This window comes from Labrus bergylta, chromosome 22 (genome assembly GCF_963930695.1).
Source record: "Labrus bergylta chromosome 22, fLabBer1.1, whole genome shotgun sequence".
Taxonomy (NCBI): Eukaryota; Metazoa; Chordata; class Actinopteri; order Labriformes; family Labridae; genus Labrus; species Labrus bergylta.
In genome coordinates this window covers 12149071-12399659 of record NC_089216.1, presented here as the reverse complement: position 1 = coordinate 12399659, position 250589 = coordinate 12149071, and the positions used below count along the sequence as shown (strand labels likewise).

At 40.4% G+C, this 250589-nt stretch overlaps 8 protein-coding genes and 1 long non-coding RNA gene across 14 annotated transcripts; 3 read left to right on the top strand and 6 right to left on the bottom strand.

Annotated features, from left to right (window-relative positions):
• The first annotated feature begins 18673 nt into the window (after positions 1 to 18673).
• Positions 18674 to 23439, top strand: LOC109980683 (G-protein coupled receptor 26-like). Its single transcript, XM_020629149.2, has 3 exons — positions 18674 to 19816; positions 19915 to 20028; positions 22212 to 23439. The coding sequence occupies exons 1-3, from the start codon at positions 19146 to 19148 to the stop codon at positions 22447 to 22449; spliced, it is 1023 nt and encodes a 340-aa protein (XP_020484805.2). The 5' UTR covers positions 18674 to 19145; the 3' UTR covers positions 22450 to 23439.
• Positions 23440 to 28740: 5301 nt separating this feature from the next.
• LOC109980709 (carboxypeptidase Z) lies at positions 28741 to 37571 on the top strand. The gene is made up of 11 exons (XM_020629197.3): positions 28741 to 28929; positions 29422 to 29451; positions 29955 to 30329; positions 32487 to 32714; positions 32995 to 33224; positions 34066 to 34227; positions 34354 to 34512; positions 34774 to 34909; positions 35116 to 35255; positions 35444 to 35543; positions 36916 to 37571. The coding sequence occupies exons 1-11, from the start codon at positions 28848 to 28850 to the stop codon at positions 37272 to 37274; spliced, it is 2001 nt and encodes a 666-aa protein (XP_020484853.2). The 5' UTR covers positions 28741 to 28847; the 3' UTR covers positions 37275 to 37571.
• Positions 37572 to 60176: 22605 nt separating this feature from the next.
• Positions 60177 to 156181, top strand: LOC136177436 (uncharacterized). Of its 2 annotated transcripts, none has more exons than XR_010665042.1 (3): positions 60177 to 60292; positions 151356 to 151481; positions 155484 to 156181. It is a non-coding gene; the product is annotated as an uncharacterized lncRNA (long non-coding RNA). The 2 variants fall into 2 exon arrangements; XR_010665041.1 differs by lacking the exon at positions 60177 to 60292 and adding an exon at positions 103554 to 103707.
• Positions 70627 to 75745, bottom strand: LOC109980686 (homeobox protein HMX1-like). The gene is made up of 2 exons (XM_029276409.2): positions 75347 to 75745; positions 70627 to 75077 (listed from the first exon to the last, which is right to left on the bottom strand). Exons 1-2 carry the CDS (start codon positions 75576 to 75578, stop codon positions 74488 to 74490), a joined length of 822 nt encoding a protein of 273 aa, XP_029132242.2. The 5' UTR covers positions 75579 to 75745; the 3' UTR covers positions 70627 to 74487.
• On the bottom strand, positions 77298 to 79722 carry hmx1 (H6 family homeobox 1). Its single transcript, XM_020629151.3, has 3 exons — positions 79099 to 79722; positions 78284 to 78469; positions 77298 to 77758 (listed from the first exon to the last, which is right to left on the bottom strand). Exons 1-3 carry the CDS (start codon positions 79331 to 79333, stop codon positions 77337 to 77339), a joined length of 843 nt encoding a protein of 280 aa, XP_020484807.2. The 5' UTR covers positions 79334 to 79722; the 3' UTR covers positions 77298 to 77336.
• On the bottom strand, positions 115679 to 119264 carry LOC109980722 (alpha-2 adrenergic receptor). The gene has a single exon (XM_020629214.3). It carries the CDS (start codon positions 118785 to 118787, stop codon positions 117486 to 117488), a length of 1302 nt encoding a protein of 433 aa, XP_020484870.1. The 5' UTR covers positions 118788 to 119264; the 3' UTR covers positions 115679 to 117485.
• On the bottom strand, positions 150429 to 193575 carry LOC109980727 (protein Dok-7). Of its 4 annotated transcripts, none has more exons than XM_029276424.2 (14): positions 193358 to 193575; positions 193196 to 193241; positions 191861 to 192091; positions 187159 to 187359; positions 178906 to 179025; positions 173818 to 173916; positions 169500 to 170278; positions 167561 to 167609; positions 166865 to 167410; positions 165297 to 165385; positions 163687 to 163756; positions 160917 to 161027; positions 156193 to 156372; positions 150429 to 153451 (listed from the first exon to the last, which is right to left on the bottom strand). In XM_029276424.2, exons 1-14 carry the CDS (start codon positions 193409 to 193411, stop codon positions 153315 to 153317), a joined length of 2712 nt encoding a protein of 903 aa, XP_029132257.2. In that variant the 5' UTR covers positions 193412 to 193575; the 3' UTR covers positions 150429 to 153314. The 4 variants fall into 4 exon arrangements, with proteins under 4 accessions (XP_029132257.2, XP_065806778.1, XP_029132260.2 ...); XM_065950706.1 differs by having other exon boundaries at positions 166865 to 167389; XM_029276427.2 differs by lacking the exon at positions 160917 to 161027 and having other exon boundaries at positions 193358 to 193574.
• Positions 193576 to 194367: 792 nt separating this feature from the next.
• On the bottom strand, positions 194368 to 207732 carry LOC109980750 (hepatocyte growth factor activator). Of its 2 annotated transcripts, XM_065950242.1 has the most exons (15): positions 207341 to 207732; positions 207176 to 207239; positions 206691 to 206784; positions 204555 to 204628; positions 204291 to 204434; positions 203613 to 203744; positions 201426 to 201536; positions 200864 to 201038; positions 200075 to 200172; positions 199291 to 199332; positions 198914 to 199166; positions 197827 to 197966; positions 197369 to 197509; positions 195328 to 195470; positions 194368 to 194668 (listed from the first exon to the last, which is right to left on the bottom strand). In XM_065950242.1, exons 1-15 carry the CDS (start codon positions 207392 to 207394, stop codon positions 194495 to 194497), a joined length of 1839 nt encoding a protein of 612 aa, XP_065806314.1. In that variant the 5' UTR covers positions 207395 to 207732; the 3' UTR covers positions 194368 to 194494. The 2 variants fall into 2 exon arrangements, with proteins under 2 accessions (XP_065806314.1, XP_020484904.2); XM_020629248.3 differs by lacking the exon at positions 199291 to 199332 and having other exon boundaries at positions 207341 to 207731.
• A 2009-nt stretch (positions 207733 to 209741) lies between these two features.
• On the bottom strand, positions 209742 to 249867 carry LOC109980703 (regulator of G-protein signaling 12-like). The gene is given in 23 exon segments (XM_065950241.1): positions 209742 to 211104; positions 219065 to 219604; positions 219833 to 219944; positions 220413 to 220471; positions 220918 to 221014; positions 221435 to 221561; positions 221655 to 221728; positions 222976 to 223167; positions 223407 to 223504; positions 224687 to 224729; positions 224731 to 224838; positions 224969 to 225033; positions 225036 to 225080; positions 225083 to 225100; positions 225103 to 225148; positions 225665 to 225808; positions 226303 to 226383; positions 226385 to 226396; positions 227584 to 227753; positions 229591 to 229612; positions 244903 to 244995; positions 247181 to 249062; positions 249708 to 249867. Coding segments are annotated over 22 exon segments (4224 nt in total). The 5' UTR covers positions 248981 to 249062; positions 249708 to 249867; the 3' UTR covers positions 209742 to 210826.
• Positions 249868 to 250589: the final 722 nt, after the last annotated feature.

Here is a 250589-nt window from a genome sequence, read left to right as displayed (position 1 = left end):
TTATCTTTTTTGGTTCTCAAAATCATCAAAAATCTGAATTGATCACTTGTCCACTTTTTTCAGACCGTCAGTGGATGCTTCACTGTAGCATCAACTAAGCAGTTACTGCTTGCATCAAATGTAGAACCCTGCTGCTCACTTACAAAACGACACCTCCTCATTTAAACTCTATCATCCAGGTCTGCACTCCCTCCCACCCACTGCGCATCAGGGCCCTTATTCTCTACCTAGACTCCTCTCTCTCTCTGTTGCCCCCCCCCCCCCCACAAACAAACAACCAAACTCTGTTTGACCCTTTGCACCTTCAAGAAAAAGCTAAAGACCCACTTCTTTCATGAATGCCTACGCACTTAATATTGATGATGGTAACAAAATTTAGGATGGTTTTGATGCCAATCAGAACTCTAAGGAACAACTATGTTGTTGTTGTTGTTGTTGATGATGATGGTGTATTAACTGTGAATTAGTAAAAAAAAAGGAAAAAAAGTGATCTGCCTCTGTTCACTTCCTGTCAGCCCCTGTGTGTCTGAGTGGCCTTAAAACTGTTTGTTTGCACTTACTGACATTTCCTCCTCTCTAGAATCCTGTCTTGAACATTTTGTGGTTTACAGGCAACTCAATGGAGCCGACCACTTTCTTGAATGAAAACAGGAGTTCTCCAGGTTTGAACATTGTTGGAAACTTTTAGGGATCACGTAAGTACACAACTCATCCAAACATATAAAAAAGGTCTTGTCGTAATAAAACCTATAGAATTACAGCTCTTTGATCTGAGCTGGACATAACCGTTTTCTTTCTTGAATTATTATTTTTTCCAACACTTTAAGAATGAAGTTTTTTAACATTGCTTTCAGATTCTGTGGACTTCATATTCTACAGTTTATCATGTCATTAAAAGATTCAGAGTTCATTTAGAAATATCTAGGCAGTGGGGCGCTGGTGGCGCAGTGGTTGGAGGCTGTTGTCCTACAAGCGGACGGCCCAGCTTCGAATCTGACCTATGGCTTCTTTCCCACATGTCATTCCCCACTCTCTTTCCCTGATTTCCGACCCTATCCACTGTACTATCTCTAAAATAAAGGCATAAAAAAGCCCCCCAAAAAATCTTAACAAAAAAAAAGAAATATCTAGGCAGTGATAAAGGCAAAAATACAGTATCGACCGACTTGGCTCTTTTGGCCCTCAGACATGCATGCATTAAAAAAGACAGAAACACTTCCAAAAAAAATTGTCAAGTAGCATAGTTTGTCACTGCATCCACTAGTGCTTCCTCAAACTCTACTATGCAAAGAGGAAATCATGCTTAAACCAGATTCAAATACTCCCGCCTTCTCAGAGTCTGGACTCATTAAAAATGGACTGAGGTGAAGTGGAAATCCTTCTTCAGGTCTGAGGAGTCAAAATTTGACTTACTGTTTAGAAATCCTGGACGCCCCTTTCTCCGGGCTAAAAAGGAGAGGAACCATCCTGCATGTTATCAGCACTCAGCTCAAAAGCTAGCATTAAGATGGTATGGGGGTTCATTCTCACACATGGCATGAATAACTGGCAAGTTCATGTCAAACCACAATCTGGACGAATTACAACAGCATGGCTGGAGTAAAAGAGTCTGGCTGATAAACTGTCCTTCCTGTCGCCCTGCCTTGTCACCCGTTGGAACAGGACAAAGGACACTTTAAAGATAGATAAATAAATCTGACAGTACAAAGAATGGAAGTGAAAAATGCTCAAATGAACTTTATCAAACTCTGTGCTCTAACTTCTTTTAAATAAAGAGTTCACACAGCTCACCCTCTCTTCCTTCAGGTTTAATAAGTCGAGGATGAAATTCTCATCCACGCACACGATCAATATCTGAACCAGTGGACGGTCAGAGCAGATAACATACTTTTTATGGACTAACACTCAGAGTGTCTGAATTACTGTACCTGCAGGAGACCCCTTTTTTCCCCACTCCACCCCCACCATATAATCCTCCCCTTCACCCTCTTGGACCTTGGGTGACTCTTGGAGATAAGGGTGTTATCTGCAGTCACTCAAGCTGTCGTACCTGGTGCTCCCTCACTGTGACATTTCATATATTGTCCCAGAGAGAGAGCGAGAGAGCAAGAGAGAGAGAGAGGGAGGGATATTTCCATTTGACATTTTATTTAAAATTCAAAAAAAGTTGTTGTGCATCACCAGTGGAGAGCTGCCAAACATAGATGGCACTTTCTCTCGCTGAATACAGAATGCACTCCCATACAGCATTGGCATAGGGCGAAAAAGTTAAAATTAGAACTCAATGAACGTGCTCCTGCCTGCATGAAGCTGTCTGATCTATCATATTTGACTAATTCATCTAATTTTGTGAACCCAAACTGAGAGATATATTTTCCAAAAATAATCCTGTTTTACATAAAACCACAACATCCCCTCACTATCTGATCCACAGCATCAAAGTATCTCCTTCTATGAGATCATTTCGCCTCTTGGGAGCCAACAAACGGGGATTAATATTAGACGAGGTTTAAATCAAATACTGTGTTCAGCATTAACTCCAATGCCTTACACCGTGTAGACTTCCACCCTCACAGTACTTTTCTTTCCCACACTACTAATCCCATCAAAAATAATGATTCCCTCCTTTCACACACTCTTCATATTACACCTGTTTAGCATTTCATTAGCTTAAAAAACGCTGAGTGATGAGGACACATTTCCAGACATAGAACGCTTCAAACTCCCATAAATCGAATGAAATGTACTTTTCTTTGTATTAACATGAACAGACCAATGGGTAAAAACATTGTTCAAATTTCACAAAATCTTTTCCAACTCAGTCCAAGTCAACTAACGGCTTTGTGACGCAGACAGATTTCTACAAAACGCCCACACTAAGCTATATAAATATATAAAAAAAGATAATAACTAACTGTTACATTAACAACATCCTGGGTGGATTTAGGGAGATGAAGCTTTGTGAACTTGATCATGAACGCATCATCTTGTGCTGTTTATAACCCACAGGGGCTGCTTTGGAGGTATTTGGGGAAACAAAATCACAAATTTAGATGAAGTGTTGGTTTCAGTGGATGCAGCTTCTGCTGATGATACATTTAAAAGGTTCATGAAACAACTTTTTGTCACAAAATGTTTATTGCATTATCACAGTATGAAAAAAAAGGATCGAAGGAAACACGCTTGAACAAATGATTGATTTACCTTCTATCAAACAAACTAACAGATGATTATTTTGAGAAAAGGAAGGGACTGAGATAAAAGAGAAATAAAAAGAGAAAAAAAGAGTGTTTATCTTTACCATGGACTGTGTATTAAAATGGACAGAGCAACTGCTGCCTGGGAGTGACACCAACATATTTAGAGCTCCCCCTGCAGACTGGCTGCAGTAAGTAAAGGACAACTTGTCATACAGCTGTGTTTCACCTGAGGGATTAAACATGGTGAAAACTGTAAAAAGTACAAAATGTCCTTGTTTCATAAAACAACAAGTATAATGAAAAGTGTCTGCTGTGTGAGCAAACTGAGCCAATTCATCAACATCGTTTTCTGAAATCAACTTTCCTCTTCATGCAGCGGCGTTTCACAATTCCTTCTAGTAGTTCAAGATTCAGCGTGATTTAGTCGGCCATTATGAGCATACAGATATTTACATTCAAATGTTTCAGCTTCCATCAAAACAGGACACAATGTCTGATAAATGTCTGTGCTTTTGTGACATCACAACTTTGGACCATCGTCATATTAGGACTTTTAAAGTGCTGTGAGCATCCGACACCATGAGGTACACCACTCACATTGACACATTTGTGAAAAAGAAAAAAAAAAAGAAAAGTCTGACTAGCATATGAGCGGCTCTGAAGTGAAAATAGGGGTTATCACAGAGGCAGACCTCCATGGGCTGAAGTGACCCAGATAGTATAAAAGCAGCTGATGCTACTGGACCACCGCGGCGACAGCCTCACGCAGGCTGTCACTGGATTACCCAGAGGTGTGTGGTCCAATCGTTGGCACATCTCACAAGACTGAACAGACTGTCCTGTGAAAGATGGAATACACTGCAGCTACAACATGCACGGAAACTAAAAGATTATGTGTCCCTTTTCGAAAACAGTATTGTATTAGGTGTGTGTGTGTGTGTGTGTTTGGTGTGTGCTTACAGGCACTTCTGGGGACAAGGAGACACAGTTCAAAAGATACACTTTATTTGATTAAAGCTATGGCTAGTGAGCTTGTTGCACAATGATTTATTTATCCATGCACTATGGCTGGTTTATTCGAGGGGCTAATTAAAGTAGAACCTATGTATTTAACCATTTCTTTTTTTTTTAATTGAGGATAAAACTGGACACCTTGGTAATGGATGTATAAATCTTGAACATTTCACAATTTGACGGACATTTGTCAAGACTTTGGACACCGAGCCCGACACCAGAGATATATTTTTCATGATGGGAAATGCTGGTTTACAACTCTGCTATTTCAGAGACAATGCTTCTCACACACACAGGCCCAAATCACACACATGCACAAACAGGACCTGTGGACATGCATTAGTGGAGAGATGTCAGGGCGGGGGCTGCCTCACAGGGAGCGCACCAGAGTGGGTGTGAGGCAGTCCATGAGAAAATGTGTGACCATGTGTTCCCATCATGTGTGAAATAAGAAGTGCCAAAGCACACAGGTAATGGATGGGACAATCTGTCTCTGCCAAGTCAATTAAATATACTTTTTTGGCAACGCCACGTGTTGCAGACACTTTTTTTCTTCTTCATGTCAGTCTGCATGTGGACAATCAAAACAAGCACACTCTTTAAAATGGCTGTTTTTTTTGTTTTTTTTAATCTAATCATGCTTGGTCTTGAATGTTTGGTTGCCTCTTCTTTGCTTTTTAAGACTCGCTCTGTTTCCCCAGAGAGAGGGGGGGGGAGAGTGGGCGATGGTGGCTGAAAATAGCGCCCGTCGAGAACGGATGAATCCACGCTGCACCTTATGCTTAATTAAAGATTAACGAGAAATTGCTCGCTGGTGTGGCGGTTTCTCAAAGCCTCACTTTACTTCCCTGATTAGGGTTACGCAACACTTGTTAATACTGCATGGACCAAGCTAAAAAAGTAATGACATCTACCAGTGTGGCCGAATCGTTCCTGGCACGACAGGCCGAAACAACTGAAGCCGGCGTGCCTCCAAGACATTGATTAATTGGTCGCCCACAGCTGTGAAGAAAAGTTCAATCATACTGATTTCTGCAAAATGCATCTGAATTAATGATGAAGCCCCATGAAGGGTCCAAGCAGAGGACCTCAATTTGTGGCCTTTTTGTTTGAAGCGCTGATAGATGGTTTTATTGATGGATGAGAATGCTGCAGTAAATGAGCCAATGAGCTCACTGCTTCACATGTTTCAAGAAGCAGATCAATCCCTCTGTATTACTTTGAACACAGGTTCCATCAAAGTAGCAGTAGTAGTTCTTCGTTGTCACGGCAACAACAGGGAGCATCTTTGCCATACTGTATGTGTCCACCTCCCCATCAGACGTACAAAAGAATCCAAACTAAACAACAACACCAGAAACGAAATGGATGAATTAAACAACAATAAAGTTAAACAACAGCAAACAAACAAAAACAACTTCAACCAAAACCAAAACAAACAAGCAGAAAAAACAACAACAGGACGCAAACAAGCAACCAGATCAACAAAGCAGGGGGGGTTAGGTAGTCTAGAAGCTAAAGTCCTCAAAAGCGCGCGACCAGGGTTCGAATCCTGCCTGTGTATATAAAATAAAAACCAAACAAGAACAAAAACACACAACACATATCAAGACGGCGAAAAAACATATACTCCAACACAAAATAAACATAACCCCCCCACCCCCCTGAAAAAACCAACAATCAATCAACCAATCAATTTTTATTTGTATAGCGTCAACTCATAACAAGTGTTATCTCAACAATCAACAATCAACCAAAAGAAGACAACCACAGCAGAGGCTAACAACAAACTCGTATAACATTTTTTATTTTCTACAATCTGACCCAGGTTCCATAAAAAGCACAAACGTTGTTTTTTTTGTAATTGCACGTGGGACTAGCTGCAGAGTGAGATGAGACAACACACACATGATCACACCTGGGATCTGCCTGGAACAAGTATAGTCCTGTTCTCCTGGCTCCTGAGCTGTGCAGCCGGGGCATTGACTGTACGTTCCAAAAAAAAAAAAAAAAAAAAAGGGGGGAGAGTGTGACTCTCTTGTGCGATGCAGACCAGTGACTTCTGCAGTCCTCATGTTACTTTTTGTAATCCCCAACATGTCAATACAAGACTCCACGATGCAGCTTTTAACTCCTTATGAATAACCAATGACAGTGGGCCTCTGCTTTGTCAGAAAGCCTCCGGTGAACACTTCAAGTACTTTCCTGCTCCGTACCCTGAAGTCCACACCTTTAAGAGCATCAGAACCTGAAAAGAGACCTTAGAGGATGGTGTGAGCAGATTGCTTGGGGATACAGGGTGTTCTGGGGGAGCAGTGTCCTTAAGAGTGACGGGTCGCAGTGAAGATGAGACGAGGACGAGTAGAAGAGGATCAAGCTGCTGTGAGATGCAGGCAGGACAAACCACTGCTACCTTTGGGAATTCAGCTCTGGGTCATTTATAAGTGTGTGTGTGTGTGTGTGTGTGTGTGTGTGGCAGGGAGGAAAAGAGAAAATGGAGCTCGAGAAGAGTGAGTCATGTGCTTTGACTGTGTGTTTACTATGGCAAAGGGCTTGGGCACGGGGGGGGGGGGGGGGGGGCAGCTGTTGAAATTACAGATCCAATAATATGTTCACTGGCAGTAAAGGACATTTGAAAATGCAACGCTGCAAACCCGTTCAGTTCCACACACGCTGTAAACGCCACATCTGCTGTAATAAATGTCCTCCGTTTTAAATGAAGTCATGGTAAAGCACATTTTCAAGATGATCAGGAAATCATGGACAGATAATGCGAATTAGCGTATCGCTACATCTGTTAAGTTGATTCATCAAAAATAATATGCATCTTTGTTTCGTCCGACCGTGTCACAGAAACAGATATTCATGAGATCTGGCAAACATTTCTGCTCTCACTGTTAACAGAAAATGTTTAGGGTCTTCTTCCATGAATTAGGAGTTAGAACTGAACGAATACCATCATTTTCTTTTTGATAAAAGAATCATATCCGTATTTTTCACTTTTTTTGGGTTGGAAATAGACCACACACACTATGTGAGAGCAAGTGTGTGCCCTTTCATACCTTTGGTCATTGCTAGATAGTAAACTAAGGGAGCACTCATAGCCAATCTGCATGTTTTTACAGTTCATTTGACTAGTGTGAGTGCTCCGTACCGGTACACTTCCTTGGAGCTGGCACGGTTTGAGGAGGAAGTCTTCAGCATGTTAAGGTTTCTCATGCACGAGCACGAGCCCCGGGTACGCAACATGGACATGACTTACAGGGTCAGTAAAGATGCAGCTGTGGTATCTGTGTTGTTCTCCATTGTGCTGACTCTGAGACCCCTGTGCTGTGTCGTATTACGATGTGATCATGTATAAGAGGTTAGGTCAGTGCAGGTCAGTGCAGGTCAGTGGGGGGTGGGGGGGGGGACACTCGTGCTTACCTAGCAGCTTGGCCTAGTGTGAGTGCGCCTTAAGCAATAAGGCATATATCAGAAATTCGATGAATAAACCAGGTTCAACATTATAATGTCACAAGAGAATATGTTTTTAGAACTAGCACAAGCACATGACAGACAGTACTTTATCTCTAATAAAAACTTTATTTGGTCTATGTGATATACAGTACATGCAAATAAAACCACTGCTAGAGCAGAATTAGCCGGTAACGTTAGCTTCATTTTCATACATTAACTTATTTTTCCCTCACAGTGAAGAAATACTACACAGCTACAGACTGAACCACCCATGAAAAATGCAATTTTTGATATAATACCAAACTAAGTATGAAAAGCAACTACTGTCACAGTAACACTGGGTCAAGTAAGCCTGAGGTTTTAAGCTAGTTAGCTACTTATGATAGAATTAGCAGAGTTTATGCAGATGATTACATTTTGAATGCACAAAGTGTTACTTCAGTTACAGCAAGCACATCCTCATGTCACAAGGCCATCAAGATATGATTGGAATTGTCTTTTAACAATACATTTCATGTGGAACTTCTGAGAAAAAATTGAAGGAGAAATCTTAACTTCAGCTTGACCTGCCACCGGCCTAAATGTGAGCAGCACACCATGAGATGTGTCTGTGTCACGCTGTAATGGTGTAATGGTACAGTGTAATTGCAGAGGGTCATTAAACTGCAGGGTTTGTAACAGACGACAAGCAGCACTGTACATGATAGATTCATTACTCTTTGTACCTGAAACAAGGTACTTAAAGGCAGGGTCGGTGTTCTGATTTGAAAAGTCTTAGACGGCTCAGTTGATAATTCAAAAGTAATCGCCACCTTATGACATCAAACATATCGCTCTTCCTTCTCGCTGTTAGTTCAGTTAGTTTTGATCTGTAACGAGTTCCTTTTTCCGTCGTTAAGTTCATGTTGTAACTTTCGATCTACCAGACGGTCCTTTATTTCAAAATAAAAGCAGGGTTGAATTCAAACAGCCAGTTACTCTCAGCTTCAGACAGTAAAAAAACAACGAAATAATGGAATTTCAAACATGCGATTAAAAGTGAGATGAATCGTGATTTAGTGGTTAAATACTGCTTGTTCAGATTTTTATGACAAACCAACCACAGAAAGCACCTCCTTTAGTTTGAGTAAACTGATTTTGAAAAATAATCAAATCTGACAAAGGGCAAAATTGCGAGAACTATCAACATTTCCCCTAAAAGACCTTCAACCACAGCGCATAGAATAGCTTTTCCTGGAGCTTATTTAAGTATAACATCTCAACTCCAAAAAATGTTTAGTATGAATTTTCACAAGAGATTTGTCTATACTGAAGTCTAATTCATTCTGGGATGACAGACGAACAACTCATGATGAAGAACCTCGTTTTAGGATTTGAACACTTTTTGAAAAAGGGGAAATTGAGATATTTGTAGAGATTTGAAGTCCATGATAAAGTTTCATTCTCATAAACAAAGTTGATTTCCATCCTTTGAAAGGAGTCACGATGTAACACAAGTTTTTCTTACTAAAATAATCTGGTTTCATGAGAAATACTTTTTTTTTTACATCATCTATCTTCAATATAAGTCCAAGTATTGTAATACTGTGAACATAGCCTTTTATGTGCAGTGGAAAATTAATCTTAGAAAGCAGTTGTGAACTCTGCACAGCATCGCTTCTGACGGAGCCGGGCCAGTTTCATCACACCCTGCCATGTGAAAGCTTTGTGAAGTCGTCTTTTCTTCCTCAGTGTTTCTGCACATTTGGACGAGGCGGCTGCAGAAGCTTTTTGCTGGCCTGCTCTGTCTGCCCACTGGAGCCCTGGCTGGCTTCAAAGCGCTCCTGTGGCCTAATGATAATGAATGCAGTGTGTCTGCTCGATGTGCTTAGTGGCTCACTGTCAATCTGTTCCACTCAGACTCAGGTTACACTCTGTACTGCTCTCTTTCTGCACAGCACAGAAAGACAATTTCCCTGCGGTCACAACCTTTTGCAATAACAATGGGTTTCCGAATTAAAGGAATGCTCCTCAAATCCAATAAAAACTCTGTTGTTCGCAGTTTGATACAATGCTGAAGCCCTAATATTTTTTGCAGAGGCATCCAGGACTTGGTTAAATACATCTCAATGCTTGAGGAGGAAGGTCTTTGACTATGTGAAGGGATTGATGAGGAAATCAATAAATAGGCCAGGCACAGCCTACTGGGTCATTAATAAAACACTAAAGGAGTCCTTTATGTGCTCTGTCCTCATTGGGTCAAAGCAATCTATTTATGCTGCTTCCTCACCCCTGCTACCTCTGCGTCCAATCCTTTAGGTCTGCAGATAAAAGAGGGCTCATTGTGAACAAAGCAAAGGGTCTGACAGAGGGGTCCAGACACCTGCAGTGGACCAAACCAATCTGCCTTCCTCTCTGGTTCCATTAAACATGATCCATGTGAGGGTGGAAGAGACCTAGAAGGAATCAAAATTGCGTGCAAAGATGTAATGATCGACATTAAAACTTTTAAATGCTGCACAAAAATATTCCTCCAGTCGCACGGACGCCATAAATAGAATACAATTGTTTTCCACTGAAGTGTAATTTTATAGCAGCAGAAGCAGCAGCAGATAAAAGAGGCTTCATAATCACTTTGTCCAGCACTTACAGACCCCATGTAAATGATATTTACTTCCACATTGAGCAAGAGATGATGCGATAACTTCCCAGACTGAGGCGTTGCTATGGGAACGTGACTCATCGCAAGCCTTCCAGCTTTACCTGTGGCAGCTGTACAGCACTCGTCGTGGATGCTGCTTCATGCCCCCTTAAATTCTACAATTTTGGACAATCATATGAGAAGATATGCAGACCCGACTCTTTCATGAATACCTGCGACCTTAATGATGATGATGACAACGGTTTTGATATTATTAATGATGATGTTGACGATGCTTTTGTTTGATAACGACTTTTTTTTTTAGATGGTTTCTATATTGATTAGCACTCTCAAGAACTGCCGTCAAGGTTGTGCTTTGCCTCTGTGCACGGCCTGTGTGACACTGTTTCCTCCTCTCTGGACCCTTGCTTGTGTTGTACTCACTCTCTGATGTACGTCGCTTTGGATAAAAGCGTCTGCTAAGTGAATTGTAGACTTTAACGTGTGAGCTAAGTATCAGATGAAAGTGGGTGAATAGAGGTTTTAAAAACATCAGATAGGATCTAATGCCTTTTTAGTATGTATCATATCTCTTATTGAGTTCACACATTGACAATTCAATTCAGTGTGAATGTCTGTCTGCAGACTTCAATTCATTTTCTAAATCATAATAACTCAACGCAATGAAATGTGAGTTTTCCCTTTACTGGTACTGTGTTGTACAAACAATGGAAGTGGATGCAACATATGTCTTAAATCATCAAATCATATATTTACAACCTCCAAGTGTCTTCATAATATGCTTATGTTGTGTGGATCAGAGTTTAATCCAGTGAGGGAGGGTTTTTTTTTTATTAAGTCTGTGGCTCAGTGTGTGTAGTCGGCTGTCTGTCAACCAGAAGGTCGGGGGTTTGATCCCCAGCTCCTGTGGCCACATGTCCGATGTGTCCTTGGGCAAGACACTTCACCCCAAGTTGCTCCAGTTGCTTCGTCAGCAATGTGTGAATTTGTATAGATACTAGTTCATATTCTGATGGACACTTTACATAGTAGCCTCTGCCATCAGTGTGTGGATGTGTAGGTGTGACCTGTGGTGTGAAAGTGCTTTGAGGATTTGAGGATTCAGAAGACTAGTGAAGCACAATACAAGCTCAAGTCCATCTACCATTTAGACTTTAATTCATTATATAACTCGTGAATCGAACAGTCTCAGAAAAGTGGTTTCATTCTTTACTGTAAACTCCTGATCATTTTAGATGTATAAGTGAGGTTAGTGTTGTTAGCATATATTGAATTATAAATATAATAGAAGGGACTGCAATTAAAAATTCATGTGTTCAAACAGAAACATGCAGGACAACAGGAAAATTCCCTTTCAGGGTTTTAAAGTCATCATTTTGTACAATCTGATAATGCACTTAATCATATAGCCACACTGTAAAAGCCTGTAACAGATGTTTGAGCTCAGGTGTGTGTGTGTGTGTGTGTGTGTGTGTGTGTGCGCGTGTGTGTGTGTGTGTGTGTGTGTGTGTGTGTGCGTGCGTGCGTGCGTGCGTGTGTGTGTGTGTGTGTGTGTGGCGGTCCTTCTGTGTGGTGCTGCAGGTATGTTGTCAAACTGTGAGCAGTGTGGAGGAGGCCCATCTGTCACACCTCCACTAACCCTGTAAACAAAATCCTGAGCTGTCATTCACTACAGGCCCACGACTTTTTATTTCTTTTCTTTTTTTTCATCCTCTCTGGTTACATTTCAGCAGGGTGAAATACAGCCGCAATAAAAACAAACAGTAAAACAAATCACAACTCAGTTTACAGAAACGTCTGTTTTGGTGGGGTGTCCTACTTTTATGATGTGTGGAGGCAGCTGTGAGGTGGCCTTGTTTTTAAGATGAATTGTTTTCTGCTGCTGGAGACTGTTTAAAAAAAAAAAAAAAAAGTATCACTCACCTTGGGATCTAATATTGATCTGTACATGATTGATCTTTGGAGTATGACTCTGTGACACTGTAAAGGTTAATGACTCCTGACCTTGTTTTTAACCCTTTCTTTATTCTGACTCAATATGAGGGGTCATGAACAGCCTCAAATAACTGGGTCCACAACAGATGACAACACATTTATATCCGGCTGGATTGCACACAGTAGAAGATAAAACTGAATGTTGTAATAATGGGAAATCCTAGCTCTTCATTTGGCAAAATGTTTGACTTTTTTTCCTGAACACCAAGATTTTACATTACGTTTGGTTTTAAAAAATGTGCGTGTTTATAGAAGATTTCATTTATACTGAACTATGCTACGGATTTCTGAGACCAGCGCTACATACCGAGGTCTCAATCCTGTTTCTTATGGTTTTTTTGCAAAGTAGGACATTTGTAATTGTATATGACATCAAATACAAGATCCTCTTATCTACTTCTGTCTTGCATTCTTGAGGGGGGGCTGTGGCTTAATAAGGTGAGGGGATCGACCTCCAGCTTCTACAGATATCCTTGGGGAAATAATTGCATCCCAAACGGCTCTCACTGCGATACAAGCTGCATGTGAATGTGTGCTGGTATACTGATGGCATATCCAGGTGTACACCCCCCTCCCCCCCTCCCCAGCCCACTACGCTCTGCCAGTGAAACCTTCACAAATAGGCGGGACTCTTCCCCTCTGTGTTCATTTGATCTGTAGAGTCCTGACTCCCTTTCTACCATTAAGAAAAAACTAAAGCCTTCAGCTCTTTCATTAGCACCTTTGCACTCAAACATAGTGATGGGACTGACACTGATGATGATATTGAGGATGGTGCTGGTGTTAATCACAATACACCCAAGAAGCTGTCAATGTTGTAAATGATGATGATGATTAACAGCTGCTGCACTGCCTGTCAACACCTTGTGTCCAATCAGGCTTAAAGCTGTTTGTTAGAACTTACTGACGTTGTTTCCTTCTTTCTAGATCTTTGCTGTACTTGCTCTCAGTGGTACGTCCCTTTGGACAAAAGCATCCGCTAAATTAATTGTAGAATGGTATACACTTTACACAGCAGCCTCCGCCGTCAGTGTGTGAATGGGTCAATGTGACATGGGGTGTAAAAAGGGCTTTGACAGGAGACTAGGACAGTCCATTTACCATCTGTTCATTAATACCAAAAACAGAAAAACTGGCTCTATTAGCTTACATCATTACAATTTAAAAGAAGGTAGAGACACTCGACCAACACATAAAATAAAATAAAAAAGGGCAGCACTTTAAACTGGGTCTAAAAATAGCACATAAGAAAATGTCTTGTAATTAATAGCACATAAAGCTGAAGAGGTAATGCTACATGTGTATAATGGAAAATCTCCTCCAGACAAGAGCCAATAGAAGCAAAACCTCAGCCTTCTATGTTTTCAATTGAAGGATCTCATTTGATAACAAAAACATATAGCTGTACGGTGGCTGGGAAGTGCAAACCATAATTACCAAAATGACAAATTGTGAAACACTTTGACAAAACTTGAGACAAATTTACATTTTGGAAACCAGAATTTCAAAGGAAAACACTTTTACCATGAACAAAACAAATTTAGATTTTGGAAAAGGCATTTACAAGATGCAAAACAATTTTACCAGTCAAAAAAAAAACAAGGTTACAAACGACAGAATCTTGCCGGAAAGAGAATGTACCAAAATGCAGGTGGCCAAATCATGGTGGCTCTGTCATGGCGGCCGCCAAGAAAGACTTTGGGCCGATACAATTAAAACATTAAAGATTTCTCCGGCTTTGATAACTGCTGGAAATATCAGAGGTGATGAAAGTACTCAACAAACCAAAAATATATTTAACATAAGTTTAGTCCATTTGAAAAAAAGCAAATCTACATATTACACCTTTTAAAAGAAAATCTCCCTCTGGTTTATTTGACCATTTAAATGTATCTCTCATGGACAATCTTATGAAATGTAAAAAAAAAAAAAAAAAAAGGCTGTTTAGGCTGCATTCTGTTAATCACAGCAAATAACTTCATAGAGATAGTCAATCTGAGGGTCACAAAGAAGCGTTAACATCCATTTTATTCTGTTTTATTATCAACTTTAAACTCCTCATCTAAACCAGTGACCTGTTGGTCTTACTGTGAATGACCCTTTGTAAGCCGCTCTGTTGCACCCCGCATGCCGTCTTTCTTCCTTTCAGCTGAAACAAAATGAACTCAGTGCTCACTGTGATGTATCATCAAAGGTGAACATTTAAATAGATGTGTTGTAAATGAGCTAAAATACAAAGCGAAAGTCTGACCATGAATGATTTAGTGGTTGATAAGAGAGTGGTAAGGATCTATTCAACAAAGCTGTCAAAAGGCGTCATGTTACCTGCTACTGTATCTTCTGTTTTGACTCCGAGAGGAGCCACACCAAAGCCAAGTTACCTCATGCATGACCTGAGATCCACCCCCGCCCCCTCCTTCCTGGCCCTAGGCGGTGCTCTGCGCTCCCGGGACTTTGGGCCAGTGAATTTAAAAAGGTGAAACACAGCACAGGTACAAGCTCTGAGTGACATTCTGAGTACCTGCAGGGTACCTGGGGGGATTCCTCCCTGTGCTGAGATCACGCTTTTTCTGAAACTCCTGAAGGTGACCAGGCCGTTGGTCTGTATGAAGGTCAGGCACTGTTCGGTAACATTGTTTTTTTTACGATTGAAAGTTGTGAGAGGAGACTTTGTTATGAAGCTGAGGTCGGGCGATGGTCCAAAGATACATTTCTGCTCGGGGTTCTGTTTTCTTTCTGCAAAAGCTCGACTCTCGCTGTGTGTCTTTATTTGTGTCTGTACAGCCTCATGATTCCATTTCATTTTACAATCTGTGATTCATATCATAAACTTGTTTTTGTCATCAACATGAAGAGAGACATGACTGACAACACAAGACATTCTTCTGTTTGATTTGGCTGCTTTAGTCTGCAAAGATATTTAAGGATGTCAAACACAACTTCCAAGAGAACAAGAAGACCGTTTTTTAAAAAGGCTTCTTTTGACCTACGCACAGTCGGAAACACAGAGAGATGTCATTTTCAATCACAGGAGGATTTGAGGAAGGAATCAGAAAATGGGCTCTCCCTCACCTGCAGACAGATTTACATCCGCCCGTTAGAGAGCAGCTCCTGACAAGGAGTGACACAGTAATTAAAATGTTACATCAGTCATTGTTGTTACTCAATGCAAAACCAATGACATGCAATGTGTTGTGTAGCTTTGTGAGTATACTATCCTAAGCTTGATAATGAGCTGTAAACATGATCCCTGCCTCACATCAGGATGAAAGCATGTTACGTGTTAGCCATAGATTACATGAAAAGGAGTGGACATCATCACTGGGAAGTCACCAACTGGTTACTGTTGGTTTAGGCTTTGAGCTTGGCATTTTATTGTTACAACCATATTTCAGCGTCAGGGTACACACTCATTATAATATCTCGCTCTGCTTGACAGGTCAAGCAACACTTCTGAATTGAATCCCGCATGAGACTAAAATGTTCTCTAAATGGGACCATTCTTTTAAAAAAAATGAACGCCATGATGTTTTGAAAAAGTCCTTAAAAAAACTGATTTCAAAGTCAAACTCACCGAATGGAATTCATTGTCAGTGCGGTTATAAACAATCAGACTTCACTGCTGCAACAAGTGCATTCGCCCCCTGCTGGCAATCGGACAGAATGCAGGTTCAAGCCTTTTCCACATTGGTTTCACTTTTGAACCAAGAGGCTACGCCCGCTTTTTTCTACAGTAAGAACGTCAGCATACTCATGTTAGCATGCTTGTTTTTTTTTTGTTTTTTTTTAGCAACCTGATGTTAGCAGGAGGTAAATAAGTCAAAACAACACTTTATTGCAGCCCTATTATGAATCTTTTTGGCTCCCTACAGTCACATGTACAGCATAGTATTACTATTTGCATCTTGACAACTCATCCTAAGCTGAAGGATTCCTCTGTCTGTTACCTTAATTCCCCTCGGTGCTTGAATCTGACTCACAATCAATCTCAATCAGATGTATTTTGTCCAAACTCAGAGCTGGAGACCATCGACTTTCTTCTGTTTATTCCTGTGCCCATATAAACCTGTTTTAGTTTATTATTATTGGATTAAGAGACTAAAATGAAGTGAGCCCGCAGTGATAATCAATGATATCTCACAGTGTTTTAATTCATTTTCTTAATCTCCTCTGGATCCTTGAGGCACTTTGGACACTTTGTAAACTTGCAGTAGCTGACAACTCAACACACACGAGAGCTATCAGATCTAGAGCTGCGTTCAATGCTTCACCCTCGTACCCCTGTTGGGTAATTCACCATCAGCGAGTCTTATATTGGAGGTGACACCCCATCAGGCCTATAAATAGCTGTGCTCTCTCTCCCCCAGGAGCCCAGCTGGAGATTTTCTCGCAGCATTCGATCACTTGTTTGAAAGGGGACTGACTTAAGCCGCTGCTGCTTTGTCGCGCTGACTTTCTGCTACAGACACACATAGTGAACACACACACACACACACACACACACACACACACACACACACACACACACACACACACACACACACACACACAACATACTCTCAAAGCTGAGGTAGCTTCATTACAGCTGGAATATAGAAAGACTTTCATCAGCAGCTGTGATTACGGTGGTCACTTCACATTTAGCTCGCCTTGGGGTTTCCCTAAACTGCGTTTAATAGTAGCTCCTCTAATCGCTTCAAACACTTGATCCCCCCCGGAGCAGTGCAGGTCTGACTGAAGAGAAATCTCTGATACTTAGAACTCTTAAATAAATAAAACAGTTAATTGGAGGGGAGGGGGGGATATAGGCACAAGTCCTCACACAGAGTGGGAGTATGAAGTGAATAAAAACACTGCAGGCTGTGTCTGACCTCAGTGAGTCACCGTCTACACCAGATCCTCCAGAATTGGACATGACGCAGAAACAACCATTTCTGAAGTGCACTCCTGTTGCTGCTAACAGTGTGTTGCTACTATTTGGATTAGGTCCCATTTTATAGGTCGTAGTTTTAAACCACGAAGTAAAAAAGCAGTGATATATTTATTCCGTAGCGGGGCACTAAAAGGATGCAGACAAAGTTAAACATACGAAACATTGTGTTATAGTTCTACATTTCCACTGATTGGTTCTGTCTCCCTTATTCCTAGAGGAATCGGCTAGTCCAGTTTAGACCAACTGGGCCTGTTGATCTCAGGGCATAAAAGCCCAACCCCAGTGTGGCTCTCTCTCTCTCTCTCTCTCTCTCTCTCTCTCTCTCTCTCTCACACAAACTCATCCCAACCATCATCTGCACATTTTGGTCTTTGTTCAATTCATTATGCCACACATCCACATTCACACTATACTGACTTTACTGACAAACACACTCCATGTTTGCAGTCATCATTTCATTTGCTTTCTTTTTTACAACAAATAATTATTATTTGCAATTAACTGTCGTGTCCTTCCCATATATGTCATGGCCCTTGTGCCAAATGTGCAGAAGATGGTTGGGAAGAGTCCATGTTGTATTTGAGATAATCTAGTTTATAATGAATTAATAATAATAAAAGGCATTACATTTTAATTTTAACTAATTAAGGACTGTTTAACACTCTCAACTGGGTACTTTTCTTTCTTTCTTGTTCTTCTTAAATCAAATATTATTATGCAACATCTTCCTTCTTTAGGTTTGATTGATGGGAGGATGGAGATGTGAAAGACAGTGACTCCCTGAGGTCAGACAACCTTTCTTTTTCACTTTATGTCCCTTTTCATACAGGTCTTGTTTTGTTTGATTGTTGAAGGACGAGTTGCCAAACTCAATTACTTAACAATAAAACGCTAAACTGTGGCTTTTCATAGGCAGCACTTTGTCTTCAGCATCTTTCCCGGCTGTGAAATAGAAACCCAAAAGTACAACCTAGGTTTTTCTCTTTCGTAAACATTTCTGCTGGATCTAATACAACGATATCCTTTCAGTCTTCAGAACTGGAAAATGTCAACAAAAAAAACGAAAGCGTTACTTCAATTTACCAACATCGACATTCTCCTATGAATGATGCTCCTGTTGGATATTTTTGCATACCAAACACAAATTATGATAGTGAATCTACAGTAGCTGGCGGCTATAAATAATTCATTACAGGAAAAGGGATCTATTTGCCCTCCCGTGTGCACCTGCTTCCACTTGGTTATGGCAGAGGCGTCTCCGATTATCCAGGAGCACATCTCTGAATTTACCTGCAGACCCTCATTGATTCTGAGCGAGACGTGATCAATGCTGACAACACGCGAGAATAAGTTTAGTGGGAAGGGGGGGGGGGGGGGATTGATTATTTGCTACAGTTTTGCGCAAATAAATCAAAAAAGAAGACCAAAGAAAAAATGCTTTAACGTTGAATATCGTGCTTGAATGTGCAGGAAATAATGATGTGACTTTTTTTTTTTTTTTCATGACTAGGACAAGTTGTTCCCTTCTTCACGTGACATGTAAAAGTGATGGTTCACATCAGTGGGCATGCCTCCTCAGTCCCCCTCACAACTGCTTCTGTGTGGATGTCTGGGCGCTCTTTGAGAGCTGGTAGCTGCTGAGGGAAACACCACACGCCCTCTGCTTCACTTTGCAAAGCTTTACTTCTTCAGTGGACGGATTTCAATGGGAAATATCTTCCAGTTTCAGGAGGGAAGTGCTGGCGGCGGCTTCAGCACTCTGGACAGCGCTCCTGGAAGTTTGAGAGGATTTAATTGAATTGGATTTTGGGCGCCGTGTCAGGGGATGAAAATGGTTGATTCTAAGTGTTTATTATCAACTAAATGCGAAGGTAACCTAATGGTGAACCTCCTGGAGTGAGACATGGACTTTGCTGAAATCCTTTTCGCTTCGTTCATCGTCGTGGTCGCCGTCGTCTCGCTGTTGTCAAACTTGTTGGTGCTGTTATGTTTCGTCCACAGCACCGAGATTCGCCGGCAGGTTCCCGGTGTTTTCACCATGAACTTATCCTTCTGCAACATCCTCATCACTGTTTTAAACATGCCGGCCACTCTGGTTGGGATTATCCGGAACCAGCAGCCTTTTGGGGATTGCGTGTGCCACACGGTGAGCTTCCTGGAGACTTTTCTCACAGCCAACACCATGTTGAGCATGGCGGCGCTCAGCATAGACCGGTGGATAGCGGTGGTGTTCCCGCTCAGTTACTCCACCAAAATGCGCTACAAGGACGCACTGATCATGGTGTGCTACTCGTGGCTGCACTCCTTCACCTTCTCCCTGACGGCGCTGCTCTTCTCCTGGGTGGACTACAGCCACGCGTACGCGTCCTGCACCCTGCAGCCGAGCGAGGAGGGCAGCGACAGGATAAAGTTCACGGTGTTCACGGTGGTTTTTCACGCCACCAGCTTCATGCTCTCCCTGCTCACCCTCTGTTTCACCTACCTGAAGGTGCTGAAAGTGGCCAGGTTTCACTGCAAGAGGATTGACATAATCACCATGCAGACTCTTTTCCTGCTGGTCGACATCCACCCAAGGTATAGTTCAACTCAGTGTCGCATATAAACATCACTTTTCTCACTGCTCTTTTGATCTGAAATCCAGCCTTTTCTCATTTTGAAATGTCATTCAACAGTGTGAAACAAAGATGTTTAGCTGAGCAAAAGAGGAGAAAACAGAGAGCCACAAAGAAGATCAGCATCTTCATTGGCTCCTTCATTATCTGCTTTGCTCCTTATGTCATTACAAGGTAAGTAGAATCAAACAGTAACCCATACATCTATACAAAACCCCTGAGCAGCAACATACAAGATGACAAATATGCACTCATAATAAAGCAAATTCAGCATGGTCTTGCATATTCATAATATAATGAGTAATAAATGTCATCTACAATTTGGAACAATTGAACACAGTCTCCACCTGGTTATTTTAATTCTCAACATTTCCATGAACCATTAGTCACCTGAATCTAACTGTAAACAGGTGGCTTGTCATGATGCTTCAACTGAAGAACAAACAAAATCACATGCACAATACAGTGTAGAGGACAGTAGATACAGTCCACATGATAAATAATGGCCCGCTGAGAAGAGATGTGCTGCTGATGATCCATCACTTTGACATGTGTGTAGCTGCAGATATGAGAGGAAGGAAGGCGGACACTTTAACAAGGAAAGTGTCAGAACGAAGTGGAGTAGCCTCCTGGCCTGGCTCACACACAGGAAGTAACCTGAGTGAGTGTTGGAACCAAAAATCTAATTAAATAGTTTCTCCTCGTGTATCTGGTCTCGTCTAAAATTAGCTTCTCTACACATCAATTATGGACAGTGACAATGTTGTATTGTTCACTCTCCCATAGGTATAAATATCTTGTATAAAACAGTAAGTCCCTTTAAATCACTCAACCAAGGTCACACGACATATACTTCCTTTTAATGTGTGCTCTATGTGGAAGATTTAAAATGCCTAATGTAATGATTTCTGTGCTGTGATTTGATTTTAATGTGACACCAAAAACACCGTTCTTAATTTAAAAAATGAGTTCATTCATTCAACGCAAAGAGCTAAGAAATTGTCTTTTTAAATGTTTAATATATGACATTATTGAGTGCATGTCTACATTTAAAGGACATGCAATTAAGAATGAATGAGTCTTTGTTGGATTTCTTTATATGAAGGCATGTTTTAATCTTCCCTACAGTTTTTTAAAATCATAAAATTAAAGTTGCATTAAGAATTTCACAAGAATAATTTTACAATTTTTACATCAAAAAAGAGCGACAGAAATGTGTGAAGGCTTCTCGAATGCCTGTATTGTAGATCAAATATAGTAAAGTTTGTTATACAGAGACCCAATGTGCTAAAGAGCGTAATGCAGTGCCCTCTAAGGTAAAAAATAATAAGATCAAATAGGCATCTGAACACATTTATTTAAACCTTGCTTTTAGAATATCCGATTCCACCAATAAACAGTGTATAAGAAGTGGACAGACTTATGATTTCAAAATTAAAGCCAATAATGCAGTGAAATACACCTGCATTAATTCTAATAGCCAGCAGGGGGCGACTGAAATGGTCGAAAGAAGATGTACGGTTGTAGAAAGAAGATAAGAAAATGGTTGAACTTCTAAGTACTTTCTTTTCTATCATTACTTCAGTGATTAAGAGTTAAACTTCTGATTAACAAATATATGATTATGGGTGTGGCCACCATGGCGCTAATCTGCACACCAGGATAGAGATAATAGATTCTGATTATCGTCAAATTATGGTCACTTCTTGCTGGAAAACAATGGGGTTGGTAAAAATGCAAAACTTAAGAAAGGCTTCAGAATGGGGTTCACAAATCAATGTGTGAAGTCAAAGTAGTTACACCTTCTTCTTAAACACATTTTCAGAGTTCACCACTGATTATATCAACCATAAGTGACTTATTAAAAGCACTAGTGACAACTCTGTACAGCTTAAGGCATATTGCAATAAAATACAGAATCTTACATGAGAAAATTGGATAAAAGTTTAATTGACTTTAGACTAGTTTCCCATAAGAGGAGAAAACAAGACACGTAGTAAGCCACATTTTGTCCCAGCAGTATTTTAGTACTGTTCCTAGTTTGTTAAATCTACATTTAGTTTGACATAATCTTCTAACAGTTCACTCGTTTCAATCGATCAATCAATCTTTATTTGTATTGCCCAATTCATAACAAGTGTTAACTCAAGTCAGAGACCTTACTCTTTGTTATATTATCTTCAAAGACTGAACACTAATCCATCATGAGCACAGAGCAACATTTAACAAAGTTACAGTGGCTCGGTAAAACTTCAGACTGGTGTTGAACAGCCATCAGCCAAAACTATATGAAAACAGTAGAACTCTTTGATTAAGATGGACTTTATCAAGTCATGTTTCTTCCTCCGCCCCTTCAGGTTGGCTGAGCTTTTACCCTTTGTGGATATCAACCGCCGCTGGGGAATCATCAGTAAGTGCCTGACATACAGCAAGGCTGCATCCGACCCCTTCGCCTACTCCCTCCTACGTCAGCAGTACAAGAAAGTCCTGGTCACTGTCGTCAACAGGCTGCTACGCCGTGACTTGTACCCCTCGTCTGGCCATAACAGCTCTTTAGACACGGAGAACGACTACTGTCTTCAGAGGATCAGCTAATAGTGAATGAGCGGGCACGACAGGTACACACTTTGAGCCAAAAATAAAGGTTGCCTCGTGGAAGAAGGTGGGCGGAGGAGAAGAATGAGCAGAGAGACTGGGAGGAGAGTAAATTGTTAAGGAAGGAGAAAGAGAGCAGACAGAGGGGACAGATTGTGGGTGGGGGTTGAAGAAAGAGCTAAAATAAGGAAAATGGTGGGTGGAGAAGAGTGAAGAGACAGTAATGAGGGGGAGGAGGAGCTGAGAAGGTGAAGACATAGAGAGTGCAAAGGGGGTGATGTGGAAGACGTTTGCCTCGGACAGCAAGGGCAAACAAGGTGATCTATGTTTCATCAACACACAAAACAACACGGATCACAAGAATCAATTTCATCAAATAAATCCCAGGGGGGAGATTCATCTTAAACTGAAGGACCACACTGCTGGAGGCAGACTTGGAAAAAAAAAAGTGGCCTTTTTTTGTTGTTCCGACCACTTTATAATGACTTCAGCAAATCCCGGTGTTGTGACCTTTGCACTGCCACAAAACGCAGCCTGAGGCCGATAAAGGCGCTGGAGCAAAGATTTGAAAATGTCTTACTTTATTTTAATGAATGTACTGTTAGGTGAGGCTTTACCTTAATGCCATGTTCTGTATTGACAATGTTAGAATACTTTGCAGTGTCATGTCAGTCACTGAATATTGATGCACTTTGTCTAAATCTCTCAGAGCAACTGTAGTTACAGGAGCCAAAGGAGGGGACCATTTATAGCTTGATATTAAAGGATAAGGCGAGGGATATTCTATGTTGTTTTGTTGTTAACAAATTCCATGAAAAGTCCAATATCTACAATATTATACACTGTATGGTATTATGTATCGTGAGTACTAGATGCTCCAAAGATGTAAATCCATGAAAAAGGTGTTGGATTTTTTTATTCAAGATTTTATAATTTCCTTTGACAGCTGGGTACTGTTGATTTATGTAAACATTTCTCAATCAGGTGAAAACATAGACTCGGATTAATACACAATTTGTGAACTCAATAAATGTATGGCAATATTAGAACTGAAAATAAACGTCAGTGCCCTGGTTTTCCATTATGAAGACAAATGTCACCACTCAGCTTATTTTCACTTCTCACTCTTAAAACGTGGAATCTTGGTCAGTGGCCCAATGCATCAATATTCAAAACTATAGGCATCTCTTTAATTAAGAAACAAATTGTTTTGTTGTGATTTTTTGAAGTCATGTAAAGCACCAGTGGTGGCGTTTTTGGAGAGAGCAAACAAACATGATATTTTCATCAGGAGGATCTGTATTCTTTTCCCGTGATCCCAATGGTTAATGTTGACTTCTTTGGGACTCGACTCGTATTTTACCACTTAAAGCGCTTTTACACTACATGTCACAATAAGTCATTCACACACACATTCACACACTAGAGGCAAAGGATAAATGATCAAGTAGCCATCAGTGCGTTCAAATACCAATGTTGAAGCCACCGAGAGCATCTTAGATTTCATTGCTACAGCTACTGGAGCTGCAACTTTCTGATTGAAAGATGACTGACTCCACCACTGAGCCACAGCCACCCCATAGCATACGTTGGGTAACCTACATTTTTAATTTAACGTAACGTCCTTAGTAACATTATATACGTAAACAGACTTAAGCTAACGTACATTTGTGTCATTATTAAGGTACAAATGTTAAGCAACCTACATATGTTAGCTTCACAACCGCTTACATACTGAACTTCTGATTCAGACCCAACTATGATCTTTTTCCTTTACCTTACCAAGTTGTGTTGACTCAATCTAACCAAACTGTACACTTTTCACAATGCTATTTGGTATATATCTTTCCCATCCAAAATTTGAAATTACTAAAGTCTTCTCAGCAAGCTTGCTGGATGTTTCTAAATATATTTTTGTGTTAAACTGAAGGACTGAGGGAAATGTTACAGTTGCTAACTTGCCACTGGGCCAGCATGAAGCCTGGTCACTGGCACTGACCATCTGTCATACTTGCTGAGTTGGAAGTGAGAATATGTTGAACCTGTTGGTGGGTTCACTGATGTGTTTAAAAAAATGTTTTTGACAAACTAAAAGCAAAGGCCAACCCCCTAAAAGCAAAGCCCCTTTAAAGCAAGCATATTTGTTAATGTGACTGCTGTGAGTGGCATTATTCAGTGGCACAGTAGAGAGAAGTTTAAATGTTAATACGCCACTTACTTTGCAAAACATTGAGAGCTCACCTTTCATTTAATGAAATCCAACTCACTTGAGAATTAACACAATATTCTCACAATTACAGAAAAGATTGGTTTTAGTGGCTTCACAGTCTTGTCAATAGGAAGGTCAATACATTATTGGTTTTGGGCTTTTCGTGGGATTTGTTGTCAGTGCAGAATGTTTCCTGACTTCAGCTTAGAATTGTGACTTTGTAATTGTACTAGGGATAGCCCACTTTTGTACAACTTTGCTTTGTTCTGCCAGTTGACTGAAAAAACGTTTCTATGTTTCTATTTAAATGATGGTATAATATACAATATATATATATATATATATATATATTTTGCACTGTACAGGAACAACTTTTGTCTAGATAAATGGGGAGCTATGTGATGTAGCATAGGAGAGCTTTCAAAGTGCTTTAAACACACCGTTTTGTCTTTGTGCCAGATTTGAATATGTGATTTTTCCATCTGTACCAGATTAGCTGCTTATTTATTAAAAATCTGTTTTTTTGGATGTAATTAACGCACATGTATCATTCCTCCTGTGAGCCACTTGCTGTTAGGCAGTGTGATAGCTTTAAGTGGAATCTGTGCAATAAAACCATCAATTATGAAGCTAATAGAAATAATAATGTTTCAAAGCAATGTCAATGAAGTTAGATAATGCCCTTTGCTTTAATTTATAAATTGAATTTAAGAAGCACAGTTTAAAAGTCTTGGATATTTTATAGTTACTGGTATGACTTTAAATCAAATGATTGATGCAGATTATGGAAAATTAAAGTCAATATTCAATATTAAGATGATGGAATAGGTATAATTGAAAGGGAATAATACTCTTTTGGTTGCTTATCCTCCGTCAGCTACACACCTCTGTCTGCATCACATTGTTTTGCTTCCATCTGACTTTTGGCCCTAATTATAATCATAGATTATACACTGCATAAAAAGGACTCTGGTGTCATATGAGCAATCTTTTCGCGGGAGCATTACTGCAGAGTGTAATTAAACATAGAGGTGAAAGGTCACTCTGTGGAATGATGCTGATTTATTCTGATTCAGTCCGTCTAAGGCTTAATGTGCTGCATTGGGAACAAACCAGCAACAATGATTCATTAGCATCAAGTGCAGAGAGCTCTATTTTTTGCCCCCCCTGTAAAAAAACAAAAACAAAACTGGTACATCAGAATTCAAGAAATACATGTTACAAGCTGGTCAAAGCTTTACTACAGCAAGATAACTACTTCATTTTGGTCACTACCTATCAAGGAACAATGCTGCTGCATTGTGCCGTATGCCAACGGTTTTTATGACCTTTCCCTCTCAAAAATAGCTGCACGCTTCAGTCAAGACGGATCCAGAAGAGCTCTGAATAACTAGCTAATGCGCGGAAATGAGTAATTTACACATTGTTAATATACAAATATTGATAGCTTTCTGTAAAAGCTCTAATTATTAACATCCAAATGTGTTACTCTTAGCATTTACTTACCCAGCCCATACAGACTTAATTGTTTTTGACACTATTCAGCAATTTCTGCTCTTAATACAGCCCGTTTTTGTCTATTAATACAATACACTCAACCAGTTTCAAAACAACATGATATAATACAGCTCCTGTTCTCTGCACGGGTGTTTGTCCATCACAATGATCAGTAGGTGGTATAAACAAACTCAGTGAGTCACTCAGTCTTGCTCACAGACGAGAATCTTTTTCTTTTCTATCAGTCTTATGATCCTGTTATGTTTCTGTTTAAAAGTTAACTTATTATTTCTGTTTCTTAAATATTCATTTTGAAATTGTGCATTATTGCAAGATGTATTCATTTCTCTAAGCGCACTTCCCATAAATCTCCCATGATATAATTTGCTCAAATAACCATATTCAGGAATAATAAGCATATTCCTGATTTAGCTGATGCATTGAATTTTTTTTTTTACACTCGCTCACACCTCCTATACTCACTCCACTCATTACATCCATGCTAGAGGGCCGAGCTCACGCTCCAGATTCTCCGTCTATTCAGAACCCAGGGGTTCAGCGCCCGCCTGGCAGCATGATGAATAATCATGCTTTTCATTATGTTAATTCAGATCAGCTAAGCTTGAAGGAGAGCAGACCATATAATTCATCGAATGAGTAAAACAAGCTCTCCTCTGTTGGTGTAAAGGTACCCAAGACAATTTATCTGTGTGTGATATTCTTCAGGATCTTATGTGTGTTAGAAAAAGAGAAATCAGGTCAGGTGGCAATCACCACAGCTAAGACACGGGACTAATTAGGATTCCTCTTGACAATCAAAGGGTTTGCTCCGTCTCATGGTTGTGTAGGCGGTCATTTTGAGAATCATTGTTCTATAAGAGAGCATTAATTAAATGTCATGTTGGGTTGATGTCTGTGTATCTAAGGTCAAAACAGCTAGTGGGAATGACTTGAATCTAGCCTTTACCATTTTGATTTGGAGCCTCAAATTGGACTATAACCCATGCAAGAACACACGTAATCATCAAATTGTCCTTTCAGAGGTCAGTGAGCTATAAATGGGTTCATATATTTGTAAATCTGACTCTGAAAAAGTCAGTAACCTCACTGCACGTCACTGGTGGATGCTGCTTTGTGTTGTGAACTTTAAGTTTTAACCTTAATCTCTACTATTGGATATATTATTGAGCAGAGACTAACAAACCAATAGAACCATCAGTTAGCTCAGGCACATTCGTACATACAATATATTTCTGATACAAACGTTATCCTTTCTGTGTCTTCAGCTGTGATGCTCTGCTACATGTGCTGCAGACAATGCTGGGTGTAGTAAACTCTGTATTCTCAGGGCCCCCTGTTGGACAAACCAGGTCATGACACAATTTCGCAATCACAAGATTTTTTTTGTTGTTGAATGTTTTATGAGAAGAGATTGATAAATTTGCCCATAGCAGATTTTAAGAAATCCAAATAGGCTACTTGCTGTTATTGTTATATTGGCAACTATTAGCACTTCAGTAGCCTATTTGCCGATTTATATATCAGACAGACCCTGATATTAAGGTGTTGGATAAGTGAAAACTAAAAGGATGTTTAGAGCTATCGGTTAAACTTTATCTGAACAAAGTTTGACCTGAAAACAAATACAAATTACACATATTTGAATCACCCTACTGGTAAAGTAAAAATACTTTGTTAGCATGACATGAAACAGTTTGTCTGTTTACACAGACAGCCAGTTCTTAAAAGACCCCAATTGCTTCTGCTAGTTTAAGGAGCTTTTCCCCCTTAACTTTTAGCCTATCCTGTAACCCAGTGGTGTCCAAACTTTTTTTCTTGCGGGCCAAAATTGTCATGTTAGAATCGCTCGCGGGCCACAGCTTTTGTTTTTTAAAATATAGTTCAAAAAATAGTGAGGCTTTGTAGATCAGAATCAAAAGGCTCGCTAAAGAAACCCTTTAATAAAAGGAAATCAAATATTTTGATTTCTTCGTTCTACTTTATTTGTTTTTATTTGTAATGTGGTTCATGTTTTTTGGAAAAGCTTTCTGCATTTAGCTCAGGTCATTAAATGGTTAAACAACAGTCTGCTTGTTTGCAAAAAACTTTGCATACTTTTTTTTTCATAGTTTACAAAAAAATGTGGAAAATAGTAAAAGCTGTAGATTTAAAAAAACCAACAACATACATGTTACTGAACATTTTCTATTTTAGGAATATTGTTGAGCCCTTGTTAACATGAAAAAGAAAATTAAGATAATGTGCCAATCTTAACCAAGGCCTCAGAATCTTCTGATTCTTCATTTGAAGTCACGGGCCGCAAAAAAATCCCCTTAAGGGCCGCAAATGGCCCTCGGGCCGCACTTTGGACACCCCTATGTAGTAATACAAGGACAAGTAATGACACAGACCACAATTACAAAATTCTATGAAGAGTCCAAAACTTTCTAAATCATAAAGTAATAAAGTGGTGGGGAAAGCTTTAAGCCTATTTGCCTGCATGCTAGTTTGCTAAATGTCCCCACTTCACCTCCTTCTTCCTCCGTAACATGATATTTGACCGTAATACGCCTAATAAAGTCGCTTTGAGAGAAGTTCAGAGAGAAGCTCTGCAGACTTCGGAGACTGACGCACACAGCCTCTGTCTGTGTGTGTGAGGTGCCACATCGAAACGGAGTATAAACAGTGGAAAATGAGCATCATGCTGCTGATCCTGCTGCAGTCTGTGGCCCTTGTGTCTTCTGCTCCTCGACGGTGTGACCCAGAAGTCAGAGGTAAAGTTTAGCAGCTGCTTTTTTAATAGAAACTTTATTAGGCTGTGTTACGTGCATCATGACCTGCTGCATTGAAGAAGTTCTGGCATATGCTCATTTCAACTCTGCGTAAATCTCTCGACCTTAAAACCTATTTTAATGTCGTAAAATGTGTGGAAATTGCTGAAATGCAACTTTTAAAGCGATGAGCAGCTACTTTAGATCAGACGCTTGCCTGTGGCTTTTTTAATCGAATTAATATTTTACTTTACTTGTTGCTTTTTAACATTTATTATTTGTAGACTATTAATAATAGGCCTGAAGGTGGAAGCTTTGATACGTTGCAGACAGACAGTTCATTTAAAAAAAAAAAAAAAGCTGCTGAAGCAAGACCAGAGGTTTACCAAGCTGAGTTTTTTTGTAGGCCACATTGAGGCTTTTACAGAAACCACTCCTGCCATCTAGTGTCTGCCAAAGTGTCGGCTAATGACATGCTGCTGATGTGTTTTACAGGACTGTGCAAGCCAACAGTGCAAGAAAAACGTAAGTACCCTTTGGGCTTGGATTTAGGGAGAGCTGTGTCCTGTATGAGCTTGTTATAGCAGCTTATCACCTATATTACTGTTTAATTCTCAAATAGCTGCTTTAATTGCGACGTTCAAGCCCTGAAACCACTCAATTTTCACCCTAGAGAAAGATCAAGCTCTAAATCTTGTGTTCATCGAGTAATGTCCCTGTGGATTTGAACTGAGTCAGTTGTTTTTCACATCTAAAAGAATGACATCATTGAAGTCACACTGGGTGTAACCTGACTGGAATCAGAGCCAAAAGCAATGAGACCAGCATGTGTATTTTTAGATGATCAATGACACTATGAAATATTCAAATTCTAATTTCCAGAGATAATAGAAATATTTGGTGCTGCATGGCTCATGATTAAATGTGTGACAAATGGAGATTCATGCTTTGAATTTTCAAAATAAGATGGTTAAAGTTAGATCCCCCATGAGTGATACTTTCATTCGAGTTTCTTTCTTCCGCCTCAGCAAAATGCACAGATGTGTTACTCTCCTACTGCGACGACATGCCCTACACACAGACAATGTTCCCAAACATCCTCGGACACAAGACTCGAGAGGAAGCCGAGGCCGGAGCGGAGTACCTCCTCATGAGTGTGGTGGAGTCTCTTCTTGGCGGAGAGTGCAACCCTGAGATACGCATGCTGGGCTGCTCCGTGTTGGCCCCCCGCTGTGAGAAGGCAAAGGTGACGAAGCCCTGTCGAGCCACCTGCGAGGCCATCCGTAAAAAATGCAGCCACGCGTTTGAGGCGATAGAGATGGCCTGGCCCTACTTCCTGGACTGTGACCGCTTCTTCGTCAGTGAGCAAGAGGAGTGTTATGACCCACTGGAGGGCCTCACAGGTGAGCGCTAGAGTCACTATCATTTGCACTGTGGCATAGTCTTGCTTTCGACTAACTATATTGAAATCATGTGCGAGAGACACACAAAACCTTTTGACCATTTTTCAGCAGACATCTGGTTCACACACGTGGCCCACCTCAAAATAAAGTGGAACGCCTTTTCTTCTCATATAAACTTTGACTTAACCAGGACCTGTGGCTATTTTCCATGTGCTTTCGTTAAAAGCTTGTCCTTCTGATGAACCGCAGAAAAGCAAACACTTTCTGATAGCATTTTCTAAAAAAGTGTGCATTCTTATCAAAGTAAGTTTTTGAAATACTGGCAAAAAAACAACACTCAGAAATCATGTGTGAGCCATATGAGAACATGAAATCTGCCAAACAGAAGGAACCAATATGAGCGTTAAGACACAAAGGTGTTTACTGTAAAATATGTTTATAGCCCTTAAAGTCCAAAAGTCAGCCCATGAAAACAACTAAACTGAACTACTGTAGCAAAGTCATTCACTTTTTATTGCAGAGAAAAACCTTTCTGCGATGTGGAATTTGTTTCAGATGTTTGGCAGCAGGTTGACCTTGTGTAATTATTCCCATCTTCATATTAAATTAAAACTGATGTTCTAGTTTTGATATTATGAGGGCTAAAGCTTTTGACACAGTAATACTTCACAGTGTGTGTGTAATCTAGGTGGAAAAAACAACAAATAGACACAACATATGGTATGTAAATGTCTTCATTCCTGTCTTCCTTTTAAGTGAACTGACAACAGAATATTTGGTTTAAGAAATCATATGGAGGCCATTGTGGCTGTGGCTCAGTTGGTAGAGTTGGTTGTCTCTCAATCGTAAGGTTAAGGGTTCAACCCCCATCTCCTGCAGCCACATGTTCAATGTGTCCTTGGGCAAGACACTGAACCCCAAATTGCTCCTGCTGCTTCTTCCACAGGGTATAAAGGAGTATGAATGGATTAGTTACTTCTGATAGTCACTTTACATTGCAGCAATACTTGATGTATTTGCAATACTTTAAATTACAATGTGTCATTCAAGTTTTCCTACTAGTAGCGACTTTAAGCTATTTTTTTTTTGTTTTTTGCACTCAGCATTTAGCAGCAGCTTTATTAAAAAAAGATATAGCTCTGATTTTCACATTTTGATGCTATGTTTCCGGCAACAAATGACAAGTTAGTTACTAGCCATATGTGTTAAGCAGGAGATATGTTACTTTCCACACACAGCTGCTAAACAGAGCTAAAAATATTGGAACTAAATTTACCATCCTAGCAATACAACTTCAAATAACTCCTTTGGCCTTTATGTACTCATAGGAAACTGTTAACACAGTCACATATCAACCAGGTTGCTGTTGTGTTTATGGCATATCACACTCCCCCCTAGTGGCCAAGAAAATCTTTAGAAATGCTTAAGTGTGTTAGCACCTTGTCTTCTTTATTTTTGTATTTAAAAAGCTCCAAAACACATTCAAACAAACACAGGCACTGAGGGGTTACTGTTGCCATATATTGGAGAAAATCATGTTGAATTGGGTAGACTGAGTAAGCTTGTTAGAGATGGCAAAGTTTGGACCTAAATATAAAATTTGTTTTACACTGGTGCCAGCTTTCACAGATACAATTTCTTCTCAGAATTTCAATCTGGCAGGACAAGGGTGTAACTTGCTCCATGTGGTTTTGAAGCTATTATTGGTGTTTGCAAAAAATGAATACAAAAATTAGGGCAAGCATCAGCTGAAAGGACCACATTCCGCTCATAAAGCGTTTGCTAATGCTTTGACTTTCCCCACTCTCTTTTTGGCTTCTACTACACACACAAGATTCTTTATTTTTATTTTCTTAAAGATTTATTTTTGGGCTTTTTGTGCCTTTAATGGAGAGATAGGACAGTGGATAGAGTCTGAAATCGGGAGAGAGAGAGGGGAATGACATGCGCGAAATGAGCCACAGGCTGGATTCGAACCTCGGCTTGGAAGACTATAGCCTCCATACATCCACCAGCGCCCCACACACCAGATTCTTCAAACATCCTATTTATAGCCTGGAAGCCCAACAAGAATGAATAGAGAACTTTTGTTTGATCTAAAGCTGGCCAGTCACGGTTTCAAACGTTGATCTGTGATAACAGTGTTTTTCTTCACAGCACAACAGGATGTAGATGACATGGATGGCATGGAGATGCTTCCTCCTGAGGAACCAGCCACCACAATAAAGTTCACCTATCACTCCAATGCTCAGATGATCAACATCCTGAAGAAAACTGAAGATCAATGCTCCAACATAGCAAGAACCTACAGCATCGGACGCAGTATTGAGGGCCGGGAGCTGCTTGTGATTGAGTTCTCCAACAACCCCGGAGAACATGAACTGCGTGAGTAAATCATGCCCAAGTCTACACAGATAGTAAAACTAACAGTTATAGTAACACTATTTATTAACATTTTATAATCAAGAGGACAGAGATGTAAAAACACAGAAGAGAGGAGACAAACGTGTGACAATGTGTATGTATAAAATAAATAGGACCTAGAATTGAACCTTGTGGTACACCACAGGTGACTTGAGAAGTTTAAGTACAGCCATGTATAGTCTGAATCCTTTTTTATTATAAAAGACCTGAGAACAGTTTCTGTTAATTTGACCATTTGCAGTTGAGCCAGAGATAAAGTATGTTGGCAACATGCACGGAAACGAAGTCCTGGGCCGTCAGCTGCTGATCTACTTGGCTCAGTACCTGTGCTCAGAGTATCTGCTGGGGAACGAACGTGTCCAGACCCTCATCAATACCACACGCATCCACATCCTGCCCTCCATGAACCCTGACGGATACGAGGTGGCGGTTTCAGGAATTCAGGACAATAACGATGCTGATGAGGAGGGGGTGAGTTTTCATTAGTCTTACATATTTACTGCTTTGCCAACACTTAAACATATTCTGTAATACATGTAAAAAACAGCATATTAATTACCCACACATTCATGTTAAGTGTAAAAGTTAAAAACGAGTCCAATATGATACTAGTGTTGTTCATGTTATGGTTTAAATAAAATTGTGTTGAAGTTCTGCAGCCACCCTTTAGCTTTCCTCATTTTACATGTAGAATTTGTGGAGTTTCTGCACATGCTTGCTCAATGCATGCTGGGTAGTTTGCCACTTTTCCTTCAAGTGAAATGGCCACCCAGCGGTTGATGCATGATGAATTATGCAAACAAAGATACATTTTGATTCGGGTAGTTTAGCGCTATTGTCATCAAACCAATATCCGATAGCAGAAAACCACCTGTTTGCTTTAGGTAAGAGTTATCCCAGAGACTTAAATGATAAGTCTAAAACATAAAATTCATCTGCACTTTTGTTAATTATTTGCCTTTAACAGGTTGTCAAATTTGAGGTAATTTCTTTCTGTTGGTTTTCATTCATTGTGTGGACAAAGAACTCAGTTTTAGGAGTCACCTTTTGAGATGAACACTTTCAACAGTGTTATTTTTTTTGTTTAATTGGTCAACTGGTTCATAGATAATTTGAGATGAAGCCCAGACATTTCCGTTCAGTGTGGAGGGTCAAACCACCCACCATATTTGAAACTAGCCAAATATGCCAATATTCATTAAACATTTAGATTCTAGAGGGACAGATGTCATCATCAAAGTCGGGAGTAAACAGGAATACTTTCCAGAAAACCATTAATATCTAAAATAACTAATTTTTGTGTCTCCCAAAGAGTCCCAGATATGATTCATGGAACATCGGCAGAAACAACGCTCAGAACGTCGACCTGAACAGGAACTTCCCTGATCTGACATCTATTGCTTACAACCGACGCAGACAGAAAGGCTACCGCACTGACCACATCCCAATCCCAGACTATTACTGGTTTGGTAAGGTACAGGATGAATCCATGTCCATATGTGTCATGACAGAAAATTATATATCAAAGACTAGTGGATTTTAAAGCAGATCAACTTCTCTTCTTCTTTGGGCCCAAATAAGTCTTAATGCTTCAATGCAGGTGGCACCGGAGACTTATGCTGTCATGAAGTGGATCCGCTCCATCCCGTTTGTGCTCTCGGCTAACTTTCATGGTGGAGACCTGGTAGTGGCATACCCGTACGATCTGTCCAAACACCCTCTGGAGCCCAACATGGTCTCCCTCACACCAGATGAAAAGGTGAAAATGAAAAAATAAAATCTATCAAACACATGAGTATTTAGTCATTTACAAGCTATCAGTATATAACTCTGGTTATTGAAAAGACTGAAACTTCTTCTGTTGATTTAACAACATAAGGCATTTACATTCATAATTTTTTTCATTGTGTGCTTATTTTTTTGAACGCATTTCCAAACTAAATGATTTTCATGTTCATTTTGTCATCTGTAAAAAAAATGTAAAGCACATTAAATTAACCCTCAGGCTTTTATTTTGTAGGTTTTCAAGCTTCTAGCAAGAACATATGCAAACGCCCATGAAAGAATGGCAAATGAAAACGCCCGCTGTGGATCGTCTCATAGTAACAGTCAGAGAGGAATCATTAATGGAGCTCAATGGTCCAGCTTTGCAGGCGGTGAGTCAAGACAGTCAAAGTTCTGACTTGTGAAAAAAATAAAATGTAATGTTGGAAACAGCCACTAGAGGTCGCTGTTCAACCACTTAAGGTAACAAATCAGGGAATGGGCATTTAGGAAGGAAGCCCAGGGAGGTGTAGGGGAAAGGTCAGCTCAGATTCTTGTGGCATTCTGGGTAAAGCAGTTTTCTTTTGTTTCCTATCAGGCATGCAGGACTTCAACTATCTACACACTAACTGTTTCGAGGTGACGGTCGAGCTGGGCTGCGATAAATTTCCCCCTGAAGAAGAATTATTTATCGGCTGGCATGAAAACTACGAGGCTTTGCTCACTTTTATGGAGGCAGTAAGAACATGATGATCATTTTTTTTTCCTGTTATAACATTTCATTTGGAAGCTGTGAGTCTGTAAATGTAGAGACGTAAATATTTGTAGTATTATTAAAAAGATCTCATTATTTAACGTGAGTGTTCTTGTTGTGTTTATGAATTCTTAGTTGTTATATATGAACTTGTTGTGTGTCGCTCCTTTAGGCCCATCAAGGTATCAAAGGTATCGTAAAAAACGAGGAGGGGAACCCAATCAAAGGTGCTCGGATATCAGTGAGAGAGATCCGACATGACGTCACCTCAGGTAACAAAGCTTACATGATGCAATATCTCTAAAGAGAGGCATTCTTGTTTTACAGTGTGGTAATTAACGCGATGCTATTCCATTTGTTTCCTGGTTATTTTCCAATTTTTGTGCGGCCAACATCTCACATTTTGTTGATTGAAGCGCTGCTCCAACCATTTAAAAATCACCCTCTTTAAAGCGTGTACTCTTTAAAGGGATGGAGGACAAAATGATAGTCAACATTCATGCCTTAAATATCTCAGTCCATTACAGGTCAGCCACTAACACTGCATCCTGCTTATCCAATAACACAACACAGTTTTAATTTGTCAAACCCTTGACTATAGTAGTTAATGCAATTGGTAATTTAAATAACTGAAAGGATTCTGTTAAATCTAATTGAGTGATTGAGGTTTTATTTCAAACATGTGCTTCTTCTTTTTTTCCAAAACCAAAACTAACAAACTTACAGAAGAATCTTGCACAAGACAATAGTTCTTAATTAGAACTATTGGAAAAGGAATGGGAAGAAGTTTGTACTTCTTTAATCCCACCCCCTCTACATGAACATTTCTATTAATCTCATTACATTTGAACAAGATTATTTATTTATTTTACTGTAAAAAAAAAAAATGGGTTAGGGTTAGTGTTGTGTTGTTGTTTTCATTTTCTGAAAAATGTGTCTTTTATTTAGACACTTAATGACCTCAGAGTGTCTGATCACTATGTCGAGAAAATGTCAACGACGAGACAACATTCAAACTTTATGGATTAAAATTGAGAATGAATGTGAAAAATCCTCAGACAATATATATTAATGCCAATGTTTCCGCTTCTCTGTTGTCAAAGCAGTAAGTTGGATTTTGTTCTGCTAAAAAGAGATTTGTTTGTGTTGAATTCCTTCGTTGTTTTTTTTCCCCTTCATTTTTGACCCGCTAACTTGGCTACAGGAGTTTCTGAGAAAGCACCAGCTCAACAGATTACACTGAGCAACTTCTCAATTTGAAATTTCCATCTTTATTTTCCACATCACAGAATTAATAGTGCCCTAAACTTGCAAACAGGAAGCTAAAATTGTTCTGAAACACTCAATTTTACTAAATTTCCATAAAAACGAAATACAGATGGGAGCCTTACTTCAACCAAATTCTATTTTTAAGCTCACAGTGAATACAGTGTTACTTTGTAAATACAGGCTTAAAAAACTTTTAAACATTGTAGCAGAAAAAAGAGGCTTCTTTAACATCTCTACCTTCCACGCTGAATGATATAAATGCAGTATTACGGTTTCAAGCATGTGAAACTAAAGTTGGTGGAGTGGCCCTTTAAAAAAAAAAAAAAAAAAAAAGATCCCAAAATCGCCGTTCTCAGCCTCCTTCTTTCTGTCCAGCTGAAAACGGAGACTACTGGCGTCTCCTCGCCCCCGGCACCTACATCGTCTCTGCCTCGGCGCCCGGCTACACCCGAGCCATGAAGAGAGTCAGGCTCCCTGATGGCATGAGTGCGGCGGGCCGTGTGGACTTTGTGCTGCAGAGGGCTGCTGCAGAGCCCACCACGCAGGAGGAGGACGACACCCTCCCCTCCATGGGCTCCTACGACCGCTTTGACCCCTTCAATCAGTACGAGCGCTACACCCTGATGGCTGATCTGAGCCTGAACCGCGAGGAACGAGCCGAGAAGCCCTGGTGGTGGAGCTATTTCGTGCTGCCCGGAGGTCCTGCACCAACATGGCTGCTCAAACGCATTTAGAGCTGAGATTGCAGAAATGTAAAGATAGAATCTGTTACAACACAAAACATACACATTGAGCTTAAATCTAATAAATATGCTGCTTCTAATGAGGTTGAAGTGCAGGACAGATTCTATGCTAGCTGGCTGGCCTTCATGTTAGCTTTTACCTTCAGAACTGTTTAAATCCAGTCTGTTCTTTAAAACATAATAAAAGCACCTTAACAACAACAACAACAACAACAACACATAAACACAATAAAAAAGGAGGAAAAGAGTTTATTTTAAAGCAGAAATAAAAAGCTTTTATATCAATAAGATGATCTCACTGTGAGTCCTTAACGATGCACCTGACTTCACCTTTCTATACATACTGTCTCTCAAACACACAAGTACAAAAAAACATGAAATCATGATGTTGTAGAAACCTGTGTTTTACATTCAAAGTAGGAAATGACACCATGCAGCCACTAGAGGGCAGCCTGAATCAAGTTCTGCTGCAAGCTCCTGCAAACCATAAAGTCCACTTTCTCTCCCACAGTGGACAAATGAATGAAGTAGCTAAAAAAAAAAAGTTCTGTAGAGGTTTTTTAGATTATGCTGAGTCACACTAGTTCATTTTTTTTAGCTTTAAGTTGTTGGCATGAAGCTTCATTAAAAAAACAAATGCAGATAAATAAACAAACAAATGACTTTTAAGAAATCTAGTGAAGTTTAATGACTGGTGAAAGTATTATTAATAAGGTTACACGTGTTAATTCTGACGGTTTACAAAAACAAACACAGCACAAAATAAAAGCAAACCCTCATCTCTTTCAGTTAATTAATATTGAAAACCTAAAAATAAAAACGATAAAAGACAAATAAATTAATATTGTAAAGCTTTAGAATCTAGCTCTTCAAAATCTGACCTCTCCAAAAAGAGAGTTAAGCCTCTTTATTCTTCAGTTAGACGTTTAAAGCGTCCCCCTCCATGAAAAGATAACGGAAAGTCAGAAAAAAGTCGGTATAATCTGGAGCCTCGTTCCTTTCTTCTCTGTCCAACCCGCACTAAGCATGATTTCTTTTGTGACCTGATTAATCTTTTGTCTGCCCACACACCTGAAGTGAACAGGAAGCTTTGTTGTTTTGTCAACTGGATCTTAATGTCTGATTGTGTATATTTCCAATAGTCCCATTAACAGAGGCACTCATCTGTTCCTTCAAGACTTCCTATTTAAGACACAACATGCAGCCTGTTGGGACTTGTTTAATTACCTTGTGAAGCTTTGGAAACCATGAAATCTACACAATAATGACAGAGCGGGAGGGAAGAACAGAAACATGGGCTATCATTCTAAAAGAGATTAAGTCTGTTTTGTTCGTTTTTGAAAGGAGGTAGAAAGAAGCAAGTCAGACTTTAACATGCGATGGAGCGGTGTAGTGGAAAAAGATGCATCAAAAGTAGAGAAACGTGATGGAATACATAGAATAAAAAATAATATTTTCACCCATTTATCCTCAAAATAATCACAACAACCTCCAAAACCCATCTGAATAAAGAAGCAGTTGGACAAAAGACCGCCACAATAAAAGCAGTAGAGAGTGGAAGAGCACCACGAGCCTCAGGGTCCACTGTAAGACCAAATCTCATAAACAGACTTTTTTTTTTTAAATGTAAGGTTATAAAAGAAGCTTGGGAAACTCAAATTACACCAGAATAAAGGTCGAGGAATACTCTAAACAGAGGTGTAGAGAGAGTCTGCTCAGTGAACGAGTTGACCCATGACAGGAGGGTGAAGAAAATACCCGAGCGGGGCTTCTCAGGGGATTTCTGAAACGCAAACACATGATGTGGCATTGGAGTCAATGAAGCAAACAGCCGAGGAGAGAGACCTCTGTCAGCACAAAAGATCTTCAAAATACTGTGTCTCATATTTGTTTCACTGTATACAAGGCGCCGCAGCTGGTGTTTTCGCCTAACCAATAATCTGCCTATTATTTCATAATTAACTGATTCATCTGAAGCCAATCAAGTGTCACAAAATAGTTAAAGATCCTTTGCCATATCCGACATTAACGTTTCATTTGCTTTAACAACCTTCAATAACCAAGAGATTCCACTAATGACATTTCTCTGTTCTAATTGGATCAAACTTTGATTCATCGTTGATAGATGGATCGAAGCTTGAGATCTGGTTGTTCAAATAAAAAGGAAAGGATCTCCTAATCGGATAAGATCAGGTAATCCAATCTTGGTTTGTTTAGTTTATATGTCGGAGTAGGAACTTTGTTACCTAAAAGAATCAGGATGAGCGTGATAAGAGCACAGGGCTGGATTCAAGACAGATTACAGGGACAAAATGTCATCAAATGTTTGGATTTGGTCGAACACAACAACATTTATCAATGATGTTGAGACTGTCAACATTTTTTAAATGTTTGCTCTTGCATTGCTACAATCACAGATGAAGTAGACATCAGGGTTATCAACAATTTTAAGGAAATTCTCTCGATAAAATATTTCACCCAATGAGATGTGATTCAAAGGAACTGTATATTTAGTTTAGTTTGTGTGGGTTTTGGTGCCCCCTGTGGACAAAGTATGTAATAGTCAGTCTTATTTAGTGTTATTCCAGATTTGATCATCTTTGAAAAGTCTGCATCAGGATAAATTCGATCCAGATTTTTATTTACGATACAAAACCATAAAAAAGTAAATTAGATCAGCTGATCCTGGGTAGCAAAAAAAATAGAATACGAAGAGGGTAACGGGGTATTTTGTGACATTTGTAGAGTTTACAGGAGCTTTAAATATAATTTATAATATCAATCAGTTAAAAGTTATTGTATTGCTCAACAAGTTGATCTATATTCAAAGTAGACGCTAATCCTACTCTGACAGAGGGGACTGAAGTCTAAAGCAAACACTGTCTCTCTGTTTGTCTGAGGGAATGACTGCTTTCCTTGTCACATGCTTTTTTTTAAAATGTGAACATACGACACTCCCACGTTAGATTGACCCTGTTTGCTTTTCTGGGACCGGTTCCTCGAGTCGCCCATGTCAGGTGGGGTGCCGGGTCACCAATTACTCGGTGAGGCTGAGAAAGTCTCATAGAGCTGCCCCGAGCTGCCATGTTGTGTTAGCATCACGCCGCTGCAGAGGGGTTAAGAAACGGCTCATTTCAGCTCAGTGAAGCTGCTCTGTGTTCTCAGAGGAGCTTTAATGTCCCTCCTCAGGATCACTTTGTAACCATGACTATTTAAGCCAACAGATTTCTGTCTTTTTTAATATATATTTTTTTCATTAATTAGCTTTATACTTATGGTTTGGACCTAAATTCATGCAGATGTCACGTGTTTACATGTTTCATTATTTACCGTAAATGTAATTTATAGAGATTCACAATCAAAACACAAATATGTGCCATCATTTGACACAAACAAGTGATCAACATTTTCTCTGAAGAAAGAAGATGAAGTCAAAAAAAAGAGAAAGAGGAGGCACTATACTTAAAAAAATGATCAGTTAAAGTTATAAACACAGAACATGAGAAAACAAATGCTACTTTATTCGATCATTCAGCAAATCTTATGCAACACAAATTCACAATGGACATCTAATCTGGTCTTTATAAGGCTTAAAAATGGAGGCATTCAGGTGACACATGCCATCAACCTTCCACATTTACTCCCCTCTTTATCTACTATTTCTTTTTTAAAGATTTGAATTTTGATTTTCACGACACTCTGAATATGATAGAAAAGTGGATACTAACCCACAGATCAGGAATGCATTGAACAGAGTTAAGGTGAAGAAGAAAAGAGGCATAAAAGAATAATGTGGCTATAAAATACATCTTGACTGGTTATTGATGAAGAATTTGCTTTCAGTCACAACTTTCAGACTCATTCAAACCGAAGTGGTCTGAGATAGCCATTTTTTTAACAGGGTACCTGCTGTAAAATGATACTGCCATTGAAAATAGTTTCCAATTGAAGAATGTCAGTTCAAACATGATTACTGTAAAAGTAAAGACATGTTAACTTATACTTTCTACATGCTAACAAACTAAGCATGCAGTTGTTTTCTGCCGTTCGAGGTCGCTATGCTTACAAATCCCCGTGTTGAAGTGTTGTGGGCTTTCCTTCCTCTACAGATTATTTGACTAAAAGCTCCAGACTTTGACTTTCAGTCAGAAATGTAACATCAAACTTGTATTTTTAAATCCAAGAATGAAGAATTCAGTTACATACGCGCACACTTCTCATACAGAGATTTATGTTCATGTGTTTGATACATTATGTGTAAAGATTAGCTCAAAAAAGGACCTTCATGCTGACTATAGTGAGGGGATACATTGGTGTCTTGATGATATTTTTCCCTTTCTGAAGTCTTTCTCAACAATTTTGCAGTAGATGTGACTGGCTAAACCTTTTCTGAATTGGTTTGGAAAATTTTTTATTTTTTATTTTTACAGAACCAAAAGTACTGATTCCCTGCGACAGGTGCATCTGCAGAACATTCTTAGACACTAGCCTTGAAGACAGACCGGCTCATATCCTAGAGTGACCTTTAAAAAAGCAGGGAGTGGTCCAGTACATTCTTCTTAAACCTGTAGCTAAGAAGAGCAAAGAACTAAGTTGTGAGGATGAGTCTGGAAAAGACAACACAAAGAGGAAAAAAATCTACCTTCCATTTATCTATTTTCAACCAGCTGTATCGCACATCAAGAGAAGATCTTTCGGTGTACTTTCAAACATCACATCTCGATGGATATTTCCCTTTTTAAGTCTCTTCCGGGAGAAATTCACAAGGCCCTGCCAAACTCCCATAATTGCAAAAACAGCATTTCATTTCCTAATAATGGCTCAATGTCATGTCCAATTCAGTCTGCTTGTTAAGCGGTGGCAATTACCAGAACGTACATGTGCAGACAACTCCTCCGGTGGGTGATAATAAGCTACTTTCTTTGTTACAGACCCTGAACAAACTCGAGGGGGGAACACGTGAAGCAAAGATAATGCGAGCAGTCGAGCGTGAGTGTATACAAAACCCCACCAATCGTTCTTGTAGAAAAAGCCCTGAGCTGTGACAAGAGCAGATCCAACTGGGTTAAGGTGATTCCACTTTAATAGTGTTGGGATCCCTAACCACAACAGAATGTAACAATGGGAAATACAGCTGCTCGTTTGTGAAAGTCACTTCCTTTTGAAAATAAGAGGCAGCGTCCGGGCTGATTGACTAGCCGTGTTTATGTACTTGGGAGGTACGTTGAGGATTGGAAGGTTTCTTTGTTGGGTGTTTCTGTTGCTGTATTTGGGGTTTCTCCTTCAGCGTGACCGTTAGAGGTCGCCACACAGGCTTTAATTTGACCTGCGGGATCAGAGGAGGAATCATGTTTGTTGCCATGTTCTTCTGGAGTTTGATTGTGTTCATTTGTTTTGGTGTATTACTTCAACGCTCTGATACTCCCTTACACTGAGGGATCAAAGGGGAGTCGTGTTCGGTGATGACATGTTGTCAAGATCTTTGTTAAGTTGAAGATCTATTTCCTCTGGATTATGAGAACGATTTCTCAAAGAATCTGCATTTTTCCTTGTTGAATTATTGTGTTCGTTATAAAAAAGCAGAAGTTCTTACATCAGTTTGATTCTTATGTACTATTTTATTTAGGAGCTATGCAGGTGGCTTTGTGTCGCTCTACTAAGGCACAATGGTGATTGAGCTGCAGTACATGCTAACACCAGCATGCTAACATGCTAACATTGTATTGTTAAAACGCTTATGTTCAGCTGGTACCGTTTTACTATGAGGGGCTTTAAATGTTTGGCCTGTTAGCATGATAAGGTTTTCTAATTTGTGAACACAAGCTAAGGTTAAGGCTGCTGGCTATGCTGTTGGTGTTGCAGGCCCGTTTTTTATAAACCATAAAAGGGGACGAATAACATTTTGACCTGCTGGTGACGCTAGATAACAAGTCAAGGGATCATCACAGTTTCTAGAGGGTTATCAATGCCTGGACCAAAAGTCTGTACAATCCATTAGATCTTCCACTCTGTACCAAAATGTTTAACCTCAAGGTCAGGAAACAAGAAATGTCTGAAGACAAACACTTCTGTAGGATCAATCTTCTGGGGACAAAGCATAATGTTTCCAACACATAGCTGGGCTCCCCAGTACATTTTCTTTAAAAAAAGGAGGATCAATAAACTATAGTGGACGATCTGCATGTGTTGTGAGCATATACTGTAGTATTATGATCTGTGTGCTCTGTAGGTGATCAGAGAGACAGATAAGGAGACCTGCTCTAGTAGGTCTTGCAATGGCTAAGAGATGATGACTCGCATTAGATATAAACCATCTAATGTCGTTTTTTTGTTTGATACAACTGGTTGTTCCCAGTCTTAGTTTTGCTACGTCCTTAATAAAAAAAAGCCTCCCTACACTATACTCACCTGCTGTACTAACAGAATGTGACGTTGGACTTTTTTTCTCTAAACGGGAGTGGTAACGTAATCATTATGGGGCTAGTTTGTTAGCAGCAGCTAGTTGTTTCTTTTCATCTTTGCGTAGGAGATGTAATGATAACCACGTGCACAGTAAAAAGCTTCAAACTGACCTTTCAGAAAAGGGCAGAAAAATGAAGCTATGTCTCTTTAACTGGACCACTAATACGACATTTAAGCTTATCTTAACTCAAATAGCCTAATACCATCACCTTACAACAGTCCATGTTGTGTTTTTATTTAACTACAGTACTCAACATAGCTTTCACGTCTCAGGCCTACTGATGGTTTGTATTCCACTAACTAGGATGATAGCTGTGGTTTATCTGAAAACATAAAGTGATTTATTGCTGGTGCTGAATTCACCACCTTGTCTTATTATGTTGTTCTGAAGTGAACAGAAACATATCAAGTTCATAAAGTACAGTTGACATTCACAGCTACTGAAACATTAGAGCGACTAATTCTGGACAAGCAATGAATCAGGCAGACAAACGAACAAAAACTGAATTCAAGAAGACTTTTCTTTGTGTGACGGAGACATTTTGTTTGTCATAATATAGCCTTTATTATCCTTTAAAGGTTTTAAAAAAGAAGGCTTTGATTTGGACTTGTGAATCAGAGTAGACGTCAGCTGATTGAACGGGAGGGTTGGAGGGGTGAAACAGTATTTTGGTCGGCTGTTTGGCTGCACTTCCTGTTTGGGCATCCTGTACAGGAAGTCAAAGGTGACATTTCTTGGAAGTCTTCAAAATGTCTCTCGTTCAAAACACTGGACTTACTTTGGGAATGATTCCACACATCTCCTCAGAACACAGGTTTATTAGTCTTTACAGTCTTAATTTGAACAGCTTCATTTTTTTATCTTACTATCCTGCTCTGTTTAGGTTGTATTTGTTAGCCCGCTAGGCTAGCAGAGCAGGTCACTTCAGTACAGAAGTATGGTTTTGTGTAAAGCTCCAAACATTGATGGCGTGTTCAGTTGCTGACAGTCCCTAGAGCTTTTTTCAGTGAATAAATATTAACACACTGCCTTCTCCTACTTGGTGTCATATTAATTCAGTCAGAAAGTAGGAAAACCTTGGCACTATGTGATATGTGGTTTAACACTGCTGCCATGTTTTGTGTCTCTGCCGGGCTGAAACTCTTTCTGGTGTATGTTTCTTGTTATGGTATTGTCTCTTATTGGTTTTCTCTGAATGTGTTGGCCCAGTCCTTGAGCAACAAAAGCTGCTGTTTTGGATGCGAGTCTTTGAAAATATTAGCAGTAGTTTTCAGCACAACTTCCCACATTTTTTTTTTCTCCCCCTCTAGATTGAATCCTCGTGGACTTGAATTGGCATCACCTGTGTGCTCACTGTTAGTGTTGTAGTGTGTGAGGGACGGTATGAGTCAAGTCATCACCATAATGCTGCGAGACAGGTCTGTGCTGTCTTTTACTGTTTTAGTTCACAATGCTCGTGTTGACTTTGCCTGGGTTTGTCTTTGCAGGTTTATAGTGACACATCAGGGGTACAAAAACAGCCAGTAGTTACTCTCTGGTTGTGTTTGAAATCACATAGGCATCCAGGTTGTGTTTGAAATCAAATAGGCATCCACCATACTCCCTACTCCCTACTCCCCTCCGCGGGGAGTTCTCTAGAGCAGTGATCACAAAAAAAGTCTTCAAATTTCAAATGAAACCCTATCATTACGTAAAAAAGGTGTAAGTGTGCCCCTGACAGCATCAACGTAGGTGTCTGCTGCTCTATACACATGAAGATGAACACACCTATGTGTTGGTTTAGTTTTCTATTTCCACTTAGTGCTTAAGTTGAAATGACATCTATTCTCCTTCTAGCCTTTCTTACCATAAATTACTATTAAAAAAAAAATTGTGTTTATAAATATGTTTCCTAGGATATTTGTGTTGTTATTTTTTTAGCGTTCGCGGCTCTACAAGATATTCCTTAACGACTTCCAGGGACAGTGGGGGTCCCCAGACTCTGGCACCCTGACAGTGTATTTTGGATACTTTATTGGATAGGACAGGTGATAGAGAGAGAGTGGGGAATGACATGCGAGAAATGAGCCTGATTTGAACCTGGGCCGCCTGCTTGGAGTTACTGTAGTCGCCGTGCATGGGACGTGACCTAACCACTAGGCCATCTAATCACAAACCTTTCTTTCCAGTCGTTCTTTAACATATATCTCGTCTTATAGGTGAAACTGTTCACAGGCTTGGTGAAATGCCTAAAGCGCCATAAACAAACCGGAATACTGCTGTTATTTGAACTGCATTGTTCTCCAAATTACTCAAACCACATCATTAAAGCTAAAGCATCCAGTGACCGCTTTGTTCCTTCATTAAAATAAACATGGGCACTCGAACAAGGTGACTCAAACCTACAGCGTCCAGCTGCTGTAAATATTCAGCAGAGCTCTAATCCACCTCTGAGAATAATATACGCATTATTTACTCCTGTATGAACAATCCAGAGTGAGCATTTGTTTTTGGAAATTACTTGATGAATTATATATTTCTTACCCTTTTTGAAAAGTACATTTGAAGCAGATCCAACAGGCCCAGGGAGGATTTTTTTCTTTTTTTTGGCGGGGGGGGGGGGGGGGGGGGATATGGATCTTCATCTGGAAAGCAATTCTAATTATTACCCAGCTAATTATTATCTATTCTGTACCTATCTTCAATATAATGTTTGTTTTTCTTTTCAGCATATGCTGAGGAGTCATTTTTGGTGTTTTACTTTCGTTTAATTTGCCAATAAAAACCAAATTCTTTCTTGGCAATAAAATAATATTGTAGCCTGATGTTAGCAAACTTAAACTCGCAGCAGGGGGTCCTCCCTTGTGTGCTATTCTGAGCAAAGCCCAGTCTAGACGCTGCCGAATCTAAAGCCAGAATAAAACATAAAGCACAATTGAAATAAGTGTTCGTGATCTTAATGCACATTATCGTCGTGTCCCAGGGATAAAACACTTAAAAGTCAGTCATGGAGAAGAGAAAGCCCGAGGGCTCTTTAGGCTGGGTACATGTCCATGATGCACCCGGCTACTTTAGCTGTCATGCTGCAATATCTGGGAGCCCTCGCCGGGTGCACTGATGCTTGGCTTAAGCCATTTAGCAGCGCCCTGGTTAACTGAAACCGACAAAACTTCTGATTCCAGCCTGATCTTAGAATAACACCCCTGGCGATTGTGAAGCTGTCTTCGCCCATTTCATCCGGCGCGGTCCCACAACTGCATTTGTATCTGACAGAGATGCAGAAGAAAGAGAAGAAGATGCCGTGTGATGTTACAACTGTTACCCAGAGAATTAAATTAAATGGAAAACACTGTGATGAAAAACGAGAAATAAGATCTGGCTGACAGTTGTAGGAAGGGCAAAAAGAGGTTGAGACTTAAGCTTGAAGAGAGTGCCAGACCGGAGGGTGCAGAGCAGAACATGAATAAAATAAGATGGCATTTGGCCACTTAAAGCCAATGGGCGCTCCAAAGGCTAAAGTGTTCGAGATTCCAGCTGAATATTTGCTAAAAGTTGCTCTTTGCTCAGAGTAGTTGCCCAGAATCCCACAGAGCAACAACACAGGCTGATGAGACGTTTACAGCTGAGTAGAAATGTGAACACCGGCCATGTGAGGAGTCAAATTTGCTCATGACACCGGACTAAATTTCACTGAACATTAAAGAATACACTGTTACAGAGTGTGGAGCTTAAAAATGGCTGCTTGTGCAACACATTATCAGCACTTTCAACACATGACTGCTTTTAGCTGGATATTTGCTTCATATTTTCCCCTTATGACTCCATCTGTTTGTTTGGTTCTGTGGTTCAATGTATTTGTTGTTGATATTTCTTTCTTTATGTATTTGAAAGGCCCGTCTAAATACTGTGCTGTGTCACATTTTGTTTTCATGTCAAATACTCTCCCCTATACAGATAAAAATAATTTAAAAAAATTGCTTCAGAGATGCTAATAGGCTAGCATTTTGTGCTACTACTCAATCACAATATCCTGAACAAAATATTAATGAACTTTGCTCACACAGACAACATCCAGCCTTTCATTAAATAGTTGGGGCAATAAGGTCAAGTTAGCATAGCATGTGCTAGCACAGAATGGCAGTATTTTAGTTGCATGATGTAGGAAACAGCGGGGGATTTACGCTAAGGATAAAAATCAGATGTATAGCTTCATCCCAGAATGCTACATGCATTTTTTATTTTGCATGTTTAATGTAACAATTGTAGTACTAGCATGATCCTCCAGCTAAAAGGAGTCTTCATTTAGAGTTAGCGTGCCCGCTTCCTGAGATTTAACCTAATTTCGTTGTCTTGTTCTGCTGATAAAGCTTGCCTACAGGTCATCACAGGATGGGAGATAAAAATGTTTTGTCACATCAAGGCTACACCAACCAGAAGCCATTGGAGTAGAAGAGAAAGACAAAGGTCAGCATCCATATCTGACAACAGATGCTCTAAGGGAGGACCATGGGATGCCATAGAGAATACTCTTGTGAGTAGATGTTGTGTTAAGATTCTTTTTATTGTTAAATAACTGTACATTATTTAGCTACGTCTATAAGTAGTGCAGTTCTGTACTGATAGTAAATGTAAAATGTGCACAGATTCATATTGATAGACTTCAAAAGGCCTATGTTAATTCAAACTTAAAGGTCACGTTATTCTCCTTTTCAACAAGTTTAATCAAGTCTCAGACATTGGAAAAAAAAACAATGTCTGTGAATTTTCTAAATATAGATCCACTCTGATCCTGTATGTTATCATGTCTATAAACCCCTCTATTTCAGTCCTGCTCAGAACAGGCTGTTTCTGTGTCTGTAGCTTTAAATGCAAATGCACTGTGTTTGACCACGCCCCCTCTAGAAGGGCTAGATCGGCTTGGGCGTTCGCACACAATGGCCAATTTTATACGGTGAGAAGGCAGACTCAGGACAGAACAAACACCTAGCTGTGGGAGTGTCACCCACCTGGGGTTACTGCCCTTTGTGATGTCATGAAGGGAAACAAACGGACTGTTTGAGCACACATTTTCTGAAAAGGGGACTTGGCAAAAGTGAGGAGGACATTTCTCATAATTGTGGGATTTGTCGACAGTCTATTGACTGTTGTGTTAGAAAACCATGGTCAGATGTTTTTTGCATAATATGTGACCTTTTATTAATAAGACTTATTGATGGTTTACCTCTAAAATTTCCATTTGATTGAGATATTTTGAAGTGGATTTCATATTGTAATGTGTAGATAACATTAAGTCTCATTCAAAAACCCTCTCTGCAATATTCAGATAACATACAGCTATTCAGAAAGAGCAAATACATTTAGAGGAGAAAATGATACGAACTGGATGATGTTTTCTTTGTAACAATGTGTGGAAATGTTAGATATGAACCTATCCGATCAGCAAGTTTTTACTGATGACATATTTAGTTTGTTTATCCCGTCCAGCAGCACAATATATGCCCATACTAGACTCTGTTCTAGCATTAAGGTTAGGGAAAGTTCATTGTCTTATTTTTGCACACCGACGTCACCATGTTCTCTTTAACATGCAGAAGATACGAGACATCACGGTGCTGCACAGCACCCAGACAATCTGTAAAACAAATGCATGTTTGTGGAGGCCAGCATGTTGCCCCAGCATGCTCATGCTAACAAGTTAATTAAGCATAGTCCTGTGCACATGAACTTTAAGCTTGTATTAGTAGTCAAAAGAGATCTGCCGCTAGCTGCACCGAGCTAATTATGTGATGATAAATCTCCTATGGCATGAGGTAATTTCTCAGTGCTCTTTAAAGATAGTAGAGAATATGGCAGATAACTGCTTGAAGCCTTTGCGAGTCAGCGGCGGCTAAGCTAAATGTGGCAGCAAGTGTCAGGCCAAATCAATACACGCTTCCCAGGATTCCTTTGGTGCCATAATCCAGGCTGCGGTGGGCGCTGACCCTGGGGAGGCCCGGCCGCTTGTTTTCTTGCCCTGTTTTTTCAAAAGCAGTTGCACTTCTGGATATGACAGCGTTGAGCACAAGCTAATTACCTTTATAAAAGCAGCAGAGTTTATGCTACAAACCACTTTACCTCTTATCTGAAACCTCTCTTCCTCACACTGGGAAGCTAGCTTGCCCTTAGGAAGTTTGATGTGCAGGATAAATATGAAGGTGTCTCACAAAAAATACAAATGACCTAAAGCTTAAAAGCAGCATATTTTAACTGAACTCTTAATGTGTGGCACATAGATATGTTATAAGTGTCAAATACTCCCTTTGGGATACAGACTTTTAGTCACATATTTCACCTCACTGATTCATTCTTTGACTAGCATGAACTCTACTTTTTCAAATATTTCTTTGAGAAAGGCCCCCGGTGTTTTCCAGCTGATTTCACAGATCCCATTAAGGTCATAATCTTGTGTTATCTGCCTTAAAATAACAAGATTTAATCCTGGCATCAGGCTAATCAGCCATGAAATTGAGGAATCTCCTTGACTGGATTCCAGTGCAGGAAAGCTTACACGTGATGTGCAGAGAGTGAAACAATTGCATACAGAAGAAGAGTATGAGTCGGAAGAGAATGCACTTTTTATTTAAGTCCCTTTTCCATAAATAAATACATCTGTCCTTTATTCAACAGGACAGATTATTTCATCCAGGACGAGGAGTAAGAGGTGTGTGGAGGAGGATTTCCAGAACATCCACCCCTCGTAAGTGCTACTCACTTACTTAAGCCATCAGCCCGCTCATTAAAAATGTAAAATTAACATCTTTAAAGTGGAACACGATTCTGTTCCTGTGCTCAGGAGGCAGTGAAGCGCGGCGGCTGCATATGAAATGCGTTCGGTCATCCCCCTGGCAACAGGGACGGGGAAGGTGCACTGAGTGAAACGAGAGCAGATTGCTTTTATTCTTTATTTAGCGAGTTATTCTAGACACTGAGTCACAGATGCCCCCGCCATCATAAAAAAATCTTTCCTGCTCAATTGAGGGAAGCGTTGACTGCTCCCGTCTCTGTGGGGAGGAATGAAAAGCAATCGTGTTTTTGTTTTTTTTCCCCTCTCTAACATGTTTTTTTATTTGTAAATATGTCACCGATTCCGGCTGCTGACATTATTTTCCTCCTGAGACAGTCAGGTAGCAAGAAACAGAAACATATGTCACGATAAAAGAGTAGTTTCAGGTTGAACCACTTCCTTTGTTTTTGACACTGACAGAGGTTTGCACAGAGCTGCTAGAGGTTTGAGTCAACTGAAACATATCTGTAAACATACAGGGTGGTGTTAGAAAATGTTCTCTTTTTTTACACTAACGTTTGGTGTAGAGCTTGAATCTGTGTCACATATGTGCTGTTATGAGCTCCATATCACAGATATCCTGTAAAAGGTGCATCCAGTTTATTCATGTAGTCTGAATTGTCCATAGTGGGCTGTATAGACGACATGTTTGTAACAGATTTATTAATATCAACTCATAATTATAAAAGATGTTTCTGTGTAGAAATGCCTGAGACATTTTTGAAGGAATGGAGAACTGAAGCCAGTTAGTTGGCAAACATAAAAACCCTGTAGACACACGAAAGAACAATTTGATTAATAACCATGTTATGTTGTGCAGACTTTTACTGAACTTACAGAAGACAAGTTAATTCATTTGGGATCCTGTTGTGCCTCCAAGTTTATATTTTTAGCTTCCAGTGAAGAACCGTTTGGTTTATAAAAAAATCAAAGGAAATTCCATCAGCCAACGACATCATTTGAACGAGAAGCTTAATAGCGATTGGATTAATAACATGCTAAACATTGTACCTGCTAAACATCAGTTTGTTAGCATTGATCTTAAAGTCTCAAAACGCTGATTTTATGGTTGTCGACACTTGGTATTAAATTATTCACATTCAAGGTCTGGAAAATTCTTAAAAACTTGACAATTTACAAAAAAAGTTCAATGTCAATTACAGGGCTGCAGCTATCATTTTACATTATTTAATGAGATATTATTCCCATTGTCTTTAACCTTTCATGATCTAATTCATTGGGTCTAAAATATCACATAATCGTGGAAAATGCTTTTTGGGGTAAGGAAAGTGAAGATTAAAAAATGGTCTTTGACACAGCAACCCCAGGTTTGTCCAGATTGGCTCTTTTGGCTTCATTTCATGCTCCCTCTCTTTCCCTCTACAGCCATCGCCCTTCGATAAGGGAAAGTAAAAAACAAAACAAAAAACCTTGAAGGTCAACTTTAAAAAAACTAGTTTAAAAGACGATGTATGTTTAAGACATAAATAAATGTGGTGCCTGAAGCGCAGTACTGGATTAATAATAGCTTTGCACACAATTTAGCACAAAGCAAAAACCAAAGTAATAGAAATGCCTCATTTACTGCAAAGTGCCAACAAGAACAAAAAAGTACAATAACCACAACCTTAATAATTAGAAAAACGCGTGTACCTCACCTAACACACAGCAGATCTTTAACCTCTCATCAGCTGAACTTCCACACTTCATTACAGCTTCCTGAACAACAGCTTCCGACTGTGGAGTTTGAACTGAGGTGCTACTTTCTCCCTGAGAATGTAAAGGCACGAATCATTTCCCCTTCTTGTCATCATCAATCATAATTACGCAACATTTTCTTCACCTTGGATCAATTTGTGCCATTGAGATCAAACAGCCGTGTTAATGGGCGCCCAGGTTTCTCTAAAGGTAATCTATATCATGTGGTGTTAGCAGTAGCCTTTTTAGCCTCAAGTTAGCTCACACTGTATATTGTCTGTCACTGAAACTGGTTTACCCTACAGCCAGAATGTAAATATAGACTTAAGTCCCAGTTGGGATGTTGGTCACCATATTGGTTGTTCTTTTAGATAATCACTGCTCTGAACGAAATAAAACCTTTGTGGTGGTGCTTGTATTAGACTGTAAACGCACACTGTATGTCTTTAACTTTTAAGTTAACAGATTTGGATTTTTTTTTTTTTTTTTTTACAAATAGGCGGGTTATTAAGTCTTGCACAAAAGAAAGATCTGCTTTTTCTAAGTGGACGCTCCCCTAATAGCAATTGACACTTGAGCGAGCTCTAATCATCATTGTTTCAGTCACAACACAAACTGGGTCTTCAAAGGTTTCACCCACAGTGCAATTACACCAAATTACTCTCCCCATTTGGAGTCAGTCAGGGGCTCTGTTTTCAGCCCGCTCGGCCTGTAAACAGGATGTTTCAAAATGTCATGAAACTCTGCAGAAAGAGCGGTCAAGAGCGGAGAGAGAAATCAGATACCCATCATTCTCGAATAAAGTCGGTGGCTTGACATGAAAAGGCCCCAAAAAAAGGAAAATTCCAAAGAGATTAGCAAAATCTGTCATGTTGTTTTGTGTATCGGCAGGCTGAGGATCATACAAAGTCTGTATTAAGAGCTCACTTACAGATGGAACGTGCCCGCAAAGTTTCAAAAGCTTAATGTGAAGAAATCAGTTTAGCCCTTGAAAACTGAAATTGTGATCAGGAAAAACATTACAATTTCTAGCAAGATGAAAAGAGTAGGATTATTATGAGGGTGATTATCACAAGCTCGTTTCCTTGTTTGTAGGCTTTAATGTGTTCCCCATGATTCTTTTAAATGTGTTTATATGCACAGAAGCCAACCAACTCTCTCAATCTTTATTCGTATAGCGCCAATCCATAACAAATGTTATCTCAAGACACTTACTATTATATCATTTACAAAGACCCAACATTAATCCACCGTGATGACAGACGTTGCAACATTTAGAAAAGAAACGGTGGCAAGAAAAAACGTCCTTTTCCCAGGCAGAAACCTCGAGTAGAACCAGACTCATGTTAAACAGCCTTCTGCTGCAACTGTGTGTGTGGAAATCAAGCCTATAAACCATGCCAATAATATTAATCACCACAACACTTAGAAACCGCTTGAGTTTTATTAGAAAATCCCAAATTATTTTTTGTAACATTGAACATTTTTTCTTTAAAAAAACGAAATCTTAATATCAAGTTCACTCTTGATCTCAGAAACGTTAGTCCTGCAGATGCTCACTAGTCTTCACCAGACATTCACATTGGTCTCCAAACCTCCTCATATGATCATACTTGCTACTTATTTCACATTTCAGCAGAACCACATCCATGACAAACTGATCAGGTGTTATCCAAATGAACGCTGCTGACAAAAAAAATGCTAATCAGAAGTCCTTGATTTGGAGTCATTTTGTCTCAGATAAACAAAAAAAAAACACTTTTTAAACTAGTCAAACAGAAGTCGTTAATAAGACTACAACTGGTTTGAAAAATGAAAAGTAAAACTACATTAACACTGAACACTGACAGTGCTGCTATAAAAATTAGAGCCCAACCTATTAATCGTCCAGCCAATAATATCGGCCGATGTTTGCATATCCAGTGACTATTGGTATTGTCTAATTGTATCGCAGATATGTGCGGATATAACTAGATTTGTTCACCAGCCAAATATCATTTCATTTGAGTTTCACTGTATTACACTAGCAGCGTGCTATATGGATTACAACCATCATTATCTCCAGAGAGTCAAGGGGTGACACACCTACATGCACAGTTACTTTCCAGTTCAGAGACCATCTTGTCTTTGTTATACTTTAAATCTTTTCCACAATTGTTGGAAAACTGATTTGAGGGATCAACGTAATGAATGTGTATATCTGTATCTAGATCGAACACAGATCTAAGAAAGATATCGGCCGATATATCCAGTATCGTTTGTTGCCTAATATCTATAACTGTAAAGGCCCCACAATCCCATATCAATCAGGCCCTAGTAAAAATCTAAACAAAGGCTTAAAAGTTGCTTCAACTTGAGCAAATAAAAAGACAAAATCTTGTCAGCTGTCATTTTCTATACAACATTTGGGAATTTGGTTGTGTTGGGTTGTTCTGCTCATCTCTGCTGGCTAAAACTGGAGCCCAGTTAACAACACTGCAGCGTCTGAACAAGTTTCTGTTTCGGGCTTAGGTTGACTTAAACTCTGGAGCTTTACTCCTCTTTGTATTGCGTGAGTTAGCATGAGACAAATCTCTTGGACATTCATCACATTTTCCTGTTGGTACAGAACCACATGATAGTCTGACAGAGCTAAACGGCATTAGCATGTCTGTAGCCGGGAGATGTAACACAATATTGTTGGGAAATACAGTAAGAATCAGCCTGTTGAGGATGAAAGGCCATGAGCCCATCGTTGTTCCTTACATAATGTGTTTGTAGTTAGCATGTGGCGGTTGTTTCTCACCATTATGTACTGTAGTTTAAGCACCCTGTCACTTCAAACTAGCGTGATCTGACATTTTTCTGGGTGACTGCTGAGAATGCTAATGCCTTGGAAGTTGTATCCTGTGGCTCTTCTGGCTCAAATCAAAGCCAGAGAGGCACAAAGACGAGTCGAGCAGCAGCAGTGCCCACACTCGACAGAACGGTAATCTAATCCTTCAACATGTTGGAGAGGGAAATACAGACCTGACACTGCAGGCGCTATTCATTTTTCATCACTAACTATAGCCATTAAGTAGTCTGTTTCAAAGAAGTGCACAACAAGTTCTAGTCATCAATTTGTACTTGTTTACATGTTCTTGAAACAGGGTACCTTGTGTTTTTTTTAAGCCCAGAGAAACTCAATAAGTTCCAAGGTCTTAGTTCAGGTCTGACATATCCGTCTTCTTGAAGGCATGGACACACAATACAACAGTTGAGCCAGGGATGAATATGATCTGGGCATGACAATTGATGAGACCAAGCTGGACCCAGTCTCTTTCAATCTGGATCAGCTGGTGTTAACCACTGACTGTATAAATGCTCCATGTGTCTCCATCTCTTCCATTTGTACAAAAGATAAGGCAAAATACCTCTGCGATGGACGCTGACATGTCACACATTTGGTGTCTACACAGCAGGGTTCTTTTACTTTCTAGCGGACTTTTATGGCTTTATTTCAGTAGACAGGACAGTGGATAGAGTAGCACATTGGGAAAAGAGAGGGAATATCATGTGGGAAAGGGGCCGAGTTTTGGAGTCATAGCCAGGCTGCCCTCTTCAAGGACTAAGGCCTCTGTTCAAACGGTTGTGTGTGCTGTCGGTTGGTCTGACTGATGTGTAGATCGCAGCAGCTGTGGCGTTTGAATCCTCACACACCACAGCTTCAGTGTGTGTGCACTCTGTATTGTACTGTAAATGAGCATGTGAAATATGGTTATAAGGTCACCTTGATGAGTGAGAATAAGGAAGGATCAAGTCCTATTATAGAATAAACATTATTCCAAGTCTAGAAGACAAATAGTTTAATGACTTGGCGAAACTCTTGTTTTTCAAACGAGAATGTGGATCAACGAGCGCAGAAAAACAAACATTCAACGATCAGTCGACGATGGGCAAAATCTGATGAATCAGCTCGACTGTGTAAGTCCTTATTCAGGGACAGGCCTAATATGAATCAACTATAATGATGGAAACCATGTTTATCTGACATGTATTTTAATTTTATAATTTGACTAATGCCTCGTCTGTTACCATGGAGGAGGTGTAGCCTATCAGCAGACCAAATGTTTAAGCTTTGCTTTCAGGAAGCTGCCATGTCGGCCATCTTTTTATTCAGTCCAGTTGTTTTTTTATTTGTTTTTCTAAAATGTAATGATTTAATTGCGCCAGGGACAAACTATTTTTTTAATGATTTTTTTTACTTGTGGCAGTCTGAAGCGCCGACCTGATGGAAGCACTTCAAACTGGGAGTGTGGTGGAGAGAGGGGTCACTTGTTATCTGGAGTGCTTTCTTGTTCATGCCTGTCACAAAGTGACATCTGTGGTTTCCTGATTTTACTGGCTGTATTGACCACTTTTGTTAGTTTCCCTTTACATTTGACATCTGAGTGTCCTTACCGTGCAACCGTGTTAGAAGACAAAATACTTTCTACCAGATTCTTATTTGTCTTTTGACTTACCTCACACTCTCTTAGCTTCCTGAGTAGGTGTCACCTCTGCTGAGCTGTTTTAAAGACAAAGTGCTGAACATAAACGTTAGAGCACAAAGGTTCACATGTTGAGCTTTGGTATAACTATATATTATTAAAGAACATGTTTGCAGTTTAAAGCACTTACATTGCCCCTTTTTAAAAAGGCCAAAACACACCTTTAAAAAATGTCCACCAGTGGCAGCGTTTGACCTCAGGGTGGGTTAAAAACCTTGTCCAACTTATGAGCCCTTGAAAATCTTTCTCTTGCACTGAGAAAGTATTAATGCATATTGTGATGCTTCAACTATTTTAGTAGTTACACAATAGTTTCATCTTTTTTCATGCCCAGAGTTTTTATTTTATTTGGGTGAGAGACATCCATAATGACTTTACAACTAAAATCAAGATGAAGACACGGTTGAGTTCTTTGTCTTTGTCCTAAATTTTGTCTTAAATTTCCGTCCTTTCGTCTTCCGTGAACAGAGTCATAATATTCAGCCTGAAGCAGCAGACAGAGGAAATTGCCCATAAAAACCACAGTTGCTGCCTCATAATTTACCAGTTTGACGATGAAGATTTTTATTAATTCATCAATGGTTGAAATATTTATGAGAAAACTTTTGGGCCACATATTCAGGATACTACTTGAGGAAAATAACATTAACATGACAGCACTCTTTTTTTTTTTTTTGGGTATAGTCCTCTCTCATGTACAGCAGAAAACATTATAGTTGTGTTTGCTCGGGCTCCTGGCGAAAGATTATCTGTCAGAACAGCTTTAGTGTTTTACAGCTCAGAGGAAACACAATGAATTTTCTGCACTTGATTGTCTCACTTTATCAGGATCAGAATCATTTCTGGTTTTGCTCAAAAATTATGACACATGCGAGCAATTTCTTTTATGAGTTTGACACTAGGGAGGAATCTAGAAAGAAGACTCTTCACTGTTATCATCTCATGACTATTTCAAACCTTTTCCTGCCGATCCTCCTCTGATTTACGCTTAATTCCTGGCAAAGATTCAGCTGTTATCTACACCAATCGTCTTGTAAATAACCAGTTAAAAAAAAACACTTAAATTTAATATCGCGTTTCCCTTCCCAATGACGAATAACTGGTTTCTAATTTCTGAATGTGTGGGCGTTTAATGAGGCCTAAGATATTTTATTCTCCTGCTATAACGCTGTCGACAAAATTGTGCGCTGCTGAGTGTAATCATGCAACGCTATCTGGCACAGACACTCTCTGGCAGCAGCGAGGCAAAACCTGCAGCCCAGAACTGCTCCACTTAAGGGAGGATGATGTGAGAGGAGCAGACAGGCGAGAGTGGAAGGCCCTCCAGTCATGCAAAATGCAAAAGAAATATGACTTTATTACAGCTCCCTAATGGTGACATAACAATCTGTTCAGCCACTTCCCCCCAAATCTCCAAGCGTTTTTTTTTTTTTTTTTTTTTTTGCAGAGTACTCCGCTCTGCAGGAAAGGACGGCTCTTGAAACTCTCTCAGTACGAGTGAGTTTAAACACAATTGAGTTTGAAATGCGGCTTTGACCGGCTGATCTCTTATTCATTTCTTTATTTATTTCTGTTCTTGTTCTTCATGTCACAGTGATAAATGTCCTGAGAGACAAAACAATGCACAGCAGGAGTTTAGAAACTGTTGTTTTTGATCACTGAAGAGATTCTAGTGATACAACATGTGCTGTCTATTTAACACCGTTAGCTCTATAGCTGAAGAACGACCCTTTTTTTAACCTGTTTGATAACTTTGAACCTCAGCGTTCACATCAAAGATTTGTTCAGTAATTCAAAAGGGATTGGTGTTATTCTCACTCTTCACTACTTTCTCTAAGATCTCATATTCTCCTGCTGAACAGAGTATTGATTGAATACCCTCCTTGTTACAATAACCAAATACAACACCAGAGAAATGGTGCAGATGTGGATAATTGGGTGTGGTTGCACGAGGTGGGTTTTAAAAAAATATTTTTTTGGCTATGTTTGCCTTTTATTAGATAGGACAGCTGAAGAGAGTCAGGTAATGTTGTAAAGAGAGAGAGGGGGGGGGGGGGTGACATGCAGCAAAGGGCTGAGGTCGGATTCGAACCCAGAGCCGCTGCAACAAGGACTACAGCCTCGGTACATGGGGCGTGCAACACAACCGCCAGACCAGCCAGCTCCCTACACGGGGTGCTTTAAACTGATTTATGGGTCTATAGTCATAAAAGATTAACATGAACAATTGGATATTTTCTGTTCATAGGGAAACCTGCTACGATTTAGTTTCAACAAAAAACAAAAACAAAGAATTGTTACATCACTCTGCTGCCCATTGGTGTGATTAAACAAAACTAATAAAAAAATCTGTTTATATGTCGATGATATTAGACTGAGTGAATGAGATGATACTAAATGTAATTTTAGTATATATAGTATTTTGCCAGGATGTACAGTAGTTGCACTGTGTGTAACTTCTCAGAGGTTAAGTTAGCTGTTTCCCCTTTGTTCCAGTCTCTATGCTGAGCGAGGGTTAATCAGGGAACCTAAGAAGCCACACTATCAGTAGATACAACAATATGGTTGTACACAGGATAGTTTAAGGCTGCTAAAGTACTCTTGAAGGGATGACTGAGGTAACTGACGGCTTTGGTACACATTTTGGGTCCCTTTATCCATACAAGCTGGCATTTCAGTGACATCAAATATTGAGTTCATTTTCCAAAGTGAGCATGTTGTCTGTTAAAATCTCTTTTTCTTATTAGGATGAAGATAGAGACCTTAGAACATCAGATGGAAAAAATAATGCAGATTTATTAAGTTACATGGCTATATGTCACTGTTGTGATTATTTTACCCCAAAGAGGTCCAAACTGGGAAAAGAAAAGTCGATATTCTGGTGTTTCTCCTCTACCTTGGCTGAGTGTTGGGACTTCTGACAAAAACCAACCCAGATATTAGTCCTAACCCTCTCAGGGCTACGCAAAGCAAAGGTTCACTATTTGAAGCTTTGTCATAAATCTTTCACGTGGAACATTTTGCAGCTATCTATTTGTGGATTTGAGAGATAAATAAAATAAACACCAACTCCTGTTTTTTCTCTCCTTTTTTTTTTTGTAGGGTTGTGGAATTAAAGCTGTGAATAATGCATGGCTGAAAGCATCCGTCTCTCTCTCTCTCTGAGTTGCCTCTTTTGGATACCAGGGGAGATGAAGGCAAGTCAACACAAATGTCTATGAAGTGTTGTTTGTTTCAGAACAAACACGTTCTATCACCTGTTATTTTAAAAGCACCATCAAGAGCACAGGAGATCACCTTTTGGCTTTTGGCTTTCTAACCTCTGTCTCTTAGTCGTAGCTTATAGTCATTTGGATCCTCATTGATGTAACAGCAGAAATAAATACACAGGATATTAACTGAATTCTATGTTTACATTTAGACGCTCATACTGCATCACGCCTCAGCAGCATGCACGGCAGCCATGTTGCTCACAGGAAGACAGAAGGAGAATCTCCACCCACACAGAGGGAGCTGATGAGTCAGCTGTTTGGAGGTATGTTACTCTCACCATCTGACATCACAGCTATGTTGTGTTTTGTCTAACAAAGCCAGGCATGCAAAGCAGCGATGCATCTTATTATTCAGTAATATTCTATAACTCGAGTGCAGGTACACGTACATGTATCATGAATGAAAATGTACATGAATGAATTCCTGATCGACAATAAGACAGATTGATCCCTTTAATGTCAGTTTCCTCGCTCGGCCATTATTCAAGTCAGTTTTTCCATAATGGGTGCAGCGCTAATATGGAGTATGTGGCGCTGGTATGTTATCAAAGACAATTTGAAGGAGCCAGTTGAACTTGAGCTTTTATGTCACGTCCTTGTTCAGTGCCCTCTGTGAGTAGATTCACTTCAACAGAACAGTATTGTGACTTTGATCTTTTGCCAGGCATTAGGTTAAAAATACGAGAGATGCTATTAAGCGGCATTATGGGAAATGTAGGACTCAATGTTTGTGGACTTTGACTCATATTTCAGCCCGGAGGCCGTATATCTCATCCTCAGTTGCGTAATCTTGTCTCTTGTTTTCACATCAGGCAGATGATGGAGGAGTAATAGCGATGACTCACTTTAGTGACTCTTTCAACATGAGCACATTTGAATAAAGTCAAGCATTCAAAGCTCCACTCAAAGCGGACGCTATTTCGCTGCGTTGCTTTGACGTTACTTTACAACCTCGTTTTCACGTCTCTGTTTACAAACCTCTTGCCACACAATCTGCATTCAGACAATAACCCATCATCTGTAGCACAGTCTGTTTGTGGTGGAGATGCCTTAACTTGATTTGTTCTTTTCATCTGAGGATAATCTCTGTGCAGTGTCAGACATACTCTCCCTCCTCTAAAGAGTCACTGACTCTGCACACTTGTATGATCCAGTCGCAGAATCATTTCTGAACGTTCTCTCCCGGTACATTTAAATCCTGTCAGGTTCCCAGAGCCTTTACTGATTGCCAGTTTTGTCAGACCTTGTATATCAAGCGCAGCAGCAAATTAAATGACAGAGTGACGTTTTCGAAGGAGTGGACATGAAACTCTGCCTTTTTTTGACGTACAGCAGATTTGACTCAGACGTTTGTTGACAGTGTGAAGTGGCATCGAACTCTGACCTCTGCTGCGCGTCAGCCGTGTCGGCCGATGAGCGATGCGGACGGACGTGTTAACAGACGCGTTAATAGCAGCTTGGAGAGCGGATGACGGGTTGCTCGAGAGTCTTTCTGAGCATCAGATCATGACGGAAACAAGAGCTGAACCTCAGGCTGCTGTCAGGCTGATCGTGTCTGTCGTCTCAAATGGACAGCGAGGAGGACCTTCAAGCCTTCCTCTGCAGATACACCACTCCCTCATTGCGTTGTGTGCATTCTGACATATCTACTTCTTCACAGAGTGGATGAAGATCATTGGTTTTTGATGATTCTCCATTTTGCAGTAATTAACGGACCACAGGCCTGAGTTGTATCATCCGTATCTGCATATCAGAGCGGACAGATTAGTTTTGGACAAGTGGTTCAAACAGACTGTTACAAATGATGTTTCACTTTTGACTTCAGTGAGGGGCCAAAAAGCTGGTGAGCAGTGACCCAGCAACTTAAATAAAGAATATGAAAGCATCGTGTTGCATCATACGGTGTCACACTCACGTTTGATTGTGATGCTTTTATCTGGAGTGACTTTCAGCACACAGGTACTGAAGGGGTTAACTTTCATGTCAAAGGATCGCTGGCTGAGGATGAGACTAAAACTTTTGACAGTCAAGATATCAGAAGGTTTCACAAGCCTGTAACTCTTTGTCGCAAATTATATGCGTGCAATGATTTTTTTCAATCATTTCCATACAGCTGCATGTTCAGTTTTTCCTTTCTGTTTCTGCTTTACTCTGCTGATGCACACAGAGATGTCGATGATAACTCATTACCAAGAAACTTATCAGCAAAAGGTTTACTGGAACAAAAAAACTGCAAAATAATCACAATCACGATGAACTCCGGTTTGAGATAAATTTCTCTGACGTGCATTAGGTTTTACAGTTAGACCCATGTGGCGTGTGTTAACGTAGAGGAGGCGGGGTTTATGATTTATACTGCAGCCAGGTCTTCAAGAAGATGAGTTAAAGGTTGAGATACTCAAGTAACCACCGAGATGGCAGTCGCAGGTAAATCCAAACCATGCCAATAAAATCTATTGCTTATTTAAAGACGCTCCGACAGTTTTGTATCACACCGATGACCTTGTGGCTGCAAAGAACTATTTGTTGGTAAAGAAGCTGCAGCGATAGTTCTTAGTCCATGTGAGCTTCTTTAGTGCTATTGAGTGTAAAGCTTGTTTCCGAGCAGCTGTCAGTTAATAGCTCTCCTGGTGCTCTGTGTAATGGTTAAACTGCAGCGATGACACAGCCCGTTTAAGAGCCGCAGGTGCGTCTACCTGGCAGGCTGCCACTCGGGCCTATCAGCACACAATCCAACGATCCTGTTCTGGGAGAAGTTGTCCTTCTCACCGCATCAAACACAGCCCCGCTTGTGTTCCACTCAGCGACTGATTGCTCACTCAGATGTGTGTTTGCGATGATAAATTCTCATGACTGGGCCGTTGCACTTGTGATTTGGGGCTGTCACACTGGATGAGCCGAGCGATGAGCAGCTGCTCGGCCCTCTGGGAGATCTGAGCTGAGAGAACATGCAGCAAATTCAGAAGGAGGCAAAAATGGTTCGAGTGCAGATTATTGTGTGTTGCGAAATGTGGGTCAGGTTACCATCCTGTCGCCAATTGCCTGGAAGAGGAAAGTAAATCAGCAGGAAATACACCAGCTGTCAATGACTGACACTCTCGCACTACAATTGGATCCTGAGTCAGCACTTTGTATCCATATACGCAAACCAATCATATTTAGCTTTTTGAGCATTCATATATTTCATATTTAACAGTAAGCTTATAGTATTGGTACAAACTGTACTGCAGATTAGGCTTAGTACCATAATAGTGCGTAGAAGTTTCAATATTGAAAGGGTCCTAAACCAAATGGTTTTGGAACCACTGATTGAAGCAGTCCTCAGCACTGCCAGACTTTGTCTTACTTATAACTTCAAATATAACTTCACTTATAACTTTCAGTGTTGCAAATTCAAATTCTGGCTGCTGTTGACAAAACTTAAGAAAATGAAGAGCTCTAAATCTTGTCATCTATTGAGTAGAAATGGGTTTTGTAACCACCCTCAACAACAAGTTAATCAAGGATATACCGCCAGTAAAAATGCAACACACAAACTATGCATGATCTCTACTTGTGAATAGTATACCTGTGCCATACCGCTCCATTTTCTTTAGAATGGTAAACATCATACATTCCCTGTGAATGACCAGCCTGTAAGCTCTGTTGTACTTACTATGTTAGGATAATAATATTAGCCTTTACAGATCTAGAGTCTCCAATAATCCGCTAATAAATAAATGGTTAGTGTAATGGTTCAGTAATGGTTCAGCAGTTACCTAATGGTGTAGCATTAACCCTAAAAGATGAATGGTCGGAGAGGGTAGATACCTGCGGTCCCAGGAAGGGTCCTATGTTCTTCAGCTCAATATCCGTTTAACACGTCAAGGACACCTTACAAGGGTTTCATGTTCTAAGCAACATTTTTCCAGGCTAAATTTCAAGATATGTTTACTTTTAGTCAATATGTTCAAATCATTCAACAACAGCGTGAAGGCCCACCAATGATGTGTCATCACGTTTGCTAACAAGCACTAAGAAATGCTAACACACATTTTTTTTTTCACACCAGTGGTATCACAACATTTTACTCCGTAGCCGCCACTAGTAGTTCAGTAGCCTAAAAGCGGAGCACAAATCTCATACCTCCGTGTGTACACCCTTCTGGTCTTCAGTCGAAAAAGTCTTATTGAGTGACTAATGACCTATTGATTAGACTGATGATCCCTCTGGACTGCTACGAAACTGATATTCTTCATTCACACACATACAAACGCCCGTACAGACACATTTGTTCTGTGTCAGACTCTGGGCCTCCTGGTAACATGTTCTTCACCATAGCTTCTTCACATTCAGTCAATAGTCTTCCATTAAGAGGGGCTCGGCTGTCAAAGCAACCTGTGACCTCCTCTCGGCCCCTCAGAGCCCACCGGCCTGTGATGTCCGTATCAATATGAATTTCAGCCCTTTGCGCCCTTCAGTCGCAACTCCCTGTGTCCATTAGTCTCAAATATCTGTTTCCTCCAACTTGTAGTATTGATCTGGGGCTCTTTAGTAACTGAACAAGCTCCGATTTTTAAGATGGAGGCAGCTTGATAGACTGGACATTTAAAGTTCCTCCATATTTCTATTATTTACTAAATGAAATGCCGGTCTTTCTATTGCTGCTCCATTGCTGTACAGCTGTAAATGTTCGTACAAGCCCACATCTGATCCTGGCTAAGATGACAGGAAGTTCAAAGTTGGGAGGCCCGTGCCCTTGGAGGTCAGGACTTTTCATCTCCGCGGTCATGATGAAGGGACCGGTTGTTGTCCTACACAGACAGATACCACAGCAAACACAGGGCACAATATGCTCCTCTATCCCTGGAGACATCGTCCTACCCCACACTATCACACCATCGCCTACATCTGCTACTGCAACGTGTCTGTTTGGTGGGATATCAGACTTCACCTTCATTCACAGGAGAGACTAAAAGTGTTGGTGGCGACGCCTTTAGCCTTGTAGTTAGTGCATGTGCCCATATACGGAGGCTGTAGCCCTCTATGAGAGCAGCCAGGCTTTGAAACCCACCTGTGGCTCCTTTCCCGCTTGCCCCTCTCGCTCTCTTCCAGATTTCTTACTCTGTTCTATCTCTGAATAATGGCGTAAAAAACCTTTTAAAAAAGAATGAAGTTAAGAGTCCAACTTGACATAAGATAACATGAAAATAGATTGATAAAGTTGAATTAAACACACAATATGTACATTCCACCACCAGGGGGCTCTCAATCAAAAATGATAACGAAAGATGACGTCGGGCATTGTCGTAATCATTGGAGCAATTCTCTCTGCTAATTAACCTTCGATGAAAACGAACTCCGAGTTGACCGTAGTCAAGACGAGCAATTTCGGCTTCCTTATGCAGCGGTCCTTGACGTAACATCCATCGTTGCCACGGCAACAATAAACACTCCAAGACACGTCCCATTACAACTATAAAATCCCAGATTTCTCTTCCATAACTGTTGGAAATATTTGAGTTAATGTTTGTACTCCACACACAAAAAAATATAAAATGGGTTAAGTCAAATGTTTTTAATTTAAATATTTTAGTGTAAAAATGCTACATATTGTATGTTTAAATCCCAGATTGAAAGATTTGTCTGCATAAGTGTAAATAATTCCAAAAGAAGAAATTATTTAAAACAATTGAAATAAAAAGTGGTGGCAAGTAAACACTTAAAAAACACTTACAATACCAAAAATGTAAGTCCTTTAAGTTTGAGTGGACCAGAGATCTTTAGTATTAAAGCCACACGCTGATTTGTTTAGAGAATTTAAAAACGAGAAATATATATCATCATCTTGACTTCTGCACACAGACTTTACACATGAATGGAAACTTAGTCAGCTTGGTACACAGCAACTACAGTTTTTTTTTATTTTTTACAACAATTAACCCTCCCTCTGGCTCGTCCCTCTGTACATGCAGAGTATTCAAAGTGTAAATACCATTTACTGACATATGTCGGCTCCTTACTGCTGGGCCAAATTTACCGCCAGGGGGCCTTCAGGGTCCAGATGAGAGACTCCTTGACGCAGTAGAGCGACTCCAGAGACAGGAAGATAGCTGACCTTTGGCTTTATTTATGTCGTCGCCACTCATGCAAGACCTTTTCATCAGATCGGCTCATTGTAATCCCTCAGCCCCCATTCAATCTACAGAGGCACTCTGTCACCGCAGAGCGCTAAAGTCCACCAAATTAATGGATCAATAAGCCCCCTGAAAGCCTCTGATCCCCCCCATGTCACTATCAAGTTACGTGTCATAATGAATGGGGTGTTGTTTATGTTGTAAAGTGCAGCGTCACCCAGGCCTTTGTACAAACCACAGTCTGAGATAGAGCTGGACACCACGGGAGAGAGCACTGTGGTGAGAACTGAAAAGGGACGGTTTTATTTAATAATACATCTGTCCTACAGGAGTTTTATTGTCTTTTTAATGTGTAACACATCTTTACACAGTCTTTATATGACATGAATTAGAAGGATGTTTGTGATGCTACTTGCGTTCTGTTTTTTCAAATCTCTTTGTTTCGTCAGGGAGACCCTGAGGCAAATCTCATTAACTCCCAAACTGCCTCTTTTTATTAGCCACGCTGATGACTCATCGTGAGTTGCATATTGGATACATAAAAAAAAAAAAGGATTCATTTTTTTTTAGGGTGGAGTAGAAAACACTCCTTGCACATGGCCAGGACAATATCAGGAAAGAGAATAGGACGTGTAGTTGTGTCCACAGGGGGCGCCAAAACGCCAAACGTCCTAGCAGGAGGTTTGATGACATTTTAAATAAGATGGACAGTTAATGAAACCCCCTTTTTGTATAACTGTTGTGACAGTTTATCTCATGCTAAGAACCCAATATAGGAATGTATTCAGTGGACCAACACTGCAAAGTTTTAGTATATCATTGATTGGCAATAATTACTTACATCTTCTACACCATTTTTTAGGTCTGCAAAATGTTCTTAAAATAACTATCAGTGATTTCTTGTCTGTTTAAAGTCTGAAAAATCTGCAAAAAAAGTCACGCTGAATGAATTCATCTTGAATCATTTGAAATCATCCCATCCCATAGAAAAACTGTAAACATGAACCTCTTCTGAAATTAGGACCGTCTAAAAGAATGACTACAAAAACAACAATCGCAGATTTTGATTTAAAATGAGCAAACTTTCCACATTGTGCAAACATAACCGATGAACTCCTTTTATCTATTTGTCTCTACGCAACTTACTTCCTGTTTGTAAAGCCGAGTGTTCGGGTGTGGAGAAAGTCTTTTGATGTATTCGTGACTAAGATGAAATATAATCCGTCTGTAGCATCATGTAAAGAAACATTTAGATGTGGATTAGAAGGAAAATGAAATTAAAGATACAAAACGTGTCTATGTGAGGATTTTCCTGTTGGGTGAAAACATCCAAACACAATAATGGGTTTGGTGTGTGTTCATGTGTTGCACGTTGTTAATCTTGCTTAATAAAGTGAGTTGTTATGAACAGGAATTTGCCCAGAGGTTCTGAGAAGATTTTTTTGACCTGATGGTCATCTGATCTGGGATTTTTCAAGTTGTTACGAAGAGTTTTCACCCCAGCTCCTTCCAGAAACATTTACACACATTAACTTTTAAAGAGTTGAATAATTATAACAACATGTGAAGCCCCTGTTCAGGAGGGGAAAAAAAGACTTCCTCCTTTTGATCTTTTGACCGACTCTACACCTCATTTAGATGCAGTTGAATAATTCAGTGTGGTGAGTGTTAGGGTGCTGCTTCTGAACGTCTAATCTTGCTATTTGAGCCGTCTGCTGGTTTTCAGCATTTTGTCGGGTTTGGAACAAAAAGGAGTCTGACTGTTGGATGGATAAACTTTGTGTGTCCCAACAGTGACAGAAATTCTCATTTCAAGGCTCAATAATAAACACACCTAACATGAAAACACATTTAAAACACGAAGTACAGATATTCAGACGTCCCTACGCTACCTTTACCAAAGAATGTTGCTCTGTCTGCTTGACTTGAAAAAATAAACAACTTTTAGTTCACATGTTTACCACCAGTTCAAAAGCTGGTAACACATCAAATGTTACATTGCCACCCAAAGCTCTTTGATTTTTATCTCACTGGCACTACTTTTAAAAATACTTCTATAAGGTTCCTTTAGACCATTTCTGTCTGTGATTTCACCTCAGTCTCAATATGTGTGAAAAGAAGGCAACAAGTTTTTTTGTTAAGTTTTTTTGATGTTTTCTTTTTACACATAATTGTTGTTTACAATATTACAACATTGCTGACCGACAGGGATCTGGATTTTGAGGCTCGGCTGTCAATATATATATATACTTTTTTTTTTTTTGTCGAAACACTTCTAATTTTCAAAAGGCAGCTTTTTGACACAATGGCTGAAATATAATGCAGCAAGCAAGCGACCAATCACATGTGTTCTGTGTTACAAGCCACACCCCCAAAGATAGATACCTCCAGTCTGGGACTTTTAGGTGTTAAAACTATCTTCCTACAACAAAATTTAGACCCTGCTCCAGATAGTGGAAAGTACTTATTTTCCCCCAAGTTGCCAAAATATCAATGTAATTATATTATATAATGAAACTGAGGTAACAATATTGCATTAATTCAGCTGTAGAGTTAGCCACAACAATAGAAGTTCCACAAACAGACATTTCAGTACGAAATTAGATATCGAAAATGTGTTCCCTTCTACGCCCCTATCCCTCTTTTGTGAAGGCTGTATCACTCTTGCATATTAAAACTATATTAAAGATATATTGGTGTTGCAGTTGTCCTCTTTATATGTCATAGCTTTATAACACCAAAACATTGTCTGAGGTTGCATGCCCAACTCTGTACAGTTTTCTCTTTCTGCCAGTATTTACCACAGAGATCCCTTCCAGTATTCCCAGCACGTTGAGCTCAGTCTTCAGTGTTCGTGGTAGCTCCAGATCCAGCCTTCCTCCAGGCAGCTCCAACTGTAATTGGAAGCAATTATGAATCCCATCTGAGAATGCACAAACAAAGCTCATGGCGAAACCGGCCTGTTTTTCACTTCCAAGCGCCAAGTAGTGTGAACATGGATTAACGGCTTATTAAACAACTATTGAGACGTTGGGGTCTCGTTACGAGCGAGGCCAGGCCTGAGTGATTGATGTGGAAATCTCAATCAAAGCCGTCACTCTGAGTTAAGGAGATGAAATGAGATATGACAACACGTCGAGCTCTTTGGGGGCGACGATGAGACAATGATCCTGTAGCTTTAAGACACACATTAAACAAAGTAGTGCTGATATTTCTCCAGTATGAACATGCATTGGTATCCGTTTACTTCACTACAGTTTGGACATGATTTAAAATGACTTAACACGATTCTGATGGTAAAAGAATCCCGAAGCAGCCGGGTCACATCTCCATATTTGCATGCTAACGGTACGAGAGGAACTCCCCGCCGCAGTCATTCAGTGCCACCACATTATCACTTACAATCCGGGGATCAATGATCTCAAACAAAGGCGGTTGGGGCGTTCATACATTTAACCCTGAATGGAAACCATGTGCTGCACGGGTCAAACTGCAGAAACGTGCTGACAGCGCTGGACAGCCTCGAGGTGCAAATCAGCCCAGAATAACTGTGGCTCGATTTCTTTTTGTAGAAAACCCGTCTTTGTTGCCACCGTTGGCAGGAAGTCAATTGTATGTATTAAACTACCAACAATGCTTGGCAGTCATCGATAGGGCCTAAATGAGTGCATATGGTGGGGTCTCGGTGTCTTTTTGATCAGGTTGAGATTTTAATGGATTTTTCCTCGCCTCTGACAGACCAGGCTGATTGCTGCTGGGGGTGGTGGTGGTGGTGGTGGTGCGAGGGGAGGGGGGGGGGGGGGTTTGGGGTTGGGGTTTTAGCCCGGCCCGGGGCAGACTGCAGCCAGCCACTGGGGTCACTTGAACCTTGTGGTTTCAGAGCAGAGTGCTGAGACACAGAGAGCCAAACGCTGCGCTCACAAGTGTCCGACAGCGAGAGAGTCAGGAAGTCTGGCGACTGTAAACCCCACCAGCAGACCCCCCCCCCCCCCCCCCCCCCCCCACCTGCACCCCCCTCCCCCAACAACACCACCAGCACTCCTCCCACCGTCTCATACACACTCCAAGACAAGACACACCAAGTAGGCACTAATGCTCACACACCTGAATAACTACACTTTTAAGGACATTTGTATTGACTTCATTCGTTCTTTGCAGGTTTGGACTGATTCTAAAAATAACTAACACAAAAAATAAAACTACTAAACTAATCACATTACTTTTGGTGTGTTTGTAATTCATGGAGAATAATTAATTTTTGTTTACATCAAAGCAGAATAAGGCTTCATTTGAATTACAGTACACAGAATAATGGGGATTTCCCATCAATGACTCAAGCTATTGTGAATATTCTGAGGTTTGGATGCTTACAAAATAAAGATACGACCTTTAACCCTACAGTCAAATATAAAACTAAAAAAGTAGACTTCTATAAAAAGTTGTTTTATGTGTGTAAACAACAGTCTCATTGTTCCATTCATAACACGTTCAGGTCAATAGCTTGGGGTTCATATTTTTAAAAAAAAACTTTCTGTTCTTTTACATGTTAAATGTGCTTTATGCAGAAACCCCAAAAAAACAACTTTAGAAGGTTTAAAACTGAATGATCAGGTTCACCAAACCAAGACTCCTGTGACTTACTGTAAGTCTATTTTCAAAGACAGATGTAACATTCTTCTTAAACAGAGGCATTACTTGGAAATCTTTTTCAACCATGTGTGACTTAAGTAAATAGGAGATGCATTAACAAAGGTAAGCGTATTGTAAAAATAAATACCTGTAATATAAGACACGCTCTATAGGATTATATTTCCACCAGGACGTCAACCATTAGCATGTGTCTGAATACATCGACCCATTTCCACTGATATTCACCAAATTACCTGAGCCTTAAATGCACTAAAATGTAAAAAAAAAAAAAAAACATGCTGTAGGTTGACTGTTCTTATGAGAAAACACGTTTATACATTCTGATACAGTGACAACATTATAATTAAATCTATAAATGTAAGTAGGATTAACATGGATGGTGTTAAATAAGGAGCTAATAGTCGTCACGGTTGGATTATGAACATTTTTAAAGAGCTCCTGACACTTTTCTTGGAAAGAAAATGCTCAAATCCGATTCATTGTACAAATAAGAGTTAAGTGACCTGGAACTCTTCACTGTAGAGTACTTTTTTTCTTAATAAACATACGAACAGGCAAAAATACTACATTTTGAAAAAGTTAATAGATTAGAAAAGACTGATCTATTTTCTTAATTTCTTTGACTTGTTTCAGAAGTGTATGGAAAGTACACAATAACTGTAAGACTTCCTGTCTTTAATTCTTTTTTTGCTGTCATTTTTTAAGAGCCTGCTTCTAAACTTAGCGTTAAAAATCAACGTCTCATTTCCTTTTTCCCATCCCTCCGTGTGAATAATGAGATACAGTAGGAGCGGACATGCCCAGCAAAGGTAGACAGGAATTTAGCGGAGAAAACAACAGATTTGCAGGCAGACTAAGTGCTTGAGTGAACAGGTTAACAGTGACGGGGCCCTGAATGGCTGTGACAGCGAGAAAGCAGCGAGAGGCTCCAGCTCTGAAGGGGGAAGTGACCCGGAAACGGTGTGTAAGTGCAGCTCGCCGGGCCCTTTAGGAAGAAACTGTGCATGAGCACTGATGCAAGTCCAGCTAAATCCTCGATTTTCTTGTTTCTGTCGAGCTTTCTGCACACATGCATCCCTCAGACTCTGCACACTCATGTAAAGACAGTCAGAGAGCGGGGGGGGGGGAGAACCTCTGGCTCTGTTTGTTACCTGCACAGACGTCCAGTGACTTCTCAGGAGTTTATCTTTAAACTCAGAATTTGGAGCCGTCTAAACAGAAGCCAGTGACTCCAGCTTTATGACGTCACAACATCATGACTTTTCTTTAGCTTACTTACTTCTTGATCTTCTTACTCTGAGTCTCTGCTCAGATTTACTGTGAAGAGTTAAACTGTACATTATGTACAATAAGAGCTCAGCGTGGAATTATGCAAGAGCCTGCTTGTTTTTTTTTTTTGTCACTCTCATTAGAAACATATCCTGATATAGGCTACTTACATACAACTTCTTTGATTCTTATATTGCTCTAAACAAACATTTATTCTGAGTTTTCACAATAAAATTAAGTTGCCCAAAGAGTTACATTTGTTCTTATAAATGTGTTTGTAACCCTCGTGTTGAATTTACAAAGCGTTAAACAGCTTGAAAGTAAAGTCACTTTTTAATAACTTTTGCACATCAAATACATAATTCTCTATCTCTCTTTTTTCAGAATAAAGGCGCTCTGCTCTAACTATAAACTTTTATTTTTATGCTGATTAGTAGAGCTTGACTTGTTTTTTAAATCAGGACACAAAGTGAACTCTTTGACTTGAACGTATATTAAAAAAAAGATTTCCGCCCTGTCTCTCTCTCTCTGCCAGAAGATTTCTCAAACACACAAAAGAAAAACTTCATGGAAAAAAAAACAAAAACAAAACTTAAATGTTTGGGAATTAAATGGGAAATGTTTCTAAAAATTAAAAAATATTTAGTAGAGATCGATCTAATTAAAATATTTGAAACATTAAGCATCCTGACGTAGCACATTTTCATGATTTTACATTTTTACTTCTCTCTGTTAAATAATGCAGTGATAAATAAACCTTTTGAAACAGTGTTTCTTGTCACCTTGATTCCCCAGACTATAGGATAAAAAAGTTTTCTATTTCAAACTGAAGCACACCAAAACCTCCCTCTGTTTCCTTCTACATCTTTAAGTCAAGAAATGCTGCAAAATGCCAAAACATGGATGACAAATGTGTTTTCTATTAAAAAGTGTGAAAAACAGAACTTTGAACTGTTCACTATGGCTATAACCACAGCTTGTGCAACAAAGGTATACCTCTCTTTTTTTAATTTAATGTCACAGCAGTATTTAAGTTTCAACTAATAAATGCAGGTCAACTATTTATTTTAATTAGTAGCAGTATTTGTCCTGTTTACAAGTCTAATAATTAGTAACGCCATAAATAATTTTCAAAATAGAAAATTATTTTTATCCACCAAATCAATCGGACTGAACGACACATGGGAATTTTAGGCCTTTGATAGGTGGAACAGGAAGTCCAAACCTGTCTAAATTCACTTTTTAAAAACAGTTTAGATTGCAATTATTGAGTTTAACACACACTTCTTGGTCTATGTGCAAAAAAAACAACAACAGAAAAGCATAAAGATTCTGACTCTTTGTGTGTCACTAAAACACAGAGAACTGTTTATATGAATCAATAAAAGCATTATGAATGAAAAAATCATATTCAGGGATGTTAATTATTTCTGCACTGATTCTCTGAACTTAAACTGTTTATAATAATCTTAAGGATTATTTCACAATATGTTTTTCCCTATAAAAGCTAATAAGACAACCTGGAGAACTTTTCAACTTTTCATCAAGTTCCTGCTCAGAGCAAAGTTTCAGATTAATCTGGCAGAGAAACTTTAACCTTGTTCACTCTGAAAACAGAACTTTGAAACTTTGGAAAAGAACTTAATTTTACATTTTTTTTCCCCCTGCCCATACCTCGTCCTCTAAACGAGAAAAAAAACAAACAGTTCAAAGTTGAAAAGCGGGGCTCTTGATGTCAGGGTGCTAAACTCCAGGTAACGCCAGAAGCACTCAGATTTAAAAACAAAAACAAAAACGTGTTTTCCCCCTAATATAAAATTCAGTTCCAGTCAAAACATTCAGATAAAATTCCAAATATTACATAGTTTTTATTGCAAAATGGAGCATAGTCATGATATAGCAGCTGTCTTCACAGTGTGACAGTCCGTCATAAGAAAGGTCGAGTGGAAACAGCCGAAAAACGTGTTTCATTAAGAATCCAAACTAATAACAACGAATATATATACTGAAAATAAGGCCATTTAAATACAATGAATTATTGCTCTAAAAACTTCATGAGGGGTAAAAAAAAAAAAGTATTATGTGGGGGTTACGAAGTTGCTGCAGCTTCACTCTTACATTCATATAGATGACTTCAAAATAAAACTGCTGAGAGGAACGTAATGCATGCAAATGTGTGTGACGATAGAGTGTTACTTATAGCATTTAATAATAATAATAATATTAATAATAGTAATAATAATAAAAATGAATTGCAGAGGGTCAAAAAAAGTGGCACATGCATGTCGTTGATATGTTGACATCGAAGTTGGGAGATTTTTTTTTTTTTAAAGAATTAAAATACAAAAAAAACAAAAACAAAGTGTCAGTCCTATCTAAAGATTTCCACACACTGTCCTCGTGCTCCCAAACAGAGGAAAGCGTCAGTCTGCGTCAAACAGGCCGAAGTATTTGCCAGTGTTGGAGAAGTAGATGTAAGGCGCGCTGTTAGCAGCCGGGTACATCACGGGGAAAGGCATGGGTAACAAACATCCGCCCAGCACGCTGCTGCTGTCTTTGTAAAAAGTCGGTAATTGCACGTTTTTCGCAGCCTCCGACAGCTGCTCTGCGGCCAGCGGGGCCTCCATGTCCGTGGACAGCTGCCTCTTCAGCTTGTTCCTGCGGTTCTGGAACCAGATCTTCACCTGGGTCTCGGTGAGCTGCAGGGAGCTGGCGAGGCACGCTCTCTCCGAGCTGCTCAGGTAGCGCTTCATGTCGAAAGTGGCCTCCAGCTGGAAGATCTGCCTCTTGGAGAAGATGGTGCGCGTTTTCTTCTTCACTGAGGTTTTAGTGTCCGGGCTGGCCTGCTGCTGCTGCTGCTGCTGCTGCTGCTCCTTCTCCTCCTCCTGCTGCTGCTGCTGCTGCTGCTGTTGTCGCTGTTCGGATGCGTCTTCTGCGGTGTGCGCCCTCTGCGTCCCGGGACTGACGCCATCAGTCAGCGGTGTCTTTTCACCGAGTCTGGGCTTCTTTTGCGCTGCGAATGAAGCCACAAAACCAGCTTTGATGCATTAACAGCCGGCTTACACATTTGTACACAGTTCTATTGGTGAAAAAAACAAAACAAAAACAACAACATGCGAGAGAGGGTCTGATTATAGCTTTTGCGCGACTTCCCTCTTACATTAAGAACACCATCAAACTGCCTCGAAACACACACAATTGCATCTTTTCCTTTAAAATCACATAAATATATTCATCTTCTGTGTCTCATTATAGTTTGCGTATATTTGTTAAAATCCCTACCTGTCTCCTCAGCTCCGCCTGATCTCCTCCGGACGTCCCACACCTCCTCACCCCGCGCCTGAAACTCACTCTTACATCCCCCGTCCCTCCGCTCCGAGCCTCCCCCTCCTCCTCCTCCTCCTCCTCCTCCTATTCCTCCGTCCCGCTGCTTCAGGTTGAGGATGTTGTCGATAGTGAAAGTCAAAGAAGCGCTCCGGCTCGGGGCATCCTCTTTGCTCATGTTCCCCGGCATTTCACCCGCTCCTCTGATAATCCCGAAACGGCGTCGAGTCCGGACGCTCCGAGCACCATCGCTCCCCGGCTGCGACTAGCGCGCGGAGAGAGGAGTACGCGCGACGTTCCCCAACGACCCGGAAGAGTGTGCTTTAGCAGCTTTTGATTGGTGAGGTGGAGGGGGCAGAGGAGGGCGGGATGCAGAGCTGCGTCTGGCTGCCATATTGAAGCTTTTAAACACCTTTCTGTCATCCGAGTTCAGGCATGCTGGCTTGATGCGCTATAACATTTTTTTTTTTTTTTTACTTTGAAGTCCTCCTGACGTGAAGTTTATAAATCCTGGATCAGCTCAGAGTTGGTCATGAGGTGAAAAAAACCAAAAAAAAACAATGAATATTTGATTTCCTCACAATAGAAACACTTGTGTGTGGGGTCATGGGGATTATAGAAGCTAAAGATGTATTTTGGGCAACACGTTTTCTATTTATTCTTTTATTCTTTTATTTTGTAGTCTTCAGTTTTTCTAATATTTATGTTTTTTTCTGACTTTTAATTTTCAACGTGTGGAAGCCCACCCTCTCAACTATACTGACTATTTAATCAACCGCAGTTTGTTCATTTTACTTTTCTCACGAATTTATTATAATAAAACATACTGCATATATCTTTTTTCAAATACTAAACTACTCCTTAAAACTTTTATAAAAGTCACAACATTTAAATCCAAAGTAAGAAACCCAACAACAAAATGTGTGCATAAACTTTATTCACATGTGAACATATCAGTGTACAAAAGTCTGTATTAAAATCCTCTTAAATAAGAAAAACAAACTGTGTCAAAGAATATTTCTAATAAAATGACAAAAAGTCACAAGCACCATATTTATTTTTTTCTCTTTCAAAAAAGATCAAGTGTTCACATTTCGTAGCCCGGTCCAAGTTTACAGTGTGTTTTACTCTCAAATAATGTGTGTGTGTGGGGTCAAATAGGGGTCAAAAAGATTAGGACATAGAGATAATTTCCAAATGTGTAGATATCTAAACCTGGTGAGACAATTAATAAGGTGTAGCTAAAGGCCTGAATGTTGTTTATTTTAAAATAACCTCCAGAGTACATTTAAAACAGTAAATACAAGCAAATAAAAAAAAAAAAAATTCAAAGTGCACATTTGGGCTCTTAAACTGGGGGCACAAGTCGTACTTTTAACTTCAAAACAGGTTCAATGTCAGAATTTAGAGTTTCACTGTTTCCTCCTTTGAATCTGTACATTTTCGACAATCTGGAATTTCCCTCGTAATTTTCTTAAAAGCTTTTCAAACTAGGGCCACAGGCTAATATAACACACGCTTCAAATCTTCTTGACCTTATTTGATCCCATATGTGTGAATCATTCATACACACTTTGTTGTAAAAATCATCACAAAATAGAACTATATCTGCAACATGTTTGTCCTGGAGAGAATCGTCCTCCATTTAGGCCCCCGAGAACAAGTTGTGTGAAGCCTAAATAGTGGATTAAATGCTAAAAATGTAAATAAATTCTGGTATTTATAGGATTGTAAATCAGCCACTCAATGATCATTATGTCCCACGAGATGACTGATCCACTTTAATCTAAATCTGATAAAAGAGCCAAACACACTGTGAATTGACTTCATTGTTTTCGGACTCAACAGGATCTGAAACTGAGCTAAAAACTAAATTTTTTTGCAGCATCTTAGTTTGATTGATTGATGTAAAAAAAAAAAAAAAGAGTCTCAAGTGTGCTCTGTCTCTTTAAAGTCCCACTAGTCCGCTCATCTGTGGCGTTATGAACGACAGCGGGTGGGTAAAGGGGGAAGTCAATGGGTAGCTGATGGAACTGGAGAAGCCGACCATGGGTGGCGTCACAGGGGCGGAAACGTTCTCGCGATACAACACGGGAACTCTGACCACCCTCTGGCCAGCGTAGGGGATAGAAGCGGCCGTGATGGCGCCGCTGGCCTCCATGTCTGCCGCAATCTGCCGCTTCCACTTGTTCCTGCGGTTCTGGAACCAGATCTTCACCTGCGTCTCTGTGAGCTGCAGCGTGGCGGCCAGACCGGCCCGCTCCGAGCTGCTCAGGTAGCGCTTCATGTCGAAGGTGGACTCCAGCTGGAAGACCTGACTGCGGCTGAACACGGTGCGGGTTTTCTTCTTTCGGGCCACTTTGATGTCACCTGAGAGGAGGGCGAAGGAGACATGTTAGACAGCTGTTAGAAGTGCTCTAACAGTGTGGCTTAAATGGGGTGCTATCTTTAGAAAACACTGAGAGGCAGATGGAACAGGGCTTGTTGACACACACAAAAATCACACGTTTGTTTCAGAGATTAAATACCTTAAAATGTATTCAGTCTCATTGGGGTATTTTAAAAATTGAATTAACAGGTGCCTTATAAAGTGTTTGTCTCTTTGGACCCTGAAAATCTGAGCTACACCCCTGCTGCTAAAATATACAAATTCAATAAATCCTGTTTGCTGAGAGTTCAGGCGAAAGAAAAAAACAACAACAACAATTCATCATAAAACAAACTACATTTTAAGGGTTCTAATTTACCACCAAAATACACATCTTGGATAGGTGGAACTGCTATCCTATTATTACGCCGAAGCGTTTCAGCAGGAGAGCGCATGCGCGTTGAGCACCCGGTGGAATAAATATTTATTTCTTTATCAAAAGTTGGGAAGGCGCGTGTCGGCCTCACCTGTGTCACAGCTGTCCTCTCGTGAGAAGCAGGAGGAGCGCGCGTCCTCCTCCTCCCTGTCATCCGTCAGACTCTCGTCTCCCTTCTCCTCCTCCGGCTCCTCGTGCTCCTCCGCGCGCCCTGCTGGAGGAGGGGAGTCCCGGTCGCTCATGTGCGCTGCACTGTCTGAGTGCTCATCCCGTGGACCTACAAGTAATAAAATATTTACAACCAGGCTTTGTGTCAAACAAAAAAAAAAAAAAAAAAAAAGCACAACATTTCACGTATTTTTCCACTTTAAAAAAATGCGCTTTCACGCTTTTTTTTTTTCGCTTTCCATGATTATAAAGAACCTTCATCTCTTGTGTTTGGAGCATCAGAGTGAGATTGTTGTTAGGATGCCAAACACTGTTGGCTTAGCACAAGCTGATAATTGGGGAGTTTGCAAGGTTTACGCACGGAGGCAGGGGCAACAAAAAGCAAATGTGTAAGTGTCCCCCCTTCTGCAGCATATTTAATAACCCAAATGTGGACGTCAGTGTTTGATGTATGAACGCTTTTCGCTGATTTCGCCTTTCACCAGGTCCGTGTAGTACATTGCAGGATTTTACGCACGGACGGTGGAGGTTTCATTATAAGAATTTGACTCCTTTTTCTTTTCTTTTTTTGGTCATAGTAAATACTTTTTTAATCACAATTCAAACCTGAAACCCGATCTGCGCGAATCAATAAACGATGCGAGCGCAGTTGTTTCTTCCCTCTCAACGTCATTTGTTATTCCCACGTCGCTTTGCGAACAGACAAAGACGGAACATTTTTGACAGCTTGCCACTCACTTCTTGTGTTCGGCGATGTCCCGCTCCGAGTCAGCTCTTCCCTGTCCTCTACTACACGTTTAGTTTCCACTGCCGGACACCTCGCCGGAGTGTGTGAAACTCTGAGGCTCGGGTTCTCCCCCCGCTCCTCCGGCGAATCCCTTCTGAATGCAGTCCCCAGCAGGTTCTCGATGTAAAAAGACGAGCCTCTCGATGGAGGACCCAGCCGTGATCTCGGCGCTTTATCGTCTAGCATTATGACCTTTCAGTCCTGTCCTTTTTTAAAAAATGATATTTAAAAAAGGAGTATCCAAGATTCCGGTGTCATGAAATTATTCCTGGGAATGTGCTTCGTTTCCAGCCAGCAGAGTCTGAGGCTCGGAGTGAACCATCCCGACGCGACCCATGCGAGCCTCAACTGCGCGAGATCCAGACAGAACTGTTCGTCTTGAAGGGACTAACTCCAGATAAAAAAGAAAAAAAAAAAAAAAAAGGAAAAAGAAGCAAGGAGACGGGCTCGTTATCCAGAGTCTCTCTTGCAGGCTGTGCGATAGTGTGCCTTGAGGGAGCAGAGGATCTGTATTTAGGTCAAGCAGGGAGCGGGAGCGGAGACACGGAGCTGTCCTCAGGCTGGAGATGGAGAGGCTTCATGCAGAATGGCACAGTACCGCCTATTGGTTACATTTGTCCATGCACGCGTTGGATTAAGCATGCACACTGTAAACCTGATCTTACCTCCATGTTAATACTCTCCACTATTAGCTGCATAGTTCAAATTCATATTTAACATAAACCTGCACGTGCATTTATGAGAACTGATTATAATGAAAGTGAAGCTTCTTATCCAAGAGACTTTGATATTTCAGTGTAGGAAAGTGAAGCGTGTTGGGTGGGATGGAAATTATTAAAAAAAACAAAAACAAAGCGATAAACATTGAAGAAAACATATTTAAATCATCGCTGCGATGCTTCATGAAGTTAAAAATAATTACGTTAAAGAGCCAAAAAATATACAAACTAAGTTTACACATCGAGCCTGCTCAGGACACTAGGATCTGAAAAAGAGTACTTTTGGTGCGAATTTAAATCTATTTAAACAGATACATTTAAAAGCTGAACAGCATTAATCGTTTAAAAAGAAGACTTATTTTTCCTGATTAGAAAATCACAGTTTGTTTTTTTACATTTAGGCCAAATTACCGTCGAGTGTATCCACGGGATACTTCACATGTTTATTTTGTCTTATTGAAACCGTTACAGTTGATTATTAATTGTATTTATTTAAAAGCTGTACATGTGAGAATTAGTAGTTTATTATTATTTTTTATTATCATTTTTCAAATTCGCATAATTTAAAAGTACACATCTTTAAATCTACAGCCATTGACTTTATTCATTTACTAGCTGGAAACTACTTCCAACTACTTCCTTTTTTAACTGGAAACAAAACAAACAATATTTATTTTATTGTAAAATAAATAGAAACACTAACTTTTATTTGTAAAGCCCTAAGCATGTTTTTTTTTTTAAACCACAAAAATATCTTCTAATCTTGGCGTGTTCTCCTTTCTATCATTGTACTCCAGGATTTATCAACATTTCAGTATGAATTGAATGACACAAGAGGTCTCCTCTGTTTCTACAAACTATATTTAAATTGAGCCGATAATCAAACTGCAGAAACAGAAAACAATGTGAAGACAGATTGTAATTGCACGGAAAAGAAATCCTAATTCAGAGTTGTTTGTTTGCAAACATGCGTTTCCATACTAAGCACCATATCCCCAGCGGCCTCATCAGTCACAACATGATCTTGCCTCTGTAGTGTGAAACATGTTCTTTCTCCCTGCAGCAGCAGGCCTGTCTCACTTTCACACTGCCTAAGCGGCTGAGTCGGAGGCATTTCAGCGTGGTTAAGAAATCTTCCTAAAGCCTGATATGAACACTCAAGTGTAGCTTAGCCATGGAGAAGAAATGTACCCCCCCCCCCCCCCCTCCACACCATAAAAGAGCCTTTGCAGCCTTAAATGGCCGTAGATGGCCTGTTGTAGCTTAGCGTGAGTTAATTAACGCTGAAGGTGGAAAATATTTAGTCAGCTCTGAAGCTGTGAACAGTGGAGTTAAACAGCACTACGTTTGGACTCGTAATAGGATTGGAGCAATGAAAAGCTTACTTTCATGTGTAAGTAGCCTTGAACAACTGCTCGGGAACATTCCAGGTTTTCAGGCTACATATTGATCAATCTCCATGGAGCCAACTCTCTCCCTATACTCCCTACAACAGAAACCACATAATGCTGGCAGAAATGTCCGTTACAGACTCTTTTAAAAAAGGAAACAGAGGAGAGTAGTAATCTGCACAGCTGACCGGCCGTCAGCTAAGAAAGGCGGAGAACAACAAGCGTTTGTTTGCGCAGGAGAATTGCTCACAATTGTTCCCATTGTGCCACTAAATTGACTTTGTTAAAGCCTCTTTGGAAGTAATAGCCTATCAACCTAATACTCCCTGGCTGTGGGCTAACACCTCCACAGACATTTGTACATGAATTCACAAATTACAAGAGGATTTGACATCAACTCTAAGTCATGCAGAAGTAATTTAACTTATTACTTAGAATATATGTTACAATTTAACACAGTATGGAACATACTTGATACTTTTTCTCTTACAGGAAGGTGAAGAATCTCAGATTTATTATTGTCAGAATGACTCTAATCCTAATCTGATGTTTGTTCTCACTGGTTTCTTGCACCTTTTAAACAAAATGTAGAACAATCAGGTTTAAAACTAACACCAGGAGTAAGAAAAATGCATTCAAGAATGTACTTCAGGGTAAAGACACATTTTGTATTGTTGTGATTAAAGCGCCTGTGATACTTGGTGTTGTGCTGATTTTGCTGACCCCCTGTGGATTCAGCGGAATAACTTGTCTCATTGCTTCTCTCGTCCTGTGCGTGTGAAAAGTCGATTTTTCTGACCAAAAATGTTCATCCTTCTTTATTTTAAATTTCTAAAAAGCAACTCAAGGAGTCTTTGGCGTCTAGAAATGTTAGCACCACCGTTTCAGCAGCGTGCTTTAAACTGCCTGCCACACACCTTCCCATACTGCAGGGCTGACGGCATTTATAACCAGCATGAAAAAAACAATCAGTCGTCTCTCTGATAATAATAATAACTTTATTATTATAGCATTTTAAAAAAACTGTTTACAAGGTTCAACAAAGCAGCCCACTGATGAGATAACCAATCAACAACTTAAACTCTGATAGTAAAAACAAACAAACAAGAACCCGACCAACATCAGAACCCAAACATCATCAGAGTTCAGGCAGCATAATAACTCAGGCTACACAGGAACCTTGCAGACAGGTTGAGACCGAGAGGACCAACGAGTAAGAAGATAAATCAACAAGGAAAAGTGTCAAGAAGCTGTAAAAAGAGAAATATTAAAGAAGATTACAAATGGATACGAGGGGGTTATTAGCTGAAGCATGAAATAGATTGAAGGCAGTGAAAACATTAAAGCAATAGAAGCAGTCAAAAGGAGCTGGACTCAATAGAAAGAGATAAAAGCATTAACATAACACAAGTGACGTTTCTGTTTGCTTCTGTAGGTCAGACAGAAGCATCAGTCTGTTTTTATGAGCAGCTCAAATCTCCTCAGGAGCTTTAAGATGATGAAGCCGCTCAATAACTTTGGATGTGATCATAAGTCCCTTCAGATGATCGTCCATCATGAGTCTGCTTCTGCTCAACGTCCTGCCTGTTAGAAGGACGTTTCTCTTCCTGTCACTGCTGCGACATGTTTGCTCATTGGCGGATAAATGTTTAATCTCTGTTGGAGATAATGTAAAGAGTACAGCCAATCCTGACGCGACATACAGTAGATAAATAACAAACTGATTGATATTCCTCATGAAGTAAAGTACTATTTAAGTTTCATAGATATTTAAAAAGTGTTGAGCACTAAACAATCAGCCTGTGTAAATGTTTCTATAAACTTGTTCTGGTGCACTTTCCTCAGATTTTTATTGACCTTATAACCAAACAACCCTCCAACCGTCTTCATATCCTGTTTGAAATGTTGCTGAATCCCCATTGGTGCATGGATTTTTTACATGAAGCCCCGCCCACTCCAGAGGGGATAATACTCTGAAGAAAAGAGAGAAATACAGAAATGTCATAGACGCACACTTCAACTGTTCTGCCGTGATCCTGTGGCTGTGTGTTCATGTTGAACCATCACACAGAGGAAGAACAGGATGGAGAAAAATACGTCTTGTGTCCCTTTTTTTTAAAATGAAGCAGCGACCGTTTGCACCAATGACAGACTCTTGTGTGAATGTTTTACAGCAGTGTTGGCTTCTCTCTTTGATTTAGAAGTTAAAGCTTGGTGGGAAAAAGTCTAAATATCTGAATGTTTAATTTTTTTTTTTTTAACAATGATGGTAGTGATTTTGTTTTGAAATCTGTACGGCTCACATTCTCATTCTGATGTGAGCTTTCTTTTTAGCTTTAGTGGAAGTATCTGAAGTGGAAACACATGATCTGTGAGCAGAAGTTTACAATCGCTACTGCTACTCCCCCTTTCTACTTTTCTGTGTAAACTACATTTTCCACACTGCTTGAAAAGTTGAGTTGTCCCAGCATTTACAAAAAAAAAAAAAAAAAAAAAGATGCAGAATGACAAGAAATGTGGCCTTCTGCTGTTTCTTCTTCCCCCCAATAATCTTCTCCCAACAATAATGTGGACGGACATGTTTTTGTGACAGTTTGAAGCGAGCGAGAAGTGACCTAATGCCACAGCGAGATAACACTTCCTGTCCTGTCCGCTCTCATTGAGGAGCACTAAAAGGAGAAGTTCACCATCTTAAGGTTCGTGAAAACAAAGGAGCCTTACGAGCTACGATGTGCTGAAGAGCTTTACTTTGACACTTCTGACTTCAGGGGATAACAACGTCTTCTAGAGTATTTAATGTGCAAACAATTACAATCATACAGGGAATTTATGAATTTATTTATTCCGGAAAAAAACAGAAGGATTAGCTAAATGTGTTTTCTAATCTTAAACTGTTTAAAGGCATGTGACCAATTTAAAGAAGAAAGAAAATCCTTTGCTAAAGTTTAAGTTGCAAACCTTCAAAATTAAGAAATTCTTCAATACAAGTTGTCCATATGTGCAATATAAATGAAAAAATGCACTCCATTTTTATTTTCAATAACAGCAGTCATTAGGTGTCATTGTGAATTAAATCACTGTAATGGCTTTACTGGGCCTGTAAGCAGCATCTTAATGTTGTAGCCGGTTGGGAGGCAGTTTATATCATTATTTAGCCTGGTTATTATTTGTTTTTGATTTAGCATCATATTTGTAAAGTGGTTCTAAAGTCAAAAGTGCAATATATTCATCTGAAATGCAGAGTGGTGTAAGTTAAAAGTTTGTAGAAATGTGGAGGGAAAATAACTTAAAGCAGCACGGCTGTCATTTTTTTTTTTCTGACCCTGGATTATTAACTGTTATTTATATGCATTAAGAAATGTTCATTGGATCTGCGAACCTGCACAGAAGAATGTGCATGACAGAAAATCTGCTCCCCGCCCATCCTGCCGATTACACTGATTCCCCGATGATGGCTCATCCATAGTAAAACCATTGTGAACATAATCCAGATGGGATTCTAATCCAGTATCATTACCAATGTGTGTGTGTGTGTGTGTGTGTTTGTCTTCCTGCAGGATGGGAATCTCTGTATTAATAATCATAGTCTGCCAGGGGAATCCTCAACATCATTACTGCCTCTATAATGGGCCTCTGCAGCGATGCAAGCTGTTGAGGTTAAAGCACGGCCCACAATGCAATAGTGTATATGAGGTCAGGGAGGTCCAGACATCTTAGACCGGCCTGAACAGAGGCAGTCAACCAGAAGGCCCCTTTATGCCACATCGAGCACCAAGCTTTTGACCAATCTGTCTGATTTAAAGCTCCCCTGCAACCTCTACTCGCTGTCTCTGTTTTCTTTTCAAATCACCACAAACCCCCTTAATTTTTCCTCATTCAAGAAGCCAAATGAATTCCCATCAGCTGAGATTTGAAACGTGCTGTTCCGCTGGCAGCTCAAGTCAAATAGGTCAGCGTCGAGCCCTGCATGAAAACAGACCTCCAGGCTCCCGCTGTCACTTATCAGAAATGCTTCTTAATCTGCGTTTTATACCTGCGCACAAACTCCAAAAAGGAACACTCCAGATTACAAGCATCGAAACTGACACATACTTCTCCTGCCTAATCCCTATTAGCCCTCACCTTACTGCACCCAGAGCCCCTCTCGCTCATTTGGGGGCGAAACCAAAAGGCATTCTGGGAGCTGTTTAGTTTATTGCAAAAGCCTCCCGCAGCCTGGCACAAAGGCCTGTTAGCAAAAATAATAACCTTGTTGTTTTTGGTTTGAATTTTTATCTGCAAAGCCTCGAAAGCAAAAGCTTTACAGCCTGAGCGGGAGTAAACTACTAATGCCCGTTTGTTTAACCCTTGAACGGCAAATTAACCCCTGTTAGAGCCAGCTTGTCAGTTCAGCACAAAGGAGGAGCAGGCATGATATTTTAACCACATTATGGGCTAATGCTACACATCCCCACCCCTTCTTTTGTGACTGAAAGACAACATTTTTACTTTGGAAGCTGGAAAAATCGTGCTTCATTTCAGAAACTAGAAACATGGGACACGATTGCCCCCTTTAATAACTAGACAAATACCAATTTAACCCATTTTTAAAGAGGTAACTGAGGTTTGATCATAAGAAAAAGTGCAAATGTCAACTTAACAATGACTGTCTCTTTCCCACGCACGTTAAAGTAACCAGGGTTAATCACATAAGTGCAGGTACAATATACCTCCACAGGAAACAGGCCTCATCCCTGTGGACTGGGAAAGAAGGAGGCACTTCTGATGGATTACAGGCCCCTGCACAAATACTGAGGCTTATCGGGGATGAGATCAATGAGAACTCATCAGCCTCCCTGTCAGACTAATAATGTCTTTAGCTGTGCCAGGAACTTGGGGGGGGGGGGGGGGGGGGGGTCAAGTGTTAACAAAGCACTTGATTCTTGAGATTCAGCTAAATGATAATTCGCACAGCAGCCATATACTCTGCTGCTCCTTCAGGATGGGAAGCTTAAATGCCGTTAAATGTGGAATTTGAAACTTGTAAGGTGTCTGTCTATCTAGAGTTTCACTGCTTTCTGAGCGATCTGCAAATGAGGCGATGTAAAAGCGAAGTTTGGAAGAATATCAGGCCTTTACCTTGGGATTTCAATTTTTTTGTAGATTTAAATCTTTGGGCTTTTGATGCCTTTATTGTAAAGACAGGATAGATTGAGCTTGGGCCGCCTGTTTCAAGCCCTAACCACGAGAATCATCACCTACTGTTAAACAGTAAGTTAGCATTCAACCTCGTCCTAGCTAATATTACTGTGTGGTAATTTCACACAAGATTTGAAATCATAGTGTCATGGTGATAGTAGACATCTCACGGTAATGGAAACTACTAATTTGTTAACGCTGAAATCTGGTCGCATTTTACTATCTTCTTCTACTTTTCAGCTCCTTCTCAATTAAGGAACGATACAATCATAACAGTGAGAAAGATACCTCAAGATAAGTTGCATGTGATGGTTAGCCACCATAACACATCAGCTGCCAGCAGACCTGGGGTTTGATAGTCTATCAATGCGGAAGGTGTGAAATCATAGCTCACGCTAATGCTCGCTGATCATTTGAATAAGAACTGTTGTGACTGAACGGTCTGGAGTCCAATTATGTTGTTGAACGCCTAAATATTTCCAGATGTTCTCTATTCAGTTCTTGATCGATAAAGTAGTTCAGAATGCTCAGATTAAATTATATTGTAGATGTTAATGATAAGTCATTAGCCTCTGTAAGACAGCAGCTGTTGTTAGCATTCAGTTGCTTCCAGGTTTACATGACCATTTTGAAGTGTTACTCAATATGTCATGAAAGGTGTAAAATGATGAGAAAAATCACAAGCTAATGGTTATGTTCTCTACAAGTTATATTAGCTATAAACTTGCAAACATTAGCATTTGCGAAAGCCGATAAAAGGAAGCTCTATAAACTTTCTGAAGCAAATCGTTACATTAGCTCACAGTAAGATTAGCTAGGAATATTAGCATGCCATCAGATATGCTGTTTGAATACGTTGTTTTTGAGGTTCCTGCTTAAGACATACTCAAATTATAACCATGTGAAATAAAACAAATGTCATGAGTTGTAAACATAGACGATATAAAACATGGACGTCGTCTCAGTGATGTCACCGACTGGTTTCTGAAGTGCAGTTTTGAAGCCCAACATTAAGCGTCACCATATTGGAAATACTGTCTCAACCTAGAAACAGTTAAAGAGGTGGAGCCTCCCTACAAACAGCCATTAAGCCCTGAATTAAGCATAATGCTAATCCTTGATGAAAATCAAAACTGATCATTTAAAAAGACAATCCACCCCCTGTAACAGTGCGTGCTGTACTTAATTTTTCCAACCCAAAACCGCTTTATCAGGCTTGTAAACATGATTTCTCCTATTGAAACAGCCATTTAAACATGAGTGTGTATGGGACTTCTGGGGCTTTTGGAGCCAGCCTCACGAGGACACCAGAGGTCCTGCAGTTTTTTGCACGAGATGAGATGACTGCTGTGTGAATTTGATGACTGTAAGAAAACAAGTTGTTGAATTACAAACTTTAAAGGCTTTTGATGCCAAAGAAAATATGCCCTCCTTAGTGCACTCTATTTGACCCCCGAACCTCCAAGTTTAGATTTTCCATTGAAATTCTTCAAAATAAATAAATACGACAAGCGAAAAGGAAGATGGACATCTAGTCTCAACTCGAGGAATCGCGTGAGAAAGAAGCAGAGCACACACACTCTAGGTAGCAGCTGACTGTGGAGGAGAGAGTGCACCGCCCCCCGAGGTCAAAGCACTTCTGTCATATTAGCTTATACACAGGGTCCATATTTTCAATAAATCATGGCCCTGGAGGAGGGCTGGGAGTACACGGGCTATTAGAGGATGCCAGCCTGTGGACATCCTCCTCTTCTTCCCTCTACATCTGCTAAATTAAACTTATTAGTGCCTAATCTTTCTAATATCCAGTTTGGATATGTTATTTATTGTTAAAATGTAGAAAAGCTTGAGTAGATTAACTCATAATACACTGATATAAAATGACTGATCATTATTTTGGCCTATAACTTGACCATCTTGTGTTTTCCCTTTTTATTGACTTTAAAGAAATGTTTTATATGTCTTCTTCTGCTCAGTCATTAACATGGGGGGGGGTCGCCCTATTTTGAGTCTCCGCGGAGTCTGAGGGCCATCTCATATGATTAAACATACATGCAAAGGGGCAGGGCGAGCGAAGATGAAAGAGTCCACTTTCATGTTTGCCTGCGGGACAGATTTCCACACAAACTCGTGTTTTCACTCCTCTTGTCACGCAAGTCCTCCGCCTTACTCCCAACGAGAGCCCCACTCCGACCCGACGAGGTGACGCGGATTTATCTCCTAATCACTGTGTGACGCGGCGGCCAACAAGAGCATCCTCTTCACAATTACTTAGAAAATCCTGAAGCGGACAAAACAAGTAACGTTAAAGGTCTCGACCTAACGAACTCATTGAGTGTCAAATGTCTTAATACGGACGTGTTTCCATGCGTGCCAAATTTAAAAAAAAAAAAAAAACTAAAAAAAAAAACGGTAAATGAATAATTTAGGCAAAAATAAAAATCATTAAGATAGGCCACGTGCAGTTACTGACTAACAAAATATAGGATATCTTAAACATAAATCATTGTTTAGGAGATATAATAGCGGCCAGACTTTCAGTAACAGAGCCTTTCATTTGTTTGTTAATATTTACTATAACGTTACAATTTAAATGTTGCCGTGTTCTGGGAGTTTATATTTAATTTTTGTACATTTTTTATACGTGACCAACGTGTTGACTGCGTCAGATTATCAGAGTCAGACAAATACACTAGAAATAGTATTATACACGTCGAGCCTGTAGAATTTTTTTCTTTTTTTTTTAGTGATAGTTAGCCTAAGTTAGGCTACAGGTCATAAAAATAGAAACATGTTAGAAATATGAAATAATCTTTTAGGCTACCTAAACTCTAAAAAAACTTTAAAAAATATTGCTGACTTTCTTTTTCTTCAAAAAAATAAAATAAACAATTTGACTTGTAATAAACATACAATATTTCAGATAAAAACTGAACAAGCAAGCTGTTATATCAGGATAAAGCCTTTAAGCATTATACGCCCTATGTGTAAACCGGCACAACATTTAGATTCCCAAAGTAAACGTATTTTACATTTCATCAGTGCTTTTTCTACTTAATAACTGTGTCCTTAACATTATCCATCAATGAAAACTGACGAGAAGTTGAGCTTTAGTCCGAGATTTATATTTGAAAGAAGCTTTTTGAGACCTAGTTTCTCCGAGGAAAACACGCTCATATTTGAATGTAGCCTAAAGTCAGGGAAACACAGACCCACACTTTGTTTAAGGAGCCTATTCTATTTGATGTATTTGACATTGTTTTGCACATGTTAATGACCATGCAGCGTTATTGTGAAGCTTAAATAAACTCTGATTCTGTCTCAGAAGTTGCATGAAAGGAAACAGAGAACTCTTCAAACTTTACTCGTTAAATGTCGCCAGCTGAAGGTCGTCTTTACACATCACAGCAACACATCGAGTTAACTTAAATACACTTTTATTATTATTATTTTACATTATTTTTCATCTGTAGCAAAAATGGAAACTTTGATCGTCGTTAATTAATCGAATTAGACAACATCATTCCGCACATGCTGTTTTTTGAAATAAGACGATATTTGATTATATTACCCATTATAAGATACTCACATCCTGTCTGCAGAGTTTAGTGTCGGGTCAAGGCCCAAGTAGCCTTAAAAAAAATGATTTTCTTAGTGGTGTGTTTACGGGTTAATCAGTTGTAATATTTTCATAGTTATAATTAGAGACGACACTGGATTTAAATGAGTGTTTCGAAAAAGATTGTAACTTTATGGCGATTATCCTGAATAAAACGGAACTAGACTTTCTTGCAGGGTAAAGTGTTGGTGTCCTTATTCAAATTGAAAAAAAAACTTAATACGTTTTCGTCACATAAACCTAAGCTAACTTTAATAAAAATTTAACTCAAGTTAATCGTATCCAATAAAGCAGAAACTCAACGGGAGCCGCATCAACAGTCAAAGCTGTAAAGTTCATCAAATCAAACTGCGATGTGTTTCTTGTTCAAACGGAAAGAAGTACCAAATAAATAAGAAACATTTTCCTGAAATAACACACACTCCTTCACAGTAAAATCCCTGATACACCAGTACTTGTTGTGATCATTGAAATGGGTTGACGTTAATGAACGAGCTGATGTGAGGTCACTGTAGAGCCTCGGGCTCTTTTTTAAATGCTGGCTGGTTTTAAATTCCTCTTATTAATATCTGCTGTTTGAGCTCAAAGTGTGGACACATCAAAAAAGACTCTTTGATCTGCTGCCTGTTCCGTGATAAATGTTTCTCTGCTTTATATCAATGTCGTGGTGATATAAGTTATCGCACAGTTTTAGCTCATTGCTCTAAAAGTTCCGTTTGTTTTGTGCCAAAGAAAAGAGAACTCAGCTGAAAATCATTTATTAAAGAAAAAGACAAATTACATGGAGCCTAAAGACAAATTACGTTCATTAAAAACAATTTGTAATTGTGCAAACAGCATTTAATTGTATTACCACAATTGTCCAGTAGGGGGAAGCAAAGCTCAGTTGGTAGATCAATTAGTGCATTCTTGGGAAATGGTAGTTATTTTATTAGGTCTAAAAATATAACACGAGCCTCAGCCAACAATGGATTGAATTAAATCTTAAAAATCTGATTTATTTGTCTTTATTTTTAAACTGGAGGCTACACCAAAAGTATCTTCTGTGAACACCTCTACCTACCTATGTGTAAATCATGAAGACTAATGAAATGTGTTTTTTCCCCCTACATATTAACCATAGTCTTTCTCTTGTTGAGCTACGTTTGGCATTTGTTAAAAAAATTAAAATCCTAAAATCAAGTTTGCAACCCCGTCCAGAAGTCCATCCACATGACATAAAGGATAACACTGCGTCGTGGAAACCAGATTTCATGCTTGTGATATCACTCTGTAGTCACTAGATGGCGGTATTGTACTTAAGTGAGTCAGATCTCTTTTATTCTACACATCTCACTCATTGTTTCTTCTGATCACTTTGATGAATAATACATTCAATAGAGCAATAACAATTACTAGCTACTTGTTAAAGATATCTGTTGTTAACAGTGTTTAATAAAAAATCGATTTACCATTCATACAAATTGTAAATATTTTATTTTGCTAGGATATAAAATAAGTTTATCCTAAAAATGCTCCAGAGGAAAAAAATGTCCCCATAATGTAAAGAAGTATAGACAATTCAAATAGAGTAAATTGTTTTCAAAATAAAATTAATTATTTTAATAAATCAAGCAAAAGTATAATCTGCCCATGAAGTAGTACAGCCATCTTCTTCATCCCCCCCCTCCCCCACCCCTCACCCTTGAGTAGTGTAGTACAGAGTAATCCAGCATGTTGAAATCACTCTATATGGACACAGTTAGTATGCAAGGCACGGCACAGAATCTGTCTCTGCTGGTGGTTATTTCCTCCCGTTCAGTACATTAAGAGGCTGTAAAGCCTAAATGCTGCAGAAACTAATCAATGTGCAGCTCATTGCTAGATCATTCACATGAGGAAAACGTGGTGAAAGCCTCGTGTATCAGGAGAGCTGGGCGAGGCTCTACAGAACGAGTGAGATATTTGAGAGGAGGGAGGCTCACAATAATGTATGTCATTGCATCGATTGAATCCTAGTAATGGCTCTTTGTGTGAATATACAGACCATTAAAGAGACTTCATCAGGCCGTCCTGTGCTGGGATTGTTCCTCCGGGATGTTTAGCTATTTTTGGTCCTGAGATTGACTCTAGATCTACTGATGCTGGTTACGAAAAAGTCTGCCTACTGGTGCCAGACTATAACACTAACCTGGATTTAGAGGGTATTTCTTTCAACCCAGCAAGTGTTTAGAACATCTCCAGTTGATGACAGATGAGTTTCTTTAAAGGTGACACAGGAAGTGAGCCCAGCTGAAATGTGGCTCTTTATGGAATTTACAGGTTCTGTTGGCATAAAAACATCATAGTGATGTTTATCAATCTGTCAATTAAACTTTATTTATTTATATTATAGTTCCTAGTGCTTCACAGGGGATCAGAAAAGTGATTGACAAAAGGTAGAATGTAAAAAAAAAAAAAGGGAAACTTTTATATCCTGGAATTTGAGTGCAAGCAATTTTCGTGTGCATAATGAAACTGCCACATAATGTTTCTGCTCGTCAGCATGTTCTTTCTCTCTGCATATGATTTTATACCGAGATTACGCCCCATTTACACGTCGCATCGATGTTGAAGCAAAAAGTCTCGTTGCATTGGACTCTGTTGTTGGTCAAGCATCCTCGCACCCTATTTACACCATGGCTTCAGCCAACAGGTAAACTGTCCCACTGTGAGGGACATGATGTTACCGATGTACAGCTGACAGGTGCAGCGTCAGTTCTCCACAGTAACACATTCAACAAAGCAGTTTTATTTGGGTAGGTTTTAAAATGATATTAGATCAGGTCCAAATATTTGCACAAGTTCTAAAATAACTTTAGAAAATTCAGTTCTTAATGCAAGTCAACTCTTGCATTTAAGGTAAAGTCATTCAAGTGTTCCCTTAAAATTAACATGAACATCTCATTAGTCTTGATCTACCCATCCGTCCTCCTTATTCCTGCTCTTTACATTAAGTCTCCTGACTTCCTCCTTTGCTCCTGTCAGTTTTGCTATGGCCACTAGAGGTCACTGCTTTACATGAAACATAATGTGTGTTGCAATAAGGTGCAGCATGATGATACAGCAAGTTTTATTTTTGGGGTTTTTATGCCTTTATTTCGAGATAGCACAGCGTATAGCGTCAGAAATCAGCTAGAGAGAGAGAGAGTGGGGAATGACATATGGGAAGGAGCCACTGGTCAGATTTGAACCCTTGCTGCCCGCTTGGAGGACTACAGACTTTGTACATGGGATGGCCACATTAACCACTAGGCAACCGGCGCCCCATACAGCTGTATGTCTGGGAATATAAGCATGGATTTTTATATTTTTAATTGTTCCGTCCAGAATTGTGATTAACATTTACTCCAATACGTGGAGGTCGGATCGTGTTAAGAGCCAGCGTCTGAGGTCCTGAGCTGTCTCTGAAAACTTCAAAATAAGACAGATAGAACAGTTTGGGTATTGAGCGGACCTGCACTTGGCTCAGTGGACTTAACACCTGCCTGGACTGAGAATGAAGACAAGCACAAGTCTGTTGTAATTAGTCATGGCTGACTGGAGATCCAGTGCGAGTGCACATCTGAGGCTAAAGCAGTGTCTGGGCCCCTGTGTATAATGTACAGCTTAATTCATTACAGGGAGACGGAGGGCTCCTTCGCGTGCACACAGCATGCCTTCTCGCTCGGCGGCCTATCAAATCAAATTAGTCCTTTAGAGGGGCTTAGATTAGAACATCGGCTGTCAGATTCATGTGAAAAGCGTGAAAGATAGGGGGGGGAAAAAAGCAAAATAATTACACAATGCTGTTGTAAGAAAAGAAAATTTTCATCATAATGCAAATGAGTGTTCCCGGGCTTCTTATTAACCAGATTTTTTAAATCAGCGTGCGGGTGGCATGGGCAGATCCCGGGAGTCCTCTCAGACGTGGTCATTAGCATCGCCTCCAGCTGTCGCTCTATTCTTCAGCAGCACAGGCAAAGCCATGACTTTGAGATCTTTTAATTCTCCATCGTCAAACATCTTATTTAATAAGACAGAGAAGTAAAGAACAGCGGAAACCTGACTCAGTAATGAACCTTGGTGCATTTATCACATTTCTGATTCTAGTACTCTGTACAGTACGAGATGAACAGCTAAGTTTACAAACCAAACATTATTGAACTTTGAAAAGTAATAACACCTCTTAGTCCGTTTGGGCTTTTATTTTCTATATTTGCTGTTTCTGCATCTATTAAGTAGGACAAAGCTAAATTATGCTCTTGTTTCATTTTGTAAGATATCAGTTAAATGGCTGCTGAGGCTAACTTTAAGCTAGCACTAATTGCTGATTAATAGTTTCCAGCTCCAAATATCATTTGGCTAACTTAGCTAGGTAACCTGTAGTACGTATATGGTAAAAAATAGGATTTAAAAAAGACTCCAGCCACAAGCCTTTACTATTGTGTTTTTAGTTGCAAACTAATGTTGGGTATAGCTTGAAGCTAGTAAAGCTGAATATTATGGGGTACATCCCACTTTTTAATGTCACCTCTGTAACATGGCTTATAAAGTTATAAGTGATAGGCATATTTAGCTAGAACGTACAATTCAAGTCATTGCCAGTATTTAGTGTAAACATTTGTTGGCCTGTATTTGTGTGTATGCATTGATGCTTCATGTAAGAAATCAACTATTATCATCATCATTTTCATGTTTATTCAGTGTGTTTTCTTTACTAACCCTTACATGAACCTTAAGAATCATTCAACCTTCATCGTAAAGAATCATAAATAACTCCAGAGATTTTTCATAAATAATTCAAAGTCTGACAGTTTTCATTGATACATTGGGAGGAATTGGTTCATGTTGTAGTTGCATAATGGTTTTAGAGAAAGTAATAAGCGTAGCTACATTTTAAGAGTAGGAAATGGACAGGAAAGAAACATACGCACTATACTGTTTTACATAAAAGCTATACAAAAGGGGGAATAGAAAAGATACATTTAAATGAATGTCATCCTTCTACAATTCATTAAGTTCAAAACTGGACCTTGGAAATAGTATATGAATGAATGAATGCATTTTATTTCCGTGTCTGGTAATTTACAAAACCCATCACACATGCAATCATTCTGACACATTGGCTGAGAGTCAATCAAATACTCCAGTATGTCTTTCAGCCAACATCACAACAGCACCTTTGAAATGAACCCACCCCCAAATAATAACACTCCCAAGAGGTAAGATACAACCAATACCAACACAGCCCAGCTCAATAAAATCAAACAAATACATTTACTTCATCTTAGTTCATCACTTCCAACCAGTTTACATAAGATCCAGTACATAAACCAACACATCACATAATAGAGTCCAAGACATTTATCAGTTTTAAGTAAAGTAAGCTAAATTTCCCACGCTTTAATGAGAAAATTCAGATAAAGCAAAAACATTATTAAAGAGATATTCCAATATATATGAGAAATATAAGTATTACAGTAGCATAAGAGTACCGCACATTTTGAATATTGCATACAAAATTATAGTCAGCAGAGCACAGTTTTGACTATAAAACTAAAAACATAGTGGCTTGTTGCTGCTGACAGATGAAATAATCACTTACACACTATTGGCTCAACATGTCTGAGATTCTGAGGGAGTATTTCAAATGTCTGACGGCCACAGGCAGAAATGACTCCCTGTGGATCTCTGTGGTGTATCTCAGTGTAATAAGTCTAATGCTGAATAGACTCCTGTGCTTGAAAGGGCACGTTATGGAGCTGGTGGGAGACACTGTCCAAAATGAGATGTAGCTTTGACGGCACCCTCCCCTGTGAGACGGCTGCCAGAGTCCAACCTAAACTCCAAAAGGTCACTGGCTTTACAGATTGTTCTGTAAACCTTTGGGATTAACTTTCCTCCACTGGCCCCCATAAATGTAAAAAAAAAACATCATAGGGGTTGTTCATCACATTTTGAAGAACGTCCTGAAAAGCCTTCTTGTACAGAATTTATGTGTTTTTAGCGCATTCCAGCTCTTTGCCAATGTACACTCCTAAGTACTTTCTTAACGTTCTTTATGATGGAAGCAGTGTCACACTGACAATAGTCTCCCCCCCCATCCAAGTACTCAGCCCAGATATTTTCTGACAACAATACCATATGGAGGAATTTAGTATCAGCACATATATCAGTCATGCACTTATCCATAATTCATTGAGCTCCCCAAAATCAACTTGTTTCCTCTTTCTGAACACAGCAGTATCATCTATAATGGTTGCCAATATCAACTACTGCTTTAGAGCTGCAAATAAGAACTGATTTCAGGTAAATAACAATGGAAGATGGCAAACATTACAATTGTCCTGCTAACAGAGTGGTAGTCCACCACTTATCTGTATATTTTCTTTATCACTCTAGTACCCAATCGTAGCAAATACTTAAGTCACGATATCAGAATTGGTTTCAGAGAGGCAAAAAAAATGCATCAGATTATGTATAATTCAGCCGTCCTAATTTAAACATCAAATTTAAGCAGTAATTCTATAACTTCTGAAGAGGGTGGGACTCTGTGTTGTAGTTAAAGTCAGTAACATTGAACAGCTTACAGGGCCAACTATAAACTTAAATATTAATTTGAATGAATCTAATTTTGTACATATTATTAATTAGTCCGATATGTAACCTGAAGTTAGTTGTGGTGTTCCACAAGGTTCACTGCTCGGACCGATTCTGTTTACCTTTTTATATAATCCCTCTAGGGAATACAATCAGGTATAGTCAGTTATGTCAATCAATGAAACCAGATGAAACCATTCAGTTAACTGAACTTAAAATGTTTTATTGACATTAAGACTGGGATGACGAGACATTGCCTCGTACTTTCCTTTGACAAAACTGAAGTTATTGAGCTTGACCTGATAGATTGGCTGATTAAGAAAATGGCTCATTTTAGACTACCTTCTTTAAAATAGGGGTTTGCTGCTTCTGTTTTGCAAATATAAAACTGGTACCTGTACATCAAAACAGTAATTGTGTGATTATATTTCTTGTATTATGTTATTATGTTAGAGCCCAACTTGTTCTTTGAATATATAACCATAATCTAACAAACCTGCTTGTATACTATTCACATTCTCTGCAGGTAAGATAAGAGTCTATAGATAACACCCATCTCACTTTCCCTTTGCCCTTGATCTTCAGGGAGTACACTAACCACAGTGACCTTCACCTCCTGATTAGCCTCCCAGATGGTGCTGCTGCTCCTTGTGCTGCGTATCCTAACTTTCCCCCTGTTAATGTACTGTATAGCTCTGTCACATGACTCTGACAATGCAGGGAGGACACAGGCCAGCGAACCAGTCACAGACCTAATCACATATGCTCTATAATCCCTCCACCGCAGTCCTCGGTTTCCTCTCTGTGTGAAGCACCTCAGACTGCAGTGTGTGCTGGAATGCAACAATACAGCGTAGTTGTATTATTGAAATGATATAATAGTCTATCGAGCATCCTCCTTTTAGCAGAGAGACTTTCAAATCTTTGCCTCTCCTCTAATGGATTTTTTTCTCTCCCTGTGATTGTCCTCCATTTAGTGTGAAATGGGAAATAAAGAGAGATAGCCTTCCGTTTTATTTTATTTTAAAAGAATAACACTAATAGCTCGGTGTTTACCACTTATGTTGTTGACGTCTGAGGGAAATGTTTCCTGCTATTGAATTTCACTGAAGCTTTGTGGAAATATCTAAATGTGATGTTATGTTATTGCACTGCATTTATAATCCACTACGGAGGGAATGGACAATGAAATGAAATAATATACCCCTTTGAATTCAGTTTCTACAGGAAAACTCCTTTTCATTTTTAGATAGTTTTTTTATTAGTGAGAAGAATGTAAGAAAAATACAAAAGAGATACAAAAAGTGAGGCAGACATAGCATCACAGAGCATGCAGTTACAGGCTGTGTGAGAAACACTATCCTGCTAGTGTGAGATTTCACACCATGTGTGTGTAAACCCATCAAAGAAAGTAGTACCCCAAAAAACACCCGTTTTCTCTTTTTAAAAAAGTGTTTAATTAAGTCTACAATACCCAAAACTACATTTAAAAAAAAAGTATAAAAGTATATATTTAAAGTATAGCCTTTAAATATTCAAACTAAAGGTTTGCTACAAGTACACAGACGCAGCAAGTAAAGAAATATTCCAGATTCATTTTGAGTGTATTTTATAAACATCTAGCAAAGCGTCCACCTTGAAACTTTTCCATCTCCTGTTCAATCAAACTTTTCTGCTGAGTAAGAATTTTTTTTTGTCCCTTACAGTCTTGGCTGTTATTTTTAGATAAAAAAAAAGTCATAGTTCACTTTAATGCATAATAATAAAGTTGGGAACCGAATTCTTTACACCCAGGCCTTTATTCAATCAATTCATCCACACACAGACCTTGACTTGTTCTTGTTCCTGCTGCTCAATTATTTACAACTGACACTGACCGAGAATGTGTGTGTGTGTGTGTGTGTGGGCATTATATTACGCATGAGGTAAAGAAATACACAGGCTTTCTTGAGAAACAGTGACATCATGGATAAACGCTCCTCCTCTCAGAGCATCAAATCTCTCTTTTTTTGCACTAAGCAGTCCTCCTTTAGTCGACCTTTGCAGGAATCTGCCTGTGGTGGAGTAAGGTTTTTCAGAGATAACATCCACAGCTGAGGCAGGTGCACAGATAACAGCTGTTCTCCGATAGAAAATCCCCTCACTGAACACCAACAAAGCTCGTAAACGAGGGATGTTCTTACCGCCGAACTGTGAAAAGCTTTGATTTGAGCACTGAAAGCAGAAAAACCAAGAAAAACTGAAAGCCTGACGTTCGAGTTTACAGATGATTGACATGTCAATCTCTTTAATTAATCATCCAGAGGAGTTGAAAGTCTCCTAATTCCCCTGTGATGAGACAGAGGAGGCAATCAGCAGAGAGGCAAGCCCTCTGTTTCAGGAGAATTAGCTTGCAACGGCATCAAACGCACATCCAATTTATTGACTCAGAAAGAAGAACAATCACCTGACGACACATTAACTATGTCGTCATTAACAGCAGCATTGATCAGCCTAATGAAGGCCATTCAGTCCAGCAACAAAGAAGTGAGCAATCAAAGAAAGGAGCTGAAATCATTCCTCCTGAAACTCCTCCGACAATGAAGAAATCTGGCAAAGATGTCGATACGACTGAGTGTGCGGCATCATGCATCAAACTGATTCTCCATTACTGAAGTTACTGTTCTAGAGCAACAGGATGAATTTGATTGTGGAACACTTCAGCGTGGGATTTCCATCATGTCTCAGCACTCAGAGTGTAATACAATCGCTGCAGTTTTCTCCTCTATTCACGGCCCCTGTCTGTTTGTATGGGGCTGATTGTGATGGAATAGTTTGTAGTTAACTGGAGCCGCTCTCTGGGAGCTTTTTAAAGGATGGAATGAGATATTTTCCATCCTTAAAAAAGAGCTTTCTGAACAAAACTCTATATAAACAAAATCCTACAGGCTATTTGTTTTGCACTGAATAGATTTTGTTTGTTCACAGAGCTACATTGAGGAATATCCTGATTGCCCTGTTAAAGTTGATGCTGTAACTAACTATAGTCTATGCAAACAGTGTGTTCAGGAAGTCTATTGATTTTCCTATGTGTATGTTCTTATGCACCCTGCCTGAGGAAGAACACCCTATTGTCAACTTTTTCCTCGTTTTTGGTTCCATAGTTTCTGTTTTGCTTGTGGCGCCTTCAGGGTGTAGACTTGTTGCCGTAGTTTGGTTGTTTTGTGTGCATCTCGGGGAGTGTTTTAGAACAGCATCTCAGACTGATTCTCAAAACACTCAGATGTGGACTCGTGTGTTTCATATGAATTATGTGGTCTAATCTGTAAAGCAAACAAACTCATCTAACTGCAGTATGTCATTGAGGAATGATGGAACAGATTTGTAGGGAATATATTCAGAATTTCTTGTTTCTCTGATAATTGAGGTTCATCTTTAGCAGATCCTTTTTGTGGTTTGCCTTTAATTTAAATCTATCCATGTCATTATGTTGGTGAATATTAACCAATATAATGACATCATTATTTCAAACTCACATAATGATGATGTTACCAATGGCCTGTAACCATAGACTGTAAATATTAATGGAGGAAGCCTGAGTGATGTCAGCTATCTGTTATGGCAGGGAGTTCCTGGGGCTCATCAGCAGCAGTTTCAGTCAACCTAACCACAGGCTAAGAGCTGGGGCTGAGGCGGGTTTTATGCCTCTTCACTAACTGTTACATCGCGCCCACTTGTCAATCATATCAGCTACGCGCCTTACTATAACATGTATCGTTCATATAACCGAAACGAAAATGTTTAAAATTTTTTTTGAGTCAGCCGCAAGTGGACACTCGACGAACTGCAGGATTTTGCACTTCAGCATTGGTTTCATTTTTCAAGACCGGAGGCTGTAACCCTGCATTCATGTAGTGTTGGAATAATCTGAGGAATCTCGGTTAACGTAATGATCGCACAAGCTCAACGTGCTATTACGTAAAATGCCCCCCAAAATTTTTTTTTGAGTTATTGGCAAGAAGATATTTGTTGATTCATGCATTGTATTTAATTTTTGGTGTTACATGGTGTTCAGTTGAACCCTTGTTGTCGTACACATTGATAAGTTTTAAGGAACAAATGTTATATTTTCGTCGTCCTTCTTTTTCCACATGATGACATAAAGCTCTGACAAACAACGTCTCAGCTTGTGAACTGCCACATGACTGCAGGTTACATTAACATTGGCATGCCACTCCTGTAGCTTTAAAAGTACATGTACTGTAGATAAGCATTAATGAAGCAGGAAATTAACTCTGCTCTGTGTAATTAGCCGAGTCAAACCTGTCAATCACATCTGAAGCTCCGTCACTTCACAGTGAGTCATGAAGAAATGAATGAATTTGAACATCAAAGAACATTTTCTGTTGGATTTATTCCTGTAAGAATTGTTGGTCTGTGAGTCTTAAAATCCATTCAGTTTATGAAAAAAAACTGTCTTTTAATAAGCTCGCTGTCGTCAAGCTTTTACAAACATTTTAATTTCATTTTTAGAGATAGGAGTCAAGCTCATCAAATGTTTAGGCTCCTGAATCTTACAACTAAAAATACTCGAGCAAGCTAAATGTATCACGGGAACATGGAAGTGTCAACAATTAAAGGTGATCCATACTGAATCTACATTTAACATGGCCAAGCTTTATTACTGAAATTAAACAAACCAGTCATAAGAATAGTTAAATATTTTTTTCACGCTAGCATTAGCATTAGCATTTTCCCAATGCATGGTAAACATCCCGTAAGTGACTACTTACAGTCGTGGCTGCTGAGTCCTCTTCTTTTGGCAGTTTTTTTTTTTTTTTTTTTTTTTAACTTTTCAGTGTAGCAGGATTTTGTTTATTGATCTGTTTTTGCAGAGGAGTGTAGGGAATCAGTGGGTGGAGTTTGGAGTGAAAATACTGATATAGCCTTGAGTAAATGCTGCAGTACAGATCTGAACATTCACAGCCCTGAGAATAAAAATGAGCATTTCAGCCAACGTTACACCTGTGGTCTAGCTGTAACAATGATAAGGATAGCAAAGCACCTTGTCACTCAAAACAGATGAAATGAATCATTTTCAGATTCTGCCTCTTCTGCTTCCTCCACTGATTCAAAATGAGGCGGGGCTATACCAGGGAAGCAGGAAGTACGGGGGCTGCAGCACTCGCTCAAATAATGCACAATTAAAACCATCAGCCAATAAAAACATTTAGACTTCTGTTTAACCCGTTGTATGGGGTTGTAAAAACACATATTGCTTTTTTTAGTTTATTCTAGTTATGTCACTTGTTTATTAGACTTCCTGCAGAGAGAACCTTTTTCATTATTACACACACTGAGGTGTTTTTCAGAGAGGTTTAGAACATCATCAAAGAAATCAAAGACATCTGATCGTCGGTTTTTATTTTTTATTTCCTTTTTTATTTTTATTTTTCAATTTCATTTGAGTTAACATTCGTTTATGAATGCTGGTTTTAGTTTTTTTTTGTCTCTATTGTAAATGTTCAGAGAAAGATATCAAGCAACTTCTGTAAAAAATAATTTCAGTAAAGGGGAGAAAGTATTCACTTCTACAGTCAGCAAGCTCATCCAGAGAGAAACTGTCTTTCCTGAGACAAAGAGAAAGGATAGGTTATGTGTCACTCTGGTGTCAAAGACTAAAAAACTAAAGACATTTTCTCTTTGTTTTGTAAATGTACAGTTTCAGCGAGTTACCGTTTCTTTTTGTGGTAAAGCCTTGTTTTTATTTTAGTTTCAGATAACGCAACCGCTTCTGACATTTGAGTTAATGATAATAACCTCGGCTCGGTCGTGAGATCAAGGTGGGAGTAAAGGAACGTGACATTGCACACAGGCCGAAAACTGCAACTGATCATATATCAAAACCATGTTTTACTGTCAACTCAAAAATACCCTGAGGCTCATTCTGTAATGTAGCTGCTTGACACATGAAGGTCTATGATTAAAGACTTGTTTGTAAATGATCCGGGACAAGTTCTGAGAGGATTTATGAAAATCAAAATGGAATCCTGTGTGGGTCAGCAGACATAAAATCCACAGATAAAAAGCCCCATCACATAAAAATATGAATAAAACTATCGTCTATGTAAAAATGATTTGACATGAAATCTAATCTCAGACATTCTTGGTCTGTTTTATCGGCCAACATCACGTGCCTCTTCTGCATGTCTCTCGCGCTGATCAGCAGAGCTTTGTAGGTCATGATTTAGGGACTCATTTGTCTCGCCCAGTCCGTCTGCTAACTTTCAGCCTTGCAAGTAATTAAAGAGCCGCGGAGCAGTGAATGCAGCACGGCCTCGGGGGTTTTCACTCCTACTTTCATGCATCCATTAACAACTCGGCCAATGCCTTCCATATGTAGGCTCATGCTCGGGGATTTGTTGCTTTGCTTCACAGGAGTCCTCATGTAAATTGCTATGGATGCTGTAATTATTATGAGATTTATTTAAAGGAGGGGCCCCGGAGAATGGAAAAACAATATATAATTATTCCCAGCTGTAGCTGCGTGTAATGGCTGCTGATAAGCCGTATCTCAGGGGTATCAATATCACATTGTCAGTGCTCAAACGTACAAATGCTCGGCGGATAAATACATTATAGAATACAGAGGTTATTATTCCGGTCGGTTTATTAAATCTTACAGCACATTTATCTCAAGTAAATCAAGACAAGTTGGTTTTAATCCTGTTACCGGCAGCTGAAGTCCAATTCCTTGGACAGAATTTCTATCAAATTCGGGTCTCAGACTTCAAAAGCCTCCTTGCCATAAACACACACGCCACAAACATGGACATTTGGCTCTCCAGTCAATGATTCATTGCCGTGTGCAGGCAGAGCCCTCGGAGTGAATACAGCAGAACTCACACAGCAGCTGGATGTGCATGGTGTGATTCAGGGACAAGAAGGACAAAAGCCTGAGAAGAACGCAGAGAAAAAGAGACAGCTGTAGGGCCGAACTGTTCTTAAACTGAATAGAATCCAAAACAAATAAAAGTGATTTTCATCCAACATCTCTGCTGGAAACGGCTGCAGGTATGGCTCTTCTTTTCTATCTCTTCTTTATATACCTCCCTGCATAAAAACACAGTCCAGAAGAAGAGCTTCACAAAGACTTAATAAATCTCTTGGTGACGTTCCACCTGCATGAGTGAGAACGTAATGTGACCATTAGTATCATTAATGACGCGACACATGCAGGTTTAACCATCTTTGACACGAGTGTGACCCAACCTTTAAGAGGCTGCAGCTTTTAAATGAGTGTCTAAATCACTCTCATGTGGCCTGACAGCACGGCGCATGATGGTTTTAATCTTCGGGTCTCATCTTAGACTCTATTATCTTCCCAGTGGCCGTGGCCTTCCTCTTTGTGCTTGGGTGCATCGTCTTTATGTAGCCTGAAAGCCTGAGTATTTGCACACAATTCAACGGTGCGATGTTGGCAGTGTTCCATTGAACACATTCAAACTTTTCAGCTCTAAGCTTCTTTTTTTTTTAAACTTTCTCGATGGTTAAGTTTTTCTCTCTCTCTCTCTGCTCTCAGTCTTCCTCTGTGCTGTTGTTTGTCAATGTTTGAATCCGTTCTTATTTTATCTCAAGGCTCTTTGCTCCGTAATGGTACTGTTTATTATTCTGTGGGCCTTTAAACCATCAAGTATGTCTCCACTACGACAGAATTCTTTCAGAGTCCAAATTAAATTTAACCCAAAAAAAAGAACTTTTTGTTAAAATACAGAAATTGGTTTGAACTAAAACGATGAAACAAAATATTTCAGCCTTCAGAATTATTCATGTTGTGCTTCTACTCTCTCAGTGTCATTTAAGATGCAACAAAGTGGAAATTAAATGTTTTAATTAATAGGGACAGAGCTGTTTAAGACAGTTACAAGAGAGATAAGATAATATATACTTAATTCTCCCCAAATGGAAATTTGTCCTGGACTCTGTCTTGCAGTTACAAGAGAGTTAAAAAGTAGATAAATAGTGACCATGCAAAAACATGTAACAATTCCACATGTGCATAAAAACACCTTCCTACAGCAGTGTATATATTAACATATTGTACGGCCCCTTGAAACATCCTACATTACCTCTTATTCAGAGTATTAACGGCCGTCAGCTCTCCCGTTCTGCCTGGACAGGAGTCTGCGTCACAGCATGAAACTGATGATCTGCACAGTGTTTGTAGCTGTTGCTCATTTCCAACTCTTAACCCCAGTTGGGCTTAAAGGATAGAAACATTTTCAAACTTATACTTCAGTAGAACTTTATTGTTCAAGGCTATATAGACTGCATAGACGATTAACAAATGAAAATCAATGAAGGTCTGAGGAACGCAGTAACAGTTTTCACCTGTGAAAAGTCTGAGACATCAAAAGTTCATATTTGATTTAAAGGGAATGATGATCCATCACAGATCAGGTGTTTGGTCTGACATCATGGAGTAGACATAGGGTCAGGTGTGTACTGACATACGACATATTTAACACTCAAGAGATATTCCTCATCATCGGTAGCCATCTTGGTTATTAACAATAATACCTCGACTCACATCTTCACCCACATTACATACATGGACATGATTGAATCAGGTCAGATTAAAAATCAGTCTGAGCACGATGGGGTCGAGTCGTATCTGTCAGAGGAACTATTTCACAACCTTTCAGATTTGTCTGGTCCTGTTGCTACTTAGCATCGAAACGCTCATCAGTAAGTAAGTTAAGGCAACATGAGTTCTGATACTTAGTCTTCACGTACTTCATGAACTTCAATAGAACGTTGTATTTCAAATGTTTCATTGCCTGTTTTTGTCCTGGTTCTCTCACACAATGATTTATGTTCAGTCAGAAAGCAGCATCAACCTGTTATATGACCTTTCATTATCCAGTCGTATAAACTGTTGTTCGGCAGGCGTTGTGCATCCTGTTGTTGTTCACAGGTCTTTGAAATCATGAATATAAAAACAGAGTGCAGTCATAAGTAGCATAAGTAAACACCATCAACTCAGGGATTCACGGCATGTGTAATCTTATCAAAGTGATAATCCTGTGAAGGATGACGGGGGAAAGTGACATTGAGGTAAAAATACAAGGCTGTTTACAATCTCTTGTCTGTGTTAAAGCACAGCCTCTTTGTAGGTGTATGAATGAGAATGAGTGTAAAGTCACACCTGATGGATGATAAAAATGATCTAGTGACTGTCTGCATTAGCTGTGGTTGATACCAGATGAGTGATCATTATTCAAAGACACCTGTGTTATGTTGTATTTCTGTAGGACTCCTGAAGTCTGAGCACGAGGAACCAAGCAATCCCTTTTTAATGTAAGCTAGACATCTTGATGTTTTTGTGACTTTAACTATGAAACTTATTTCATACAAGGCGCTGCTGATTTCCCAGAAGGCCCGGACTGTAGATTACAACACAACACTCAGTTAAAGTCACAATGTGTTGAATCTTTACACTAATATATCTCAATTAACTCAAATTTTTTTTTTGGAGTATTTACATTACCTCAAATATTTCCAACTTCTGGAGCGTCTACCGAAAGCTGCCGTACTGTCCTGTATGTGATGCTCAGGTCAGTTTCACTCTTTGTCGTTATCTTTGACTTCGGTCAACGCAGAGTTCGTTTTCATCAGGGTTGAGGTTGAAGTAGCAGAGAGAATCACTCCCACTTGAGTCGTGACTGTCTACAATGAGTGAGGAGCGCTTGTCTCGCTGGCTGTGTTGATGTCAGGGCTGTGTTTACGTCATGATTACATGGACAGGACGGCCTTGTGTATAAAGCTGTTTTAGTCAAGGACTAAAGAAAAGAAGAACATAGTCTACTCACAGCTTGTCTGGATGTCACACAAGTGTGTTAAGATCACGGTTATTCCTTTGTCCATTTATGTGCAATATGAAGCTATGAGCTAACTAAAGTGTGCTGGCATTAGCCTGCTAACACAACGATGAAGGCCACAGGTAACTGCAGCTCGAGCAAAGAACATTTTTGTCCGCCGCTTTGCGCTTTGCCTTAATTGTGGTGCGTTCTAACTCTTAACTCTTCGTGTGAATGTGAGGGGAGAGGGGTTGGAGGTGTGTCGCTGGAGCAGAGGAGAGCGGCGGCTTCAGCATAGTGGAGGTGTCCCCAAACAGCAGTTTGTTTTGGTTTCATGCGGGTGCTCAAGGGCGACATCTACTGGATCAAAAAGTCTCACATTCTTCCTTTTAAGGGTAGAAGCGTTGTGTCAGCAGCAGTAATTCTAAAATGGGAGGTGAACACTCAGACGCCTGTGCGGTGCTGGAGGAGGCACGAGGCTCTCCATTAGTGAACGTCCCAGACCTGAACTGAGCCAACCCCACATTAATGCAGAACTTCCATATCAATAACTCTAATGTTCTTCAAACTGATTTGGAGCCTTGCCTCACTTCTATTTCTCTCCCTCCCAGTTTTTTGGCCTCAATCTGAATGTCAAATTTTAAAGTAATGGATAAAGTCACGCATTAAGTCAAACTGGATAAGGAGTCTAATAAAGTTTCAGTCACGTGTATTTGACTGAAGGATTAGTGAAAGAAGGACCCCAAAGCCAGATTTGTTGGCCTGCACATGCTGCAAAAAATAAATTCAGTGATCAAACAACAAACAAAGTGTGTCAGCCATCGTTAGATTTAGTCATCCAGGACAATGTGAGTCCTAACTTTCTGTGTGGGTGAGAAAGAGAAAGCGGCCTCGTAGGAACATCAGTGGGAGCATACAATCGCTTTTCAAACTTTAAAAAAAAAAAGATCTTCAGAGATGATGTCTCTCTGATGAAGGCCATCTTGTGCTGCCTGAAAAAGAAAACATGTCACGGTCTTGAGGGGCCGCTAAGAAGCTTGAAGAGTGTTGAAAAAGGGGGGGGGCTGACATTGAAGTGCATTATTAAACTCTCACACTGGGGGCTGCGTCCTATTTCTCTCCTCATCCCACACGTGAAACTACACAACAATACACTGATGCACCTGGAAACTAGGGCTCGTCACACTGGGACGTTTGAAAAAACACAACCGCACTAAGACTGTTTGACTACATGCCAGACTTTTGCACTGAACAAAATGCTGATAATGAACTGTTTAGTTAGAATTCCCCCGTTGTTTCAAGCTGTTGCATTTCCTATCAAAAAAAGAACGTCTTTACATATTTGTTTTATTTTGCTTGAAAACAGTCCCAAGAACAGAAACATCATGTGTTTAAATGTATGTGTAATATGAGAAAGTTATACCTTCATCAACCCTGTTGCTCACTTCCAGAAGGCAGAGTCTTCCAACCCTGGCCTGGCTGCTCTCTCTTCACAGTAAAACCTGTTTGTCTTCAGCCTTACTTTCTAACACAAGCTGATCTCTATGTACAGATTCTAAATGATTGTAGAGTCTATGGGGGAACGATTTGAGTACGGGAAGCGTTCTGGTTTCTGTTTGTCATATGTTAGAAGTCCAAGTAGTATTGACCAATCATGTATCGGCAGGCTTTGGCGTTTGCAGCCCGTATGGAGCAAAAGCAGGCAGAAAGCCGCCTCTGTTCTGAGAACAAATAAGGTTGAAACTACCTTTAAAACACTGTGAAAAAACTCGAGCTTTAGAAGTCATTTTAAGGACAATATCACTTTTCTTTCACTTGTGAAGTGTTTCAGGCCAGCTCTGGTTTTCCTCAGCGATGTCCCATTCCAAAATTGTCATCTTTTATAAGAGTCACTTCAATCTGAGGACAGCTCCAAAACGCCCTTGAGTGGTAAATGGGGAGAAAGCCTTTTTTTTTCTTTCCCATCTGTAGTGCTTCTTGTCTTTCCGAGAGGAAAAAAAAAAGGGGGGGATTATAAAAGCATGTAGAAGTAAAATTAAAAAAAAACACATTACTGCTTGAAGGAGTTTCAGCATATTTAGCCTGAGGGATGACACGGTCGATAAGTCTGTCCTGACGTGTAATGACTTTGGTGATCTGTTGACTTTATCTCTCTCATGAAGAAGCAGCAGCACTTTGATGAAATGCATTCAAATTTGCCAAACACCCCCCCCCCCCACATCATCATTCTATATGTCACCTCTTTGGTGAATTTGTCCGATCCATTGTTTTCAGCAGAGTTCATGCAAAGCTGGTGTGATCTTGTGCTATGCTGTGTTTATTGAAGGCTCTGATTGCATCATGGATTATGTAGAAATGTAGTCCTGAAAATGAAAAGAACTCATCTCGAGTCCTTCTGCGTCAATATCAATCCGTTGTCATACTGCGAGGCTGACCGCGTAAAAGGAAAGCGACGCTAAAACGCTGGAGTGTTTTGGTTAAGCCCCTCGTGTCCTTGTGAGAGAGGTTTCTGCTTTGAATCCCCTTCAGACGGGATCCTCTCTGTGTGGAGTTTGCATGTTCTCTCCCTGTATGTGTGAGTTCTCTCTGGCTTCCTCCCACATTCCAAACACATGCTCATTAGGTTGATTGGTGACTTTAAATTGCCCGTAGGGGCCCTGTAATTGATTGGAGAGCAATCCAGGGTGTAACCCCGCCTCTCGACCAATGACAGCTGGGAATGCCTCCAACCCCCCCCCCCCCACCTCCCCCCGCGCCCCTCAGTATAGATAATGGATGGATGGACAATTATCCGTAGTTTACATCACTCATTCATTAATAAGCCAACACAAGCTGTTAATCGTCCTTCATTACATCAACATGATTATAAATGTAAGATGAGAGTTTCTTAAACCGACTTTGTGATCCATTTTGAGGGGTGCAGGTTGAATCGTTGGTTTGAATCCAGCCTGTGGCTCCTTTCCTGCATGTAATTCTCAACTCTCTCTCCCTCCCTGATTTCTTGGCTCTATCCACCGTCTCTCCTATGAAGGCACAAAAACAACCAAAAATAAATCTTAAAAAAAAAAAAAAAAAAAAAAAAGTTTTGCTGCAAACCCAAATGTGGATCCCCAGGGATGATGTTTCTTTTTTGCAACTTTCTATTCATCCGACTTCCTCTGCAGAGTGTCTTCAGAAAAGCTTGAATTTCACTCGGTGATTTATGATGTAAAAACCTGACACACTTATTGTTTGTCCTCAAAATAATAATGAGACGCTATGTCTGGAAACTGAAAGTAGATTTACAAATGTAGAGAGAATTACATTTTAGTTTAGTTTTCTGGACCTCACTTAATGCTTTCAAATAATTCAGACAGAAACAGGGACAACAACTGTGCGTTACTGGATTACATTTAAGGGACTTTGTGCTGTGAGTGGGGACGAACTCATAAAGACTTAAACTGACAACAAATACAAAAGCACCATAAGAACTTGTGGCAGATACATGATGTATGAGGCTGTGTGGAAAACGTTCTACACTGCAGCTAGCAGTACCCACGGACCTGATGTCCCTATTTCCCATTTTCATACCTTTATATCCCATCAGAATCATTATCTTGAAGGTGATTCTTCTGATAATTTCAAAAACTCACAAAAACATGTGAGTGGCCTTTTTATTATCAAGTAAAGGTAAATATACTCAACATAAAAATCCACTGCCAACTATCCCTTTAATGTTGATGGTTATTATGAAGTGTTACATTGTGGCTACATGGTCTTACAAGCTGTAGCCAGTGAAGTCATATACACAAACATGCATTGTAGCTCTGAGGAAGTATGAAAAACAACATATTGCCTCTGAATGAGCTGTTGACTCCTCTAATGGGCTTTTGATTAGTGTTGATTTGTTGTTGCGTTTGAGGCTAGAGGACAAATCTGTGAATAATAACTCAGTTTAACAGCACAAACACACCACACACACACACACACACACACACACGTATGAATGCTCTTTATGTCTCGTTGTTTACATTATCTACAGTTCTTTCACAGTGTGTAAGCACAAACTTTAGTGCATTCAACAGCATCCCCATGAAATAATAAGTGACACCTTGGTTCTTGTGCCCTCTGGCCCCCTGAAAAAGTAACAATCACTACACTCACACTGCGCCTCGGGCTCTGAGCTGCAGGCTGCGATTATAATAATGAATTAGATTTGACAAAATGGCCTTGCCACATTGTTGGATACTCTTTCCATGGGAAAAAATGGCTGATTATGTAAGTGGGTTTGAACAGCTGTAACCGGCTTTGCATTCGACTTTGCGATGCAGAAGAGTCAACGTCAGCCGTGCTGTTTGTCTTCCCTGAGGCTGGATGAGCTCGCCGGAGCATACACAGCCATAAAAGTGACTTATGGGCTGTTTTAAGGGCCCGCCTGTTCCTCTGTAGCTCGGTGAAAGAACACAAGATAATATAACAGTGCAGACTCAATTCACAGATTAATAACAACATTTTCCTTTTTGCTTTGGTAACAGTTTACAAAAAATATTTTGTGTGAGTAAAAAAAAGCACTTCTCTTAAATAATGGTTCATTGTTCTACATTAAACTACACACAGTTCATTCAATAATCTAAAGTAGCAACTCCAACAGTAGAGTGGTAGTTACCCATTAGTGCATCAATAAGAACCATTTAAAAAAAGAACATGTAGTGTAACAGTCAGCGAGACTTTTCTCTCTAGTATTTAGTGTTCATGCAGGACTTGTTAATTAGATTGTCCATATGTTGCTTTTGTTCATGTTAGAGAGAAGAAAGCACAGGTCTGTCATTAAATACATTTGTCCCCTACAGATGCCACTACATGATTTCTATAGTGATTCTTGTATGCAGTGCATTAAAAATAAAGCCAAGGAGCTACATGCTGATGTAGATGCGTACATGAAAAGACTTAAATGAGTCTTGATGGTTCCCTATCAAAAGTTGCTTAAAGTCCTTGCTGCATTGCTGCAGGTTCAGTTCCACTCCCTCTCTCTCTCTTCCAATAGTTTCTTCTTCCTCTTCAGGTTTTTCTATAAATGGTAGCCCTCTACTGTCACAATTCTTTTGTGGTTTACTCTTTGCTTCCACAAAAAAAGTGTCAATGAGTCATGACATCAGGTCTTATTTAGGATAAATGAAGAATAAGGCAAGGGAAGGGGCGCCAGTAGCCTACAGCAGTGGATATGTCATGCGGCCCATGTACAGAGGCTTTAGTGGGTTTGAATCCGATCATAACCCTTTGCTGAATTTCATCCCTCGCCCCTCCCAGCATTTCTTGTTTCTCTTCAGCTGGCCTACACAATAATGGCAACCCCCCCCCCATCCAAGAATAAGACAGGGGAAACCATGTAAAGTCCACATGGGGATTCAGGGTAAAATTAGAAAACAGTCAAGTTTCATGTCTAGGAGAGAAAGTCTTGAGGTGTACTCTGTCTCTAGTCGTGTCTTTCACACTTGATCATATCTGAGCAGTTGAGAAGTCCAGACGGGCTTCAGCTCAGCCAAAGACTTGTGATCTATGCTGGGAGAGAGATTGCGTGTGACAGCTGCTCTATGATGTATGATTGGCTGGAGTCAGTAGATAGGATCGTGCATCTCACTCGGAGACGTAGATTTAGAAGTCACAGTGCTTTAATGCTGGTTCAGCAAACAGGACTACATTACACCAACTCCTTTGTGGATTATCATATATTATTTTATTTATGGATTCTTTTCAGAAGGCAGCATGTATGGATTCTTTAACATTATTGCTTTTAAGAAGTAGTTATTTAATCCCAGAAAAGCTTTTTAAAGTTAAACATATACATTTAGCTTAAACTTTATGTTTTGACTGACTCATTGCTTTCTTTTTCGGGATGGGAGTGATGTCGCAGTCTCATGACATTTGCCTCATATTTCTTCACTGCCAGGGTCTGATGTGTGGCAGAAAATTGGAGCCAGTCAGGTGTGGCGGGGCCAAAGCCACAACACTGTGAGGCCTTTCATCTTTCACAAAATTTAATGGTGACACAAGAAACTTCACTTGCCTTCGATTAAAGTACAGGACAGGAGAGGAGATGAGAACAGCCATGCAGGGTTTACTATTAGACAGGGATCCAATTTCCAACAACTGAAAAACAATAAAAATGGAAATGATTTGTGCTTTGTATGTCTTCATTACTCCATTACCCTAGAGTGAAGCTTTGACAAATGCTATATGGAAATGCATTTCTGTGGAAGCTTTTGACCATAACTGTATCTGCCAGAACTTTTAATACATCTTCTGGAGCAAAGAGTATGGTGTCATCTGCATAATGAAAAAGCCCTGGTTACGATACAAAGAGAAAGTCTTTATATTCAGATGTCATTTTTTCACGAGGCATTAAGGTATTTGAGATTTTGGCTTAGGCTTCTATTTTTCAGACTTAGTGCCCGTTAATGGTGTCACATCTGTTATATGAGGCATTTCAGTACCCTGAAGGGTCGTTTTAAAGACTTGGGTTTGGTTTTACTCAGCACCATCTTGACAGTTGTCTGCAGCCATAAAGTAATTTGGGCCTCCTGATACAGCGTGTGCAGGACTTATGAAAGGCAAGCTAATATATCTAAAGATCTGCACTGCCATGAAAACATCCCTCTCTTGATGGAAATGTATTTAAAATCCTCACTGGGCTTAGTTTTGGAAAGATTACATTCAGCGCATTATTATGGTTTAACAGCCTGAAAGTTCACTGCTCAACCTCATTAATAGACACTGTTGGCATCTGTTTTTCACTACAGACCAAATAGATAAAGTAAGTAATGAGCTTATAAAGAAGTAGTGTAGCATTTCGTGGCTAATTAGCCACATGTTGTGTTAATAGTGTCCCCATTGCCCCTAAGTGGCAGTCTGAATTTTCACTTTGGTTTTACAGCCATTAACTCTAATGCTCTAAGATGTCTTTTCATCAGCTGGAGCTGGAGAATTTTTGAGCCATCTAGTGTCCATCAGTGGAACTGTACTTGCTAAGAAGGGCAATAAGCAGTTGTGATGAGCCAATTGAGTTGTTTTGTAATAGTTTTACTGAGTAAATAATGTAAAATAAAACTGGTGCTCTGATGACATTTTCTAATTGATTTTAAGGCAGAAAACACCTTTGATATCCTGAACTACTTTCCCAGAGCGGACTTTTTTTAAGTGTTGGCCAGAGAGCCACAAAACCTCAGCACCTTGCAAGGTCATTGTCGAGTCACTGCAGTCCATGATTTGTTTTCAGATCCTGAGAACATAAAGGGTTAAAGTGCAGCCAAATACATTTTATTTATCCCGGTAAGGAAGGTAATGTCCTCACTCAACCTATAAATCTATAAAAGAGCATTGGGAGAGCAGTAAATCTTTCCTTGATCTTATCAAGGAACCCTAAAGGTTTGGGTAAAAAACTGTTAAAAAGACTTTGCAGAAAATGAACATAAGGTGACAGGAACCATGCATGTTCGATCTGTTTGGATAAATATTATATACACAGATTTGGGACGGAGAGTTATAAGTCTCCTGTTTTCCTTCAGCTGCTGTGAACCCACCTGTATAATCTCTTGATTCAATAATTAAACAGACGGGGACACTGTGTTCTTCTTTTGTTCGAGCAGCAGATGGATTTGTAACATGTTACGAATGGCATTTGGCCGCAAACACTCCACCACAGCAGAGCAGTAGGAGGTAAAAAAGCAGGCATTATGTGATGCAGGGGAATCCAGTTTCACCTCAGTCCTGCCCACAGTCAGATGCAACATCAAAGCTGTTCTGCTGAAGATTCCCCACCTGCCTGACTAAACAAGGACTGCCTTCTAAAAGCTAACCCCTTTAGCTGAAACAGTGTACACTGAAAAATGAACAGCATGAAAACTTAAAAACTAAAACTAACTCACTGTTCATTTTTCAATGTTTTTCCTGGAACTGATCAAGTGATCAAGATCAAGAGGTCTTCCCCTCTTGGAAAACGAAAGATGTGTAAAAAATAAAACAATGAGGAAAATTGCTTAAAAAAGCAGTTTCATGTTAAAAATCGTCTTTGTTCAGACACTGTTCAGTGAAAGCACAAGGGGCTGCTAGCAGACCGCTCACTTGAGGGGCTTGTGAACAAATTTTACTGGTAACTAAATATCCACTGAGGTCTTCAGTAAGCCACTGAAAAAAAACAGTTTAATGTGAAGAAGCAATATAGCAGTGAAACATGCAGCTCTCTAGCAGTGCAACATGGACTGTGAGCTTAGCTAGCTGCCAGCTTTAGCTAACTAGCTTGCAATTATTTGACATTTTGTTAAAGGACACAGTAACAAATGACACTCAAGTGACTTGAATCAGTATGAAAACAGTCATCTGAAAATGTTTGAATATCCAAATGAAAGTCAGCGGTTCTGAAAAGCCCTGAAACATTCGTCTTAAAGGTAAACAGGACAGCCATAGGCTAATATAGGAGTTTTGTTTGGTATCGAGCTGAAAGAAGAAAGAACAATTAGTCTTAACTTTGTATTGAACATCTTAAAGTGAATTAACTGGCCACAATCTGAGTCTGGTCCAGTCTCGGAATGGACCAACCCTTGCCTGACCCTTTCATTGCATCCATAGGCCTATTACTCTCTACTGAGTGAGTAACAGGCCTATGATTTTAAATCGAGTCAATTTATAGGCCTCTATGCTGGCAATATTGTGTTTGCTCAAAGTGCCCTGCTAGTTGGAGATCATTAGAAGTTTAATCTCATCTGCTCATGATTGTTTAGTTTGATCGAATTAAGACACTGTTTTCACTGAGGCGACACTAAAATGACACCAGATGTTTCATCTCACTGGCTTTGCATAAATGAGGATTTCCCCTTTCAGCTGAAAAGTAAACGTCTGATTCAGGTTTGATTCAAATGTGTTGAATTTTGATTTGATGAAAGGGGCTTTATCTACACTGTAGTCCATTTGTCTGCATCGATGCATGTTAGATAATGGATTTAAAGCAACATAACAGTGTTAATCAATAGATTAGAATTAAAACATTTTATTTAAACTCAAGGTATGTTGTTTCAACCATTGAGCCCTTCTTTGTCATAAGCAAATCAAAGAACAACGTTTGCTAGCTCTGATTGCAGCATAAGCATTTGATACATGTGCATATCTTTTTAAAGTGGCTCCATATGGCAGCATCACACTGAAGATCACAAAAGACTTGTTTAATCTTTATTTCTCCACGACAGCAGACAGTTTAAGGAGCAGAGAAAACATGTGTAATACACTTGAAAACAAAAGACAAAAAACAAAAAGAGCAACCAAACAAACAGAGAGGTAGTTTCTTTAAATATAAAATCACATGAAATCCATTTGTTCCTTCAGTACTTTATGGCCACTGTGAAAGTAATAACCTGGTATGTGCATCGTAAAAAAAAATTGATCTTATACTCAAGAGTGTCAGCCCTTATTAGTGCTGTCCCATATCTTTAAGGTGCAGGAAGAGATCAGAACAGAAACTCTGTGGAGATTTAGTGTGCTGTTGTGCTTTGCCATTCGTTATCTGTGTTATGAAATACCATGATGACACTTTGGTTGCACTTCTGCAGAAGTGTATTATTCATATTTTCTGGCTTCTTTCCAATGATTTCCCTTTCCTTTGAAAACACTGTAAAGTTTTAGCCTTTTAGGCTTCTAAAAAGGTTAAATGAATTAAGAGAGGGACATCCATGTGGCTATACAGCAATAGACTCTGGCATTTTAAACATGAGTAGAGGGGTCACATGTGAACAGACATTGTCAGGGAAAACAAACGATAATGGCTCAAAACCACAAGTGCGTATGCAGGATTATTATTATTATTTAAATTCAAAACATTGGAGAGACCCTTTCCCCTCTCTAGAGTCGATGAGCATGCAGGTTGATTTGTTGCTGGCTCTGTATCAGTCTTTAAACATTTCTGCATTCTAACCTCTCAATTTTTCAAAAGCATTTCCAATATTTATCCTAGTTCTTCCACATTTCTATGTCCTGGAGCTCATTAGAAATATGCAGAGGCTTTTACAGGTTGGGTAGAATCAGATACATCTGAACCCGTTTGCTAGCCCGCTTTTATCACTGCAACAGCTGTTAGTTTGTGTGTGTCTGGCAAACTGAGGGGCATCCAAAACGGCCATGTAGGGGTTTATTAAAACTGCCTACTTCTCTGGTCAAAACAAACCATTCCGCACCAAAATCAAAACTTACTGGGAGGACTTAGAGCTGCTGCGTTGTTGACAGAAAAGCCAGCACTTCAACATAGCATGTTTCCTTAATGTCTGATGATATAGTAAGGTAATTTTATGATTAAATACATTTAATTATATAATAAATTAATATATAATATCTTACATATTGGACCTTTGACAAGCTAGAGTAGTATCAATATTATTTTCTCAACCAATACCTCATACATCAACTGCTTAGTTAGGCTTATTTGTAGAAAAATATTTGTGTTTGAATCAAGTTTAAAAACTTTCATCTTGTCCCTTTTGTGCCAACATTTGTTCAACTTAACCAAGTGATTTTTAAAAAACTGAAGTAGTACATAACAAATCTGTGGGTATACTAGCACAAAAAGAAGAGAAAAATCTCACATTGCAGAGACAGTTGTAAGAACCAAAGGGGGATTAAGGGGGGCACAGGGGGCTAGTTTTGCCCTGGGGCCCATTAGAAGATAGGTCCGCCCATGTGTTTATCTTTTGTGGATGTTTAAATACATGATTAAGCTTTACAACACACTTTAGTGAGAACAAAAGGACAGTTGCACTCATTTATCAGACTGGTAAAGCCTAAAAAGGAAACTTAGTGTATGTTGAAGCTCGTAGACACCCATTAATTAGGTTGACGGTGGGCTGCCATTAATTACAACAGGACGACAAGATGTTACAGCAATAGAGACAACACAGGCTCCTCTTGTTTTTAAAAGATCACTCTCATATTTCCCTTTTAAGATTGTCACGTTGGTTTAACAGTTCTGCTCCGGAGCTAGAAGGACTTTTTCCATGACTTGCAGAGAATCTTCTGGAAAGCGCGTCTGAAGTCCCGGTTGAAGATGGTGTAGATGGCAGGGTTCAGGGAGCTGTTACAGTAGCCAATCCAGAAGAAGAATTTGAAGAGCGTGTCGGGGATCTTACAGTAGTCCCTGCACACAGCGTGCAGGCTGTAGCTGAAGAAAAAGGGGAACCAGCAAACAACAAACACCCCCATGACCACAGCCAGAACAAATGTAAACCTCTTCTCCCGGGCTTGGGAAACCTTTTTCTGCGCTATGGAGCTCCGTCTACGTTTCCTCCTGGAGGCAAAGAGGTCTACGGATTTGTTGCTGACTCTGGAGATACGTGCGGATTGTTTGGAGATGGAGCTTTTCTTTAGGCCTGGTCTATTGGCCCTTTGGGAGTCCTGTCGCTGAGGTTTGTGACCTTTGCCCTCTGAGGAGGAGCTCTCGTCCATGTCTGCATCGTCTGTCTGTTGCCCGATGGTGACTGTGCGTTGGCTGGGCGTAGGTGGGCATTGACAGTGACCATTTTCCCTGTCGCCATGGCAAGGGGAGTTGGCTTTGTTCAGTCCATTCTCAGTTTGTGTGACACCATCTGGTCTGGGCTCTTTCCCTGACATGCTCCTTGTTCTGGTTTTGGCCACTTGGTAGATCCTGATGTACACCAGAATCATAATTAAGCAGGGGGCGAAGAAGGAGGCCATGCTGGAGGAGAGGATGTACCAAGTGTCATCATTGAGCATGCACTGAGGCTGAGAACTGATGTAGTTGTTGCTGTCTATAGATAAGAGAGGTGGGGATGAGATGAAAGCAGATATGAGCCACACAATAACGATGATGCACTTGACGCGCTTAGGAGTCCGCTTCAGGTTGTACTCTACAGCCTGCGTAACGGACCAGTACCGGTCCAGGCTTATTGCGCACAGATGAACGATAGAAGAAGTGCAGAATAAAACATCCAGAGCCAAATAAATACCGCACCAAACTTTCCCAAAATACCAGTAGCCCATGAGCTCATTCGCGAGAGAAAACGGCATCACCAAAGTTGCCACCAGGATGTCCGCGGTGGCCAAAGACACCAGAAAGAGGTTCTGCGGGGCTTTCAGCGCCCTGCTCGTCAGCACCGCGATCACCACGAGAATATTTCCAACAACGGTAAAGAGGATGAGGAAACTTACAAGCGCGGCGATGCTGGCGATTGCAGCCAAGGAATATCCACTGTCCGCGCTCCAGGAGGCATTCAGATGGATGGCCGTGAACGCGTCCATTCCGGTGGCGTTTAACGGATCCATCCCGGCTGTGTGCGCGTTATAGATATCCAGGACTGCTTGGATCTTGGCATGAAGTCACATTCAGCCCTTTAGCGACTGAGGAGTCCATCAAAAACGCTCCTTTTCTTGAGAAATCTGGCGACATGGATACGCGAGCAGAATAACACAGGATTGAGCCTCTTTATCACATAGATCTTACTAAAATGATACATTATGTATCTCGCGCCCTGTTATGGTCTTGTCATGCGTCTTTTGGTTGTCGGGACTTGATGCCAGCCGCAGCTCTCCCTCCTTCAGCATGGTGCGCTCCTGCTCCTAATGATGCCCCATGTGTTGTTCTTGCAAAAGTCCCCACTGCTGCCCCGCCCCCGGCACCCAGCATTGAATCAGATTGTTGGAATATGATAAGACTGTAAGGACAAGGTTGAAATTCAGTCCCAATACTAAGAATATTATTAATAAACAAGGGCGAAATCTGTGAGATCCCCCCCCCCAAAAAAAAATCTTGAAAGGAGAGAAAAACCTGGACATGTCAATGCTGAAGTGTTTTTAGAGTCTTTCAAGCCTTCATCACACTGGAGGTCACTATTGCTGCACACACAGTAAAATCTATTTTACTATGAGCTGCACTGTATTGTCTATATGTCTGGGAGGATTTCAGGTTATGTGAGGTAAAAAAAAAAAAACGGTGACAAATTACTCAGAGAGTTTAGCAGGATTTCATGTCACAGATCCTTGTGTGTGTCTGTGTGTGTGTGTGAGGGTGGACGAGGAAGGTGAGTCGAAGGAAGGTGAAGATGTGAGGCTTGTTGAGGTGTCATGCTGCTCATTCAGACCCAGCTGGATAAATGGATTAGATTCCCAACAGTGTGCTGTGTTTCACCTCCCCTTACTTACCCTTCACACCGCCACACACTTTGTATCAACATATGGCTCCTTGTTAAGGTGTAACTCAAACACAGCAGTGCATCATCAACATACGCATGCATTTTCTGTGACCTTTGGCGTGTTTCTTTTATTGGGACGCAGGTTAAATCAGATGCCCGCTGATGTTTCAGGGTTATAACGTCTCTGCTTATCTCGGCATGGGCCTCTCAGGGGGAGCACATTTTATCAGATAGGAAATAAATTGCTCTGCTGTTTGGTATTTACATTCAGCTTAATCACTGCTATTGTTTTCCCGCAAGTAAAACGGAGTGATTGAACAAATCAAATAACTAGACACGGACATATTTACGAGCACCAGCAGACACCACAGAGCTGCAGTCTTTCTATTAAAAAATACGACTGGAATTCAGCAGCAGAAGAAGAAGAAGAATGATGTGACTTTTAAGGGTACATTAGGGTATATAATTGAAAAAGCTTTAGGAGAAGCCCCTCTTTAATGGCTGACCTTTCATGATCCCTGTCACACTCAATAAAAAGCATTCCTCCTTCATGAATATTTTAGTTTAAAGCCGAGGTTATTCACAACACACAGCAAGTATTTTAGAGAACGGAACACATTCAAATGAATCCTTGAAAACCCTGAGGAAAGAAATGAACATTGGTTGGCTTTTGATTCTAAAGCGGTAATGTGGCGAATGCAGTAAATATGAAGAAAAGCCATGTTCTATATTATAAGAAATACATTTATAACAAAAAAAACAGCTGCATAAAAAGAAAGGAGAATCAAAACATTCATGGTCAATTCTGACAGTTTACTTAAGGCAAAATGGAATCCAGTTCCTTCTTTAATATTAAAGTATTCTCGTTGACCACACTGTGCTGAATTAAGAAATTACATGATTTCATCTCCATAAAATCTGAAGAAATACTGATTTTATTTCTAGTTTTTGGGATTGTTTTTTGGAAGGATTCTTTGTTTGTCTCTTTCCTGAGAGTGTGTTGATACTCAAACATTGGAAATTGTCTCAGTTTGTCACAAAAATACAAAGACCTGTTTCACCAATTTTTTTTCCCTCTACATTTTTCTCACATATTGATCCCAAGGCACACGTCAAATAATCAAACCGAGAGAAACTGCAACATTTTCACAGAGGATTTTCTTGTACAGTTCTCAGCTTCTCGGTCTGTTGGGCTTGAGACGAGATGAAGTACAAGTCTTGGAGTGAAAACAGAAAAGAGCTGCCAATACCTTGTGGGAACATGGATCTCACAGTCAACAAGTTCAAGAGTTACTTGGACATCCTTCAGCTTGTATGAGGCTGCTGCTAGTACAGAAGAGTGGTTCTCTCATCAGCTTCAAGACGTACTTAGAAATAAAATGTAATCGCAAAAATAAAAAACTGCCCAGCTTTCTTTGATCCCATTGGAGGATGAAGTGTAATTGAACTTTAATGGCCACTCGAGATGAAACAGTGTTTTGCCCAGCAATTCCAACAACAGACAGTATAGAACAGCTACTACTATAAAGGCCATAAAGATATTGCACACTTAAATGTTACCTTCATTAATTTCTGAGTCTAGAAGTTACACCATTGGGCGGCCGAGGGTCTGAGCTTCCTTATGCCTGTATTTTTCCAAACCTGTTGGCGAGACCAGTCGTCCATTGCATCCTCAGGAAGTATATAATCAATACCCCTGATCATCCCAGTAACAATGCGGCTTAATTTAGCACACTGGCCGTTGACAAACTAGTTATTATCCATGCAGAGGGGCAGCATAGTTACCATGGTGAAAAGTCAGACAGGATGGGGAGGTATCAATGTATGTCCAACCTGTGGCTTAAATATGCTCCAGGCCTCTAAACGGTATTTCAAGAACCACTGGGTGGGGCGTCGGATGGCTGCAGTAATGTCGTGCGGTGTGCGCCCTCCAGAGACTGGATCCTCGTCCCAGTAGCTATGGGTTTGGATCCGACCGCGGCCCTTTGCTGCATGTCATCCCCCTACTCTCTCCTCCTAATATCTATGTCTACAGGTTGTGTGGAGACGTTTGACGTAAAATGGATTTATTTATTTATTTTTATGCAAGCCTGCGTAAAACTTGGGTTAAATGACTTTCTGCACCCGGTAAACATGAAGCAGCGATATTATGCAGCGTTATGTTGCAATCTGTTCTGAATAATTTCTGCTCTGATGGATTAACACCCTGCTTCATGCATCCCTCTCTCTTCTTAGCTTCATTGGTAACCGTCCTCTAATGTGTCTTGGCCGCAGCTATTGTATCAAACAGTACAGAGGCTAACTGGCTAGTGCCGTAAATGAGAGAAGCGCAGCCTGCTGCCTAACATGCATAGTGCTACAGTATAAGCAGGCGACCAGAGCGTCTGTGGACATTTGAGAGACGCTATTCTGCCTGTTGAAAGTTCTTTCAATCGATTGAAACTACTATTTTAAGTTTGAAAAGTTACATATAGTTTTAGCACATATAGTTGCTTCAACATCCGTACTTGTGTCTTCTTCAGCTGTGTTTCAGTATCAGTAGCAGAGGGAGGTGAGTGTATGACTCACCCTCTCTGAGCCCTCATACTGATAGCTCGTTCACAGAGTTGAACCTGTGACCTCCCAGTCAGAAGTCTTCCTCATACAGCTAGCTCCCAGTGAGACCTGCACATCCAGGTTCAGGTCTACAGATACAGAGCACAGAACAGAAATGAATCATTCTCTTTCACTGCTAACAAAGCCTCTTGTCTTTTTTCCCTGATATCATATATATATATATATATCATGTGCATATCCCTCATTTATTGATTGGATTGGAAGCTCTTTCTAAAAGTAAAAACAAATGTGATAGCACCTCTAATGTCTCTGCAAGCTGAGAACAGAGGATGGTGATCTGCAGGTTTTTAAATGTGTTTGATGTGCTACGAGCCGACAGCAGTCACAGGTAATTCCTGTTTGTTTTAGAGAGCTCGGTGATGATGGGAAATGATGTCTCGTCTCTGCTCTTAGTGGTGTCACCTCTCCATGTGTTCGTGTTCCTCAACATGCTTTATCTGTTGTGTGTTGGGGTGTTGGGCTTGAGATGTATTTTCAAATGCTTCATTTCAAGTGTGATTTCAAGGTCGGGCTTCCAGGTTTTAGAAGACCATCAGTTATTGTACATTTCTTGACACCATAGAATCAGTAAGTAAAGATCTTTTATCTTTACTTTAGGTGCTCTGGCCTTCCTAAATAGCTCTACATAATTTCAGCTTTTGAATGCTTTGAATTAACATGATCCCAGACTATGTAGAAAACTTACAACTTAAAGGGGCCATATGAATTCTTCTGTCTTTCCTAGACATGTTACAAAAGTGCGTCGTGCTTTTCTACCTTCATAAAACATTTGTAAAGACACGTTTTTCAGAGTATTACTGAATCAGCATTTTTATACAACCATTATTATTTGAAGGGGAAGTCTTCTTTCCTGCCTTTTCCTGGCACATTGATCATTTGCTGTCAGTTACCACCGCTTGTAGATGAGTGGCATAATGTGAAACCATCGGCAGGAGGAGAATTGCCTCGACCGCTTGGTTGAGGTCACAGTTGTTGGCTCGAAAGCCTTTCAAGAGGTAGATTAACAACTCTTCACAAATGCTCTCAGGCTGCCAATTTCAAGCAGGCTGCCCCTGAAATCTTCCTGACTTGCTTGTTGACACATGCACCTCACAGCGGGAGTATTTCCCTGTTGGAGTCAGGAGGAATGACAATGACGTAATAAAAAACAACGTGGAAGTGGCGGATGAAGCAACAGAGACTGACACTTTGATTAATTTATCAGTGCTAAGTGTAGTTAGTTAAATTCAGCATATCCAAAATTATTGAGGAACAGAAAACATGAAGTAGTTTCATTACATGATCGCTTCAGACGTGTGTAAACGGTCAATGGTCATACTTCAGTCAAGGGATATAAACATCACAACCCCCCCCCCCCCTACAACTTGCTCATGGTGAATTCACCTGAAAAAAATGTTCTCCTGCAGCTTCACAGGAAATTCTCTAGAAGGCTTGCAGGAAAGAATTCCGTGGCAAGTCAGAGTGAAAAATGTGGCTGTTTGCTTTCACACATGCAGCAAACGAGAAACAGTCAGGACGTTGTCCGGAGTTTTGTGCATTCTGAATTTGTTACCAGTTATTCTAATGTGTAAAAGCACCATAAGAATAACTGGTAACTAAAAGGGCACTCTGCACAAAAAGGCAAAAATCAAAGCTTCATATCAGTCAAGTCTAAAAACCATCGGGGTACACCCGCAGTGGCTTTGTCCATATCTTCACAGTCTTTACAAATACAAACCTGAAACATTTCATATTGTACAATATAAAGTATAGTTTTGTAACAAGTATTTATGCCAAAATAACAAAAAAAAAGAACATTTTTAAGGTAAAAAAACCTTTAGTCACAACAGTGAACTTTGTGAGTTGTGTTTCTTTCCTGTGTTGCAGCAGGCTGGTGCTAATGCCAGACATTCTTTTTAAGATCGGCGTTGAAGACATAACACAAAGTGACGGAACATTTCGGTATACCGCAGGTGTTATAATGTTTTAGACATAAGGTAAAAAAGTTTTTGTTGTGTTTGTTTTGAGGTTGATGATGACTGGGAGCTTTGCCCTGAGCTTCAGCAGAGTAACATTCCCTTCATAGTACCATTACCCCGAGTGAAGGGAAGTGTGACAAATAAAGTCATTACAACAAACAACTGGAGGGAGGGAGTTTTTCTTGTGATGGATCAAAGCCCCTTTTTCTACACTAATTATATCACTCTGTGGTTCTGTTTGAACAGCAAAATAACAGCAAGGACTTCTCACTGTTATTAGAAGTTCCTTTCACATTAAGAACGGCTCATGTTGAAAAGTGTGCTAATCACATTCATGCACTATATCTGAAGCATTTTTTTTATAACATTATTTAGATTTCAGGTTGCAAATCTGACTGAAAAATGTAACTAAAGGAAATAATTTAGTAAATATGAAAGCTCAAAGAAGTAAGAATCTGTGATTTGGTGTTGAAAAGAATTAAGTTATTGTCTTAATGGTAAAACCCAATCAAAGTTACTGTATGACTTCTACGTTATTAATAAAGCCAAAGAAAGGATGCATCTTTTTTTAGACATACTATAAAAATTAAGATGCAGTATCATTACTGAAAACATGTTCCTAATGCCAAGTATGTCATTTTAATTAAGATTCAGAATAATAAGAGACCGCCATTCCATAATGATCGTGCAACATCAGAGTTCATGCTGGGATTTTACTCAGCCGTCACTCCTCCTCACAATCTCTTGTCATGCCTCAGAACTGCTTTTTCTTTTTTTTTTTTGCTCGTGGAACATTATGCAGCTCATTTTCAGCAGAGCTCTGCAGACACAGTGTGTTCATTCAGCTCTCCTTAACTCACCGCTCAGCTCAGCACGTCCAGTAAATGTTGAAAACCCTACTGTAGGGACACTGCTGCTACTTTAAATGTTACGTTTTAAAGCTCTACATTCTGTGGCAGGTTCTAATAATCAAATGGTGACAATGTGTAAGGGAAATACCAGAAGAGGTGTCCATAGTCAGGTTTTCATAGGGCTCAACCCATTTTTGGGGCCGATATCAATATTAGGGAGAGAAAAAAATCCAATACCGATACATTGCTGGTATCTTTCATAGATCAATATTTAATCTGTAGAGATAGACAGATATAGATATACACATTTATTGTGTTGATCCCTCAAATGCATTTATCAAACACTTTTATGACCACAGCCGTCCGACATGCAGCAGAGTCCATTAACACCTGATCATGGACACCTTACTGTGCATTATTCTGCTTATACATGCCACTTGCTGCAGAAGAAGAAACTAACAATAACAACAGGTTTTCACTCATTTTGCAAACAAAATGTGTGTGTTTTAACAAGCAGTTACTCTAACTCATGGAAGACGGGAAAAAAAATGGACGACAAATAGTTTCAAGGAAATGCTTCGCATCTATGGCATATCTTCATTTTCACAAACTGTTATTGATTGGGTCCAAACACCTGAATGCATCAGTGCAGTGTCAACATTTAAAACAGTTAGGGAAGATAATCACACACAGCTGCTCTTATGATGCAGGAAAGTGTGTTAATGAAATAAAGCTCGGCGCTGACAGAATGCTCTTAGTCTGCGGTGTGACATGTTGCAGGGAATTTACTGGTTCAATTAGCTGTTGACCTCACACACACACTCATCAGTCACACTAAGTGTCCCACAATTCTTCTTCATTGAATTTCAAGTAGCACAGTGTGATGTAGGAGGCTCTGCTGCTCTTGTAGAAAAGGAACTGCACAAATACTAACAATTTTAGATTTCTTCCTGATTAAATACAATCAGATTAATTGTCTGAAATTAGCCCGAGGAAAATGCTCAGCCAGTAAAGCAGTCCAGACTAGAAACTAAAAACACGATTCTCATGAATCATGAAAAAATCTCTGAATTATTAACAGTCAAAATTTGAGCTATGATTCACACAAAGATTTAGCATTGGCTCAGTGAAACTCATTATCATCAACATTTTGTATTGAATGTTTCTAGATCTTGTTTAGTGAAGAAAAGTACATGCCATTAGGTTCTCCTAACTTCAAAGCATCAAGGAGAGCACTGAGAGAAACACCATTACAGTAATCTCTGTGGTGAAATAACTCCAACACTTCTAACTTTTGCAGGAAGTTGTGTTAATGTACTCCCCACCAACCAGAATGAGTAGGACCAAGAGAGAAATGAATCTTTTCAGGACCTTTATATTGATAGAATTTAATGTCAGCATTTGAGGTTTAGTGTTTGATCAGATTTCGCTCCAAGCTCCCATATTCTGCACATTTCAAGTTTCATCTTTTCACTAGGGGCGTTCATTGTGGCTAATTTCAAATTTAGTTAAACGCAAATTTAAATTCAGACAAGTTGACTACTCTAAGGTTAAACACTCAGAATACAGTCAAGAATTGAGCACAATATATTTAACAAGGCCAGAAACGTACCAGAGCATCAGTGGGTAAACAATGTCATGAGTTAGTAGTGTGGCTAACTTTAGCTATGCCAGCCCTCGATCCTCCTTGCATGTTAAACGTGGTTATGTACTACTCAACGGTTATCTTACGTTGAGAAGGCAGACTCGAAGGGCAGAACGAACACCCAGCTGTGGGAGTGTAACCCACCCAGGGGGAGGGGTTACTGCCCTTTATGATGTTACAAAGGGACAATCTTCAAACTGTCTGTTTGAGCACAAATTTTCTGAAAAGTGAAGCAGGTAAAAGACAGAGAGGAAGGACTTTTCTCATAATCGAGGAGGGTTTGTAGACAGACTAGGGACACATATTAGTGTTAGGAAAAAGTGTTAGGAAAGTGTATTTTGCATAATATGATAAAACAGAGCCTTTAAAGAATAAAGTAACAGAATGAGGTTCCTAATGGCACACTAAATACCCCCACACATTTTCTTTAAGGTCCTCCAGCTAAGAAATATTCCACCTCACCAAAGGTTCTCTGAGGAACAACTTCAACATCCTTATCCCTGTTTTTCTGGTTTATAAAAGGCATCAATAATTAGGAACTGATTGAGACTACTTGAGTAATGAACCCAGTTATAATGATCGAAGAGCGCCGCCCTCCTCGCAGTTATAAAGTTAATGAGTGATGGGAGATTTCATGCATCATTGCAGGGTGTTCAGCTTCTCTCTGTAGCTTGATGGGTGTTTATTAAGAGCTCTGCCAAAGATGAGTCTCTGATGATCCAGAAATTCATTGGTGACTGGTTCCTGCTTCCCAAGTGATAAGCCTCAGGCTCACTCTGAGCAAAACTCTTTTTTGGGGCAGATATGAAGCGTGGATAGAGGAGAGTGAAAGTAAGTCTGAATATAGCTCTCATATTAAAATGTACTAAAAATCTCAGGTTCAGATGGGCTAAATAGTTTTTTGTAAACCTGATTGATTGCAAACCTCTCGGGAAAGAGCCCCAATCAGGACAACATAGTAGAGTAGAGTCAGTTGTATCTCAACAGAAAGATTGAGGGTTCAATCCCCAGCTCCTGCATCCACATGTCCGATGTGTCCTTGGGCAAGACACTTAACCCCAACTTGCTCCTGCTGCTTGTCGGCAGAGTGTAAATGTGTATGAATGGATTACTTAACACTGATGAACACTTTATATAGCAAACTGCCATCAGTGGGTGAATGTGGTGTGAATGGGCAGATGTGACCTCAGATGTAAAAACACTTGGAGCAGTCAGAAGACTAGAAAGCGCTATACAAGCTCCAGTCCATTTACCATTTACTGTTACTTGCATATAACAGTATTGTGTTGTGCTCAGTGTTAAGATCTAGTTCAAGCTTTTTTCTTGTTTTTTTGTGTACTTTTGGACAAGCGTACACTGATTTTGCGTTAGCTCTATGTTCGCAGGGTACTATATAATTGTCTAATTGGATTTACAAAAAACCTAATACAACATACTAAACCTGTTGGTTGATAAAGAATGTTGGAGTTTCAATCGCTTCCCATTGTATAATTCTTTTTTTTTACTCTCTATGCTCCAAAACCATGGGAAAATGTGGTTTCTATGAATAAATCTTCTATTGGATATAGAGCTGCTGCATATCATTTTGGATTGTCACTGTAACAGATATCTGTATGTGGACAAGACTTTTGTTGTTGGGAGTGCTTAGGTCTCTGTTTGTAGTCTGAGTTGTATTCTTGAATAACATTTCAGCGGGCTTTAATTGTATGTCGGAAAACAGTCCATTTGGTAGCACATATGGGGAATGCATTGGAAGAAATGCAAACATGGAACCCATTGGCTATCCGTAACCAAATAACACTTCAAACTCAATAAAAGGGGTATGCATTCCTCCTTTACAAGATAATCAGATATGAATCTCGGTTTATAGGCCTCAGATCGGCTCAGTTTCAGAAGCAAGTCATAAACATTTAGGACGATCCAGTGTGTTTTATTTTGGGATGATTAGATCTGAATTGAGAGTTGAATCCGAGGTCCTTTTTCATTTATGGAACTGAGGAAAAAAAGGAAAAACAGGGAATAGGAATAGGAAATGCATCATTTCCTAACAACATGTCCTTGTGTTTGTTTATTACTAAGCCAAACAACGAGGCTAATCATACAAACAAATATTTTGTCATTATGTGTATGAACTGAAGTCTTTGCTACACTCCGTCATGGAAATGTTGTGTGCTTGATTTGTTCGGCTCAAATGTTCTAACCATATCACGAGAGCCATGACTCTGAACTTAATGTTGTAAACCTTAACAGTACATAATGGTACAGATGCCAAGATAGCCATAGATATGCTAAGTTGTTGCTGCAAAACATGTTTAATATGTTCTGATCTTCTTAGCACAGCTTTCACCATGCCATCTACACTGGTGAGATATGTCTTGTTGTCCTTCGTCGCTATGCTACAAAGTGTATCGATGGGCAGACTTCTTTTACGACTACATTTATTCAACACAAAATAAAAAGGAAAAAATGCAAATAAAAAAACAAACTGAATCCTCAGGATCCATAGCAACAAATAAATAACTCAAATAATATAGTTCATGTTCAAAAGGGATAGGAACTTCTAATTTTTGTGCATTATTCACAGAAAAATAAAAATGTTTTCATCAATCAGTGTATGATGTTGGACTTGTTGGCTTCTTGGTGGCTTCTTGAATATACAGGTTCCTCTCAACTTATGTTTGCTCTCTACATGACTTGATTTGGAAGTCAAGTCATGGAAGTCTCGGCTTAAATGTCCTGGACATCACTTAGCTGAATTACAGCTGGATTGGATGCCAGGAGACAATAAAAGAGAAGAGATACGTGATCGTTTTCCAGAAAGTTGAAGCTCCCTGGATGAGCTGTATGTAGGTGAATAAATGGATTCACAGAAGATTGTTGGAGCTCCAGCAGACAGATGGAGTTTTTGGTAAATGTACAGCAGGTGTTACTTGGCTTTGATCGATAATAATGGAGACATCCTGTCAGAGAGGGGGAAAACCCAGAGAACAGGACAACCCCATTTTTGCCCACCAACTGCATTAGAGTCCAGATACACTAGATTTATTACAGTAGAAACCTTTTCCATATTGCAACTGTTAATAAAGAAGAGTCAATCATGCATATAATTTATGTAAATTCTCAGCCTCTCTCCCGGCTTCATTACGTTTCTTCAAAAGCAGAAAAAGACCTTTTTTCGGCCGTTCATTTAGTGCATATTAAGACGTCAAAAGCTCCCAATTTTCCATCATGTGATTCCGTCTGAGCTCCATGACTAAATAAAAGAGCAGCGGCCTCCTCATTAGTAGTGTGATCTATATTCAGTGACATCTAACTCAGTAATGTGGCAGGGTGTCACCGCGGCTCGTCTCTATCCAACAATGTCAGCCATGGCGTCTCTTCAGATTGATAACCTTAAGGAAGCAGCACTCTTCAAACACTCGTCCATCTTTCACCCAAGGTTGATGCCAGACCATGATATTCTGAATTGATTTTTTTTTTGCACACTGAAGAGGAGATTAGTATTTCCCCTCAAGCGAAGGCTGAACGAAACACATAGCAGGGATAAAGAAAAGCTCTATGTACAGTATGAAACGGTAAAATTCCTGCAAACACAGTCTGCTGGTTTAATGTCACCCTTTAGCGTAACAGTTCATCTTCTTTTCAAAACCCAGTCAGTGACATTATTGACTGAAGAGCACTCAATAAAGATACTGGAGCTGTATGGGGCAATAAGTCTGGAGGCCTTATGATAGTATGGTATATAACATTGATCGATGGGAGAATTCTCCAACCTGCCGGATTTATTTCTTCATCCTTATACCATGCCATCTATCATAGATTTAGTTTAGGTGGCGTCAAGAGATGTAAATTAGCATATGATTATTTAAAATGATTTCTTAATTGGATCAACCAAACTTGGCTGGGGCTGGAACAGAAATGTATTGTCGTTTTTGCTGCATTGTTTCATGCATTGCCGCCTGTGGACAAAATGGTAACTGTTGTCTCTTTGCTGATCTAGTCCTGCACATTGTGAGTAGTTTTTCCTGACAAAAATCTCTTCCTGCTTCTTTTAAGCAGTCCGATGTACCACTAACTGTGAATCTCTACTGTGGAAAATGTAAAACAAAGGATTATTCTGCAGCATGTTGGTAATTGCCTTGTACTAGACCAACACTGTGGCAGCGGCAACAGGCATATAAAGTAAGAAATAATCAAACTTCTTCATGATGGTCCTGAAGAAGTTTGCTTTTGTAGAATATATCAAGACATCAGCCTAAGTTTCAGTTTGTATTGAAACCAGATGAAAATACCTCATAGAAGCTTTAACCCAAATCCTGGATGGAGGTTTTCTGAAGGCCTTGTAATGTTTGACTAACAGTAAGACAAGGGTTTGAAAATCAATCTTTAGCTCGTTCAGGTGAGTCTAGTCTTCTTTCTGTTTAAACAGATTTCTATACAACCTGATTCAGGTCAGGACAATCACAAATGTTCACCGAAAACAGGAGATGTTTATTACAACCTCTTACAGAGGTGCGTCATTGAGACATGTTTGTTAAAAAACAAGGTGACGTTACATACAAATGGTAGTGTTGGATGCTAAATCATGTCATGCCTTACAGCTTTGTATTCTGTTGAACTTATTAATATTGTAATATAATGTTGGACCTAGCTTAGCAGCCTCCTTGAATGTGACTTAAATAAATGATGAGATAATACTTTAACCATGACTTCAGCCCTAACATGTCATGGCCGACCAATAGGAGAAAAGCATGAAAAGTCTTAAATCAGGTCCTGTCATTGAACACAACATAGTATAAGGTGTTGGATGGCATTTTCCACGAGCTCACACAGTTCGCCTGTTGATGTATTTTCAGGTTCTTCTTCATAATGGTGATGGTAATGATCTAGGTCATGAAAATATTTGTCTTCCAAAAAAAATGTCACTTCAATCACAAACCTTACCCTAACCCTAACCCTAACCACCCTGAAGGGATAAAATGTTTATATGTCTGTACACAGTAACACGTTAAAGGAAAAAAAAAAGCGTCTGCAAGTGGTAATGGAAGCCTTATTTAGTTAATCTCTGTAAAGATAAGCTTTGTCCTGTGACAGCTGTAGGAAATGACAGAAAGACTAAAATCAGTATTGAACTGTGACATTGAGCCTCTCAGCACATAAAGATGTAAATCTCTCAAATCTGTTTGCTCCGACAATTTACATAATGGGATTCATAAACGAGTCTGTTTCTCTTACTTTAGCTAATATGCGCAAACAAACGATTTCATGCATATTACATGAAATACTACCTCAGCTTGGACAAAGTGTTGACACCCGTACTCATTATACAGTTAAACATTTCAGCCTCACGTGCTAAAAGAGAAGCATGCGAGCAATTAGCATTTTGATGCACTTAAGCTAAAAGCTGATTTCCATCTATCCCCATTGTGTTTGAAGTAGATCAGTTGGAGCTGGTTAAGTTTTGAATCATTCATGTGTTATTCGTTTTTTTCTATTATTATGTCTATACTAAAGGTATTAAGAGATTGATATCTGGGTTAATTGTGTCTTTTCTAATTTATTCATTCAGAAACAAATTGTCCTTTTTGCACAAGTGTGAGTCATGACGTGTGAGTATCTCAGAGCTTCAGGGGCCCCTTTGGGCGTTATTGTACGTGCATCCTTTTCTTTATCTTTTCCATTAATTTGCTGAGTATCACATGTTGCTAATTAGAAACAACACCGACTCTTCTCTGACCTTCAGAATAAGATACAAGTAAATCAGTGTCATTTCACTATGAAAGCAAATCCCTGCTTCAGTGTCCTTGAACAAGACTGTGAACTCTGAAAGGAGTCACAGTAAATATATTCTGTCTTTTAAATATACATAACTTGTTACATTATTATAATTTCTTCTTCTTGGGACTAGAAGCATTCTATTGCTATTATTACATCTCAACTATTACAATCATTCGCAGCAGCATTTGAGCTAATGTGTGGAGCTTATTCTTCCACACCTATTATATTTCCCAAAGAAATAATAAGGGAGACTCAATGAATAATTGATCAGGCACAGTTTTTTTTTTCTATCTTAGAGGGACACTTACCATATGCTGTCTGCTTTGCCGTCATGACCTTCTGAAACGTCCATGTCACTCATCATGGCTGAGCTCAGCATGGGAGCCGAGCAGAAAGAGCTCATTGAAAAGCTGTCATTAAGTGAGAGAACGCAAAGACAATGGTAATGTGGATTTAGTGAAGAATAAAAAAAAAACTCTATTCTGCAAATCACTTCACTGAGACATGAAGACATTTTATTATGACAGTGTTTAAAGCCTGTTGGGCTCACTAAAAGGGGACAAAAGAAACAAGTCATACAAAACATAATTATCCTCCAAAATATACTGCACCACTTAGAAGTCTATTGGGGAGTTTTTTCTTGAATATGTGCAATTACAAACAACATCAAGTAAACTGCAGTGCTGAAGGATTGCTCATTTGTCATTAAAAGTTTACATTATAATCCATCCTACGTTCTGTATTGGCCCATCAATAATCCATGACAAGCTGGACAGTGATATATGAGCGATGGAGTTGAACATTTTCTGCGTGGTTGGTAGGAAGTGAATAGAAAATGGTGGAAAGCCAACGGGATTAAGATCTAGCATCACACGCTTTTACAATCCTGCAGGCAGATATTTGATCCTTAGAGAATGCAACATTTGAAGTCCAATTACACAATCATGGACCGTTCCAGTCAAACTAGGCTAGATCTAAGCCCACCAACGGTTTCAGCATCAGTGTGCCTCATTAATTCAATCCTTTAGGCACAAAAAAGATCTTAACAGAATCAAACGCTAATATTATCATCATCAGAGAACATGTAAGACTAAGCAGAAAGATTGGATGGAGATCATCATCATCATCATCATCATCATCATCAAGCTTTACTTTTAAATAAAATAAATACAAGAGCAATAAGAAAGAAAAAAAATATATATAATAAAATAGAAATAATTTAAAAGCTTGAAATTACTACAATAATTAGTCAACAGTTAAAATCAAATAAAACAGTTACTGAGAAAAGAATATTCCTAAAGTGTCCAAAGGGGATTCATGTGCTAAATATCAGATCATGTTGTCAAATATTCCAAGAATTTGCTACACTAACGCTAAAAGCTGTTTTTCCTGGGTCAGTCCTGGCATGAGGAACCTGGAGAGCGTGTTAAAAAACGGACCAGGGTTCAGCTGTAACAAGGAGGCGATGTGGGATGGTAACTTTACGGTAAGGGCTTTATTGATGAATAGATGCCAGTGGTTATTGAATCTTTCAGTAAGAGTGGACCAACCTACCTTATCAAGCAGCATGCAGTGGTGAGTCTTAGATACCTTACTGGTGATAGTTATAAGTGCAAAAGGACAAACAGAATCCAAGGGGCTTTAGCGTAGTAGTAGTAGTAGTAGTAGGGGCAATGAAATGAGGTAAGCAGAGTCGTGGAGTTAAAATTGTTATGACACAGTACCTTCTAGTCTTAGTCTACCTGCTTTCAAAGATTTTTTTTTGTTTGTTTGTTTTAAGATTTTTTTTTGTGCTTTTTGTGCCTTTAATGGATAGATAGGACAGTGGATAGAGTTTGGAAATCAGGGAGAGAGAGAGTGGGGAATGACATGCGGGAAAGGAGCCACCAGTGGGAAGTGAACCTGGGCCGCCCGCTTGAGACGACAGCCTCCATACACGGGGCGCGCGCACTAACCACTGCACCGCCTTTCATGGTTCTTTTAAGGATCAAGATTAGAATCCGTCCCTGCAGATCCACCAGGAAAGATAAAGACACATTGACACTCACAGCTCACTGACCGGGTTTCCCCTCAGCCTGCAGCCTCACTGCCAAGAAAAGACCCAGATTAATATTAATGCTCTGGTTGATGTTAATGGGCTGACTGTGCTGGCTTGAAATACTTTGCTTCACACTTCAGAGGACGAGTTCTGTCAGCACTTTCTCAATCACTCTGCATCGGCAAAATCCGACTTTGACCATTTCAAGAAGGTGGTTAGTGGCTATTTACGGAAAGTTCAAGGCTTTTATTGAATCCTAAAAGAGAAATGGGCTTCCCTTAAATGCATCTATGCACGAATATCTGACTTGCAAATGTTGGTCTAAAAGCCCCGCTACAAGCCAACCAGCATCCTTTCAGAAAGTACAAATGTTCTTGAAAATATATTCAACTTTGTAGAAAACTCCCTGGAGAGTTATGCTTCCTGAGAAGAAACAATTGCCATACAGTAATTGAACGACTGGGTGAGTCAAGGCAGTCAGTCGTCCCCTGACATAATTCTCTCACTCTTGAACGGATCAGAGGCTAATACAAACAAGGCTGACTGCTTTGTAGGGGCACTTATCGGTTCATTGTGCTGTGAGCGGCTCAGCAATGCCATCCGTCAGTAGAACCTCTGAACATCTGTGCGAATAATGTCTGACACCGCATGAGAATGAAATAATGAATCACTGACGTCCCCCTGATGTCTTCACAGCTCTATCAAGATAACGCCCAGTGAACTGTGGGAAAAAGCCCAATGCGTGAGCAAACATGCTCTCAAAATTGAATCCCACTTGCAACTATAAGTCATTTTGCTGATAATAAAACTCCCGCAAGGTGACGGATAATAGAACTTTGACTCAGTAGCCTGGCGCCTGCATCAGTAACGAGGCTCCTTTTTGCAGCAGACCTGAGCTAAATTAGAGTTTGATTGCTGTTGCGTCACTGAGATGTTACCACTACAGGCCCACATTGGGTTTAGAGGTCTCTTAATTGATTCCAAGAGGCAAATGAATTTATGATTAGGGCCCTTCAGCGCTCTCATAAATCCTATCTGTTAGTAATTGCATCAACAACCATTATAAGGATATCAACATCTGCCTTGTGGATTAAAGAAGCAATTGTCAAAGACGCTTGGTTGAAACTCAGGGGTGCAGAACAAGAATTTATTTGTGTCATGTCAGTATTCTTTATCCTCGTTACCAATCATTAATCATGGAGTAAAGAAAAGACCAGTAGCTAAATATTCAAGAATGCATTAAATATTTATCAACAAGTCTTTTGTGCTTTTCTGTATTTCAGCACTTAATAAATACTCAGTATAGAAGAAGGAAATAAACTAAATGTACAAAAACCCTGATTACCTTAAAGGAGATGGTCTTCAATTGGTCCATCTACCCATACAGAATAAAGGATTGTATCATTGTATCATTATGATTATTATATGTGATTTTTGGGAAATCTAATGACGTTGATTAGGTATAAGGTTTACTGCTTTGTATTCTTAGTTTCCCGTGATGTCACACACGTCTCGAAACACCCACCTGATGTCCAAGAAAGGCTTCCTGCTTCTGTATGCTGCGCTCCATTGCCACCTTTTGTGCTGTTTGAAACAAATGCTGTATGTGGTTATTTCCACTAAAGACAGTTGTTGATCAGTTAGATAAACTGATCGATGGGGAGACAAGCCCAGGTTGTACTTCTACCAAATCGATGTGAAAAAAGAAAATCCAGAGAGGAGTTTCCTATAAATGAATGCTATAAGACGCTCTGCTGTCACTTGAACAGAATGGATTAAAGTTGGAAGCTAAGGAATGAACTATTCTTTCAAAAGTGATTGGCTAAATTTAGTCATCTCCATGAGTTCTGTATGGAATGGTTGGCCTGTAGTCAGTTATACTACATTGGACCTGTATGATCCAAATTAAAGAAATGTGAAACACTCTGGCCTCCTTACATAAACTCTAGGGTTAAGAGTTCTCAAGTTTAATTGTATTAGTCAGTTATACTCATGTTGGTGAACTCTCCTTGGGGCTCGACTGTGATATCAGACATAGGCTTACTCAACATTTACCTTGAAGCACAATGATCTGTTTTACAGAAAAGCAGAATTAGCCTTCACTGTCTCCTCAATATCACATTGTGAACTGAAAAGCATTGAAGGCATTAAGCCTGGAGTTTAGAGTGTTTTTTAAAAATAGGCTCCTGACTTTCAAAAGGTTCACAGTGAGATGGACTCATTTCATTTTTGGAACATTTATTTCATCATAAAAAAAAAGCTAATTGATGACAAATGTATTCCACTTGCCTCAGGCCTGATAAGAGGGACACACTTGGTTGATTATTAGTTGATTAGGCCGGTTATGAATCATAGGACATATTGTGCGCACACTGCATTTCATCTTCCCTGGATTTAATTAAACCTCACAGAGACAGGCCTGAATGATTTAAAAATGTAGTTCTTTTTTTTTTAACATGTTCTGTTGCGGACCACGTCTATCTGTTCAAAACGTGCTGCTCCGTTTACCTCGACAACATGTTTATTGCGTGTTGAAGTCCCTTCCGTGCAGGCAGAAATGCCATGAATGCTGAATTAGTGCCCTTTGAGAGGCCATGCAAGATGCCTTTAAGCCTTCAAGCTCCTTTAAGGCAGCCCCGCGGGCAGGGTCCTTAATTGAAAGGGACATGAAGAACAAGGGATAGGTAGGGAGTGCATAGAGGTTAGAGTACTTCCTCTTCCTCAATCATGGTGCAGGATAAATGTCAAGCCGTGGAAAAGCCAGGCTCAGAAATGAAGATGACTGCTGACCCCATGAAATGTCAGCTTATGTTTGTGTTGTTATTGAAGAAGATCTTGAGGAAGATTTCCTCTAAAATTATATTTAATTATGAGTTATAATTTACAAAAGCCTGTTATTGGCTTACATAACTCCAAGAAATTAGAAACTTTGCTAAACCGTTCATACTTTCTAACAACATACAACTCTGTGCGACCACGAGCCTCTACACACTTCCAGAAAGAGATGTTTATTTTGCTTTAACACTACCTTGCTTAGGAGTTATTGCCATTTTTTTTGAGGAATCCTGCATTGTATCATTTTCCATGCAAGTAGGGTCAAGCACTCCCAGGTAAGTGTGGAGGATGAGCGGTCACTGCAAAATGAAGATGCAGATGAATCACTCGTAAATAATTTATCACACCGTCTCTCTCCACTTATTCACCCAGAAACTCGACTCAAGCGTGTCTGCTCATGTGAATAATATTAACGAGTTTCCTTCTGTGGGGTGACAAAGTGATCCACATAGGTTTAAAACTAGTGGGAAAACCAAGTGTAGTCAAGGGGCCAGGATTGACCTGAAAATGACTCACAATCGTTTATGCAAGGTGATATAATGATGTTGAACCCTAACAAACACAGCAGGGCTAATGTCAAATACATCACACCTCTACCTCCTTGTGACCCCTTTAAATCAAATATACTTTTGATTTAATTTGAATGATTAAAATCCAGTTACCACAAAAGTTGCCCAGTTGTATCCAGAAACATATGTGTTTCTACAGGCTTAAAGAAGGACAGAGACTATTACAGATATTATTATTATCATTGTCTCCTGGTCACTCTGATTACAAGTGAGGGAAATTCAAGGTGAAAACAAGCTCAGGGACAACAAATAAGCTAGCACTTGCTAGGCTTTGTGGTCCTCGGAAACTATGTAGACTGGGAGTTGCGTCTTTTGGAAGTTATTGTGATAGCTCACCCTTACAGGCTGAATAGTATTTAATGCAAAATAAAACAACAAAAAGTATCTTCCTTCACAATCAATTAGCCTTCCAATACCTCAAGGCCTGTTGTCCTGGCTGCCTCCTCCACTGAGAGCTGTAGGCTGAGATTTATGAGCTTTCTCTCTCCTGTCTGGTTTCTTTTTTCTAAACCCTCCCCGGTACAAACAGCAGTTCCACTTAAGTGCTAAACCGTGTCTGAGCTAAGATAAGTCTCAACACCGAGCCAACAGGAGCTTTTTTTTTTTTTTGGGACGAGTGTCCATCTGCTCTTTTTTGGATTTGATAGAGTCCCCTCTAATTTTCTCCAAAGATTAAAAACACCAAAAGTTTTCTTTTGCTGTCGTGTTTACAGACAGCAGCAATAGTTTCCAGAACTTTTCACTTCTTTTCAACAACTTCTTCTTCGAGTGAACAAACCCTGAGAGCCTGAAGTTCATCTCAAAACAAAATGTTTACTTAAGAACTGCATAGTCTTAAAAGCTAGAATATTCTATTTCATATATACTCATTGATCCAAATGTACTTTCTCTCTATGATGATCAAAGACATTTCATAAAAAGCAGGAATGCCATCAGCACTACAATTTGAGTTTCATCTTTTTCGCTCACTTGAGCGTCAATAATCCTGAAGCGTGACCAAATCCTTCCGAGCCACAGCACATTCAGTATTTCTCCTGATGTCCCTCTTTTGCTTTTATGTTAGCACGGGGTAGTCTTAAGACACAGGTCAAAGGTCAATCTTTGAAGACTTGGCTCATCGGCACCTATCTCCCAACACCCCTTCAAACTCTCACAGAGAACGCTGGTGTGAGAGCTGTCCTGCTGTGTGAATGTTAACGCTACCTGCTGAACAAAGGACAAACAAAGGATACATCATCACATGCAACGTGCACACTGGGGAATCTCCAAGCACTACAGCGAAACTGATTAATTCAAGCAGAGGCATTGGATCTTTATAACCAGCCTTTTTCACACATAGTTTGAGAAGAAGAAAGAAGAACATCACATCACTTTGATTTCTTCTGCAAGTTCTGATCAATATTAGAATTCTTCCTGAGTCTGACCCGAAGACTGAAGAAGTAGACAAAGCCACCATGAGCTCGTTCATCGGTTTGTGATGAGATGCATCGCTGCATCTGCTGACATCAGCGCTGTTGACAGACATCGGACCATCGGCAAATAATGTGGCATGCACCCACGTCAAGATGCCTATCTGTTGTATCGTATCAGTTTAAAGCTCACTGTTGATTCACATGTACCAGAGACAGTTCAACACTTTAAATACATCCAATCGAATAGTTCATTTAACAAACACAAGATGATAAAAAGCACAACATTTACAAAGAATGAATGACATATCAAATCGGTATCAGGGTCAGCAATTGATTTACTTGTTACTTAATGAAAAATCCAAAAAGACACGCCAATCCCTCAGTGGGTGCTGGATACAAAAACACCAATAGGTAAAGAAAAACATACAAGATCGACACACAGGGAGCTCCCATTAGAAGGACTAACCTACTTGTTACTTAGAAAATCCATATCGGCCCTTTTTCAGGGTGCATCTCTATTGACAACCTCTCATTTGAAGCTCAACATTTTGGTTTTCCCCATCTTCATTTTTGCAGCCTTATTAATGAAAGATTTGTTTTTAGATAAACAGAAGTAAATGTTTCTGATCAGTGACCTACAGACGTTATAAGTTTTGAAACAGTTTGATAAAAAAATGTTTTTGTTAAAATGGCAAAACAAAAGAAACTGTCAATTTACCATCAATTAAGCTCCCTGTGCGATCAAATTAGTGCATCCACATATTCCTGCATTCAAGTAGTTTCATAAAATTATTTGACTTTTAAATGGTTCTAAACATTTTTTTGAAAAAAACTAAGACATCGGGGGCCGTCAAATAGCATAGTGGTTCTGTTGTACCCCCCATGTACTGAGGCTATAGTCCTCAATGCAGCTCAAATCCCAGCTCGGCCCTTTGCTGCATGTCAACCCCCTCTTTCTCCTCCCAGCACTACCTGTCTCTCTAGCTGTTCTAACCAATGAAGGCAAAACTGGCCCAAAAAATCTCAGACTTTAAATTGCCTGTTGAACAATAGATGCAGAGATAAATTCGTCAGATGATAGATCCATTAAATTAATAAGTCTGAACATGTAAAAAAAAAAAACATTTCCAGCAAACATTCTCCTACTACTTCCTTTGGTTTCCAGTTACAGAGTATTACTGAAGAGCACTGGAACAACCTCTAATCCTGGCATTTCACAGAAATGGAAAAATAATTCTTCTTGCAAATGGCTCCTGATGGCTGTTGACAGATAGTTTGACTCCAGCTAGCTTTAAGGTCACTAAGAGGCCTGCAGGAGCCGGGTCGCTCCTTTGCAGATTACAGATGTACAGTCAGCTCTCTGCGATGGTTTCCCAGCTCAGAGTGGGGACAGTCGTATCGATTCTGTCCCCACTCTTCAATCCATTATCAGGCCTCCATCAGGACAGCCAGGAAGCCTGCGGTTATCTGATTTCTCCTTTTATAAGCAGTTTGGAAAACAGCCAACAAACTTTGCAAATATAACGGGGAGCTCTCTGTTTCAGTGTTTTCCCTGTGCCATTCATACAGCAACATTATCTTTTATATTCTTCTTGATTTCCCTCCACAGACATTTACATCAGTACACAAATGCACACTTCGCTGTGAGCTGGTATTGAAATACTGTATTTGTTGATCACAGAGCAGCGCAGTAAACGACTCGTTCTTTCCAGAAGCCTGATGTCTTAATTACACAGCTATGTCTGCCAATTGCTTTATAATGACTTTGCCTTCCCTTTGCGCGCTCTGTAGTTCTATTTCTTTGACGGGCCAAGTTTCATTGCTTGGGGTATTTCCCTGGAGAGTGCAGCCAAACCAGAAATCAAAGTTTCCGTATCTGACCAAGATTCTTATTTGTAACTGCTGGACTTGCATAGAACAGCTTTATTTGGAAGCTGCTTTACTGTTTCATGTTAAAGATGAATAAGCACATTCAGCAAAAGTCTAATATTACTCTAAAGACCAAACCACTGTGAAGTGATATTAAAAGCTTTTTTATTTGTTAGAGCTTTACTTTTTCATAATTAGAAATGTGCTTCATATTAAAGTACATTACGTTATACATATTATTAAGTCACTTCACGTATTTAAGGAATGTGGGGGTCTCAAACCTTACTGGCATCTTGTGAAGGTGCTACGACTTCTCAGAAGGACGGTGGGGAGGAATAATCTATTTTTCACCAAGAAATCCATAAGGCGTGTGAGTAACTTCACCTATGACCACAAACTGTAGTTTTCAATTCTCTTGTGTATGAATAAGAAGAACATTATCCATGTAAAAAAAAGAGCTTACCATATGCATAGATTAAAACCTTGGCGCTGGTGGAGCAGCTGTCTGCTGGGGTAAAAGTATCTCAGTAGACAGAATTGTCCGTGTTATGATCGGTTGTTATTCTGAACACAAAAACACAGTTTTTTTAAACGGCAATGTTTAAACACCATAATGAGATTAAATAAATCCACACTTTCCCCAATATCCAATCTTATTTAGCTGTAGGTTCAGTGACAGCTCACTCTGTCCATGGTGCTGAAATGACCACATACACGTTTAAGTGTCCTTATGTACATGTGAGGACCTACAATGTATTCCTTAGTCTCTTAAATGAATCCTAACCATCAAAGCTAGATGCCTAACCCTTGCAATGCACATTGATTTTTCAAGGATTGGGGTATCCTGTATACATGCTTCCAGCCTTTATGCTAAGCTAGCAAATTCCTGGCTCTAGTTCTATACATGTTGTTTACTCAGGGTGTTGATGTCTCATCTATTTCTATGAATTGTTTACAGTGTCATATTACATAAGAAAAGAAAAACACTCCTACTCATGTAGCCTGATTCGTAAGCTTTGCAATGCTGCTGTGAAAAACATTGGATTTGTTGTGGATCTACTTTGACATCAAAATCAATACTGGTGTCCATAGACGGCCCGTTATTCTACAGGATACATTTACCACATCTATCATGGATCAAACAGTGTGCGAGTCCTCACTGAAAGCTAATCAATGTGAAATATTGTGGTTTCTGTCTTCTCTTTAACTATCACACTGCGTCAATATGCCTACTGTAAGTAAACACTCATTATCTTTCATCAACACGCCGGGTCAATATCCCTTTGTGAAACCCTGAATCAAAATATATCAATTCCAATTATCCATGAGAGCGTTTATTAAAAACTGCAAGAGGTGCCTATCGCTGCGTAGGTCCATCATTCAAATCTGTTTGTTTGAGGCGGCGTGCTGCGACAACTCCCACTCATGCTCTCTGGTGTGAGAGTGAAAAGAACGATGAGGGAAGCAGAGGGATTTAAGTGGCTTTCTAAAACACAGTGGTTTGAATAAATTGTCATTTAAATAAAGTGTTGAAGTTCCCATGAATCACGCAAGTCTTATGACAATAGAGCCATAATTGTGTGACAGTAATGATGGGTAGACACGGGCACTGTATCTCTTACTGAGTTTCTTTGTTACAGTTTTTTACTCAGCCATTTGAACTCTGCTTGAGAGTGGCCTTTTTAACTTGGAATAATTGCTTCTTTATCAAATTTTAAGTTTAAGACAATTTTCTTCAGTGTGTTTTATTATTTTGCTCAAGGCTACAGAACCACAAAAAAACAAGCAATTCCTAAAAGAAAAGTGTAAATATCCCTCTTTCACACCACTAACTTTTCCATTGCTCCCGACTCTGATTGGAAATGAGGCACTTTCTTAATGCAGCTGTTTTTTAACTCTACAGAAATAGAATCAAAGTTCCACTGAAGCAATGGCCTTGAGTACTGAGTGGTAATTATTTTTTACATTTTTATTTCAATACCCTCTTCAGTTAATCTTTTCACTGTTGGCAGATGTTATTCATCTCCTCTAAGTGGTAAATGTTCAGTTATCAAAGGAGCTAAAAACAAAAATGACATTTGAAGTTTTTGGCATGAGTGTTTTTAGCTTTGTGGTCAAATCACCTCACCCTTTTCTTCTTTTTGTACATTAGTCACTCCATGATGAAATAGTCCACACTCAGTCATGTTTTTAAGTTTATATAACGGCTTAATAAAAAAAAAAGAGTCGATAAGAAACTAAGGCCTAACTGTATACCAGCTTTGCTACTTTTCAGGCATATTTCACCACACCTTCTAGAAAGGAAAATGACGCAACACACAATTCAGTTTAAGTAGGCTATATATTAAAAAAATGATTTGAGTCTCCTTTTATCATGAAATGATTGGTGGGCACTAGAAAATTTGCTTATTTGATACATTTGTTGAAAAAGTTAGAGGAGAAAACATAACCAACATGTATGTATGCTAAATATGAATCTACCACCAGAAGACAGCTAGATTAGCTTAGTATACAGGCTCAACATATGTAGCTAGTTAGCTTAGCCTAGAATACAGGGAATATAAGGAAAAACAGCTATCTCTGTTTACACCTATTAAAAAAATGGCTTACAGGCACCATCGACTAAATGTATTAGCCTTAACAGTCTGTAGCCTGAATATGAAACGACAGCCATGAGGTAGTAGCTTAAGCTAAGCCTAGACGCTGGAAAAGGCAGTGAGAACAGCTAGCCTGGCTCGGTCTAAAAAAGGACTCCATACAGGACCCTTGGACAGCATATCTCATCAGTCTGTATGCTAAGTTCGAAGCTGCAGCTAGAAGACACTTGGGGTAAACAACTTGCCTTGTCTAGACATTAAAAAAAAAACAACAGCTACATAAGGCCAACGTGTACGAGACTCTTCTCATGAGTTTAACAAGTACATAGGTGTGAAAATGTTGAGATATACTAGGGTGGTTATTCTTGGATGACACAGTGACTGCCTGGAGTCCTGCTGTCACCATGGAGACAGGGTTTTTTTACTTAGATTTTTGACAAAGGAGTCAAAGGAGGATTTGTTAAAGGAAGGTTTGTTAAAGGAAAGTGTTGCTGTGAGCATACGTTTTGAAAAAAAAAAAAAACTGTTCAGACAAAAGGAGTGTTGCAACAAAACCAGACATATTATAAACCTCTTTGACATTTTCAGAAGAGAACAGGGCAGACACCTGCTTCTGGCTTCCCTCCAGGATTAGAACTGTCATCATTGTACAAGAGTATTACATTATCTGCACACGAGTGGAGTCATAGATACAGACTGTACAGAGATAATCTTGTCAACATTATGCTGAGCAATGGTTACTCTTTCACAGCCTACTCCACTCAAACTGTGAGTCATTTCCAAAATATCAACTCTTTTTCTGTTGAATATTTCATTCTAATCAAGAGACACATTTCCCTGTTCCCTTTTAGTTTACTGAGAAGTTAAACAGCTGAGACTAAAGACATTCAACTGGAGAGCTCCAAAGAATAACTAAATATGTGTTTAAAATACTTTCTGAACTTGTAGCTTCATTAATCTCTGTGCTGTAGAGTTTATGAAACCACAATGTTTGACGTTGAAAAACAAAGCTTATAATTCTTATAATTGTGGACTAACAACACAATGACAAACATCAGAACTACTTCTGGATTATTAGATACAGCATTACTAAAATGTCTGTAAAAGTTCCCCCCTGTCTGCCTGCACAGACACATAATGGTTTGTTGTCCTGAGTGGTCAGTGTGTGTCAGACATAATGTAACAAAGCATCAAGGCCTTTGTTCCAGCCCCGCTCCTAATGATGCTTTCCCCCCTCGTTCACCTCATCAATGACAACCTCACAAACTGCAGGCCTGCTGTGTTCAGGGCGTCGGGGTCTTGCTTGGGGCACTAAGTGCTTCATGTGTCACCTTTTTACAGCATAAAATGCATCATGTGCATTAAGAGGGCATTAAATGTCACTACTGTAAACTAGAAAAGTGATTTCACGCCACAAAACAATAATATTCCTTTAATATCATCATCACATTTCAATGAACGTTTTCCATGGAACAGCTATCACAATGCTATTTAAACCCAATATTACTTTTCTTTTTCTTGAAAAGCAGGAAGCCAAGAAGGAACTTTTTTAAAATATTGATTGTTTTTTAAAGTAGCCAATAACCAAAGACTGAATAAAGCAGCAGTCTCATGTGTGTCATCCACTGTTTCTGAAGTCGAACGATGGCAGTTGCCATATCGGAAGTTCTGTCTCAAAGTAACTTTCTGTTCACTTAGCAAATGGCAAAGAGGAGGAGCTCAACTTTAAGCCTTCTGTCAAACGACTTAATAGAAGCTTAGCCTTTCTATAATCAAAACAGATGAGTTCTTAAACGATTTATCCCCCGTACTGTTTGTTCCAATGAACAAACCAATAATGTTCATTGAATAAGGATGTGAACATTTTTGTTTCTGCTCTTAAAATGGACATTTAAACACGGGACTTCTGGTGCTGTTGCATCCCGCCCTTAACTGGACACTTGAACTGCAGTTTTTTTCTGCATTTCATAATTAGCTTTGTTGTCAAAAAACGCAGTGATAATCCAGAATGTAGCTACAGTATAGCGCTTAGGTCCCGTGCGACATGTTGGAGGGACGTCTCATTGAGGCATTTCATTGGACACAGAATGAGTAATCGCCTTGTAGAGCAGGTGGAGTTTTAGAAATTTAAAACGTTTTCCAGGAAATAATACCTAAATTGGATTTAGTTTTTTGGCCGGAGACAAGTGCAAAACATTTAATATATATACAGTATATATTGTAACAAGAGAATAAAACAAGAATCTATTATCAGCTAGGATTTTCTCTGGACAATAAGTGCTAAAGTGCACCAAAAGGCTCAAATGAGAGTCAGTATCTGCCATTATGCATTCACAGTATGTCTGACTGCTGTCAGGACAATAAACTCAACAGGAACTCCTACAGCACACGCAGTCTAAGGGGTACTTATAGAGGAGATGGTCGAGTGGAGATTTGTGGAGATTTGCTTTTAGATGATCATTATGCTTTGGAGCACTCACTTCCTGAACGTTTTTTTCTACTGCTCGGCTCCTATATAACGTCGTCCCTGATATTATCCACCTGTGGGTTGGAGTTCATGGACAGCTGTGCATGTGTTGGAAGCTGTGTGGATAAGCCTTCATTGACAGCTGTTTTATTCAGTGTTCTAATGAGAAATAATCACAAACAGGATTATTTTGAGATAATAGTTTGTGATGAAATCGTACGATTTCCAATCAAAAGTTGTTTTCCTTAAATTGGGCTGTTTAAAGTCTAAATCCCATTTCCAAAGACATGGAAGCTCTTCAGAAGTGACTGTTTATACTAATGAGGGGAAGCAACTAACATTAAAAGAGCATCCCAAGAAATGGCAATCAGTACATAACCCAAAGGAATCTGATGCTCCTCAAAACCATCATTATTTGATATGATTATGTCACAGGCTCCACCTACCTCACTTGTCTTTTGAGAAGAACTTCGCTTTCTTCCCCAAAATCAGCAAGTCATTTAGAGGACTGTTTGTATCGTGCTGAGTTGAGTCATGCTGTGTCACACAGCCCTCACTGTGATAATTGCTCAACTTCACAGGCGTCTTCTTGTACATTCTCTCATCTGCTTAACACACAAACACCGACAGGAACGCTTAGGGAGGTGGAGTGAGGTAAAGAAAGGTAGAATAATAAGGGTAAAGAGAGTAAAAGAGTTGAAACTCTCAGCAGCTGAATGATTGCTTTGGCCGTCAGCGCCTCCTTTTGTGTGAACAAAGGACTAATGGAAATCAATAGATGCTATAGACAAGAAAAAAGTGAAAAAAAGATGCGATGTGGTAATGATGTCACTAAGTGGATTGTTGTTATTGCCCTTGTACTGTGAACCACTTGACAGTTTTAGTTTTTCTCCTCTCTCTAACAGTCTGCAGAGGAGCATCAAATGATGCCGCTCAAGTGTTGGTGTCTGGGCATTAGTTGTTGTTAAAAAGAACAGTCCTCATTTGTTTCATTACGTAACTCCCACCCAGACAAGCATTACTAAGCTCGACCCCAAGTGTCAAGAAGAGACGGTCAGACACAAATGTATTCACTCGTTTTTTACAGTCAGTAAAACACAGCAGCTGCCGGTCTATTTCACACACTCCTCGCAGTGATATGATGGATTTCAAGTGCTTCTCGCCTAAGCTGAGCCGACTAAGATCAATACTTGGCACAGTGATCATCTCTCCCTAGGTTGTGTGAGTGAATCATAACTAGACATGTGAAGCGCAGCCTGGAGCAGCTTAGCAGATAATGACAGATTGAGAGATGGAATTTGTTGGCTGGAGTGATTAGCTCCAAATGTCCTTTATGTAGTGGTGTTATCAGGAACAATACAGAACATTAAGCTCCTATAAAGTCTCTGAAATACTTCTATTATCTCCTTATTAATCATTTCCACTATTTGAAAGGGAAAAACAGGATTTGGACTGATCTGAAAAGCTTCTATAAACACTTAGTATAGTCAGCAAAAGACAAAAACTCAGGGTGTGCCGACGAACATATTAAGAGAACTAATGTGCCATCACTTTTGTGTGAGCGTGTGTGTTACACCATTCAGTTGTGAGCTTGTGTGGATGCAATGAGGTTGATTGCCTTCTCAGTTTTCCTTAATCTAAATGGAATGCTTTGAATATTGGAGTCTTATTAAACTAGAATGTAGTCATCAGTATATAATAGCGTATCATCAGCGTAAAAGAAAAGGACAAACCTAAAAGCATCAGGCAACAAAAAGACTGCATCGCAAAGGGAATAAAAGCTCCACGGTGAAGAACAACAGCAAAATGAAGGCGTTTCCTCTTGAAATGCCCCGTGGGCATCAAGTGCAGGAGGATCTTTCTGTGTTTGTGTGAGACATTAGGGGTCCTAATCGAGTTGGGCTGAACAAGGCCAATGAGTAGGGCCCAATGACCAGAGCAAGAAAGGTCAGCGGCTTGAGTTTATTGGGTTGCCGGTTTGGAAATGCTACTGCACCCTGCAGGCTTCTACCATTTGCAACAAATCACTTCCGACAGATAAACCGATCAGACGCTATTTGTGGAAGCATAACATTTACTTATAAGCCATGAGGTTGTAGGTTCAAGCATCAGTGGCAGAGTGAAGAGGCAGCTGTTCAACACTTAGTGAGGCCACACTCAACACGTGTGATGTTAAGTACTTGTGTTATGATTCCACATCCATAAACAACTACTTTATAACTGCAATGGTGAGCCAGTATCGCCTTAATGAAAAATTGATTATAAACCAGTCTATAAAGCAGTCTGGTCTGATTCATTAAAGACAAGACATTGACCCTTTAAATGACTCATTTCTGTGTCCTTTACATTGTCTGCTTCTCTGCCAGACTCCTGAAGAACATGCTCGGCTCTAATCTAATTTATCGCAGCACACTACACAGAATAGGAATTGATTGAAACACAAGGAAAAGAGTGACATGAATTACAATTTCATGCAGTGAGGAAGGACAAATAAGTGGATGGCTAGTCCGTGGGAAACAAAGGTTGTTTAAATCGTTTAATAAATCATCTTGTGTGGACGTGTTGGACATATTGAATGAACCTTCAAAAGTTATGAAGTTGAACTGGTGACATCATGCCATTAGTACAAGTTGGCTGAAAGGTAACATTTCATATTATTTATTGTTATAGGGTGGTCCACCAGCTGCTTCAGTTGTTGAATGTACTGATAGGACGGCTTTGTTTTCACAACAGAGTTGGTGCTTTAACTTTAAGTGTGGTGGACTAATAACTTGTAAAGACAAAACCTGAAGTCTACTACTTAACTTTTATCAGCAAACTGTAACCAGTACATTAACACATTATGATCTATTGTTTAATAGTAGCTTATTTACACACCCAGCTGTCAACGAGGCACTTAAAGATTAACTAGAAATATTTTAAGGTGACCCGGCTGGTGAGTCTGAGTCACTGTTATTTTACCTCTGGTTTGGTCTCCACCATCCTCTGAGTAAAATATCTGACTCCTAAACCTCTAACTGATCTACTGTGTGGCAGCTGGTTGCTTAGTTTGGTATTTTGGTCCAATATTGGAGTAGGTGGTGTACCAGCCCAGGGTGCTGTTTTCTTTTTGTAACTTTTTTTTGCTTGAAACTAAACATGAAGTTGCTAAACAGCTAAAAGATACAAGCAGCTTAGTACCTCCTCTCTCATCACTCACAGTTATTATGTGTGCTGCTTTATGTTCCCCAGAGCTGCTCTGAACTGATCTAGAAGTTTTGATTCTTGCTTTGGATTTAGCAACACAAAGGAAAATCTGTTTTTTTCTCTGTAGTACAACATCCAGCAGGCCTTTAGAATTAGCCAAGGCATAAAAGGTTGATTCTATCTGCTTTCCTCCCTCACCTATAAAACGTGGATTTTGTTAAATGACATGTAAAGAAGAGACAAGACCACTTCATGACTAAGATTAGTAGTAATGTGAAGTTATGGTCATTGTGGAGTTTTGAGTTATGGTCATCTGAGGCTGTACAGTCGACTCACAGAAGCTCCAGAATGACTTAGATCTGAACAAACAACAATAAGGTATTTCATGTTCATAGAGAATTATTCATGCACTTTGTGGCAGGAGTTTCCTGTCTGACCTTACAGTGTTGTTGCCTGAATTAAATTATTTCTCACCATTCCTGTATTATTTATGAATTTGGTCTTAATATCTTCCGAGTCCTACGGAAGGAGCAGCAAGATCAGTAATGAAGTCCAAAAAAAGAAGAGAGAAAAATGCCTTGCATGAATAATTTAGAAAATTGAGTTGTTTAATTCATTTTCAAACAAGTAAGAATAAGATTGACAAAGTCTAGCTGACAGTTTGATTTGTATGAGCCAATTACTTATTCAGTAGATGTAATTTTCTTGGAGGCAAAGAGGACATTTGAGATAATGAAACCAATACAAAGACAAGAACTGAACAACTCTGCAGTTTTATGCACTGCCTCTAAAGCATGTGTTCTTTAAACCTAATTAACTTATCCATTTGAATTCAGCTGCTTATAGAGCTCTTTGTTTGGATGAAAGGCAGCATTATACGCTTTGTGTATCTGGAGTCCAGGCCCAGGTCAACTCCCAAAAGCGGTCTATTTTATAAGTCTCAACACTTTTCAAGTCAAATCTTTATTCAAATCTTGTCAAAGCACAAACACATTCCAACATGTTTTTTTTTCCCTGAATCTTGTCCAGGTAAGCATCATGTCAGTGTCTCAAGCCGAGTCCCCAAAGTTATCAAAATTACTCTCATGCCACTTTTTGTCAAATCTAGTTTCCAGTCAGGTCTCACCATTCAAAAGTGAGTCACACATTAAGTATCAAGTCATTTCAAAGCACATCTGAAGCCAAGGCCCGGGTTTAATCTCAAGTGGAGTCAAAGGAAGTCTCAGGTCCATTTTTTATTTTGTCTAAAAATCCTCTAGTGTTAGCAAGCAGCTTAACAACCGAGGCTCGAGAACTGTCAAGAGACAGGTAGGTGTTATTTCAAATCAAAGTATATGGTTTACTAGAAGGGTGGTAGTACTGAACTTGGACTGTTGTGTTTCCACTGTTGTTTGGCTCAGTGGGGGATTAAAACTCAGCCCACAGGAGCTGTTTCTTTCATTAAAAACAGGCTGCAGTCACACACAAGCCGTATGTGGATTTGCATAGCTCATTTACCTACAACTACCAGTTCCTCAATGGGATTAACATTAATTTATTTGTGTCAATATTTGACCATAGACTTCCCAATTATGCTTTAGGCCTCTGCTCTCTCCAGCTGAATTTAATGAGTGATTTAGTTTCCAAGGAACACTTGGCTGAGCGCTTTTGTTCCAGGTCAGTGAGGTTAATATCCATAGTGCGAGTGAATTTGACACGCCAATGTGAATCCTGTTACTGTGAGAGCTCAGCTGGCAGAGTATACATCCCCATCTTGAAAAATAGTGGACCAGGAACAATCCCAATAAAAATTCCCTTTGTGAGAAAGCGTTTCATTTACACATTTTAACAGCCTGATCACTGAAAATAACGTGGAAAACCCTCTGCGTGTTCCTTCCAAAGCTCTTCACACTGCCAACCGGCCGCCAGATCCACTTCAGCAAAGATGTCAGCCGGGCTCCTGTGACACCGTCAATTCAAACATTCTGAGGCTGGAAGTGCTGCAGGAAAGTCTACAACTTCAGGAAGGTATTTATCAAAGAATCCCATCCATGTCTTCGCGTTATTATGTGCACCTCCTTAAAGTAATGGCCAAACCAAAGTCAACATTAAAGAAAAGGTTGTCTTCATTAAAGGTAGACAAGTCAACTTAATTCTCTTGTTAGCTTCCTGTTTGCGCTTTAAGCTATGGTATCTAACTTTGACCTACAGTAAGTCTTGCATCTTAATCTAACTGTAAACAAAACGCCATGAAAGACACAAAAATAGCAGCAAGGTCATTCATTCCCAAGTCCTAAAGAATGTCTCGCATGGGAGGCTGGGGAAGTGAAAGATGAGTAAAGCCAGCATCGTCTAAGGCTGCAAAGACTCGCCCTAAGTAGGTTGTTGGTGCTCGTCTTTGTGGCAACCTTTGAACCCCTGGGGGGGGTGAGTAGTATTGAAAGACAACAAAGTTATTGTAAGAATGCTTTATATAGTGTACCAAACTGGTTTACATCTGTACATGGGGGGATATAAATCACAAATATAATCTACTGTAGCTGTACCTAAAATAAACACACACTTCAAAGCAGTAGTTAATGTTATAAATAATTTACATGAAAAATGGTATTACAAGAAAAGAACAGCTCTTTAGGAACAAAGGCACCGTGCTCAAACTCTTTCCATACATGATGTTTTCACCTGTATGTCAGTACAGTCAGCTCATATGGAAAGAAAATGTTTTTACACATATTCAAAAGATCCAAGCAGAGTCTGACAATGTGACGACACGTTGCCTGAAACAGACTATTCAACACTGTCAAGAGAGAATACCAAAAGAGGAATAATAGAAAACATATTAGGCACTCCAATTAGTTTATAAAAAAATCTAACTTTTTGCTATTTACAAAGACATCACTTTGAATCATGAAGGCCATGAAGCGGCCGACAGTCCGGCACATTTGATTGTTGCTGGATGATAAAACTGTGATTTAATAACGAGGACTTTGAAGCATGATGAGAGTGTGGTCATGTTTGGTTCTTTGATAAACAATGATGTATTAGATACAGCCAGGAAAGGTCAACATGCACAATGGGGAAGTGATATTCAAAACAATGGATGATCCTGCTTTTTATGGACAAACATTCTTGTAGGCCTTTTTTGTTTAAAGAAAAAAAAAAAGAAATTTGCAGCATTCTGAGTAAGACTGAAAGGAAGAAGTCACCAAATATTTTCATGCTTCAAAGTGAGTTTTGTACAAGTTGAAGTAGACTTACTGATGTGAGGAATAAACCAATGTGAAGTCCTTGTGAAAATCAACAGCATCTCTGCCTCTTCCCCTGCTGCCAGCATACCTCATCGTCCCGAATAAGGATGAGAACAGCACATTACATGTTTTGGGGGACGGCCCGAGTGAGCTGTGAAAAGCCTCTGCTCAGGGGTTTTTATCAGCACCAGTGACTCAGCTCAGCTCTGGCTCCTCCATGTTACCCCGAGGCTGCCGCGCTGACATGATGCCATTTAATGAGATGATTGAAATGCTTCTCCTGATCCGTTGCCAAAACCTCTCCGAGTCGACTCCATCTTTAAGTTGTTTGTAATTACGGAGGCGAAGTGTGAATGTGAACATCAGGAGGCAGTGTTTTCTTAGATGAGAGTGTTTGAAGCATGGATGATGCAACTTTCAAACCATCTGCATTGAAACATTGCAACAGAGAGAGAAATCCCAAACTTAACCTCTGGGGCTCTTTTAGGAACTGTTAGGACTGAAACCCCCCTCAGAGAACATGTTTCTTGGGGACCTTCTAGTTTTCTGTAGTACACTGGTCTCTGGGCAGATGCATCCTGCTGAGATCAGAAAGTGTTCAGTGAAGAAGTAGTCAGTGTGGCGTCCCCTTTCGTCTCAGCTCCAGAGTGTGCAGGCCCTCCTGCCGACCCAGGGCGTGCTGTGTGCCCACTTTGTGAGCTGTTTCTGTAGCAGTGATGTCAATCTGGGCGTACTTTGTGGAGCTCTTTCCTGTAAAGACACAACAACAGATTCTTAAGTGCTTATGCAGATATTTCCTTAACACCAGTTTTTGTACAGATCAGTTCCCCCCCCCCCCCCCCCCCCCCCAAGACTTTTCTTTAACCATTTGTCAACTGGCTAACATGAACATGTCAACAAAGAATGTTTTGAGAACTTCTTCATTTCAGGGTTACTAGGAGGATGGAGATGATGATTGTAGCACCCAGCGCTTTATTGGCTGTTTGATGTTAAGAAGAAGGTTCAGAGGTATTGTAAAACATTGGCCACAGAAAAAATACATCGACAGTAATCGAGGTCTCGAGTAAACATTGTAACTCTGGCCACTGACGCTTGAACAGAAAACTGTGATGAACATGTGGTCGGCTGAGCACAACATGGACAGCTGCTCTTGAGATTTGTAAACAGCATCATAACCATCCTCATCAATAATATGATTAAGTAAGTAGGCGTTCATGAAAGAGCTGAGTCTTTAGCTTTTTGTTAAAGGTGCAAAGTGACTCCGCAGATGGAATGGAGTTTGGAAGATGGTTCCACCACCGGGACGCGACAGAGGAGGAGAAGAGTGTACAGGAGACTTAGGACCTTGTTGTGAGGGATGGATCAGACGCCTTGGCAGAGTGGGCGGGAGGTAGTGTAGACCTGGATTATAGAGTTCACGTAAGGAGCTGTTTTTGAAGTGAGCAGCAGAGTTCAAATTTGATGCGAGCAGGCTGGAGGAAAAGGAAGCAAGTGTTTGCTTATCGTCGCTGAGGTGAGAGGACTGTTTGGATTTGGCCATTTGCTCTCTCATGACTTTAATGAGCCATAGACTAGGAGAGAGTTTTGAGAGCAGGGTTCTGGCACTAGAGGGCAGAGATGAGGCGAGTGTGGAGCAGAGTGTGTCTGTAGCCTCATCTAAAGGTGTGAGTATATCCTTATAGGCAGCCAAGACCTGATTAGATAGCAGAGTTGGTTGAAGGGAAACAATGTTTGGATGGTAGAAAGCATTTGTCGCGGTACCTGAAAGAGTTCCAGTAAGGAGATAGTGAATGAAATGAAGAAGTGGTCTGATAGATGCAGAGTAGTGACAGTCAGGTTTGCTGTGGAGCAGTTCAGAGGCAAAGTGAAATAGAAATAGAAAGAGTTTTGACAGCTTTGTGGGTAGGAAGAGTTGGGAAACTGCTTGAGGTGAAATGAGGACAGGTGTGCTCGGAAGTCTGTGGCCGTGGATTTATCAGTGTGGAAGTGGATGGATGAATTCTGTTTTACTCACAGCAGCTTTTGGTTCCACCGGCCAAAAGTAAATGAAGGGTGGCGCGAAGAGGCTTTGATAAGCAGACAGGCTGGGTACATTTCCTTTTTCATGACAGGTGAGTCTGTTTCTGTTCCCATGGAGGACGGAGATTTGTTTGTTTCAGGGACAGACAGTCACAGCCTCTGCTTGATTAGCAGCTTCCAATCAACAGACGCTGTTGTGCTCAGCCCAAAACAAAGCCCGACAACAACCCCACTACTTTACAGAGAAGGGGATCTCTGTCCTCACTGTCGGCTTGATTGCTTCAGTTATGTAACTCTGCTTCATGTCACAATGCAGAAAAATATGCAAATGACTCAACTGAAGCCCTTCAATTCCCCTCATGCACTGTTTTTCATAGGCATAGTCATCGCTGTCATTTGGTGCCCCTTTTTTGTGGTAGGATATTAAAAAAAGCAGTAAGTAAGGGTTCAATTTAAAACTGTAATGTATTCTACAGTCGGGGAAATCAAAAACCAGCTCCTTAACAACACATCAGTAGTCTCGGGGGAGGATCCAATGTAAGCCAGTGAATTTGCAGCTGTGATCTGAATGCCCTGTGACCCCCCCCTTCAGTGGAGAGACGGGACCCTCCTCCTCCCAGGTGACAGATTAATGAGGCCACATGCGGGGATAGAAAGTGTATTGCTGCCATCAGACATTAACCTCTCTCACGTCGGAGCCCGAGCGGTCCTCGTATTCCTGAGGGGCAATGACGCTAATAGCCAACTTGTCTGTCAATTACAGCGCGCTGCCGAGTCTCCGATGACAAGGACACAGCTGTCTCTTAGAGAGACGAGAGGAAATCAACTGGATCCTTACCCACTTGACTTCTGTTAATCTGGCAAATTAAATAAAATTGCACAACTTTTCAAACCTTGCTGATATTGACGTCTGTCTTTATGTTTCATGAATGTCTACAGCACTGTAGATGAGCACATGTTCAACATCTGCACAGATCAAGACAAGACGACAAATGAAAAAGAGCCAAGAACATCAGGGTGAAACACACTACATTTTTCTTTTCATGTCTAAACAGTGCATTAACAACCTGCCTGGATCTCATGAATGTTTAATATGAATCTCAATGTGAATGCATTACAGGGCATTCATCCTGTAACAGCACACTGATCACTAATTTGACATAATGATTAAAGCACAGACACCATGACTTCAACATGTCCAATAGAAAAGAAGTGTTTGTGTCCACCTGGAAATGACTTCATTAAACGTTCTTAAAGTGTGACTGAAGTTTATAAAAACTGTGGAGTTTTCAGTTAGGAGGATCAATACTTTCATATTAAAACTATTAACCTCCAGGCCCGAGAGTTTCAATACTTTTGCTCATAAAACATGACAACTTCATATGTCAATGTGACAAATCTCAAACTGCTGTCAGATTATTTAAAAGACACGTATTCAGTGATTGGCTTTCATTAGTTCGATGTTTTCTTACTTTGAGGCGGGAGATGTGGGACGCTCCCTCGGGGTCCAGGACCCGACTCCTGCAGCTCCAGCTCCATGTAGTTGAGCTGCTTCTTGGATGTGGGACTGACAGGAATATTCACGTACGTCACACCGTCACTGCGAGGCCTTTCAGGAAGTGGAGCCTCGGGGGGGAAGACGAACACCGGCCCTGTACAGCAACAACGTGTTAATGACGCTCAGGAGGAGATGTGTTCAAGTGTCTATGAGGCCGTATTTATTAATTTATTTCAGAGGTGTAAACGTTCTTATTATCAAGAAAATCCCACCAGAGCAAAACTAACAAGTTCTGTGTCTTTTGTCTTGTATTGTTTCTTTACGCCCAAACCTTCAACTCTTATCCAAGAAACATGTGAAATAGCCTTTGAGTCTCATTAACACCAAACTTTTTGTTAAGTGTTTGCTTCTGGGATTTAAAAGTATAAGCACAGAGAAGGATAAACTAATTATCTTCTTTGGTTGAGATTAAACATGTTTTTTTTCCCTCAACCAAACCTTATTTGAAAGTTTATGAATTCATGGATATAGCTACTATCATTTTAAACAATAAGTAACTTTACCACCTTTCAGTAGTTCAAAGGTTCATTTCATAGTACAATAACCTTCAACAGGAAGAATGGTGTCTCTGCTATGTCCAAAGCATGCAAACAACATGCTAAAGATGCTAACAGACTCATTTTGCACTAAATCTGGTAACATAACAGCCCGGTAAGTCTTACTCCAGTGGTGTTGCACTCACTCACCAAACCAAATTAATTCATATTGTTGCTTTAATATATTAATATTCTAAACTCAATCTTTAAGAATCTTCCTAAAAGTGAAAAACTCCTGAATCAGCAGCCCTCTACGTTAAACACACCTGCAATGAGGTGAAAATATCATGAAGAAGCACAGCAGCAGATCTGAGATCAGCAGCCACACTGTGAAGCACAGCATTTCTGAATGAACTGCCCCTTCTCCCCCCCCCCCCCCCCAGAGGCTAATCATGCATAATAAGCTATTAGGCTCCAGAGATAAATTATAAGATACATTATGGTGCTTCTGTGTGATGAGGTGCTCGTCTTCTAATTTGTGTCCCTTTTCATTCCACCAATGCAACATTTCACTCCTTCTGGTGCATTTATGGAACCTACATTTTAAAAGTGTCCAATCAGGAGCTCTAACACGTTAGATAAACTACATATGCATCCTTCTTTGTTTCTATTAATCTGACTAACAAAAGCCTGTATATAAAAAGTTATTTTTCTATTAAAGATGTTTCATTTATAAATAGTAAACCACTCTAACAAATGTCAATTCATTTCTAAAACACTCATACTAATCAAAATATAGCACTAATAATCCAACCTAACATGACCACAGTTTCACTTAAAGCTTCTACTTCGCACAAACCTAAGAATACTCAGATTTAATAGCTCATTATTTCTAAATCCATCAACTAAAAGACAAAAACAGGTGTCACATAAAAGTAACATGAAACGTTTCCTCGAACCATTTCACCTTGATTGCTTTTCCTGTCAAACACACAAACGACGGCCCGCTGCTACTTTAAGTGCGCTGTGTTTGTGATTTATTGAGCCTGACACGTGGTTTACCTGTCATAAAGCTGAACGGCACACAGGATTAAGAGGACAACAGTTCACTTCATGTCTGCTTGAGTGAGCGCTGTGAGGCTCTGTGTCTGGTTGACACAGGTTCATAACAACCACATAAATACAAGCACATTGGTCCAAATGTCCTTGACCAATCACAGTGCCATTGTTTAGAAGCTTTTAAATACAATGACATCAAATACAGATAAAACCTTTAAACAGAGAGACGGCACACTCACACGGCATCTGTTCTCTCTTTGGAAAAGTGACGAGTACATTTTCTCCTAAAGGCTCACAAAATCCTCTACTACAGATGTTACTGAACAATAAAGAGATAAAGAGAAGAGAAAAATAAACAATAAACTGATACAATTGTGAAAAGATTCCACCATACTTTTCCCCCTGCCCGCACACTTACTGCAGCCAGCAGAGTGATGAGGCTGAGTGATGTCACCTGCGTCTGATTGGACAGAGTGGAGCCTTCACTTTGTGAAACTTGAAATAAAACGTGTTTCCTGTTTACTGTTGTTAGTTGATATTGTACAACTTGAAATATTATCATGATATTTTCCTGTTAAATTCATTATTATTGTTTCACCCTCTCTTACGGAAATGGTTTGCTCCAATTAGGGCGGGACCAAGAGAAGCATAAAAGTAGACTCAAAGGATTAAAGCAACACTTACTGGTCACAGTAAAGCATCATGTGAGCCAAACGTCAGGGATATCAAGTCTGTCCATTTAGGAAGAACAACAGACTGTTAATCACTTACATCTGCAAGTGGTTTTTTAAGTGTTGGCCACACACCGAATTTTGAGTTCCACCGCAATTCACTGCACCTTTGATTATGTTATTTAAAAAAATCTTACTCATAATTAAAACATTGCTTCATCTAAATTTGTGATAATCAAAACATCCCTAAAAATCCCCGCCTATATGTTCTATATGTGGTTCACACTAAATCATGTAACCAGGAGAAGACTATCCTGTATTCAGTTAAAGCATGTCATTAAATAAACACTTTCACTTTCTCATGTGTTTGATAAAACATTCAGAGTACAACAACAGAAAGAAGATAAGCAGAGAATTTACAGCTCATGTGGAAAGAATAATTTTTATGCACCTAAGTAAAAGAGGATTCATACTGTACATGAATCAGATTTACTGTCTTGTGTCAGCGCATCGTGTAAAGCTACATAAAAGTCAATATAAGGTTTTTACCACAGCTATAAAAGCAAATACATGTTTCACAGCTACAGCTGGGTTGTGATTACATTGTCATGTAAATACAGGGCAGTATGATCTGAGGCAGGATTCAATGAAATAAGGGTACAAATGATTTCACCTGCTTCCTAAATGGCACCAGGCAGCAAGCATTACCAGGAGCTCGGACCCGGGGGACCAGTGAGGAGCCATTAGACGCCAGCACAGTCTTGCTTGCTGGGTGCAGCCTTTGGCAACATCTCGGAGCTCTGCTACCTAATTGATCAGACATCGAGCAGCCTGAGCGCTAGTGTGGGCTTTTATAACAGCTGCCATTATTACGCTGGGTCTGCCCACAGCTCTGAGGCTCAGGGACTTTTCTATAATTCACTTTGCAAAGCCTCATGGGGCGATGCTGAAGGCAATACCTGCATGAGCTTAGTGACCTGAATTCACAGGGTCAAGTGCTATCTGAGAGGAAAACACAGAGGCCAATGGCAGCTGTGTCCTGTCCTAGCTGCTTTTCAACCTTTCATATATTCTTGAGGTAGACGGTAAGGTGAGAACAAGACGAGGCTGAAGACATAGGAGTTATAACCTGACTCAAATATTAGTTTAAAACAATTTGAATCTTTTGCTTTGTAATATTAGTTTTAGTCTATTTTTAATCCAAATATTTTCAGTAACAAGTCCAGTTTTAGTCTGAAAAATATTTAGTCATTACATGAAGTCATTTTCTCGCTTCTCCTGAACTCCACTGTCGTCTCCACAGAGTCTTGAGCAGGTTCAGCTCCAGATGGTTCTGACCGCATCAGAGGGCTAGCTGTTCCACCTCTTGTCTGTAAGCAGACTCGTCACCATCCTAGATGTGACTGATGGCGGTGGTGTCTTCTGCAAACTTTAAGGAGTTTCACAAAAGAGCAGTTATTTGTGCAGAGTGAGAAGAGCAGTGGAGAGAAAACACACTCCCAGCCTCCCCTGCTGCCTTCTGTCAGTCGGGAGGTTGGTAATCCACTGACAGGTGGAGGCTGGCACTGTGAGCTGGGTCAGTTTGTGGCGGAGGATATCTGGGATGATGATGTTGAACGCGGAGCTAAAGTCCACAAACAGGATCCTTGCGGAGGTTGTGAAAACCTGCAGTAGAAAGCTGTTCGGGTCTTCGTCCAGTCTACTGTTACCTGCAGAGTGGGTGAACGGTCTCCTGTAGTTGTTGATGCCCTGCAGGTGTCTGCAAACTGACGTAGGGTCGTTAGCCAAGAAGCTGTGTTTAATGCTTCTGAGTGTAGCTCCTCTTAGCTTCTTTCTGTCCTGGTCCACTCTTCTGTAGGCCTCCTCCGTGGTTTCCTTAGTTTTGCAGTGAGCCGGGGTTTATTGTTGTATGTGCAGAAGATCCTGGTCAGCTGATATAAGATGTCACAGTGTCAGTGAGTTTGGTCTGTGGCTGCAGCTCCAGAATAACTCCAATCAGTGTCTCTGTCCATCTCTGCACTGTCCTCACTACAGGCTTAGCACATTTAAACTTCTGCCTGAAGGTCACGATGAGATGAATGAGACAGTGACCAGAGAGTCCCAAAGCTGCACAGGGAACAGAGCCAAATGAGTCCTTTAAAACGTTGTACCAGTGACCCAGTGTGTTAACATATTAAGTGTCCAACCAGGAATGCTATCCGTGTTTTTGACGACCGTGAGTGAGATTAGCTCTGTTCAAATTCCCCAGGTTGATGAGCAGGGAATCTGTTTTTTTTTTTTTTTTCTCCACATATGTAATCCGGTCAGTCAGGTGCCTGAAGAGGGATGTGACCACGAGGAGAACTCCCGCGTGACTTAAACACCTTCATATAGTTTATGAAAAGAGTCTCCAGATTAAGGCTAAACGACTTCTGTGACATCTGCACACCAACCTTTGTTTAAGTAGAAGCAGATTCCGCCTCCTCTCGTCTTTCCAGAAAACTCCATCATTCGTCGGCTCAGAAGAGCTGAAAGTCCGGTCGGTGTAATGAGCCGTCCGGGATCTGCAAAAGTGTTTTTTTTTTTAGTTTAGGAGGAGCAGTTCGTCCTTTTTGTTTGCCAACAAGCAGACATAGGCCAGGTGAATGTTTCCAACAGAGGACGGACCCATGCTTCAAAGTTCCTCTCAGGTAAAGGTGACAGGAGAGGGAGAGCAGAAATCTAAAAACAAAAAGTACTAGAGAGTGCGGTACCCAGGCATCCACCTTACTATAAACCAATGAAAAATACACTTTTACTCGTTGTGGAGTACTTTCATTGTATGGTAAGAGTACTGCGCACAGAACAGCTACAGATTCAACCTATTAAGCAGCTTTTTATACATCTCTATACAGGGAAACCTTAGCCAAAGTTTATTGATATTATGATACCATGGAGACTCAGAGCTCGGGCAGGCTATTGTTGGCTTATTATTGATCGTTGTCACTTCAGCTCATGCTCTCTCTCTTTGCCACAAACACACACACTATTTCATATTGGTATATTGGTATATTGGTACATGGCACCTACACGCACTACTTAAACTGCCTCCTTTTCACTTACTGCTCAGGGATTAAACAGCAGTACATATGGATGATCAATTTTCAACCGTGGAGTGTGATCTGAATAGATCCTGGATCAACTTTGATCCGTCACACCACTGACACCAAGCCTCAGCTTGGAGCTCAGGCATGAAAGAGAGCCTCTATCTGAGCTCCAACATGCAAACCTTAAAACTGTGACTACTGCTGTGACTCGTGTGAAGACACCAACCAAATGAAATGTGAGAGGAAAAGATGCAAACTAAACTCTCAGATACACAGGGATGTTCCACCGAAAACCTCTCTGCTTGCACATTAGAATAACTTCAATCTCAACCTGAAGTGTTTCCAAAACAACTTCAAACATCACATCACTATGTTTTTCTCATTTCAATCACGCAGACATCCAAACATAAAGCTGCTGCCCATCTCGTCCATTAAGTGCTCTCTGAGGCGGGATGCTGGGACGGATGACACAGAACCAGGAATGTGTATGCAGGTACATGAACATGAGTGACAGGTTTGGAGCCACATGGTGACAGCCGCTAGGACTTTTTAAAACAGGTGTGCATTAGACTGAGGGCATGTTTGTGGGAGTGAGATGCTTTAAGTGGACAAACGTCCCCTGACAACTGTCCCCTCACCTCACATCAGGGCAGGTATCCTCTCACACACCACTGCTCTCTCTGTTTGGTTTCAGATCTGGGGTTTTCTCCTGACTCAGTGGGTTCTTATGTAACTCCAGTTTATGGCATTTCATAAAACATGGATGAAGGAAGACATAAATGTTCACACTACAGGGAGCCCTCCTCTTTACAATGTAATAAAAACTATAAGCTACAAAAAAAGGGAGACAATTTGGAAGATGTTTCAATGAGAATAATTTCCTGATTCTTTTTTTTTCAATTATCTTTTGAAAGTTTCAAGTCAATAGCCAAACTGGAAAGAACTCACAGCAGTTTCAGAGCACATGCAGTGGGGCGTAAGGACAATAGTTTCTCCTTAAAAGTGTGGAAAATGAGTCCTTCCAGTAATTACAGTCCAACTCAGTTCTGAATTCAGGATGGGCATTTGCAGTCATCTAAATCATCGAGTACTAGCGTTAGTTAATTTAATACATATTCTTTAGCGTTTAACTGTTTATTATTTCCTAAGTACGTGTACTCAGTGAGGCAAACAAATAAAGCTCAGTTCCATCCATCACATCAACTAAACTGAAAGATTGTAACCTGTAACAACGGGTGCGCAGCGCTTCAACATTCCTCGAATGACAATGTCAACAACGAGTACTCAAGTATTCATCCCCAGCCCTATTCTGAATCATATCGATCTCATTTCACTTTAAATGAAGATGATCACAATGAAGGCAGGATCAACAAATCTATTAGCACAACTCTTCAAGGACTTAGCCTACAAGCAGCTGTACATGACTGGAAAAATGTCTCCTTCCTGGAAGTTAATGGACAGCAACATTTTTGTTCCCAATTTGTATTTATTTTTTAAGAAGTAATAAAGTCCTGTTTCATTTCCACAAGTATCCTTTTCAGAATAAAAGCCTGACATTAGCGCATTATAAAGCTAAAGGACTCACACTGGATTTGGAGACTTGAGACAATCGTACGTTGAACACTAGCTACGTTGAACCTCGTACAAAGAGCTTGTTTAACTGGCTCAGCAGCTTCTATGTCTATATGCAGCTCTGTACAGTGCATGCTGTGCAGAGGAAGGAACAGCATGTAAACAGCTTCCTGTCAACGTCGCGGCGTGTTACGCTGGATAAGGTCACGTCAACAACCTGTGTGAGGTGTCCGTGTGTGTTCCTAACATTGGCTATGTAACATCGTGCACGTCTGTTATTTCAGAGACTAAATGAGCCTCATTTATTCATTAATTCTATTCAAATCACACACACACACACACACACACACACACAGCAACAGATGTGCAGCTTGTTGATTCAGGTGTATGACTCAGTACTTTCATTCACTTTCTGGAAGCGGATCCTGCTTGTTGTAAGAAGTCTTAAAAACTATGACCAATAACATGTTCAGGGACAGACCCAACAATCTGCATATTTTATGTGTCTGCTTTAGAAATATATCCAACCATGTCGTGTTCGTTACTAGGTGTCGGCCTCACTCACCTTCAGTCTCTTGCAGGAACCTCTGCTGACCACAGCTGCCCATCAACTCATACTTGCTTTTTTCTTCGGCCTGTAAGACACAAACACACACACACACACACACACAGTAAACAACTGTTGATCTGAATTTGCATTGAGCGACCAGCACATGACTTTATTACATAAGCAGCATGAGCAAGACTTTTTCCTCCACAGCTTGGTGGAACACATCACGAGTATTTATAGTGAAGTATTTATCGAGTACTCAGAGCTACATCCAACAGGTGGAAACACTGTCTGCCATGCCTCATGCTTCTGGAAGGATCACCGTGCCTTTTTCAAATTGCTGCCACATAATCTCTGATTCCAGGCAGCTACTGTAAGCACTGCTATTGTGGTGTGAAAATTGGAGCTGGAGAGCAGCCATATTGCTTTCAGTCTAGCCGAGAGGCCACAAAGAGGGGATGGACAATCATCATGTCGAGACAGAATGAAGCCATTACATAAAAGTGGAGGTTTGTAATAATGAGCATCGGCTGGTAGTGGTGGATATTCCAGCAGTAGTTGTTGAGTTTGAAAAACTGTTTTAAAATAATAACTGTGTTCAATATGAAAGTGCCAAAGGCTTCAATGATTATCCTAACATTGGATAACAACCAGCGCGGTTATGAGAGGAAAAAGAATATCAATAAGATAAGATAAGATAAGATACCACCAAGTATGCCACAACAACAATGATATCAAGATACAGCCATTCTAGATAATAAGATAATGATTAATCTTGATATTTGGAATCAGTCGCTGTATCAATATCCTGTCCCTTCCCTTATCCCTCTCAGACAAAATGTGGTGTAATATTTTCATTTACTTCTGATAGGTTAGATGAAGTGATTGTTAGTTTAGCTTAGAATTGAGTATGAAAGAAGTACGCAAACATTTATTTAAAAAAAAAGAATAATTTTAAGGGTACATAGAAGTTAGCCCTGTGGCTCCTTTCCTGCATGTCATTCCACTCTCTCTCTCTCTCTTTTCCCGATTTCTGCCTCTGAGTGTCTTACACACCAGATTTTATGGTACCTTTAAAAGGTAAGTATGTCCACTAAGCCTGACTAAGTTTGTCAGATACACCTCGATAAAACAAGCTATGTAATAAATTCTACTTTCATTTAGTTACAGTAGAAGACACCACAAACAGAAGCCATCATATAATCAATAAGTCAAACATCTCCCAATAAATCAAATAACATCTGACTCCTGCAGTTCATATCTGGAAACATTCCTGTAAGGTGTCTGAACTTTCTTCCATGACACACCATATTCATGAAAGCAACAAGACAATCTCTTCTTTTTCAGCAGTCTACCCCAACTCATCTACCCAGAGGTCTAAATCTACAAAACTCTGAGTAAAGATCATTTTTCATCTTTAGTTTCAGAGTTTACTTGAACCCTTACAGCTCTACCACAATGATCCGCCACTCACTCTTTATAATCCCCGTCAAACGCGATTGCCACGTAATCACACGTTTTCCCAGAGAATGTTTAGCAGAACAGCGATCACAAAGACTCACACACTCAAAATGTGTGAGCTGTTGATAGCATAAAGAGGATTACAGAGTTTTGTATATGCCTACCTCGGAGTTTCTCTCCAGCGCCCGACTCTCCATGATCTCATAAGCAGGATCGGCTCTGCGTCTTTCCTCTTTACTATGATGCCTTTTGTCTGATGAGAGGAGAAAATAAAAGTGTTTTAGACATAAGGAACTAAAGTGGAGTTTGATGTGGTTTTAATATATTTTGTGGCTTGTATGCTGCTTCCTGGGTATAAATACATTCATCATTTCACAATTCCACAAAGTAAAGCAGATCAAAAAAGAACAGATCGGTAAATCTATCAGGTAAACATCACGGGACAGACATCAGAACATACATGCATGTGAAGTTAAGAGATGCAACATGCAAGAGAAAGTTTCTTTTCTTTTAAATCCATTTTGAACATTTTAGTCAATGATACTTCCAGTTGTGTAGACGATCTTTTTATTTGTGGCTGACTGATTCGTCATGGAAGAAGAAAGGCACTCACTCAAATGCCACTCAAAAGTTTGAACTCATTCCAATCACAAGGTTTCCACCAGACGTCTTCTTCAGGTTCATTTCATTTGGACAACATATTTATTGAATTCAACACCAATAGGCTGATGGGCACAATTCTGGCCAAATATTCAAAATGTAGGAGCTGAAACACATCTCTTTTTGCCTTTGTATGTTAACTTTTCCTGGTGTTATTTTTGAAAGATGATCATTAAAGATAAGACTTGAAACTGAGTGGCTGTACACTGTCCCTGCCTAAATAAACAAATAAAATGAATGTATTTATATCAGTGGGGTGGATTAATAATTCACAATGGAACGCAATAAGGGGAGGGTTGTATTAGCCTGCAGTAGTTTGAGTTTGACTGGTGTTTGAAACTCATTCAATAAGTGCTTTAGATAATGAATGGTGGAGGAACTTTAACATGAATGCACCATGACTGTTTATCCACCGGAGAGTCTTCACTACATTTGATCATTCATTTATGACATTGAATCAAATAGCAAACTAAATCAAATGTTTGGAGACTTTCCAAAAAGGGATCGTTCAGAAGGGGTTCCAGTTTGAGCCGATGGTTTGATAAAAGTGACGGCATGACTCATTGATGTCATAAGCTGACATGTATCCTTTTGACGTGAATGCTGCTAAAAGACGCTTAAGAAATCTTTAATTAGGCCTCACACATGAGTCAGTCGCCGCCTTTTCAGTTGCTAGATAAAAATGTTTTTCCGCCTTTCATTGCTTAATTTTCAGGAGAAAATAAACCTTCATTACAGAAGCACTATTAAAAGTGTAAATGATTCTCTACAAAAGCCTGCACATCATGTTTAATTTTCATGATCATTTCGTACCTTGAATCCCTCTCACGACCCTCAGGAGGATTGTAAAGAAGTTGTAAAAGCAGAACAGAAAAGGAAACACCACAGAGTGCAGAGAGAAAACAAGCCATTGATTAAAAGGAGGAAGAAAAGAAGCCTGGAGGTTTTCTTTTTTCACTGACGATAAAAGAGACCAGCAGGCCGGAAACAAAGACACGGTCCATTTGAAAAGAGCCGAAGAAGAAAGAGGACATCAGAGGACTCGTGGGAGCTTTATGAAGAGGCCTCTTACCTTCACTGGTCACGTTCAGACCATTCCTCTCCTCATACTGACACTGCCCATCTGCGCTCTGTGATCCAGCGCTGGGAGCTTCATTAGCAGCTGCTTGGTGTTCTTCACTTCTCTTCTGCCCGGCGGGAAATGTTTTTAAGGTGGAAATGTTCCCGTTGCGGTTCATTTCAGGAGGTATGGCCCGTGGAGGAGGCCGGCAGCGCTCTCCTTGACACTTGAGACAGTTTTCGTAAATGACCGCTTTTTTCTCTGGCGGAGCACAGGTGACAGCAGCCGAAGATATGAGCTCATTCCTGGAGCTCATCGACACATACAAGTTCAGTCTGTTAGACGTCGCCTCCAGCTGCCTAACCGCACCGGGAAAGCCGAGCAGATCGGATAAGAGGCATGCTAATTTCTCTCTCCCCTTTTTTGGCAGCAGTGAATCCTCACTCGTCCTCGCTGTTGGCTTCTCCAGGCCGGGAGAGGGGCAGGATTTCACAATATTGTTTTGGCTGCATGGTGACTTGTCAACACCTTGATCTGCTGGATTGAAAATATGACATCCTGGAGGCAAGAAAAACCCTTCAAACACTTTGATTTTGTCCCAAATCAGCTTAAAAAGCACTGAATGCTTTTTATCAAACATGCAAGATTTCCCTTCATGCATGCAGGATTTAATTCATGCAGTCTTTTTTAATTTTTTTTAACACTTACCTGGTATGGCAGGAATCACTGACCCACTTGCAGGGATGTGCGGTGTCCCCTGTGACATGAAACAGAAAATTATACTAATTATATTCTTTACGCTCACTGGTTTAATTAGAGTGTATTCATGTGTACTATAAATACGAACACGTTGGCCTGGTGTTTTAAAGGCAGGCATTGATCTAGACATTTTTTTAATTGCCAACAATCTTGTGAAAAGCATGAAACCAGCGGTGCATTCATCCGTGTATCAATGCTTCATGACGTCCTAAGCAGGTCTGTGTTTCTTAGCCACAAGCTGATTGGCTCATGATGAAGACGTTAATGTAAAAAAAAAAAAAAAAAAGTCTCATCTTCATTATTTCCATAAAACAGCTGAAACCAAAGAGGAGTCAATAGTGCATTGTGGGGACTATTTTCAGCAGCGGATTTGTTCCGCCGTGCAGCTCAATAGGACTGAAAGAGATGCTACATCAGGCTTTTGAAGCACAGAAAATATATTCTAACAGGCTCAATTTATTGTAGGTTTTCGGTCTTTTCATTGGATTTGTTGACAATAAGAAAGGAAAAAACAACAACATTGCCAGTCTCAGCACAGAGGACTGTTTGTGTCTCAGCTGCAAAGTGTCCAGGCTGTGTAAGCTCTGAATGTCACGTCCGATGACTCCATCCATCACGCAGAGCTTACTCCACACTTTGATTTTTCTAGGAGATTTATTACCCACAATCCCCCCCTTTACGTCAAACCAAGCATTTGAATCTGGTCAAATATGATCGCTGCCTTCTTAACTTCTTGCACTACCAGCAGGTGGAGCTATATGCTACTTGCTAATCCTGTACTGAGTTTGCACCTGAATGTCTACATGTTAAGTAGAGCTCCAGTCTGAACTTAAAGAGGGAGATTTGTCACCACAAATGCAAACAAGTTCATTATTATTCAGTTATTATTAAGAAAATCATTATGAAGACAAACTCAGGTGTGAAATGTGTTGGCTTTGAATTAAGATATAGCTGAGCAGCAAAGGGAAATAATTCATTATGTTAATGGCATATTTGTGGTCAGAAAATGAATTTGCTACTGTTACGAGAATAGATTCCGATAATTCAATGAAAATAGCTCAACATGCACCGATGACAAACACAAGTGTAAATATTTGATTATTTTTTAACACAATATGATAATACATTAGTGGCAACAAATCTGAATTTGTGAAACTTGGATTCATCACAATATGATACATTTTTGAAAACATTTTCTTGCATTTAATGAATCAAATTATTAGAAAAGAATCCCCTGATCAGACTGAAGAAAGGTCAAACGCGGCAGAAAAGATTTTCATCATCAATATCCCGAGTAGATAACTGAACCTTATAGCTCATATTGAGAAGTTTTATTTGAAGATTTCATTTTTATCTTGGATATTAAAGCTGAAAATAAACTTGGATGACATTCAAGTTGGAGCTTATATGTTCCTCTTAAATAAAGACAACAATCCCTTAGCTCAACAGTGGGATGTTTACCGAAGAAAAGTCATTTAAAGAGAAAACATGCACGATGATCATTTTTCTCAAGGTCTAAATCTCCAGCATTAGAGGACAGAAAGTCGAGAGGCTGCATGAACTCTGAAGTGTTACACAGATGGATTATGGGACTGTTTTTTTTAGGTTTTGACACCAAATGCTGAAATCAGCGTCAGCCCTGCAGGGCGCCATAAAGGTCACACTGACAGTGAGCCACACCACAGATGATAGAGTGAGATGACAGAAGCTACTTTTTGTACATGTGAGCACGTGCAGGAGACCACTTAAACGAACAAGACGAAGACGCCTGTTCTCTGTTTTTGAGGCAAACAGATGGCCGGCAGGAATACAACTACACCTTTGTTCAGCGTAAAGCATGGGTGAAAGAAGAGACAGAAAAATGACACAGAATCGTTTCTTTTCTCACCTTAAATCCTCCACAGACGGAGCAGATGGTCACAATGGTTTTGGAGGCAGAGGTGCAGATGTAACAGGAGTCTGGGCGCTCACTAGAGGGCGCCATCTTGGTTTTCTTACCCTTCTCTAAGTGTTCACTCACTGACTTTGTTTCAGGAGTTTCTGAGTGGCCCTCCCAGGGTTTGACGCTACTTTTCTCCTCCTTTGTTGAGTCTGTCGTGAGGTTTGAAGAGGTAGGAGTGTCCTTAGTTGGGTTGGAGGGTTCATTGTCTTTGGCAGTCCCGCTCCCCTCCGGTAACAGACTCTTAGGTGAGTCATAGAGGTACCTGAGTGATGATGGTACCTGGTATTCATGTCCAGGGACAGCAGAGCAGGTACAGGGACTCAGGTCTTGAGCCAAGTGGGGAGGCAAGCTGAAAACAGACCCAAAGTCCTCCCCTGCTGTTATGTCCAGGCTGCCCGTGTAAGAGGAGAAGCTTCCAGAATAAGAGGAATGGCTGCCCGTGGCGATGCCGCTGTCAGACGAGCTCTGACGGCCGATCTCCTGGAGCTGCCGGGGGGGCTTGGCAGCGGGCCGAACTCCCCCCCCCTGGTTGACAGAAAGCTTCTCCGTGCTCTGTAGAGCTGTTTTACTTAAGCTGGTGTTTTCAGACGGGTTGGCGGGAGGGTCGGTCCAAATGGCGAGCCGGCTGCTGATGCTGCAGTCTGATTGGCTGTTGTCTGATGTGTCAGAGGAGCCAGATATGCTGCGGTCGTCTCCTCCAGCAGACGGGCAGTACGAGGAGGAAACTGCAAAGACAACAGGAATTATGTGTTATTGAATTTCAGGTATGAAACATTATTGATTTATCATTTTTGGTTATCTTTTTTTATTAAGAAGTCATTATTAACTTTTTTTCTATATTTACTGTACGTAATTATATCTTCTTCTACTTCTGTGTTTTTTAATTCATTTTATTTCTATCTTGGTTTACCTTAAACTTCTGTTTTTATGCACAATTTAAGGGTTTTCTTCAACACTTATTTAGTATCTATTTTTGTATTCATCAGGTACATTTTATACAGTGATGCATTCATTTGAAAACATGTGTACTTTAAGTTCGCGTGTTTATGTTCTTTTTTAACTGTAGCTTTATACAAGTAGCCTTTATTCATAGAGGGGGCGGGACAACATTGATTGGCAGACAGACAGTGACCTTGGCTATTCACTCTCATCTGTCTGCTTATACTCTAAAGAGCAAATTACAGATCACTTCAAGCAGCATGCATGAATATTAATGCATTAAAATAAAGGCTTGTACTGTTTAAAATATTTTTAACAACCAAGGTCCAGACCTCGCTGATATCATTGCCTCCCTCCATTTTATAACATTGTTTAATTTTTATCTGAATATATTTGAGTAGAGAGGCTTGTTAGTAACTTGTAAAAAAAAAAAAAAAAAACAGAGAGAGAGCAGACACAGGCAGCAACAGCTTAAACAACAGGATTATATCTCCCATTACTGACTGTATGTCCGAGCTTCGCTCTGTTTGACTCTCAGCAGACTGTTTAGGAAAATGTCTCTGGCTCATTAAAAGGGTTTGTTGCGTGCGAACAACAAAGTGAAATGCAAACCTTTAACTTTGCAAACTCTGCACATAACTGTTTCTATGCCCTGATGGTTTGGAAAAAAATCTCAAACATTTCCTTGTAACCCAGACAGAGTTCTTTTTATGGACTTACTCTGAAGTTTTGTTTTCATTTTAATCCATGTATTTTGTTCTGCTTCAAAGCAAAAGCGTCTGCGTAGGATCATAGAACTGCATCAGATAGAATGTACACTAATATCTCTTTGCTTTGAGTGTCAACACGTTCTAATCTTTCCAATCCAAGATTGTCTTATTGAACACTTCTAAACTTCAATCTGCGGTTGCTGCGAGCATGACAGGGAATGTATGGGCAAACATGTTCATCATAGTGATAGGTGTACCAAAAATGTTCCATGGACAAAGACATGTCGGCCATCAGAGTCCTTTTTACATGGGTTAAGTACAAATGGGGTGACCTGATGTAACAAGGTGGCTACTCTTCTGCTCTTAGAGGAAAAAGATGAATAATAAGCCTGGCCTACCCATTCTTTCCTAAGTTTCATATGCTCTTCCAATAAGTGAGTTTCTTGTAGAAATGCTATCTGTACTTTGTCTTGTTAAGCTTAATATTTGTGAGGTCAATAAAACCATCACAGGCTGCAAGAAGAAGGGGCAACAAGACAGAAGATGGGGACACTGAGAGAGAAAACCAGCTCAACCTGTTTAACAGGCACTGCAGCACCTCTCTGCACAGGTCAGTTATACTGACGTCCCATGTCATGAAAACCTTCAAACGCCTTCAAACGCCTGCTGCTCCATCTCTTCTTGGCTGGTGAGGGTCGAACCATCTGCAGCTGAACACCATCAAGACCAAGGAGATAGTGGTGGACTTCCGAAGGAACAAGCAGGGTTCCCACTTTTTTCCAGAGGTCATTTTCCAGGACTTTTCCGGCACATTTCCAGTGATGATCGGGCTGGTATGACAGTCAGTGATCTAATATGTTCCTCTCTGTGGAAGCCTAAATTGAAAGACGTGCAGTCTATGGCTATAACTAATCTATGAAATCATCTCTTACATGCTTAAAAATGAAAGCAAATTGATAATAGAATAATGCAACCACACCTGCAGATGAACAGCACTTCTCTTGTTTAACACACTTTACTTCACAGCCCCTTTACCAGTAATATTAACTGTAGTCTTTAACAAGGCTAATCACACCCACTGTAAGTTATCACTACAAAGGTCATCGTTATGGTGCATTAACCCTTAACAACACAGTACTGCATTTGAAGAGACAATGCTAGCAAAGTAAAAAAGTAGCATTAGCCAGTATTCAGCCGTGTTTGACACACTTGGCCTGCTATTCATTGTGCATATGAACACATTTTTCCCTGTAGGAGAATGCTGGAAACAATTTCCAAGACAACACGTGATTTTCCAGGAGATTTTCCAGGTGTTTTTCAGGACTGAAAAACTTGGTCAACTGTTCTCCAGGTTTTCCAGGATGCATGGGAACCCTGACAACTCGCTGGGGAGGATGCAGCAAGAGGAGAGATGCAGCCCGGCTGGACCGACTGATGAGGAAGGCTGGCTCTGTGGTGACGGTGTCAGAGAGAAAGACTCTACACAAACTGCTCTCTATCCTGGACAACGCCCACCACCCTCTGCACTGCACAGCAAACTTCACCTTCAGGCAGAGGAGTGTGACAGTGGCAGACTGCTGTCACAATCCTGCTCCACTCTGTCTTCCCCCGTGGTTATACGATTGTACAACACCTCACTGTTATGGCAGGAGGGAAGCACACAGTGACTCTTGGACTAAAAGCATTTTTTCAGCTGCACAGATGTCTTAAAGAGACAGCCTCTAGTTGGACACTTTAATGTTAATCTTAACAAATAATATATTAGTAGTATTTCACCTTAAAGTATGCACAGACTCATTTAAAAGTTGCACTACCTGCTATCATACACTGCTGTTCATTGCAGCATAAGTGCTGCTGTGCAGCTGTATAACGAGAGGTCTATTGTAAGAGTACAGGTCTAATTTTAACTGTGTTTTACATTGTACATTGGTTTCTATTATTATTCCTGCACTGGTAAAGTAAATGTTCTTGGTATTGGTTTAATTTCCTAAATGTACGGTTTCTTTAAATCTTTATTCCGGTGCATATATACATACAGGGAGGGAGGACATGGGGTGTTGTTAGGTATAACAAATGTTTCATATCGTGTGTTTTCTAAGCTGCTACTGGAGGCTCTGAACTTCCCTCAGGATCAATACAGTATCTATTTTCTTTCGTTTTATTGGTTGGTGGATCCCTTACATAAAATGTACACAATGTGATACTTTGTCACAGAGATGTATTGTCTATCTAGTAGCCTTCTTCAAAATGATCTTATTATTGATTCATTTTAAGTACATATTGTTACATCTTCTCACTTGTTTGCTCGACCTCTCCGGGGGAAAAAATGCTTTCAACAAAGAGCATAACTAACCTGTTTATCCTCAGACCCCTTTCTCCCTCGTTATAAATGGCGATTGTGAAGAAAGAAACATCTGCAAACTTAATTAACATCTAAGTACAGGATAATTAAAAACCCATGTATCTTCTTTTTTCATTAGCAGATCACTGCGGCAATCGATTATGAATGATTTGGGTATTATTATGTAACAAGAGAAGCAGAGTGTGTGGTAGAAGATCTGTAAAATGAGTAACTTTTAGAGGAGTTCTACTGTTTTTAACATGACATCGTTTACCTGTGCTGCTCCTGTGTGAGAGCATGCTCAGTCGCTTCTCCAGCTCCTGGGCCTCGTGGTTCAGCCTCTCCTCCGAACTCGTCTGCGTGGAGCTGGGGTCTGTTCAAAGAGAGAGCATCCAAAGCTCAAATTGCATCAAACTATCTAGTGACAAAAAGGCAAGTTTGGCGTCTTGCTAACATAGGCAACAAACATGAGAGCTGCAGTGACAGCGCTGTGAAAACACATCGAGCTAAACCAAAGGGAAGACGCGACGTTAAACAACCAGTGGTCTTTCTATGGCCTCATTCAAATGAAACAGCAGCCACAACATGTCAGTGTGTGCACGTTTGTCTTCTCACTGTGACCGGAGTGTTGTGTACTTTGATTCTGTCTGTGAGGTGTGAGGGCCACACAGGGGACCACCTTGCAGTATTCGTGCACTACAGGGTTTAAAAATAGTGCTACCACGTGTTGGTGTCGGTACGCGTTCTGGCTAAAGACTGTCGTGGATCTGTCGTGTACCCTAAGAGCACCAAGGTCATGAAATCGATTCTGTTTTTCTCTATTAGAGCTTCTAACAGTTATTAGTGAAATGTATCAGGACTCTACAAATTGCTCCAGATCACTTCGCACATGTGGAGAATCAACCTGCAGCGCCCCAGTGTCCTCGGATTCTAACAAATAATGGATCAGGAGGACAAACTAATGGATGACTTTAGTGAGTTTACCCCTCTGTGTCCTCTGTCTCACATACACGTACACAGTGTGGTGGTTATATAAATTACCCTTTGAAGTTCTCTAACATGCCTCTCTAACAGCCCTGCTCAGCCCATCTCACAAACATCAGATTTTTAATGATTCATGTCGAACTAAAACACTTAAAAGGAATGATTTAATTTAATTTAAAGTTTTCTGTTACACATTGATTTTTTTTCCTTCGCTTTTTAAATCTTCTGTAGCAAACTAAAATATTAAAGCTCAACAAACATAAAGAGACCCATCAACACATTGATGGGTTTCCTGCTGAGAAACAGATTTTTCTCAAAAGGCAGCCCGGGAATCTAAAAAAGATATTACTTCACATTTTCAAAAGAGGTAGGTGGCCTCAGAAACACTTTGACTTCAAACAAATAGTTTGAAGGTCAACTATCCACCAGAACTGGGAAAATGTAAACAATCATTTAAGGAAGAATGTGCAACTTTTTGATCCAGTAGATAGCGCCCCTGAGCACCAGCATGAAAAAACAAAACAAACTGCTATTTGGCAACTCCTCCTCCATACTGAAGCCTCCTCACTCCTCCAGCGACACACCTCCAACCCCTCTCCCCTCGCATTCGCACGAAGGAGATATCAAATAGACCGCACAATTATGATTGTCAACTCAATTGAGCACCATTGTTGTGTCAGCAGGCTAATGTTAGCACACTTAAGCTAGCCCATAGAAACACTTACTAGACTTTTAAATAAGCAGTGAGGATGTTCTTCTTCTTCTCTCTAGTCCTTGACTAAAACAGCTTTTGTCCACAAGGGGAGGAGCCGGCTGTCCGTCCATGTAAACATGATGTAAACACGGCTACGAGAACAACAGAGCCAGCAGGACTTGCGCTTCTCGCTCAATGTAGACAGTCATGACTCACAGAGACATTTACAGAAGACATACTTCATTTCTGCTGTATTTATGTGTGAAAAGTTGCACGTGTAAAATCAAGAGACTGATGTTTGTAATAAGTTCTGGCAATAAATTGTAGCCAGAAACTTCTCAGTTAAAGATCTGAACACTTCTGGTTTAAGAATCAAGTGCTCTGCATGGCACGTTAATTAAAGTGAACCAAATGTTCCAGCATAAACAAAGGACACTTTCACAGAGAGATTACACAGAGCCTGTCGTGACTGAATACAAATAAAAGACAGTATTGTACAGTCACAACCAACACTTAAAGAGAAGAGAAATTAGAGTTTACAGCTAAATCTCCACTACCTGCTCCTGATAAAGAGATTCAACATTCACATGTTCTCCTCATCTGATCTCAAATAAGCACATATCCTCGCCTGTGTAACAACCAGCACATCAGCAAAATGGATCAAACCAAACCAATCCAAAGGGAACGTGCTGGGTATTGGAGTAAGAAGATATTCACACACTTGAGGATTGGAATAGTATGTGGGTTTGAATTCCACCTCAGCCCTTCGCTGCCCTCTCTTTCTTCCAACATCTCCTGTCGCTTTTCAGCTGTCCTATCTTTTTTTAAAGGCAAAAATAATTAAAGTTAGAGGAGCTCATTTGTACTATGATGGCTGTATAACTATGAGCTAATGTCTATGTTTATGTAAAGGGGATCAACACAGCTGATTTTTGCTGAACAATATGAAGGGGAGTTGGTCACAATTTAGCACGGTTTACGGTTACGCATGTTTTACACTTAACAGCATACAACGATAACTCAAACAGATTTCCTATACTGGTAACTTTCCCACTTCTTTTTTTAGCAGCAATTGTAATCTACATTTCAAATGTTGTCGTCCACTTGGCGGCTTATTTTTTATTTTTTGTACTAAAAACGTTTTCAGTAGAATGTTCTGAAACTTTAAGTCATAATATATATTCTATATCTATGAGATTGAAAGACCGAGCAGGAGAGTTGAAGGCTGAGGGAGACGGACACATTAGAGCGTGTGAGGGTGACAGGCAGATTAAAGAAGCCTGGGGACATCACAGCACTTAATCAAAATAAAAGGAGGATGGGTTTCATCAGGGTCCTGTGTAGGACAGAGACCTGGACAAGGACTGTGATGTGACTCTCGGAAAAACGAGGGACAGTAGGGAGGAATAAGATGAGTCTGAAATGAAGGGGAGGTACAGGAGGGGCGGGGGGGGGGGGGGGGGGGGGGGTGTAGGAGTGTGGTGGTGGGTGACCGAGTATGAAATGAAGGAGAGCGGCAGCAGTGGAATCCTGTGGATGAGGTTACACACATGCCCGGAGTGATTAGGAGGCTTTGGCTGCTCTGCTTGTGTGTGAACTGTTGACTTTGACCCCCCCTCCCCCAGACATCCTCCCTGCTATTTATTCTAGTACGCACCGCAATAAAAGGAGTATGAGCTCAACCTGCCATCGGGCGGAAAGATGTGTGAAAACCAGAATACCCACAAGCCCCCACAGCTGCCCGGTCAACATTTCCTGTTAAGTTGCAGATTGAGTGAGAAAATGCTTTAAAACCTGCTAGTGTGGAAAATGGAAGGTGTGAAAGTGCACAGCGGGACAGCAGAGCTTTAGTCATATTATATGTAGCCTCCAAATGTGTTATTAAAATAACAGAAATAGAAGGAAACACATACATAAGGTATGGGGATGAGACCATTTTCCTTGATGGGTCTTTGTATTAAGGAACAGTTCTACCTTTTTTGGACACTTTAAAGCTCCTGTGAGGATTTTTTAGGGCGCACTCACACTGGGTCATCTGTACCGTACCGGGCACGCTTCACCCTCAAAGTCCAGTTCGTTTGACTAGTGTGAATGCTCCGATCCATGCTCAAGCACGGTACGCTTCCTTGGCCTTGGCACTGATGGAAGAGGTGTGATTGTTATGCACGAGCACAAGCAGAGGTTTTGTTCTGGCTGTATCTGACTGAAATGGCTCAAACTGAGACACAAAGTCAGTAAAGTAGCTGTCATGTTCTCTGTGGTGTTCTCCGATGTGCAGACTCGACCATGCATCCCTTCTTTTTTTTTTTTATAGAGTCCAAAGAACACGTCATGATCATATAAAGCCATGCGTTCGTTGTATTACGATGCTATGTTCAAGAGGTAACCGTGCTCAGGCCCGGTTAGTCCTGGAGCAGTGTGAGTGCAGGCCAGTGGGGGAATGGGGGGGGGGGGGGGAACAATCTGGCTTAAGCACGGTACGGGACAACTTTGCCAAGTGTGAGTGCACCCTTGACAAGTTTTGTAACAAACCAAGATACACAGCTACATAATCAGTTATTTAGACTAGTGTTTTATTGTTAGTGTATGTGACCACCTTGTAAAAATAAAGCTAATATTCACTCTACCTTGTACTCTTTTTGGTTTCTGACAACTCCTCAAAATGTCTGTTCTGTCTCGCTGCTAAATGCTCCTTTGTTCACAAGCTAGCTACTAACTTTGTCTGTTATTTATGGCTACAGAACAATAACAGGTTGAGTCTTCTCAAAGAGAAAAAAAAATCTGCCTAAGGCTTCAAATGGTGATTCTGATAATAAATCAGATCAAAAACATTCTCGTGGTAAACGGCACTAAAACGCTCAATCTCAGAAGAACAAGCGATGCATTTGGAAATACAATTGTCTTTTTGGCAAATAAACAAGCAGACGCTGTCCAGCTTTGACGAATGGGTCAGGACAAGAGGAGAACAGAGGAGCTGAGGGCAGACATGCTGGAGCTCAGTGTGCTCATTAAACACACTAACCTCACCGTCTTTGACAAACTGATGTCTTGCCAGACAACCCTGCTGTTACAGGAGTAAAAGAAGCCTAATGACTGTTTGGAAGTGGGCTCATCATCCAGCTTACACTCCAACAGTGGCACTACAACCTCAACTATACATAGACTACAACTGTTATAATCAGAGTTAGTACAGTAGTTATCCTCTTACTGACGACCAAAGAGACACTAGGCTCTACATTCGACACAGTACACCTAAGTCAGGGGTTAGGATTTAACTAAAATTATAAATTTCTTCAGAAGATTATCCAATTACCTTGAAAAAACAGCTGTCAGTCATAATTTTGTAACATCAAAGCACACGGGAGGAATCCTCTGACTCATTCAGCCAAACATGGACGGATTCCAGAGAGGCAGCACACCTAAAAGCTACGACAAATCCCTGGAGGCACAGGAGGGGAGCCAGAGAGGGCTTGCTCCCCTTACGATGGCCAGTATTGACTTGTTTAATGTTTACTGATACTCCTTGGCAACAACTCGGCTGCTAATTATCCGCATAATGATGACAGAGAGATCAACGTTCTCCCTTTAAATTATGATCTGAAAAACTAATCTTTTCCTCTCTTACACACGGTTGGGTTTTCAGTCCTGTTCAGCCACCCAGCTTTAAACACCTCGAGTACTGACCTGGCAAAACTGGCCGCAGTCCAAAAGGGCCTCTGGTGGGGGAGATGCCTCGGACGATGCAGTCGAACAGAAAGCTGATCTGCTCGCTCTCAGCAGATGCCAGCAAAAACACACCGGCCCCTGTAGAAAGCAGACTTTATTAGTGTCACGTTGTTTATTACAGGACTGAAATATCCACTAGCAGAGCAAATAGACGGGAATTAGGTAAATGGTAATCTACTCCTCATCTGAAATTACCAATGTGACTGACCATTCAGCATTAATAATTTGGTTCAATGGTTGTTGTTGTTTTTTTAAATAGGAGGGGGAAATATTCATTAAATTCTTGCTAAAGCCCAACAGAGAGCCTCCAACTTGCTTTGTCAAATCAAATTGTTTGATTTCTATGAAACATGGCGCCTTGAAATAGGCTAAAAACCAGAAAAATTCTTGTCTCTGTGATGGTGGGCTTTGACTCAGCAACAAAACTTGAAGCTAATTTGAATAAATCGATGAGTGGATTTAAATGGATTTGTTTGGAAGCCAATGAGGAGTGATTAAAAGTCAGCGTGACACTTAAGTCATCACCACCATTAACTCAGACCTGAATTTCAAGAGCCACATTAATAGTACTTTCACACTTGCACAAAACTCGTGAAAATCTCAGCAGGGGCAAGGAGAGCTGCAGACTCTGACTTTATCTAGATTTTCTGGTATTTTTTTCGGCAGAAGGTCTGAGTGAGCTGAAGTGAGAACGCCGCAGGATGTTCTCTGGAGAATTTACCGCGAGCAAGTGGGAGTTGACGTTTATTACCTGTGACTGGTGCACGACCACAGATTGTCAGCGCGCTACCAGATCTTCCATGCAAGTAATTCAACTGCTGCATTGTGTTTTCTGTTCGTTGGTATGTTCTCCTCCGCTCTTTTGTTGATATTGTGATTGAGTCAAACTACTGTAGCATTTACATAAAGGTAAATATTCTCATCAACCCTAACCCTAGCATCGTATAGCGGACTCTGTTGCTACGTCCAACACTTCCACGTTGTTCCTTTTACGTCACGTCTTGCCCCCTCCCGTCTGACAGGGATAGTCTTTGGTTTGAGGTGCATGTGTGAGCGTCCAGCTCAGCAGGATTTCAGGCGCAGTCCTCATGATTTTCTCTACAAATTCTCAGGAATACATATCTGAAAATGGCCTGAGACAATTACAAAACTACCCACCCAATCAGAAAATTGTGGCAGATTCAGAATCCTGCCACTAGAGGACCACCACAATCATTAATTCATCAACTGGGCACCACAGATCACTAATGTTTTCGAGATTTTTCAGCCTGAAACCAAGCATTAAGACCGACCTATTGTTGGATAAATTTGACAAATAATGAAGAGAACAATTGTCGTCAATTTCTTTTGTTAAAAAAAAAATGGACCAACAAATGAATTGTGTTTTCTCTGCACCAAAACCAAGGCTAACCATTCGCTCATCATCACTTCATTATTCTAAATAAAAGAAGAAGCCATTTAAAGTCATTCAGGAAAAAACTGTTGACTGTGAGTAAACACAAGGATCGAATTATAAGTAATGAGAGGCTACAAATCGGAAGTGATCCATACGCATTTTTTTTTTTTTTTTTTTTTAAGTGTCACCAAATAATCTATTACCCCTTCACTTCCTCTTCTTTTGTCACATTCATTTCAAATGTCATCTAAGGTGATACAGGAATGCAAAGGTCAAAGGTTGTGCTCCACAGACCTCCCTCTGACAGTACAAATGGCTGAACATTACAAGGCGTCACCAATAAAAAGGGTCAAAGTGTCACACCTTCCCTGAGACCACCCGTATCAAAGCAGACTTCAATCACATTCCCAACACTCCCCTGACCGTGAGCGGGGGTCAAAGTTCAGCTCAAGCCGTCATTGGAAATGTATTACCTTCTAAGTGTAGCTCATATTTATTCATTTAAGTTGTATTTCATCGCCTACTCTGACGTGGCGTTATGTGGAGGCAGGATTTAAACTCTTAAAATCTCGCCACTTCTTGAGGACAAGCACACACACACACACACACACACATGCTCATGTCTTGTGTTTGACAGCAGGTGACTGAACTTCAGGTGCATCGCCAGAAGCTCGAGCACAACAAACAAAGACAAACAAAGAACAGTTGGCAGGGTTTGTTCAGTTACAACCTGATAAAGATTCAGTGTAAGAACAAAACAACTCCCGTGAAGCCGTCTGCTCTCTCCTCTATAGAGAGAGAAAACACAGCATCCATACAAAGTAACACAACTTATGACATCCTGTTAGTACATCCTGTTCGTACGTGGGAAGTGTAAATAAGGTGGAATCTTCTCTGGCTGGTCAAAGTGCCCTTTTTATTCTCACAACAGTAAAGTCATCCAGGTAGGCAAACTCGAAGGCAAATACTACTATTTTCAGTTGTGTCGTCACTGTTATTTATTTTGCTCTGGAAAATGTAAACAACGGCTGTTTCTGGAGTTTGCTGTACCCAACTTCAGCCATTTTCAGATTGCTTATTCTTCACTAAAGTGATGTAACCAAGCTCACCGGTCAGCACGTCTTTGTAAATTCATATTGATACCGAGACGGCGTAGCACTGGTTTCCCCCTCTGGGAATCCACAATGCGTTTCGGTGTTGTAGAAGCACGGCACTGCGGGAGCTCCACATAGACACACAGTCAGAGATGGACGCACACACAGGGCTGCACTCCCCGATGGCTCAACTGTAACCGTCTCACCCGTTGTTACTACCTTTAAAGACAGTACAGCGGGGGGGAATCATTCGTCCCCCCCATTCCACCTCCATGACATTCAGACTGAAGGCAAAATGTCACGGGGCGTAAATATCACAGCTTGAAAAGTCTGAATAGCTCTTTTAATTCTGTTGAAGTCATTCTGACTATATTAAAAACAGCACAAGATATACATCACTGACTTACTATGATACTACTACTGATTTATTTTGATTTTTGTTGTGTTTTGTGGAATATATATATATATTTTTTAGCTCTACTTTTGGTCTTTAACAACCCAATAGGACATATGTTTCTGAGACCATACACAAAGCTTTGAATGGCTCTTCAGTTTCTTTTCTCTCAACTTCTCTCACCTTTGAGTTTGAGATCGTTTTCACCAAAACCAAACAGTGATGTTGGGGGACTCAAAAACAAAACAATGAATGACTATGACAGAAGCTGAAATGCATTAAGGCCATGCTTAAAAGAATGATTGTTTTTATCTTTGTTCTTGTGGGTTTTGTTTGGGTACATTGTGATGAAAAAAAAACAAAAAACAAACTGAAAGACTGAACTAAAAAAATCTCCCTGAAGCTAAGAAAAAGGCCCCTTCTCATCTCATGATTAGCATAGCTTTCAAATCTGCTTTCATTTGCTGCTTGATTAATTGGTCTGATTGTCAAGAAATCAAAACACATTATTTTAATTAGGGCTGCAATTAACAACTGTAATTAATGTAAGTTTTTATTTCCCATTCATGTGTGAGGATTTCTTAAATTGTTTAATCTGCTTAATCTCTGAAAGTAGCTGGAAGTGTTCCCTTGCCTCCTACCTAAATTGTTTTAGTTATGAATCGTTCATCAAGTCCGTTAATGATTATCCTTAAGGGATATTTGGTTTGGTAAAGATGGTTTTCATTCTATTTCCTTCCCCGGCTACATGTTTCTGTTGTCATTCTTTGGTGACTCATGAGGGTCTTCACAGTTGAAACAGTGAAATGTTCCTATCAGGTTTAGCAAAGTATTAATCCTGTTTTTCTTAGTTATTTATGTTTTTTCCGTCCTTCAGATAAATAATAAATTGTAAATAGACTTGAGCTTGTATAGCACTTTTTCTAGTCTTCTGACTACTCAGAGCTCTTTTACACCACATGTCACACCTACTCATCCACACACTGACGGCAGAGGTCACTTTGTAAATGTCCATCAGAAAGTAACTAATCCCATTAATGCACATTCATACACCGTTGACGACGCAGCGGGAGAAACTTGGAGTTAAGTGTCTTGCCAAAGGACACATCGAACAAGTGGCAGCAGGAGCTGGGGATCGAACCCCTGACCTTCCTGTTGAGAGACGACCGACTCTACCAACTGAGCCACAGTCATCCGTAGTAGTGTTAACTGTATTGTGTTTTATTTGAACAATGCATACAGTAAACTGTCAAAGGACACTCATTATAAACGCCTTGGCGTTCAGTTCAGACTCAAAAACGAGAAGCCTGTAAGAGAAAGGACCAACGAGCACAGGGACAAAAAGGTCACACAGAGCAGCAGACGGTTCCACAGCTGCTTTAACCAGAAGTGAGAGGTCTGACAGCGTTGCACTCCTTCTCCCTGTGCTGTGGATAAACTGTGCAGAGAGATTACATGTCACAGGAATGCACGCCCTTCAACACACATTTAGATGCACCTTCATGTTTACTTACACACACACATTTCCTTTTTTCTCTTATTTTGGTACAAGTTGTTTCTGATTACTTTCAATGAATGCGAGAGCTGAATGTTAAAGGGTTAATGAAACTAAATAAATCACACATGACATTTTTCGGAGTCATGTTTCCAGCTGGATCGTCATGTGTCATGTGTCCACAAACCTGGAGGGATCTGCTCTGATGGTTTGTTTTCCAAGATTTAAACTGGGGTTTACCTTATCACCGGGACACACACAGCTCGGAGGGTTCTAGCATAGCTCAGGTAGAACTCGTGTTTCTCAAAAACATCTTCCCTGGAGTGATGCATCATGCTGAATTTTGGTCACAGCAGGAGTGATCGTGCACAAACTGAATCGTTTCCTGCAGCGGGTGTCTTGTTGTCATGAAGCAGATGGGTTTTTTTTTTTTTTTTTTCTAAAACACAATCCACCAAGTCAGAGCAAAGCAAAACAACACACCAGAGCAAAGAGGAAAAAATAGGTTTGCAGCCGTTTACATCATATGCTTCCCATTACTCATGTGGGTAAATCAAATCACCAATAACAGCCAAATATATCAGCTTAATTAATCATATTTGGATTCATTGTACTCACACCACCAAGGGCCAAGCAGATGATGAAATCCAAACACGATTCATATTAATATCACACCCATATGTGACTGTTTAACTTCATAAGCAAAAGGCATTCAGATTCTTTCAACAACATGATTCAAACAACAGTTGTTCAAAGCCGGAGGCTGTACTCTGGGAAATGAGGCCAAATCTCTGTCAAGTTCTTTCAAAACAAGGAGTGAAGTTTGTGCCAACATCCTTCAGTCGGTTGGTCAATGAGCTCTCGTCCGACCAAAATCTCATTGGTCAGAAAATCGCACGCGTTACTTACGTTACGTTACTATTGGAAGATGAGCTTCATCCATCGGGCCTATTTGCAGGGGTTGGAAAAAACTGGATGTATTTTATTTTCGAGTTATATTGTGTTAGAAAGCAACATTGATTATGAATGAAACCATTTAAATATATATTTTATTTTTGTCTTTCCATTTTATTAATCATATGGGTGTATAAACAAGAAAGTCAAAACAGCTGTAACGACTTTGGACTCTCTCTTTGTAGAAGAGAGTGAAGGCACATAGAGCATCATAAACTATGCAGCCGCTGGCAACCTTGATGATTGTGCACCAGTGTTTCCCAAACAGACGACCCGCAGAGGTATATTAACGGCTTCCCAGCATATTTCCTGGCCGCTTTTATCCATAAAATTAAGAGAGAGAGAGAGAGAGAGAGAGAGAGAGAGAGCTAAAGGGAAGTTTAAGTAATATTGCACGTAATATTATTACTTGTTATACTTATACATAATCATTATATTTTAATAAAATGTTTTTTCTGCACAGAACTTGGCTTATACACACAACACACACGCACACAGGAAGTTAAAGACAGACCTCTGTGCACCGGTGCTGGTTGCAGGTATTTAAAGGGATACTTCACCCATTTGCATTAAGCTTTGTATCATTAGAAACCTGGTAGTATTTTTGAATGGTCGTAAATCCTGCCCTGATTTTCCCCTGAGATGGGTCTGAAAAGCAGCTTCCAGTGACGCAAAATGACGATTTTTGCATCACTGGAAGCTGTTGCGGTTAGCGTGGTGAAACTACAACACTAGTTCCTCATATTTTCGACCACTGAAGCTACAGACCAATCGCAGATCAGAGGGTGGGAACTCACTCCCAGAATCGAAACTTAACGTCCGTTATATTGCTTGGAAGCTATGCCAACAGGCTCTATGGAGAAAGCTGATAATGGCGAAAAAATATAAATACAGCGGCGAGACGGCTGCTGCCGACAGGCCGGTCTTGTGTTTCGGCTGCTGGATTTGGTGTCTTTCATCCACATGAGCCAAAAAGACACTTTCTGCCTTTTCTCGGCGAAGAAGGCACCAACTTCAAAATGTATTTCACATTTCTACAACATATATGACCCAATGTCAATACAGATTCATGTTTCAACGGGTGAAGTATCCCTTTAAATGTGCCTAGAAGCAGTCGTTAAGGGGAAACTGTCGCCTTACAGTGCCCACTGCAAAATAAAGTACTCTAATTCACAAACAGTGTGGCTAACGGCTACACACAGTTAAGAGTGGAGCAGAAAACATCTGCTGAGACCAGGTGGTAACTGCACTGCAGTATTGATCAGAGATCACGTCATACCCAAACTTTCCAGAGATCAGCAAAACATTTCCACCTCTGTATGACTTTAGAAATAAAGTATCAGTACATTCAGTCTGTTTATTAATATAATCAGTGGTTAAATAAGCCTGGGGCTGTCTGTGACTCGACACTTCATCCACATCTGTGGAGACGATCTGGAGACGTTACACATGAGGATGCAAGTTTGGGTTTTCCCCCCCGAGGTGCTGCAAAAAGCTTGTTATGTTAATTTGAAGCCAGGGTTCACTGACTACACTGTCACTTATTAGATTGATCTAAAGACAGGCTAACATCTGTACAGATGTAATTCCAGTCGACCAAGTTTTCTTTGGTTGACTAAAGCCCTAAAATTGTTAGAATAACATTCAAATACATGCCTCTGATAGGCCAATTGCTTAAAAAAGTAGGATCTGATATCAGCCAGTACATCAGTCAATGTGATGATTAAATAATATTTATTAGCCCCCAAAGACCAGAGATGAGTCTTCTCAAAAGCTACCAAAAATACCTCAAGCAGCCGTGCTGCCATCATGAATGGACCCGGCTGAGTGCACGGGGTCTGTCCATGTTGATACACTTCATGACTCTCCTAAACAGTCACAACAAAGTTGGGAGTGCTCCATCATCTAAAAATCACAACCTGGGTTCTCTTTCTCCGGGGCAGGTGGTTCTGCTGTGATCAACAGGAAACTAGCCCAGATATTTTTCTTTAAAGTATGTTTTTTTTTAAATCTCCACAGCTTGATACAAATTCCAGAAAGTCGATGTGTTGCTATAGGCTTCACCTGTGCAGCCGCAGATCTACAACTGAACCCACCTCAGTCCCAAGGCCATTGGTGTAAAATGGTTTTAGTAACCCTTCTCTGAAACATGATTTGAGACTGTTGCATTCCCTGAATTGAAACAAAGTTAAACCACAAACAGAAACCAAAGGCAACAAAGTGCTGACTAGGTGGAGAGGTATCCACTTTGCCCTTTTCTAATCTGTTCAGTCATCATTGTGCTGGTAAGGAGCCTCTCTTCCACAGACACTGCTGCATGAAAGCAACAAATGAATCATCTGGAATCACAGCCGGTGTTTATTTAGTCTCTTTGAAAAAGACATAAGCAGAACACAGCTCCCATTGTGATGTTACGAGCTATTAATCTCTAATGATGCAGCCCAATTTTACTCAAGAGACTCTCTTGTCATGAGATGATGGAATGCGTGTTTGATGTCTGTGCTAGTGTTACTGCTTCCTCAAACACACATTTGGTTTGAATTCCCAGCCGTTACACAGGATTTTAAGTACTGTCTTTTCTTTTATTTAACTTTTGCTTTGAAAATTTGCTTCTCCATTTTGCTTTTGATGATTTCATTCCAAAGCCTCATTGTTTGTGGTTTCAAATCTCTTAACAGACCTTTTTATGGTTCTTTCAGTTCACAAGCATGCTTCCAAAACACACAGTGCGCTGTTTCAGACTAATAACTAATTATCTCCATGCCTTTAGGGACCGTCTGCAAAGCACCAAACACCAGTTTTAGCAGCATCATAATAGCTACAGGGCCAATGTTCCTGCACTAAACAAAAACAACAACAGAAGAGACGATTCACTTACAGTATCCACATCTTGTTCCTCCCTCAAACACAAACCCGTTGGGTACAGGTCCATATCTGCGCAGGTCTGGAAGGTTCCAGTGTCCGACGATGACAGGAGGGACATCCCGGGCCAGAGCCAGCAAGTTGTTGCACAAATGAAGAGTTGCAGGTCCACTCTCCAACTTAGTCCCTGGTAACACTCCAACACTGAATCTGTGAACTAAATCAATGAAGAAGAAAAAAAGAAGTGTAAAAACAAAAGACAGGCCAAGTCTTAAAACCTAAGACACAGTAAAGATAGCTGTTCCCTCTTTTTCTCTTCTCTTTATGCTAATCTAGACTAACTGCACATGTACTTTATTGTCCAAGAGGGAAAATTTGCCTCGTGCAATACTGCAAAGTAAATGTACTGCACTGCAACATGATGCACCATTACAACAAATCAACACACAAGACTGGAAACTAGAAACCAGAAAATATAGTTGAATAAATAACGTTCTTCAATATGCCTCATTGAGAAACATAATAAATACAGTATAAAAGACTTTGAGACCGTGTCCTAACATTATTAACGAGCGTTGGATGTCGCATCGATCACACTGGAGCTGTCCTCACTGCATCCGTTGAATATTTAAATCTCTGCTCTGTGAACGCCAGTATAACAATATAACATCTCATGCTTTTGTAATGAAGGCGGACAAACAGAAGGGTGGTGCTTTGAATTGATGAGCAGCTGACTGTTGAATCACAACACTCAGAGGCTCATCGATAAACGGCTCGTGATAAGCCAGGAAAATAATTATCGGGTGTTGACACAAGTCATAGCTCAACATATTAATTAGAATGAGGAAATGATTAATGCAAAGTGATATGCACTTTAAAAAACAAGCTAACAAGCTCTGTTGAGTACGAAACGTGAGTGCCAGTGCCTTAAAAACCCCTCCATCCTCGTCTGTCTACAAACATGGCATAGCGGGAAAATAGAAACGGGGCATTGGTGTGCCGCGTCGCACTGCTTTGCGCTGCGTCACTGGCGGGCATTCAGGACGTTCCAATAGTAAACAATTGAATCACGCTGATTTTGTCGCTGACACTCACTCTCATTGCATGCTGTTAGGACAGGCTGTTAAGGCTAAAGGCTAGAGGCTAGAATACTGTGCATAGTTCTGGTTCAGCTGGGAGGCAGGTTTAGCTCATTGCTTGTTCAGCGGTGTGACCGAGGTTGAGAATATAAATTTGAGGCGGTCCTTTGTGATTTTTATGCGCTTGTCTGACAAACGTCTCTTCAGTTATGGTGTAAATCGTCGACTTGAGCGTTTTTCTAAAGATGTGGAATATGTGAATGCACCATTGGAGCCGGTTGACGTGTACGTGGAGATATAAGGTTCATTGTGAGGGCTGCACAATCTTCATCTGAGCAGCCTGGGGATAAACTGGATAGAAAACACAGTGTTCCTCACACATCTGTGACTTCAGCTCCGTTTCCATTTCAATCACCAATAAAAAAGGAGAAACAGCTGCACACAAGAGAATGAAACAGGCTTAGATCTGACGCCCAATGCAATCAATCAAAAGCTGTCTCAAACATCTGTGTGATTGGAGTCCTTTTGTTGTTCCTTATAAGACAACAAAGCGGGACATTTAATCAAGCATGCGCACTACATTTGGGTTTCTGCCTGGGAGTTTGTTGAACGTAGCCCAATCACTTGAGGGTTTTTTTTTTCCCCCCTGCAGCGCTTAAACAAACACTTCTCGGAACAAACTTCACCAGGTGAGATTGATGGAGGGGGATCGTGAGGAAATGTCTGCGAGCTGCAACAAGTCATCACTCAGGTTGAGAAAGATTCATACACTGTCACAAACAAAGGCTCTGCGGTGCACTGTGGCCCTCAGCCCGGGCTGGCAGGTGACATTTCAGCCGGCTTGGACACACACCACTCAGTGTCATTAAGCACTGGACCACACATGCACATGCACACACACACACACACACACACTTTTAACGAGGCCTCTACAAAACACATGCCAGTTTGGAAGGAACAACTGCGATGTAATTTGTCTTTAGCACCATGTCCTTATCCTCACTATCACGTCTCATCACACTGTCGTTAGTGAGTTCTGGACTCCGGCCTGCAGTTGTACTGTACTGTGTTATTTATAGCTCCTATAGCTCAACACTTACATAACTGCAGATCCACGCTGTATACATGTCGATCAAACGCACTCGTCACGCCTGGCTATGAATTTACAAAGAGTTTGATATCTGAGATGTGTAGAGCACTGAGATGCAAACAAAATGAAAAATGTGGATTGAATTTATAACACAATAGTTGGACTTATTCAGATTCCTGACCTTTTAAAGTCTGCATGTTGTTACCTGCTTTGTGTATGTTACGGCTGCCACACGCCCCCTCACTTGTGTGTGTGTGTGTGTGTGTGTGACAAATTAGAGAGCACCTGTTGACTAACACCATAAGATCTTGGCCACCTCTGCATCCATTGCACCACTTTGTTGGACTCACCTCTGTGCTTCTTGTTTTTTTGATTGTGTTCACTTGCTTCTCAGTCAGCTAACTAGGCAAACATTCCTTATCTGGACTGTGCCAAGTAATATTTCACTTTGAGTTTCCAGGTTTACTTGTTCTAGTTTAGGTTGTTTACTGAAGACAGGTTAGTTTTCATTTGGGTGTCACGATAGGAAGGGTAAGTGTTTCAACTCCCGTTAGAGTTCTCTTTGTTATGTTTGGTCATGGATTCAAAAAGAACCCTCAGGGTCATTTCTGTTACATTTGAATTTGTTAAGTTTACACAATTTTCCTTCCTTTTGTAACAATAACTTAAATTTACCAAGAACAGCTGGTTTGTTAATTCCCCTTTCCACATGCACTGGGTCAGTGTATCTCTACTTTAACTTAATTTATTGTAATATATGAATATGTCCTCTACATTACAAAGTCATAGGTTTCAGGTCGAGGACCTTTTTGTAGTTTTTAGGGGATAAGATATCACTTTTTAGATTTGATGTTTCATAAGTGTAATCATCAAATTATCACACAACTTTATCAAATGAAACAGAATAAAACACATTGAACTTTCCCTCTGGCTCTCGTGATGTGTGCGGTGTTGCATCTTCATTAAAACTGTTTTATCACACTTTTTATCATACTGCTTTTGATGTTCAAAATATGGATGACAACTTGTTTTTGTTTTTATTCGAGAACTCTGAAAGGCCCAAAGCAGTTGAGAAAAACATTCATACCCTCAACGGAAAAATAAAAAAATCTTATTATGTAAAAAACTTGCTTGCAGATACATGGCTCCCTCATTGTGGGATGTTAAAGTTTATTTTCATCAGTTCATGAATCTTTGATACGTTATGTTCTTGTTTCTGCAATCTTTGAAATATTTCTAAATGATGTTCTTGTAACCTTAACTTCCACTTGGCTTTCCCAGCTGGACCTCTCTATCACATTGTTCCGTTTCTTCAATAAATCATGAAGTTTAAAAACTGCTGCAGCAAAGCTCTCATCCTGTTTTCCTACAGGTGAAACACAGGACTGAATTCTAAACTCTTCTGTTGAACCTGCAGGGCTTTGATAAGTCAGGTCTCTGGAAATATTCCTCTGGCAGGACTGGAAGGTCATTTGTCCAGAGCTTATGGACTGTTACTTAATCAAAAAGTAAAACCCCAGGGGGACAAAGTTCTGCTGTTGCAGCCAACCTGCAGTTGATTATTCTTCCTAGACACATCAGCGATTTCTCAACGTAGCAGATTCTAAGTGTCATCATTCTCATGGTAGTCAATGATGAACATGACAGACAAAGGTTTACAGAGATTCACTTTTTATATTATTGGAACTTATGTCTGTTTATGAGATCTACTGTTTTTCAAACCATCCCCAGAGCTGGAGAACTGTTTTTCAAAAATGTTCACCAAATGGTCATCAATGACCTGTCGATCGAAACCTGACTATCTGGTTATGAACTCTTACCTCTTTGTTTCTCTCTTGGACTCAACTACTAGTTTTTCCTCTGTATGAAGCAGGGTGGTCGTAGGGCCGCTTAAGTATGACAAAAATCACAATCACGATTATTGTGATTGCTATTGAGATCAGGATTAAAGGTGCACCGATGGATCAGTAGGTGACCGGAAACGGCTGACACAAACACTATTGGACAGCCACACACAGAACAAGCCAACATGTTGGTAGTGTAGATGTGTGGTGTTGCAATAAAGTATGAAACAGTAAACACAGACCGTTTCCCTGCACTCTCCTTAATGTACCTTAAGTCCTATCACACTGTAAAACACTGATGTGTTAAGCGTCTCTGTCCAGTAAAATGCTTTTATTTTTGATCTTTCCTTGAATTATTTTACTCATACTTATCGAACACTGAAGTCTCCTCTCAGCTGAGCCTCAGCACACTGACACACTGAGGGGCGAGGTCGACACACACATCCTTCTGATGTTCTGATTACTGAAGTTGATTTGAAACCGAGGAGCGTGCCTCTAAAGTCAGCCGCAGCTTGTTAATCCAAACTAACTGTAAGTAATTGACTATTCCGCTTAGCCCTGCATTAAATTAAGAGCGTTAACGTAAATACCGGGAAGAGCACTGTTTCAATGAGCAGCACTGTCAGCGTCAAACATGTGCCAGTACCAAGAAGTACCAGTTTTCAGTACCCATCCCTCGCACCAAAGCATTGTTTTCCTTCTCACCTTCTCCAAGGCTGTATCGCAGGCGAACGTCCCACGCCTGCAGCGCCTCCCTGTTGTCAAAGCCCAGCAGCGCGGCCTGGTTCAGGCAGAGGATGGCCAGAGTAAAAGTCACGCCCTCATAGCACTGTCCCAATTCCAGACCACAGATCTCCTCCAAGGTGACACTGGCCCTCTCCTTGTTGCCCTGAGCTTTTTCGGACTTGTCTTTAAAAACCAGCAGCACAAGGCAGTCTGGAAACATAAACAGAGAGACAGTTACTCACTTATGAGATGTATTCTGAAACACTCCTGAGGTCTTTTGGCAACGTCAAACAATCGGTGTCAACTGACAAAACAAGTCAGTCGCTGTGTGTGTGTGTGTGTGTGTGTTCATGTCTCTGTGTGTGTGTGTGTGTGCATCCCTCTCCTTCACACACACACCTCTTAACCCAAATAACACGAGGCATGAGCGCAGACAGCTGTGATAACACCGACATCAAAGATCTGAAGATGAGCAGCACTCATCCTCAGTCCAACCTGTGGAGCATTTGTAGCTGGCCACCCGATATGCCACAGAAACATTTCTGAATACAATATAGCTATTTCATCACGGTGAAAACTGGAGATTACTTATGATGCGAAAAGATCAGAGGTCACTGTTGAATTCAAGGGTTTAGACAAGTCAATGGCAAGAGGACTTGTCTTTCCGTCACATTTACAAAGAGCATATTCAGGGTGCATCTATAAATACTGCAGGGCTTACATTATCCTCTTCGGCACATTCACTGTAAGGTTGGGGATCAGTAAGGGTCAATCATAAGATTTGAAGCATGTGAAATTATGTTTACAAATGGGTCATTCCAAAAACAGTGGTTTTGTATTATAATAAAAAGAAACGCCTACAGAGCTAAATGAATTATGGAAGAAAAAAATACAAATTTCCAAAGTATTTAAAAGATAAAAACAAAAAAAACAACAACTCTGTAAGCAACAACAAGAATGAAGGTAGACATGATAAATACTTAAAATGGGCTGGGCGAAATACACAAACAGGGTATGACACCGTTGCATAACTTATTACAATGTTTGTTTCAAACCTTTTTGGCCCTTTATCGGAGCCCATACTCGAGGCCCAAGTTTCTGAATACACAAAAACAAGCCATGAAGTCATGAATGTCCATGAAACGCGGAAAAAAAACACGGCTGACACCTGATGTGTTCGGCATGCCAGCTTCCTCAACTGTGACGCAGCCAACATGCGCATTTATTTGTTTACACGCATGCAACAAGGCTCCGCGTATCAGGAGTGGAGATAATAACCCCGAAATCAAAACACAGAAAGCCGGCGCTCCTTACCTGCTACAGGCGACGGCTTGCGAAGAACGAGCCACCTAGTTTTCCACTGTGGAAGAAAAAAAACAAAAGCAGAGAGAAACTTTTTAAGCACGGACGAAAGTGCGCTGAAGTATAAGCCACATCTGCTTCATATCCGTCAGCAAATTTAGTGAAGCATAACACCTTTTTTCCATCTCTGAGTCTGGCATATCCCTCCACGACAACAGAATCCGTCATCTTCAGTCATGGTTCCTGACAGCTGCACCGTCGCTGCCTGAATGAGGGGTCACTTTCAAAATAGCTGCTCTCTCTGCTGGTGGGGCGCTAACTCGCCCCCAGCAAGGCACATGGAAAATGGCATGACCACTGTGTGTCTGTCTGTTTGTGTGTCTGTCTGTCTGTCTGTCTGTCTGTGTGCACCAGCCAGCCGACCATGCTGCTGCCACCTGGGCCTGTTTACACCACCTGCTGCGCTGCTGCAGGGAAAACAACGAGGTGACATGATTCTCATACCACAGATACCTCATTTCAACACAATAAATGGTTGTGCTGAACATAATAGAGCACCTGAATAAACACCCGTTCTCGAAATACAGACAAGACACGGATACATGCAATTTAAAAAGTGTGGATTTTGTTGCAAAAAAATAAATAAAACAATATATTATATACCGTGGAAGTGGTCGGATACATATGTGTCTGAAATACATGCGGGTGTTGTAAAAGTTTAACCATCATTGACAGAATTTATTCCAATGAAATTTACATATAGGCCTGTTTGAATTTAAATGAGAAAAGCAGCAGAAAAGCTTCGAGGTGGAATTTGTTGTTTTAAACACTGAAAAAAGATTTATTAAAAAGATACCTGTTGAAAGAGCTGCATATGGATGTGCAAATGTTTTGTCCTACTGTTTTACCATTAGTATATTCATTGCATGGTTAATATTTTCTTTAACTCTCAGTTATAAAGTGTGGAGCTCCTAAAAAAAAGCTAGTACTGTGAGTAAACCTGAAGATGCAACTTTAATAATGCGTTTACTTTGAAAAAGCTAAAAAAAAAAATCCTTATTGCTTATATCAACAGTTAAAACTCCTGAAGTTGATGAAGTGATTCATACCAGTGATTTAAAGTTCTCCAAAACAAATGTCTACTTGGGATTGTTTTGGTGTTGAATTAGTCACTCAAAGATCTATCAAGTCAGTGAAGGTTTATTCAGTCAGAACATGTTTCACAGTAGAAAAAGACACAATAAAAACAGAATACAGTACAATAATATACAAAATCTAATATATTAAAGCTAATGTCCAGGTAATGTCTAATCATGAGGCCTTTGGTTTGCGTCTGATCACTGAATTGATCCAGTCGATATAGTTCACTACTTTGGTGTAAACACCAGGTTTTCCAGTGCGGCCGCAGCCCTCCCCCCAGCTGATGATCCCATACAGGAAGCTGACATCATTCCTCGCACAAGCCAGAGGGCCCCCTGAGTCGCCCTGGGGAAACACATACAATCCGCTCATATAAACATACACGCACAGATCAAAGTGGACCAACACAAACAGCTGAGTCACACACTTGAAACCAAATGTAATACTACAAATTGAACTCTAGCCACAGGGGAAATAAATAAAACAGTGACATTTAATTTGAAAAGAAGGAGCGCAAATCATTTTTACACAGCAGGCCGAGGACGTCTCTGCAGCTTTCAGACCACTGCGTTCTTTTAATTGTACTTTCCATTTGGGGATTCCTTGCTACAGTCTTAATTGCCCCTCCATTACACTGATAGCATTGGTCTTGTTTCTGGTATTGACCCTTCCAGATCCGTACTATTATGTAAAATAAAATACTTCTGTTCCTCCAACCTTTAAACATTTATGATTGTCTGACAAACGAAGCTAATTTATTGTTGCTTCGACTTAAGAAGGACCTTCTTCTCTTTTAACAGCCATGGGTTTACAGAAACTTAGTAAAACACAAACCTGAACTCAAATATCTCACACTGCATTAAAAAAGAGCCCCAGCCTGTAGTAGAGCGCTGGTTGAATCTGTCAGATTCTTATATTTAGATGCTTTAATTTTTTCCCTACTTGGACACAAGGCTAGACTTCTAACAATAATGATTGCCTGTCTTAGTAAAATGCTCTCCTACCTGGCATGCGTCTGCACAGTTGTTTAGCCCAGCACATATCATGTCAGCAGTGACGTGGTTGTCGTAAACATCTGGCTTCCTACAAGAGTCATGAGAGATCAGCCTGACTCCCGCCTCCTGCAGACTGGAGTAACCCTCCACCTCTGTCAAACAAAGCACACATAACTCATTTTAATCAAAATAAAGGTAAACCTTTTCCTTCAAAACATCCAAAACACGTAGTTGCATGTTATTTGCCAACATTACTTGTAGATTTCTAACCTTTTTAAGTTATTCAAACACCCATTGATAAAGTCAGATGTTAGCTGAAACAGTTATGTTGCTAACTGAACTAGCTGAAGTGGAAACACTAGCACTCTGATAATGAACAGAGTTTTCATGATCAGTTAATAAGATAAAGGTAAGATAAGCTCAATAATTTTACAAAATGTTAAACAGAAAAATGTTAGTCAAACTTAGCAAATAAAAATAACTTCATTAGCATAATCAGTGACATCACACTCAGCAAGATGGCATACCACTAACTCTGAAACACAAGAATCAGTTCATGCACTTACAACACAAACACCATTTGCAAAGGACTGCCACTAAAAGTTACTAAGCTTTACTTAAGCTTGTGTCACTCTTGATTTTTTAATAATGACTAGTTGTAATTTCTTAATCAAGTAGCACTACATTTTATTGGCACAGCGCCTAGACTATGACTGAATACAAATGGACAGCATGCCTCAGCATCCCCCTGTAGAAGAGGACGAAGCCAAAATATCCCAGTGACGGGCGCAGACATATTGTGAATTTAGGGATTGGCTAGAGCTAGGGTATTGACATCATGCAGTTCCATTCAAACTCTCCCAGTTTTATAAAGTGAAATGACTCTTGTGTTAGCGTTCATTATGTTTTCTCTCGCCGTTTCTCCGAGCCAGCTTTTAATAGCATCAAATAACCAATTTAAAAGAAACAACACAGAAAAAGATGACTTGTACACCATTGATCTTGGTAATAACTTACTACCATGACAAAACCAGGTATGAGAAAATTTTATCTGATGTGCATTTAGATTTTATAATTTTACCCATATCCTTTCTGTTAACACTGAGGCGGCGGGTTTATGACCAATACTGCAGCCAGTCAGCAGGGGGAGCTCTGAATCTTATAGCTTCACAAAAGGTGAGGCGTTCCACTGTTCATTCTTTATTGCCATATTACAATCCATAAACTGTACAAAGAGTGGCCAGCACAAGAGCTTCCGACAATGAGATCAACAGATTTAGAGCTCCCCCTGGTGACTGGCTGCAGTATAGGTCACAAACCCCGCCTCCTCTGTGTGAACAGATGGAACATGGGGGAAACTTTTAAAATACAGGTCAAAAACATTTTTCTCAAACAAAGTTTTTTAACATGCTAAGTCCTTATTTATGTCTTAAATATTACTTTTTTGAGTTTAATTTTAAGTAGTTATTTCATGTGAAAATTAGTGAATGTAACATCACGATTGACAGCTCTGTTGGCAAATGCGGTTCCTGCGGAGTTGTGATCACAAGATTAGAAAGGTAGAAGAAATTGTGTTAGGAAATGTAACTAACACTACCACAAAAGTTATTGGACAAAAGAACTTGTTCAGTTGTAGACTGCACAGACCTGAGGGGTCTTTGTGCTTTGGTTCACTAGAGGGAGCCAGGCATCAATGCCGCGGCTCCTACAGCCAAATCCCTTCTGTGCTTGTCTTGGCTCGAAATGATGTCAACAGACATTATTTAGCGCCAATTGCACGATCTTTTAGCTTTAATTATGTAAAAAGGAAGGAGATGAATATGTATTGTCCATATTTATATACAGCCTATGGTACAACCGGATTTAGCTAGTAGCCTCTAAAAACAATGGAAGAGCTTGTCAAACTCAAAATGTAAGGTTTTTAACAGCAGGAGCATAAATAAAGATGTTGGACTTTGAAAACCAAATAAGCTGTGTGACCTGTTACAGTCTCTGATTTCAAAAAGCTGTTATCATGATACAACACTGCCATGATTTCCTCATCACTCACTCTCGTACATGTGTCCCCAGCCGCTTATAGTGCAGCAGTAGTCATCAGGGAACGTCATGCTTTTGTCTGGGAGACAGATGGGCCTGATGAACGGGGTCCTCCTCACACACCGCCCGTCCTGCTTTTTCAGTTTGATCAGAACTGGGGCAACAAAAGCACATAGGGGCAAAGAGGAAGACATAGTTAAAATGATGAAACAAGTGGCAGACTCTGAGGCTCCGTTAGCCAATGAAACTGCCACACCCAACTGTGTGTATGTGTAAGTATATGAGAATGTGTGTGTGTTTGCGTGGGGGAGCGGAGGGACACACAGCTGCTTGGTGACGCACAGCTGTGCACACAGAACGGGGTCTTAAGTGAGTTTCTGATAGGGGGACAGCAGATCTTCTAGTTTATGTGAGTCAGTGGGTTTGTGGGTTTATGTGTTTGTGTGTGTATGTGTGTGTGTGTGTGCTTACCAATGTCATGTAGTGTTGGATTAAACACAGAGAACTGTTTTGGAAAGATGTAATCCTCCACTCCGAACGTCCTGGTGTAGATGCCGGTCCCATTGAAATGCTGCTGGCCGAGAACCACGCGAATCTGCGACTTGAGGGGGCTGAAGGAAGACACACTTTTTATCAGCACACTGCACATTAAGCACACACTCATAAATGTAAAACATTTGAGTATAGAGCCAAGTAACCGTAAAAACTACAAGTTTCATTTCACTGTAGAGGGTCCCTACAGGTTGAATCCTGGGCCATCACGACTTTTAATTGGTCTTAAAAACTCTATGTGTGCACAAAAAAATGATTCAAATCTTCCGTTCATATTTGTGTGATAATCATCTGTACATTTGTGCTTCCCTGAGGACTTAACATTTTTCCATTTTAAACCCAATTTAAAGACGCTAATAAAAGCAAAATCTCCAGTATGTTCTTCATTATGTTCATCACTTCAGTGCTGTGGGCTGTGATGAACATTGTGGACTTTTTAATTAGCTGAATCAAATCCCAGCTGATACTAAAAGCGTCCTGGCTTTACGAGTGTGTTTAGAAGAAAGCCTTGCAGATATGATATAATGAACCCTTTACAAATTGCACTTTTATGAAGACAAAGTGGCTGTTAAACTACAGTGTACGACATCCACTGTGAAGTCATATTATATTTGAACTTGAACAATGACAAGAGGCCTGTTTGTTGACATCAGAAGGGGAAAATGTAAACAGCCCCCTGTGCATGGGACATTTTTAGGTTTTCCTCGAACTGCAACGCTTGTCTAAATTTAGCGTGTTGGTAAAGCTGTGATGCTGAAGGGGTCTTTGAATCACATGCCTTCTGAGGAGTGACCTCTTGTTCAGCAATAACAGTCAGAAAACAATTAAGAGAAAATATGGTGTCTCACTGAACTTTGAATATTTTATGAAGGGCAATGTGTTGACTCAAAGTGAGTGCTTCTATAAAATGGATCTCAAGGACACAAACATAACGATGAATCACCCTTTATTAAAAAAAAGTTAGTCAACTAAAAGTGCCACAAAAAAAAAAACATCCATGACATACTTGCCGAAGAAGCAGTGAGCCGCAGAGATGACCCAGCAGGAAGACACCAGGGTGCCTCCGCAGAAGTCCAACTGCCCGATGTAAATGGCGGCCATCCAGGGGTGAGTCCCTGGCAGGGCCGAGTTTCCTCCCATTATCCTCCCCCTGGCTATGGATAACCTCTTCTTGTGCTTTTTTCCACACACAGGCTTTTTGTCTGCTTTGGGGGGGTTTAGTTTTCTAACGCCGGGCAGGATTACCCTTCTAGCAGAAGCTGTAAGAGAAAACAGGTTTAAGTGCATCATCATTTCAAACTCAAATTCTGGAACTAGACTACAGCTCAAAACGACTAAACCACTACAACAGCTACAACACAAACCAACACACTTCCTAAATACCTCTTCTAAATATTTTCAATTTTGCAGCTGGATGATCCCACCCTGCAAGAAGCAGAAAAGCGGATTTATAGTTTAATAGTGACACAGTGCAACCTCATGCTAATAATTATGTGGATAAGTGTGCAGCAGATGGGAAAAGCTTGTGGATGTGGTGCATGCCCCTGGCATCATGACAGACACCCAACTGTGCCAAATCCTACTCAGCACATTAACATTTGGCTCCACCTGACATGACATGTTGACTCAGGATGAGTCAGAACCGTATTTCCCCTTATCTCATTGAGCCCACGTTTAGAAGAAGAAGAAAAAAAATCTCTGCCACAGAAACATTTGACTTGGCTGACTTCAGCTCTCCGGTGCAGCGTGACTCAGCTGAGATTAGCCGCTTTCTCCGCGCTCTCAGTTTCCCTCACAAACACTGGATTTTCTAATTTAAAGCGTTTTAATGAGGTGTTTGGATGTTTTTGAATGCTCCTCGGACGACAAGTGTCGCAGACTGAGATATATAATCAAGGCTGGGAGGCTGGAGATATTGAGTGATGCAGAGAGTGGCCTCGAGAAAGAGATGTAACATTTCACACGTTATTGTGATGAGCTCAATGGCACCCTTGAAAAAAGCCAATTATAGGAGAAAGGCTCAATGAAAATGAAAACCAATAATAACCAAGGGCAATTATTAATGGAAAGAATTACGTTAATAAAAGACGGGTGGCAACAATTTATAAACAGGAGCAAATAAAAAAAGCAAGTTCAAGCAAAACTCCTCTGTGCCTTTTCTACTCACACACAGACATGACACAGGAGGGGACGTCACAGTACTCCCAGGAGATGGCGCCGTCATTTAGGGTGTAGCACCACGGCTTCTTGTCCCCATCTGGGTTTCTGCACGCAGAACAACACGGAGGACAGAGTGTGTGTGTGTGTCGGTGGGCCACCACTTTTATAAACACAGCATATAGCTCGGCATACTCCATTATTTGTGAAAATTGTCTATTTTTTTAATACTTAATAATAAAGCTGCAATATGCTACTTTTTACTTTTAAGTTAAGTCCCCAATTCCAAATGTTTCTGAACTGTTAAGACAGTCCGAGCGTGTGTTTGTGCTCTTGAAATGGGCTTTTTTTCTTTGATCTTTTGGTCATTTTGCAGCACATACCATTTGCTCTGGGTGTGCCATATGTCTACAGGGTAGTCATAGCAACAACAACAAAAAAAAAAAAAAAAGACTGAGGAAAGCAGTGTGAAGGAGATGAGAGATTGTAGAGGAGATGAGACCTGGTTTTTAGTCAAACACTGACTGGACTCTCCATGTGTGTTTTTAATGCATAATGCTGGTTTTAAGGCGACCTGACAGCTTTGCTAGTCCAGGGTAAGAAATGAATGTTGCAGCTTCAAAGTAGAAACAAATGAAATGTGTAATAGAAGGTAGCCTTGCTATTTAACTCCTTGATAAAAAATGTTTTAATGCAATAATTGAACTGAAAGCTTGGTCATGATGCTACAAGACATCTAGCACGCTAACGGCTAATGAACGATGTCTTAACACACACACACACACACACACACACACACCTGCAGAAGGCATGTTCCCCGAGGCCCTTTAGGGGTGACGAGCTCATGGTGCCAACATGGAGCTCGTCATACAGCAGGTCTGAGTTCCAGGGCAGACAGTGGGCGCCGGACTCTGTGGTACCCACCACCCCTCGGTAATCTCTCCCCCTGCTGTTATAGCATTCTGTCTCCGGCTCTGCACACACACACACACACACACAAATGCACGCGGCGAGACACACACAAAAAAACACACCGACGTCTTAATCATGTCTGGATTCTGCAGGGATGTAAACGATACAAATGAAGTCTGACAAACATTTAGACGAGCAGATTTTCTTTCCCCTCACACTGGAATCAGTCAGAACAAGTCTTGGGGAAAAAACTCTTTGTGCTCTTTTACAACAACAGGAGCATGACTTAGTACAAGTTTAGCAGCGTGTCTTCACCTGCCGCCACTAATTCAACTATTCTTACACTCACACGTGTGTGAACATGCATGCACTGTGTGAACATGTATGTGTACACGAGGCTGCAACATAAAAACTACCACCAGCTCTGTTCCCGTCCTGCTCTCACTCACCAAAGCTGCAGTACGGCCCGCTGTACGCACGTCTGCAGTTACACACTTCTTTGCCCGTGGATGTGATCATCCGGCATGTTCCGTCATTCTGACAAGGGTTGGAACGACACGCTGGACACACACACAGAGAAAGCACGTCACATATTTCGACCGAACATACAATACAACCCGTAATTCACTTAAGTCCCATTTACTTTCTTTCGGTCTCTAAAAGCTGAAAATGGAAAGTTTCGCTTTGATCACCAGCTGGTTGCTCATTGTGTTCCGTCTGATGTTAAGTGATGAAAAGATGTTTACGCGTGGTTTTTATATATTTGAGCTGAAAACAGCTGCCTGCTGCAGCCAAAAATCCACCCATACAAAGCTATGAGAGTGAAGAAAATATTAAAGTTGCCGCCAAACAACAAGCATAAACTGTGAAAAGCTGAGGAGAAAATGTAACTTTGTAAAGATCTTCAATGTGAACAACTGTCACACGTTGTCTTCTGATACATCATTATTATTATTATTATTATTTAGAACATTTCTTCTTCAGCATCATCTTTTTTCTTGCTGGTTTAAGTATAATCACAGTTTTATAGCTGGCACTGATGAACCTACACACAATGCTTTCCCAGCTTTGACAGCGCTCGCAAAGTGTTTCAGCATCTTTCAGTTTTGGTTTGTTTGGGCCCAAAGCTTTATTGTTACACTTTACCGCTCATTTGAAACAATCTGACTGTACACAACCTGCCCAGCAGCAAAACAACAGACAGGCAAAGTGAGCAGCTGACTAATGGGACAGCTGAAGTGCCCAAAACTTCCTTCAGGAGTTTGTCTGCTGGTTGTGTACATAAGAAACGTGTAGCCATTTCAACATCTATTTTTTTTGTTGTTGTTGCTGTTTTTGTCTATTGCGTCTGTTCTGTATGGTATTCTGTTCTTCTGTTACTCTTTAACAGAACCTCTGCAGAATGGTGCAGTGGTCAGCGAGGAGGTTCCTGGTTTAAATCCCCGTTGGACAGGAGCCTCTCTGTGTGGAGTTTGCGCGATTGGTGAATCTAAAATAGGTGTGAATGTGAGTGTGGCTGGTTGTCTGTCTCTTTATGTCAGCCCTGTGATTGACTGGCAAACAGTCCAGGATGTAACCCCGCCTCTCGACCAATGACAGCTGGGATCGGCTCTAGTACCCCATGACCCCGAATGGGAAAACGGGTACAAATAATGCATGGATTGTGTTTGTTACTCTGAGGTCAGAAAACAACATTCGATCCCTTGTATGTCATGTACATAAGTCAGAATTGATCAAGTTACTTTTCTAATATGGTGACGATGCAGTACATCGAGGTAATATCTCCAGCATGTAGTGGGCCTTTTATTTCTTTACCAGTTAAAATGTGTAGTTCAAACTGGTCCTGTGCTAGGATGTACTTATTGTGTATCTGCCTCTTTGTATATTCCCTGTCAGATAACACAGATGCAGAGGATTTTCTGGCACAACTTCACCAACTACCAAGGTGCATGAAGAGTGAAAGGCTTAGAAGAGGTCAAAAAAGCGCCAGCGACACAAATTAGACCGACGCGTTAGGGTCAGATAATAATGATGCCACATCTGCGCTGAGGTCATCTTAAGAATATTTCTTTTGGAATGAGCCAAAAGATAAAAAAAAAAAATGATCTCAGCGCAAAACGGGGGAAAAAAACGAGAGTAGAATTTCAAAAGATATTTAGGCGGGTTTCGCTGAAGGGGAGGATGTTTCTCCCATGGCTACTGTAAGATAAGCCGCTACCATCATGACAAAACAAAACAAAAAACACAGTTTCGGGATCAAGGAGCACGAAACCAGCCCACTGCCATTCTCTCCTTTATGCCGGGGAATCTGTTGAATGCATTCGAACAGCCCCCCACTGAGATAAAAGCACCTTACGGACCCATGGGGTGTGTTCCTGAGTCACACTGAGTCATATAATCTGCCTTCACTTCCATGGAGAGCTTCCTCCTGTAACTCTGGGATCAAAGAATAAAAAGTGTTTCTCCGGGCTGGGAGGGGAGTCCCTGGTCATTTGAGGACTGATATGAAAGAGAAAGTTTGAGGATTCAAAAACTCCTGAAGAAGTTTTTTTCTTCTCTTCAAGGCCACTCTTTCTAAGTGCATATTAAACTGAAGAGAAGACACAGTTTCAGCAGAAGAACAAAGCACATCTTACGTGTGTAGCGCACTCTTTCACACTCCATTTCCCCTGCCACACATGTGCACTGTTCCACATTACGGAGGTGAATCCTTCCCCAAGACTCTCCGGTGTCATAATAGCGCAGGTGTAGTGTTTCAAAGCACTTCTCTGGAAAAAGAGAGAAAAAAAAAAAAAAAAAAAAAGACGTGAGAAGACAAAAAAAAAAAGTGATATGTTGAAACGTGAGAGGAGACTGAAGTGCTCGTCGGAGCGTGAAGAGCTGGGTTCGGTGTGCTGAGCCGTGTGAAGGCTGCATCCAGAGTGGATACCTGTGTGTGTTTCCGTGTGTGTGTTTCGATTGGACTGTGTTGGAGGTGATTAACGGAGATGAGTTTGAATGTGGAGTTGGAAATGACTCACAGCACCTGCACATGAGGAACATTCTGCAGTCTGTTTAATCTTGTTTGAAATGTCTACAGGGAATCATTTCCTGGCTCCTGTGTCCCTCTGAGGATGTCAGGAGATTGACACAGTGTTATGAAATAAATCAGAGGCTTGGATTCTTGATTCTTGGTTGACCCAGTAAATGTGATTATCCACAGTTTGAAACATATTTCAACACTGGTCAAAGGTCGAATGAACCAAATAAATGTGGTATTATACAGTATGTGTTATTCATACATTCATATTAATGATAATAATTCATCGACTCACTCTGCTCACAGAGTCTCCCGCTGAAGCGCTCAGGACAGGCGCACTCAAACGAGTGTCCGGGAGGGATCAACGTGCAGACGCCTCCGTTCTGACACGGACTCATCTGACACGGGTCTGTGACTCTGCGTGATGTGTGGACAATAACTGAAACACAAATCGACAGCCGACTCAGCGAGTGGATCATTTCAATTCAAATAGAGACGAGTCAGATGATAGAAAGCTGTTCAGTCCGATTGAATGTACTCGTGTGTTTACTCCACTCACCGTCTGGCCGAGTTATCTGCCGCGCACAGAAGCCAAACTGCCGGTCACGATCAAAATTATGCGTGAGGGAGCACCTAGGGACGGAGATACAGGCATGTTACACAGAAACCAGGAAGTCACTTGGACTCACATATTTCATCATATTATGTTAGACCTATATGACAATAATCAGTGCTGGTCATTTTTTTACATTTGTATTTCTTCTTTTAGCCATGGAGGACGATGCATTCACTGAGAAGGTCTTCTAAATGGCAATAAAGGATTTCTGCTGATGGATTATTTGACTCTGTAGTCCAGACTAATGTCAGCAGGGATTGATCTGATTGACCTGTTTTTAAGGTGTATCATTGACGCTTTAGAAACTGAGCACTTATAACAAGCTGGATGGTTCCTTTCCTCTTTAGCCTGGAGGATGTGGTGTCCATTATTTCCAAAAAAGAAATTTCACATTTAGACTCTTCAGAGTGCTTCTGAAGTGTTCCTGAGTCCAGGCAGTGAAGATCCATAAAGATGTTTCCTCTAATTCTTTGACTCTTTTAATGATTATACTGTCATGTACTTAAGAAAATGAAATACCCAGATTCTAGAACATGGTTCCTACAGTGTTGTTCTTTTTGTCCGCACGGTATTTCAGAGTGTTGAACCCCTCCCCGTCCTTACCTCAGACAAACTCAGTCTCTATGGGACGCTCCGTCCTTACCTCAGACAAACTCAGTCTCTATGGGACGCTCCTTTTTATGAGACCCACAAAGACTCGCACCACTATGTCCCCAGCACCTGAAGATGAAGAGCCCGGTCGTGCTGGAAACGCTGTGTTCTTTAATGCATATGGCAAATCAAAAAGAATATCTTTGGGAACCATGGTGTTGCGAGTCTTTGTGCATCATATCCAGTGTTTTTTTATGACTCAGTGCCTGAATGAGTGACGTACTTGTGTATGCACTGGCTTTTTCCACCCAATCATGTTACGAACATGTTGATGTTGTTAACAGAGAGACGTTCCACCAGGTGTGTTTCATTTATAAATCATCGCAGTCTATTTTTATTTCAATTTTACACAGCCTCCTAACTTTTTTTAAAAATATGTTCCCAAGCTGCTCTGAACCTTGCGCCGTCTTTGAAATGCTGCACACTCTGACTCCAGTTTGATCATGAGAAGAAAAAAAAAAATGGAAACAATAACCCACCGACGCTCTCTTCCTCTGTCAATCATCCGCTAAGTGAATCAAAGTAAAAACCATCATGCCTCTGGATCTCGGAATCTCTATTAGATGAAGCCATCCCGGTCTTGACACTGAATATGAAAACGCAGATCGCAGGAACATGCTGGCTCACATTGCAAAGAAACGTTATGTGTAGGTGGACCACAGACATTGGGCCATATGTAATAGCGTTGATGTTGCTCCAACTTGCTGGCATCCACCCCTTTTTTTGTCTTCATTCCCAGGGTTGAGCAGTCAAAGCCCTTCAGCAATGCAGGTTTTGTTTTTTTTTCTTCTAATAAAAATAAGATGTAGCTGCTGTGTCACAATCTGAAGCAATAAAAAGTGCGGCATGATGGTTTTGAACCGAGGCAGCTGTTCACTTAGCCTGAATATAAATCGTATGAAGAAATAAGGTGTTAAAAATCTGGGATATATTGAGAGGTTTTTATTTCATAACTTTTGTTTTTTTGCACTTTTTTTATGAAAGTCTTATCAAGGACACACAAGTCCTGACAAAGCCCACCACCAGTTGTACAATAACCAGCTCTTTTCAAGCCAATTAGCTCATTACCTCATTAAAGATGTCATTATGTTTCACCGTTGCGAAAGAATCCCTCATCAAAGCGGGCTGTAATTATATGCAGCTACAATTAAACACTGCATTAATGCCCCTCGAGCTTAATCACAGCTATTATGACTGCATTGTATGACGGAAAAATACCAGTGTGTCTGTTCCTGACGTAACATCTGCAGTCTGTATAGGTGTGTAAACCTGTGGTGTGTGAGTTATAGTCGGAACAAATCCAAAAAATGACGAGGCCAACACCTTCAACTCATCTCTGCTTGATTACACACACACACACACTCTTTTGAGTCTGTTTGTGTAACCACAACAGTCAATCGAGACAGGGTTTGGCTAATGAGGACTCACCATGGTCTTGAGGATAGGACGGTGATGCAGTGATGATGAATCCTTCCTCCCTGGCGAAATGGGAATTTACATTCTTTGCCCATTGTAGTAAGAACTGCAAAAAATAGCAATAATAAACATCTGTTAATGATTATCAGAATGTGTTAAAACATCTTTTTTTGTTTTGTTTGCAGTTTCACCCTTGTACCTCACAGACAAAGACTCCTTTGACTTTGTCCAAGGCTCTGGTCAGAGGACAGTAAATCCACAATCCTCTCATCAGAAAAGCTAAATCATGCTGTTATTATAGGCTACATCAAGCAGGCGTAGCACACCTTCACAAGCACACATGCTGAAGATTTACTGCATGTTGCACCAGCAACTTTCTGCAGCTGAAAATATATCACATTCAGTGCCAGTATACAATGTGCACCACCCCTCTCCCTCTCCCTCTCTCTCTCTCATGTTTTCCTCAACACTAAACACAGGTTAGAGGTAAAACTTACCTTTCTGGATTTCTCCCTGTGGCTCTGTGGAGGTGACAGTTTTATACCCAGGGACAAACATGCGCTGAAATCGAGAAAGAGACGTTTTTTTTTTTGTTTTTTTTTACGCACGCAAAAAATAGTGAAAGATAACAAGCAGAGGGGAGAAGGACAGTTTAAACTTACCGTCCGTGCAGTGAAAACACAAGGCAGAAGAACAAGTAAAATGTATGCCATCATGAAAGTTTGTTGGTCCTTGGCTTCCGGAGGAGCTTAAACCCTCAACTCGGAATGAAAGTCTGTGCGCCTGTCACGTTATATCTGTCAGTTTCCGAGTCCTCAGCCTGCTTTTGGTCATAGGAAACGTGGGAAACCCTGCAAGTATTATCCTGTTCCTCACTATTTCAAGCTGTGTTGAGTAAACCCGTTGCGTCATTAGGCTTGTCTATCTCTGAGGCATCCCATGCCCCGGCTGGTGTTTCCCCTCTCATCGTCAGGGTGAGGAGATGGGACAGTTTCAAACTTTCCAGAGGCTGGAGCAGGAGCGGGGGCGGCTCAGGCCGGAGCGGGATATCCCTCCTTGTCCTGCCGCGGGGATCCATGACGTGAACACTCCTGTTGGATGTTTGGCGACTTGGTCGAGTAAAACATTTTGAAGTCCTCTCTTTCGAACATTTGATTTATTTTGACAAATGTAAATGTGTAAATTAAGTTTATGTAGCTCCACAAACAAATGTATGAGAAATATATCAAAAGCTTAAAGTTTCGGTCTCCTAAAAAAAACTAAATATTGCTCTTAGCACTTTAACGGCTAATAATAAATTATAAGATAATTTGACAAATATATGGCCTAACATTTGGACAAGCATGGCATCGTGCAAGTAGGCTAAAGTTACCTGCGGTGGGTGGGCAACTGGCGGCCCCAATCAACCCTCAGCGTGGCCCTCAGGTCAATTTTTACACATCAATTAATTGGAAACATGAAGAAAACATGACAAAATCTGCCATGAAATCATGAAAACCAGAAGTATGTCCATAATAATATTTCATCACTGGTATATGTTGAGTTAAATTTGAGACATAATTGATTGTAATCATTTTTGTATACTACAATTTGGCCCTCTGGCAGTGAGAATTAAATGAATGTGGCCCTTGCTGTGACCAAAGTTGCCCATCCCCAGAGATAAAAAGTAACATTTAGCATGGCTGACAACAAAGGCCATATAAATTATTATGATATTAATAATGAAATTGGTCTCATTTATTTAAAAATCTAAAGTTGACAAACTTTCTATAGTTCCAGCTTGTTAGGTATATATTTGAAAACTTGAATTAAAAAAAAAAGTCAATTCAATGTTGCTGCCTAATCTATGCTAATAAAGGCTATTCTAGTTATGTTAAAAAAATCCTACAAGCAAAGTTTTAAGAATTTTTCTTTTTAGAAAATATAGTCCTATCTGTGTTTTAGTAATTAGGCTAGCGCAACAGTTAGTTTTTTTTTTTCTCTTGGTAATTAGGCTAGTAGTTGCAAACTCTCAGCAATTTACTCGTGGTAACAGGTATACCTGGCCCATGACACAAGCATGAGGTAACATGTGGGTGTCACTTCACTACTAAGCCCTGGAACAGTCATGCTCTATTGCAAAATCAGGTCCTAGATCATTTTGATCCAAACACAGACAATAGCTAAGGTGACATATAGGCAACTAAGGCCTACTTTCTCAAAACCATAAACCACTCAATAGAAAATCTCTGCTTTATTTCTACGCTCAGTGGCCGATTACTCTAGTAACAATTTACCACAAAACGTTTATGACATCAAGCTCTGTGTTTTGTGTTGCATTGCTGTAAAATGCAGATGAAGCTGGAGTATTTTTTCTTAATAAAAGACTTATTATGTACTGTGCCATAGTTGCTGCCATGGGAACTGCCAGAGAAGCAGTGGATAGAAGCAGTCTAGACGCCAAAACATTCACAGGTGGAGTCTCACATTTTTAAAGTTTTTAAGATAAGAGAATGTCAAATGTGTAGGTGTATCAAGGATCTGAAAGAAATCACTGTTGTAATGAAGAATTCAGTAATGGCAGGACCTTTGAGATAAAGAAGGCATGAAAGTGAAGAGGCCTACTAACCATTTATAGGCCTTATGCGTTGTCAACATTCCAGCAGCGACAAGCTCTGTCATGACAAAGTCCCATAATCTAACCTCTAATTTTCACCAGCTGTAATAATCTCTCTCCAGATGCTGACCTAAAAATACAAAGAAGAGGTAGGACGACTAAACAGCACGTTCACATTATGGTCAAATCCCAGAGTGAAGAGAAGGTGACTCCAAACAAGAAACTGTTCAACTGTTCAATCTATTCCGTTTAATTATTGACTCAAGTTAGCAAACACAGGTAGCTATAGCCAAATATGACAAGGAGATCTCAGTGTTGTGAATGCCTGATGGAAGACTGGGTTATAAACCAAAACAAAGGAGTATTTCAGATATTTTTACAGCCAGGATTAGAGGTTAAGATTGCTTAGGGATCGCCCTGCTGTTAGGAATACCTCCATTAATCACATATGGACAAAAGAAACAGCATCCTTTTTGTTGGAAGCAGCCATCAAAGCTTTTTTTAATCATTCGACATGTTGACAACCTCAAAACCACAGAAGCAAGAAGTACAGGCAACAGAGGTACCAATTATGCATGATCTGAAAAACACAGGAAAGAGATGTAAACCAGAAATAGGTAAATATCCAAGGAAAAATAAAATTGACTCCCTTTTGATCCTAAAAAAATAGTCCTGCTGAGCATTTAGTTCAACAAAAGCAGGTACCACTTTCTAATGGGGCAAGTAGTTTTGTAAAATGTTAAAATTTCAGGTATACATGACAGGTTTTCTTTAGGTTTGAACTACATGTCACAGCCTTCATTTCCAGCAGGGAAAGAAGCTAGCAACATTTTTAAATTAAACTTGACAAAGTGTTTACATTTAAAGTTGTTATTAACAGCTCTTGTAACAAAATCAACCAATATATCGTCCATTGATTTTCAACAGCTTTCAGCTGCATCTTCCTCAGTGGAAAACAAGCACTCATTAAGTTGAGTAATTACTGGAGTGAAGAACATTCTGTCAAACTCGTGTCTTTAATTAGAGTTGTTATTTTTAAAATTACTGTGTTCTCTTTAATTGTAATTCAAAGGATAATGAATTGTCAATTCCCTTTGCTAATGCAGCTGACCTTTTAGTTAGCTTTTAAAAAAAAATCATATTTCATCAAGCTAAATTAAAAACATAATTAAAACCTGCTTATGAACCTTATACAATCTTTGCCTTACTAGAACATGGTACAAAAAAAAATCCCATTACAGTCTTCTTCCATGGTTGTCCTCGGTCTAACATGGCTTTTAATAGAATTGTTTTGTACCTCTTAATTAAACTATACAATAACAAAAAACATCACTGTCCCAAAATGACAACCAGTACTAGAAATCAACAACAAGACGCCATAATTCATAACAAATATACAATATCTATCACCATGATATCGATCTTTTTTGGAGTGTAAATAGACTGCTTTGTACATGCAGCCCATCGTGTGACTCGTTCCCTCTCTAAAGTCAGTGCCTCAGGCTTTAAAAGTGCAGCAGTGGGGGGGGGGGGGGGGGGGGGGGGGTTCCCTTTAGACAACAGTGGCCTTGAAAAGGTCTGTCTGACAGTCCGTGCCCTCCGGTGGGTTACGGCCGTTTTGTGGCATCTGAGCGCTCCTCATCTTGCTCTGGCACTGCCGCAGCTCAGCTACGTAGCCGTGGAAGCTCAGACTGAGCTCAGAGTCCTCTTCCTGGGACCTCGCCTGTGTTCCCTCCTCCAGATGTACCCCGTCCACGTCCTGAACCGTCAGTGCAGCGTCGGTTCTTTCGCTGGGGGATTTGTTGTTGGAGCTGGGGTCCGTTTTTCCCTCTGTGTCAGAATAAAAGAGACATGAGAGATTAAGAATGGGTATGTCTAGTTATGAGGTTAACGCACAACCACTTATATTTGCATTTTTTATTATATTTTTTGTGCCAGTAGGGGGCACCAGAAAAAGCTAACAGCCAACACTGACATATTACTCCTTATAAAGTAACATAATAAAAGCCTCCTGTTTGGCATAATGTTAAATCCTAATATGCACTTAGCTGTAAGTGCGGTTTTGCTTCATCATCTTGACCAGCTAGTTTTTCTAATGCTGTGCAAGTAGCTCAAGGAACACTTCCTTTCTGCCTGAGGCCTTAATTATGATTAACAAGGAGCACCAAATGGCTCAAACTGGACACCGTGAAGTACTCAAGCTGTGGTGCCAGTTTAATTTTCTAGTGGTTTGTCGCCTCATGTTACCTTTTTAAAATGTCAAGTACTTTCATAGTAATTCAACCTATTGTTTGTGCAAGGGAATATGCCTGATTAAGTAGCCATTATAATCATTATATAGACAGCATGAAATCACAGAGGACGGCTGCCTTACAAAAATCCATTCACTCTTTATAAATCGGCACTTGAAGGCGTCTGTAATGATAAATGTGTTACTAATATCTTAAGTCATTTTACACAACAGTTAGATCCGACTGAGCAATCTGATTGGACAAGAGGCACATCACTGGGACTTTACCAGTCCTCCTAAACCAGGAGTTCTGAATACTTTTAATTAACATCTCATCCCTGAGAATCACACAACAGACTCTAATTTCACTGATTTTATGATAAAATTAATTTCACAAGTGAAGGTTCAAACTACAAAGAGCTGCTATGTGGTAACCATGGACACCCAGAGAGTAGCGAGAGTGCAGTAGAATAGAATGTTTGGGTTGCTTGGCGACAGTCTAGCTTCAGTGAAATTGTGGCGCTAGCCGAGTTGGTGGAGTTAAAAAAATATCTGTTGTTTATTTTGTAGTTTTTAACACTATTTTCTGCTTGTATAACTGTTGCATGAGAGTAATATCACACTCGAGGTCGAGATGTTGTTCTGACTATCGCTGCCTCGTACCTACGACTAAATCACAGCAGTCCTGATATTCCGTACATCACTCCCTCTCCTGTGATATTGCTCTAAAGAAATACACATAATCCCCAAGTTGCATCTTCAAAAAGGCAAATCACAAGAGGCAATCAATCCTCCCTTCCTACATATGATTTTAATAATGTATTTTTTTTTTTTTTTTACATTAGCGACCAAATAAAGATGCAAATAATAACTATATTTGGCATTTCTTCCCCCTCTTTGACTCATGTGCACCTGCAGGTGATGTTATTACCTGAGAGCCAAATGCTCAGCATGAGACTTCAGATAATCTTTCTAAGCGGAACATTTGTCACCCGCTGTGTGGGAGAGATTGTGCATTTAAGAAACCCACATCAGCTTCGTTTGTTTGCATAATCAAGAGAGTTGTATAGTTGTGTAATGTGCACAGCTGTTGTCAACATGTATTTGATGATGTCAGGCAGATCAAGGGAAAGAAAGAAAAAGAGGAGAAGTTTATCAATTGGATTTTAAACACTTAAAGCTGCAGTACATCATCCTGTGAAAAATCAGTAATATCACATTGTTAAGAGTGTGCCAGTCAAAGCCCCCCCCCCCTCCAGTTTGTTGGGGGGGCGGGGGGGGGGGCTAAAAGCTGAGTTTCTGGGTTGCTGTCGTTACACTTCTGATGACCGATGCTTTTAATGTGAACCCTGCGGCCCCATGGACTCTAAACACAGAGGCCCGAATGACTCAAACACAGCTCTTCAACACACACACTTCTCCTAACTCTGCTGACTGTGATTCACTGCTGCACAGCTCAGATGTAAACACAAGCCTGTGAGCTCCCACAGCTGACCTTTCACAGACACTCACACTATCCACTACAGGACAACTTGAAGCGCACAGGTGAACGCCGAGCGAATTCAAGGACTTTTCAACAACTCTCAAGCTCACGTCTGTAGTTCAAGGATGTGTCACTGACTGTGTTCAGCAAGGAAGGCGTGTTTTGAATTATACATAGATGGAATTGATGCTTTAACAACAGATATCTTGATCACAGGGATTTTCCCAGGAGGTGATGTATTGATGCCGACATGCGAGGCGTATTCATGAGCTGTGGTTTGTTAAGAGCTTTGATTTATTCATTCCTCCTCTATCTTATAAATGCTTCCCAACCTGGGGATCAAGACCCCATCCAGGGTCCAGAGTAGCTCCTTAGGGTCAAGCATAGACTGTTAATATTAATGGACGAAGCCTGAGTGTTATCTGCATCTGTTATGGCAGGGGGCTCAGGAGGCTCATCAGCAGCCGCCACCATGTTGGAATTACTCTCAGACTAACTTTCAGTCAACCTAACGACAGGCTTAGAGTCAAAATTGAGGCGGGTTTTGAGCCTCTTGACCAACCGTTACAACGCCCCCACCTGGCAATCATGCCAGCTACGCGCCTAACTATGGATAACACTTATTGCTTCCAAAATCAAAACAGAGCTGTTTTTTAAAATTCTACCCCCGTACAGTGTGCCAGTGAGGACAATAACTAATCAGAGCTATTTGTGTTTTTTTTTGTACCAGGCTGTAAACATGTTTATTTATGCATAAAGGGCTTTTTGCCAGTCATGTGTATGTGACTTCCAGTGTTCCTGGAGCCAGCCTCAAGTGGACACTCAAGGAACAGCAGGATTTTGCACTTCCGCAATTGCTTCATTTTTCAAGACCAGAGGTTGCCGCGTGGGGTCAAGGCACAAGTTTCTCACTGTTGAGGAAAACGCTGCAGCTTTAACTCTTCATGGTTCAAAAAATACATTGAAAAAATATGTAATTAAATGTATGAATAACCCCTCACCTTTGATATTTGGAAAAAAGAAAAGTTAACCTAGATGTTTATGTAGGGGTTAAAACAGTCCTTGAAAATGTTTTTTAAGGAAAAAAGATCTACATTTTTACAAGTGAAGTAGGGAATCTGTTTTGGATCCATAATTTGTTATACTCGTTGAAATTCTCTTCACATCCTGACCATAGACTACATACATACCAATTATTGTGCATGAGCAGAGAAGCTAAGCTAGTGAGCTACGGGCACAGGACTGGCAGAGACAGGTAGTTTGATACTATTACCAGTGATGATGATGATGATGATACACTGCACTCCTTACATGAGCGCCTCCTGCACTGTAAATGAGGCAAAGCAAGTTCATGACTACCTTTTTAGTCTAGCTTTTAACATAATCTCATTTTATCTAGTTTAATTACATTTTAACCTCCTGTGTTTCCTCATCAAGAATTCATGATAGCGTCTCCTCTGTCCTTCAGTACCTGTTTTTATCTAGTTATTTTACCTTAGTTTTTGGATTACATACAATTTATATGACATACATCATATTTGACTGATTTTGCAAACTCTTATTTTGAAGGACAGAAAGAGAGATTTTTTTTTTAACTTCAAAACATTTAAAATGATATGAAAATAACTCCTGTGTTTTCCTTAAGGCTATCCTAATTGAGGTTTTAAATGTTAAAGCTGCTGATTCCTTTGAGACGTGTGAAGAGATGTCTTGTTGATACAGACGTTTAACAAGACCATGCCTCCTGCAGCTACTCCTGCCACTCAGCATGGCAGCAGCCGGGAGCTGACACCGATCAGCCAGCGTGGAAAAGACCCAGCTTCAGTCCTCGCTGAGGCTGACTGCCAAAGATCTGTGTCTCTGACGGCCACATGGATGATAAGGCTGGCCCAGGGTCAGCGGCTGCCAGCTTGGAGAGCTGACACACGGGACATGAGGAGGAGGAAGAGAGGGAAAATGAGCCCGAAGGCAAGCAGAGCCATATGTCCCCTCTGGTGTTCTGCTGAAAGGGAGTCATTACAGAGCACTTTTGAGAGATAACCTCGCCATCGGGTAGATGTCCAATTTACTCAGAAGAATCCTTTGATCTCAGTTTGGGCCCAAATTTGTCCCTGAATTAAAACCTGAGAAGCTGACTTATGAACCTGACTGCAGAGGAAAAAGGAAAACTTTAGCAAAAATACTTAACTTTCTATATTTCTAAAATGTATTTCACCAAATGGCATGTTTTTCCTGAGATATAAAGTTCAACACAAATCAGTCATGTGAATGGAGTTACACTGTGTAATGTCGCCCCCTAGTGGATGTCCTAATCCCTATTGACTCAGCCCACAAACCCCAGTTTATGAAGTGATTACAGCCATGATTAAGAAGTGGCTGTGGCAACAAATGAAGCTGTTTCTGCTTTTTTTCAGTAGAAGAGGTTGGATTAAAAAAAACAAAAAAAAAAACGTATTTAACCCTGATGCATGACAACAACCACCAGGTCACTGCAGAATACGGATTTACTGTCAGTATTGATGCCTTGCTCTAGAGCTGCCGTTTAAAATGATGAGGTTCAGGTGTATTTGTTTGCAGTGCAAGATATTTTAAACTATCAATAAAATCATTAATTCTGGTACAAGCAGATATCAATGTTACCCCTGAATCCATGAATTAACTTAAGTAGCTTGTCAAAATTTGCTGGTGAGATTAAATATTTGATCCTTGTGTGAGTGAGCACGAGCAGGTTGACTTTATTCTCCTTCTTTTTCAACACCGTATGATTTAAGGCTCTGAGTGAGTGATGAATCCTGCAGTGATATCTATTCCCCTGAAACAGCAGAGGGCGTCAGTTTATCAGTGATACAGAGCGCAGAGAGGGACGTCTGCAGCCACGGTGATTGACAGTAAAAGAGGATAATTGCTGCAGAACTGTTGCTCACTTGTTTGGACTGATGGGCTCTGACTTGTTCACTGGCTGCCTTTGAAACATATGATTACGTTTTTGAGCGAGACTTTCCAAACAAAATATAAAAACCTCATCGCGTCTCTAAAAAGTGGAACAGCGGAGAGTAGTGGCTGCATTTTTACGTTTGCATTTGAGTCAGCCAGTGTTTCTAAATACGTCTCTCCTAGCTTTGTTTCTATTTCAGGGATGGGGAGAAAAAGAGTGAAAGAGGATGGAAGATGGATGAAAACCTATAGTGACAGTTTCTATCTGTAGCTCAGTCAACTCGTGGATAAGGTTACCATGGTGCCCGATGGTGGGAAGATGCACTTAGCAACCAGAAAGAAAAAAAAAAAGAAAAAAGGAGAGTCTGCAGAGGAGCTGAAAGGCTTGGATTCCTCCTCATCATCTTGTGTACATATCAGCTTACGTTTAAAGGCTGGCTGTTTATACAAAGGTGTTCTCCTTCAGGAAAAGCACTTTGAAGTAGAAGAATGTCACCGTCATTATCTTCTCTCTTTGTGGAGATTCATAGAAGATTTCCTGGGTGTTCTTTTCCAGCCAAGAGTGGAAATGGGTCTCTAATTGGATGTGTGCACACAGAAAGCTTTTGGCTTTCAACTGAAAGAAAACCACCACCACCATTACAAATCATTTCACCTCTTGATTTCAATCTTTGAAACAGGTACAGAAGAGGCAAGGAAAATGACAAAGACCAGAAACAGAAACCAATCAGCAGGAGACAATACCGCTGCAGCGCTCCAAACCCAAGCTTTAAAAAGTTTTTAAATAAGACAAAACGTAATGAAACGTCAAAGCTACACACAACACAGCAGTGACCCCCATCAAATAAACCGAGCAGCAGGTAGACCAAGCAATGCGTAACAAGACCGCACAACGACCAACAACAATTAGAGCAGAGACAGCACACACAGCTACACAGTGCAAACGAGCACACACAGAAAAAGTACAGAAAATGAGTGGGAGCGGATGAGAGGAAGGAGCCATGAGACAAAATGAGACGGAGCTAATGGAGGGCGAGGAAGGCATGCAGAGGAGGGGGAGGTGGGAGAAAACGGAGCTCACAAACGTGTAAAAAGACAGACGAGAGTGATTTCAAATTCTAACATTTATTAGATCTACTCAATCACAGGTACAGAGTTTATTGGCAGTGATTATCTACAACAGGCATCTTGAAAGGGAGGGAATGATGACCCTGACAAAGAATGACGGGCGATTCAACAATGTCACCAGCACTGAGGACCACTTGTCCCCCCCATGACTAATTATTTTCACGATTGCTCAAATTGCCACAGAAGCAGCTGACACCATTTGGTGACTCAGAGAGTTGCGTAAGGCATTGACATTGTTGAATTGCTCTCAACTAGAGGAGGTATGATGGAGAGGAGTACAGCATTTGTTTTGTATGGGTGCTCTGCATTTGAAGGTCCAACGATGAAAAACAATTTCAGGGCTCTGGTTTTGCTGTGATGCTTTCCTAATTGTACATAATAAACTCACAACGTCAGGAAACAGCTGCTAATCTCGTCGCTTTCAAATCTCCAGCACAACATTCACTCACTGCAGTCACTCATCTGTATGCAAATATTCTTAATGTTCATACAAACTGCCATCACTTATATCTCTTGCACCCCAAACCTCTAAATAAACATTATATTTAACTGGAGTAATTACGTTCCAGTCGTTCGGATAAACCCAGCAATTAGTGTTGTGGGAAGTGACATCAAAGTAAACATAACTCACTGAACAAAATATACACATCACTATTTACACGTTGATCCGAGTGTAATTAAGACAAGTCACATACATGTTTGCCACGTTTGATCAAAAAAACAAACCAGTCTAAATGATTGGCAAACTGAGAAAAGAGTTACTAATTGACCGTATTCCCACAGCGGACATTTTTCCTGACATCACACAAAGACGGAGGACGCTCGAAAGGCTTTGAAAATGTTTGACTGGTGTGTTCAAGGGAGCAAACTGTAGAAATGGAGAGAATCTGAAAACAGTCATGGTTTGTGTAGGTGGGGTGGCCACATTTTAGGTTAGAATGTCTATTTGAAAGCTAATTACTTTAGCATTCAACCACTTCCAAGCTAACCTTACTATCAGCCAGTAACTGAAGCCTTTCCTTTGGTGTAGTATATCTAATAAACGTTAATGCAACTGCAGCAGTCCATTATTTCCTAGCTGGTGAAACAGTTAACTAGAAATACAATTTTTGCTATTGTTTTATAGTTGACCTTTTAGCCATTTTGTAGCTAACAATAATACAGGTTAGAAAGTGATTGAAAGCTAAAACGAGCCCGTCAGACGGCAACTATTTGATCACAAATATAGTTTTAAGCGTTCAATTATTCTGTATAAGAGAATTTAATCTGTCCATCCTTGGCATGACATCAAAGTATGTTTCAAGTTAAAACAACATATTTGGTAACTCTAAGCAAATGTTAGCTTAAGATATCTACAAAACTAATGTTACTGTTAATGAATGATCTGTAGCCCTAGTGAAATAAAGGCTTTTTATTTATATCTCAGACCTCTTCTGCAGCCTCAAATGTTTCTGTTATCAGTAGTTACTGCCTTTTGTATCGTTTGGTCTAACACTATCAAACTGATTTTCACATTCAATCTTTGCTGTCCAGCATAACAGTGGATTTTTACCGTTTCATTTGTGACAATTTTGTTTTATTTTAGCCGTTTCACAGCCATCACATATCAGCTAGTCCGTGGTAACAATATCTGTTGTCCTATGGTTGCTAATGTGTCATTAAAAGTTTTGTTCTAACCCTCTAGGTTTCCACTCCTCATTGTTTTTTGATCAATCGAGAAGCCTTGAAATTATGAGGATTTGTCCGATTCTCTACAGCGAGCAACCATGAAAACAGCAGCACATTATGAATTCAAGCTCCTTACCCTCAGCATGGCGCAGGAGGAAATGGCCATCGTGTGAATAAGGTCAATTTGTGTTTAAAGTGCATCAGAGTCAGTGTAGAGGGAGTGTTTTTTTTTTTTTTTAATTTGTGGTCAGGTTTGGACCACAGTGTGACGGAGGGCGCACATGCGCACAATCAACAGACACACAAACACGCACACAGAGGACTGGTTTGTTACACTGTAGAAATACCTGAGCTGGACTTTCCCTCTGCTCCAGAGTCTTGAGACTCAGAGCAAGGTGGCGGCGGGGTGAAGTTGGCTTCAGGCATGCTGCTCTCGAAGGACCGCCTCGGGGACGGGCAAGGCGGCAGCAGGGTGCTGTTGGGGCTGTTGATGTCGCCCTCCCCTACTAGGGTTAGGTCGTTGTGGGTGTCCTCCTCTACAGTGCGGAGGCTTGGCCGGGTGTCTAGAGGTCGGGAGATGGGGGACAGGTGGGTGCCAAAAGTTGGGTGCCGTGGAGGGGGTAAGAGGCAGCGCCTGGTCGCAGTGTGTCCGTTGGCGCTGGAGCTGAGCGAGGAGTCCAGACTCTCTGAACGAAGACTGGAAGATAGAGCGCCCCGTGAGGAGATGCCATTCTCCCGGGTTTGTTTTAGGGACTCTGGAGTGGAGCAGGCCAGCTCAGGGGGGGAGAGGCGCAGGAAGTCAGGAAGAACCAAGTCGTCTTTGTTCAGGAGTCCGCGCTGGTCATTGGCTCGGGCACTCTGTGCGCGACTCAGCAGCTCAAAGAATTCTGCAAAGCACATCAAACAAGTTCCCTTCAGTTTAACTTTCCAAACAGGATAATAGAGAAAAGCATTAGTCTGGTTTAACATGCAGCAAAGCAGTCTCACTCAACATCGAAAGTAACCCCTCAGAGCTGTCAGATACTAAAGCAGTTAGTCCTGCGGCAAAGCAAAGCTAAGAAATCCACCGAAAGAACAGAGAGAGAGAAAAAGAAGGAAGGAAAAGGGGCTTTTACCTTCGGCTTCATCTATATTAATCTTTTTCTGTTTTCTCTTTTCCCCTGGGAGTCCTGAGTCTGGTCCACTTGCTCTCACAGAAAAGTCCTTTGGTGTTGACCTCTCATCTCCCTGCAGATGCAACAATAACAATGCACTCTGTTAGGGGATGGAGGGATGGGGATGGGGAGGAGGAAGAGAAGGAGGAGGAAGAGGAAGAGAGAGGGAGGCCAAGCATGAGCTGCCAAGCACCCTACTGAGCGGAGTGTCCACATTTACTGAGACCGTCGTGTAAAGATCAGCTTGGTCCATCTGTGTCATAGCTGACCTTGCTAGCATCCAGATCAAGTGCTATCTGCCTACATACGGAGCGATAGCATGAAGCAATATGAGCGAGTGAGTCAGCCACAGGCGGTGTTAGGGCAACAAAAAAAATCAGGAAATACACACCAAATTCAATGTTAATAAAGATTTGTGTTTGGGCTGTTATCAAATAATACTGGATGTTGCAGAAGCAGCACAGAAATAGGAAAGGACAAAGCACATCTTGACTTAGTTTTGAGACATGTTGAATGAAAATGAAGATGCGTGGGGACTCACTGTAGCAGAAAAGCTCCTGGTTGGAGGGTGGCCCTTTAAGGAGGAAGACTTGGATTTGTCTTTTAGAAAGAGAGACAGAGAGAGAGGTGTGCATGACAAATCCATAGTAACTCAAGTGTAGCAATTTAGCATTAAATTGACACCAAGTATCAAACTTAATTATAGAAACAGGTAACACTGAAAATACAAGTTAAGCTTTTTGTAACTCGAACGATTACACTTTTTATTGCTGAGAGGTAACATCAGTCAAACAATTGAAATATTGAATTTGAGATGCGTGCTACTGCAATGCTAAGCATAGTTAGCATACAGTGAAATATTCTAAATGGCAATAATATGGTATCCTGACTAAAGTAACTTGAGAACATTGTATTCTAACCTGGTAAAGAAAGTTTTAGTGGGAAAAACAACGTCTGTAATCCCCCTGAACTTGTACTAAAGTCTACTTGTACTAAATGTCCGTGACACATCCTGGATTTTTAAATATCATGTCAAAGGGTCTTACCTTTGCTTGAAGCTGGGTCTGCTCGCTCCAAAACTACCCGCAGGCCATCCAAACTCGATATGGGGGCCCCCAAGTCCAAAGGCTTAGTTTCTCCGCTCTATCAAAACACAATTTCATGTTCAACATGTTTGCAGTTTCACCATTTGAGCAGAAATCTAATTATGTCAACGTTTCTCTTTCCTCAGTTTGATTTATAAACTGTCTCTCTGCTCTGCTGTATAACACAATTATAATGGAAACCCAAAGGACTAAAATAAATCCTCAGGGAGGAGTAAAGAGTCGGCATGTTCGAGGAATGTCATCATCCTTAATTACTGCCCTGGGGCTCCATCTTTGGAGGTTGGGCTGATTCACAGCGCTAACCACCATGCTTCAGATGGAAAAGGATGCGGTCGCTTCCCTCCCCTGACCGCGATGCTCCACCCTGTGGCCCTGTCACACACTGCACACGCCACCCCCTGGACACACAGGAGCTTCAAAAGGATTTAAGGCTCTAAAGCCACCAGGGAAGACTTACAATTTTGGCCACAAGATCGCTAAGGTGGAGGCCGTATTTGGCCACAACGGGACGAAGGACCTCTGTAACTGGCTTAGTGGGTTTGGCCTTTAGTCCCACGGAGCGGTTAATGGGTACCAGGTCCAATCTAGGAACAGTACAAAGTAAATGAATGTTAAAAAGACATAAATACATGGGGGAGAAGAAGAAGATAATCATAACAAATCTTGCTCATTCATACCTAAAGAGAGTCCGCTTCTCCAGTCTCAGTTCTCGTGCGCTGAGGGTCAAACAGTCCTGGTCCAACACCAAAGGCTATGAAGAGAAAACCATGAAAGGTTTCATTACACACCGAGAACAAAACAAACTGTAACAGCATTCTGTAGCTACTCAAAGGATGACTCTCCACTCTCTTCTATATTTATTTCATTTCACCGCTGTCAAATTCAGCTCTTTAGAATGGTGATTCTTGAAGAAATAAACAATGTTTAAGGAGTGAAAAAGATGTTTAATTTATAATAAACAGAAATAGAGTTACTACATCAATAAGGGGCTCGGGGGAAGTGCTCTATTATCAGATCTATATCTATTGTATTGCTCTTCAATTACAAAGTCAAACAAGATTTATGTTTTATTTTCATAAATAGATTGTGCTTTCTATTTTTTAATCTGTATCTGTTCACTGCTTTGCACAAAAATAAAAGAGGGAGGGTTCTAGTCTATCCTCTCAGGGTGGGCACTGGGCAGGTTAAAATAAGGGGTCTGTACAAATACCAAGAGGTTATAATCCCTGAAGATTAAGCTAAATGTATGATCTAAGTGTGAAACAGGAAATGTGGCGTGTACTTAGGGAGTGGGTTTTGCTTGAGTATTGGTATGTTTGTGTGCCTGTGTGTGTGTGTGTGTGTGTGTGTGTGTGTGTGTGTGTATGGGGGGGTTTTTCAGAACTTTATTTCCTGTATTCTGGTGTATTAACCATGAAATTGTCTATATTTCTGTAAAAGAAACCATAAATTAGTTACTTAATTAATTTTAAAAAATAGATTTATAGCACTTCCTGCGTTAATTTCACATTCTAGCCAGATTCAAAGTGCCATCATTCTCATTGTAGACTAATGCTTTATGTTTTCTTCTACAACAAGTGATGAACTACTGCTAACTGGTTTTTCCAAATCAGAGATGGGATTGGATCATCGAGTCAGAGTTAGTTAAAGTTTTTTTTTGTTTTTTTTTACACGAGTGAGCCTCTGTATTTGCTCGTTCCGTCTTTGCACTGGTTCTGTGTCTGAAAACGTCATCCACAAAATGGGTTGGCTCACAGCAAATATACCTGCTGGATATAGGCTGCCCACCCAATCACAAAGTTGGAAAGTGACTGGCATTCTGGAGATCCATTTCTCAATTCGCTAAACAAACATGTCACCCTCTGGTTGGGTGGGCAAGCGAAAGTTTGGATGAGCTAAGCCTACCAAAGTGCAAAGCTGATGCCGACCTTGCACAAAAACCCAGATTCTAATATTTGTTGCTCTTTTCATCATTTATTTGTGTCCACCTCCCCTTACCTTCTCCCCTCCCACCAGGAAGAGGTCGACAGCAGCAATGTTGACGTTGATATTGTGGCAGAGATCCTGAAGGACGTCTCTGATTGAAGCACCGGGCCGAAGAGTGATGGAAGAGCAAGAACCGTCTGGTAGCACCACGCTGCAGTGTTTCGGGGAGCGTTCCCATACTGAAACTGAGTGGCGATTATCAGCCTGAGGAGACATGATTAAAACCATTCAGTGCTTGAATTTAACACAATGGACTGGTTATGTTAAACATGTATAGTTATTCTCATAATCATAGCTTCACCCTCTTATCTACTCTATCCATAAACAAAAACTGAGTGGGCTGATAACTTCAAAATAAAAACTACACAACTCTGGCCTGTTATGAAGATTTCACCAGACACTAGGCTCACTGTTGCCATGGCAATCTGTCCACGGAATCTTACCTCAATCTTGCCAGCAGAGCAGGAAGTGGCCATCTCCAGGCTGGTACCAGATGACAAGGAGCCCTGGGACTCCCTCCGCCCATTACTGCCCCAGTAGTCTGCACAGAGGGAGATGAGTTCATGCAAGTAAGACATGTGTGTGCACTACTCACAATAAAGAAAAAATGCAACATCAACACTGTTCCAAGCTATAACATCGCTTTTAACGGCTTTCCATGTTATATTGTCGACACAGTCTTGGCAGGCATAAAGGTATCAGTCATTAAAAAGATGCTTGTGAATATACAGCAGCTGTTACATTCAATCTGAGTGGCACTTCATTCAGTGAGAGATATTCATGTTAAAGGGTGATATCAGGTTTAAACGAGCATCATATCACTGGAAAAGAAACACTTGAGACAATTACAGTGCCTGCATAAATAAATAAAAGCCTGTAAATCTTACAGCTCCTGTGAGGATCTTTCTCTGGTTATTAAACAGACTTAAAGTTATAAAGACACCTTTTAATGAGCTATTGACTATTTTTATATAATAATACCTGAAACCGCTTTAACAAGGAAGGAGTCAGAAATTATATATTACTGTTAAATAACAATAACACTACTCACATATTTAAAGTACAATATCAGCAAAGAGACTAGAAGCACTGCTTTGTCCACAGGGGGCGCCAAAATCAACACAAACTGAAAGTTTCTCACAGAAGCTTTGAATCTTTTTTTCCATATCAGTATGACTACTGACCTTTTAAGAAATCCATGCTACTAAGCATAAAGCAGAAGAAAAAAAATGCCTTTAAAATGAAACAAATTAGGGGCACTGGATAACAGTTATTTTGAGCGCCCCATGTATGGAGGCTGTCATCCCCCTCTCTCTTCTCCAAACATTTCCCGTCTCTCTTCAGCTGTTCTATCTAATGAAGCCCAAAAATATGACTTTAAATAAATTTAACAAAACTAAAGCTATGATATGATAATGTAATTTTTACAAATGTTTTAACTCACCGTTTCAATATTCTGCTATAGAGCTGGTGCTTTTTGGATATCTCTTTCTTCAGCGTGTAAGATTGTTACAGTTTTAAAAAGTATGCTTTTTTTTTGCCAGTAGAGAATGTGTAATACTTTGATCACTGCAGGGCAGCTGTGTTTCTACACGCCTCCCCCGCATGAAGCTCAGCTCAGGAGCTGGCAGTGATTTGGTGTCTTGTTCAAGAACACATCAACAAAAGTTGTGTTGTAAAAGTTTCTAACTATGTAGCACAAAGACTTCAATTGATTCCTTACCAAGGTTAATGTCTCCTATGTCTTTTTTCTTTGGCCCCTTTCCGGAAGCTCCTGTTGCGTGACCACGAGAAGAAGATGCCCCGTTTCTTGTCGGCGCTCTCATCTCTGCTGTCTTCATTCAGGGACCTCCCTGACCTCTGCTTTCTGGCCTCCTGAAGGTTAGAGAACAAACACAAATATAAATAATAATTTCTTACTGATTAGCCATATAAACACATACACATACACACTATTATATTCCAAGAAAAGTTCATTTGTTGAGACCAAAAGCAGCAGGTTCACCTTTTTGGGGGTGGAGAGGGTGGAGCGGTCAGAGCTGGCGCTGTGTTTGGAGGGTGCAGGACTGCAGGAATGTGATAAGGGTCCGGCAGGGGTCGACCGTCCACCTCAGGCGCATACACTCTTGGTAAAGGAGGACTTGAGGAATCTGGAATAACTGTCGAACTTCATCAGGTTGAATATCTGAAGACGTAAAGAGAAAGAACAAAGGAGAAGGAGATGAGATGAGTGATGGACAAAGAGGGAAGGTGCTCAAAGAGGCACGCATGTTCAAAAATAAAAGAGCAAGGAAGAAAAAACTGACCGTGTTAACATATAGTTACAGCTTTTGTTATGACAGGCATCTTAACAGTTGTTTTATGCGCGAGTGCCGGCCTGATATATACACATCTCTGACTGCTGCATGTGTCTGAGATTACAGTATGCGCTAGATTGTCTGTGGGTGTATGCCAATTTGTGTTTATCTCTCTAGTAAAGGCTCGGAGCCCTTTTGTAAACAAACCCAGGATGGCCACGAGAAGGAAAAACCCAACATGCTTGTGCTCAGTGAGTAAAGGCTAAATGAGAGCAAACCCCTACTGCAAACAGAATCCCTCCAAGGAAAAAAAAAAAAGTCTCGAATGATAGATAGAATGATAGTAAGAGAAAGATTGAGGTCTCTTAAAAGTGAGCTGATGACTGCTGCGGTCTTTTCCGTACCTGTAGCTGCTGTGTCTTAAACATGTCGGGCCACGGGGAGGTGAGGACATCATCAGCCAGCTGGGCCTGGCTGTCGATGTTGACCGGCATTGTGGCCTTGCTGGAGAGGAAGCTGTTGTAGATCTCTCCAGCTCGCTGGGACAGCTGCAGAGAAAAGGCTTAGAGATGAACTCCAAGACAGAAAAAGAAAAAAATCCCAGTGGTACATGTCTTCATATCTTACACTTTTTTTTATTAATTTTATAAATAAATGATAAAGCCATCAACAATGCAAATTAATTTTAGTAAAATATGACCTTCCTCTTGTACCAAAAATGACGGTTTCTGTCTAACAAAGTGGGCTCAAGATCGTTAAAGGTCAAAACTTATTAAAAGGGAAAATAGAAAATCAGACTAATGTACACAGATATTCCTACAGAATAGAGCATAGATTTAACCCTTCACAAAATCTAAATGAATCCAACTGAAACCGTTTAGAAAAAGAAATGTCACTTAGGCTCATATTGAATTTGTAAGGTTTAAAAAATGTTCAGAACCATTCCTCTAAAGACATCTGTGATTCAATCAGAGATTCATTTTGAACAAGAACACAAGAAAAGCTGTGACTGCACGTGTATCTTCATGCTGTGTGCACTTACCTGTTTTTGATCAGTTGCAGGGACATGACTGAAGTATTCACAGGCCTGCCAGAACAAGATATTCTCCTCACTGAATTCTTTTCTTGAGAAATTCCTGCAGAGACACACAGTAGCACAGAGTCTGTATGACCTCAAACTGGTGCTGATATTATTCTATTTTTTGGGGGGGGGGGTGTTGTGTTGTTGAGACCAGTGGTGAGAAAAGAAAATGTTGGGTGTAATGTTGTGAACAAGCGTGGTGGGAGTGTGGGCGCAGGATGGTGTAGGCGAGTGCAGCTCAGATGAGTGGTGAGGGAAGGCGAGGAGAGAGGCGGATCTGGGAGGCCAGAACTTAATGTTGTGCCTTTGGGAGGTGTTGCAGGCTGCATTCAAAGGCACATATTTTGTGTGGGAGAAATGGGAACAGGAATAGGATGGTGATCAGGTAAAAGTTGGATGTTCAATATTATATATAAAATCGGTCTTTAGCATATCTGATAATATAAGTGATATTAGGGGGAAAAAATTAGAGCATGACGGATACATTTTTTAACTTATATCGCCTATTCGAGATTACAGAGATCTTTTTAGATGAGTCTGTTTGGGTTTTTTTTGCTGAAAAAAATTGACTAGGGGCGACATGAGAAATGTTGTCATCAAAGAGTTTGTCCAGTTGAGCTCAGTATGACTTCATTATTAACAACACTCTCAGCACTGTCTGCTGCATATGTATCAGAGCATCACAGCAAAGCAGAAAGCAGTCGTTTAGAACCTTTGTATCATCATATAGATGTTATATCTATATCGATATTGGCTCTTATCAGCCCAATATCTGTAATGTTACCTCAAAATCAGTTTTGGTATCAGCTTTTTAAAAAATGGCCTTTTGCTCCAGCTCGTTTGCACATAGATGTCTTTAATGTTGGTTTATTCATGCAACAACATAAATGTATGAACTGTCCAATTCAGGAGTTAAGGAATAAGGCCTTATATATGCCGTCAGTGCAGTGGCTAAAATGCAACGCGCCTAAAGGGACAAAATAGCACGTGATCAATGTGATTTAAAAAATGTATGCATTAGTCTAGGACCATAATCACATCTCCATTTATGTGTCAACGCTGACAACCCTTTAAAAATAAGCAAATCCTTTCAATTCAACACACACCTTCAATTTGTTATTCTTTAAATCTATAAATCTCATTGATCAGCCAAACATCTTCCTGTCTGCTGTTCCTCTACACCTTTTTGGGTGAAGTCAGTACAACATTACATGAGTTTGAGAAGCTTTATCCTACTCTTACCGAGAAGTAGCGCACACCCACTGGATCCTGCAGGAGCCGCTCGAAGCAGCCGGCCCAGCTGGCCACGCGCTGCTCTGGAAGCCCTCTGTGGCTGCCTGCTCCTGGAAGGCTGCCATTACTGTTCAAGCTGCTCTGGCTGCAGCATCCCTGCAACTGGACTCCACTGTAGTCTGCAGGACAGAGGGGAGTGACCATGTAAAAAGGTTAGATGACTCTAAATGTGGAAGGTTAAAAACATCCTGAGGGAATGTTAAAGCTGCTCTTCTGTGTGGCCTTTTAACCTTTTACATAGTCCTGTGGATTTCAGCTTTTTTTTGCCTACTTTAAAAAAAAAAAAAAAAATACTTTTGTTTCAATTCCTTGAGCTGAACATCTTTGACTTTCTTAGCTTTTATATAAGAACTTTCAATGTCTTGGTATTCATGTTGAAAATGGTCCAAGAGAAGTAGAAGATCCGAACATAATCAGGTTTTGTTTCTAGAGCTAATTTAACTAATCTCAACTAGTGTACAAACATTTTCTGCAATTCTACAATTGACTACAGATTCTGAGACTTTAACTGATCCTGTTAAAAGGGGGAGGAACTTGGTCATAAAACAATCCAAACACAATGATGGGCCAAATGTGCCGTATAACTGCACCAAACTCAACAACAAGCAGAAAGAGGACTATCAAGCTAAAGGTCAGGAGGTTTGAAAGGAAAGCTAATGGTTTTTTATTGTAGCCTGTGCTACACTCTTCACTTGTCAATGTTACACAATGAGTAAATGCTAAAGTTATGAGGGGGAGCTAGCATGTCTGATTGCATCTGAAAAGAAGTAACAGCAGGTGTCACTCAGTTTGAAAAGAGGAGCAAAGAGCATGCAGCAGGGGAAGGATCAATGTAAGAAAGAAAAGAGAGGAGACATGGCAGAAGGGGACACGAGGAGTGATCCAGGAACTGGGGCTTAGCTGAAGTGGGGGCTTTTTCAGTCTGCACAGTACCTGCTATCATGGCAGCAGATGGCCACTTATGAGCTGTGTGCAGAGCAGGAAGGAAAACAAAACACAAAAAGGGTCACACTGGGATTTGTCACAGTTACACGGCTGTTTTCATTCTTCAGGGACTCAACTGGTTGTCATCGGAAACTGGTGCTAACAGAGTGAATCTCTGCTGAAGTGAAACAGACATGTAAGCTAGGTCAGACAAGATAGAATGATTCGTTTATGCTTCCAGCACAAGAAGAAAGGCTGGATTTACAAATAGGTGAAGTCAAACGGCGGTGAAATAAAAGCACTGTAAATAGTGCATGACATCAGTAACAGCCTGACAGCGAGCGCTTTTAGATTATGACTCAGGTGGCCTTTATATGACCTTTCAAATCCTACAGTAGGTTGTTGTCTTTTAGCAATTAGCCTAACTGTGACAAATGGAATTAAGTATGACCAATCTGAAAGTTCTTATTTAAAAGTAAATCCAAATGTTACAGAAGCCACTTGTTTGGTGTTGTTTGTTCATGCACTCAGGCTGTGTGATCCACATGGTGTGCAGCTCATTTAATGAGTCGGCTTTAGAAAGCAAACCGCCGTGCATGTCTGATCCACATCCACAGTGAAAGGAGCAAAGCGGAGCAGAGCCGGAGCTGCAACCCCTCCGCCTCCTCCTCCTCCTCCAACCCGAGCCTCACTCCGTTCGCCTGTTAGTAAATGTTATTAAAACTGCTATGAAAGGGGGAGAGACCAGACAGAAACGCACGCTAGACCCGGCTGCTCGACAAACATCCTTTGTTAATGAGGCATGCTGAATACTGTGAATACATCATCCACAGTAGGTCCTTTTATGAGTCTATTTGACTGAGCAGATACAAAGCTCTGTGCTGTGTTCAGAGCAGAAAAAGAGGAATAAAGATGCAGGAGGTGAAAGAGTTTGACATGAAAACATTTTACTTTGTTAGCAAAAAGCTCAAATCGAGCTTATCCTATGATTTAACTTGATTTATAATGAAAGCAATCAAAGAATGTACTCACCGCCATCTGAGGAAGCAGCCGACTGAAAGAGAACAAAGAGAGACATGAGTGAGAGGCTGCCCTCATGACCTCCTGCGCTCACACAAGAGACTGAAGCTGATAGCAGCGTCTCTTCAGGCATCCCAACACACTCACTCTGAGGTGTGTGTGTGTGTGTGTGTGTGTGTGTGTCCTTGTGGTTTGGGTGTGAGTGTGTGTGCTACTGGGAAAAAGGGTTGGATCTTTGCTCCTTACACAGGCCCATTAATTTGTATGTGGGCGGACCCCCTGGCTTCTACCACACACAGCTGTTCACACCTCCACACCGGGACCCACCCCTCATTTTTATTTTACACTCTCAACTCCAATGTGTGCATTCCTGCCGGCTGCACTCACACTACAGATCAGAGCTCATCAAGGCAGAGCTACTTGAGGGGCCATCAACTGTGAATAATGGCCCTCCTTTCACTTGTTAATTTGAGGGCTGAGAGGTGTAGATGTGCCTAAAAAACCCCTAGTGGGCATTGAAACTTCACTGTGACAACTTTTAGCAAAGTAAAAATGCAAAACAGTGACTGATCTTAAGGTGGATCAACAAGTAATAACTCTACAGTTCTTCATTTTAAAATCCACAGGCTCTGATTTGTGTCTCCTGTGTATTTAAAATGGTAATAAAAATAGTTTTTTAAAGATTAAACTGTGAAGCTGCAGTCACAAAGAAATGCAGGGGAAGATATGAGAGGCGAATCTTGGGGCTTGGTCCAAGAACACTGGGTGAGTGGGTGCTGTGAAGGATTCATCTGAATAAAAAAAAACAGAAAAAGGGAAGACTATTTCCAGTGGAGTGTTTTCTGAGCCGCTACTTCAAAGTGTGAATATTAAAGGCTGATAATACTTCCATGCAAGGCTCTTACTGCAAGGCTGGTGTCCTGTTGTGAGAAGAACATGCAGTTTCTTGTTCTGATACTGGACAGCAGAGCTCAAACGTTTCACTACTTGAGAAATCATCAACTACCCAAACAACTATCCAAGACATAATCTCAGAACAGCTTCTTTTTCATAGTTGACGTGATGGTTGTCTGGAGTGGCTGCGGTCATGTGCACTGATGTGACGTTTTGCGTTCCAATTTGGGAGTGACCACATGTATCATACATAAACCACTGAACCACTAATCGCCTGTTGCAGCCTCTTTACAACTCTGCTTCTGCTGCCAGAGTCCAACCTTGTCCAGTCAACACCCAAAAAGCCACCTCTACTGTGGTGGTTAGCATGTGAACAGTAATCACGGGGTGTAGCATGAGGAGCGACATGAAGCTGAAACAGAGGAGAGACAACGGGGAGAACGCCCACTCAATCTGTCTGTCCTTAGTGTTCTAAAAGCAGCGAAACCTCAGACTTTTAATATATACAGCGGCCTGTGGTTCACTTTAAAGAACAAGACAGACATCACACAATATGACGTCAAGTTTGGTCTGCAACAAACAAAAAGTCCTTGTTTTAACTGTGAACCAGTGAATTCTTCACTCCCTACTTTACAAGTCGAATTCTATTATTTGAACCTTTTTATGGAGAGATTGCATTTCCAAGTAGCGTCCATCCAACTTCTCAGACAGCCGGTATTACTGCCGATCCATGCTTATCACCGATATCAGCACTTAAATAAAAAAAAAAAAAAAATGGAACACTTTTTTTTACAGATACAACAAAAAACATGTTTATGGTGATCTATAAATCAATCAGACAGTTTGTCCAGTGGTGGTCTCTCTAACACCATAGCAGAATTTCTCCTATAAATTGGGCATCCATTCCAGTCCCAACAAAAAAAAAATCCCACATCAGTCAGGCTCTTGATAGAAGTTGACAAACATTTTAAACATCCACTTCTTACAAGAACAGAACTTCCATTTATTCACAAGTATTGCGATAAGAGTGGGAGTATTTCAAGTACTAATAATCCTAAATGCCCTCATGACAGATTCATAGCCATTTCTCATCTTTGAAAGGCCGTCATAGAGGAGAAATATGTTAATGACAAATTAGTCATGAGTTGTGTAAAAAGGCTGGAGCTTCTGACTGATTGAAACATTGCAAAATCCTGCAACTCAGGGTGCTGGTTAAGCTGAGTCTGTCAAGCAGGCACCCCATATAAAGAGGCAACAGTCATCGACACAACAGCCTTGACCCTTTGACCCCACTCTCTTCTCCCCAACACTTCCTGTCTCTCTTCAGCTGTCCCATCAAAAACTGTTGCACATCCTTCATTTGATTTCATAACGATTTGATGTGAGAACCAAGGAATAATTTCATTTTCGACAAGTCTTTATAACCACAGTACCACCGATACAACAGTTTGCTAAAAAAAACAAACAGAAAATTGTGAAAAATGCCTTTCACAGTTTCTTGAAGTCCTGCTGAACTGCTGAAATGTTAAGCTTTGTTCAATTAATGGTCTAAAATTGGACATGGCTAGAAGTAGCTAACTGTCCCATTGAAGAGGCTAAAACAGATTAAGGCTTTTTAGCCTGATAAATGTTTAATCACAGTTATGATTGTTGACAAATGAATAAATAGACTGATCATTTAAGCACTTCGTTTCCTGTTTCATTCTTTTAAAAATGGATCATATCAAGATGATGCAGAGGTTGGTGTGTGTGTGTGTGTGTGTTTGTATGTATGAGGCTGCAGGGTTTAGACCACACACCACTGTGTGTTTTCAGAATCATTATTGCTTCCTCGTCTTTAGCTCCACTACAATCAGGCCAAAGTGGTGACCCAACGCACCGTCACCACATGTCACACACGCCCCCTTCCTCTGTTGACACCTCTGGTGACGAGCTGGTCTACCACGGGTGTCTCTGCAGGGCCCCCAGACCCTCTTTGATCTCTTTCATATAAAGGCAGGATTGCAATGATCATCATTTCCGAGCTGGACTCCCTCTGAAAGCTGTCCACATTTTTAGGTTGTTATCACCAAAATGGACAAATAAAAAAAAAAAAAAAAAATCACAATTCAAGTCACAGCGAGTTCCCTGAACAAGGATTTGGCTCTCTGGTTGGAAAACGCTCCTCCAGTATTACTGCAGTACAGCCCCCACGCCGAAGCGTCTGGCATCCTGAGACACCACATGCTGGAGGAATGATGATGATCACACACAGAAAGATTTAAGTGTGTGATCTAAAGTGAGCCACCAAGACAAAACAAACCTCGAGCACCGTTTAATATATCGAAGTATAAGCCACAGTCACACAAACAGAAATGTCACCAATTCATACCTCAAACTGGACATTTGTTGGTAGATTTTCTTCTGATCTTTTAGACTTGTTAAGACATGTTTTCTCCTCCAGAAAGCAGATGTACATGCTTTAAAACTTTCTCCAACAAAAGCAAAACTCTTCCTAACTTTTACACAAGTCAAGGCTGATACTAACACCTCGCAAACAAACTACTCCCTGCCGTTTCAAACAGCTGTTCTCAATGGGAAAAAGAGACGAGCGACAAAGAGTGAGATTAATGAGAAAAACAGCTGACTGAACAAAAGGAGTCCTCCCGCTTCATACAGAGGAGGACAAGGAGGCTCGCCCGGCAAACCACAGTTTACTTACAGTGCTGAAGTTCCAGGTCTTCTTGAAGGAAAGTCTCTTTTTGAGACTCATTGTTCCCTAAAGTCTGCTACACCCGCTGCACACAGACAGATTATGTGTGTGTGTGTGTGCGAACGCATACCTGAACATTCCCCACCCAAAACTCTGCAAACCATGTCTGTACAAGTCTGAGCGAGACGGGAAGAGAGGGAGGGAGAAATTTGACAAGGTACTGGAGTGGAATAGAAGAAGAAGGAGAAAAGAGGAAGAGGCGGAGGAGGAGGAAGGAAAGATTTCCTTACTCCGCAGCTGTTGCCATAGAAACCAATACATACGTTTGGCTTCTGCCACAGTGGCATGAAGGAATCAGATGAATTAACCCCCCTTTTATCCCCCCGTCTCCCACACAAGCTCGCCATGTCAAAACCACATTGGCCATTCCCCCCTCTTTTGTTTCCAGTCGGGGAACTCTGTCTTTTCTCGAATGAAGAGAAAAAATATCCAGTCAGTTCAAAGTGAAACCAGATGATTTTTCTTGTATAAAAATAAAGATTGGGAGTCCAGAAGTTCAACTCTGACCCCACAGAGCTCCATTCTTACATTTTAAAGTAATAACTCTATCAAGTTGTGTTTCAGTTTGGCTCAAAGAAAAGGATTCTGGCATCACTCCTTGCATCCCAATCTCCATATCATGCTGATTGTTTAAAAACCAACTATTTCTGAGGTATTCCTGTGGTAAGTACACTTCTGCATTCTCTGGTTCTTATTTAGCCGTAACTAATGGAAGTGATACAGGGTTCATTAACAGCAGAGGATTCATGGTACATTACTCTCGTTTGGTTAGATTTTTACATGGTCTATCATTTAGCATATTGGATGTTTGTCATGTGTGCATCATGGCTGTGGTGATGCATCAGAATGGGGCGATTAGAAACTACATCTTAACCACCTCCAGAGAGATTTGGGTAATGCATGATGACACGTGAAACAAAACGGGAACACTAGGATAAATCAAGGGTATAATGGCGCTGAATTGTATTAATAATATGCATTCAAATCTAAATTACACTTCTGGACAGTCTGTCTTTAAATGGCGTTCATACTTTATAATCAGTGATTTTAAAGATAGGAAACAAAGAGGTTGAGAAAACCTGAATACATTCCCACCTCTGCACACCTGGTCTATTTTGATGTTACAAAAATAGGCAGACGCAAAGATCCCAAATGTGCAGCCTGAAAGGAGGCGATTCACTCTTTAGTGGATGTTAAAGGGATACTTCACCCATTTGCATTAAGCTTTGTATCATTAGAAACCGGGTCGTATTTTTGAATGGTCGTGCATCCTGCCCTCATATTCCCCTGAGATGGGAAATCTTTGTATTTTTAAGTCTGAAAAGTGACGCAAAAAACTCTATTTTGCGACATTGGAAGCTGTTGTGGTGAAACTACAACACTAGTTCCTCATATTTTCAACCACTGAAGCCACAGACCAATCGCAGATCAGTGGGTGGGAACTCACTCCCAGAATCGAAACTTAACGTCCGCCATATTGCTTGGAAGCTATGCTAACAGGCTCTATGGAGAAAGCTGATACTGGCGAAAAAATATAAATATAGCGGTTAAGTCCAACTAACATGTTGACATGTGTTTTAACAGTAACACAATAAGTCGACTTTCTCTAACTAAATAACCTTTTTCACACTTACAAAAAACGTCTGAAAAACTCCTCAAGTTTTCATGGTGAGCCGGTGAGCAACTTAAGGGTATTTTCATTTTGTTAGGATGTTATATTTATGCTTAATGTCATCTTTCCTATTTCAGTTCGATCTTATACTTTAATATGTTTTTATTTGAATGTCTTATTTTTCTCTATGGGATAGGTCCTTAAATGTTCTTAATGTTATGGATGTTTTGTTTCACACTGCAGAGCACTTTACATTACTTTATGTTTGAATGGTGCTCAATAAATAAACTTAAAATTTAATTTTACAAAAATGCTCAAAGTGAAGCTGCTTCATACTCTTTTCTGCTCGTCAGTATGTTCTTTGCAAGTCGTTCCTTGATACTGGGAATAAATTCAATTACAGAGAAATTATAAAAAAGGCAAAAACTGTCATCTTAGTGTCGGACACTTTGTCCGCCAACTTGGATTTCAGCTTTTTTTACATCATGTCTTGCCTTCTGAGAATCCCCACTCCCCCTAAAAGGGAAAACCTCATGCTGTGAGCCATTCAGGGAATTATAGGAGGGCATGTGTGAAAATCGCTTCAGACAGTTAGCATTTTAACAGTCATGCTATTTGTCTGTGCCGTGATAAATTCAAGCAGAAATTCAAAGCTTTTCATGCTGCAAAGCTGAGTCATCCATAACTGTGCTTTTAAAACCACAGGACAGAAAAAGGTCTGGCTTTCAGTTCTACCTCTGCTCTTTGACCTCCCTGAGGCAGTGCTTAGCCAGGTGAGCACACCAGTACACAACAAGTGTTTTCAGACCAGACTGCCTCCAGGAAAAGCATTTTTCTATCGCTTGCTTTAGCTAAAAGAGAATCTGCTGCCACAAAGAAGAACATTTTCACATGAGCTCTGAGCCACCAATTGGTTTAATCAATTAGTGAAACATTTCGAGACAGGCTTGGCAACTTGGCACTGCTTGTCACAAGACCCGAGTAATTGCATGTCAACTCCTTCACCAGGCAATCTTGACCCAGGACGGAAAATAATCTAGGCCTGCTATCTGCGGCCGACGACAAACTGCTGTCTGAAAATAACATCAAGAAAGAGAATTGCATGGCGGCAACATCCTCTGCGGAAGAAAAGGGCGAGGGCGCGGTGACTGATAAGATTGAAGAGACATTTATTTCCCAACCAAGCAACAGGAAACGTAGACAAACAGATTTAGAGAACCATGAACCTCGTCTGATGATGTTTAAAAAAGTGTTTGATTTTGGCAGGTTAAAGAATAGCATCCACTGATTTTATGGTGGGAAATTATGTTTGTCACATCAAATCTGTCACAGTCGCTCATACAAGCAATGATCTGATGAGGTCAGCATGCTTATATGATTCTAAGGGGCTCAGGAATGGTAAACAACAAGAACACAATTAGCTTCCCCTTAGAGTCCCTCTTTGTATTATGTCTACAGTTATGAGTTAAAGTAGTGGCCCACAAAGAAATCCTATTTCTGACACAAGAGCCCAAGTGTTATTTCAGTTCTCTTATGATCTAATCAAGTTTCACATGTTCTTGTAAGAATTTGATTTACTGAGAAAAAGTTACATTCATGCGATTCGGATGCGATTAAAACCCGAACAAAACAAATCTTTCTGGGTTTCATTTAGCCTCTGGTGGCTGACGGCAGAACATTTTCTGAGAATCAAAGCATAATCATAATAACCATTCTAAAATATGGATTAGGATTCAGAACACACATTTAACCAACAAATGCTTTGTCGAAAGGATTTATTTCCTTTAAGTTTCAGCCAAATCCATGTATTTTTGTCTTAAATGTGTGAAAGAATGCTGATCTTTAAGTTAATGTCATATTTTCCACAGTGTAGAAATTCAGGTTAAACTGATCACTCCTTATCCTAGGACCTTTTTGATTCAATAACATTTATCAACTTATAATTGTATCTGGAAACTAATCAATAAAAGCTAAAGCAATTCTATGACACATGGTTAAACATTACAAAGATGCAGAGTAGATATGTGTTGCTCTGAGCCACCAGAGTCCAGACTTGTGCTGAGAAGTATTTAAAGTGTAATCCCTCAGATAACAAATAGGTTGTTCCGCAGTGTCCTTAAAGACATCAGTGATTTGCATGCAAACAGAGGACATCACTACAATTCGTTTCATCTCTTAATCCCTCTTGATCGGCTGTAATCTGCTCCCTGTTCCCAAACTCCAACCGGTTAGCCACAGCAGATGGGCATGGCTCTGCTCCTTTCTGGATTAAAGTGGCATTACGATGATTTGTTCAGTGCTGCCGCTGAGTGTGTGTGTGTGTGTGTGTGTGTGTGTGTGTGTGTGCTTGCCACTTGTTGCAGGGAGTACTAGCGTTCCTCTCTGTGGAGATGTTTACCTTTTTCCCTTCATTGCCCTACCTTTTAGGTGAACATGGGGCTTTAAATGATATCACATTTTCTCTTTCACAATTTATGTGAATTCTGATCTAAACCACTTTTAACTCTGCCTGAACCTGATTGTTCAAAAAGAGTACAACACGACTTGACTTGAACCTCGTTTGTTGCGTAGAAGTAGTAAAAAAGGATTCAAGGCATGTTGCAGGTTGACAGAAAAACAACAAAAAAAAAAGTTTAAAAATAAAACACGTTTCATCAAAGGCCCAGCTGAATCCTCACAAAACAGAGACAGAAACAAAAACGGTTGACCACGACCCCTCCCGTCTCGACTTATTATAATAGAGGAAGGGAATGAGCCTGGAGGGCTTGAGGTGGGTAAAACCACAGAAGATGCCACCACGCCCTGTTACTGCTCCCTTTCTCTTCCATAAAAAACACCAGAAATGGACTTTCCAACCTGAAACCTGACACTTATAATTAGCCCGGTGAGTCCCCTGGTTGTTTTTCCACCAAACTAGTCGAAAGCCGAGACTACACTGTCAAGGAGACTGTGTGCTTTGATAATCATGATATGAAGGATTATCAGCCTCCTGGAAGTATTTAAGGCCGTATCTTGCCAATGACAAGGAACTGCTATAATTATTTACTTCCTGTCTTAGTCCTCCTGACCTTACACCTCAAACTCTAATCATTTAGGTCATGAAGGAAACCTGAGCTGGTTGAGTGAGACCGTGACACATCGACAGGCCTGTTTGGCTAAAGTGTGTCCCTCTAGGTTTGAGGCTATGGGAGGTTTTTCTTTGTCTCTCTGAGTATTCAGATTGGGGGACAATTCATGGCAAAAACATTAAAAAATAAAAAAAGGGACTGGTCGTAAAGAAAACATATATGGACACAACAATTGATCATTGTCCTGACTCCTGTGATATAATTATCGTATAGCTGTTGCCAAATTTGGATTTATTGGATAAAAAAAAAAAATGAAGAAGCCCAACAGATTTTCCAGCCAATTTGACTTATCATGTCACTACTTCATGACTCCTCAGGGTGGCACTTATGACATGAATGAGGGTGACATGAATTAATAAAAAAAATAAGATGGTGTGATTATGTCGGACAAAGGTGAAAAGAATTGAAAGGATAAAGCGTGAGAAGAGATACAACTGACCCCAAACTGGAGTGAATAAAGACACAAATCTTGTAATTGACCTATTTGGGGAGAATTAAATTTTTCAGATAATCAGATATTGTGATTTATCATCGTAGGATTACCTTAAGAAACGCTGTATTGTGATATTGTTATCGTGGCCACAAATCACATATTGTGTATTGTGAATCGTATCGTATAGTGAGTCACCCTGGGATTCCCACATTCACATATTTTCCTTCTGACACTTTTTATGTCTCTTCATAAAATGTACTACTGCTTGTCTTGAATTTTATTTTAGACTAAAACAGGCCTCAAAGTACATCATTTGCATTTTAGGGAAACCTTTTCATCCAGCACCTTTACAAACACCATGACACATTATGAAGCCTTGTACCAAAACAATGAGGTCATACAATAACCCAGTAACCCAGCTATATAAACAGATGGATCATATTTCTAAAATGCTGACCACAGGATGAAGATGTTATAGAAATAGTTCACGAGGGGAAGTTGGTGTTTAGACTGCCAGAGTAAAGCGCCAAACCAATCCCTCAATAATATCACAGGGAGAATAACTTGGCTGTCCCGATAATCCATGTTTATGATTTCCACAGTGTGAGGCAGACAAGACCTTGGCCTGCTTCTGCAACATCTTTGCCAAAACAAGGTCAAATTGTTACTGGTAAGTAACCTTCACTTATATGATCTCCCTGCAAGAGATGAGCTGCCTTGTTTAACGTGTATAAAGTGTGAAAGAGCGACTAAACGACACAGGGATGTCTGAGCTACAGGTGTGAAGTAAGGAGTCGTACACAAGGAGATCTCAGACATGTCTGAACAGTTACCAGTGAGGTGATAAGACATTCTGAAAATTCCTTGTTGGGTAACCTCCACACCCTTGGCAGTAGATTCCCTTTCAGTGAAGCTGAAAAAATTAATAATAGTACGATTGAGAAGCATAAACACTGAGCTGGGGATGAATCACTGCTAGAAGTTGTTCTTGCCAGGTTCAGACCAGGTCTTCCTATAGCCAATCAGCAGTGGGATGATGGAGAGCTGTGTGGTTAACTAAAATCCCCCAAAAAAATCGTAATCCCGATTGTGGATGAATGATGTCAGCGTTGGAGTGGAGCTGCAGTGCATCTTGGTCCAGAGATGGCGAGGCCGTGGGTATTTTCCGTGGTTACATTTGGGTCAAAAAGCAAAGTCAGCAACCACATCCACATCTGGTCATCTGGTTACTGGCTGTTGCAGATTCATATTCGGAGCAGCTGGACGCTTAAAGAACCTCCACTCAAGTCTTCTCGTTTTAATGCACTACTTTTCCACTCGGCGGGTTTGGAGAGAAGAGGCTATGTGATTGCAATAAAAACCCGTTTTTTTATATGTGGGAGAAGTGAAGAAGAAGAGGAGGAATAGATGGCGAGACATTTTGAAAATGTCAAGTTATAATGCTAGCCTAAGGATAGCGCGCCAAGCGAGCTATGTGATGTCAGCAGGATAAAAGTGCGTCGTGTTCTCCCGCTAATCCCCAGTAACACACTATTCCTGTTCTCTTCCAAAGTCACAACACCTGCAGCTACAAGTACATGACAGAATTGATATCATTAGTGATGGCATCTAATTTTAGCAGCTATTGTTATATTAATAATAGCATTGCTGTGTTGGTAATATACTGTGTATGAGTTTCTTTAAGACATATCGTTTGTGCAAGAGATATCATGCAGCACCACACCAAAAGTGTTAAAGTAAGATATGTGAATATAAGAGCTGGTGAATCAGAGCGAGGACATGCCTGCACAAAGCCAACTGGGGCAAGGCAAAACCACAGCAAGCTTCTCAAGTTCAAACTAAACTGCGGCGGCTGTTACGTGATCGCCTAAAAAACACTAATCTTATGAACATTTTCGGAGCATTCATTTCACATTTGAAAGCAACAACCTTGATCTCGGTTTCCTCAACACTAAATCCAACTTCTCCCAGTGTGAAAAGGGTCATTTCAGAGCAGACTTTATTCAAAGGCCCCTTGATGTTCAGGGCACAAGAATAATCCTGGGGTCACTTCACAAAACCCTTTCAGTGCGGCGTCTAATTTGAAGTCAGCGCGCATCTCGATATAGATGCTGGACCACATTTTGCTCTTTACAGCGGCGCAGTGTGTGTCATTCAGCACATGAGAGTTCAGCTGGCACTGGTCAAAACATTCCTCTGACAGACCACACAAGCTAACCACTGTACACCACTCAAAGGCTACAACAGGAGCCACAAAGAGCCCAAAGAAGGAAAAAGTAACGTTGGCAGGGAAAGATGCCGCTGGATGAAGATGGCATCAGCAAGCAGAAGAGACAGACAGAAAAAAATGAAGACTCAAGATTTCTAAACACTTACAGAGTTGAGAGTTAAAGTTTGCTCCATGTATGGCACCGTGTGTGTGTGTTTGGCTCGTCTTCAGCGCTGCTCCACACGCCTGGTGTGTGTAAACGAGTCCATCCGCTGAGGCTCCGCGGTGCGTGTGTGAGTCGGTGGTGTTTGCAGTGCAGAGAGACAGAGAAGGAACGGGAGGCGGGGGGGAGGAGGAGGCAGCGCGAGGGGGAGCCGAAATCCTGACAGCTTCTGGGAGTTCAAAAGCTCCTCTCTCTCTTCCTCTGCTGCCGGTTCCTCTCTCTCTCTCTATCTATCTCTCTTTGCTGTAAATTCCTCCTCTTTCCCTCCCTGTCTATGTCTTCATGCCTTCCCTTGCTACGCCCACTGGATATTACCCGCAGGCGTGCAAACAAGACCTACTAATGTCTCCACACCTAAAAGGAGAGGAAGAACTTAATTCTCAAGGGAGCAGAAGAGGTACCTCAAATTTACCAGCAGGCACCTTGAGTATGTTTAATTAGAAAAATGTGCATGAACAGATGCAAATGCAACAACTCCTCAGAAGACAGAGGCAGTGAGCACAGAAGCCTCCTAATGGTGTCACCTATTCAAAGTTGTGTACATACCACAGAGTATCTGCTTTGGGGCGAGAAACAGGGAGTCTGTGATGAGTACGATTATAGTAGGGAAACAAGGCAGTGAGATACAAAGCAGCACATTCTTTGACAAGTCTACACATAAGGGAATATGACAACCAAAGGCTCAGTGTGCATCAAAGCACTCTTTGGGAAAACAAATCAGCACACACAGAATTATACAGTCGCTTCTCCCTCTAATGAACCAGAAAAGCATCAAATAGCGCAAGATATATGCGCTACTCTGACTTAGAGCGTGGGTAACAGAAGCTTTGTGTCAGAGCTATATTGTGAAGAGAAATAACAAGCATGCTATCATGACAGAGGAAACGCAGCCCCAAGGTCCACATTTTTCAGGGTTTGTCCACAGTGGTTATCTGACCTGAGCATCCATTGTGAACTCCCAAATGGTGCAACAGTTTCCTTGCAAGTCCAGTTGCAAGCACTGAACGAAAGCTTATCACAGATTTTAGCGGAACATGCCATGAGAGCAATCCCCTCGTAAAATCCCAAAAAGCAACTCAACGGGAGCTGCAGAAGACTAACACTTCAACTCCTCCAGCTTTTATCAGCACTACTTTCACACAATGAGCAAGGAGACATCAAGGTCAACAGCTTTTTGGAGTTAATAGGCTTGATAGGTTGATCGTTTCTGAAAGTGGAACACAGCCTTTAAAAGAGTTAAGGTTTGCCTTTTATTCTGTCTCTAGTTCATATGATCTGCTTCTAACAAGAACACAAGCAGTTCATAAAATCTCTCGCAAAAATGTAATGTTTTGTACATAAGGAAGTCCTTAAAAAGGGTATAATCTAATTGGTAATGCAATTGGATGGGCTTTCGCTGGTTGACGTAGGAGGTTTTAGAAGTGCATCATCCGATCTCTGACCGTGAACTTAGGGTGAAGTTGGCCCTTAAAACAAGACACCAGGGCCAAGTTCTAGGTGAGGATCTGATTGCCTTTGACTGCCATAAAAAAAACTTTCCTTCCAGTGTTATTACCTGGAGTGTACAGGCCTCCCATAACTCAGGACCACATATAGTGTCTTACTGTTTTTGATTAGATGCGGTGTAAATATGTTTGGCCTGGATGCAGCATGAAGACTTTTTTATATTGATTGAATTGATGTCATAGGGAGTAATATTTTGGCTTAATATAAAATTATATTAAACAAGGTATTGTTTAGACAGTTTGGACATTACATCGACGTACATGTAGAGTCTACTGGGAAGCAGAGGAGTAAATCTTTTTTCCACGGTGTGATATTATATCATCTCTTCAAAAAACCATGCAACACATGCTGAGAATAGAAAGTCCGCCCTAATACTGTTTGGATTTGATTCAATTAAGGGGCATGGGACTGATATGAGACAATATTACATTTGATACAATCTGTTACATGAACTTTGGGGGTGTGGCGATTTTGGCTGCGCCTCTTTGACTGGCTGATTTCTCTCTAATCTAGTCATGTGTTGCACTTGAATATATTATGAATATATATTCAAAAAAAAAATACACAGATAGAAAGATACATCTGTTAATCGATGTAGCTGACTATATGGATCCATCGTTTTCTTTCTTTGTATGCAACCGTGGACCATTTCTATATATCTAGGGGTGTATCAGATACCCATAGAAAGCATGTTTATTTTTAATCACACAAACATCCACAGTGATTCCCTAACACCCTCTCTTACTCACTGATAATGTAAGCTTGCCAAGTTTCAGAAAGGTCATTTGAACATCCAACACTGTTTATCGGAATCACTGTAGTTAAACTGGATCTGTGCAAAACAAATAGCAGACACCTGAGACAGGAACAGATTCCTGTCAGTGTTTCGATAAAGTCTGTGGTCCAGCTGCCACAAGCAGACAATATAATCCTCCTCTAAAGATATACCTGCAGAAACATGCAGTTATCTAGCCTGCTTCCTTCAATGCAAATTTAAAAACAAGATACGTTTGAAATAGAAATGCTAACATAGAAATTCAGATTAACCTCGTTTAACAAAAACTATGTTTACATGGACAACATTCTGCCTTTTAAAGAAGCATTAATAGCTGAGTAAACTTAAACTGTTTGTAGCAAATTGTTTCAGAAAGACAAACTGTCCAGAAGACATTTTATCCATGATGCTTACATGATGAAAGGCTAGTGTGTTTATTTTTTCTTAAATCACTGAAACCACCAGCCTGAGCGTGTCTCTCCCTCCCTGATTGTGTCACAGGAGCTCCTGATAGAGCAGAGGTGTGGAGGCCAGGTATTACAGATGTGCAAACATTGTGTAACAAAGCCAACTTGAGGTGTGAGAGAGAGAACTCAAACAATCCTACAAAAGTGAAAGCATTCCCATTATCCAGCCAATGTTCATAAAGGCTCCACATAATCAGTGTAAAGTAGAGAACAGATTTCAACAGCCTGAAGTGTGAAAAACGTCTCATTATGTGTTGGCAATAGCTGCATCAGTTGTTTGCCCCGACAAAGATACTCATTTGCAACTTTTAGGAAACTATAACCATAGCAACTAAATAAAATGAAAAACCTAAAATGCACCAAAACAACTTTGTAACTCTGCAAGAAAGTAACTCCCAATGTGAACATACAGCAAGACTGGAGGGGGACTAGAACTTTGGGATTTAGAGCACTTTTGTTTGAAGGACATAAGCATAATACAGTCTTTAGTCGACAGTAAATCAACAAGAAGGCATAAAAGTTATGTGCAAGTAGCAACCCTGCAGCTGTCATAACCTTTTATAGCCATCTGTAATTCTTTGGGTGAGGATGTGGGACAGACGTGCTAAGAAACTGGAGCGAATCAACAATAATACTGGTAGTGTGGAGATCCCTCTTTAGGTACAATGTGTGGTCTTCGGGTGTGTCTGTGTGCGACTGTGACTCATGCCTGCATAGATACACAATACTGTATGCCTCTTTTTTGGTTTGTTTTTTTTGTGTCTGTTCCTGTGCTTTCATAGCAATTATGAGTGGTAGGAACAGTGTGCGTGTGTTTCTGTGAATGTGAATCAGTGTGCATGAGTAATCCCTGCATGCTAGGAGCCCACTGGAGAAGAGGAGAGTTCCTCGGTGACATTAATAGAAAATGTGAGCACGATAGTCAGTCGCAAAAGCAGAGCTCATTAGCGAGGCCATACAAACAGGAGAGTGGCGCTGGTCCACACAAAGAGCACTTTGTTAGCCACCCTGTGCCACAAGCAGCAAACTCAGAGTTCAAGGCAACGGAAATGAAAAGTTAAGGAAGAGTTGAAAGGTGGATGGCTCAATGAATAGCCACATTAGTGATGCATATTCTTCTGCATCCAGAAGAAATTGATCAGCTTTGCATGACACAGAAGATCTAGGAAACTGCTGATGATGTTTCACTTTTCTCATTGTTAATGTAGCAATGAAGGCATAATAAATCAAATGAAACACAAAATGTATAAATGTTCTGATGACAGGACAAAAAAGAAAAGTAAAAATGGTGAAACAATGAATACAATGAATAACTTGGTGCCTACCTCAAGGTCATCCAGTGATCTTGCCAGGCTGAGACGTTTGGATGAGCGGCGTTTAGAAGCACGGCCAACACCCATACCCCAGAACCTGGAGCCCTGTGAGAAAAAAAGTAGTGTGAGATGACACTAAGACCATAACAGCATAAATCTCAGGCTTGAATTTTTTGCATTTCAATGTGGTAACTAGTTTTGATCTTGATCATTAAAAAAATGTTATGCATAAAAATAGTAACCTGTATCCCTCCCATGCTCAAGTATTAAATGAAGCTTTGGGTGATGTAAAATGTGTTAAGAACAAATACTGAAGAAGTTTTACTCCTGCCAAAGTGACTTTTAGGTCAGTCCTAGTTATAACAACATGTATTCATAGACCTAGAACTACTCCAATCCTGTTTCCAAAGTACAGAGACAGAAGCACTTATTTCACAGTCTCAGCAAGAGATTAGCTTCAACCCCTGTGCCCACGACTTTAGAAAAGAAGTTGCAGTTTAACCAGCCTCCCCTATTCTTATGAGTGGAGAGGCTGTGTCCAATGTTTGAACAAGAGTTCAAGAGCTGCAGATAATGACCGCTGCATGGCATGAACGGCTCTACCCTGTAATTTGCCAGGCTTCCTGTGACAAGATTGCAGTCTGATGTAACGCAAGCTGGGGGACAAGGACACAATGAACTGTGATTCATAAACACAATAAATTACTGTTATACAGAATGCAGTTAAAAGATGAATAAATGCAGTAAATGGAAGCTAAAAAAACTGTACATTTTGTGGCTCAATTCTATACAAAAACACTGAACATAAAGTCAAATTCCCAGAATGTTAGATTTATATTCGGACAAATAACCACCTGCATGCATTTCCATGAATAAGAAAAAATTAATGGGAAATACTACACACACACACACACACACACACACACACACACACACACAGTCACGGATTTCCTGAGGGAGGCTAATTTCCGGGGCTACATGGATACACAGGGCCATCTTGTGGGCAATGAGGACAGTAGCATTAATACACTGCTATCTTCCTCTTCACAAATTCATGACAATGACATCATTGACTTACAACAGGTGCTTTCTACACTAAATTCACACTCAGCACCAATTGCCTGTTGAAATAGTGGTATTGTGTTTCGTTTTATGTGCCACCAAAAACACCCCCTCAGTGTCTGGAAACTCAACTCCATGTGCCCATTTAAAACTTCCTGTGTTAAACTGGAGAGAAGTACAGAAACAGATGCTGTTGTCTCAGTGTGACTCTGCTTACAATGGGGCTACTAGATGTAAGGAATTCTCCTTAAGGCTAAAACACATATCAAGTTTTAAGAAAAAATGGGTAGAAGTTGTCCCCATAAGCTACAACATTAACATCATACTGCATATACTGTTTGTGTACATTTTCACATATTCTAGCTACAGAAGAGATAGCAGAGACTCTACTGTAATATATTTGAAGCCATTTCCCGTTATTGTTCTTGCAATACAGTCAAATTGTCACTGATTGACTGCTTATTGTTTCAGATGCAGTTTGTTTAGACCAGAATTGAAGTCCCTACAAACAGACTTGTTAACATAAAAGAGGACGTGACAGGAACCAGAGTAAACATAATTCTGCTACACAATTGAAGTATGTTTTGATGGAAAACTTTGTCTTTGTTCTTGAGCAGGGTTAATCAATTTATTTATTATTTTTAGAAAGGACAGATTTGAAGAATTGAAGTTCCAAGGGGCCACACATTTACCAATCATACGCCCGAAGCTGAAAATACAAGTGTCTTAAATGTACTTTGTTTTAGGAAGCAGGTTATTTTAACAACTTTCTCATTTAGTTCGACACACCTATATCCCCTTCTATGAACAATCTGAGTTAAAACTTGTATTCAAATATGCAATTCTTTGCTTAAACACAAGGTTAGGCTACCTGCATAATGGCTTAAATTGCCTTTTTAATGACTGAATGATGATCTTGTGATTATCAATAAATACTGGCAAATTAAATAGTGCAAGTTCTGAATGGCTGCATCAACAGTGTGAGAAGATATAAAAAGATAAACTCTTTTCTTTTTGAGCTCTCCAGGATTTCTATGAAATGTAATGTCTGTTCAGTTATTAACTGGTTATCAACTGTTGCAACAAATACAACAATTGCTTTGTTTGAACTGTTTTGGAAGTCCTTATTTGGCCTTTACATTACCTGTGTGAGCTGATCCAGACAGCATGTACCAATGTAAGATATGCAGTTTTTAAAATTTAGGCTTAATAAGAGTTTCTTACTTACATTTTTAGTATTAACATCTTTCCGCTGTTTTTCTCTCTGCTCAAGAAACTGTTTTGTCCATTCCTCTCGGGGAGGCATCATCATGACCTCTGCTGACCGGTACCTGTTGGGGGGGATCTGGCTCATTGGGGGAGGCAGGTTATTTGTGCTAGCACTGTGGCTTATGCTAGAAGACCAGTTGTTGCAATTGGTCGTCACCTGAGGTAAAAGATCACTACTTTGTGCTTTTTGCACCTTTGGCTTTGAGAACCACCTTTGACTACCTCTGAGAGGGTCTGCAAAGAAGTTTGTTTTTTTACTCAAAGGCAGAGGAGGGGGCGGGGGCTTGAACTGGAACTTGAGCCTGGGTGGGGGACCTCCATAAAAGCTGGTAAGAGAGTCAGGACCAGGTAGAGACTCTGAAAGGGAATGTGTGCTGCCATTGGTCTCTGGATTAGGTTTTTGGCCATTCTTTGTGAGGTTTATTGGGGTGAGGTCTCCAGACGCAGGATAATCCCACGGACAGCTGGGGAGGTGGGCCCCAGGATGGGTTTGGATTGGAGAAGGGAAATCTCTATCTGCTCTCTCCTCAGGGGGTGATGCATTTCCAATTCCACTGTCCCCATTGCTGCTGGCGCTGCCTTGTTTGCCGGTGCTGCCATTTTCCTTGGCTTGCTGCTGAGCTTCAAAATCGAGTCTGACCCGAAGCCTCTCTACGGCCTCCCCCATGTCGCTGTACAGGACTGTGACAAAGTGAAGAACATCAGGGGGTGTCTGAGGGAATTCCAGGCAGCCTTCAGCGTCTGGATCTGGGGTGCAGTTGAAGCAAAACCGTCCAGCAATGCCTACATGGTCCTGATGGTTTCCTAGCTCTGGGTCGACAAAGAAAACATGGCAGGAGGCCCTCAGGGGACCATCCTCGGGTACTTGACCATTTATTATATGTGCTGTAGTGACCAAGCAAAAAAAACGGGGGTCTTCAGCACAAACAGCCCCTAAAACAAGGTTCTCAGTGGGAAAGGCTGCTAAAACAGCTCCTGCATCATCGCAAAGTCGAACACAGTCAAACATGATCTTCATCATCACAAGTGTGTGGGTACTCTGCTCTGTTCCTAGCTGTCGTATCCGCTCCCGGATCGCTTTCAAACAGTCCTCTTCTGTTTCTGTAGTGTTTAAAATGAGCTCTGTGGAGCTCAGGTAGCCCACCACCAATGTCATGTTCAAAATACTCCATTCAGGATTTACTTCTTCTGTGTCCGTGAACACAGAGTCAGTGTCTCCAACTCTGTATGTTACCTGCTTTGGCTGATCAGCAAAAGAGTTCCAGTTCTGTGCCCACTGGGACATATCAGGCTCTGACACCGGCCTCTGTTTGTTGTTGACAGGCAGACTTGAGTTAAATGATGAATTGCTTGAGTCATCCGAGATAGTGCGAAGAACAGGTGCCTTTTGGTAAATTCCACTTTTCCGACCATCATTAAATTTTTCATCATTAAGGATAGGGTTTCCCATGATTCGGCTTTCTGCATGAACCACCAACTGCAAAGGTCCTTTGCAGCTGCCAATCAACTGCACCACAGTCTCATGCGCAGCAGCGGATACGTCAGTTCCATTAATTGCCATGATGTGATCCCCTTGTTTAAGTCCTACCAGGTCAGCAGGGCTTCCCTCCAGGATGCCACTCAACAGACACGGCCTCTGTCCCGATATAGTAAAGCCATATCCAGCCCGACTCCGGATAACCTCCACGCCCCTGAGCTCACCGATTGCATTTAAATCCAGGCGCCTCCTCACGCCCTCAGGCTGTCCCTGTATCCTCATCTTTGTGTTAGGATGCTGTGAGATCCAGCGTGTGGGAACTGGAACACATGCAGGTTGCCAACACTATTGTGCTGTTGTCATCCTGGGCAAGAAATAAAAGAAAATCCATTTATAAAGAAGCTACTCAATTTCATAATGTAACAAAATAATGTTTTCCAAATCAATCTATCAGCTAGTTGTGGCATTTCTACAATTAATACCATATTAAAACATTATTTAATGGCTTATCAAAACACATTTTGTTTGACTATATTTGGTAACAGAATAGGTACAACAATACATACACTTGTAAACAAATCAGTCCTGAAGTAGAACTGTTCAAACGCTGCTATCAATCTTATTTAACAATTATCTGTCAGATTAGACACATTACAGCTTTTATGTTCAAACCAACACAGCTTGCAAATGACTAACCCCCAACCCCTCCACCCCCTCCACCCAGAAGCACAGTGCCAGCTGGCTCTCTATTCACAACCCCAACAACTCTTCAATGACAACCAGACTGCTTGGTTTCGGTCCACGACAGTTTTTCCAACCACTTATTTAACCACTAGTTAAACGCTACACATTTTCAAAGTCATACAAAAAAAGATGAATTTAGGCAACTGCTTGTATTTTAATAGGTATTATAGAAACTATAATACTATATAACTATTATTTTAAAACTGCTTCTAGTCGGAAACCACAACGTGGCTTTGTAAAGACAACATTTGAAAAAAAAAAATACCTTACAAGAGGTGAAAAGTTCCACAGATACGCCTTCCGGTCCACATTCACGCTGCCGTAACCCTGTACGTTTACATTTTTTAAATTACAAGTCTTTTAAAAAAAAAGAATTCAACACAATGTTTTCCTGCCGTGATTCAGAAGTCCATATGGCACCAGCCTCCATTCACTCTCCGCGGAGATCACAAAGCGTCTTTCATTGTAACCATGACAGCGTAACGTCTGCGGAGCATGTGACGTCTCTTTCTGGCCAATCACAACGCGTGTCACGTTCGAGATTCAAACAAACGGAGCTTCGCTATTGGCTGGTAAATATGTCAATTTACAGTCTTTATTTTGCGCCAACGTAAATCACATTTGAAAGTCTCGAACGCTTTCAATAAACTACGCCACCAACACAAAGAAATACTGGGATTTACACGACACAATGAGCTAATTAATCATCCTGGAAACATGTCATAAATGATTAAATAGCCTATACACTTTAAAATAAAAACAAATTCAGTGATAACAATACCGATTTAACGTCTTACCTGGTTGCTATCAATGGAGTATATCTCGATCACTCTGCATAAATATATGTCAGTGCCTATTCTTCTGGGAGCAGCACACTACTGCAGATGGTGTGTAAACAATACCTCCGTGGTCAAAGGGCTGCAACGGTTGCACAGTGCACACACTGTCACATGGTTTTACTACACATGATGTGCAGACTATGGAGGACGAGATCTGACAGAAGTATAAATAAATAAATGTCGAAATAAATAAATATGGAAATGAAAAAATGTAGAAATAAATACATGTGGAAATAAATACATGTAGAAATAAATAAATGTGGAAATAAATACATGTAGAAATAATAAATGAGAAATACATTTAAGAC

Bases quoted from the DNA above. Each gene is read 5' to 3' on its own strand.
- LOC109980683 (XM_020629149.2), top strand. From the start codon at position 19,146: ATGGACTTTGCTGAAATCCTTTTCGCTTCGTTCATCGTCGTGGTCGCC. The intron at 19,817-19,914 runs GTATAGTTCAAC...GTCATTCAACAG, and splicing joins CTGGTCGACATCCACCCAAG to TGTGAAACAAAGATGTTTAG. The intron at 20,029-22,211 runs GTAAGTAGAATC...CCGCCCCTTCAG, and splicing joins GCTCCTTATGTCATTACAAG to GTTGGCTGAGCTTTTACCCT.
- LOC109980727 (XM_029276424.2), bottom strand. From the start codon at position 193,411: ATGACGGATTCTGTTGTCGTGGAGGGATATGCCAGACTCAGAGATGGA. The intron at 170,279-173,817 runs GTAAACGATGTC...TTGTCTTTGCAG, and splicing joins CTCACACAGGAGCAGCACAG to TTTCCTCCTCGTACTGCCCG. The intron at 167,610-169,499 runs GTGAGAAAAGAA...TTCATGTCACAG, and splicing joins CCGTCTGTGGAGGATTTAAG to GGGACACCGCACATCCCTGC.
- LOC109980750 (XM_065950242.1), bottom strand. From the start codon at position 207,394: ATGATGGCATACATTTTACTTGTTCTTCTGCCTTGTGTTTTCACTGCA. The intron at 207,240-207,340 runs GTAAGTTTAAAC...TCTCGATTTCAG, and splicing joins GTGTTTTCACTGCACGGACG to CGCATGTTTGTCCCTGGGTA. The intron at 199,167-199,290 runs GTATTTAGGAAG...TTTCTCTTACAG, and splicing joins ATTGAAAATATTTAGAAGAG to CTTCTGCTAGAAGGGTAATC.
- LOC109980722 (XM_020629214.3), bottom strand. From the start codon at position 118,787: ATGGATCCGTTAAACGCCACCGGAATGGACGCGTTCACGGCCATCCAT.
- hmx1 (XM_020629151.3), bottom strand. From the start codon at position 79,333: ATGCTAGACGATAAAGCGCCGAGATCACGGCTGGGTCCTCCATCGAGA. The intron at 78,470-79,098 runs GTGAGTGGCAAG...TATTACTTGTAG, and splicing joins GACATCGCCGAACACAAGAA to GTCCACGGGATGAGCACTCA. The intron at 77,759-78,283 runs GTGAGGCCGACA...CCCTCCTCTCAG, and splicing joins AGAGGACAGCTGTGACACAG to GTGACATCAAAGTGGCCCGA.
- LOC109980709 (XM_020629197.3), top strand. From the start codon at position 28,848: ATGAGCATCATGCTGCTGATCCTGCTGCAGTCTGTGGCCCTTGTGTCT. The intron at 33,225-34,065 runs GTGAGTTTTCAT...TGTCTCCCAAAG, and splicing joins ACGATGCTGATGAGGAGGGG to AGTCCCAGATATGATTCATG. The intron at 35,544-36,915 runs GTAACAAAGCTT...CTTTCTGTCCAG, and splicing joins CCGACATGACGTCACCTCAG to CTGAAAACGGAGACTACTGG.
- LOC109980686 (XM_029276409.2), bottom strand. From the start codon at position 75,578: ATGCCGGGGAACATGAGCAAAGAGGATGCCCCGAGCCGGAGCGCTTCT. The intron at 75,078-75,346 runs GTAGGGATTTTA...CTTCATTCGCAG, and splicing joins AGGCGGAGCTGAGGAGACAG to CGCAAAAGAAGCCCAGACTC.